Below are 288,358 nucleotides of genomic sequence, written 5' to 3'. Positions count from 1 at the left end.
TCTCAGAAGGATATTTGTGTCGCAAAAGTAAATTTGAGGAAAAAATGGCTGAAAACGTCCCAAATTTGGTGAAAAGCATAAATGTACAGATCAAGAAACTCTATCAACCTCAAAGGGTAAACTCAAAGAAACCCATGCCCAGACATATTATAATCAAACTACTGAAAATGAAACACAAATTAAAAATCTTAAAAGCTATTAGAGAAAAACAATGCATTACATACAGGAGAATAATGATTGGAATAACTTCAGATTTCTTATCAGAAACCATGGAGGGGGAACTTCTTCCCTGGTGGCGCAGTGCCTGCCAATGCAGGGGACATGGGTTCAATCCCTGGTCCGGGAAGATCCCACATGCCGCGGAGCAACTAGGCCTGTGCGCCACAACTACTAAGCCTGTGCTCTAGAGCCTGCAAGCCACAACTACTTAGCCCATGTGCCACAACTACTGAAGCCCGCGTGCCCAGAGCCTGTGCTCCACAACAAGAGAAGCCACCGCAATGAGAAGCCTGCACACTGCAACAAAGAGTAGCCCCCACTGGCTGCAACTAGAGAAAGCCTGCGTGCAGCAATGAAGAACCAACGCAGCAAAAAATAAATAAATTAAATAAATTAAAAAAAAAAAAGAAACCATGGAGGTCAGAAGTCACTGAAACAAAGACTTTACTGTGCTGAAAGAAAAGAACTATCAACCTAAATTTCTATATCCAGTGGAAATACCCTTCAGGAATAAAGGTGAAATTCATTGGTGAAAGAAAAATAAAATCTGTTGCCATCAGATTTTCTCTAAAAGAAATGCTAGAGGAAGTTCTTCAGGTGTAAGGAAGATAATACTAGATGGAAATTTGAAATTTCAGGAGTGGAGAAAGAATGACAGAAATGGTAAGTCTGGATAAATATGGTAGACTATTTTCTCCCCTTAACTTTGTTAAAGTATGTATGATAGTTAGGAAGAAAAAATTATAATACTGTTGTATGGGTACATATGTACATATTAAGCAAAAAAATACAAACTAATAAAGATCACTACATATTATTACCCCTGTTTACAGTGAGGAAACTGAGATTCAAGGACACATATGCAAAACTCATAAAAGTAGATATCTGAACTGAGCTCTATCTGATACCATAATCTTTGCTCTTAAAAATCAGCTGGAGGGCTTCCCTGGTGGTGCAGTGGTTGAGAGTCTGCCTGCCAATGCAGGGGACACGGGTTCAAGCCCTGGTCTGGGAAGATCCCACATGCCGCAGAGCAACTGGGCCCGTGAGCCACAACTACTGAGCCTGCGCGTCTGGAGCCTGTGCTCTGCAACAAGAGAGGCCACGACAGTGAGAGGCCCGCGCACCGTGATGAGGAGTGGCCCCCGCTTGCCGCAACTAGAGAAGGCCCTCGCACAGAAACGAAGACCCAACACAGCCAAAAATAAATAAATAAATAAATAAATTTATTAAAAAAAAAAATCAGCTGGAAATAAGCAGGGCTTAGCAGGCTTACCTGAGGGAGAACCTGGCTTGTGCATGACTAGTCATCTGTACAAACCACTATATCCAGGAGGGTGAGCTAACTGGAACTGTAGGTCCATCAGACACAAGGGTCCTATGTTGTGTTGGGGTGTAGAAGCAGGAGTCTTGGCAATGGGACTGATGCTCAGAGTAGGGGCTAGCAGCACCATGGTTATGGGAAGTTCACTGAGTTGGAACCAAACTCAAGACAGTAGTTAGAGGTGTGAAGAACAGAGTCAGACCTGTGGGCAGGAGCTAGTAAGAACAATGAAGAGGTCAATGGCCCAGCCATGCCCACTGGACTCCAGCCCAAGGCTTCTGCCCCAATAGGAGCACAAATAAGGACAACAATGCCCAGGATACAATTTAAGATCTGTCCCAGAGGGTAAATTGCACTTCATATTTTGATAAGCAATCTATACTAAGACATTTAAAATGCTCACACCCTTTATGCGATCATTTCCATCTTAGGAATCAATCTCCAAAACAAACTGATCTGCCTTTACCAAAACAGAAGGTTTTTATTACAAATTTATAATAGCAAAAAGTAACAACAAGGTCCTACTGTATAGCACAGGGAACTATATTCAATATCCTGTGATAAACCATTAACGGAAAAGAATACAAAAAAAATGTATATATATGTATAACTGAGTCACTTTGCTGTACAGCAGTAATTAACACAACATTGTAATTCAACTATACTTCAATAAAAAATAAATTTAAAAAAACAATAGTGAAAAGTTGGAAACAATGGAAATATCCAATAACAGAGGAATGAGTTAAACAAATTCTAGGACATTCATGATGGATGATTATGCAGCCATTCAAAAGGAATTTTTTGAAGAATGTTGGAAATGTTTATAATATAATGTTAAGTGAAAAATTCAGGATATCAAGTCATAAATAGAATATGCCCGAGGTTTCTGCAACTGACTGTGGTTTTGCCAAAATTTTACAGTCCTGACCACCTAGAACCAACTTCCAAGAGGAGAGATATCGGGACTTCCCTGGCAGTCCAGTGGTTAGGTCTCCACGCTCCCACTGCAGGGGCAAGGATTCAATCCTTGGTCTGGGAACTAAAATCCCACATGCCGTGTGGTGCAGCCAAAAAATAAAAATAAAAAATAAAAAAATAAACAAGAGGAAAGATATCTAAGATTCATTACAGTGTTTTAGGAACTAAAACAAACAAACAAAATCAATACACTTCCACCTGGATCTTTGCCCACGGAAGCCCAAACAAGCTTCCTTAAGAGAAACTGGTACTTTCAACACTGATGTTTATCCTGAATAAAAGGGTCCCAACCTGGGCACCTCACTCATGTGTTTCTTCTCAGGTTTAGCTGAAGTCAACTTGCCCCAAGAGGACTTACTGACTATCCAGGCAGCCTCACAGATGTGGAAAGACAATATTAGGGAGCCCCATACTGTCCGGCCTGGAGAGTGGATATTGTTGCCCAGAGCAGATGGGATAAACTTGGAGGTTTCGGCTTGACAGCCTAAGTGGGCCCTCTTTTTTAAGAAGTTTGCTTCCACACCCTCCACACATCAGTCAGCAAATATCATTAGTACTGCCATCCTCAGAGATCTATATATGTTAGGGTGCTGGGCAGCAAATCCTGCTCAGGAATTTTATAGCCATCCTTCTTCAGCTGTGGCCTTCAGGACAACCAAGAAAGTGCAACCAGCAGACATGTAGATGGAGGTGCATCTGCTGAAGTCCAGAGCTGCCTGGTGCCTGCTCCTAAGGTGCCAAAAGCAGGTAGCCTGTTCCAGTGGAACAGTTGGCTGTGGTCTTCTCAGGTAAGCTCACCCTTGTGCTGAGTTCTGCAATGGCATTACTCAAGTAGACACTTCAGACCATCCAAACCCTGATTGTGGACATGGTGACATACGTTGGACACACATTCAACACAACACTTTCTAAAAAAACAAGAATCGCAGCACTCGCCAGCACCTGAAAGTTCACTCACTCTACCTGCTCCAACCCCACACAACTTCCTAATACAAAATCATGACAGACTCCATCAGTTCTGTCTTCTTCCCATTGTCACAGCTCAACTTAGTCTAGAATGGCAGTTCTAATAGTATTTGCTGCCTAGAATGTTTTACTGATATAGATTTCTTCAAATTTTTTTAAAATTGGGGTATAAAATACTACCTACAGTAGTGTACAAGTATACTTATCTTCAGTGTGTACACTTCAGTGAATTTGTGCCCATCTATACACTCATGTGACTCCCACCCAGATCAATGTAGAACATTTATAGCACTCCAGAAGACTCTTCTATACTTTCTAGTCAACACAAATGTTGCCGGTCCTCTGACTCTCATCACTATAGTCTTCCTGTTTTGTATGCCAGATTTGGCTTCTTCTGCTCAATTTATTGGTGAGATTCAGCTATGTTGCTGCATGTACAGTAGTTCATTCTTTTTGTTACTGTATAGTATTCCATCTTGTGTATATACTACAATTTATTTGCCCATTCATCTTTTGATGAATATGTGGGCTGTTACCAGTTTGAAGCTACTATGAATGAGAATGCCATGAAGATTCTTGAATACGAATATACTGCTTGGTGAACATTTGTGCTTATTTCACTTGGAGCAAAATTACTGGGTTATAAGATATACATGTATTTAGCTTTAGTAGATCTTGCAAAACAGTTTTCCAAAGTAGTTGAATCAATGTAAACTCTTACTAGCAATATATGAGAGTTCCAGTTGCTCCATAGTTTCACCAATATTTGGTATTATGATGGGTGTATGGTGGTACACCATTGTGGTTTTAGTTTGTATTTTCCCTAATGCTGATTGGCCATTTGGATATCTTATGAGAGTGCTTATTTCAGTGTTTCATTCATTTTTAAACTGTGTTGTATTGCAGTTTTCTTATTGATTTTTTTGGAGTCCTTTATATATTCAGACTATGAATCTATGTTAGATTGTGATATTGTCAAATTGATTAAACTAGGAACTATGATTCTTAGAATCCTCTTCCCTGTATGGTTCCAAGTTAGAACTGTCCCAAAGAAGAAACTCCACAATATTTGGAAGATGGAGATGAATCAGCAGCCACTTATCAGTGATGAGACACAGGGATTAGGGACAGTGAAGGACATATGCAGGGGTCCATGAAGGTGCCTGTTTGTCCTCACTCTTCTTTGTTCCATGAACAACTCATCTTCCCAGATGCTGCCCTGCTGACCAACAATGGCCCCAGACCTATCACTGGATACTTAGCTGCAGATCCACAGATGTAGTAGCAACAATAGCTATTCACAGAACTCTCCCCTCCACAGTCCCATTCCCATGGCTGGACATGCTTGGCTTCTTGGATTTCCTGACAAGCTCCAACTTGTCCACTTGAGCAAGTGTTTCAGGAAGATCAATCAGTGACTATTTCTCTGATCTTCCAACAGAGTTAGACCTCTTCCTACAAAGGAATTCTTGTTTCAGCTACAAAGAAGATAAGTTTATCTCCACAGTACTATATTTTTTTTCCAAAACTGCATATATCTGTTAAAGAAAAAAATTTAAATTTAGAGAAGCAAAGGGAGAAAATAAAGAATCATTCTTAATCCCACCACTCAGAGTTGCCCATAGTCAATATTTTGGTATATTTTCTCCCAGTCGCTTTACTGTGTATTTTGCATGCATGTACATATACTGTGCATATTTTTTCCCTTTAAAAAATAAAACATGGGATCTACATATTTTGTAAACTCAAAGATACATTGAGTATTGATATTGCTAATTCTTTGTGCACATATATTCCCTTAGAATAAGTTTTTTGACTCAGAATTCCAGAACTAAAAGATAAGTATATTGTTAAGGCTTTTAATACTGACCTCCAAAAAAGACTATATCAATATACATGTCCACCAGTGTCTGCTTTCCTTAATCCTCACCAAAGACTTTTAAAATCTTTGCTAATTGGTTAGGGGACAAATGATAGCTCTTTTGTATTTTAAATTGCATTTTTTATTACTAGTGCTGTTAAACAGTTTTCATCTATACTTGTTAGCCATAGGACCAGCAAGTTTTGATAGGAAGAGTACAAGACAATATCCCAGCTCTAAAAAGGAGGACAGGTTTGAATGGAGGCCATGGCTACTTGACCTTGGGCATGTCATTTAAACTCTCTGAGTCTGTTAAAACACCTAAGTGTTGGGATTAAATGAGACCATGTATGTCTTTACAACATGGCCTCATGCCCAGCAGATGGTAAGCCACCAAGAAGTGGGAGGATTACCTCACAGTTATATAGTGGTTGGGTCAGGATTCAAACTGAGGACTGTCCTACTTCAAAGTATGGAGTATGGGAAGTGGGACGGGTCTGAGCATGCAAGTAGGGGCTGAGTTGTTGAAAGCTGTGAGGTAGGTAAGATGGAGATGGGGAACTAGAGTAACTGTGTCCTTTATAGGAGAAAGGAAACTCTAAAAGAGGCCACAGGCTATGGGCCAAGGTCAGAAGTTGGGCAGGAAAAGATCTGTTACCAAAGCCAGGATTATGGAGTAACACAGGCAGGCAGGACTGGCAAGAACAATTTAACACTCAGCAATTCTATTCTTAGGTATATATCCAAAAGAATTAAAAATATGCATCATCATAAAATCTTATACACGAAAGTTCATAACAGCGTTATTCTTAATAGCTCCCAAAATCGAAACAATCCTGTCCATCAACTGAGGAATGGATAAATAAAATGTGCTATAGCCATACGATGGAATATTGTTCATCAATAAAAAGGAATGAAGTACTGACACGTTATAATACATGGATGAGCCTTGAAAACATTATTCTAGGTGAAAGAAGTTGGACAAAAAATGCCATACATTATATGGTTCCAAATGTACAAAATAGCCAAATCTGTAAAGACAGATAGTAGATTTGCGGTTGCTTAGGGATGGAGGAGAATGGAAGACTTAGGAGTTATGGATAAAAGGTGTGGGATTGGGACTTTCCTGGTGGCACAGTGGTTGAGAATCCACCTGCCAATGCAGGGGACACGGGTTCGAGCCCTGGTCCAGGAAGATCCCACATGCCGCGGAGCAACTAAGCCCGTGGACCACAACTACTGAGCCTGCGCTCTAAAGCTTGTGAGCCACAACTACTGAAGCCCACGCACCTAGAGCCCGTGCTCCGCAACAAGAGAAGCCCCTGCAATGAGAAGCCCGCGCACCATGTGCAGCAACGAAGCCCCAGTGCAGCCAAAAATAAATTAATTAATTTTTTAAAAATCCACTATATTAAAAAAAAAAAGGTGTGGGATTTCTTTCTGGGATGATGGAAATATTCTCAAATTGACTGTGATTGGTTAAGACTCTAGTTGCAACTAACCAAAACCCAACTCCAGTTAGCTTAACCAAGTGTATGGGAATTTATTATAACTCTATAGAAACATCTCACATAACCCAGGGACATTTAGAAATAAGCCACAGTTTTGATCATTTATGGAAGTCTTATTCTGAATTTTCTCTTAAATTATTCTCAAAGAGGTTATTTTTTACCTTTTTAAAGAATTTTTATTGGAGTATAGCTGATTTACAATGTTGTGTTAGTTTCAGGTGTTATTTTTCATCTTTTGAGTTAGATTTGAACTTTGGAAATGACCAAAACTTCTCAGAGTCCAGTCTGAGCCAAGGTGAATGAATGGTGTAGGAGTTAACTTTCTGTTTAAAACAAGATAAAGGAATGACACTGGAGTTGATTTCTGGAGAGGCATGAAGAAGAGAATCCTCTCAGCCATGATGTCCTGGGAGTGAAGGTGTTGTCCTAACTTGGGTCTGGCCCATTTACAGTGGAACAGGAAAGACTAGAAAAGACAGGGCACACTTGATTGCCTAAAGGATTTCTTTTCTTTTTCTTTCTTTCAGTTATATATATTCAAAGCAATACAACATGATAGTCTCTACTTCTTTAAAAGGCAAAATGGATCATCTTGTAACACCAATCCTTCACACACTTTTCCAAAAAAATTGAACTGGGGGGAACCCTTCCAAACTTATCAGGCCAGAATTATCCTGATACCAAAGCCAGAGAAAGGCCCTGCAAGAAAAAAAATACAGACCAAAGACCCTACGAGAAAAGAACTACAGACCTTACGAGCATTGATGCAAAAATCCTCAACAAAGTACTACCAAACTGAATCCAGCAGCATAATAAAAGGATTATACTTCACAACCAAGTGGTATTTATTCTTGGAATACAAGGATGGTTCAACATGTGAAATGGACCAATGTAATATACCACATTAACAGAGTGAAGGGAAAAACCCATATAATCATCTTAATTGATGCAGAAAAAGCATTTGAGAAAATTCAACACAATGAGTACTCAATGATAAAAACACTCAATGAGCTATGACTAGAAGGAAATTACCTCAACATAATAAAAGCCATATATGAAAAATACAAAGCAGATGTCATACTCAATGGTGAAAAGCTGAAAACAAAATTATTGTTGTTGTTTTACACGACTAAGTTTTGGGTGATTTGTTATATAATAATATATAACCAAAACAGAGTGAATAAATTGAAGATTCACCCCAGGGCTTATTACAGCACATGACATGAGGTAGAAATCCAAGCTACTTGTTTCCCACAGTGACTCCAATGTCTCAATCCTTGTAAATTTCTTAAGACAGATGATGTTGTCTCATTTATATTTTGTTTCAGCATCAAATATAATGATTAATACATAAGAGGTATTAAAAATGCTTGTTGAATTGAATCTATATATTCACTTTGAAAATGTGCCACCTTCACTATATTGACCCTTCTCAAGCAAGATTTATCTCTTTCTATATTCATGCCTACCTTCATTTATCCCATTAGGGTTTTGTTGTTTTAATTTGAATAAATCTCTTTGATTCCAAGTCAATAAAAATTGTATCACTAATGTAAAAAGAAGATATTTATACTGTGTTTCTAGTATATGAAAATAGACCAGAGAAATATAATGAATTTTTATCTAATACTGTAAAATTTTCCTTCAATTTAAAATTTAAATACCTCTAGTAATTTAGGTTGACTTCCATAGTATTAAAAGATATCATTAAGAAAATTTAAAAAAAAACAAGCTATGGAATGGGAGAAAATATTTACACTTACCTGATAAATGACTTGTATCCAGAATATATAAAGAGCTCTTACATTTCAGTATAAAAAGACACTCAATTTGAAAAATGGGCAGAAGACTTGAATAAACATTTCAAAAAAGGCAACTAAATTCCTAATAGGCAAATGAAAATATGTTCAACACAATTAGTTATTAGGGAAATGCAAATTAAAACCACAATGAGATACCACTTCACACCCACTAGAATGGCTATAATCATGAAGACAGACAGTAACAAGTGTAAGTGAGGAAGTGGAAAAACTAGAACCCTCATACATTGCTGTCAGGAATGTAAAATGGTTACAGTCACTTTGGAAAACAGTTGAACAGTTTCTTAAACACATAAATTTGCCATACAACTCAGCCACTCCACTCCTATGAATCTACCCAAAAGAAATGAAAACAGGGAATTCCCTGGCGGTCCAATGGTTAGGACTTGGCGCTTTCACTGCCGTGGCCCTGGGTTCAATCCCTGGTCAGGGAACTAAGATCCCGCAAGCTGTGCAGCACGGCCAAAAAAGAAAAAAGAAATTACACAGAGACAGTGTTTAAAAAAAAAGAGAGAAAGAGAAATGAAAACATACATCCACACACAAAAAAACATGTACGCAAATGATCATAGCAGCATTCTTCATACTAGCCAATAGCTGGAAACCACCTAAATGTTCATCACCTGATGACAGAATAAGCAAAATAATATATATCCATACAATCAAATACTATTTGGTAAAAAAGGAATGTAATTCTAATACATGCTTCAACATGGATGAACCTCAAAAACATTACGCTAAGCCGGATACAAACACTATATATAATATAACCCCATTTAAATGAAATGTCCAGAAAATGCACATTTATAGAAACAGATGGAAAACCAGTGATAGCCTGAGGCTAGGGGTGGGAGGAGAGATTAACTGCAAATGAGCATGAGGTTATTTTTTGGTGTAATGAAAATATTCTAGAACTGGAGTGTGGTGATAGTTGTACAACTCTATAAATTTATTAAAAGTCATTGAATTACCCTTATAATGGTTGAATTCTACAGTTGTAAATTGTACTTCCACAAAGCTGTTTTTTTTTAAAAAAAACAAAAAGAAAACACAGATACTTAATTATATTAGGGTTTTAATCAAGAAAGGACGCTGAATTGTAATCAGTGCTAGCTAGCATGGCAGAAATCCCCATTTAGTCAGAGGATATGGCTTTTTAGAGAGAGAAGCAATTGTCCCCAGAGTAATCTATTCAGGAAATTCTGAGCCACCTTGTTAAAAAGGAATGTTCGACTATATATCTTATTGATGCCAACTGTGTCTTTGGAAGCAATTCTGGCTGTTAACTCCATTTATCCATTCAGCAAAAGTCATAGAATGCTTACTTATTTGCCAAGTATTATTTGTCAAGCTGGAGGGGGATAATAAAAAATGAAAAGGCATGGCTTGGCCTTTAACCTGCCAGCATTTCAAAACTTGCGGCTCCGTTAGGAGTTTGGCCCTTCTTCCTTTTCTAGCTACTATCCTCTCTCTGACTTCAGAGCCAAGATCCTTACTGTTTCCACTTTCTCATCTCCCTAATTCATTATTTTTTCTTTTTAGCAAAATTTCAAGCATAGAGAAAAGTATAGAGAAAAATATAATAAATATTCGTGTGCCTGGTTAGCTCTTGATCTTTCAGATTTTTAGTTTTTAATCTTAGGTTTTTAAACAAAATAAAATATTACAGATGCATTTGAAGCCCCTTGTGTTCACTTCTTTTTTCACAGAGGTAACTTGTATCCTGAAATTGGTATCCATCATTTCCACACATATCTATATACTATTATTTGATGTGTATATGTATTCATAAACAATGCAATTTATAAACTTTAAATAAATGATGTGATACTTTATATTTTCCTTACAATTTGTGTTCTTCATGCAACATGTTTTCTGAGGTTGATTCATATTTTAACTTCAATTTAGTGTTCCATTGTATGAATAAAGCACAATTTATTTACCTATTCTCCTACTGTTGGACATTTAGGTTGTTCCCATTTTTTTTTTCTCTATTGCAAACAGTGTTACAAAAACACTCTTATACATGTTTCCTTATGCAAATATCCAAGGTTTTATGGGCTCTACACCTAGAAGGGGAATTGCTAGACCTTGGGGTATGTACTCATTTTCAGCTTTGGTAGACATTTCCAAATTTCTCTTCAACAACTGTTCAATTTACATTCTCACTAGAGGTACCTAAGAATTCTCATTAGTCTACATCTTTGCCAACATATGGTTTTATCACATTCAATTTTGTCTATAAGAAAGATATAGAATGATATCTCACTGTGGTCTTAATTTGCTTGTTCTGATTACGAGGGAGGTGAACATGTTTTTATATGTTTGATGGTACTTTAAATTTCCTCCTCTGTAAGTTATCTGTTATTCTTTGACCATTTTCCTATTGGATTGTTTGCCTTTTTCTTTTTGATTAGGGGTGTGTGTGTGTGTGTGTGTGTTGTTTTTTGTTTTTGTTTTTTTGGCAGTGCCATGCAGCATGCAGGATCCTGGTTCCCCAACCAGGGATCGAACCCGTGTCCCCTGCATTGGGAGCACAGAGTCTAACCATTGGACCACCAGGGAAGTTCCCTTGTTGTGGCCCTTTAATCTTTGTCTATTACATGTGTTTATTTTTTTTCAGTCTATTTTTTCCCTTCCTTGTGATGATCTTTGTTAAGCAGAATTTTAAAATCTTAAATGTTAAGAAACATAAAAACTTGCTCTTTGTGATTTGTGCTTTTTTATATGTTGTTAAGAAATCCTTCCTTAAATTATTTTTAATTTTGTTAGGTGCTAATGGTTTTATGTTAATTAGAAAAAGGTCCTTACCAAGTAGAAATGAATACTGGATTATTTACAAGTAAAATTAAATTATATCTAGAATTTCCTTTAAATTGGTTCATCAAAAAATGGTGGAGAATTGCAGATGAAACAACATTGGCAAAATGTTGACAATTATTTAAGTTGTAATAGGTACATGGAGGTTCATTATTCTACCCTCACTTTACTTTATTCTTGGTTTGTAATCTTCCATAATGGTAAATGTAGAAAGAGAGAGGGAGTGAAAAATTCCCTGCTAATTCCAAGGCATAAGCGTATTCTAAATCATTCGCTTTTTAACCTGCGGCAAACTGTCTTCTGTCCTCACTATTCCATTGAAACTGTTCTGAAAAAGCCACCAATGACACCAATGACCACAATGAATGGAATCTTCTTAGTTTACATCTTGAGTTCTCTGTGGAATTTTAGAATGTTGCAATTCCTTTTTTTCTTTTAGCTTTTTATTTATGGGAAATTTTTAAAACTATATAAATGGAGACATGATAGTATGATGAACTCCCGAGAGTTCATTATTGTCTTTAACAATAATTAACTCATAGCCATGCTTGTGTCATCTGTTCTTCCAGCTACTTGCTCCTTTCCGACATTATTTTAAAGAAAATCCAAAATATTTTATTTGTAACTATTTAGTATGCATTACTAAATTTTGAGGACTTAAAAAATTTTTAAACAATGCTATGTTTTTTCAAGTAAAAAGCAAAATGGTTAGGAATATAAAAAATAATTCCTTAATTCTATCAAATATTCAATCAGTGTTCAGTTTGCAATCATCTCAAATGTGGTGTGTACGTGTATGCTTTACAATTTGCTTGAATCATGATCAAAAAAAGACCTCTACCTTGTGATTTGTTGATGTACTCAATTCTCTTTTACTCTAGGAGTTCTTCCTCTATCTCTCATTTCTCCATGAAATTTATTTATTTAAGAAAATGGCTGGGGAATTCCTTGGTGGTCCAGTGGTTAGGATTCCATGCTTCCACTACAAGGGGCACAGGTTCGATCTCTGGTCGGGGAACTAAGATCCTGCATGCTGCGTGGTGCGGCCAAAAAAAAAAAGGGCTCATTTGTCCACAATATGTATTTTGCTGACGATATTCCCATGGTGCCATTTAACATGTTTCTCTAACCTCTGATTTTTTTTTCCCCTGTAAATTAGTAATTGGATATAGAGGCCTGATCATGTTCAAGTTAAATTTTTTTGGCAGGACAACTTCATGGGTGGTATTGTGATCTTCCATCAGGAAGCACAAGATGTCTGGGTGTCTCCATTTGTGATGTTAGCAGCTTTTGAATATCAATAACTAGATCCATTAATTCATTAGGATTTCCAATTGGTGACATTCAAAGTCTATCATGCCTTTTTCATTCATTAGCTGGACTACTTCCATAAAGAAACCCTCTTCTATATTATTTGGCTACCCAAGTATAGTTCATAAAGGAAAAACAATAATAAATAATGTCTTTCCCTTTATTTAGCAGTTCTCAAAATAATAAATTGTGCACTTAAATCTTCCTGTAGTGACCAATCAGTTTTTAGTATTATCATGAACTGGGGTTGACAAACATATTGATGTGATGCACAAATTGCCCCACCTTTGGCCAGTGGGAGGCCTGTTAAGTTGACTTCTAAGCCCTTCTGATAAGAACTTAACGGTCTTTTTTATTTTTATTTTTAAATTTTATTGGAGCATAGTTGCTTTACAATGTTGTGTTAGTTTCTACTGTACAGCAAAGTGAATCAGCTATACATATACACATATCCCCTCTTTTTTGGATTTCCTTCCCATTTAGGTCACCACAGAACATTGCGTAGAGTTCCCTGTGCTATACAGTAGGTCTTAGCAGTCTTTGCTAACTCTTTTTCTATTTGGAAATAGTATTTTAAGATCACAATCTGGGTATCAGTGTGCTCACTTTTACTTCTTGTTCATTGTTTTCAGGCCTTTAAAATGAAAAGAACTAGAAAATACTTTTTTTTTTTGGCCGCACCCCGAGGCTTGCTGGATCCTAGTTCTGCCACAGGGATCAAACCCGCACCCTCAGCAGTGAAAGCATGGAGTCCTAACCACTGGACCACTAGGGAATTCCCCAGAAAATAGTTTTTTCTAAGATAAATTCATCATGAGTTTATGATGATATTTCCAATTCAGATTCAGCGTTTATATCTAACTTCTATCTTAATCTGTATTTTCTTTTTCCCATGCTAAACATCCTGGTTCTCAGTAACACTGGGAATGATACTAGACTATCACATAATTACTCGTTTTCTTCACCCCATAATACACATCTAACAGTCTCAGAATAACAATACCAACACTACTACCAACAATATGACCGCCATAAACAGTTTAAAACTCTTGAAGCAGTTCTTTTTGTCTTAAGGGCATAACCCACTGGGATAAGCAGTCAAATTACTATGTTTTAAACTCAATTGAAATAGGTCCTCTCTGTGTGTCTTCCCTACTATTTGATTTACAGTTAAGTTCATTTGTTTTATTTTTCTTTCTATTTTTAAGAGATTGTTTTTAAATCTTAATTTTGTTTTATAATTATGTAAGATATTTACATAGTTGCTAAGTCAAATCTACAAACATTACCTTTCACTCCTCTCCTCTCCACTCTATTGCCCCCTCCTTCTACAGATAACCTTTCAAAACATGTTATGGCTTACCCTTCCATATTTTAAAAATATAAGCAGTTCTTTTACATAAATAGTTTTCACTCTGAGATCCATTTTATTTGCTCTCTCCCGTATTTCTCTCTCAGTATTTTTTTGGTATTCAGGAAAACCACACCCACAACCCACCTTGGATCCCCTTGCAAAGAATGAGGATCTAACTGGGAGAAAAATCAGGTGAAATTCTTGGGACCAATCAGGACCTCCTGCCAGAAAGGATGGGTTTGGGGTCAGCTGTCAGCACCTTGTGTATGGCTGGTGGAAGTGGAAAGGTAGCTAGAGATACTCTTCTTACAAATGGTCCATCTACCCTTGACAGACAATTAACCGGAGGTTCTTCTAGACGGGTTTTGTGTTTTGTTTTGTTTTCCTCTGAAGATTTGCCTATTTGTAGAAACATAAGATCAGATTTCTGGAGAAATGCAAGAAATCACGTTTTTGGTTTCTTGGCGGGTGGGCGATAAGGGACACTGGGTGTTTCCCAAACCCAACCCACTACTGCCCAGGAACTACTTTGGCTCCTACCTGTTTAATGGTTCCACCTGCCAAGTGGCAGTCTTGGGCGACCCCTGCAGCCTCCATGTGTGTGCGGGTGGGCCATGGCCCGCTACACCCTGTGTTTTTGCTTCTTGCTGGGAGCTGGAATGGAAAGAAACTTAACTGTGTGGTCTCAGTTCTTGGAGGACCTCAAGGACTACACTATAAATAGACCAGATACTCTAGATTGCCTGCAGGATTATGACCCTGGTTTCTAGCCCTTCACCCCATGATACAAAATCACATCAACTTTCAGATTCCTACTGACTCCTCCAGGCATGTCTGCTCCTACCTTGTTCCAGTTCCTGCTCTACCCGGCCCTTGAAGACACCACCTCCTCTCTATACCCAGAAACCAACTCCACTGACCCTAAACAATGGATCTAAGTATTATGTGAGTTAGACACTAGATTCCTGGTGATGCCATTTCCAGCACCTGTGTGCTTGTGAGGGGCACAGGCTGGCAGACAGCCATGGGAACTGGACTACTGCCCCAAGCCCTTTGTTATCTCTAGGAACTGGCTAGCCCTGGAAGGAGCAGTCTCTCCAGGGTCAACAAGGCCCTAGATGTCAAAGCACCAGAAATGCAGCAAATAAAAAGGCATGATCAGTACACCCCACAGGCCAAGAACCAGATAGTTGGGATGCAAAGTAACAGATGGTAAAAAGAGAGAGCAATGGTGGATGCTCTATCAGGATTCCCCTTCTGCTCCCTTGCAAATGGGAGGCCCCTCGGGGTTCTATCCCAGGCAACTTTTCCCTTCTCACTGTACACTCTTTCCTGACACAAGCTTATGTGTGACCATAGCTCCCTTTGTCATAATAAGCAGATAACTCCCTTCTCTGAATCCTTAACTCCAGGTCCATGTACCCAGGTGGCCACAGGACTTATATTCCTGGATGTCTCCCTGGCATTTAAAACTCAGTGTGCTCAAACTGAATACCAATACCAATTTCTTCCCCAAACTGGCTCCTCCTCCCACATTCTATTTCAGTTTGTGTCACCCTCATCCTCTCACATGTTTTACCTGGAAACCTGGAGGGCATCCTTCATTCCTGCTCTCCCTCACCTCCCTTTTCCTATCAATCATTTAGCTCTATGATTCCATATTCTAAATATCCAGCGAATGGGTCTGTTTTACCATCTCCACTGCCAATCCCCTGTACAAACTGCCATCCCCTCTCACTTGGATACAAAGTAACAACCTCCTAATGGGTCTCACTGCCTTCAGCCTTCTTTGCAATACAGACATACTTTCATCTGGGTCATGGAATCTGGGCTTATTTCAACCCAGATCAATCTTTAGATTTAAAAATATTAAAAATTTTAGTAGTTTTAGAATCCTAAATTAGCTCTAAATACAGAAAAGGATATAGTTGGTTTTTTCGTTGTACACTTCCCTGTTCATTGACTTGTTTCAGTGAGCATATATTCTTATGGTAATTTGAACGGAAGCTCCAATAAGGTATATTAAATGGGGGGCACATTTGTATTTAAGCAGCATGAAAAGAAGACTGAGAAAGAATTGCCAGAGAAAAGGAGAATGTTATTATGGAAGCCAAGAGAGAGGCTCAAAGAAGAGGGGTGGTTAACAATGCCAGGAGGTGGCCAAGATGCTGGAGTGGGAAGACCCTCCTCCCATGGGCACAGCAAAATTACAACTATTTACACAGCAGCTATTGATGAGAAAAACCAGAACACTAGCAGAAAAGATCTACAGCTAAAGATATAAAGGAGGAACAACAATGAGATGGGTAGGAGGGGTGGAAAATTGCAAAAGGAAAACATGAAAATTGCAAAAGGAAAAATCTCATTGGTTAAGGCAAATATACAGTAAAGGAGGTAAATGAGCTAGGTATAAAGCTAGTAGGAAGGTTAAAAGACAAAAGTAGTAAAATCGGGGGGAGGGATAAATTAGGAATTTGGGAGTAATATATACACACTACTATATATAAAATAGATATAACAACAAGGACCTACTGTACAGAACAGGGAATTATACTCAATATTTTGTAATAAGCTGTATGAAAAAGAATCTGAAAAAGAATATATATATATATATATATATATATATATATATATATATGAATCACTTTGCTGGACACCTGAAACTAACAAAACATTGTAAATCAGCTATACTTCAATTTTTAAAAAAAGGTGAATAATAATCCAACAAGTAGATTGGAGGAATAGTATGAATAAAAGCATGTATCTTAAAAAAAAAAGTAGTACAATCATTTATATCTGCAATAAGTAGTTAAGGGGTACACAAAACAAAAAGATGTAAAATATGATGTCAAAAACAGTAAATGTGGGCAGGGAGTAATAATGCAGGGTTGTTAAAATTTGAACTTAAGAGATCAGCACCTTAAAAAAAAAAAAAAGGAGATCAGCATCTTAAAATAATCATCCATACATATATAGCTATATATAGTACAGGGAATATAATCAATAACTATGTAATATCTTTGTATGGTGACATATCATAACTAGACTTACCAAGGTGATCATTTTGAAATGTATAGAAATACCAAATCACTGTGTTGTGTAACAGGAACTAACATAGTGGTGTAGGTCCACTATACTTCAAAAACAAACAAACTCAGAAAAAGAGATCAGATTTGTGGTTACCACAGGTGGTGAGTAGGGGAGGGGGAATTCGATGAAGGCGGTCAAAAGGTACAAACTTCCAATTATAAGTTAAATAAGTACTAGGGATGTAACGTACAGCATGAAAAATATAATTAACGCTGCTGTATGTTATGTATGAAAACTGTTAACAGAGTAAATCCTAAGTGTTCTCATTATAAGGAAAAAAAAATTTCTTTTCTTTTTTCTGTGGTATGGCTGGGAGTTGGCTGATCTAGTCTGGACTCACTTGGGTTTGGTTCCTACTTCAGGTTGAGTCCAGGTCTGCTCTACATGTCTCTCATCCTCCTTGTACCAGCAGGTAGGACCTGGAGCATGTTGTCTGAAGCAAAAAGTACTGGAGTAACACCTCTCTGTGTATTTTTAAATTTTTGTTTCTATATGAGATGATGGATGTTCACTAAACTTATTGTGATAATCATTTCATGATGTATGTAAGTCAAATCATTATGCTGTATCCCTTAAACAGTGCTGTATGTAAATTATATCTCAGTAAAACTGGGAGAAAAATTTTTTTAAAGATTTTAGGTAAAAATAAATAAATAAAAATTGAAAAATTAAAAATAAACAATGCCATGGACTTCCCTGGTGGCACAGTGGTTAAGAATCTGCCTGCCAATGCAGGGGACACGGGTTCAAGCCCTGGTCCAGGAAGATCCCACATGCCGCGTTGCAACTAAGCCCATGTGCCACAACTACTGAGCCTGTGCTCTAGAGCCTGCGAGCCACAACTACTGAACCCATGTGCACCAACTACTGAAGCCTGCACGCCTAGAGCCCATGCTCCACAACAAGAGAAGCCACCGCAATGAGAAGCCTGCGCACTGCAACGGAGAGTAGCCCCTGCTCATCACAACTAGAGAAAGCCCGCATGTAGCAACAAAAACACAACGCAGCCAAAAATCAAATAAATAAAATAAAATTAAAGCCCAAACCCTTTCTTTAAAAAAGTAAAAAATAATAAAAATAAAAATAAACAATGCCAAATGTTGCAGAGAGCATTCAAGTTGGATGACAACTGGAAAGCACTGTAGAATTTGCCAGCTATGAAGTCTTTGGTGACCATGGCAAGTGTTCATTCAGGTGTAACGGTAGAAGCAGAAGAAACTGCAGTGGGCTGTCAAATGCATGGGGTGTGAAGAGGTGGAGATAATAACATTTGGCTATGAAGGGCAAGAAAAAGATTCGGTGATAGCTAGTGGAGAATGTCTTTGACAGAGAACATTTTTAAGGGTAGGCCAGGTGAATGGTTTAATAAAGTGTTGTAACCAGAAACAAAGGGGTGAGACTGTGGGGTCTTACCATCCCTTCAAAAGATTTTAAACCTTGTGGGACAGGGCCTTCCTCTACTTCATCAGCTACAGAGGTGACAAGATGACATGGATGACAAGAGTAGTGATGTCAAGAGGATGCAACAGCCAGGCTATCAGAGCCCAAGGTAGGGAGAAGTGCACGAGACTGGGAGGGCTGACATCAGCGCACCCAGCCTGGAGCCAAAGCAGAGGACAAGATCTCTTGCAGTGTGAAGGCTGGCGTCTCTAGCTTCAGAAAAGCTGGGGCTGAGGAATTTTTTAAAAACCCTCAATTATCAATACTAATGGATAATCCATCCTCTTTTGATTACGTGCCTTTTTTGCCTGTGATTCAGTAAGAAACACATTTTTACACTGTGATCTAATACAAATGTATATAAGAAACAAAAATTGCATATATTCTTGCCATGAATAATAAAGAAAGAGTATCAATATAACAAAGTTTATATTAATTATTATTAATATTTAAATATAATATGGAGAAGTGCCAAATAAATAATATAAAAACAAAAATTGGGAAAGACTGGGACTTGAAAAATGTAAATCTTGTTTCTAGGTTCATATAACATGCTTAGTACTTTCCCTGATGACAACCAACAAACTTGGGTATGGGTAGTTCAAATATTTAAACAAAATACTTTTAAAGGTCAGTCATTTAATTATTTATAATAACAAAAAACTAGAAATAACCCAGATATCCATTAAGAGGGAACTGGTGGAATTAATTAGAATATATACATACAATGGAACACCATGCAAATGTAAAAAGAGATGAGGACTACATTTACATACTGCTATGCAGTAACACCCAGGACATATTAATAAACAAAAAAGCAACCAAAAAAAGTGTGCATGGTATTCTAGAGGGAAGGAAAGGATAGAGGAAGCAGGGATAGAAGCTAAACCTTTCTGACTATATCTTGTTTGATAAATTTGACTATGAGATCATGTAAACATTTTACATAATTAGAAAATACGTAATTTAAAAAAGCAAATCCTAAAAACAAAAGCAAAATGAAATAAACCTAACTGTATATTGAGTTGGTGGTACAACCACACAAATATGAATTGTTTCAAATGAGTTTAAGACGTTGTAATCTGAGTGTATATTCTTAGTGGGATATACTCTTAGGACAGAAAAGAAGAAGGAAAAAAACCCCTTAAACTGTTTTCAGTAATCATAATGTTTGTGTTAGTGTCAGTACTGTTATTCTAAGACGTTTGTATGTGTGTTGTGGGATAAAGCAAAAGAGTGATTATGTTGGTTTTTCAGTGTGAGAAAAAGGAGAAATAGATTAAGGTAGACAAGGTTATAAAAAAATCCTGTAGTCCTGAATTTGAATTGGAAGTATCACTATAAACTCACGATGTATTTTATCATTAAAAAAAGTATCTCCGGGACTTCCCTGGTGGCACAGTGGTTAAGAATCTGCCTGTCCGGCTTCCCTGGTGGCGCAGTGGTTGAGAATCTGCCTGCTAATGCAGGGGACACGTGTTCGAGCCCTGGTCTGGGAAGATCCCACATGCCACGGAGCAACTAGGCCCGTGAGCCACAATTACTGAGCCTGCGCGTCTGGAGCCTGTGCTCCGCAACAAGAGAGGCGGCGATAGTGAGAGGCCCGCGCACCGCGATGAAGAGTGGCCCCCACTTGCCACAACTAGAGAAAGCCCTCGCACAGAAACGAAGACCCAACACAGCCATAAATAAATAAATAAATAAATAAATAAATAAATGAATAAATGAATAAATGAATGAATAAATAAATAAATAAATAAAATCTGCCTGTCAATGCAGGGGACACGGGTTCGAGCCCTGGTCTGGGAAGATCCCACATGCCGCGGAGCAACTAAGCCCGTGCGCCACAACTACTGAGCCTGCACTCTAGAGCCCGCGAGCCACAACTACTGAAGCCCGCCCATCTAGAACCCGTGCTCCACAACAAGAAAAGCCACTGCAGTGAAAAGCCCGCACACCGCAACCAAGAGTAGCCGCTGCTCGTCACAACTAGAGAAACCCCGCGAGCAGCAACGAAGACCCACCCAGCCAAAAAAAAAAAACAAACAAAAAAAACTAGTATCTCCTTGGGAATTCCCTGGCAGCGGTTAGGACTCCACGCTTTCACTGCCGAGGCCCAGGTTCAATCCCTGGTTGGGGAACGAAGATCCTGCAAACCTCGCAGCAAGACCAAAAAAAAAAAAAAAAGTGTCTCCTAGGTATATCCATTGGAAAGGCCTACCTAAAAAAAGGCCCAATCAAGCATCAGTGAACACCCTACCCAGACTGTGGTATCCAAAATCCATTTCACACTTAAAGAAACCAGAGCTCTTTGGAGAAATGATTGATTCCATATCTGGGGCAGGAAATATGTGAACTGAGCCTGAAACATGTCAGGAAATCAGAAAGCCATCAAAGGCACCACTGTCCCAAAATGGGACAGTTTCCCAATTGCCCAAATTGTCTATGAGAATAGTAAATGCAATTATTTGAAATACCCCAAATATGTTCACGAGTTCACAATAATCCTTAAAAAAACAAAACAAAACTCGTTGGTCACCTTTGGAAGATGCTAGGGAACCAATTCATTATTTTTAAATCTCGTAATTAAAAAGGGAAAAAAGAGAAAGCATTTATCCCTGCTTTTCCTACACAGATTGTACCTCAGTGTAAATAAACAGTCGATAAGTTTCTTTATAGATGTACTCCAGCTAATAAATAAAGAATGATATAATATTGCCATTTTGCAAACAATGATATAATGGATCTTGGTATTGATCACCAATGACTGCTAACATCACATGAAGAAAGAAAACCAGCTATTATATACCTCGTGATAGAAATACACAACTGCTATTTACATCTTGCTCCTCCCCTTAAAAAAACTGAACCTTAACCTGATCAAGCCTCCAGATCTACCAATTTACGGGAAATAAAGGGGACAGAGAAACATGGTAAACAACACTACAGGGGCACAATCAACAAAATCCAAAATCCAGACGGAGGAAAATTCTGCAGAATAACTGAATTGCTAGGGAAAAAAAAGAAAAGAAACAGGGGAGGGATATCTGTTAGGGTTCAATCAGGAAATCAAAACTACTTTGTGTGATATAAGGGATTTATTATAGGACTTAGACTTGACATAATTGGAAGGGCTGGTTAAGCACTCTGTGTTAAGTCAGTTGCCCCTTCATCTGGTGCTGGGCCTGACATCAGGGAGGCTGACGGTTAGGAAGAGCAAAAACAAGCTGGAACCTTTGTCTATGTCTCCAGGGAACCCGTGTTGGTCTCTCACCCACTCCAAGCCTCCAACTTTGATGATGTGGATGATCTACAGAAAAACTAGAGCAATTCTTAAGAGAGCTGCACATAATCCTGATCCATTGACCATTATGTCCATCAGTTAAACTTGAATTTGCCTCTATATTTTTCATTTCATCATTTTTTACTGTTAATCAATTTTAAAGCATTTTATACAAGTTCAGTTAAAATGTTACAATTGTCACAAACTTGAAATATGTTGCATTGATAATAATGCCTTTTTCTGAAAGACACACAAAATTGCCTAGTTCACTAAAATTCACTAAAAAGTATCAACAATTTTGCCAACAGCAAATAAAATTATACTAAACTTTGCTTCAACCATACCTGCAACTATATGTTAATCCTCCCATTATGATGATCGTCAAATTGGCCATTGTATACCATGGAACAAAAGAGCAAATGACCTGGTCCTAACCGGTTCATATATTCGTCACACCCTTCTCTCTATGCCCGCTCATTGCAACTGGGCAGAAGACTGGTGCAATATGCACAGTTTTTGCTAAGCGCCCATATGACGAACTCCAATGTTTTCTATTCCATTATATTCTAGTATATTCTATTTCATTTAAAAATAAAAAGCTGGTTGAGAGCCACTAACTTGATTTCATAACCTACTAATGGACTGTGGCCGGCAATTTGAAAAACACTGCCCTAGGCTGGGTTATATTTACATTATTAAAGTCCCCTCACCCTGCTTCTTAATGTTTAAATTCAGTTAACTCCTGAGTCTCTGTATCTTTGTCTTTAGTCTCCATGTCTGTGGTTTTTGATTGCCACTGCCTTACAGTGATTTTTCAGTTCAGGGATAGGATGGAAATTCTGAGTGTGGGTGATTTTGTAGATCATGACACGGTTTTCTTCTTCCTTCAAAGAGAAAAGTCAACATGACTAGGCAATAACTCAGTTCTGTTAGATTTCCTCTTATTCAGCATCTCAGGGACAGGTTTTTTTTTTTTTTTAAGAATCAATTTTATTTATTTATTTTTGGCTGTGTTGGGTCTTCGTTACTCCGTGCAGGCTTTCCCTAGTTGCGTCGAGTGGGGGCTACTCTTCACTGAGCTGCACGGGCTTCTCATTGCAGTAGCTTCTCTTGTTGAGGAGCATAGGCTCTAGGCATGTGAGCTTCAGTAGTTGTGGCATGCGGGCTCAGTAGTTGTTGAGCACAGGCTCTAGAGAGCAGGCTCAGTAGTTGTGATGCACAGGCTTAGTTACTCCGCAGCATGTGGGATCTTCCTGGACCAGGGATTGAACCCATGTCCCCTGCATTGGCAGGCGGATTCTTAACCACTGCGCCACCAGGGAAGTCCTCAGGGACAGGTCTTAAAGTCATTCTTATCATTTGGTCTCTAAAAGTTATTTCTCCTTTTCTGCTTGCAACTCATAAAACCCTACCTGTTTTTTTCTTTAAACACCTGACAAAGAGATATCTTGAAAAGGTGTGGATGGATATTGTTCTGATTATTCAATTGCTGCATGAAACTGCAATCATTTTACTATGCTTATGGATTCTGTGGGTCAGTTTCAGAGCGGGCCCAGCAGAGATGGCTTGTCTGCTTCACAATGTCTGGGGCCTCAGTGAGAGGAGACTCACATGGCTGGAAGATGGATCATCTGTGGGTTTCTGCACTCGTATGTCTGGTGCCTGGCTGGGATGACTTGGGGCTGGGCTCAATGGGATCTGTCAGCTGGAGTGATTACATGTGGCCTCTCCATATAGCGTGGGTTCCTCACAGCATGATGACTGGGCTCTGAGAGGGAGCACTCAGAGAGTGAGCATTCTAGGATAACCTCTGTCAGTGTCATGACCTGGCCTTAGAAGTTACACAGTGTCACTTCTGTCAGACTCTGTGACTGAAGAACTTACAAACCCTCCCCGGATTCAAGAGCATAAATGCTACCTCTTGGGGCAATATTTCAGAACCACCACAGGTGGCTGTCTCTGATGATTTTTGAATGGGATTTTTTTTTTTTTTTAAAGAGATTGGAGTTTATTTATTTATTTATTTTTGGCTGTGTTCGGTCTTCATTTCTGTGCGAGGGCTTTCTCTAGTTGTGGCAAGTGGGGGCCACTCTTCATCGCGGTGCACGAGCCTCTCACTATCGTGGCCTCTCTTGTTGCGGAGCACAGGCTCCAGATGCGCAGGCTCGGTAGTTGTGGCTCACGGGCCTAGCTGCTCCGCGGCATGTGGGATCCTCCCAGACCAGGGCTCGAACCCGTGTCCCCTGCATTAGCAGGCAGATTCCCAACCACTGCGCCACCAGGGAAGCCCTTGAATGGGATTTTATGTCTTCTTATTATTCATGCTCAGCTTTCTTTTATTCATTCAACAAACTACTGACTGAGCACCAACCTTACATCAAGCACTGTTTTAAGCACTGAAGATATGAGAAACAAGAGAGATATGATTCCTACCCTCATGGAGCTGATTAAAAGGGGAAAGAGTGAGTAAACAAATAATCACACAAAGAATGCCACAATATTTGTCTATTCAGCTACATTTTCTTACTTATTCCCTGATGACGATTTCCACATTGTTAGCCTTCTCTATTTCCTATAGACTCCATATTGTTTTTACTTAAACCTTTCTAATCTATGTTCTAGGTCTTTTAGTTTTTCTTGTATTGTTTTTTGTGTTGTTTCCTTTTTTGTTTATTTTTTTTGTGTGTAAACATCCTGAGATAGAGGTTTCTGGGTTGGTCTTCTTTTTTTAAAAAAAAAAAAATTAATTAATTAATTAATTTTTGGCTGCATTGGGTCTTTGTTGCAGCGTGTGGGCTTTCTCTAGTTGTGGCAAGTGGGGGCTACTCTTCGTTGCAGTGCATGGGCTTCTCATTGCAGCGGCTTCTCTTGTTGCAGAGCACGGGCCCTAGGCATGTGGGCTTCAGTAGTTGTGGCATGTGGGCTCAGTAGTTGTGGCTAGCAGGCTTAGTTGCTCCATGGCATGTGGGATCTTCCCAGACCAGGGATCGAAACTGTGTCCCCTGCATTGGCAGGCAGAATTTTTTAAAAATTAATTAATTAATTAATTTTTGGCTGCCTTGGGTCTTTGTTGCAGCACATGGGCTTTCTCTAGTTGTGGCGAGCAGGGGCTACTCTTGGTTGCAGTGCGTGAGCTTCTCATTGCGGTGGCTTGTCTTGTTTCAGAGCACAGGCTCTAGGCACGTGGGCTTCAGTAGTCGTGGCACACGGGGGCTCAGTAGTGGTGGCACGTGGGCTTAGTTGCTCTGCAGCACGTGGGATCTTCCCGGACCAGGTCTCAAACCCATGTCCCCTGCATTGGCAGGTGGATTCTTAACCACTGCGCCACCAGGGAAGTCCTGGTCTTCTTTCTTGACCACTTATTTGCTCAGTGACATTCCCATTTGCATTTTTATTACTTTTCTTGATGTCTTTGGCTCATTTGTTCACCCCCTCCCCCCCAAATATTATAGGCCTACTGGTTTCAGGCACTGTTCTGAGCACATGGACACAGAACTCAGACACAGCTTTGCCTCAGACAGGAAATGCACTTTACTGAAGGAGCATAGGCTCTGCTGTCAGGCACGTCACACCTAGAATTGTAGCTTTATCACTTACTAGTTGGAACCTTACTTGATAAATTATATAGCCCCTTGTCCTCTTTTTCCTCCTAAGGATGATAATACTACTCACATAACTAAGACAGTGCCTGGAACTTGGTAGAGCCTCAATACGTATTTACTGCCTTTAAATACAGGACTCAGTGGAAAACTAACAGTTAAATCAACACTTTCAATATAGTGTGAAAGGGTTAATACAAAGGGGGTATACATAAGATACTTTGTGAACAGAGAGGTGCCCCCTAGCCTAGGCTGGCATCTTGAAAAATTTCCCATAGAATAGTAATTCCCATCTTGGGGTGGGTAGGAGGAAGGAGTACAGAAGCTGCTGAGGGGAATTTCTGAATTGAAGAGCAAAGTCTGAAAAAATATATTCAATATTATAAGGCTATTTTATATTTAGAAAAGTGAAAAAACCTATTGTTTTCATAATTCAAACTACAAGAAGTAAATATAAAATCACCACAGATGGTAGAGATATTCAGAAGATAGATTATATATTCTGCATATCAGCAACTCTCAAAGGGGAATCATCAGAGTGTCAGGGAAGGCTGGTATGGGATGTTTATAGGATGTTTATATATATCACATAGGGGTTTTTTTTTTTTTTTTTTTTTTTGGCTGCACTGGGTCTTTGTTGCTGAGTGCAGGCTTTCTCTGGTTGCAGCGAGCAGGGGCTACTCTTTGTTGCAGTGCGTGGGCTTCTCATTGCAGTGGCTTCTCTTGTTGTGGAGCATGGGCTCTAAGCACACAGGCGTAGTTGCAGCACGCGGGCCCCTGAGCATGTGGGCCTCAGTAGTTGTGGCATGTGGGCTCAGTAGTTGTGGTGCACAGGCTCAGTAGTTATGGTGCACAGACTTAGTTGACCCACGACACATGGGATCTTACCAGACCAGGGATTGAACCCATGTGCCCTACATAGGTAGGTGGATTCTTAACCAATGGACCACCAGGGAAGTCCAGGGTTATGTTTTTTTAAAAGATTGAGAAACTTTACTATAAGAGCTAGTGACTGAGCCTTGAATAATGAGTAGGAATTAGCCAGGTGGAAAAGAGAATTCTGGGCTGTAGGAACAGCCCTCATAAATGGTCAGGGGTGTGACAGAGCTGGGCTAGTTTGAGGACTACAAGTGGTTTTACATGGCTGTGAGTGAGCGGTAGAAGTGAGCACGGAGAAGTTGGCAGGGCCAAATCTTAAAGCACTTGTATGCTCTACAAAAAAAAAATAACACTGGAGAGTTTCCTGGTGGTTCAGTGGTTAGGACTCCGTGCTCTTACTGCCGAGGGCATGCGTGGGAGACCTAGATCCCACAAGCTGCACAGTGAGTCCAGAAAAAAAAAAAAAAGAGTACTGCAGGCAACTGGGAATCACTGAAGGATTCTGAGGGAGGGAGTGACAAAAGCAGATTTGCTTTTCTAATAGCATCTATAAATTTCCTTCTATAGTCATGATCTTCTTTAATCTCTCAGAAAGTAGTATGTGCAGGCTTATTGACAGTGGCCTGAGTCTTAGCTAGTAACAGTGCTCCTACCATTGTAGATGCCCTCTGTCCCACGCTAACTTTCTCTTTCTCTTAGACATTTCAGTACTTACTGATTGCAGAACTGGATCCAGATAGTTGTGCTGTTTTGAAGCTGATCTTAGTGAATTGTTACCTTTGAAGTGTCACTATTTTACATTTTTGGTGAGTTTATCTAGGAAGTTTCCAGTGCTGAGTTTACTAGGAGGTAGCGAGAGGATGTGAACAAAATCTTAGGCTTAGAGGTCCAGTACTTGATTCTGTACCTTGCCCTGTATGACTTTAAGCCACAACCTCTCTGAGCTTCAGTTTCTTCACCTGAAACATGGAACTAATAATAATCCCCGTGTAAAATTGTTCTGTGGATTAGAGAAAATGTTCTCTAAGTGCCTGAATCGTAGTAGGTACTCAATAATAGTCAACTTTGTAAATGTCGTCGTGCCCTACCCGTGTGTCTTCAGCACTCATTGTTCCCATGCAACCAACAGCTTCTCACTGCAAGCACCTGTGACTCTCTACCTGAGGGCTTTCTCTTGCCAACTGTTGCTTGGGGCAGGCTGGAAATGCCAAGAAGTTCATGCCCCCAGAAGCAGGCCTTTCAACCAACGATCAATGGGAGTTGATATATTAAAACTTCTTTCTTGTTCCCTAGGACAAACTGAAGCCTATTTTATATATTCTCCTAGAGGTCCCCCATGGATTGTGACTCAGTTGTTCTCAGTGGTACCTTCTTATTAAAGCACCCTGTATTGGCTTCTTTCCCTTCTCAGTCTCACTTCTCTATGCCCCTCCCAGTGATCACCTCCCATATAAACTACTTGGCACTCAAATCCTTGTCTCATGATCTGCTACTGGGGAACCAAAGTGAAGGCAATGGTAGCTATTATTCATTCATTCATTAGTTATTGAGTGCAATGTGTCAGGCACTGTTTCTTATTACTGCTCTATCTTCCTATAAACTGCTACACCTAGGATTCCTGGCTTTTTGAATTTTTAACAATTATATTATTAAAAAATTAAAGGAAAAATTTAAGGGAAATTATTTCCCATAAACTCACCAGCAGAGCACAAAAGCTCTTTTTATTTCTTCCTATTTGCTTCCATTTTTAATACATGTGTGCACATTTATTATAGTCGCAATTGTAGGTACAATCTAGTATTCTGTGTTTTACTTTTCCATTTAGCTTCCTACCATATTCACTTTCTCTAGGCTTCAAAATTTACACTTTAATTGCTGCATTATATTCCACTACCCTATTGTAGGACATTGTGATGGTTAATTTTATGTGTCAACTTCACGGGGCCATAGAGTGCCCAGATATTTGCTCAAATATTATTTTGAGTGTTAATGTGCTTGGATGAGATTAACATTTCAACTGGTCAATGGACTAAAACAGACTGCCCTCTCTAATGTACGTGGGCCTCATCCAATCTATTGAAGGCCTGAATGGAACAAAAAGGCTGACCCTACCCTAAGTAAGAGAGTATTCCATCTGCCTGACTGCCTTCAAACTAGGACTTTGCCTTTTTCCTGCCTTCAGACTCAAACTGAAACTTCAGCTCTTCCTGGGTCTACAGCTTGCCAACTCGCTCTGCAGATTTTGGGACGTGTCAGCTTCCATAACTGCATGAGCCAATTCCTTATAATAAATCTCTTTACACACACACACACACACACACACACACACACACACACACATTCTCTCTCTCTGTCTCTCCCTCTCCCTCCCCTCGCCCTTTCTCTCTCAGTTCTATTTCTCTGGAGAATTCCAATAGAGGCATGGAGATTCTTTTTTATTTTTTCCAAATGTGGCTAGTACTACACATCAAGTCTTTATGCCATAATCTATTTTTTGTTTTTGATTTTATGAGCAATACATGAACATTGTACAAACTGAAAAGATTTTCCTTCCTGCATAATGAAACTCACTGTTACAGACTTCTTGTACATCCTTTCAAGAAGTACACTATGCCTATATGACACAAATGACAGCATACTCCCCACACTGTTCTGTGCTTTTTCCATTCAATAATACACCTTGGTCTTCTTTCATGCCAGCAAACGCTGCTTCAGTGCTTCTGACAGGCTTGTTCCCTCAGCTCCCCTTGCTGCAATTTTTTTGTGATAGCATCTCCCCAGCGTAGGAACTCTCTCCCTCTCAGTATCTGCCTTCTCTACTCATTCATTTAGTCACTCTTTTAGCCACTTGTCAAATGTTTACTAAGCATTTACTCTGTGCTGGCACTGAGCCAGGCCATGGATAGAATGGTGAGCAAAACAGGCCATGTCCCTGCCCTCATGGAGCTGAGTCTAGGGAAACAGAAGTAATGGACCAAAAATTTCAGAGAAGTTAGGTGAGTGAATTAATGAAGGATGTTTGGGGTGCAAGGGACCACTACACAGGAGGGAGAACCTGGCCCAGAAAGACTTTCTTCAGGTCTTGCTGAGACCTGAAGAATGAGAAGGAGTTAGCCTAGTGAAGGACTGTGGGAAAGGTATCCCTGGCAGATGACAAGAGAGGGAGATGGCAGGAGAGGGAGCAAGAAGAGAAGAGGAGAAAGCTAAATATAGAGAATGCTAGTGGGCTGGAGAAATAAGTCTAGCAAATTTGGCAGGTTCAGGCCATGGAGGTCTCATGGATTTTGTGCTGGGGCAAAGGGAAACCAAGGAAGGGTCTACTTTTTGTTAATTCCTGCAGTGTGATGTTTCTCTGTTCCTCCTTTTCTTTTAGATATTTGAATATTTTTAACCTATTGACTTTTTCACTATATTTTCTGCATTATTTATTAGTGCTTGTCCTGGGGATTACTGAAGGCATCCTTAAGTATTGAAGAAGACATAAATAAATGGAAAGATATTCCATTCTCATGAATTAGAGGAATTAATATTGTTAAAATGTTCACACTACCCAAAGTAATCTACAGATTTAATGCAATCCCTATCAAAATTCCTATGGCATTTTTTACAGAAATAGAAGAAATAATCCTAATATTTGTACGGAACCACAAAAGACTCTGAACAGCCAAAGCAATCTTGAGGAAGAAGATCAAAGCTGGAGGCATCACATTCCAGATTTCAAATTATATTACAAAGCTATAGTAATCAAAACAGTATGACGTTGGCATAAAAACAGATCCCACTGATCAATGGAACAGAATAGAGAGCACAGAAATACATGGTAAATTAATTTACAACAAAAGAAGTAAAAATACACATTGGAGACAGGGTAGTTCCTCAACAAATGGTGTTGGGAAAACTAGATAGTCACATGCCAAAGAATAAAACTGAACCCCTATCTTAAACCACACCCAAAAATCAACTCAAAATGGATTTAAAAGGTTCTGTACAGTGAAGGAAACCATTAACAAAATGAAAAGGCAACCTATGGAATGGGAGAAAATTTTTGAAAATCATATATCTGATAAAGGGTTAATATCCAAAATACATAAAGAATTCATACAGCTCAATAGCAAAAAGAAATCTGATTTTAAGATGGGCAGAGGAGCTCAATAGACATTTTTCCAAAGAAGATATACAAATGGCCAACAGGTACATGAAAAGGTGCTCAACATCACTAATCATCAGGGAAATGCAAATCAAAACCACATAAGAGGGCTTCCCTGGTGGCACAGTGGTTGAGAGTCTGCCTGCCAATGCAGGGGACACAGGTTCGAGCCCTGGTCTGGGAAGATCCCACATGCCACAGAGCAACTGGGCCCGTGAGCCACAACTACTGAGCCTGCGCGTCTGGAGCCTGTGCTCCGCAACAAGAGAGGCCGCGATAGTGTAAGGCCCGTGCACCGCGATGAAGAGTGGCCCCCACTTGCTGCAACTAGAGAAAGCCCTCGCACAGAAACAAAGACCCAACATAGACAAAAATAAATAAATAAAATAAAATTAAAAAAATAAAAGATAGCATCATGTAATGGCAATTCTAAAAAAAAAAAACACATAAGATATCATCTCATACCTATTTAGTATAGCTATTATCAAAAAGACAAGAAATAACAAGTGTTGGCAAGGATGTGAATAAAAGGGAACCCTTGTGCACTGTTGATAAGAATGTAAATTGGTGTAGCCACTATGTAAAACAGTATGCAGGATCCTCAAAATGTTAAAAATAGAACTACCATATGATCCAATGAACTACCATATGATCCAATTCTACTTCTGGGTATTTATCCAAAGGAAACTAAATCACTATCTTGAAAAGATACCTGCACCCCATTTTCCTTGCAGCATTATTTATAATAGCCAAGACATGGAAACAACCTAAATATCCATTGATGGATGAATGGATAAAGAAAAAGTGGTGTGCATGTATATACACATACACACACACACACTCACTCACACAAAGAGGAATATTATTCAGCCATAAAAAGAATGCAATCTTGCCATTTGCAACAACATGGATAGACCTTGAGGGCATTATGCTAAATGAAATAGGTCAGACATATTTTTGTCTTTTAAAGATAAAATTTCCCCTTTATCTTTTTTCAGCAGTTTGACTACAATGCTTCTAAGCATGGTTTTCTTTATATCTACACTATTTCATTTCACTGACTTTCTTTCATCTGTAAATGTATATCTTTCACCAAATATAGGAATATATTAATACATTAAAAGGATTATATGCAATGACTAATATAGGAATACACTACTACATTAAAAGGATCATACACCATGATCAAGTGGGATTTATCCCAGGGATGCAAGGATTTTTCAATATCTGCAAATCAATCAATGTGATACACCAGATAAACAAATTAAAGAATAAAAACCGGGGCTTCCCTGGTGGTGCAGTGGTTGAGAATCTGCCTGCCAATGCAGGGGGACACGGGTTCGAGCCCTGGTCTGGGAAGATCCCACATGCCGCAGAGCAACGAAGCCCGTGCGCCACAACTACTGAGCCTGTGTGTCTGGAGCCTGTGTTCCGCAGCAAGAGAGGCCGCGAGAGTGAGAGGCCCGCGCACCGCGATGAAGAGTGGCCCCCACTTGCCGCAATTAGAGAAAGCCCTTGCACAGAAACGAAGACCCAACACAGCCAAAAATAAATAAATAAACAAATAAAAGAATAAAAACTGTATGATCATCTCAATAGATGCAGAAAGAGCTTCTGATAAAATTCAACATTCACTTATGATAAAAACTCTCCAGAAAGCAGGCATAGAGGGAACATACTTCAACATAAAAAAAGGCCATATATGACAAACCCACAGCTAACATCAGACTCAATGGTGAAAATCTGAAAGCATTTCTTCTAAGATCAGGTACAAGACAAGGATGCCCGCTGTCGCCACTTTTATTCAACATAGTTTTGGAAGTCCTAGCCACAGCAATCAGTGAGGAAAAAAGAAATAAAACGAATCCAAATTAGAAGGGAAGAAGTAAAACTGTCACTGATTGCAGATGACACGATACTATACATAGAAAAATTTTAAAATGCCACCAGAAAACTACTAAAGCTCATCAATGAATGTGGTAAAGTTTCAGGATACAAAATTAATATACAGAAACCTGTTGCATTTCTATACACTAACAACGAAGTATCAGAAAGAGAAATTAAGGAAACAATCCCATTTACCAACACATCAAAAAGAATAAAATACCTAGGAGTAAACCTACCTAAGGAGGCAAAAGACCTGTACTCCAAAAACTATAAGACACTGGTGAAAGAAACTGAAGATGACACAAACAGATGTAAAGATATACCATGTTCTTGGATTGGAAGAATGAATATTGTTAAGATGACCATACTACCCAAGACAATCTACAAATTCAATGTAATCCCTATCAAATTACCAATGGCATTTTTCACAGAACTAAAACAAAAAATTTTTAAATTTGTCTGGAAACACAAAAGACCCTGAATAGCCAAAAAAATCTTGTACTTTTTTTTTTTTTTTTTGGCCACGCTGCATGGCTTGTGGGATCTTAGTTCCCTAACCAGGGATTGAATCTGGGCCCACGGCAGTGAAAGTGTCATGTCCTAACCACTGAACTACCAGGGAATTCCCAACAAAACAATCTTGAGAAAGAAGAACAGAGCTTGAGGAATCATGCTCCCTGATTTCAGACTATACTACAATGCTACAATAATCAAGAGTATGGCACTGGCACAAAAACAGACACATAGATCAATGGAACTGGATAAGGAGCCCAGAATTAAACTGATACATTTACACTCAATTAATCTATGACAAAGGAAGAAAGAATATACAATGGAGAAAAAACAGTCTCTTCAATAAGTGGTACTGGGAAAATCAGACAGCTACATGTAAAAGAATAAAATTAGAACATTCTCTAACACCATATACAAAAATAAACTCAAAATGGATTAAAGACCTAAATGTAAGGCTGGATACTATAAAACTCCTGGAGAAAAACATAGGTAGAACACTCTGACATAAATCAGAGCAATTTTTTTTGGATCCATCTCCTAAAGCAAGAGAAACAAAAACAAAAAGAAACAAATGGGACCTAATTAAACTTAAAAGCTTTTGCACAGCAAAGGAAACCATCAACAAAACAAAAAGTCAACCTATTGAATGGGAGAAAATATTTGCAAATGATATGACCAATAAGGGGTTAAAATCCAACACATATAAACAGCTCATACAACTCAAATCTAAAAAACCAAACAACCCAATTAACAAATGGGCAGAAGAACTGAATAGACATTTTTCCAAAGAGGAAATACAGATGGCCAACAGGCACATGAAAAGATGCTCAACATGGCTAATCATCAGAAAAATGCAAATCAAGACCACAATGAGGGAGGGGCAATATTGCAGTAGCAGATTAAGAGGTACAAACTATTATATATAAAATAAGCTAAAAAAAAAAAAAGATCACAATCAGGTATCACTTCACACCTGTCAGAATGGCTATCATCAAAAAGAACACAAGTAACAAATGTTGGCAAGGATGTGGAGAAAAGGGAACCCTCATACACTGTTGGTAGGAATGTGAGTTAGTGCAGCCACTGTGGAAAACAGTATGGTGGTCTCGCAAAAAACTAAAAATAGAACTACCATATGACCCAGCAATTCCACTTCTGGGTATATATCCGAAAAAAACCAAAAACACTAATTTGAAAAGATACATGCGCCCCAATGTTAATGGCAGCATTATTCCAAGTATATTATTGCCACTATATGGAAGCAACCTGGGCCCATCCACAGATGAATGGACATAGAAGACATGATATAGGACTTCCCTGGTGGTCCAGTGGTTAAGACTCCGTGCTTCCAATGCAGGGGGCATGGGTTCAATCCCTGGTTGGGGAAGTTCTGCATGCCACATGGCATGGCCAAAAAAATTAAAAAATTAAAAGATAAGAAGATGTTATATATATACACACACACACACACACACACACACAATGTAATACTACTCAGCCATTAAAAAAGAATGAAATTTTGCCATTTGCAGCAACATGGATGGATTTGGAGGGCATTATGCTACGTGAAATAAGTCAGACAGAGAAAGACAAACATTGTATGATATCACTTATACGTGGAATCCAAAAAATACAACAAAGTAGTGAATAAAACAAAAAAGAAACAGACTCAGGGGCTTCCCTGGTGGCGCAGTGGTTGGGGGTCTGCCTGCCAATGCGGGGGACGTGGGTTCGAGCCCTGGTCTGGGAGGAACCCACATGCCGCGGGGCGGCTGGGCCCATGAGCCACAACTACTGAGCCTGCGCGTCTGGAGCCTGTGCTCCGCAACAGGGGAGGCCGCGATAGTGGGAGGCCCGCGCACCGCGATGAGGGGTGGCCCCCACTTGCCGCAACTAGGGAAAGCCCTCGCGCAGAAACAAAGACCCAACGCAGCCATAAATAAATAAATAAACAAATACTTAAAAAAAAAAAAAAAACTCCAATGCAGCTCATCCATTTAAAAAAAAAAAAAAGAAACAGACTCATACATAGACAACCAATTAGTGGTTAACAGTGGGGAGAGGGAAGGGGGAGGAGCAACATAAGCATAGGGGAGAAAAAAAGGGTTATTATGGGAATATATAAAATCATGTGTGTGAAACTTTTGAAAATGGTAAAGCACTACAGAATTTAAAGAATCTTTCATTCAATAAAAAAATTACTTTCACTGGATATGGAAAAAATACGTTGTTTACTCATTCTCTCTTCCCTCTGATAACACACACATTGGAGTTTTTATATTGTCCCATAAGTCCTTGGAGCTCTTAATTATTTATTTTTCAGTATTTTTTTCTCTTTGTTCTTCAGATTGGATATTCAAGCTCACTGGGTCTTTCCTCTTATCCAAAATTTACTGTCAAATCCACCCAGTGAATTTTTTATTTCAGATATTGTATGTTTCAGTTCTAGAATTTCCATTTAGTTCTTTTTTATAGTCCTTATCTTTTTACTCATTGTGAGCATATTTTCTTTACTTCCTTGAACATGATTATAATAGTTTTGAATCCCTGTATGCTAATTTCAACATTTGCGTCTTCTCACCATTGGTCTCTGTTGATTGTCTTTTCCCTTGAGAATGGATCTTCAAACTGTATCCTGGACCTTGTAAATGCTATGTTGTAGAGATTCTGGATTTTGTTATATTTTGAGAGAGAGTGTGTGTGTTTTAACCAGCAACTAATTTGATTGAACTTGAACTGTAAACGCTATCTCTTGAATGGTTGCTCAAATGTCAATTCAATTCTTTTGTTCTTAGCTCAAGTCTGTCTGATGCATATGTATGTGGTTCAGGAGTCAACCTGAGATTTGGCCAGAGTTTATACACAGAATTAAGAGTACTCCCTTTGTGACTCTCTCCTTCCTGAGATTCCACTCTCCCCTCTACAGCACCTGGGGTTTCCTTCAACATTATCCTGTGGTGCTTTACACCAGAAAGACAGCAAACATTCTCTCTGTTTTAGTTACTCCATGCAGTGCTGACTGAGGCTTCTCTTAATCCAAAAAGCTTTGAAAATGAATAACTTACCCTGATGTCCCTTTTTTTCTTGAGTGTTGACTCCTCTCCAAAATCTCTGTGCTTTTGTATTTTGTCCAGTTTATAGTAATCTGTGGGAAGATTGAGTCTGTTAGGAGTTACTCAACCAAACACTTATGGACTATTCTTATTTTGAATCATATGCTTAGGATAATTATCAGGATTGTGACTTATGAAAAAAAAGTGTAAAATTTTCATGTTTCATATTTTTCATTTCTTATTAAATATTAATGAATATTTAGAGAGACTCCTTTAAATTTGTTTCTTTTTTCATTGCTTTGGCTGAAATAGTTGATCTAATATTTTATTTTCTTTGATTTTTCTCTCCTACAATTAATTTACTTTCTAGAAGTTTCATTTAGCATATGCTTGCTTTAAATAAAGATTCATATTTAAAAAAAGACATAGTGTTAACATTTATTTTAAATTGTGGAGGACAGAACATAGGAGAAGATATTTCTATCTGTCTGAATTCTCATCCTAAGTAAGCAGATGCCCTAGGTTGCTGGGCCATAGAAAAGAACATTCTATACTTATTAAAAACTAAATTATAGAAGAATATTTAGTGATTTGGAAAACAGTTCATGGTATACTGCAAAATACAGCTGATTAAAAGAAGTATGATCTCATTTCTGTTAAAAAAAAAAAATGTGGGATCAGTGGTTGGACTCCACAGGTACAGTCCACAGACTAAGTCATAGTTCTCTAAAGCTCACACAAGGTGCCCATGGTGACTTGGTCTCAGAGCCTTCCAGCTCCATCCTCAAAGGTTGTTGAGCCTAGAACCCTCTACCCTTTACATCCACACACTTGCTGTGGCCTCATGATGGGCAGAATGTGTTTCCATGTCGCAAAAGAAAAGAACTTCCTTCTAAATTCTGGAGACCAGAATTTCTTCTCTTTTCCTCCTTGTTCATCCCTACTTTGGCCTGGCCCACATCAATTGTTTTTCCCAACCCTAGACTTGAGAGATTTTGGGTTTGTGTTCCTTTTTTCCTCAGAATGCCATGCATTTCTATGTGAACTTCTCCCTCCTCATTTGAGACTAGCTCTCATACCAAGTGATGAGGCAGTTTGCATTAAATAAAAGGCCTTTTTATACCCTTTAACCAGGTGGTGAGAACCTGTAGACCCTACATTTGCATGACCAAATTTGAACTTATACTGACATATCAAGAGATTCAGTTTTGTTACTTAATACAAACATCTTTATGTTTCATATCAATCAGCCATAATAATTCTACATAAAATGTAACAATCCACAATCCAATAACCTAAAACCATAATCGTTTATTTTTCACTATGTATTTTCAGATTGGCTGAAATTTAAGCTTTAATCAGAAGGTCGGGTCTATGTTCGTCTACTATTTCTCATTCTCCTTGGACCAGCGCTTACTCAAAATATACTATTCACATGGCAAGAGGTAGTAGTATAAAGAGAAAAGGCCCAATTTTACCAGCCCATTTTAAGCCTTCCCTTTCATTATTTTCACCCTCAACCCACTGGCCAAAGCAAGTCATATGCCTAAGCCCAAAATCAAGGTGCTCAGAATACATTCTATCCATCATAAGGCCATAGCAAGGGGTGAATGTAAAATACTCCTACAGGACAGTGAATAATTGGGACCAATAATTCAATCTATCACACTTAGAGTACCATATTTGTGGGTTTTTTACACATGGTTTTCCAATTTAAGTAGGAGTCACTAGCTATTAGAGCAGACTTTATGAGCAAATAGCCTTGGGTTTGGATCTTTACTCCAGCACTTTGCTGGCTATGAGAACCTGAGAAAATTACCTCATCTCTCTGAATCATGGTTCCCCATAAATCATCCACAATTCCATCACCCAGATTTAAACCCTGTAAATATTTTGGTGTGTTAATTTTTTCTAAGCATATATTAATTTTCCCCACAAATTTGGAATAATATAATGTTTAAAAAAATTCTACTTCAAAATAGCGTTTTGTCAGATCATAAAAATTTTTTGAAAGAACAAATTTTTTCTACTCCCCTCCTCAATTCCTGTCAGAGTTCAGGTCCTGGTGGTGGTAGAGGAGGGGATGTCTCAGACTGTGCTCATGTCAGAACCACATGGAAACCTTGGTAAAAATATGGATTATAAAGTCCCCCAGGCTTGCAAAGACAGAAACCGTGGAGCTGGGCCTCTGGGGTAAGACCCTTCCCCATTCTGGGCTTATTTTCATAGGTGGATGGGGTTAAATTCCTAAAGGGACCCAAGCCATTCTGGCTTTCCATCTTGGAAGTCATGGACACTCAGAATGATTATCCAAATGTTTTAAACTGACTGCCAGTTCAGGAAAAAGCATACTTTTTTAAATGCTGCATAATTTTTATCATATGGATGTCACAATTTATTTTCCTTTTGCTGGGCATTCAGGTTGTTTTCAATCTGTCACTATCTCAAATAAATAATGTTGTAATAAACATGCATAAATCTTTGACCACATTTATGATTATTTCCAGTGGAAAGATTCCTAGAAATGTGATCCCTGAAGCAAAGGGTAGAAACATTTTGAAGGCTCCTGACAAGTACTATATTGCCAAATTTCTTGACAGAAAGGTTATACTAATTTATTCTCAATCTAGCATAATCTTTAGAAGGAGTTAATGCTTTTAGATGAAACTCCAAAGTGATTGTTTTCACTTAGAGTGAGAATGTGAAACTGTCACAGAATAGAACAAATGTGGAACACTTAAATATAAATTTCTTTTAAAAAGTGAAGTTGGGGGCTTCCCTGGTGGCGCAGTGGTTGAGAATCTGCCTGCTAATGCAGGGGACACGGGTTCGAGCCCTGGCCTGGGAAGATCCCACATGCCGCAGAGCGGCTGGGCCCGTGAGCCACAACTGCTGAGCCTGCGCGTCTGGAGCCTGTGCTCCGCAACGAGAGAGGCCGCGACGGTGAGAGGCCCGCGCATCGCGATGAAGAGTGGCCCCCGCTTGCCACAACTGGACAAAGCTCTCGCACAGAAACGAAGACCCAACACAGCCAAAATCAATCAATCAATCAATCAATCAAACATATGCATCTGATTCAAGATCCTCATTAAAAAAAAAAAAAAAACACCTGCTTCTTTAAAAAAAAAAAAAAAAGTGAAGTTGGAGGAAGCAATAAAATTTTTGGATATGAAAGATGATCTAATTTTCTTTAAATATGCTAAAAAATGATGTCCTATAGAATAGCGCTCACAGGAAGCAAACCGCAAGGCTAAGGAAACCTTGCAAATAATCTTCAGAGATTTCCAGGTAAAGAAAAATCTGAATGATAAATGGAAGAGAAAACAGGAAATAAACCAGAATTTCTGCCAATTCACTTCTAAGAGAGGAAAAGAAACAAAAAGACAAAATGAGTTCAAGCTAGAAAATAACATAAGAACAATATAGAGGGGTTTAAGAGACATATTGAAGGGAGAAATATTAGGGGGAAATGCCTGTGTTCTAATCAAAATACTGGAGACACACAGAGGTGATCCTACAAGACTTTGAAATCACCCCTTAAACTGACACTGATGTAGAGGGTGAAAACACTGAAGATGAAGCTAGCAGTGGTGCTCAGAGGGCAGCCTATAGACACCCCCCCACCCCCCCAATCAGCTAACCCAAATGTCATCTGGGCTCTGCTAGCCCTGTCATCTCTAGATCAGATGGGCTTAAGCTCCACTGTGCCCAGCCAAGGTCCATAGCTCTACCAAGCCTTCTGCTGATTTATGAGGGTATATTGTTTGGAGGGCCTTTCTGCCTCCCAGCTCTGGCTGGCTTTTCTAAGACCATCTCTGTTCCCCAATGTGGCCATATGGTTCCTTACTCCTCTTCCAACAAATCTCCACTCATGCAGACCATTAGTGTGTTCAAGTTCTCTAAGACATGTGGGTCTTGGGGAAGGGTCACATTGCCCATTAAGCCACAAAGCACTTAAAATTACATTTTAGGCTTCCTGGTTCATAAATGTCCTTTTGATCGTTCCTTACTGGAGGTTTCTCACTGGCTTTTACCCCATGCAGGGCCTTTACTCTGGCAATCTCTTAGCCACTCCCCTCCTCTTCTCACTCCTCCACCCTATAAAGAGCACCTTCTCCCCAACCCAGCCCCCAAGAAAAATTAATTTCCTGCTTCTGCAAGTGCAGCCTTTTGGTTCTTTTTGGTTGCCTGAGCCCTAGCCAGCCCTTATGCCCTAGGGGCTTATGATGGTATTTCCTGAAACAAAGACAGCTACTTTCCCAAGAATAATTCTGCTAATAGATCTGACCACTGAAAGACACCCTTACAAGGTGATTAGAACCAGCATTCTGCCTTCAGCAGGTAATTGAGAGTCAGAGATTAAGTGAATTGCCCCGAATTCATTAAAGTGAAGTAGTAAGGAGGACTAGACTCCAGGTTTTCTATTTCTAAAGCTGTGCCTTTTCCACATCAAATTTACGTTAACCCCGTGATGGTGGCCATTCTTTTGTTTCTGATACGAGTTAATAACTTACTTCAGAAAGCCTGCTTTGGTCTCTTATCAAAAGCAGCATCTTTGTCACCGTTCTTTGTGCCTTTTGTTTTGGGCAACAGTTTTTAGGAGTAACTGAGTTGGACAATTCAAAATTCTTTACTGCTGGATTAAGAAAGTCAGAGAACCGTTAGAGAGAATAGTATCATTAACCTGTAGATACAGTAACTACCCGCTCAACCTTACCTCCTTCCTTTCTCTCAGAAAAGACAGACCAGATGAAAAATCTTAAATAGAACTGGGTATAATGCTAGTTTTAAAATTGAATCATATTTCCCACTGACTTCCATTATTAATTTGATCATGTCTTATCACAGAAAAAAGTTTTGCCTGTAAGACAAATAACATTTAAGACAGCAATAAGATTTCATAAACTAGTCTTTTAAAAAATAATTCAAGGGACTTCTCTGGTGGCACAGTGGTTAAGGATCCGCCTGCCAATGCAGGGGATACGGGTTCAAGCCCTGGTCCGGGAAGATCCCACATGCCTCAGAGCAACTAAGCCCTTGTGCCACAACTACTGAGCCTGCGCTCTAGAGCCCGTGAGCCACAACTACTGAGCCCGTGTGCTGCAACTACTGAAGCCCGCGTGCCTAGAACCTGTGCTCGGCAACAAGAGAAGCCACCGCAATGAGAAGCCCACGTACCGCAACGAAGAGTAGCCCCCGCTCACCGCAACTAGAGAAAGCCTGTGTGCAGCAACGAAGACCCAACGCAGCCAAAAATAAATAAATAAATAAATTTAAAAAATAATAATTCAAACTAAGCCACAAAGTACAGTTACTTTACTGAACCAAAACCAAATTGGTACTTTATGAAGCTTCACAAACTCTCCCTCTCCAGACGGAAGCACAGTAAAAAAGATGCTCCCTGTCATCCTGCCTGTTCCATTCAGTCATCTGAGTCCAGCATGAGTCCAGGATAAATTCCCTTGGAGACTGCAGCAGGAGTTAGCTATTTATTTCATTGACCTGGTGGAGGCTGCTAATAGCTGTTATTTGTTCTTTTTAAAACAGCAACAAAGATAAAAAAATTTTTATAAGCAGCTGCATGTGTGTTATTTAAAACTGTCCATCTGAATAATGGCAAACTTCTGACAAAAACCACAAATTTTGTTTTGGCATGGTACTTATATAGCTGTTCTTTTTGACAGTAATCAGATAATCAGATCAGCTGCTTCTGAAGACCACTTCTGGTCTTGTGAAAAATGTCCTTCATGTAAAGGAGGGTGATTTTTTTAAAAAAAAAAGATGATCCAGGAGGGTATATATCCAATTTGTCTAAAACAGGGAAAAGATTACATAGGTAAATGAAAAAATTAGAGGTGCCTGGGATATAAAAATAGATATCTCCCATTAAAACCAGAATTGAATGTACCCATTATAATATCAGTGGTCACTGGTTTTTTAAGATTTAGAAAAGAAAATCTCAAAAACCAATTACCAGATGTGGTAATGATCCTAAAACAAATTACTGCGGCAAATGGCATCTTGTTCAATATGGTGGTGACTATAGGAATTTCATAAAAACATATAACTTCTCTGAGGATTATTCAGTTGCACAATACAGTAATATTTTCAGCCATGCCTCCTTCCTCTTCTCAGAAATGTTGTAAGAACCAGAGGTAATTTCTCTGGCTTTGAACAAAAGGACTCACCAGTTTTATTTTACCTTGTACTAGGCAGTTATTTATTGTGCCTTCTCTATCAACATTACCAGAAAATACCAACAAAGCTGGACTTCTAGAAATTCTGCTTAGGTTTATTTTAAAGTCATGTGATAAGTTTAATACTTTATTTGGGCAAAACTGCTAATTGACAACTCTGGTTTGGGGATAATAGGTCTATTTCTTCCTTTGACACTCTCCCCTATCTCCACTTCCCCCCTTGCTTTTTGTGTATTTGGTAGAGAAAAGGTTAAAACTAAATTTATATTGGTACAACCACTATGGAGAACAGTATGGAGGTTCCTTAAAAAACTAAAAATGAACTACCATATGATTCAGCAATCCAACTCCGGGGCATATATCCAGAGAAAACCATAATTCGAAAAGATTCATGCATCCCAATGTTCATTGCAGCACTATTTACAATAGCCAAGACATGGAAGCAACCGAAATGTCCACCAACAGAGGAATGGATAAAGAAGATGTGGTACATATATACAATGGGATACTACTCAGCCATAAAAAACACCAAAATAATGCCATTTGCAGCAACATGGATGGACCTAGAGATTATCATACTAAGTGAAGTAAGTCAGACAAAGACAAATATCATATGATATCACTCATATATAGAACCTAATTTTAAAATGATATAAATGAACTTATTTACAAAATAGAAACAGACTCACAGATTTCAAAAACAAACTTATGGTTACCAAAGGGGAAACGTGGTGGCGAGGGATAAATTAGGAGCTCGGGATTAACATACACACACTACTATATATAAAATAGATAACCAACAAGGACCTACTGTATAGCACAGGGAACTCTACTCAATATTCTGTAATAACCTATATGGGATAAGAATCTGAAAAAAATGAATATATGTGTAGGTATAACTGAATCACTTTGCTGTACATCTGAAACACAACATTGTAAATCAAATATACTCCAATAAAATAAAAAAAAGAATATGAACTTATGTTCTTTGATATAGAAAGATGTCTACAAAATATTAAGAAAAAGGACGTTAACAAAAGAAAAAGGATGTTATAAAATAACAGGCATGTATGTTGTACAAAATTGGCTTGTATAAAATTACGTGTGTGTGTTTCCGATACATTTATGACTTATGTATTGGGTTGGCCAAAAAGTGCCTTTGGCTTTTAAGTAAAAATAAAAGACATTTTTCATTTTCACCAAGAACTTTATTGAACGATGTATTCATCCTTTTGTTCCTTCTGCCATTTTTCAGGCAACTTCATAATTCAATCTTCCTGAAAAATCTTATCTTTTTGAGCAAAGAACTGTTCCAGGTGCCTTTTACAGTCTTCCAGGGAATTGAAATTTTTTCCATTAAGAGAAATTTGTAAAGACCTAAATAAATGGAAATCCGAAGGTGCAACATCTGGTGAATACGGCGGATGAATCAGAACTTCCCAGCCAAGCTGTAACAGTTTTTGCCTGGTCATCAAAGAAACATGCAGTCTTGCATTATCCTGATGGAAGATTATGTGTTTTCTGTTGACTAATTCCGGATGCTTTTTGTCAAGTGCTGCTTTCAGTTGGTCTAACTGGGGGCAGTACTTGTTGGAATTAATCATTTGGTTTTCTGGAAGGAGCTCATAATAGAGGACTCCCTTCCAATCCTACCACATACACAACAACACCTTCTTTGGATAAAGACCAGCCCTTGGTTGTGGTTGGTGGTCGTTAACTTCGCTTGCCCCACGATCTCTTCCATCCCACATTATTGTACAGTATCCACTTTTCATTGTCCATCACAATTTGTTTTAAACACAGAATGTTTTCGTTACATTTAAGTAGAGAATCGCATGCAGAAATACGGTCAAAAAGGTTTTTTTCACTTAATTTATGTGGAACCCAAACATCAAAGCAATGAACATAACCAAGCTAGTGCAAATGATTTTCAGCGCTTGATTTGGATATTTTGAGTATGTCAGCTATCTCTGCATGGTATAACGTTGATTGTTCTCAGTTAATGTCTTGATTTGATCGCTATCAACTTCAACTGGTCTATCTGACTGTGGAGCATCGTCCAGCGAGGAATCTCCAGCGTGAAACTTCGCAAACCACTTTTGACATGTTCAATCAGTCACAGCACCTTCTCCATATACTGCACAAATCTTTTTTTGTGTGTTTCAGTTGCATTTTTACCTTTCTTGAAATAATAAAGCATAATATGCCAAAAATGTTGTATTTTTCTTCCATCTTCAATATTAAAATGGCTACACAAAAATTCACCCATTTTGATAATTCTTTTTTTAAATGCACGCTGATAGGACAGTTGTCACACAGACTCTAACAAAATTGTTTCGAATGAAGTTAAAGACAACTAAGTGCTACTAGAGCCATCTCATGGAAAAAACAGAGTGAACCTTTTGGCCAACCCAATATATGTGTGTGTATGGATAAAGAGATGCCTAGAAGAATGTTAATCAAAATATTTTTCCTCTATCATAATGTTAAATAATAAAGTCATTCTCCTTTTGATAAAATAAAAAATAAATAAATCTATATTAATATTCCTAAGCACCTTCTTTGGAGCTGGCACAGATGTTTCAGAAGCACACAGGCAAATTTTAAGTGTCCAGTGAAGGGGGCCTAATAGAACTGAGCAACCACAACCAACTTCATTTCTCTAAATGACCTGCTGGTTTTGTCTAAGTCAAATTCTTGGCCTCTCTAGGTCTAATGGCCATCCCTTGCCTGGGATCTCAGATAGTCTCATTTCACTCTGCTAGGACCAGATCACACTAAGAATCAGATTTAGTTCTGGGCATCACACACTTGCATATGCAATGGTGAGTGATCAGAGTGGTAAAGGGTGGGGGCATGTTGAATGATTGGGGGAGAGGCTTCAGTGTTGATAACACTGAAGGGCAGGGGAGGAGACGGTTCTGTGTAGCTCCACAAAGCATTACCACGAGGAATAGCGTTGCCTTGCCTCCCTGAGCTTCAGATTCTTCATTCATAATATAAGTTGGTGCGCTTGAAGATCTTGAAGATTTCTTTTAGCTCTAGATTGTTTTGAGTCTCTAGTTAGTGGGGAAAGTGATTTCAGCTCAATTCAAGGAAAAGCTTTCTTCTAATCAACCAATCTTCTGATAACAGGCAGCTTCAGAACTCAATGGTGTTGAGCTCTCTGTTAATGTGGGTAGAGTCAGGGTGGTCATCCACCTTGAAGCCTGTGGCAGAATCTCCTGCATTTGCTGGCAAGATGGACCAGATTACTACTAAGGTCCTTTCCAACTCTGTCCAGAAACTTGTTTCAAGTAGCTGCCAGGAGAGCAACTCCCACTGGAGAGACTCTAAAGGGCTCAAAGTCAAGAAACTAGTGGGAAAAGGGAGAGCCTACAGTCTGCAGTAACATCCTAACCTGCTATCTACTGAGTGACAGGCCTCATGCCAGGTACTTGATATATAGCATCTTTAACTCTCACAGCAATTCCATGAGGTAGGTATTATTCTCGTAGGTATTATTCTTCTTTTGCAAAGTGGAATTGAGGCTCAGAGATGCTAAGTAACTTTATTAAGGTCACACAGCTAGTAAGTGAAAGTTAGGAAATTCAATTCTAGGTCTACTGACTTCAATATAGCACTTCCCACAATGCTTTCCTGTCTCAGAGGAGCAGGGTGCAATTCAAGGAGGCAAAGAGCATGGAGAAGGGGTATAACATCAAGGAAGCCAAATGCAGTATAAATTAGAAACCATGAACTAAAGACTTCCATTGCCTCTGGGCAGGAAGGGAGTGTTCACTTACAGGATGAGTTTGAGAGGCCACTGTACCAATAGTGGATATTCAACTGTAAAACAAGAGGCTCGTGGTGTTTCTGCTGACATGACTGTTTTGAACTGAATGTTTATGTCCCCCTCTAGAGAATCTTCCAGGATTTTTTTTTTTTTAAATTTTATTTATTTTTGGCTGCATTGGGTCTTTGTTGCTGTGTGTGGGCTTTCTCTAGTTGTGGTGAGCTGGGGCTACTCTTCATTGCGGTGCGTGGGCTTCTCATTGTGGTGGCTTCTCTTGTGGCGGATTACAGGCTCTAGGCGTACAGTACACAGGCTCAGTAGTTGTGGCACGCAGGCTCTAGGGTGCACAGGCTTCAGTAGCTGCGGCACATGGGCTCAGTAGTTATGGCTCGCAGGCTCTAGAGCGCAAGCTCAGTAGTTGTGGTGCATGGGCTTAGTTGCTCTGCAGCATGTGGGATCTTCCCAGACCAGGGATCGAACCCGGGTCCCCTGCATTGGCAGGCAGATTCTTAACCACTGCACCACCAGGGAAGTCCCCTTCCAGGCTTCCCTTACTGGGAATATTCTTGATCCCTCTTCAGGCATTTATCACTTTTCAACCTTTATTATAATTATTTGAATCACGTTCCCTTAGACCATAGATTCATTGACTAAAGTTGTTTTTTATTATTATTTTATTGTTTATTATATGCCTTTGCCCTCTGCCTTCTGCTTTGGTTCAGCTATTAGAGGGCACTGGGAAGAGTGGGAGAAGAGTAAGATGATAATTATTCCCTCCCTGTCATGCTCACAACCTGTTGTGCTGCAGTAAGCAGTAACTGTGTTCAACCCAAGTCCAAGGTTTCTATTGCGCTGTCCTCTCCTACAGTTCTCTCGGTTCCTTTAAATTGTCCCTTCCTCCCGTCACTCTTTAGGCCAAGCAGTGGTAATGGCTCCCTGTTGCTGCTAGTGGCAGGGTGCTGCACCAGGCCTTGTTTATGTCCTTTTACCCCACCCACACCTCTAAATAGCACTTTTACCAATATTCACAATCACTCTGATTGAGTGTGCCATCTGTTTCCTACCAGGACCCTGACTAATATATGTACTAAAAGCCTCCTTAAAAAAAAAAAAAAAATCCTCTCACTCTTGTAGCTCTTTCCCTTGGCATTTATCTATGTATTTTTAACTAATCTGCCTGTACCATTCCTTGCCTTACCAATTTTAGCCATTATCTTTTTTTTTTTAAGGGACTTTCTAATTAGTCTTTTTTTTTTTTTTAAGATGGGATTTTATTTATTTTTATTTATTTATTTATTTATTTATGGCTGTGTTGGGTCCCCGTTTCTGTGCGGGGGCTCTCTCCAGTTGCGGCAAGTGGGGGCCACTCTTCATCGCGGCGCACGGGCCTCTCACTACGCGGCCTCTCCTGTTGCGCAGCACAGGCTCCAGACGTGCAGGCTCAGCAACTGTGGCTCATGGGCCTAGTCGCTCCACGGCATGTGGGATCTTCCCAGACCAGGGCCCGAACCCGTGTCCCCCGCATTGGCAGGCAGATTCTCAACCACTGCGCCACCAGGGAAGCCCTAGCCGTTATCTATTGACTTCCCATTGAGGTCAATGACCTTTGGCTCTTCCCCATCTCCTCTCTCCAACATAGTTAGAACTCAGTGGGTTTTTTAATTAAATTAGATTGGTGAGTGGAAAGATAGCCTTTGTTCTTAGATAGGATGATTTAACATCATAAAGATGCCTGTTATCTCTAAGTTAATTTATAATGTAATGTGATCTGAATAAAATACCAACAACTTTTTATGGAGCTTGACAAGCTGATACCAAACTTCACTTGGAAAAACAAACAAGAATAGACAGGAAAACAGAAAAATTTAAAAAAAACTAAAAAAAGAAAGGAAGAAAAAAGCTACAAGGGGGACTAGGCATACCGGACATGAAACATACTATAAAGCCTTTATAATTAAACAGTGGGGTATGGACACATGAATAGATAGACCAGTAAAAAAGAAAGTCCAGAAATAGAACCAAATACATATGAAACTTTAGTGTGTGATAAAGGTGGCATATCAAAATACCTGGGCTGAAGGACTTTTAAATAAATACTACTGGAAAAACTAGTTAGCTCTTTAGGGGGAAAAAAGGTAAAATTAGACCCATACCTCATACCACACACAAGAATAAATTCCAAATGGATCAGGGATCTAAATTAAAAAATGAAACCACACAAGTCCTATTTAAAAAACAAAAAAATGAGTGAATTCCTCTTTAACCTGGGTGTAGAGAAAAGCTTTCTAACTATAACTCAAAATCAAATGGAATGAAAGAAAATATTGATAAACTCGATTGCATAAAACTTTGCATGGGAGAAGTAACATCATAAACAAAGTCAAAAGACAATTAAAACCTGGGAGAAAATATTTATAACATGTATCACAGATAAAGGGCTTATATCCTTAATATTTAAGTAACTCATAAAAATTAGACAAAAAATAGATCAAAATCCAATAGAAGAATGGACAAAAGACATGAGCACAAAATGTACCAAAAAAGGAAATAAAGATGATCCTTAAACATATGAAAAGAAGTTTCTTCTCATTCATAATAAGAGAAATACAAATTAAAACTACACTGATATATCATCTCTCACCAATCAGGTTGGAAAAAATTAAGAATATAATCACACACCTTGTTGGCAGGCTGTATACACTGCACTCTTATACACTGCTAGTGGGAATGCAAATTGGTATAATCTTTATGGAGGAGAATTTCACAAAATATATTTAAAACATACATGTGTATGCACGCATACTCCTTTAACCTAGCAATCCCGTTCCTAAGAATTTACCCTGAAGATAAACCTCCAACAGTACAAAAACACACACATAAAAGTTATTCACAGCATCATCGTTTACAAAATTAAAAAATATTGGAGGCCACTGACATGCATATATATGAGATATGATTAATATGGTGCTGTCAAAAGAAGAAAAAAAAGAATGAGAAAGATCTCTATGAACTGATATGATTTCCACGATATATTGTTAAGATATCAAAGTGTAAAAGAGTATCTGCAGTATGCTATTTTTTTTGTATGAAAAAGGGGGAATAAGAAAACATATATGTATATGTTCGTTTGTGCAAAAGGAAACAAAGGAAAGATAAACTAGAGACTAAAAAGATTGGTTACCCTCAGGGGATGTGTGGGGATGGGTTGTGGAAGGGGGAGGGATGGAAATCATTTGACTATACCTTGTGTTTGGAACCATGTTAATGTTTTATATATTCAACAACAACACAAAGAAAAATAAAATCAACAAAGATGGAGGGAAAAACAAAAATGTACAAAAACTAACCAAATTTCAAATGAATAAGAGAACCAACACTGAAGCGGGAAATAAAACTCAAGTGACTTTTTTTTTTTTCAAGTGACTTTTGAACAGTGTATTTGGACTGGATACTCTCAGGCTAAACAGAAAAGAACTCTAAACTAATAATAGTTAGAAGCCTAGTTAATAGCCTTCTTTTTCTCAGAAATGTGGGTTAGCAATTCTGTGTATTCTATGACTGATCAAATAAGTAAATACATTGTGGATAATGAGAGCCAGGTTTCTCACAGTTAAAGGAGAGTTACAAATAAGAAAAGTGGGAAGGAGAAGAAAATGAACCCTGCGGTGTTTCACTGGAATCAGAGGTATCAGTGTGAACTTGTGATTTTTAATACACATAGTAATAGATAGGTAAAGATAGACAGGTAAATATAGACTGGTATAGATCAGCTTGTGTGTGTATTTACATACATAATCTATTTCCTAGCTCTTTTGGCTGTCAGGGTCTAGAATCAACAATATTCGTGTAGCAATGAGCATATCTGGCATGTAGATCTTGGTTTCTAAATACTATTCTTTGCTAAAGGAGTACCAGGGCTCCTTGGTAAGTGGCTGATTATAGGACTGAGCAGAGAGAGTACAGACATGGAACAATGTCAGAAGTTTCCACGAGCCAGCTTGAAGAGGCTCTCACTGGTCAAATCTGGGACAGTCTGAGCATCAAAATACTTAATGACAGTAACAGTTTATAACACTTTGAATAAAACAGGAATCCATTAGTCTACACTGATATAATATATTCGGGGGGAGGGGAAAGGAAAGCTCTTCCTTACAGAAGAAAGCCAACTAATAAATATAAAAGGAATGATGAAATTAGAATCACCATTTGGCAACCATAATAATAATCATTCATCTAGTCAAGAAACAATGATATAAAATTTTAAGTAACAGAGTATTTATATAGTTTCAAGGTATTGTCCCAAGAGATATTAGTAACTTTGCAACAGAGAAACCTGGGCGCACATACACCACCTTCAGCAAATGAACAAAGTTAACATCACCAAAGTTAGTAATGGGACAAATCAGCATCCTGCGCATCTTGATACAATATACAATATCACTCCTGCTGTACTCCTGCAAGAAAACCTATAACTTGAACCTAATCAAGAGGAAACATCAGAAAAACTCAAATTGAGGGGCACCGCACAAAATAAGTAGCCTCTTTCTCTACTCTCAATGACCCTCATTGTCATTGACATGACAATGTCAATGTCATGAAAAACAAGGAACGACTGAGGAACTGTTCAGATTAAAGGAGAGTAAAGAGACAAAACAGCCAAATGCAGCAAATGATTTGGATTTTCTTTTGCTATAACAAACATCATTGACACAACTGGTGAAATCGGAATCAGGTTTGTAGATAACAGTATTGTTTATTTTTGATCATTACACTGGGGTTATAAACAGACTTTTTTTTTTTTTTAAAGTAGATATAAGCTGAAGTTATTTAGACACAAAGGGACATCCCGTCTGCAGTTTACTCTCAAATGGTTCAGAGAAACAGAGAAAAAGATATAAGAAATATGGTAGAACATCAGCATTTGAGGAATCTGCATAAATGCTATATAGAACTACTTTGTACTATTCTTGCAAACTTCCTATCAGTCCAACATTTTATATATATGTTATATACGTATCTATATATATTTGTATATATACAGATACATATAAGTATGTATATGTATAAACCAGAAAAACTTTGTTTTAAAAAATGTAGATCCCTGGGCCCCAGCTTTGAAATTTTCATTCAGGAGTTCGAGGGATGGGTCTTGGGAATCTGTATTTTAAAAGTTCTTCTGGTGATTACCATGCTTAATTTAGTTTGAGAATCATTCTGGGCCAGACAGAGTGACAAAAATTTTGTTACTGAAGAGGTAAAAAAAAAGATACCAAACATCCATTTACCTAGCTTTAAAAACAAAAACCAGTTACAATGAAAATTCCACGTGTGCCCCTCGATCTTCTAGTCCCTTTTCTATCCTCCAAGAGGTAACTATTATTCCAAGTTTGGAGCTTCCCCAGAGATCATCATTATGCCAAATTTGAAGTCTGTCATTCCCATGCCTATTTTTATACATTTATACTATATAAATATATCCATATCAGCAATAGAATTGGTTTTGCACGTTTTCAAACTTTAGGAATGGTATCATAAGTATTCAATACTTCCTTCTGCAATACAACTTTTATTCAGCATGATATGGTTTGGTTTTTAACTGAAACATGTAGCCTATTTCATTTATTTCATCCAGAAGAGAGGGAAAAACCAATGATTCCAGAGAAAACAAATAACATGCATACCCTTTGACCTGATGTGTAATATTCAATTTATGACTATACCGATTTATTTTTAAATCCATTTCCTTACTGGTGGACATTTGGGTTCCAGTTTTTCACTATCCCAGTGCTACTGTGAACCTTGTATGTTTCCTTGTGCACATGTAGCTCTTCAGAGGAGAAACTGCTAGGTCAGAGGATGTGCACGTTTGTTCATTTTCTCTGGAGTCATCAGTTTTTCCCTCTTCTGGATCCTGCATAGTCAGTCATCCATAGTAACAGGAGAGAAGGCAGAATCTATGGGCACAGGTGCAGGTATGTGGGCAGACATAGTGGGGATTTGTTGGAGTGCTCTTCTGATTGCTTCTATTTTCTCAGTGAAATAGAAAGCAAGGTTACCTGCTGAGACTGAGACCTAGAGTGGATGAAGAGCAACTGGAGAGTGTGAAGAAAGATGATATAAGAAAAGGCCATCTAAGAGAATGATTGCCAGGGAGTGCTAAGAGCCTGTATTTTCAGTTTTACTAGACATTGACATATTGTTCTTCAGAGCAATTGTATCAACGTATACTCTTGCCAGCAGTGGATGGTTGTTTCTGATACTCCTAACCTTCACCAATACCTTGCCTCACCATAATTTTACAACTTTTGTCTATTTGATATTTGTGAATAGTTTTAATTTCCCATTACTCATGAGTTGAGCTTACTGTCCATTTGAGCTTCTTCTGTGAATTAGCCCATTCATATTCTCTCCCATTTTCTTAATGGTTGTCTTTTTCTGATTGATTTGTAAGTTCTCTTTTGCAGTTTGGATAATACATCTGTGTTTAAATTATGACTGTACAAATATTTTCACTGTTGAGCCTATGACCATTGCTCCTTTCTAGTATGACCATGTGTTTTTCCTAGAGTTAATGATTTCTTTGTTTTTCCATTTGCCTATTTTCCATATACCTGTGATTAATTTTTTCCAAATGCTCCAACACGCCTGCCATTCTATCAGAAATAATTACTATGCACTCATACATGAGTTCCATTCTTTTGTTCCTTGAAGTCCTCACTTTCCAAGCCATATATTCTCTTGTTCCAGCCTGTGCTGATTGCCTTCTGAAAGGCTGCATTGCTGGCATTCTGAATCTTCTATTCAGTCTCTTGGGCTGGATTTATTTCCCTAATCCCATGTCTTCTTCTTTCATGGTGTTGCTGGCACTTGTCCTCCAGTAGCTTCCCCCCCAAATGGAGGCATGTCTGAATCCTTGCAAGTATCTTTAAATTGATGGTCTAACTAGGTTTAGAATTCTAGACTGGAAATCATTTCCATTTGGTTGTGAAGGCATTGCTCTACTGCCTCCTAGAGTCCTTTGTTTTAGAAATACATTTCCATTCTCTTTCCAAATCCTTTTTATGTGACCTCGTTTCTCCCAGCTGCTGGGTTTGTTTGGGTTCTAAGTTTTACAGTGTGTTTTTGCTCTGGATCTTTTGTGTTGAGCCTTCAGTAAACCCCTTCAATCTGGAGATCCATGTCTTTAATTCCGGAAGGTTCTTGTTTTTGTTGTTGTTTTTCTGGCATTATTTTCTCTGTTCTCTTTTTCTCAAACTTATTCTAAATCAATATTTGAATTTTAGGTGTGGAGCAGATGCTTTTTTGTGTCTCTGTGCCTTTGCATATGCGATTCCTTCTACCTAGGACGCATTTCCTCTCCCATTCCTTCTCCTATCCTAGAAAATCCCTACTTATCTTTCAAAGTACATTTCCAACTTCAGTTCTTCTATGGTGATCCCCTCTCTGATCTTAGGCTGAATAAGACATCCTCTCCTCCTGTATGCTCACAAAGTCTTTTCTGGCACCTCTAATGCCAAACTATAATCTGTTTATACATCTGCCTCCTCCATGATCATAAACTCCTTGAGCAGGATGATGTTTATCCACTTCTGGATCCTCAGTGCCTAACACTGTGTAATGCCATGAATGAATGAACAAATTCAACAAGAGGTGAAAAATGAACATTTCTTCCTGCTGTATGTCAAGCGCCATGCAAGGTAGGTACCATCTCATACATTTTCACTTAATCTTTAGAGCAAACCTCAGATAATAACTGTTTATGCAACAAATATTACCTGGGCTCCTAGTATGTGCCAGGTTTGATATTGGTGAAAGGATGAAAAACCCAAGACCTCAAAAAGACTTTTTTTCTCATACAGTTTTTTAAAATTGACATGTAATTCACATATCATAAAATCCATCTGTTCAAAATGTACACCCCAGGGGTATCACCACTAGACAAGATATTTTTTTATCTGTATAAAGGAAATGCTGTGTGTATCCTGGGGTCAAGTCAGAAGAGAAAACAGTTTACCAGGGGAAGAAATGCATTCCAGGGAAAGGGAGCAGTATGTGTAAGGGAGTACAGCTCTGAGATGGCCCAGTATTTGGAAAATATGAAAAGTGGAGGGGAACTGGAGTTTATAGTGAGGAAGTAGGTTGGGCTATTTTACAAATGAGGAATCTGAAGTTCTGAGAGGTGAATTAACTCAACTAAGGCCAAACAATTTCTCTTCTGCCAATTTGGGAACTGTATCTAAACAGTTACCCCACCACCAATCATTCCCAACAAGCAGGCAGGTGCTGACACCACCAAATACTGTATTATCAAATACTGAATTGCCTCCAAATCCCTCAGCCTTCCAGGAAATAGGCTTCATTTTCTCTCCCAACTCCTTGTATTACCTAGAACCATTGGCCACAATGACCACCATCATTAGTTGAACAAAAACATTTCCACTGTGGTTTTTTTAGACTCCAAAGGTTAAGGCCACCACAGTGATACTATCAGACAGTGCTCTATCCATGGACAAAATATTGGTCATGAAAGTCAAAATGAAGCCTTAATACTTCATGAGCTCTTTGTTAGGCTAACATGTGTTTGCCAATCATATTTCAAGCCCTCTGTATGACCATGAAAGAAGTCTACTTTTCTGGGCTTGTTTTCCTACCTGCAAAGTGACATTAAGAAATCTTGTCCCAGTCACCTTACCACCATCCTGCCCAAAAGAACCATTGGAAAACCATGAGGATCTGTACTGTTTTGAAATTCTTGAGGAAAAGGTCAATATATGCTTTTAAAAGTAATATGCCTAATATAAGAATTTTCCCAAATTTCTGACCTCAGTGCAACATTCATAAAATTTTTGCTTATTAACCTTAAATTCAGCCCGGATCAATCTCTATTTCATCTCTCTGGGAAGGGAGGAGTCAGGGGATCTCAGAAGAAAACACGTAGAAAATAAAGTTTTGTCAAGCAGTGGCAATGACTTCTGGATTTCTGTTTTGCATTCGGAGGCTGTTCCATTCTCTATCATGTGAAAAAGCAACTCTGCCTTCTAAGATAATGAACTGTGGGTGCTACAATATCAGAGGTGTGGTGGAAACACATCCCCCATCAGTTACCTATCAAGCTCTTCTCCAGCACTATGTTTACAAACCACCAGCAGGACAGAAGACACAAATTACAGCAAAGACCAGTTATTTTTCAGAAAAAAATATGAAAGTGACCTGGTGAAGCAGGGTAGAAGAGTTCACTAGAAGCCAACTCTGCCAAGAATCTTTAGATGCTTGCTACCCACTAGAGAATCCATGCTAAAGTGTTTGCAGGTTTGCAGTAGGACCAAGGAATTAACATGTCTGAAAATATTATACACAAAAGTTTTACTAACCTTTCAGAGACCAATTATCCCTGCCACTCTTGTTTCTCTTTTAGAATGTGCAGTTTTGAAATACTGGAAGTAAAATAAAGCAAATAGTATGAAGGTGATCATACCAATTATTTCTTTCCCCCCAAGGAAATATTTTAAAGCTCATGAGTTCCTGGGGGAAAGAAAAGAAACAAGCATTAAGTGTGTATCCACTGTCTCAACGCACTACTCAGTTATCCTTTGTGTAGCCTTCACAACAGCCAAGAGTTGGTCACTTTATCCTCTCTTTATGGATGAAGAAACTTAGGCTCAGAGACGCTGGAACACTACATGCCACAACGCTGAGGTCTGAATCCTAATCCGAAAGACCTTCCACCGGCCAGTGTTTCCTAGACAAGAATCACCTGGGAGTACTTACAGAAAATACAAAATCCAGGCTCACAGTCAGTCTTCAAAGGAAGGGGCCAGGGAACGTGTATTATTATTATTATTTTTTAGAAGCCGTGCTCCCTCCACCCACTTGGTCGACAGGAGAGCTTGAGAAAGAGAGTACTTCACGACCCAGCCAGGAGACCATCCCTACATTTGTGGCTTCTCCAGCAAGAGACCCTCAACGTCCTCAAAATACATAAATAAATAAATAAATAAATAACCAACCCACGTTCCTCCCGTCAAACTATCACCTCTCCTAAGGCCCCCAGAAGTGCAGATCTTGGAATCTTCTTCTGCCCCTTCACCTCTGAATCCTGCCCATTTTTTTCCTTCCTGTAGAACTTCATTTCCTGGCTGGGACCAGGCTCTAACCACCAGACTTCCAGCCGAGCCCCGGAACTCGCAACCGGTCTCCAGCCTGTCTGGCTCCTTCCCTAGCCCCTCGGCTCGGGCTGCTCTCATCCCAACCCTGCCTCTTCCGTCGGTCACGTTGTTTCCTCCGCTTGGAAGGACCTCTTTCCTCTCCGGGCCCTTCCCAATGCTTGGGGAACTCCTACACCGCCTGAGCGCCTCCACTTCCAGTCACCCTCGCCTCCCACCACCCCGGCGGTGGTACTGAACCCGGCCTCGAAGCCTAGCAGCAAGCGTTGGTCCTCCCGGCCGCAGTCCTTGCCCCCTCCTCGCTCGCCTCCCCACCCGCCACCTGGCTTCGCAGCGGTGGCTCGGGAAGCCCTAGGCACTTCCCAGAATAGAGAGCAGCTGCCAACGTCAGGCTGCCGCCGGCCGCGAGGTTCCGGGCGCACGGGGTGCGGGCGGAGGGGACGTTGCTCCGCTCTGGCCTTCCTTCTCCCCTCGCGGGCCGGGAAACTGAGGCCCAGGGCCGGAGCAACTTCCCCAGGGTGCAAGGTCCGTAAGGGCCCGGCCGGTCCTGGGCCCCAAGCGTCCCGACCCCCGTCCGCGCTCCCTCGACCACACGCGCCGCCCGGTTACCCGGGAGAGTGGGGCGGGGAGCGGGTCTCCGAGCGAGCGCTCCGCCCGGGAACGCGCAGGGAGCCGGACTCGGCCAACTCGCCGCGAAAAGTTGTGGTCTCCCAGCCTGCCCTCGCTTCTCACCTCCGAGACACACCTTCCCGCCGGCCCTGCAGCCGCGCCCTCACATCCGGTCCACCTTGCGCACACCCCTTTCCACGCTCTCCCACAGCCCCTCGCCCTCCTACGCCTGCGGCTCCCAGCCGCTCCCCCTCGCGCATTCCCACCCGCGCCCGGGGCGCGCCTTCCCCTCCCCGCCGCTCGCCCGGCCTCCGCGCCGCGCCTGGCCGGGGTTCTGGCTCCCGGGAGCCCCAGCCCCAGGCCGCGACCCGCTTCCGCCCGCCCGGCGCGGGGCAGAAGTCCCGGTAGCCGCGCGGAGCGCTCAGAGCGCGGGGGGCGCGAGGCGAGGGGCGCAGCGGCGCGGGGCGGGGAGGGGGCGCTCGCTCGCTCACTCTCGGCTGCGCACACGCCCGTACAAACTCTCACACAGACACACGCGGGGTGCGCTGCCGCCGCCCGCCGCTGCTCCTCCTCCCGCCACCGCCTTGAGAGGGAGAGAGGGAGGCAGAGAGAGCGCTTTGTCCGCGCGCCGCCGCCCGGCCCGGGACTCTGCCCCGAGGAGGCAGCCGCGCCGAGTCCCCGCCTCCGCCTCTGCCCCCGGGCGGGCCGGGCCGGCCGCGGTGGGGGGAGCCAGGCTGAGGGTGGGGGTGGGTGGCGGGCGGGCGGAGGGCGGGGAGGGGGGGCGGAGGAGGAGGAGGGGAGACGAGGGCAGCGGAGGAGGCGAGGAGCGCCGGGTACCGGGCCGGGGGAGCCGCGGGCTCTCGAGGAAGAGACGGATGATGAACAAGCTTTACATCGGGAACCTGAGCCCCGCCGTCACTGCCGACGACCTCCGGCAGCTCTTCGGGGACAGGAAGCTGCCCCTGGCGGGACAGGTCCTGCTCAAGTCCGGCTACGCCTTCGTGGACTACCCCGACCAGAACTGGGCCATCCGCGCCATCGAGACCCTCTCGGGTGAGCAGTCGGCGCTGTCCCCCTCCCCCCGCCTCGCCCAGCTCAGGCCGGGACGGCGCCCGGAGGGAGGCCGAGCCCTGCGGGCGGCGCCCGGCGGGGTCTTTAGCGCCCGCACGTTCACTTCCACGCACCAGACCTTCAACTCTCACCGCCGGCCCGCTCTTGGGACGGCCCGCTCCCCTCCCCCCACGGCTCCGGACTCACCCCTTGCCCTCCCAGCCGCAGCCCTGGGGCGACCCCCGAGCCTCCCCTAGGGTTCCCGAGGCTCTCTCGCTCTCCCGGGGCACCCCTTGTTCCTCCGGCTCCCCGAGTTGCTTTCCAGAGTTCCCCACCCCCATCCTTAGAGAGCCCGTCTCCCCTTCTTCCCTGACCTTCCCGTCACCCCTTTTGTCAGGGACCCCCCCCAAACCCGGCATGTCCTTCTCCCTTGACCGGACCTTACCCCTTCCCGTGCCTCGTGCCCAGGACCTCTCGCCCTCTGGCGTCCCCTGAGCCGCACTCTCCTTTCGAGCCCCCTCCCCAGGTCGCCCCGCGGTCCCCCACTTTTGGCACCCCCTCGGCGCCACCCTGACGATCCCCTCCGAGGTTTCGGGGCTCCCCCCACCCCGCCTTTGCACGACGGCACATCTCTCTCGGTCCTCTCCCGAACCTCAGTCCCTTCTCGCTTGTCTCTCAAGCGCTCCTATTTTTCTCTGAATTTTTTGTCCGATTTTATTGAGAAGAACTCGGGGCTGGGGGCTTTCCGCCGCCTGTCCCCCCGCCTCCCGCTCGGCCAGAAGCACCTTTTTACGAGGTGCCCTGTCTCAACTCGGTGGGGGCCCGGACTGAGAACCGAGAAAGAGGCGACCGGGGGGCCCGCGAGAGCGCTGGAGCCCAGACGGGAGACGGAGAGCGACACACACACAGACTCGCGCGCGCGCGCACTCACCAACTCTCCCTCCCGCACACGCACCGCTCGGAGCCGCGCTCGCCCCCAGGCCACGAGCCTGCGCCCCCCGAACCTCGGCCCGGCCGGAGCCCCTTCCCCACCGGCGCGCGGGGTGGGGGCGGGGCGGCGGCGAGGCCAAGGTGACCAGAAGCAGGCGGGGACCCGGCTCTCGCGGAAGCGGCCCCTGGGGGGCTTCGGCGTGTCTCACCAGGGCCACCGGGAGGAGAGGGCAGGGAGGGGAGCGCAGCGGAGCCTTCGGAGCCCGGATTAGCGCAATGGAGAGGTGGGGGCCCGGAGAGGAGCGGGGCCGCGCCAGCCCTGCAGCTTGAGTTTCAAATGAGCTCATCCTTTCAAATTGGCGCCGCTCTTTATTAAATTTGTTTTTCCGGTAATGCCACCCACAGCTATACCTGGGGTCGGGATCCGGGCTCGCACCCTTGCCACCTCGTCCCGGGGAACGAGGCGACATGGGGCGCCCACCTTTTTTCCCCACTGGGAACCAAGTTTGCCCAGCTCGAGCGGGGTAGGAGACCCCTTGAGGGCGCCCGAAGGCGGAGCCGGAGCGTGGAGTTCTGTGCGTGCCCCTCCTAGCCCCCCGCCGGTTTGATCGCAGGAAGGTTCTGAGTGCTTTAATTTCTGTTTTAAAGGTAAAGTGGAATTGCATGGGAAAATCATGGAAGTTGATTACTCAGTCTCCAAAAAGCTCAGGTAAATATATTTTGCTTAGTTTTTTTGTGTGATTGGTCTTACGTCTAAATAAAAAAAAATACACTCAGTTTTTTAAAATGTGCTTGTATAGTTTTTTAAAAGGCGTTTGTTTGTTTTTGTAGTGGAGTTAAAATAGTTTAGAAAGCTACATTTTTTACTTTCATTATATAAGGTGTTTACTGTACTTGGAAAATATCTGGTGCCTTATTGGGGGTGGGTGGCGAACACTAGCTGTGTTAAATTCGCTGGGACCGTTTAACTTGTTTATGAAAACTTGCCTCCCACCCACCACTCCCACCCCTGCCCCCCAGCACAATGGCAACAAATGCTTGTCAAGACTTCCTGTGAGATGTTAAGAGTAAATATTTACTGTGTCAGCTAAATTGCTTAACTAAACTTCGCGATTATTGCGATTAATTAGTTTTCTTTTTTAGATACCTTAGTGTTGAATAATAAAATAATTCAGCAAGGGGTCGATATTTTTGCATAGTGCTTTAAACAAGTAGGTTGTTTGGATTAGGTGGCAGTTAAAAGCCAGACTTTTTTAGTCACTGAGACTACTGAATATTGCTTCTGAGCGTTTTCTTGTTGTTGCTGCTTTTAAGATATGTTTGAGGCTAAACAAATATCACTGTGAAATCTATAATTATATTTAAGTGCACTGTTGTTAATGAAGGACTAAAAAGTTTTGTGGAGGTTGGATTTCTCCACAGTGATTTGCTTATATGAGAATGTCTGTGAGGAGAGAATGAGGGAGAACATCTTTGTTTAAAGTTTATTGTGGACTTTAAATTTGGGCCCTTTATTACTCATTCTAGATTTTTTTTCTATGTGTCGTAACTTAGTTTATATCCCATTCACATACATTTCTTCACCATTAGTCATTAAGTAGCTGAATTGGAGACTCTAAGTGAAGTCTTTGACTTACCACCTTTACAGTTTGTGATTCTCAGTAGTGTAACCATTTACTTGATTTTTGCCAGGATTGAATAGATTTTAAAACAAACTATCCCAATTGTTAAATACATAGATGTTTTGCTTAAAGGGTTTCTAAAAATGTGTGCACATTTCCAGATATGTTTTAACTAAGCAACAGATTATCTTTTGTTTGCCAGTGATTCCAGTGGCATATCAGAAAACTACTTAATAACTTAAAAAAAAAAAGAGGTAAAAGTTATGATTTGCAGTTTCATGTGTAGTATTAAGCTAGTTCTTCTCTCTAGGAAGAGATGTAATGTGCAGCTGATTAATTTTTCAATTAAGTATTTTAAGTTTGTATGCTTTTCTTAAAAAAATTTTTTTTTGCTTGAAAAATCGAAGTTGAAGCTTTTTGATACATTAACTATTTACTGTAAGTTAAAATTACTCATCTTATAACACTTGAATATTGGATGAATATATTGAACAGGGTTTGAAAGAACCACCCAAAATATTTGATGGGTTATGTTTCTATAAATATCTAATTCTGTTGGCTGTATAATTGTTTTGAGGTTTTTTTTTTGGTTATAATTAGTAAAAATCGGTAGAATTTTATCTTTGGTTAGTTGGTGTCTCATTTCATGTTGCAAAGTATATTATTTAATGTTGCAATGTAAGTGAAATACTAGTTTATCCAAAGTTATTAACATCTCTTGAAACTTCTCACAAATATATTACTTTTTAACTTTTTTCTTTCAAAATACAGAGGTTATTTGCTGTTAGCTGGAGGGTCATTTAGATGATTTTGCTGTGTTTTTATAAGAGTTCAGAATTAAAAGCTTGTCCCAAATTTTTAGTATTAATTAAATAAAGAGCAGTCTAGGACTTATACAGCTCTATTGGTACATGATTTCTTTGAACACTGTGGGTAATATGAAATACCTAGGAGGTAGATTGAAATGCGCTGTGTATGATTCACTACTCTGAAGATGTCTGACATGCCAAATGTATGCATAAGCTGCTGCTGTAGAGGGCTGCTTCATTTCTGATTGGATAGCTTTGATCTTTCTTCCTTTCCTTTATTAGTTTAAAAGGCAGAAATTAGTTACTGGTACTGCAGGCTAAGGGAGAGAGAGCTGATGCCTGGTGTTGTGTACTGAGCTCAGACTCCTGGGAGGAGGCAGCTGTGTGTTCTCATGTACAGGGCTCCACCACGGAGGGGACTCTCAAAAACAGGGTACTGTGACATTTGAAACCAAAGCTTTTATGTTATATGGTGACTATTTTGGTGTTCTTTTATTGCACTTGCATGAAAATTAACAAGTTAAAAGTACATTTGTTGGCCTTCAGTCAGTTCTATATGTGGTTTTTGTGTTAGTAGAAGTGAAAATGTGAAGAAAACAATTCATCCTCATTGCTTGCTTACTTAAAAAACCATTCCACAAGTGAGTGCTCATTTTCTTTATATTGTTCTGATTTCTTTCTGTTCTCAAGAATCAGTTTTAATATCTATATTCCAAATAGATTTTTTTTTAACCTAATGATACTTGGGAGGAGATGTTTTTTATCTTAAGTTATGAAAATATTGGCATGCCATTTGCTTACCAATTGGATCTTTTGTTAAATATCATTCTAGCATTATTTTATATGTGCTGTTTTTGTAGACAGACTAGATAGTATTATTTTCTCAGGGTCACTTAGAAGTAGAAAACTCTTTTTTCTTTTGCCACATGTGCTTCATTCTTATTAAATGCAAATTATTGTAATGTAAACCATGTACAAACCATCTATTTTTCTTACTTTCTAAGTTGGCTTCAGGCTCTGTTGAATAAAAATCTTTGATTCTTTTTTCTCTATTCGCATTTCTTGGTAGCATATATGAATCAAAGATTTCTTAAGGAAGAAAAAACAGACAAAGGGCTGTAAAAGTTGTGGAAACTTACTTGATAGAAATTTCATTTTTGATGTTGATGAGAGTTTAGTTTAAAAAAATTTATATACTATATGTATCTACACACATGCACACACACACACATTGCATAAATTGTTTTGAGCTAAGACATACGCTAACCTGAATATGCTTTGTAACTAAAGTTGAATGATTCTGTGAGAAACAAAACTTTGAAAAATGCAATTTCTGCCCACTTCTAGGAAGTAACTAAGTGGTGCTAGACATGCTTTCACTAAGATGGTGAGAATACTATGAGGTAGTGTAGGAAAAAGCTATGAATTTGTCTTTCATGAGTTAAAAATCAGTAATTGTGTTCTCTCCAATGCAAATGAATTTGGTCTCCTATAGGAATGTTAAAGAAAACAGTATCTCAATTGTGTTTTGCTTGTATGTACTACATTGTGTATAGTTGAATTAAATACCAAAAAGAAAAAAAAAAACCCAACCACCCAACCTCAAGCCCTCCCTGCAACAAAGGCTTTTGATGGATCAATTTTTAATTTTGTAGCAACAGAAAAGACTTTATTAGGTTAAAATCATATGGTACCCTATTTCAAGAATTTGTTGAATTAGAAATTAAGGCCTGGATTTAATTGTATAGATTCCATGTGTGGATATTTTATATATATATATATGTACACACACATACACACACATGTATATATTACTCTAAGGTTAGTTTTGATTTGTCTTTGAGTTGGACATTTAGTTTCCCATTTTAAAAAAAGGCTAGTAGTTTTTTTATGCAGTTCTAGGTAATGCCATAGAAAATTACACATTTTGATGACCTTTAAGAGATAAGTGTTGGAATTAAAATAGAAGCAATAAAGAAAAAAATTACTTGGTAATTCAGGTTTAAAATTCTAGTTTGTGTTTTTAAAAGACTGGCCATTTGATGTTTTTTACGTTATTTGGTTAAATATTAAAAGCCATTGAAATCTACAAATCAAAATAGATGTTATATGGGGCTTGATTTTCCAATTTGCCAAATTCATATCAATTTTAAATTATATTGTAGTGATTTATAGAAGTACTAGATGGCTAAACACATAAACGTTAATTCTAAAAGGTGATTTGGTGATATGTAATACATTTGTCAAATTGTGTTTTTTTAAATAATAATGTTTCTTTGTAATTATGGCTGGGTATAAGATGACCAGTAAGGGATGGTCTCAGAGTTTGTTTTTTATTATGTTAGCCTGAGATTATCATTTATATAGAGAAGATGAGAGAAGATTAATAATATTTGTAGAACACCTTTTATACATAATGATCTAAAGCACAATATATTTTCTTTAAGAAGAAAAATTTTAAAGGACGTTAGAAGATTTAGAACTAATACATATCAAAATCAACATTTCACTATTATTTTGAGTAAATGTTTTTTATTTTACAGAGGTTGTTCCAGTTTTTTAAATGGGGGGGAATGTAAATAACATTGAAATGTGCATAAAAGGGTAGTAATTTGGGCACATTTATTAAAAGTCAAAAAGTTATGAAAATCAGATTTCTATAAGAACTATTTATACATATTTGATACTTTCAACTTTCTAAATATTAGCTGTCTCCTGCTGAATCACTCTTCCAAGTCTGCTCATGAAATCCTCAAAAGTAGATGAGCAATTGGTCAGTTGTTAGAGGACATAATTTGAGCTTAAGTGTATCATCTCTGTGGTTCAGCAGGGTGTGTGCACATGGGTGTGTGTGTGTGTGCCCGCACGTGCGTGTGTGTTTTATGGGAGACAGTAGTTTCAGACAGATGGTATCAAGAGGGAAGAGGAGGATATCTTTAAATTAAACAACAAATGTTCTGGGTTTTAGTCCTGACAAGGCAAATGAAAATTGCTAGGTGTTTGAACCTTGTGGTAATTAAAGGGAGTCAAGTGCAATAATATGTGCCTTGAGTGATGCATAACTCTTGCAGGTGGTTAACCTTGTGGGAGCCAGGGCACAGACACCTGTAGTGGCTTCTTCAGTGAGCATGCTCCTGGAAGGACCATTCTGTGGGAAATTTACTCTCCTTCACTTTTGCTTGGATGTCTCCTCTCACTAAGAGAATTGGCAAGTGATTCTGTGTAGGCTTTGATTTTCTGTAGAAGATTTAAGATTTGAATATGCATTTTCATTTAGAAATTCTATACTGTGGAAGACAGTGTATTATTTTGCATAACAAAAGTACTCAGAGAATCAATTTCATTAGAAGAAGCATAGTATTGAGCTGGTTTCTTTGGAGGCTGTTAAAAAAGTTGAATAATAAATTTCAAAAATATATTTAAAAAAATTATATTTAAATGCCACCAAAATGTCTTCAGTGTTCTTATTGGTGTTGAAGAAGAAAGTGGTGGGGTTTGGCTAAACCAATTTTTTAAACCAGCTTTCTAAAAATTTTAGTCAAAAGCATAATTTCCAAAAGTTATGATTAACTTCTTAATTTGAAGAATGGGAGAGTTCTGTTTAACAAAACTTGCCCAAGTAATTTGTTAGTCAAGGTTTGTCCTTTTTACACTCAAATTAAAGTTCAAATTAGTTTGGGTGGTCATTCAAAACACTATCACTGAAGAAAACATAATAGCAAATAAACAACGAACACCTACCAGTAAAGATAACAGTCTTTCCTTTCATTTATCACCATTAAAATATTTTTTAAAATCTTTTACTTTATAATTTGACTTCATGCTTACAAACTTGTAATTTTCATTTGGTGGCATGGACTGTATGGGTTCTATTTTGGGCAGCAAAATTGCAGAGTGCTCAGAGCATTATTTTTAAGGTTTTTCTTTTCCTGTTTTGATCATGTACTTTAGTCTGGTCTTTCCATAAAATAGTGAAGAAAAATTATTTTCTTTTACAGAAAAATTCAGATTTTGTTACTTTGGCTTCCAAAGAGGAGGGAGAATATAATTACTGTTTCTTTAATTTGGTTTAGTGTTTGATGGCATGTTGAGGTGTTGAATAAGTAGACCAGAGAAAATGGATACTTTTGCATTAATAGCAGGCAATCGAGTCCAAAATGATGTCCATCATTTAATAGATATGTTTCTTCCCCAAGCCTCTGGTTCTCACTAAATAATAAGCTTACATTTTGGAGACATGTTTTGTTTATTCTTGGATTTCCTATTTATTTATCTGTTCTATACTTTATTTCTTAAAATGTGAAGATTTAGTTAGAATTTTCCCATTCTGTTTATTATCAAGAATATTTCATAAAATAGGTATTTCAGTAAGTCCAATAAATGAAAATTAAGAGTTCTGATGCATGTTTTTAGACTTTCTTCTATCTATCTATATCATAAGAAAATGTTGTACCTAATGACCAGGATAATCTGTATGGGATGATTGCAATGAGAATGATATTTTCAGTTTTTCTTATTATCATACAATTAATGTGTACCAACATGTGAGGATTTGCCTTATGGGGGAAGCTTGGACTTTTAATTTTTGTTTTAAATGTGATCAGAAAGGTAATTTCATGATTCCATGTGTTGACATGTAAATAATACTAGATAAATGTATGTTTATGTGCCTGCATCTCATATTCACATAGTACTGATAATATCTCAGCCTCTTCAACACATTATTTCATTTATTCTAAATAATAATTATGTGAAGAAGAAAGGACAGTTAATATTATTCCTTTTTTTAGATGAGAAAACTCAGTCTCAGAGAAATTTAATAATTTACCTAAGGTCACATTACTATTAAATAGTAAAGCTAGGGTTAGAACTTCTGATTCTCAGTCCAGCGTACTTCACCTACATTTACTTTGTTTAATTAAAGAAGTTATCTGAAAGTGTTGTAAGGTTCAAAGGTTGCCATTCAAGAGTGATGGAAAGATATAAATATAGATTTGTTTGTGAATCACCCTTTGTAATGATCTTATTCTTAATCAATCCAAATGATCTGTACTTTGTTATAGTTTTTAGGAAAAAAATTAGAAACAGAGGTCATTTTTAAATTACTGGCAGTATCACTATGCTTGCCCATAGACAGAAGTGGGGTATGCCTAACCAAGCAGGTTGGATCTTGATGTTGCTGTTACATTGCTTTTTTCAGTGGTTGCATTCCTTGTGTTATGACATAGGACATTGCCGAGAAAGATGTTTCAACAGCTTAGCCACACAGATTACACAGGTAGCCCTGGTCAAGACCATGTGCCACATGGTAAAGGAAAGTCAAGCTCAAGGAATCACTTGGGTGGGTTCGTCCCAGGTTTCAGCCAATCCATTGCTAGAGGGCAGGACTGTTTTGGTTTAAGTGTTTTCCTGGTAGCTGCCAAGTCTTTCCTGAGATTTGGTGTCTCTCTCTCTGATTCACTTTCTGTACAGAATATGGCCTTTGGCCTCTCCTGTGGGAGTGAAATGAATGTTAATAGGATAGCATCCCTAAAGTTCTCTGAGTTCCTCATTAATGATATAGTCACTCAAAAGCATATACTAAATAACTAAGCATGTGAAGAACAGTCCATTTCCCCTTAATTGTGAACTTTTCCTGCATTTATCCTCGTTTCCTTTAACTTTTGTGTAGTATCATATTTATGGTTGTGGTGGAAGGGAGGAAGGAATTATCAAGAAAAAGGTAAGTGAAAGAAGATTATTTCCAACTCCCTGGGCATTTCATTTCTTTAACTTAGTAGAGCCCAGAGTGGGGTATTGCATGTTCTGTGGAATTCTGACTCAGAAGATGGGGAAAAGGAAGAAAGGTAACTAATACTTGCTGAGTAGTTAATGTGCTAGGCATTGGACTAGGCCTTCTCCATATTTTTTTGTATACAGCTGAGAGAGATCTGAATTTCATCCGTTTCACAGATAGGGCTGTAAAGCTTTGGACTCCAAAGCAACTCCTTCTTCTACCCGACCAAACCTGCTTCAAAGAAGCAGTGGGCGTCTTACCCTTGCTTACCATCTAATTTGTATACAATAACAGCACCCTAGCAATAAAGTAGAAAGTTGTGATAATGTGTACATAGGTAATAGAGTAACTTTGTATGTTTTTCCTAACTCAGAATTAGAGCTAAAGTTTACATGTATACAACAGATATGCTGAGGAAAATAAAGGACTGAAGTTTAGTATATTTTTAATTTAGTGTAACTGAAAACTGAAAGTGTTAGTCATAATTTGAAGAAACTTTCTTGAAGTAGACCTATAGTAGAGGCATTAGTAATAACTTAAAGATAAAAGATTTAAAAAAAATCATTGTGGTTGAAAGTTAAGTGTAAAAAACATACGTATGCAGTGGGGTGGGGCGGGGGGTAGGGAGGGTCTGTATTTATGCCTTTGGCCCAGATACTTTTTTTAAATCCTGGAAAAAAGCACCTCAGACTTTTTTGTGTAGGACCTAGAGTGTTGCACAAAGTGTGGCATGCTTTCATTTTTACCTGTATATTTTTAAAAGTGTCTATGATTTGGAGACGGAAATACGGGATTCTTGCAAATTATCTTCTATAGAGTGGTTCATCTTACTAACATTAGAAAATTTTAAACCTTTTAATTAATTAGTTAATTAATTAATTAATTAATGGCCGCGTTGGGTCTTCGTTGCTGTGTGCGGGCTTCTCATTGTGGTGGCTTCTCTTGTTGTGGAGCACGGGCTCTAGACGCGTGGGCTTCAGTAGCTGTGGCTCGAAGGCTCTAGAGAACAGGCTCAGTAGTTGTGGCACACGGTCTTAGTTGCTCCGCGGCATGTGGGATCTTCCCGGACCAGGGCTCGAACCCATGTCCTCTGCACTGGCAGGAAGATTCTTAACCACTGCGCCACCAGGGAAGCCCTTAAACTTTTTTGACAATGAAAGATTCTGAAAGCACAGGGAGTAGAAAGGTTTGTATCTTCTTTTTGATACACTACTTAAGCATATTATGCATTCATGACTTTTTTTTTTTTTTTAGTAAATAGGACTTAAGATACAATTATACTACCAATGCAATGAGATATACAAGAATTTTCCTTCGTAGATATAGAGGTGGTGCTTTTTTGATAAGAATGTAATTTTATGAAAAAAATTTTATTATGAGATGAAAAAATAATGGCTTTTCTCAGTCAAGAATATTATCAGAAAAGATTTTTATTACCATATTTATATCTTCTCTTTTACTCTTTCTCTTTGAAAATAAAGCAAAAAAATATTTCATTGAATGGTGGTTCTGTGGACAGGTTAACCTCAAACCAACTCATGAAATAGAGGCTATTTCAAAAAAGCTCACGTGAGGACAGGCTATATAGTTTTTGTTATGTGGAGACATTTTACTTTAGTCCCTCTTGATCTTTGTGATTTTAACAATGCATATTTGAAAAATGGATGTTTTGTCTCTTCATTGTGTAGATAAGGTTTTGGAGTAAAAGTGTCTGTGCATCTTTACATGAGAGAGTCGGAGGTAGATGATCAAAGAGTTTAACACTGAAAAACTGGAGTTTAACCTCTTCAATTATTAAGAAGGAAGGGAAGGAGGAGGGAAGCAAGGAAGGAGGAAGAAAGGAGGAAAGGAAGGAAGGCGAGAAAGAGGGATGGAGGAAGGGAGAAAGGATACAGATAGCCGTAGAAGCATAGGTGACTGAACTTTGTCATGCAGCTGGTACGGTCTGTAATTCCAGAGCATGTGGGAAAGACTGGTACTCACTGGTGGTGGGTAGGAGAAAGTAAGTGATTCCATTGGTGGTAGCAGGACCAGGAGTCTCACACAAGTTGTTCTTTGACTTTTAAAAACCCTTAGAGTATGTGGTTGGCCTGCCCCACAAACGGTCTTATATTTCTTTCTTTGAGGCCCTGCACTGGCCAGTTCCTCTCTCTTATTCTCCTTCCCCTTTGTACTTCCGCAGGGATGGCTGGGCAGGACTGGAAGGTGCCTGGTGTGTGGGGCCTGCCTCCAGCCTGGTGCCCCCTCGCTGGCGGAGTCTGGGGAACTGGGGAGGTGTGTGTGTGCTTGCTCAGTGTGCTGGAATGTATGGGCTCTGTGGCTCACGCTTCCTCGGAATGTGCCACAGACACGCTTCTCCATGGTCTCCACGGTCCTGGGGGTCAACCCTCATAAGCTTTTGTGAGTAGTTGAAAACTTGGGATGGAATTTCCCAGTGCTGAAAGTTTAGGCTACTCTTTTTCCCCCCTGAAGTGGATTGGTGTTTATTCTTTGTAAAGGAAAAAAAAATCTACTAACAACAACAACCATTGAAGAACAGAAAAAAATTTGTGGGTGTGTAAATAACCTGGCCTTTCTCCTGGATCCAGCTGTACTCTTTTATTCCCCTTCTCTTCAGACTGATAGTGATGTCTTCAAATCATGGACACTGAATTTGTAAACTAAGCTCTTTAAAACTCCCCGAGTTGTGTCGTAGCTAAAGATGATGAAATCAAGGATCTTTAGAAACTAGGTTTTTGTGTTTTTTTTTTAAAATAAACTTTATTTATTTATTTTTGGCTGCGTTGGTTCTTCCTTGCTGCGCGCGGGCTTTCTCTAGTTGCAGTGAGGGGGGGGCTACTCTTCACTGCAGTGCGTCGGCCTCTCACTGCGGTGGCTTCTCTCGTTCTCTTCTCTTCTCTTGTTGCGGTGGCTTCTCTTGGGCTCTAGGTGCGGGCTTGAGTAGTTGTGGTGCACGGGCTTAGTTGCTCCGCGACATGTGGGATCTTCCCGGACCAGGGCTTGAACCCGTGTCCCCTGCATTAGCAGGCGGATTCTTAACCGCTGCGCCACCAGGGAAGCCCGAGAAACTAGGTTTTAAGCTCAGATTTTTTAAAATATAGGATTTAATCTCCTTTCTAAGGAATAAAAAACAAACTGCTGGTTGGTTAATATTCTTTAAATTTTTTAGTTGCTTAATATTTTTAAAAAATTTAGATTTTATTTATTTTTTTCTTCACAAAAGATTTGAAATGACAAAGGCACTGGTGGCTCCATTATTTGAAATAAAGACAGGGATTTAGGTTTCTGAAGTAGATAAGTTAAAAAGGAATTTTGTTGTAAAGGTTATAAAAGACTGAGAACAGGTGGCTGGTTCTAATGTAATTCTTTATACATCTTAAGAGGTTTGCCAGGGAAGAATTAGCTCTTTGGTTCATTGATTTTTGTATTAATGGTTTGCCATATGTGTCTATTTCGATAGTGATTTCAAAACAATAATTCTGATATTGAAAATGATTTGTGGCTTTAGTTCACCTGTAACAATCATGGTCAAGGTGTTAATACCTGCCTTAAAAATTTCCAGGCCAGAAGCACATGTTTTATTCCCCACAGCAGTGCTTTTAACAGAGTGTTCCACGGAGCCTTAGGATTCTGAGGAGATGCCAAATTTATGGGAAGAGGGAGTGGACATATGTACCTGTGGGATCCTGTCTTCTTACCAACCTTTCATTTGGAAGACAGCTGCATTCGTTGTTGTTTTATATATTGGAGTTCGGTCTAGAATTTGGATTAGAAGAGGGGTTTGCTGCTTTGAAAAAACAGTTTGGAAGTTTCCGTCCTATAGTATGTAATTCTGGGCCTTCAGTCCATTCCTTCCTTGATCAGGTATTCTAGCAGATGCAAAGCTCTTTCCTGAGGAAAGTTTAGACCCTGCCTCCCTTACTTCTGAATCCTGTGGAATGGCCTTCCATCTTCTGTCACTTTCGCTTTAGTAACAACTGTTTGCTTTGCCAACTGCATGCCAGACTACTAAATCTATGGATTTTTCTACAATCAACAGCACAGATTGTTTGCCCTTCAGGAACTTTCCAGGGAGCTCCTTGGGCAATAATTGTACTCTAGCTCTTGGCAGAGCCATTAGAGTCCACTGACTTTGTACAGTGATGGGTCTGGTGACATGGGACCCACCCATTCATCAAGAACAAGTTTTTGCTTTAGGAGGTGCAAGCAGGATGGCCTTCCTACCCCTTGTTCAAGCAGAGCAGCCCTACTTTCATCTGTTGTGTATGTTGGGGTTCCATGAACACAGAGGTGATCTTCAAAATATTTTCACCTGGGTGGAGTGGATGCCCAACAAATCAGAAGGGACATGAGCCATTATACTCTAACATGCACTGCTTCAGTATCAGTCCTGCATGTATGATTCTTGTTCAAAAACAGGATATTACTTCAAAAAATATGTATTATTTTTTTGATGATTTCTTAACTTATGGCCAAAGACTCTTGGGGGGAGTCCTTATAGTCCTGAGGGAGAGAAGGAGAGGGAGACTGGGACACTGCCCTTTGAGCTCTCCTCCATGCCCCTATGCTTCACCACTCTAACTTCCTGCAGATTGGTCTTCAAAGATTGATGATTTCATAATATGCACTCAAGTTTTATAGTAATACTGTTCTAGTAGACCACCATATATTTTAGATTCCTGCAGATGACATAAGTGGTGGCAAAGGGGGGGTGTTCTATGGAGTGTAGGAGGGGTAGCTATTAGCTCCAACCAGAAGTCAGAGTTCTTATTTTAAATATTTAAAATTTTCAACCATTGAAAAATTTTTGGAGACACTGTGAGAGTCAAAGAAGACAGCAGGTTAATCTGGCTCATGGGTTGCCAGTTTGCAGTCTCTGCCACATGAAAGTCAGCATCCTCTGCAAAATATTGTTGAAAACACTCTGTTACGTTTAGTATCTCTTACCTTTAAGGCTGTCTGTGAGTGAGAGGGGAAAGTCCTTCTCTTGATAAACTGGATAAACTAGTATGTCTCTTATCTAATGATGATAGCGGTTTGGAAGCTCAAAACTAAAATTAGGTCTCAGAGCAACCATCCTTCGTCTAGTTTTCTGGAATAATTATTTTCTCCATTAAAGAGTACCCTATTTTTATCTTTATGATAGAGATCTTATTTTGCTTCTGTTGTATTTAGCCATCTAAAATCCTTTGGTAAATATAGAATGTACATATGCTGAATATGTGACACTCTTATAAGTTTATATAGTATTTCAGAATACATGTTCATGAGAAAAAAATAAGCCTCTATTTTCATATAATTGGAGGAACATGTTTCCATATCAGTCTAAATTCTTCTCCAGTTAAACACTAGGCCAACTACAGATAATGTTTTAAACCATTTCCTAAGAAAATATGGTTCTCGTATGTCCAGCAAACATTTTTAAAAATAAGAACTTGAGTTCTGCCTATAAATCAACATCTGATATAAGGCAGGTAGTTTTGAAAGCATAGAGTGTACTTGGTAGAAAAATCTGGTGGTGAAAAAAATGTGCTTTTAAACATGTTTGAAAAATGTTTTGGTTACTGTTGCACTTTCTTGTGTTTAAGTTGAGGAAATTGAAGGCCATATGGATTCTGCTTCTGGGCCCTGGGTAAATACTCATTAAGGCCAAACTAAATGAGAACTGCCAATTGCCTAAGGGACCTTTTTAAAAAAAAAGAAAAAAGAAAAAAAACTTCTCTGACAGTTGGAATTAGCATTTTTTAAATGTATCTTTTTGTTCTGTAATTTACATACATAATGAAATAGCCCATTAGTGATCACCATAATGGTGAGGTAAAGCCCTTGTCTTGGAGAAGTTAAGTTAGGAAGTCATCTATGGTAAGGCATAATAGAGTGGACAACTTGGTGATAGGTAAGTAGATTGAATTGTGAGGTGAGAGTGATGCCATGGTAAAAAGAGAATCTTGGGGAGAGAGTAGCTTTTAAGAAGGAAATCACATTTTGGGTATGTTGAGTTTGATGTCATGTGAGATATCCAAGTGGAGCTCTTCTGAAAGTGGCTACTTGATATAAGACGGAAAGTTAAATTAGAAGTAATTATTAGAATTAAAGTATAGTTTTAATAGAATATTTTTTTTCTGAAAGGCAATTTTGTAGAAGCTCTTGATCTTAGAATTTTAGAATAGAATATACACCATGATTTACTGGAGCTTTGAACAGAACTCATCAAGGGGTGGAAAGAACATGGACTTTGGAATCAAAATCAACTGAATTTAAACCCCAACCATGTTGCTTACTAGTGTTTCATCTTAGAGCCTAAATTTCACCTGTCAAATTGTATTCTAATACTAAATAATTAATGTTACTATGTAGTTTATATAACAATGTATTAACATGCATGACACATAGAAAAAACTTATAAATATTGATTCTCCATTTATTCACCTTAAGCTTGTACTAGAAGTAAATGCCTCACTCAAAAAAAAAAAAAAGTTAGCAAGTCATTTATGGTAAGGCATAATAAAGTAGCATACAGGATCTGGGAATTCAGGATTTTATATGTCTCCCCTCATTTGTGATGGATCTAAATGGTCATAGGTTCCACAAAAATAGCTAACTCTATTTTGGGGGCTGGTTTTTTGAATTTTAAAAATTTGAAGTTCCATGAGATCTGGGTCTTATTTTTTATTTCCACTGTTGCATCTTGAATGCCTGGAAATAGCTGCTCATTAAATATTTTTGAATGAATTAATTAAAATTAAAATCATAATAAGATACCATTAATAATTTACTTTTATTTCTTTCCTTCTTTTTCTCTTTTTTTCCTTCTTTATTTTCAAACAGGGCAGGGGGGATAGCAGTTCAAAGATTTTGCTTTTTTGTGAGTGGTTTTTTCAAACTTTTGACTTAATCTTTTGGCTTAAGTAGAATGAAACCTTCACGGACATTTTAGGTATGAAGTCTCTTTAAAACATGAGGTGAGCTGCAAAAGAGCAATTGCACAGGGCTGCAAAACGAGTATTAGAAAGCAAAGATTTAGATTTGTTGGAACCAGAATAGGTTTTACAAATCAGTCTTCTAAAAAAAAATAAATAAAGATAGGTTAATCTTAGTACTATTAAATTCAGTATGATTACATGAAAATACAATTTTCCCTGTAGATATTTTTCTCTGTATAACCCAAATTGCATTAAACATCTGCTGAGAATCACAGAAGAAAAACCTGTTGGAAAAAAATGAAAGCAGCTGTCCTTCTATTGCAAGATAATAGGTGGATACAAGAATCGAACTTAAGGTGTGTTTTTATATAGTAAATCAAACATGATCAGTTTAAGCAGACAGCCTCGAAAGTTATTATGGAAAAAACTGACAAGTACAAAAATGACAGTATTTACCAGTGGTTAAGATAATTCATAAGCAAGGAAGAGAGTGATCTTAAGTTAAATGTTAATTGCAAAGCAAGATGCTGTCAAGTGCTGTGTATTAGTAATCTGTTGCTGCATACAAATTACCCCAAAATTTAGCAATTTAAAACAACCAACATTTATCATGGCACACATTTTCTGAGGGTCAGGAACATGTAGCAGTTTAGCTGGGTTGTTCTAGCTCAGCGTCTTTCATGAAATTGCAGTCAAGTTGCCACCCGGGTCTGAAGTCATCCAAAGACTCCCCTGGGCTGGAAGATCTGCTGCGAGGCTCACTCCTGGGGTTGTTGGCAGGCCTCCGTCTCTCTCTGCCTGTGGGCTGGAGGTCTCCGTTCCCCACAGTGTGGGCTTCTCCGTGGGTCTGTGCACAGCATGACAGCAGACTTCCCTGAGTGAGTAATCCAAGAAAGAGTGACACCACACAGCCTTTTATGGCCTAGTCACTGAGTTGCACATTGTCACTTCTGCCTTATTTTGTTTGTTAGATACAAGACTCTAGTTCTGTCCACACTCGAAGGGAAGGGACTACTCAAAAGGTGAATACCAAGAGGGTAGGGATCATTGGGGGCCGTCTAGGGTTGAATTAAGTCAATCAGGAAAAGTCAGCAAGTCAAAGAGAGATTTGGTTGATTTGTCACTTATACTGAAAAGAATAATCCCCTTGTATTAATATTTATGATTAGCTCCTTTTGGAGTGAAACTGGAATTTCTTATAAAACAACAGTAACAACAGTTACAGTTTACTGAATCCTTTTATAATTCTTATTTAATTTTCACAGCACCTTGTAAGGTGAGGAAGACAGATACTACTATCCTCATTTCATAGATTAGAGAACTGAGGCCCAGATTGTTCAAAGTACTTAGACAGGGTCATATATTCAGTATTTAACCTGAGTTGTTTATCTTTTCTTTTTCTTTTTTGCCTCTTTCTGTTCCTTCCCCTGAAGAATGATTTCAGTTACTTCCATTTTATAAAACACAATTTAATTTTCCCCTTTCAGCCTTATCTAAAAGAGCTGATTTTTTAAAAAAATGCCTAATTGAGAAGTTTAAAACACTGTTCTTGCAGTATCGATAAAGATGTCACTTTTCTGCCAGCAGCAAGAATCCTTTTTGCTATTTTTGTAACTGGGTGAGGTCTGATTTCTCCAAAATTGTGCCACACTGTGGTTAGCCGTGGTCTACGAGAGGAAAATATATTTACCCTTCTTTAAAATCATTGGTTTTCTAAGAAATATGCTATTTACTATACCAAATCTGAGTAAATCTTTCTCAGGCAAAAAGCAGTGGTCACTTTGATATCAGACAAGCCAGTTCTCTTCCCCACTAAAAATACAAACATCAGGCCCTCAGATCTTTGGTACCTACCTTTGTTATACATTTATTTCTTGAAGATATTTGCTAGTGTTTTTGCATTGTTGTTAAAGCGAGATATATCCCTGTCAGTGTTGAATGATTCATTCTGTGTGAGGATTGTGCAAAACTCATGTAGACCTATCAACTTTGCCTATAGAATGTCCTAAATTACTTTGACTTCAGTAAAATATACTATTTTAATAGTGATGTCTTTAAATTTTTATTGAATCCCAGTGCTTACTTTACTTCCATATGCTTACTTTACTTGCATATACTTCCCATTACACAGGCAATCTTTTCTCTTAAAGGTCCTGATAACATGATAGTTAATGTGAAATGAAACTTTATTTTAAGGATTTACTATATACAGGGAAAAATATTCAATATCTTATAATAACCTATAATGGAAAATAATCTGAAAAAATATATATATATATAACTGAATCACTTTGCTGTACACCTGAAACCAATACAATATTTTAAATCAACTATACTTGAATAAAAAAAATTTTTTTAATTCTATTTTTAAAAAGCAAAAAAATTTATATTTAAATAACAGTGTCAAATCTCAAAACACCCAAAACTTTTTTTTCCCCAAAACTTTTAATAAAATAAATTTGGAATAAAAAAAAGTAATGTTGGTTGTTTCCTTTTGAACTTGTATAGACTGAGGCTCATAGAATGTTGGAGTCCTTTAGGAGTGTCTGCTCTTTAGAAAAGATAGGTGCTTTCTGTATTGTTTAAAAAAACCAATAGTGGTAAATATAATATTAAATTTTCTACACAGGTTATATATTCTAGTCCATCGAAGTTTTATCTTTACCCTTTGCTTACCTTGCTCCCTTATTTATGCTCTGAGTGAATTGTTGACCTCTTCATAGTTAAGAATCTTGATGCATTTTTCTTCATAAAACAATCAAATGATTATAGTATTAAACTTTTTTTTTCTTTAGAGAGAACATCCCAACTACCCTCAGTGGAGAGACTGAGTTTAAGATTTATTTCAGATTTTTATCACTTTCAAGTGTTAGGAGGTTAAAGGTGAGCATGAACAAGGAATTCTGTGAGCTCAGAGGACCAACTGTGATATGCAACTACACTGTTTCTTATTATTGTTGGTTTTCCTAATATTTTGACTGCCTGTGGATATGCACCCAAAGAAATGTATTTTTTCTCATTCTTCCTCAGTGACTTTTCTTCTTGTTGTAATCCCAGCGTGGGGGAGAGGGAGCAGGGAAAATCAGAAGCCATCAGCAGGCTGAACACCCTCAGGTGACTTACTCAGGTCTCATAATCTCGGCTTTTCCTCCTTAACTTGCCCCACCAGTTGATTTGTTTTTCAAGTCAAGAAAAGCACCATCTGGGGAAGACGAGAACGTTTCCTGTTTGGTGATCTGACAGAGCCCCTTTCCCAGGCCACCTCGCAGAGCCACACAGGTGTCCCTGCCTACAGACGGCTCATCACAGGAGCTATCCACAGAGTCCAGTTAGGACGCCACTCCTCTGAGTGGCCCTGGGTGTGTGGAGAGGCTCTCGAGTATAGCTCTACGGCCTTTGGAAACACACGTTTCCTGGATTTTCAGAAATGCTCATGGACCAGTGCAGTTGGTGTTTGAACCTCAGACGTTCACGGTCGTGTCTAACAGCCTGGAGCCACTCAGTGCAGAATGAGTGTGGTTGGGTGTTTTTCATCAACAAATGCATCAGATCCTCTTGTCTGAAAACAAAAGCAGTATCAGTTTTTCTGAATTTGGTTGATGCTGTTCAATTCTTGACCTGAGGTTATGGTTAGAATTAAATACATTGAGGCCTCATTGATTCAGACTAGTTGAGGTAAGGGAAAGGTGAATGATAATTTGTAGAATGTCTGAATAGGCAGATTTTAAAAAATTATATTATTATTGAAATTATATTTCAATTAAAAATTGTAACCTGAGTAAACTAACAAAATGTTGCTAAAGAACAGTCCTGCTAGACTTTCTTATTGAATAGAGAAAATGATTTATATTCATGATATCAGTTATATATAAATACTTCTGAAATGTGTTTAAACAGCTTATTCTCTTGAGTAGTTTAAATTTACCTCTTATGATTTTGTTTATGGTGATTTCTTTGTTAAGTAAGCACTCCTTCCCTCTTTTTTAAAGAAAAGGTAAATTCCGGTTCTGTCCTATTACAATTAAAATTAATGGTAGTTCACTATTCAGTGAGCTGTAGTCTTGATTCATTTTACGTTTTCAATGCCCTTGAGATGCAGATAGTTAATATACGGTTACCATCCTATTCTGGAAGAATTTAGGATGATGCCGTCATAACTTTCACATAACAGAAAGTGGTTAAAAATCCATCCATTCAAAAGAAAGTGTTCAATTTAAATCATGGCAAGCCAGTATTACTTAACTGATAGAAAATGAAGGCAATTTTGATCAGAATAATCACAGCTTAATAAAATGGAAGTACCTCTTTTTTTCAGTACTTTTATTTGGGAAATATTCACCGACAAGAATTTAATAACCAATAGTACTTAACTGGGGGCTATTTTAACGTTTGATCATTTGCCATTTGACTCTGTACTACCCCTTAAAGGTAAAATGTAAATATATTTCAGTTAAAAAAATATATATATATATATGGTGGGTAACTTCTCAGCTTGAGCCTAGCAAACTGCATTTGTCAGAAATAGAATGATAACCTCCAATATCCGGCTGTTAAGTAGAAGAGGCTGCCTGGGAGCTGTGTTCTAGTGGGAGAGACAGAGCCTAGGTCTGCTAACCCCTACTACATTGGCACTCCAAAGGGTACTTTAAGCATTTAACTTCTACATTTATTTCAGTTCTTGTAACAACAAAACGGTGTTTGTGGGTGTTTTTATCTTGAGAAAAGCGTTTATTTCTGGAGATTTTCTCCATGGGGTCTTTAGTGACCTACACGTCATTGGTAGTGCTTGTGTAGTTGGTGGGTTAATAGGAGGGATTCTGTGCCTAGTTGGTGATGTTGCATTAGGGTTTTGAAATTAACTGCCTGTCAGCTCTCAATTACTTCAGCTGAATCAACTGCTGAACATCAAATAATGTCTGAATAATTTTAAAAATGTTTCTGAGACTCACTAGGAATTCAACAAGTTTTTTCATCTCGGAAGAGCTTCACTTGAACTAAATAAACTATGTGTTTAGCCAGAGTGCAGGGGATAGAGCATAGGATACAGAAGAAGCCAGCCGTCAGTCCCTGCATTAATGAGCTAGGCTCTGAGGAGTCTTCTTTTATTGTTTCCAAATCTACGGAAACAACCATGCTACTACCAGCTTAATGTGCTACCATATTTTTGGTTAGTCAGGAACACTTCTTAAATGCCTATGGTGTGTTAAGTCTGGAATGAGGGTGCTAATTAGAGGGCAAAAGACTGGTGGTCTGAACCTGACCTCCCCTCTGACCTGTATGCACCCCTGGGGGGGCATTAGGTTTACTTTCCAGATTACATTTTTTCATCACTTACTCCCAGGTATTCAGCAACGCCTATATGTGAGGTGCTGGGCTAATTGTAAAAAAGTACAAAAAGGGAACACTCTTGCACTGTTCATGGGAATGTAAATTGATACAGCCACTATGGAGAACAGTATGGAGGTTCCTTAAAAAACTGAAAATAGGGGCTTCCCTGGTGGCACAGTGGTTGGGAATCTGCCTGCCAATGCAGGGGACACGGGTTCAAGGCCTGGTCTGGGAAGATCCCACATGCCACGGAGCAACTAGGCCCGTGAGCCACAACTACTGAGCCTGCGCATCTGGAGCCTGTGCTCCGCAACAAGAGAGGCCGCGATGGTGAGAGGCCCGCGCACCGCAATGAAGAGTGGCCCCCGCTTGCCGCAACTAGAGAAAGCCCTCGCACAGAAACGAAGACCCAACACAGCCAAAAATAAATAAATTAATTAATTAAAAAAAAAAAAAACTGAAAATAGAACTACCATCCGACCCAGCAATCCCACTACTGGGCATATACCCTGAGAAAACCATAATTCAAAAAGAGTCATGTACCAAAATGTTCATTGCAGCTCTATTTACAATAGCCAGGACATGGAAGCAACCTAAGTGTCCATCATCGGATGAATGGATAAAGAAGGTGTGGCACATATATACAATGGAATATTACTCAGCCATAAAAAGAAACGAAATTGAGTTATTTGTAGTGAGGTGGATGGAGTTAGAGTCTGTCATACAGAGTGAGGTAAGTCAGAAAGAGAAAAACAAATACAGTATGCTAACACATATCTATGGAATCTAAGGAAAAAAAAAAAAGTCATGAAGAACCTAGTGGCAAGACGGGAATAAAGACACAGACCTGCTAGAGAATGGCCTTGAGGATATGGGGAGGGGGAGGGGTAAGCTGGGACAAAGTGAGAGAGTGGCATGGACATAGATACACTACCAAATGTAAAATAGATAGCTAGTGGGAAGCAGCCGCATAGCACAGGGAGATCAGCTCGGTGCTTTGTGACCACCTAGAGGCGTGGGATAGGGAGGGTGGGAGGGCGGGAGATGCAAGAGGGAAGAGAGATGGGAACATATGTATATGTATAACTGATTCACTTTGTTATAAAGCAGAAACTAACACACCATTGTAAAGCAATTATACTCCAATAGAGATGTTAAAAAAAAAAAAAGTACAAAGGTAGATAAACCACAGAACTTGCCTTCAGATTGGAAGTAAAAGTAGCCTGCAGTTCCTGATCACTCCTATAATGCCTGGGGACAAAGTCCAGATGCTTCCTCGTGGGGCAGGGAGTTCACTGCCCAGGTAATGTAAAATGTGTTGTGGGCAGTGGAAAACTGGCAGCTGTGTCGTCCCCTTGAAGATCCAGCTAAAAGGACCCTACCTGGGTAAAGCTCCCCCAAGTCCTTCTGTAACACTCCCTGTCAGGGTCTCACTATCACCTCAGCTGTTACTGTGTGACTGTGTAGCTGTGTGCACAGCAGTCCTGTTTGATAGTTTGTTCACTGCTCTAGGAAGGAAGGAATGATTTACTCATGGTGTGTGCCCAATCACCACATGGGAGGTGCTTACTCATGGTTGAATGGGATTGGGTCTGATTTTATCCTGGTTTAACTTCAGTAACTGAAATTCTCAGGGAACAGTGCATTCTGATAACCTCAGTTACCTGTTTTTGGTGGTGGTGGTGGTGGGGGGGTTTGGCCGTGCCACGTGGCATGTAGGATCTTAGTTCCCCGACCAGGGATCAAACCTGCGCCCCCTGCATTGTCAGTGCGGAGTCTTAACCACTGGACCGCCAGGGAAGTCCCAGTTACCTGTTTTATTTGATGGTTAAGCAGAAAATCTTTTTCTTTAGCTTGCACTGTTGAAAATCTTTCTAAAGTTTTAGACCATTTCTTACTAAGGAGTGGTCTGATATCTTTATAATAAAATTAATTTAGGATAACTTAATATTGTTCAACTAGAGAAAGCATAGGGCAGTGATTCTTAGTGTGGCCCTTGGACCATCGTGTGGGGACTTGTTAGAAATGCAGATTTTCCATCCCACCCCAGACCTAGTGAATCAGAAATTCCCAGGTGGGGCCCAACAATCTGTGTTTTAATAAGGCCGTTAGGTGATTCTGGTGCCCTTTCAAGTTTGAGAGCCACTGGTATAGGGCAACTGTTCTGAACCCTGGATACACATAACGTTTTAAAAAATACAGTACCCTGAGCCCACCCCCAGAAATTAATTCTTTCCTCCTTCCTCCCTTCCTTCCTTCCTTTCTTTCTTTCAACATCTTTATTGGAGTATAATTGCTTTACAATGGTGTGTTAGTTTCTGCTTATAACAAAGTGAATCAGCTATACATATGCATATATCCCCATATCTCTTCCCTCTTGGGTCTCCCTCCCACCTTCCCTATCCCACCCCTCTAGGTGGTCACAAAGCACCGAGCTGATCTCCCTGTGCTATGCGGCTGCTTCCCACTAGCTATCAATTTTACGTTTGGTAATGTATATATGTCCATGCCACTCTCTCACTTCATCTCAGCTTACCCTTCCCCCTCCCCATGTCCTCAAGTCCATTCTCTATGTCTGCGTCTTTATGCCTGTCCTGCCCCTAGGTTCTTCAGAACAATTTTTTTTTTTAAGATTCCATATATATGCGTTAGCATATGGTATTTGTTTTTCTCTTTCTGACTTACTTCACTCTGTATGACAGACTCTAGGTCCATCCACCTCACTACAAATAACTCAATTTCATTTCTTTTTATGGCTGAGTAATATTCCATTATATATATGTGCCGTATCTTCTTTATCCATTCATCTGTCGATGGACACTTCTAGGTTGCTTCCATGTCCTGGCTATTGTAAATAGAGCTGCAATGAACATTGTGGTACATGACTCTTTTTGAATTATGGTTTTCTCAGGGTATATGCCCAGTAGTGGGATCGTTGGGTTGTATGGTAGTTCTATTTTTAGTTTTTTAAGGCACCTGCATACTATTCTCCATAGTGGCTGTACCAATTTACATTCCCACCAACAGTACAAGGGCACCCCCAGAAATTCTGATTCAGTGGGTCTGGTGTGAGGGCTAGCATAGTTATTTTTTAAGTGCCCCCGTGTGATACTGATGTATGAATTGAGAACCATTGATGTAGGGCGTAGAACTGAAATTTGGAATTTACTCCGTATTAGCCTCTGCAGCTTGCTTAAAAAATAAAACCAAAGTAATGCTTCTTTCTCCTAAAAGTTGGACAAAGGAAAATTTACAGTTATATTTTGCTTAATCAGGGTTTTATTGAGTAGGCAGTCCCCGCTTTTCATGGCATGGCATTAATAAAAACTCTCTCTTAAAAGCAGGTGTTCTAAAGCCAGTGGTGTTTTCCCATAGGAACAATGTCATATCTGGGTGTTAACTTCCTGATCAAAGCCCTGGCATAAATAAATCATAGATGGGACCAATAACGTGTCATAAAATCAATGATACAATAATTATAAACCTCTGTGGTCATTTAAAATAATAAAATTATGCTCCAAGTCCAGTAAAATCAGCATAAATGTAGCACACAAGCTAGCATCACCCCCAGAGGTCTTGGTGCTATAGAAAAACGCATGTGGTCATAAACAGTTTCCTGGATCTGTTATGTAATAAATATTATCACTATTTGTATTCACACTTAGAGTTTGGAGAGGAAGGATTTAGATAACCTGCCTCTAAAAATGTCCAAGGAAGTCTTGATGGATGCCTTTTCCCTCAGCAGCCTTACCTGGAGTCAGCAGTGTGTGCTGCTGGTGGAGGTGGTGAGAATGTGGGTGTTTCTATCCCTGAAAAGCATTTTTTCATAAAAGGACTGGTCCAGGATTTCTCCTCTTGACCTTAGTTCCCTCAAAGTTCTGCCTATTAGCAGAAATACAGGGAAGAGAATAAGTGATGTGATCAGTACACTTCACATTTGACTTAAAAGCTGCAAATTAATTGTTAAATCATTAGGGCCTGCTTTTTAAGAGAGGCACTTCAGATGTTCTCTTTGGGTTGGCCGGTTGGCACAGGCTTGTGAGAATCTGGGCAAACGGTTGGTGGAAAAACGTACTAAATTTGGTGCCAGAAGACCCAGTCCAACCTGGCTGGCTCCTTACTGCCCGTGGCTCTCAACAGGATACTTCTCTGAGCTTCCATCTCCTTTCCTGCGGTGTGAGCATGAACACACCTAACTCACAGGATTGGAAGGACTGAATAGATTATTATAGATAATTGTACCCAGCATAAGAAGCTTTCCATGAAAGTTATTTTAAGTAGCTGAAATATTGATTGGTGAAACAGACATGAGGAGTCCTATCTGTATTTTGTCTTCTTGCCCCTGGAGTAGAAAGCCTGCTTCATGGTGAATACCCAAGCAGATAGTTCTGGGAAGCTGGGGGAGGTGATGAGGAAGTATGTTTCTCACCCTGCAAATCCTTCCTGGGGAAAGAGAGAAATGTTCGCAGTCTGGGTCATTAGGAAAGGCCCAAGAATGGATGGGGTTTGAAGTGTGTTGTTGGTGTCCTACCTGTAGCCAGGTGTGCATTTTGACTCAGAATGCATTGTCAGTTAGGGATCTCGGTAACAATAGGTTGCTCAGTAACTGAAGTGTTGTTTGGACCAAACTATTGTAGCAAACATTTCTTGGCAGGTATGCGCTGTTGATACTGAACTCCGTGTGCGTTGATAGTTTTATATCAACTACTATAAAATAACCACAGGTTCACAGTGACTCAAATTAAGCCACAGTGACGCAGGTTATACAGGTACTATATTCTAGGAATTCTAAGGCAATTATCAAATAAATGTACTACTAGAGAAAATTATTGCCTATTATATTAAATTAGTCACAATTTTTTTACTAGCTCAGGATTCTTCTTCTTACTGCCCCTGGAACTCTTGTCTCAAGAATACACTAAGTTCTTTAACTAGAAACAGTTCTTTAAGCTCTAATATGCTTAGGAATTCAAAGCGAACTGAAGGAAAATAGAAAATGATTAAGGAACATAGTAATCCTCTAAGTAAGTTTTTCCATGGATTCATAGAACCCACAGAATCCATAGACCTTAGGGATTATCTAGACCACTCTCTCCTCCCTGTGGAAATTCATGCTCAGAGAGGTCAAAAATGTTACATTGGACATTTATTCTCCTCACTATCATTACTGTGCTTTTTCTTCTACCTTACATAACCTCTAAAAGTTTTCTCATAAAATTTGTTTTTAAGTAAAGCTATGTTCAGGAACAAAACATTCAGTAATTTTTCATTTTCTTAAAGAAATCCACCAACCAAGATGATTTAAACTCTTCTTGGTCTCCTTTGAGACACATTTCAAAATAGCACTGATGTACGGTATGATCCAGCATTTCACTACTGGGTATATACCTCAAATAATTGAAATCAGGGACTCGAACAGATATTTGTACACTGATGCTCATAGCAGCATTATTCACAAATGTCAAAAGCTGGAAGCAACTCAGGTGTCCATTGACAGATGAGTAGATAAAATATGCATCTATATACACAGTGTATATCTATACAATGGAATATTATTCAGCCTTACAAAGGAAGGAAATTCTGACACACGTTGCAAAGTGGAGGAACCTGGAAGACATACAAAGTGAGGCACCTAGAGTAGTCAGATTCATAGAGACAGAAAGTAGAATGGTAGTTGCCAAAGGCTGAGGAATTATTGTTTAATAGGTATAGAGTTTCAGTTTGGGAAAATGAAAAGCTCTGGAGATGGATGGTGGTGATGGATGTACAACAGTGTGACTGTACTTAATATTACTGAACTGTATACTTAAAAATGGTTAAAATGGTAAATTTTATGTTATGTATATTTTATCACAATAAAAAAATGTGTTGGATAAAAAAGGAGGTGACTTCCAAATAAAGTCAAGCCTTTGAAAAGCTTTTTTTTTAAAAAAAAAACAAACAAAAAACACTGATAAGAAGGGAACTCTGGCTGTTCACTGATACCTGAATGAGATGAGTCTGGTGGAAGGAATGCTGACCTGGGCTCTGTCTAATTCTCTGTCTGTCGTTAACCAGCTCTGTGACCTACCCATCTGGCCGTTAGTTTTCTCATCAGTAAAGTGAGGCTGTAGGCTGGTCCATCTCCAGCCTTCCTGCCTGCTCTGGAATTCTGTGAGTGTTCAGGTCCTTAGCAAAGAAACACTTGTTTAGGAACAACTGCCTGTGAAGATAAGGAGCCTGGCACACCTGTGATATGAGGGCAGACCAGTTCTCTAGAACTTGTTCTGGCCAACGCTTGTCTCAGGCATGTTTGAAAATACAGTAAGCATTTTATCAGTCCATCTTGCCTCCCTGCTCTCTAGGCAGGACCAGAACTCCACAGAGTTGTCAGATTCCAGAGCTATATCTTGGGGTCCTGTACCTGCTTTGACACCAGCCCAGAGTTTGGGGCTGTTTCTCTCAGTGCTTTTGACTGAGCCCTTTTGGCATCAAAAATCTATTTCTTTATCACTGCCTCAAAGATGGGGGCTGTTCCTCCCAATTTGTCTTTATTTTCAGTAATCCGTGGGAAAGGTTCTCTCTAACCTGAGTGTTCATCAGCATATGAATGGATGAACAAAATGTGGTATATCCATACAATGAAATATTATTTAGCCTTAAGAAGGAAGGAGATTGTGAAACATGCTACAACATGGATGAACCTTAAAGACATTATATGAGTGAAATAAGCCAGTCACAAAAGGACAAATACTGTATGATTCCACTTATATGAGGCACCTAGAGTGGTCAGATTGATAGATATACAAAGTAGAATGGTAGTTGCTAGAGGCTGAGTTGTTTCTTTTAGGCTTTGGAGCATATAGTTTGGTACCAAGTTAATCCTTCCCCTTAGGTTTCCCAAAGACTGGAGCTTTGCTTTTACTAAGCACACAGAGATTGATTGACAGGCTGAAACTCACCTTTAACACACTCTGAGTGCCATGTGTGCACAGCTTGTGGGTGTGTTAGCTGAGAGGAGGTATAGACAGCCTAGCATAAAAAATAGAAGCCATTGACTGGGCTAGTTGCTTATGTGGATTATTGTCCATCTCTTCACAACGCTGTGGGGCAAGTGGTGGCAACTTCATTCCTCAGAAGAGGAGACTGGGCTTTGGGAAGATTGCCACTCTCCCAAGGCCACCAGCAAGAAACTTTAGATCTGAACTTACATCTATCTGACTGCAAAGCCTGTAGTCTTTCTGCTGTACCACGCTTCTTAATATAGGAGGGCATATAACCGTGCTATTCAATAATTTAGAACTGAAAGATTATCTCCAATTCAAGAAGGCAGTAGTAGAATCACTAGCTGGCCCTTTTTGTAATTTTCCTTGCTGTAATGCTGAGATCTGAACAATTTTGTTGACTGTTGAGCCGTGTTTGTGATAACCATAACAAAGAGTAGAACAATTCCTCAGTGCCTTTATGTGTTAGGACAGTAGAGTATTCTCGCTTGGGTAGAGGAGGAAGAGTGGTGGGCTGCTTATGAGAGGGTCTCAGGTGGTTCAGAAACTATTGTGAGAGTCTAATGGTAGCCTAGTTCTGCTGATTTATGGTTTTTCAGGAATGCTTACGGTGTGACCAGATACTCTTCTCATTTTGTTTGCACCTGTGTGTTTTTAAATAATTGTGGCTCTTAATCTATTTTTAACTTCTACTCTAACTTATTATGGGATATGACTTGGAGTTAAGCTTCCCCTTCCCATTCCACTTACTAGTCATTCATTTAGACTTTACAAGTCAATATAAGAAGTAGAAAGAATACCACTTGATATTACTAGTTGAGGGTGTGTCGCCTTTGTGTGTCCCTCCCTTCTGCCCTGGCCCCATATTTTTTCCTAAGGCTGATATGGTAAATGACACATAATTGGTGTTCCATGGGTGAATGGATGGACAGATGAAAGAGCTTGCAGTTTTTAGAGAATCATTGTTTATAACTTTGATAACATCTATGCTAAATGAATACAATGCAATCTTTTTTTACTTTTGGTATTGGGGAGAAAAGCAGATACTCAATTGCAAAATTAGCTAGATATTCTGTATATCTGCTGTTTTGAGGGGTGTCATAGTTTGATGGTATCTGAAAGCAATAAAGTGAGGATTGCTTTTTATCAGGATTTGTTATAATTTGATGAGTGATTTGTCTATGTGATCATGTGTTCAAACAGAGGGCAATAACAGTCATGACTTTAGTAGGTGGAATTCAGTATGAGAAAGTACACCTGGGTGTGGTGAGGTTCAAAATTAAAGGTGCAGCCACTCCCATCTCCAGACACGTGAATGAGCCATATCATATATCAATATATGTATATAGGAATATCACACCCTCCCCTATCTTTCCTTCTCATATTTTCCCATTCTAGAAGAACCCCCATTGTCAAACCTGCCCTTTATTCTTTCTCTTTCCCGGCACCTCTGCCTGAGCAATGCTCTAGTGGGAGGAGAGAAGAGGAATTAGGAATGTGGAGGCTTGTTCCTGGAACTATAACATCCCTGTTAAAACGTATTTTTCTGTAGAAACAATGTTAGGGAATAGGTTGTATGATACTGTAAGCTTTTAGTGGCTTACATTGTAATGGCTAGTTAGGATACTTAAGTGCATTTAAAAATATCATTAGTTTCCCATGGTAGTCTCTCCCGTCCCACCTTGACAGTCCTACTAAAGGTGAACCTACTGATAGACTGATAGGGTCCTATGAAAGTTGGGCCTCTAGGTAATGTCAGCTCACTCTGATGTGCACTGGCTCAGTCACCTTTATCTGTGTGTCAGCAGCTGCTAGTCCAGTGCCTGGCACATAGGACATGCCCCCCAGGACTTGATGAATTAGGTTGAATTTAAGAGAGAAACTTTTACACTCTCTATTTTCATCCTTGTCAGTTTCTCAAGCACTTACTTTTTTTTTTTTTAATTTATTTTAATTTGTTTATTTTTGGCTGCGTTGGGTCTTCATTGCTGCACACGGGCTTTCTCTAGTTGAAGTGAGCTGGGGCTACTCTCTGTTGCGGTGCGCGGGCTTCCCGTTGCGGTGGCTTCTCTTGTTGCAGAGCACGGGCTGTAGGCACGCAGGCTCAGTAGTTGTGGCTCGCAGGCTCTAGAGCGCAGGCTCAGTAGTTGTGGCGCACGGGCTTAGTTGCTCCGTGGCATGTGGGATCTTCCCGGACCAGGGTTCGAACCCGTGTCCCCTGTATTGGCAGGCGGATTCTTAACCACTGTGCCACCAGGGAAGCCCTCAAGAACTTTCTTAGTTGAGCTCTTTATTAATGCTGGAATTTGGATTTATTTATTGATCTCTTTATTTACTTACTCACCAAACGTTTGTTGATCGCCTGCTATGTGCCAGGTGCTACCAGGCACTTAAAGCAGCGCAGTGGACCAGTGCAATTCCATGGCCTGCTCTCTTGGAGCTTATAATCTGACCATTGTCAGGAGGGCATTCACTGGGTCTGGGGTGGAACGGTTTTCTGTTAACTGCTGCTATTTTAGAAATACATAAACTGAGTTTGAAATACCCTATGTGTCTGGCGGTAAAATCTCTTTTCTTACCTTGAATATCAGTGATGAAAAAGTGACTTTTACAGTTATTCAAAAGTGTCCTTAAAAATAAACTAATGAAAAACAAGATGTGGGCAGTTTGCTTTTACACAGTCTTTGATTAGAGAGTAATTCGTATTTACCTTCTTTTAAAATAAAGTCTTAAAATAGTAGTCTGGGGTATTAAAAAAACCTTTCCCAAATATTCTGCTAATAAATTATTGATTTCTGAGTTTTCTGTTCAGGCACACTTTTCCTTGTGCCTGGGACTAATTTAGTTGCATATTGTTTCTATTCATAGCTCCCCAGTCTTAGGTAAATCTGAGAGTATTTACTGGTGAATAGTTTCATCTAGTTTCATATGGGAAAAAAATACAATTAAAATCATGAGAAGGAAAGGTAAGAAAATGACAATACAACAAAATCAGCAAAATAAAGGGTGATGGGGCTGGTGGCTGGGTTGGAAGAAAATGAAAAATTTTCTTGATATTCTTTGTGGTGCAAGATTTCTTTCCATAGATTATATAATTTACATGAGCTATTTGAAGGGATTACGTTCTTAACAGTTCCCTTAAAGCTCTTTATTATGTATAGCCAGAAGCCTTTCTTCACACTTGTTTGTGGATGCTCTATAAAATGTAAAGGGGCTTTCAAGATAAAAATAATTCTATTTGAGGATTTTGGGGTTATTCATTTCTGTCTTAAAAACAAAAATGCTTAAACAGTACATTATGTCAGATCTGCCTGTTTAAGAGATTTGAGCACACCTGGTAGCAAAGAGGTTTAACCTAGTTTCTAAGATGAAAACTCGAGGTGGAGGAAGGATGAGGAACAGTCCAGGGTGAGTTGCAGAGCTGGTTACCTTTAGCCTACTTTCTCTGGGATGCGCACTTTATCCTTCCAGGTCAGGCAGACTCCTCGGCCCATGCATTAAGATTCCTGGTTGCAGGTAACAGAAACTCAGTTCATCCAGCTTAAGCAAAAGGGGGCTGCTGTTTTGCCTACTTAACCACACTGCAAGATAAGCTGGATGAAGTGGGTTTTAAGGACGTTGAGAACCAGGGACTTGAACACAGCTGAGTATCTCTGGCTCCTCCATGCTTTCTCTCCACTTTTTGTCTCTTTTAGTGCTGGCTTCATTTTTCTCTTACTGCAGGTGGGCTGCCTCTACCTGGAAGGTAGTACCATGGATCTGGGAGGAAACAGGATCCCTTTCCCCCAGGGAAGAATTCTGATTGGCCTGGCCTAGGTCACATGCCCAGGACAGTTCATACAGCCAAGGGGATGAGGTAGGCTTGTGTCACTTGTCCAGGGAGGTCACACAGACATTGCCTTGAGAGAATTGTTATAAACAGACAGCCACAGCAATTTTTTGCTTTTTTAGTCCATATGGGATCCTGTTCCAACAACTGGTTAAGATTCTTTCCCTAATTCATGGAACATGTTTTAAAGTTTTTCTTCTGTTGTTTTTGTCCAGTTCTGGACTTTATGCCCAACTGAACTTTAGGTTCCTCTTTCATTTTATTCTGCGTTTTCACAAGAACACAGGCTTGCACCCTGTGCTGTAGTGTGTTCTTGAGACTTATGGTTGACTGACTGAATACCACTGGAATATGTATATTGAGGCATAGAATCATAAAACTTGAGCAATGAAAGAGATCCTTGATCCCATCTGCCTTCAGTTGTTTCACATATATCATGGGGTCTCCTAAACACAAAGGACTCAGAGGTAAAGAAGGGTGAGCATTTCTTTGAATTTCTAAATATGGGCCCTGTTCTAGGAACTGAGGATGGTGGGGTGAAACAGAGAGAAGGAAAGTCCCCTCATGGACCTTACATTTACAATCTAAGGGAAAATCTTGACAGGCTAACTAAGATGCCACATTTCTTTGAGTTTTGGATAAAATCATACCAGTTTAGAACTTATCTTTTTTTTTTTTTTTAAATTTTTTTTTTTAAATTTTATTTATTTATTTATGGCTTTGTCAGATCTTCGTTTCTGTGCGAGGGCTTTCTCTAGTTGTGGCAAGCGGGGGCCACTCTTCATCGCGGTACGCGGGCCTCTCACTATCGCAGCCTCTCTTGTTGCGGAGCACAGGCTCCAGACGCGCAGGCTCAGTAATTGTGGCTCACGGGCCCATTTGCTCCGCGGCATGTGGGATCTTCCCGGATCAGGGCTCGAACCCGTGTCCCCTGCATTAGCAGGCAGATTCTCAACCACTGCGCCACCAGGGAAGCCCTAGAACTTATCTTTTAAGAATGGACTGACGCATGAATGGATCTGAAGCTCTGATCGTCAGATATGTGTTTTGGGATAACTGTTTAAGAAGCAAAACAAATTATTAGTAAATGATGTTTGTTCAGCAGATAAAATCTTTTGAAATACAGCATTTGTTGGAGAAAATAAATAAAAGGAGTACTTGATGGTGCGAATGACTAAGAGCTCAGTCTTTTAAACTGACAGACTAGGCTTCAGACCTCAGCACTCCACTTGCCAGCTTAGTAACTTGGGCAAGTGGTCAGAGCTCTTTTAGCCTCACATTCTTTAGCTATAAAATGAAGATATCTACTTTATATGGCTTTGGGGTGAGTATTAAATGAAAGTTAAACAGTTAACTTTTATAAAAATCACAATTTTTTTATCATAAAGTATACACAATATAAAATTTACTTTTGTAACCATTTTTAAGCATACAGTTCAGTGGTATTAAATACATTCATATTATCGTGTGACCATCACCACCATCCATCTTCAGAACTCTTTTCATCTTGCAGAACTGAAACTGTATACCCATTAAACAATAACTCTCCATTTTCCTCTCCTTCTAGCCCCTGACAACCACCATACTACAGTTACTTTTTTATAAATGGTAGGATCTCAAAAAATGTTAGCTGTTATCCCTCTAGATCAGGAGTCAGCAAACTTCAGCCACAGGCCAAATTTGGCCAGTAGCCTGTTTTGGTAGGGTCCTTGAACTAAGAAAGGTTTTTATATTTCTAAAGGGTTGTAAAAACAAAACAAAAACAAAATAAAGAAAAATATACCACAGAGACAGTATGTAGCCCACAAAAGCTAAAATACATATTTACTATCTGGTCCTTTACAGAACAAGTTTTCTGACCCCTGTTTTAGATACCATATGCATTTTTTAAAAATTAATTAATTAATTAATTTTTGGCTGCGTTGGGTCTTCGTTGCTGCGTGCGTGCTTTCTCTAGTTGCGGTGAGTGGGGGCTACTCTTCGTTACGGTGTGCGGACTGCTCATTGCGGTGGCTTCTTGTCGTGGAGCACGGGCTCTAGGCACACAAGCTTCAGTAGTTGTGTCACGCGGGCTCAGCAGTTGTGGCTCGCGGGCTTAGTTGCTCCTCGGCATGTGGGATCTTCCCGGACCAGGGCTCGAACCCGTGTCCCCTGCATTGGCAGGCAGATTCTCAATCACTGCACCACCAGGGAAGTCCCCCATGTGCATTTTTTAAAATCATGGGGTCCTTTAAGAGTTTGATTTAAAAATGTGTGTGTGGGGCTTCCCTGGTGGCGCAGTGGTTGAGAATCTGCCTGCCAGTGCAGAGGACGTGGGTTCGAGCCCTGGTCTGGGAAGATCCCACATGCCGCGGAGCAACTAGGCCCGTGAGCCACAACTACTGAGCCTGCGCGTCTGGAGCCTGTGCTCCGCAACAAGAGAGGCCGCAATAGCGAGAAGCCCGTGCACCGCGATGAAGAGTGGCCCCCGCTTGCCACAACTAGAGAAAGCCCTTGCACAGAAATGAAGACCCAGTACAGCCAAAAATAAATAAATAAGTTAATTAATTAAAAAAAATAAAAATATGTGTGTGTGTGTACACGTACCCTTCCACATATATATCTTATGGGGGTATATGAACATCTATCCTAGATCATGAATTGTGAATGGGGCCATGTTGCCCTTAACGTGGTGAAATTGGTTCTTGGGGGGTGAAAAATCTTAGATACTATATAATTTGCAGCCTTCCAAAGGGCCACAACGTATAAACAGATACATAGTGTTATCTCTGGCATTAACATTTCTTGCAGGAGGGGAGGCGGGGAAGAGCGATTAGAGCAAATGTCTATATAATTAGGCTAATTAGGGGAACAATAATGAAAAAGGTTTGAGAAACACTGCCCAAGACTAAATTCTGGAAGGCAGGGTATGTGTCTTATTAGCCTCTGAATATTCCAGCATTTAGCACAGGATCTAGAACATTTTCTTCAATCCGTTAAATTTGTTACAGCATAGTTGAATGAATGAAACCTCTGATCTAGTTCAGTGACCCATTCAATTCAGAAATTGCTTTCCCAGCAAACTCTACAGCACTGGAAATTAAAAAAAAAAAAAATTATTTTTAACCTTTAAGAAGTTTGTCAAATGATTAATCTCTGTGATAGTAGACAGATGCTTCTTATTAGACTAGAATTCTTCTTCTTATTTTTTCTTACGTTTGTTATTGACACAATAAAGTGAGTGTAGGTGTTGAAGTGTAAAGACCGCTCACCCTACATCTCCATGCAAGGCTCCTCACAGTCAGGTCGGCTCTAAATTGGAAAGAAAGCACAGGTGTATCATTATTTTACCTGAAAAATAAAGTTGGATTTAGAATATATAAATTTTGAAAGCAGCCACTGAAGTGTCAAAGACTTGGGTCATCCTGATCTCACCTCACAGGGAAGGACTGTGTCTTGTGTATCCCTGTATTCCCAGTGCCTAGCATGTGATGGGGTGGTTAGTGAATGTGTTTCTTTGCTGGCTGTACTGGTGCTATTTCTGCACATGCTTCATTGTACCCCAGAGTTCCTTCTATTAGCAATTTTCTTTGCCCCAACTTTTTCTCACTCACAGACTCATTCCTGTAGATACAGTTCCCCCTGTCTCACTTTGGTCCCAAGTACCAGTTGGTCTTTCTACCACTGTTGCAGGGTTTGATGATGATAAATAACAAGGGGCTATTCAGACAGCATTCAGTGTGCAGGGACAGTCTTCATGGCCTAACCAGTGCTGATGGAGTCGTGCCCAGCCCCATGGTTGACTTAGAGCATGGTGTGGTGGAGGATAATGAAAGAGGCAATGCCAAGGATTCATGCCTCCTGCTGGGATGGGAGCTGGAAGTGGTGTCTGGGGAGAGGGACCTTCCATTCCAGCCTAGGCTCTGAGGGAACAGTGTAGAGATCCAGCAGGCCAGTGTTCCTTAAATATCTCTACCACCATTTTCCAGGGGAATCAGGAGATAGCCACCAAAGTCACCTCAGTGAACACAAAACTTGTCTCCTCTTGTACTTTTTTTAACATTTCTGTTTCTGGCAATCTGACCCCAGTATATACATGTTTGCTTTAGTATAAACATATCAAAAATATTTTAAAACTTTACATGGAATTGACATTCCACAAGAATGAACTACGTTCATCCTGTACCCTGAGCCCACCACTGTGATTTGCTGGGAAGATTTACATCATAGATAGAGAAGCATAGTTGAGCTATTGGCTGGGAACAGACAGGCATTAGCCGCTTTGGCCAATCAGATCTTGGAAACTGAGATATTTTCACATAAAGTGATGTAAACTAAGAACCAGGTGCAGAAGCAGTGGCCTGTGGTTAGAGTGACAAAGTGACAGCCCTGGTTTATGTCCCTGAGTTTGTAATCAACTGATGGCTTGGACGCTCTGATTATCCTTTGTCCTGCCCTCAAGGATGAGAACTCCATTTGCTGACTGTGGCAGTCTCAGTGGCCCTGGGGCTTCCCACCACTGTAAGCCCTTCACCTCTGCAGGGCTCCCTGCAGTCCTGGAGAGGCCCACCACGTTCTCCCTGCTGAGTGCTGGGGTGGAATTATTCCTTTCGTGGCCTTTTCAGGGCAGAAGCATCAGTCTATTTTCAGTAAGAATCCAAATGCTCAGAACCTATATATGTGAAGGACATACTTTTATTGCTCTTCATGGAGCAAGAGGGTCGACTCTTGGTTTATAAGTATCTCAGGTGTCTCAAATCTGAATCAAATGTATGATAACCTTTAACTTGGTCATTATAGTTTCATCATGACATTTTAGTGGAATTAAACTTGAACTAAAAATTATGTAATTAATTACAGCTTCTAATTGAGTCCAGTCTGCAACTTGATAACACAAGGCCCACAGCTGACAGGTGGTTAATCCCTACTGCATAACTTCTTCATATGTGTTCCTTAAGATAGGATTTAAAACAATAATCACAACAACAAGACTTTTGGTAAAAATCTCAGGTGGGTGCTATTTGGTGACCAAGCTAGAAAGCCAGTGACCTCCACCTCCCAGCGCTTAGCCTGGGGTCCTGGTCGACCTTCCTGGAGGCCCCCCTCTACTGAATTCCTGCAACCCATGAGTCTTGTACTTTGACTTATTCTAGTCACTGTGTGGACACAGTTAGTCATGTAGCTATTTTCAGACAAGACCAGTGTAGCTGTGCCCATTGATTTACATTCTGAGCTTCTGGTGATGGAATAAAATTACTAGGAATAACCATTTTTTGATGACCACCTTGTAAGTGCTGTGGTGGAGTAGAAAGCCCTTTTCAAGGGTTTTTCCTCAAAATTAGTGTGTGGTAACTATAGAAATGAATGTGACCTTTAAAAACATGGCACATTAGAGAAAGACATGATCAAAAGATTAGTTCCAAGCAGAGATGTGATAGTCAGTAAAAACTATTTCAAGACTTATGCAGACGTATAGTGCCACTGGCGTAGTTGAGTGTCAAGGTAGTAGAGAGAAGGGGTAGTCAAACAGACCAGCGTAGGAAATTAGTTGTGATCCCAAGCAGGTTTTAAATGTCTTCAACTGGGTTTTACTCATCCAGAAGAAAGGGGGGAGCGCTAATAATTCTCTACATAATTAAAAAGTTCCTGACACACAGACGGTGTATGTATGTATTTATTTATTTATGGCTGCATTGGGTCTTCGTTGCTGTGCGCAGGCTTTCTCTAGTTGCGGCGAGCGGGGGCTACTCTTCGTTGTGGTGCGCGGGCTTCTCATTGCGGTGGCTTCTCTTGTTGCAGAGCACAGGCTCTAGGCATGCGGGCTTCAGTAGTTGTGGCACACGTGGCGCACACGCTTAGTTGCTCCGCTGCATGTGGGATCTTCCTGGACCAGGGCTCCAACCTGTGTCCCCTGCATTTGGCAGGGGAATTCTTAACCACTGTGCCACCAGGGAAGCCCTAGAGGGTGTTTTTAAAAGTCCTCTCTGCTGGGGCAATCTCTTCCACTCTTCCCTCCCCAAAAGAAGAAGGAAGGACATGTCTTACTCTACTGAGTCAGGGTTTAAATTTAGCAAGTTCCCAGAATCAGTACATACATGTTTTAAATGGTTATGGGAAATATGCCTACTATTTGAAATGAGCTGTACGTGATTCATATTTTTTAACAATTTGTAAATTCTGCCTGATACTTAAAAAAAAAATAGATTTTTTTTTTTTTTTTTTTAGGCATCTAATTCATTTCTTAGTCATACTGTGAGCCCCCAGGACCTAATCCCACGAATGCGGCTCAGGTTAGAGCTCTCCAAAGAGCCTTTAATGCTTCAAACCCACTAACCTCATTTTGCACATTTCCCCAAAATAAGCACACACATGTGTGCGCAAGCACACATATACAATTTATGACCCAACTTTTGGGAACAATATTAAGACAAACAAAAAAAAATTCTTAGAAAGCTGTGAGATACTTAAAATAGTTTGATTTTTAAATGGTTTAGGAGCTTTTCCCATAAGACTTGGTGCTCACTGCTATAAATAGAGGCAGGCATGTGTGTCCAGAGTAGCTCCTCTCTAGCCACAGTGCTTAAGAGGATCAAGAAGTCAGTTGTATTATCTTGATATCTAAGGTCCAGTGTGAGCTTTTAACCTTGTTAACTTCAAACTTAAAAAAAAAAATTTAACTTCACAAAGCCTATTAGTCAGATTGAGACTATTTCCCATGAAAAGCTTCCAGGTATGTGGTCACTTTCCTTTATTAAGGATAGACAACTAGATTCTCACTTGCACCCCTGCTCCTTAACACTATTGATATTGTCTCTAGGATTTTTCTAATGCACTATGGTAATTGTTAGAGCTGGGAGATGGGTACATAGTATCTGTCTACTTTTATACTATTGTTTTCCCCATATAAATTAGAACATGGTTTTTTAAACTCAGAGTACTAGAATCCATCCTTTTTCTACTTTTTGATGAGGATAAGATGGTAGTACTTTTTTCAGTCTTATCTCCTTGGGCATGTCAAGGCAAGGTATTGGAAAAGAAACTCTAAATAATTAGATATAAGATACCCAAAGTGTACATATTATTTGAATTCTAGTATTTCCCATGAGAGTTTCCAATCTGAAGCTATGTAAAAAACTGCCTAGAAGTGTAAGTAAGTATCATATTTAAGTATGGTGGCATGATAAATGTGGTATAATTGAAAGGACAGAGGACTTGGAATCGTAGAGTGGGAGCCAAGTTCTGGCTTTGCCACCTACTAGCTAGAAGGTCCTTGGGCACATAGCCCAACCTTTCTGAGCCTATTTCTTCAGCTATAAAATCAGGACAATACGTGCTCTGCCTACTTTTTAGGGATTTTTTAAAGCTATTATTATCCATAGGCTTGTAAGTTATTCATTTAGGTAGTGTGTATTCTCATCTGTTGAACTAGGAACCTGGAATATGCAGCAATAGAAACAATCACATATATAACTTGTTCTCAAATAGATCATGGACAAATGAAGGAAATACAAAAATACGCAGAAAAATGAACATACCACTTTTTTTTGTTTTTGTTTGTTTTTTAAATTTTTTAATTTAATTTATTTTTATATGCAGCAGGTTCTTATTAGTCATCAATTTTATACACATCAGTGTATACAGAACATACCACTTTTGAAGATATTTTTAAATAGTGCAAAATATGCCCAGTACCAGCTGTATGCATGTATTGAGGAAAACAGAGAAAATGGTCCATGCAAACAAAACTCATTTCTAAAAATCTGCAGTTTTTCAAAGGTCTTTAGACTTTCTAATCCTTCTTTCTGTACCCTTACCCTGACCATATTTTCTCTATGTAAACTCGTTTGGTGTAAGAAATCACGTAGCCATTTATAAAATATTTGTTCCACAAGTGATATATGAATGCATTCTCCTTTTAGTAAATAAGCAAATAGGTAAAACATTATAATCACCCTTTAACTCACCACCCCTAATCCCAGACCTCTTCATCTCTTTGCAAATGTAGGCACCGTTTCCTTTTGGTATTTGTCCTTCCATACCTTTTCTCTTCCTTTACACATGCATATATGTATCCAGAGAAAATACATAATGAAACATTTGTTCTTCTTTTGTTTTAAACAAATGTTGTTATACTAAGTGGAACATTCTGGAACTTGCTTTTTTCACTCAGCAACATGTCTGGGAGAATTTTCCATGATCTGGTTCATACATTTTAACCTCTGCTGACTGTTCTGTACTGGCTTGTTTCACCATTCACCTATTGATGGGCAGTTGGTTGTTTCCAATTCCCAAAAAGATGCTGTGATAGACATCTTTGTAATATCCTATTTAAGTACAGGGGTGAATATTTCTCTAGCATAGGTACTGAGAAGTGGAATTACTAGGTCATAAATTATATACCTTTAAATTTGAGTAGTTAATGGCCAATTGCCCTCCCAAGTGAAATGGACACTATTTTTCACACTTCAGTTTCTTGCCCAGTTCCTCTGAAGTCACTTAGTTAAGAAAAACTTTGCAGAGGACAGTTATGGTGGTTTAGAGTAGACAAGTGCTTCTTAAACCATAATGTAGAGACTAACTGGGGATTTTGTTAAAATGCAAATTATGACTCAGTAAATTTGAAATGGGGCCTGAGATTTTGCATTTCTAACAAACTCCCAGATGATACTGACGCTGCTTATTAGGGACCACACTTTGTGGAGCAAGGATCTAGAGAACAGATCTCGCTCTAGCTTGTTTCCGCATATTGCCTGGAAGTTGTTGTTTGTAATGGGTGTGTGTGTCCATGCATTAATGCATGGACATGAGTGTGTTTCTGGAGGAAGCTGTATTTTGCTATAAGAATGTGAATTCTAGTCCCAGATGGCTTTACTTTTATAAATTTATTTATTTATTTAATTTTGGGGGGCCGCGTTGGGTCTTCGTTGCTGCGCGCGGGCTTTTTTTTTTAGTCGTGGCGACGGGGGCTACTCTTCTTTTTTTATATATTTATTTATTTATTTTTGGCTGTGTTGGGTCCTTGTTGCTGCACGCGGACTTTCTCTAGTCGCGGCGAGTGGGGGCTACTCTTGTGCTCAGGCTTCTCATTGCGGTGGCTTCTCTTGTTGCGGAGCACGGGCTCTAGGTGTGCGGGCTCAGTAGTTGTGGCTTGCGAGGTCTAGAGCACAGGCTCAGCAGTTGTGGTGCACGGGCTTAGTTGCTCCGCAGCATGTGGAATCTTCCTGGACCAGGGCTCGAACCCATGTCCCCTGCATTGGCAGGCAGATTCTTAACCACTGCGCCACCAGGGAAGCCCGGGGGCTACACTTTGTTGTGGTGCGCGGGCTTCTCATTGCGGCAGCTTCTCTTGTTGTGGAGCACGGGCTCTAGGCACGCGGGCTTCAGTAGTTGTGGTGCCCAGGCTCAGTAGTTGTGGCACGTGGGCTTAGTTGCTCTGTGGCATGTGGGATCTTCCCAGACCAGGGCTCGAACCCGTGTCCCCTGCATTGGCAGGCGGATTCTCAACCACTGCGCCACCAGGAAAGCCCTGGCCTCACTTTTAAAGTTAAATCCTGTGGCAAAATGTTGATGGTTGTAGAAACTGAATGGTGGTGCATACAGATTTGTTGTACTATTCTTTCTACTTTTGTGAAGAGGATTTTGTAGAAATGCTCACAATACAGATTCTGAAATAGAACAAAAGAAAGATTCTTTGAAATTTGAGTTGCTTCTAAAGATTTTCAGCTTGGTACATGCTGCTACGCCTTTCCTAGATTTCCTCTGGTGGATCATTTGGAAGTATTTATTTTAATCAGTGGTGTATTTTGACTCATGTGAGTTTTAATTTTAATATATCAAAGTATTTTTAGAAGTTTAAAAATAACTCTGAAAAGAGTTTTGTTCCATATCTGCCTACCTTAGCAGCTGCAGTCAAACCCCCCTTGGCCTTTCCCATTTAGAGAGAATCCCACAAATTATGATAGAGATCATGCTCATTGCATGATAGTGTGTCTGATAGCATTGGAGGCACTTTAGAGTAGCACCGGGGTCAGAATGCCCATGTTGATTCATTGGTGGTTACTCGGAACACTGTTGAGCAGGATTTTGAGGTCTTTTCAGGATTCAGCAGAAAAAAGATCTGTGATTAACTAGCGATGTCTTTCAAGGTGTGCTGGATTGGAGAATGATAGCACAAATACTACGTATTGGTTGACCCTGGCTCAGTGAAAGCACCTATTTTATAGTTGAGAAAATGAATTTAAATGATCTGCCTTGGGTTTGCAATTAGCAGAAGAGCTAATACTATAATAACTAGGTATCCTGATTCCTAGTCTATTTCCCTTTCTATCACTCCACCCTGATAATGGGAATCTAACTATGCAGAAGAGTATTTGCATGTTGAAACAGCTTGGTAGAGTAAGAGCCATTTGCCTTTTAACTGGACAATCTTGGGCAAATCAGGTAACCCTGAGGAAGGGTATAGTTTCTTTTTATGGAGGTAACTATTTCTTTTCTTACTTTGGCCACTAGGAAGCTCAGAGCCAGACTTGCAACTTTACTGTAAAAACTCTGTAGTCCCTTTTGGCCTGCATAATTGTATTCTAATCCCATTTTCTCCCCCAACCTCCCTCTGTATGATCTTCTAATCTAATACCATATTTTCTTCATATTTCTTCTAATACCATATTTGTTTCATTTTTATTTCACTGTTTTATTGTATGTCTTTACCATAAGCTGCCTCAAATATTTGTGAAACAGATGGTATATAAATAAAGAACATTGGAATGTTTGAAAAAGTTGTTATTGACATGACTAATGAGGATGAAAATAGTGCGGCAGTTCTGAGAAAATGTTGCTGATGTGTTGTGGCACTTGATTGGATGCTTTTTGAAGGTCTGGATTGCACCTTTTGAGTCTGTATCTGCTCTTTCTTTCTCCCTGGTCCTCTCATCTCCCTGACCCATCCATCTTGGTCACCTCCACCTCTCTCTCTTTCTGTGTGGCTTTGGCGGCACCCTGAGCAGTGATGGCTCATCTCTACGTCCAGCCTCCTCACCCAGTTTCATAGACGCACACCTGTGTTTCTGACTTCCTTCTTACCACATGACACCACCTGAAGGTCCCACAGGTACCTTAACTCAACATCTTCAAAACTAAGCTCAGCATAGTCTCCCCAAAACCCTCTCTGCCTCGATCCCAGTTGCACTACCATCCCGTTACTCCAATCAATAACCTTGTGCTGGCTCATTTTGTACTCTTTTCATTCTCAAGTCCTCTACATCTAATCAGTAACTAAGACCAGTCACTTTAACTGCTAAATATTTGGGGAGTTTATTCTCTCTGCTCCATCCTTTCTGTAAGATGCTTTGAGGTTTTTAATCTATCCTTGCTCACCTTGGGGGTTTTATTACTGTAGTAATTGCCACTCCAGTCTCCTTCCCCTTTTGTTTCACCCATTCTAGCCGATCCTTTGTCCTAAAGTTAAGGATCTACATTTATCTTGAATCTAAGGTTCAAGTTATTTAAGCCTTTCGTACACTTGCCTTTGCTAAGCTTATTAGTCTTATGTTTTGCCATTGCCCAGAATGACCTTCCCTCTCCTCTTCCTTTGGTGCCCTCCAGTCTGCTTTTTAAGGCTTGGCTCCTTCTCCCTTTCTTGGACCTCTCCAGGCTTCTTGCTTCTGTGCAGATCCTGTACAGATCTCTGTTACAACCACTCTGTGATATATTGTTGCATTTGATTGGATGCTGTTTGAAGGGCTGGATTGCACCTTTTGAGTCTGTATCTCCAGTGTTTAGCACCATATACATGGCACACATGGTAAGTTCTCATTAAAATGTTTGCTAAATGAAAGCATTGCAATTCTTGGAATTCTTTTAGAAAACAAAGCTAGTGATAGTAATCACATCAACAGCTGTTGCTGCCATCATTTACGTGAGCTCTTACGTGCCAGGTACTGTTCTAAATGCTTTACATGTTTATCTTATGTAACATCTGCATAATCCTATGCAGTCAGTACTGTTATTATCCTTATTTTACAAATGAAGAAACTGAGGCACAGAGCTTAAGTAACTTGCTAGAGTTTACTGATAAGTGGTGGAGCCAAGACTTAAACCCAGGCTCTCCCTTCATCATCACATATACTGCCTGTGAGACCTACTTGTTTATCTGTGGGAAGGCAGAGCTTTGCCCAGTAGTTATTTCTTGAAGTCACTTTTACGTTCTTAGTCTGTAATTTTACGTAAGTGAGGGAAAACAAGAGGACATTTGAAATCTGGTGAATGTCAGTGCTATCAGTAAGCTCCGTATCACAGGCTCCCTGCTTCCCTCCCTTCTGCTCTGAACCCTCCACACTCTCCCAACTGTGAGAACTAGAATAAAGATGCTGCCACAGTTCTTTACTCTTCTAGAAAACACACATTCTGGAGCTCCTCCAGAAAACTGTGTTTAGCACTGTATTAAGGAGTGGTAGAGAGTGGCAGGCAGCTCTCACCCCAGCTCATCAAAAGAGATTTGTTTCTCCCCTTAATCAGCAAAGTCAGGACTTCCTGGAGGGGAGGGCCAGAGTGAGAAGAGTTCTGAGCTGGTGATTGAGAGCTGAAAAAGTGTTTGCCTTTGTCAGATCACTTACACGAGTGTGTTCAACACATTAAAAGTGTGACACAAGGGCTTTTAGGGCACTTGTTTTTAGAGTACTCAGACCGCAAGAAAGTAAGATTTAAGCTAACGAGTTCCATAATATGAAAGAAAAAAAAGTTTAAGTATTTAAGCCTAAGGAGTTACATTGAAGAATTAAAACAAGAAAGAGAAGTTGGCATGAGAAGATGAGGTGATAAAACGAATTGTAAGAAACCATAGGGATAAGGCCAGTTGCTCATTTATCTACTTGTGATGATATTTCTTTCTACCTTGTAAATAAGCTTCTTCTTGGTTTTTCCTAACTTGGTTTTTATGTTGGGAATTTAAATTTATGTAATGTCTTTTTTTGTTGTTGTTTTTTTAAACTAAGTGATTTTAGACATAAACACTGACTCTTACTGCCATATATTTGGGGAAATGTTCTACTTTAAAAAAAAATCATCTATTTCTTGATTATGTCTCCATTTAAATGTATAATCTGGACTTGAATTTTATATAGGAATACTTGATATTTATTTAGCATTTCTGCTTTAAAATCACTTAGAAGTCTAATAGATCATTTTATCTTAGCCAGAAACTCAAGCTCTATAGTCTAGGTGTTACAGTAGTGATTGTTCTCCCTTAAGAATATAGAGAATAGGACTGATCTATTTTACTAAAGATTTGGCCAGCTGTCTTTTTGCAGTTTTTATGCTACGCTGGTCTTTGCTTTTTAATTTCTGTAAAGGGATTTGGAGGTGTATGACATTGTTTGGCCTCCTGGGTAGCAATCACATGTTTTGCCTCTCTTGGGAACGTGATTGGTCCATAATGGAGTCATCAGGCCTCCCTGAGCACCTCTTTATTCCCTTGCTGACATCATTTAAATCCTAGAGCTGGTGAACCAGGAACGAGGTCTTCTGCCCATTCATTAATAGATGGCCTGGCCAGTGACATTATTGAGAGCAGACATTTGGAAGGATAAAAGAGAAGGGAAGAAAGAGAAATAAAGGGATTATCCCATTATGACGATAGTAATGCAGTGCACTCTGTACGACACATATAGTACTGAAGTGCTAATGTATAAAGGGAAGATGAGACTTCAGTGACAGAAGCAGGGGGAATAGATATTTGGGAAAAGGATGAATTTGGAAACCTTTCAGATACTGTGTGGAAGTGTGGTAAAGACCGAACTCTGCAGGAGTGAGTCTTCTCTCTTAAGCAAATAGAGTGTGTACACTGAATAAAACTTAGAATGGGGAAAACTAAGAAAGGCTCACAATATGCATTATTCAGCAAACATTTTGAGTATCTACTATGGGCTAAGCTTTATTTTAGGCACTTAGGATATAATAAACACAAAACACAAAAATCTCTGCCCTCGTAAAACAAACAATTCAATGTAGGGAAGCAGAAAATAAATACATGAAATGTGTGATTTAGAACCATTTGGTTCCAAGCAATCGAAGCAGAATCAAGCTAGCTTAATAAGCAAAAGGAATTGCTCTGAGGACGTTTCTGATTGGCTCTGTTTGGGACGGAAGTCTACTCCTAATCAGTCAGATATGGTCACAGAGACAGGGTTCCAGGGTATAAACATGGCTTCCAAGAGCCCACCCCTGGGATGAAGAAGCAGTTCCTGAGGATGTGGGGTGCAGTATGAGCTGCTGAGAGTCTCAAAAACTATTATAGGCTATTATGTGTCTATTATAGGTTCCCTACCTTTTCAGTTCCATTGTTTTCTTTAATTACCAAGAAGGAGTTTTACAATGCAAATATAAGCTCATAAGATTTGAAATGTACCATCTTAAAAACTCCAAATATAAGACTACTTCAAACTGTAAGTAAGTAGAAGGAAAAATGAGAGCACGGGAAGAAGAGAAAAAGATTGACTAACTGATTGAGATTATTGAGACGAAACTTTAGCCAGAACCTTGGTTATCCAGAAGGTTTTTGGAAAGTGGAAAGTTTGCCTCAAGGGAATGTTTTAGCAATTTTGGGTAGCAGTCTTTCTAAAATGGATTTCTCGCTTTCCTGCTTCTTGCACAGAGTATAAGGAATGTATTTTAATTGTAATATAGTGGTTAACTAAGGCTCTTTTCCAGTTGTGGAGGCCTGTTTGTCCCTATTCTAAATGGTCTCAGACTTCTTTGCTTTTTAATTTCTGTGACTGTGTCTTGGACTTTGAAAACGTTTCTACAATGTCATCTGTTACCAGTCTCTCTCTCCTGCTTGGTGACTACCTATAGGAGCTCCCCTCCTCTCACAATTTGTATTCGCTGCTAATTAAGCCATCTCCCACTTGGATGTGACAGGTACTGTGGGAAACAGTAGACCTCAGGGTGAGTCTTGAGTCTGCTAACTTGCCAGCTTATACAAACAAGCCACTCAGCTCAGAATCTTCTCTTCTTAATCTCTAACCTTGGAATAAATGGGACTTTCTCTACAGGGATATAACTAAAGGAGCAAATGAAATATTTGTGAAAATACTTTGCAATACATAAAATACTCTGTAAATGTAAACCACTACTACTGCTCACACCAGCATGATGGTCTCTGTTCCCTGGTTTTGCCTGTCTTACCACATCCCGCTTTCCCTGAGAGAACTAGAGAGTTTCCTGTAAATCACCAGATATGTCCCTGGGGTTGGCTGGCCCTACTTGACCGGTCCTGACTCCTAACTCTGTGGTTGTACTCCTGAAGAACAAAGATACAGGCTTCATTTTCTGATATCAATTATATATCCACCACCACATCCCCTCCTTTGAGACATAGATTCTCTTGGCATTTGAGCCTCAGCAGGAAACAGTCTCCCTGTTGTACTTACTGAAGGACGTGGAGAAAGGGGTCATTTTCCTTCTGGGGGTAGCTGGACCTTAGGCAGTTTGTGTAGGCCTCTAGTCCACAGGGGCTGAATTTGGAAAGAAAAATGTAGTGGCCGCCACTATAGGTGTTGGCACTTTGTTAGAGATAAAATATGAAAAGATGGTTCATTCATCCTTTGTTTGTGGATTTTGCCTAATAGGCAGTAAGCATGGCAGAGACATAGCGCTCTTGGTTCGTGTGGTTTTGTGACTGAGACAAAATCATTCCTGATTTTTTGAGGCCATGGTTTCTCTATCTGTAAAATGGACTTGAGAGCAAATCAAGGAATGGCCTTAAAACTGAATATACCCTTATTTGGTCATGGCATTCACCAATTAGGAGTTACTGGTTCTTAGAAATGTTTGCTGTCTCCTCATGACTTCATTTTTGTGGATTTGACCTTTTAAAGATGCTTATTGATCTGTCAAAAGCCTCGAAGTGAAAGTGTGATGCTCCACCACTAGGGGGCATTGCTGCCTTAGTCACATGATCTAAACCTACAAATTGCTGAATTTGAGGCTCCCTTCAACCCTCCACTTAAAATTTCTAGTACTGTATTTCTTTATATATGCTAAATATATGCAATAATACAAAATACAGTTAATAACTATAAGTAATATTAAATAATCTTTTAAAAAGTATTTAAATTAACTTAAAAAATAAATATTTAACATACAGTTCTTCATCATCATTTTCTTGATCTTTACCAAATTAACCTGAATCCTGGAGTAAAAAAGTCTGTCCCAGGGCTTCCCTGGTGGCGCAGTGGTTGAGAATCTGCCTGCCAATGCAGGGGACACGGGTTCGAGCCCTGGTCTGGGAAGATCCCACATGCCACGGAGCAACTGGGCCCGTGAGCCACAATTACTGAGCCTGCACGTCCGGAGCCTGTGCTCCGCAACAAGAGAGGCCACGATAGTGAGAGGCCCGCGCACCGCAATGAAGAGTGGCCCCCGCTTGCCGCAACTAGAGAAAGCCCTCACACAGAAACGAAGACCCAACACAGCCATAAATAAAATAAATAAATTAAATTAAAAAAAAAAAAAACACATCATTTAAAAAAAAAAAAAAAAAAGTCTGTCCCAGCTGCATAGCACAGGGAGATCAGCTCGGTGCTTTGTGACTACCTAAAGGGGTGGGATAGGGAGGGTGGGAGGGAGACGCAAGAGGGAGGGGATATGGGGATATATGTATGTGTATAGCTGATTCACTTTCTTATAAAGCAGAAACTAACACACCATTGTAAAGCAATTATACTCCAATAAAGATGTTAAAAAAAAGAAAAAATCTGTCCCAAAGGTTTGTAGTTTGTCATCAACCTTAAGGTTAGCTCAGCATCATAGCACCTCTTAACAACATACCAGTGTCACCCAGGTTTCTTCTCCCTGCTTCATTTATGGAGATTATGTGCATCTGGCCTAGGATGTTTTAATTAACAATAGAGATATTCTTGGGAAAGTTTTAAACTTTCAACTTCTTCCTTTTTTTGCAGAAGGTTGAGAGCTAAATAAATGTTTATATAGTGTCATAATGCCACTAAGAATATAAGAGCACTTTTGTCTCTTTTTTCCTCAGTTATAAGGAGCAAGTCCTTTTTCTGTCACCTGAGTAGAAAGATGAAGCAGCCCCTCTTTGTGTTTTCCTCAAATCAGAGCATATTGTTTTTCATAAAGTATCAGAGACATACATAAGAACTGAGGAGCTGACATTCGTCCAAATTTCAGATTATTTTTTTAGGATAAATTCCTAGAAGTGGAATTACTGAGTCAAAGAGTATAAATATTGGGACCTTTGCTAGTTATTGTAAAATTGCTCTCAAAAAACGTTGTACAATATATACCACCCCCCAGCAGTATATGAAAGTATTTTTTTACTGTAACACACTCCAGAATTGGATTTCTCATTTCAACAGTCTTATTTTTTTTTAATATTTTAGAACTATAAAATATTTTTTTTTCTAGATAGAGGATATCAATTGACCAGTATTTCCCAACACTTATTACTATCCAGGTGAGGTATTATATTTAAAAATGATTCAGTGGTCCAATAAATTTTCAAATGTTGCATACTTGTCCCTTTCTTGGAGATTTATGAAGCATACATGTGTATTAAGGCTCTGATAAGTCCTGCAGTAGAGAAATCTGCTTAACTTGGTGTTTTCCAATTTTATTTATTTAATTACAGAATCCTTTTCTAAGAGTTACATTTGGTAATATCTCATGGAAACAGGATTGTACTTTGGAAGATGGCGATGATGATGAAGATGGAAGTTGTTCCAGGAGTTTTTAGGACTCACTATAGTATTATAAGGATTTCTTCTGACTTAAGTTGTTTTGGTTCATGATTCTAGTTCTGGAAAATAGAACCCACAGGAGCTTGATTAAGCTTAAAAGAATGTAGTGAGGTGTGTAAATAGACACAGAACTGTTGGGCAAGTTGAAGAAACAGACTCCAGGTTGAGCTTCCAGGAACTCCACTGAACTGGTCTGCCAAGGGGGCTGCTGCGTCTGCCACCATCGGTATGCTTCTGTCAGAGCTGCCTCTGCCAAGATGGGAAACCTCTGAGTCCACGTTCATGCGTCTCTACCCTAGCAGGAAGTGGTGCTAGGAAGTGTAGTGTTTGGGATCCTATTTTAGGAAGGAAGGATTTTACACTAGGGTGAACTCTCAAATATGGAGAGAATGTTTAAAAGACTTTGGTTAGCCACAGTTGGCTGACATCCAAGAGAACACAGTTGTATAATGTGAGCACCTGTGGACATGGGTCAGAAAATTGGAGTCTAGTCCTGGCCTAGCCACTTAGCAGCAACATGACCTTGGGTAAATTCACTTTCAAACTGTGTTCCCATCTCTAGAGAGGCGATAATAATTCCTGCTTATCCAACTCAAAGGCTTGGAGTAAAGATAAAAGTTATGAGTGTGAATGTACCTGGAAAAACTATAAAGTATGAAATAAGTGAAAGGTATTTTCACACCCCAGATATGTCTCTAGACCAGTGGTTGGCAAACTTTTTATGGAAAGGGCAAGATAGTAAATATTTTTGGCTTGTAGGCCAGAAGTTTCTTTCATACCTGCCTAACTGCAAAAGCAGCCACAGACAGTATGCAAGTGAATGAACATGGCTGTGTTCCAATAAAACGTTATTTATGGACTGAAATTTGAATTTCGTATAATTTTCACGTCATAGAGTAGTATTCTCCTTTTGATTTTTTTCCACCATTTAAAAAATGAAAAACATTCTTAGCTTACAGGCTGTACAAAAACAGGTGGCAGGCTGGATTTGGCCTATGGACCATAATTTGCTAACTCCTGTTCTAGGACATTATACTTAAAATAAATATATATATATATGTGTGTGTATATATATATATGTGTATGTATATATATACACACACACATATATATATATTTTTTTTCTTTTTTTTTTTGGCCACGCCATAACGGCATGCAGGGTCTTAGTTCCCCGACCAGGGATCAACCCTGTGCCCCCTGCAGTGGAAGTGCGGAGTCCTAACTACTGGACTGCCAGGGAATTCCCTTAAAATATTTTAAAGTGCACAGTTGTGGGGGTTTTTTCCTTAATGTAGGAGCAAATAAATATGGGCGTTCTCTGATGATATTGTCTAAATAGAGAGTGTGCTGTCTATTGCTTTTCAGGTTGGACTTGATAGGTGAGAACGTTGTGAAGGGTGAGTTTTCTACTCAGCCATTAGGTTCTTAGAACCTCTGCATTTCTCCCCTCTTGTCCTGTGCCTTTGGTTTGGGGATAGGCAAGGGGGGCAATCAGGTACTTCTTTTATGGGAAAAGCTAAAGTTTGCATTGGGTGGCATTGCCTTTCCATGCCACAATCCATGCTCCTCAAACCCATCCCGTTCCCTCCTACGGAGTGTTCTGTATTTAGGTTTATAGATTTGCTGCCTTGTGGATGGGAAGTTACCTCCCAAAATCTTACTGTCACTGTAGGCTCCTTATTGTCATTGTAAGCTCATTATTTGTATTGGAAAACCAGAAACAGAGTGTTTCCCTTGTTCTCAAGTCCCATAGAATTTCCTTCTGTCAACAAAAGTCTGAGATCACTTTTAAGTAAATCAACTGAGGTGACAGTGTATACTGTACAGCAGTTACAGCAGTGTGCTTCTCTGAACCAGCTTGGTTTAGAAGTCCTTGGTCATCCAAGTACTTCTCCATGCTTCCTTTCATTTAAATTTACCCTTCTCAACTTTTTTCCTTCTAGATGCGGGCAGAGAGTAGTGGGTTATGTAGATATGTTGATATCTAGAAATGGAGAGCAGTGAGATGGGGGTGGCAGTGAGGTGGGGGGGGAGATGTGGGGGTAGGAAAGGAAGAGGGTGGTTGGAGGTGGTGTGTTTACCTTCCTGGGTGCACCTGCCACTTGGTGAATCGGACGAGGCTGTGGTCACCTTTGGAGGACAGTGCATGTCATGAGTATACATGTGTTCATATGAGCTTCACTTTCTTAGCTGCTGCCATATAGACTAACTCTGGGGTTTACTGATTCAAAGAAACTATATTTAATTTTGCTTTCCCTGTATCCCTTTTATTTGGGCTTTACTAAATATAGCTGGATGGGAGGGAGGGAGGGAGAGAGGGAGGGAGGGAGAAAACTGTGTGTAGAGCAGAAGTTAAAACACCCAGAGCTTTGGCAGCTTTGGGACAGAAAAATAAAACTTTAAACCTGCTTTCTATTTTGAGGCCATCACAAGATGTTTTGTGCTTACGTTCATTCCTAAGTCATAAACGGGTAGGAAGGACTGGGAATTAAATAAGTTATTGCTTGAAAAATATTAATTTGAAATTGAGTTAAAATTAGCAAAGGGAAGAAAGGGGAGGAATAAAACGTTGGACTCTGCCTCTTTGGAAGCAAAATAATAAGCACCTCGTTGGGGTAGAAGAGGCATACAAATTTCCTTCCAGTTTTTGGCTTCTCCTCCTGCACAGAGCCCCGTTGTCTCCGAGTATGGGGCAAAGCTGAGAGCTGTGAGAACTGACTTGGCAAGTAAAGCCTGTCAGTGAATTTTGACACAGGTCAACCTCTTCTTGAGGCTGTGATCTCAGAGTTGACATGAATTCTGACTAATAGGTAGTAGCTGTCATACCATGAGCTGTTTTATCATAATATGATTATCACATACTAGATGTGGTAATTGCCTATTTTTAGGCATTTCCCTATTGGGAATCGTGCACGATGAGGATGGTCTCTAGGAAAGCTTTCTCCATTCTCCCTGAGATAAGACCTCCCTTCCCTGGAAACCTGCTGGTGCTTTGCAGAACATTCTCTCCACCCACAGTGAGGTCTTTTCGGCTTGACTGAACACTGTTACGGCTGCTCACTCCTAGCCTTTCGCCTTGGGCTTCCCTCTCAGGTGCCACTTGCCCCATAGGACATGTTTGTGGGTCTGCCCTAAATAGCCAGACTGTCCTCTGACTTGTGTGGGTACAGAAATATAAGCAGGAGCAGCTGTGAATGTGTGCAAGGAAACCTCAGCTGGTCACTTGCATTCCCAGAAAGTGCACTTTGTACTTAGCCCACCTTGTAACCCAGCCTTCCTAAAGCATAGCCCTGATGATGTCACATTCATGCTCAAAAATCTTCCAGAGCTATATACATAGTGAAGAGATTGAAAGGAAATGTGCCAGAATATTCACAATGGTTTTCTCCTGGTGACGAGCTTCTTCCTGGTGCTTTTTATTTACTTTGGGGTTTTTAGTCTTTGCCAGTTATTTTTACAATAAAGGTATAATACTATTTTTTTGAGAAGATGTTGTTTTTATAATGATAAAAAGTACCATTTAAACACCTCCCAGTTGCTGATTATAAATCCCCTTACCCTGACATTCAAGGCTTTTGCAATATTGCTCCAATCTCTCCCACCTTACCTCCTCCTTTTTCTGCCCTACACTCCAAGTTATAGCAAACAGAGCCGCTCATGTTACCAAGTGCTTCTGGCACTTTGCTTTCTTATGCCCCTCTCTGCCTATCGATTTTCCATTCTTCACACTGATTTCACCTTCTTTAGAGAGTATTTTTCATCACGTGCTCTCGTAAAAGACTTGGGAAAACAGAAAAACACAAGCAACAAAATCCTTAATGCCACTTCCTAGATATAACTTGTGTTAACATTTTGATATATGTCTTTCAGAAATATTTTTGAGTTCTGCAGCTGAGAGTGATCTAGCACATATTGAATGTGCCAACCCTAACCCTTAACCCTAACCCTAACCCCTATTCAATTACTATCAAAAACATGCTTACTCTCAGATAAGGTGTTTCCCACACTCGTGTTTCTTTTTCACATGTTAAACCTAAATTCTCCACCCACCCACCCCCCCCCCCCGCAAACACAGTAAAACAAAAGAGACACCAACAAGCAAATTTGTCTTCATGCAGGCTATTCTAAAACCACAAATCAAGGTGGAATCCCTACTGCAGTTTATCACATGGAAGAGGAAGTCCCAGTCCCTTGCTCTAGCTGTCAGGTAGCTGTGCACCCTAGAATAACACACTTTCCACTGTGTGCCCCCTTGGATTTAATACAGGAAATGTTACTTTGACAAGTTGTACTTTCATGTTCTGAAACATGCTTGCATGTTGTCCTACACCGGTGTTTAAACCAAAGTGTTTTTGTTGCAATGGAAATATTTCAATTAATGTTTATGGTTGGAACATATAAACAAAACTTGGGTCGAAATCAGTTGATTAATCATTGCATTCCTGGGTGCAGGAAGAGTTTTGTTGAACTCTATCAAGAGAAGGATTAATGTCTTCTGCCTGTGAGGTCCCTCCAGGCAACTTTTCCTTGGGAAAGCCTGGATTTTAATGTTACTTGGTATGGAAAAATATTCTGAGCAAAACAATCAATACCACCAAGTAAAATGTGCTGAATAGCCAGCACTTGGAATGGGGATGAGTACATCACATTTCTAGCAGTAAAGCTTCAGTTCTTGGTCTCTTAAGTTCACACACACACACACGCGTGCACACACACACACGCATGCACACACACACACACACACACACACCCTCTTAGTAAATGCTGTAATCCCAGGATCCCAGAGTGTGATACCTGCCATGTCTCTTTTCTTCTTTCTGTTTATTTCCCCTGACCATTAACTCTGTTAGGTTTACTTCTGTAAACCACTGAATCACCAACTTTTTCTTTACAGAATCTGCCCCCACACTTACACCTCTTTTTTGTATGTACAGGAATAAACTTTCCTCACTCATGTCACCTTTTATGCATTTGTATCCTTTATTAGGAGTCCTAGGACAGTATTTTTTTAAATACCAGCCTAAGCATCCATCATCAAAAGAAAATAATCATAGCCAAATGGGAAAGATTTTCCAAGGCTTTTAAGATATGATAGAATATTACCAGAATGTCTGAAAGGAAATGTTACACATTTAAATCTTTCCTTGTTCCAAAGAACTATTTGAATAAAGTACAAAAATTCTTGAAATATAAGCAAAAACAAATGAACAAAAGGAAAATTCAGGTCAGAGGGAAAGTTTGGTCAGAGAAATGTATATGATAATATGCTACACAGTTATAAAAGTTGGGCCACAAATTCAACTCTGGGCTTCCTGACAGCTGAAGCAAAAAGAAGCAGCTGATCCTCCGCTCCCAAATTAGGGAAAAGAGGGAGAAACCCCTGCTAAGGAATCTTGTTCCCATGAGTGTCAGGTACCCCTAGTACCTTCTGGGACAGTTGCTGCCTTGGTTGGGGGGCAAGCGGAGCCCCAAGCAATTTTAAAACAGCATAGTGTAGAGTAAGAATGTCCAGAAAAGGCAAAATCCATAGACACAGAAAGCAGATGGGTGGTTTCCAGGGACTGGAGAAGGGGAGATGGGGAGCGACTGCTAATGGGCATGAGGCTTCTTTTCAGAGTGGTGGAAATGTTCTAAAGTTAGATAGTGGTAACGCTTGCATAACCCTGCGAATATATTAAAAACCATTGAACTGTATATTTTTTTGTTTTGTTTTTTTATAAATTTATTTATTTATTTATATTTATTTTTGGCTGTGTTGGGTCTTCGTTTCCGTGTGAGGGCTTTCTCCAGTTGCGGCGAGCGGGGGCCACTCTTCATCGCGGTGCGCGGGTCTCTCACTGTCGCGGCCCCTCCCGTTGCGGAGCACAGGCTCCAGACGCGCAGGCTCAGTAGTTGTGGTTCACGGGCTTAGTCGCTACGTGGCACGTGGGATCTTCCCAGACCAGGGCTCGAACCCGTGTCCCCTGCATTGGCAGGCAGATTCTTAACCACTGCGCCACCAGGGAAGCCCTGAACTGTATACTTTAAATGGGTGAATGTTATGGTATGTGAATTATATCTCAACAGAGCTATTATTCTTAAATTTTTAAAATTGCAATTATAAAAGATGGTTAAATAGCATACTGAAAAAAATCAGCTCATGAGTCTAAGATTCATGTCTTCCACGAGATGTGCACATCTCAGGGGCAGTGTCACAGCTGAGGAACTGCTTTAAGGGGGATTGGGTCATATTGGGTAGAAATTGTACTATGCAATTTCTAAGTTTCTTTCCATTGTGAACATTCAATGTTTGACCACCTGTAAAAAGATGATGAGGTTATGAGATAATTGGGATGTATTCGAACATATTTGATAGTATAAAAGAATTACTTTTCATTGTTAATGTATGATAACGGCATTGTGGTGATTTTTTTAAGAGTCTTTATCTTTAGAGATACATACTGAAGTATTTCTAAATAAAATGCTATGATTTCTGGGTAGCCTTGAAAATAATCCAGTAGATAGGGTTTAGATGAAACAGGATTGGCCATATGTTGATAACTGTTAAAGCTGGGTTCATTACACTATCTCTTTACTTTTGTGTAAGTTTGAAAATTTTCATGATAAAATGTTAAAACATTTTTTACCATTCTCTGTTAACTACAAAAAAAAAATCTAGCAACATAGCTAGGGTACTTGCTCATGAGAAATTATGCTATTTGCAGCACTTGTCTCATTTGCTGATTTATGGGTGACTTCTGAGAGATTGGAAGCCTGGGTACTGGCTCGAAGTCACACGTGTAAGTAAGCATGAAATTCTAGTAAGGTCATCCACAGCTTTTTCAGCCTTCCCTGTGCTTCTCAGATACTGCATCATGGGGTTGTGAAAGGAATAGCTGCCACTCTTCAGAAAGGCAGAGAAGAACTCTTATCTCTTCTCTCTTAAGGGTTTTTGCCCTTTACATTTCTTTGTCTCCTAATTTGGGATTTGAGTGCTAAAGTACTTAAATGTAACATCTTCTCAGGTGGGGAGCTAAATTTTTTTAGCAAGATGCTAAAGAATAGCATTTATCCTTGACTTCCTTGTGAACTTGAAACCCATGGGATGAAACCATGTACACACATACCCCTAAGACTGAAAATGGGTGTGGAAAGGGGTAACGTTGACAGTGACATATGTTTGTGAATAAACACCAGCTTCTCTTTTAGTACTTTTTTTCAGGTACTATTTGTTCTCAAGGGAGATTGAAACTGGGCATTTGTATTTCCTTCTCTGATTCTCAAGATTGGAATTCTTGTTTATAGAAACATTTATTACATTGTATCTCAGGTGTTACATTACACTAGAGGTACAGGTTCATTGTAACTGAAACTCATTGTGTTCAGCACACATTTGTGTGTCTACTGTATATGGTAGGTATGTCCTCTTTGCAGTGGCCTGCCGGGAAGCTGAATTCTTACGCTAGTTTTGGATTCCTGGCATTATCTTCCCTAAAGAACCAACTTTGGTTTTTGGAACAACAATGACTTTCTAGGAGTTTACAAGCCATTTAGCTCAAGGTAAAATAGGTGAAAGAACTTTAAAGTGCAGTAGATGTTCTACCACTGACCTATATCCCCCAAAACAGTTTGAATCATTGAAAGCACCTAGTGACTACCATGTGACAGTAGTTGGAGATGTGTTTCACTTCCTAAGTACTTTGGCATAATGTTGCTTGTAATATCCATGAAATTTCAATGTTACTTAAGACTTTAAAGACAGACACAGAGTTCCGAGGCCTAAGATAGCTTTATATATATATTCATCTTATTTCTGTCTTTAAGTAAGGGTCTCTCTTGAGCTTGTCTTGTTTAATATGCAGCAGTGCTAATTAAGCACAAAGCCCAGCACTTTGAATACAACTACTGCTCTGTTCTTCTCCTTTGACCATAGCAACAACTTTCCACCTATGGACCTATCTGTGCCAAGTACTTTGCATGCATTATCTCATTTAATCCTCAAAGCAACCCTGTGAGGTAGGTGGCTCTACCCCTGTTTTACAGAGAAGGAAATCAAAGCTGAGCAAGGTCTGATGTCTTTCCACACGACTAGCTGTAAAGCTAGGAATCAAAACCAGGTTTTCTTAGTTCCAAAGCCCATGCTTTTTCCTGTAAAGTGTGTTGCCTCTTCTTGTTGTTTGGTAAATATTGGCTGAATTGATGCATATTTTGGATGCGTGACAGATCTTTTGCATATCTCCTAAATTTATATGAGATGAAATGGTTATGAGTTTGTAAGGATTATCAAAGGCATTATATGAATGGGAATCTTTGACTAAACCTGTGTTTTGTTATCTAGGCATACAAAGGCAGAGGCCACCTGTACCGACTCCCGTTCCATTCAGAAGTGTGCTTTTTGTTGTTGCATCAGGGTTTTACAGAGTGCACTCAGTGCCTAAGGCAAACTGCTCACGTTCTCTATGGGAAAGAAAATTATTGTTCTTGGTCAAGTGACCAGTTAGCCCTGTTGGTTTTGGAGCATAGTTGTTAATGAAGGTTAACCTCTCCAGATATGAGCCTGTTAGCTTGGATGCATAAACGGCTGCTGTCACAGGCAGGTCAGGGTGTGTGTGTGGAGATAGATTGGATCTATAAGTACTAATCAAAAATCAATCAGCAAAGATTTACTGAGCATTTGTGACATGCCTGACACTATGCTAGGAGTGCTGAAGGATTAAAAAAATAACGACGTGTGAGATACAGCCTCTCAAAGGTTTACATCTAATTGATGCAGGTATGAGACTCACAGAGGGACAGAAAGAAGTTGAATTTGAGCTGGACGCTCAAGTATGAATAAAATTCAAGGAAAAGGAGAAGAGTGGAAAAGCGGGAAGGACATTCCAAATGCAGGAAAAAGGTGTCAAGTATAGTTTGGAAATACAAGAGTGCATATGTAAATGTGCCCCTGGAATAGAATAGACCAGTTCTGCTAGGCCAGAGATATGGCTGGAATCATAGAGTACCTTGAGTGCTGACAAAGACATTCAGATTCTATTCTGTAGCTACCTGAGTGTCTGATCGGCAGAGAGGTATATGATCAAAACAGGTGCCTGTGGGTGAGGTGGACTGACAGGTGGGGAGGCCAGTTAAGAGGCTACGGATTTGTTTAGGTGTTTGGGTAATAAATCCTGAACTAGGGTATTGACTGAGGAAGCTGAAAGAAAGAGGCAGATGGAAGACATTGAGAAGAGAGAAGAAACAGAACTTGCTGAGTTAGTGACTGGATGTGCAAGTCTAGTGAAGGTAAGGAAGAGGAGTCCTCAAAGATGGCCCAGTGATCCTGAACTGGGGATCTTAGGAGAAGAGCAGTGCTGTTTTATTAAATGTAATATGGAAGTCAGAAGAGGGAGGTAGGTTTGAGGAGATAAAGTTTTAAATTTGAGGCACTGGTACATCAACAGGAAATGTCTGCTTAGCAATGGGAGAGGATGGCTGTGGCCTGCTGTCTCTTCTGATTGGGCAGTTGCCTTATCTGCATATGATACCATGGCAGACCCTCAGGTCCCCCCAGGCGTGACTTGTTATGGGAAGTGATAAGTAATTTAATATTTATAAGGGATATATGAGTTGATTCTTTCTAGATAATATGTGTGTGTGTGTGTGTGTGTGTGTGTGTGTGTGTTTATAAGATCTTTTCTCCATCTTTCCTAGTAACGTTGGTCCTCCCCAAATGGGAAGGACGACATATTCTTTGAAGGAATCAGTGAGAAATGAGAAGCAGGAGGCACAGACTTGGTGGGGCTGATAGTGGGGCAGCAGAGTGCACCACTGCAGGTACTTGACGGTCTTCGGGAGTGACATCAGTACTGGATGTCCACGAAGGCCACGACTGTAGGTGCTTCCTGAGGTGACTGGTGCGTGAGCCCTACCCTCACAATCATCAGTTTTACAGGATCCCTTTGAGAGGCACAGTGTAAACAGAGTTGAACTTTCCCTCACACAGGATCTTTGATTCTTTAACAGCGGTAACTAATTAGAATATACTGTGTAAGACTTAGATTTACCTCCCACAACCACTCTCAGCCCCCTGCATTCTCCCTGTAGTCAATACAGAATTGAAGCATAGTAAATAGCTTATATGTCTTGATTTTCCCTCTTTTTATTAAAAAAAAAAAAAAAAGTTTAACTGCTCAGACCCTGGGGAATATATGTGAAGTATATTCTGATTTAATTTAATTTCATTGACAAAATTAAATTTCTCATTAAAACAAAAATGGGGGAAAATGTTTCAGCTACATTGGAGTACAAAAGGGTAGGAATTTGTGGACCACCTGCTGTCCAGTATTAGAATGTGTAGAAAATTAATAGAAGTATTTTTTTAAAAAATTTATTTATTTATTTATATTTATTTTTGGCTGTGTTGGGTCTTCGTTTCTGTGCGGGGGCTTCCTCCAGTTGCGGAGAGCGGGGCCACTCTTCATCGCGGTGCGCGGGCCTCTCACCGTCGCGGCCTCTCTTGTTGTGGAGCACAGGCTCCAGACGCGCAGGCTCAGTAGTTGTGGCTCACGGGCTTAGTCGCTCCGCGGCATGTGGGATCTTCCCAGACCAGGGCTCGAACCCGTGTCCCCTGCATTGGCAGGCAGATTCTTAACCACTGCGCCACCAGGGAAGCCCAATAGAAGTATTTTTAATTAATTTAAATGTTTTTCTTTGATTAAGTCAGTCTGCAAGTTTATTAGCTAATAATTCCTTCAGCTTTATCAGTCCAACAGTTCTGTCCTTGCACATGGCCCAGTGGTGGGGAGCAGCAGTTGTAAATATGCATGTTCACTCTGCTGGGTCCTCAGCATACATAGCATGTGTGAGAGGAAAGGCTCCAAGGGGTTAAGTAAGTTATTGCCCAGCCGTGTCATGAATCCCTTTGCAGCTGTTAACATTAATGTTATAGAAGAATATTTAAAAACTTGTACAAAACAGAAACAGATTCACAGACATAGAAAACGAACTTATGTTTACCGAAGGGGAGAGGATGGGGGTGAAGAGGGATAAATTAGGAGTTTGGGATTAACAAACTCCTGTATATAAAATAGATAAGCAACAGGGTCCTACTGTATAGCACAGGGAACTATACTCAATATCTTGTAATAATCTATAATGGAAAAGAATCTGAAAGAGAAAAAAATATACATTTCTGCTGTGCACCAGAAACTAACACAACATTGTAAATCAACTATACTTCAATAAAAAATGAAAAATGTATAATTTAAGAACTTGTACAATATACTGAGAAAGATTGCAGAACAATAACATAGTATGATACCATTTTCATATATACATATAGAACTGAAATAACATGCATCAGATTATTAACTGGTTATCTTGTGATAGGATCACTAGTGGTCTTAATTTTCTAATTTCTATATTTATTACTTTTATAATAAAAATGTTGAAAAAATGAAACAAATTTTTAAAAAGATCATGTGCACCGAATTACATAAATTTTAAAGGACATGCATGCATTCAGGTGCTATGGTGGTTTGCTTATCTTTGGTTGGCTGAATTAATGATGGCCCACACCTTTCCTCCCTTTATTCAAAAAGACTGTTTTTTGAAGAGTGGTGAAAGAATTTAGGGCGCCTGGAGGACTTCAGGTGAAAGTACTCCAGGTCGACTTCTTACACCGGCATTTATGGAGGGTGTGGATTGGAGCAGAGATACCAGTTTGGCAGGAGGACCAAGGGATCCAAGAGGACTGTGAATGATATTTTCTTGGGAGAGAGCTCTTTCTCCTGTCTTGGATATCTTGTTGAAAAGTCTGGGTAGGTGGGAGTTGTCAGTAGAGGAAGAGTTCCTGGATTACAAGTGATCTGGGTAGAGAATTCTAGATATCCTCAGTAAAAACTGGGCATCATAACATTGACACTGAGTTTTCTCTGTGTTAGACTTTGGGCTAAGAGATTTAGATACCTTTTTATTTCATCGAATTCTTCCATCCACACTAAGAGTTGTAGATATTGTTGTTATGATTCCCATTTTATAGGTGAGGAGCAGTGGCTCAAAGATTAAGTAACTTGCCCAAGGGCTCACACTTTAATAAGTGAAAGAGCCAAGATTTGAACCCAGGTGCATCTTATTCTGGAATTTGTACTTCTAGGGGATGGGATGCATGTCACCCCAGGTGAGATGGTTCCTAGGCTTCGGGAGTTGCTCTCCTTTGCTTTGGAAGGTCTCAAAGTCCAGAGAGGTTTGTAATACATAGATTAAAGATCAACAGATAATAAATTCCCAGTGTCAAAGGCAAAGTGTGGGCCTATGTGAGCATTTCCTGAAGGATCCTTTCACAATGCAGCTCTCCAGCACTCTTGAGGGGATGTTCTCCACAGAAAGGTAAGCATCCTCTCACCTTTGTACACCCCATGTAATATATAAGCCAGGACATGCTTCTCAAAGTATATCCCCCTTAGCACCAACTGGGAACTTTGTTGGGAATGCAAATTCTCAGGCTCACCCCAGATCTATTGTATCAGAAACTCTGGAGGTGGCTCCTGTGTTAACAAGTCCTCCTGGGGATTCTGATGCAGGAATTGAGCTGAGAAGAGTTTAGAGTCACCACCACTTTTGAAGAGTTTAGAGTCACCTATTAAATCAGCAAGGGGGATAAAAGCCAAGATGCCATTGTGGTTTTGGTGTACTTTTAATTTTTGTTAAAGATGTGTGCTTGCCTGATTTATCTCAGGAACAGGCTCTTTTCTCTCTGAGCCAAGCTAATTCATGTTCTTGGCTTGATGTCAGGGACCTTTTTAACACAGTGCAATTTTGCTAATTGTAATAGTGCTTTTGCCTTTCAATGAGAGATCATATCCTGGCTAATTCCACGTCCAATTTATTTTTCACTCTGGTTAGTGAAACATCTTGAAGTTTTTTCTCAAAGTTACCCAGAGGAAGAAGTGATAGTCCTAACAGATAAATCTGCATTCAGAGTGTTACTAGTTTTCAGAGCTTTTCAATATGCACCCGGGAGGAAGCGGCCCAGGAATTACCCATAGAGATTCTAGGATAGACTGTCACAGAGTCTGTGTGAGGAATAGAGGCCAGTCTCGATTCAGAAAAGCTATTAGACCGTTCATTAATTGTTTATACTTCTTATATCAACCCTAATTGCTTGTTTGAACTTTGGACTGCAGCATACATTATTGTCATTAGTGTCTAATCAGTAATTATGTGTATTAATTTCTCTGTGTTGAATCTTCAAGTGTTGACCCCAATTTCTTGGTTTTTTTCCCTCCTGACATTTATTTTTAAGGCCAAGAGTCTAATAAATAAACAAATAGGTAATTATCCTTTACAACACAGCCTTGACATGTATGTGTTTAGGTTAAATACCATTCTCAGTATAGTCAAGCAGGAAAAGGGGGAAGTTCTTGAATTTCTATACATATTTTAAAATAATTTTCATGGCTGAAGAGAGGTAAGAGGACCTTACGGAACTTCTGAGGTTGTCAGTGACATTGGAGTTCTTTGTGTCAAGAACGTGGGGGATAGGTTTCACCAGATGGGACTTAGGCTGAATTTTGAAGTGTGTGAGGACAACCAGCCCTTTTGGAACTGGGCTGTCACAGTGCAGGTGATGTGGGGAGGTTGGGGCAGGGTGACGGTTATATACTCTAAATCAAGAGTTGGGGAATTCAGCCTCTAATGATTGTTACATATTATGCCTTACCGGTTCCTACTGTCTGTTGGGAATTTTTAGAAATAAAACAAATTCTATAACCTGGAAGAGAGCTTCTATATAACCCATTATTGGAGTGGAGAGAAAACTGATATTTGACAAGTTTGACTTCCCACAATAGTAACAGCAACAGGCTTTGTGGTAGACTTTGCTGTTTGCCAGTTGCTGCTCTGGTGTTAAAGCACAGTAGTTCTAGTTGACTGACACACTAAGACAGGCAGGTAGTACATCATATATCTAACGGTCTGTCCATTACGCCAACCCACTATTCCTTCCTCTGCCATTTTTGCTGCTGCTGAGAGCAGTCTGAGTAGGACTCCCTAAAACAGTGACAGGAAGGGAACTTTTATGATTACATTTGGGACACTCCCAACCTGTTAAAGAAACTAAAGTCATCCATAGACTTTTTTTTTTTAATCTGAAAGAACAGAGCACCTTGACCATAAATACCAAAGATCTCCAAGCCCAAGGATGATGACTGTACCAAAACATAAATGTTAGCATCTTAAAATCTAAATTTCTTCAAAGCAGAAAAAGGGTACCTATTTATAAATTATAAGTTAGAAGCTACAAGTAAGCAGATAATTAATTTTGGAAGCATGAGAATCTTAGAAAGTTAAAACATAGTAATTCCATTGATACATAGCTGGGTAATTATCCTTAACTCCTAGCGATTTGGAAATTATTAATGTTGGCATTTTCTATGATACTCTGACTTATTTCCGTGTTTTACCTGGTTTTTGCTTTTGTTTATTTTTGATTTTGCTTTTTGCCCAATCATACTTCGAAAAGAAGGCAGGCCAGGAATGAAAAAGAGCCCACACTCAAATTTAGCATGGCCACATTTGGATACCTAGATCTTTACAGACCTAACTTTTCAACTTAAAAGCATCAAAGAGATCCTTTTCTGGTCCTGCTTCCAAACAGCAGAGTATTTTCTCCTCTTCCATAAAATATTTCAGGTAATTTCTACAGGAGTCCCTAGCTTGAATGTATCATTTAAATGAAAATCTAAATAAAAGTTAATAATAAATAGGTATCTTGCTTGCATAATATGTTATATGCTTCTTGCTGGCTTTATCCTCACTTCTACTCCACTCCCATGTACAGTCTTCCTCATAGAGGCCCACAAAGCTTATAAATCAAATTATGTCTCATACCCATGTTCATGAGAGCTGGCTTTTTTTGATCCAGAAGGGAGAGAGATTCAGTTTGAGCTAGGGTTCCAGTGCTAAAAAGACTAATCCTTCTGAATTATGACATGCTAGCTGGACTCCCCAGTACTGCTTAGGACAGTAATGAATCATCAATCTCTGCTGCTCCTGGGAGGACATGGAGTTGCTCATGGGAGAAGCAGCTCCACGACAGAGCAGCGCCTGCCACTGGGAGCACCTGCCTTTGAGATCACTGATGTTTGGAGCCAGCAGGTAAAAGTCCGCGGTTGCTGTGAGCAGTCAGGTGCACTTCGGCTTCGGCAGCTCTGGAAGGTGGCTTCCTATCCCTTTGAAGGCCCCCACTGACTCTGGATGTCCCCAAGCAAAATTTGTCGTGCCACATAGACTATATTTTAAGTTATATGAAAAATGGGCTTTTTTTTTTTTTAAGAATCAGGGATTAGATTAGAATTGACTGGGGATGGGAGGTGGATTTCGTAGTAAACTGTAGCTAAACATTTTTGCATTTTCAAGTAGGTTTTGGAACTACTGTCTCTGGAGTCCCTAGATGATAGGATAGATTTGTCTTAAGTCTAGAGTGGTTCAGTTGTGGTTCTTCCTGAAGGAAGGTCATCTTACTAAAAGTAGGTTCTTGGCTACTTCAGTTAGCAAGGATTGTAAAGGAATGGACGTGGCCTTGCCAAAAAGAAAACTTTCAGACCACCCACCAAACCAGAGGTAGGCTAGGACTTTTTTTCTATGTACAGCCTCCCACAGCTCATTTTTATTGCCACCCAGTGGCATTTGCAGTATTAAATGGTGCCAGTGATATTTCAACCTGTTGGGAAACAGCTAAACTGTGTACTGCGACCAGAGCTATTTGTTTGGTCAGCTCCTCCAGGCTCTCATTTTTGTGACCAGTGTTTTGTTTATGAGTGTCTTCTCCTCTATGGTTTCCGGCTTCAGTGACCCAGGGGTGGGAGCTGCGGAGGCTCGGGGGAGAGGGCAGACAGAGGATGGTTGGACTCACTTCATTTCCTGAATCATGTTCAGCATTCTTCTGGGTCTTGGTTCCATCTTGGCCAGGCAGCACTTCCCACTAGTTTGTCAGACCAACTTTCCCAGCCGCCTCTGGGGGCAGGAAGGAAAACCACACCTTGCTCTGTGTCACCAGTTAACAGACAGAGTTTTGTTCAGTAAATATTTATAGAACCTCCCTACTAACCTCGAACCCTGCAACCTTGTACCTTTGAAAAGTTTATTCTCCCTGCCTGGTCTCCCAAGGAACTGTTTGGGCTTAGGCAGTACACCTCAGGGGGACAGCGATGGGGCCCTTCATCTCAGACCAGACACCACAGAAACACATCCCTCCTGAGCTCAACCCTGAACTCAGTGGACTGTGCCCCATTTTAGGGGGCAAGAGTTCATGGGAAAGGGTCAGGGATGCGTTGTCTTTCACTATTATCCCCTTTAATTTGTCAGGTTAAACCTTTGCGATCGGGCTTCCCTGGTGGCGCAGTGGTTGAGAATCTGCCTGCCAATGCAGGGGACACGGGTTCGAGCCCTGGTCTGGGAAGATCGCACATGCCGCAGAGCAACTAGGCCCGTGAGCCACAACTACTGAGCCTGCGCGTCTGGAGCTTGTGCTCCGCAACAAGAGAGGCCACGATAGTGAGAGGCCCGTGCACCACGATGAAGAGTGGCCCCCACTTGCCGCAACTGGAGAAAGCCCTCGCACAGAAATGAAGACCCAACACAGCCAAAAATAAATAAATAATTTAAAAAAAAAAAAAAACCTTTGCAATCAGAGGAAGTGTAGAGCAGCATATGGAGAGGAACAAGCCTCCGACCCAGTGAGTATCTCCTGGCTCTGCACACAGCAGTGGTAAGGTTGTCAACCTCCATGAGCTGTTCCTTTTCCCTGCAAGAGAGATAAGTGCCCTCTGGTAATTTTGGAAATAAGTTAGTTACACCCTGAATATCCAACAATAGGGAATTGGTTAAATACGCTAGGGTTTATCTTTGCTAAGAAATACTATGTTGAATTTTTAATACTGTATAAAAATATGGTATGTTGAAGAAAAAGAGACATCACGGAAAGCAGGATTCCAATTTTATAACAACAAAGAAGGGAAAGCATCAAGTTGTTAATAGTTTCCTTTGATGGGATTATGGGAGATTTACAGCCTTCTTTTCTAATTCCTACACTGAACATTTATTACCTTTTGTTTGTTGTTGCAGACTCTATCTGCCATACCCAAAAGTACATAAAACACATATATGAAGTTTAAAGAATGAGTCTAAAGTGAATACCCATGTCACCACTACCCAGGTCAGGAACATTAAAAGCAACATTACTTTTATCATTGGAATACTGACAATAAAAATGTTATTAAAATCTGCTTTTCCTGAGCCCCTCACATGGCTATGGTAGGAATAAAATAAGACTGTATATGAAAGTGCTTGTGCTTATTAAATCTTTTTTTAATCATTTTTTTAACATCTTTATTGTAGTATAATTGCCTTACAATGTTGTATTAGTTTCTGCTGTATCACGAAGTGAATCAGCTATATGTATACATATATCCCCATATCCCCTCCCTCTTGCGTCTCCCTCCCACTCTTGATCAAAAAAAAAACAGAAAAAGTGTCATTAAAAGTACTAAAATATAAAGCTTTTTCCTTTCTTCCATGTTCTCTATCTTGACTTGTCATGATGTATTTTATTTGCTATTTAACGTCATTCTAAGTGAAGGAATATTAAAGATTTTCATTATTATTATGAATTTTACTGTTGACTTTTATATCTTGCAACGCCAGTTTAAAATGTAAATATGTGGATTTAACTCATATGTGAAATCACCAGAATTACACAATTTGTATTTTGTAGCTCATACATTGTTCTAACTAGAACAGTGGAAATACTGCACCAAGCTAACTCAGCCATTTTTATTTCACTTAATGTGTGCACATTCTACCAGTACTCTACCTGTGGCTTACTGATAGTAAGGATTAATGGAAAAGGGACTATGGATTACCCTATCTTTTCCTTTCCTTTTACCATCATCCTTTCAGTGTAAGTGCTTGGCTTGCATGAGAAAGTAATGTGTGTAAGAAGGGATACTGTAGTCTTTCACTGGTCATTCATGTTTCTTAGAATGCCTTTGCCTTCTCTCTATGTTCCAAGCAAGTTCTGGTTCCAGTGGAAAAAGTGACGTCTTGGGGCTTTACCTCCACTTACTGTGATGTGAAGACATCACATGCTTGCCTTGTACTTGCTCTGAGTCTTGCTGAACTCGCACATGTGGTGGGCCCACCAGAAATCTCTGCTTAAAGGGCATCACAAATGCTCTATGCAAAGAGGGGGACAAAGAGTGGCAACACGCACATTACATATGTCTCCTGCTCACACACGCTCCGTCATTCCTTTGGACTTTACTTACAAAACACAAATTCAGAGACAAAATATTAAGAATTTCTGCGTGGTGACAGGAGAGCATTAAACCAAGTGTTGGGGGCCCTTCTGAGCATAGGACCTGTGTGACTGCACAGGTCACATGCCCATAAAGCCAGACCTAAGTATTGTTATTTTTGTAATCCTTATGATTGGATCTTGACAACCTTCCCATGGCTTTCTATTCTGGGTTATGAGTCCTCCTTATCTGGAATCTCATGGGGCCCAGAATTCTGTCCAGCATGAATTCCAGGTTTTCTTGACAATGACAAATAGCAGTTATTCATGGTACAAAGTACTGCTTGCTATTGATACCAATTCATTCTTTCATTATGTGTTTATCAGTCAGACACATTAGCCCATGGATCCTGAATAGGAAAGAAATGAAGTTGAGTCTAAAAGTCCAGGATCTTGGAACCGAGTCATTTTGCTGTACAGCAGAGATGGGCACAACATTGTAAATCAACTCTACTTCAATTAAAAAAAAAAGCGAAAAAAAAAAAGTCCAGGATCTTGGGATTTAAGAAGTTTAATAAACAAAATTTATAATCAATACCTTCACAATTGTACTTCTGTTGGCATATGTTACTGTTGGGTTTATACACTCATTCATGGGCTGATAAGATGTTTGCAAACCAATAGTTTTCTTTATTTTTTTTGAATTTTTGAATTTTATTATTTTTTTATACAGCAGGTTCTTATTAGTTATCTGTTTTATACATATTAGTGTATACATGTCAATCCCAATCTCCCAATTCATCACACCACCACTACATCCCCCTCCCCACCACTTCCCCCCTTGGTGTCCATACGTTTGTTCTCTACATCCGTGTCTCTATTTCTGCCTTGCAAACCGGTTCATCTGTACCATTTTTCTAGATTCCACATATATGCGTTAATATACTATATTTGTTTTTCTCTTTCTGACTTACTTCACTTTGTGCGACAGTCTCTAGATCCATCCACGTCTCTACAAATGACCCAATTTCATTGCTTTTTACGGCTGAGTAATATTCCATTGTATATATGTACCACATATTCTTTTTTTTTATTGTTGTTGTTTTATTATTATTTTTTTTAATCAGTCATCAATTTTATACACATCAGTGTATACATGTCAATCCCAATCGCCCAATTCAGCACACCACCATCCCCACCCCACCGTGGTTTTCCCCCCTTGGTGTCCATACATTTGTTCTCTACATCTGTGTCTCAACTTCTGCCCTGCAAACCGGTTCATCTGTACCATTTTTCTAGGTTCCACATACATGTGTTAATATAAGATATTTGTTTTTCTCTTTCTGACTTACTTCACTCTGTATGACAGTCTCTAGATCCATCCACGTCTCAACAAATGACTCAATTTCGTTCCTTTTTATGGCTGAGTAATATTCCATTGTATATATGTACCACAACTTCTTTATCCATTTGTCTGTAGATGGGCATTTAGGTTGCTTCCGTGACCTGGCTATTGTAAATAGTGCTGCCATGAACATTGGGGTGCATGTGTCTTTTTGAATTACGGTTTTCTCTGGGTATATGCCCAGTAGTGGGATTGCTGGGTCATATGGTAATTCTATTTTTAGTTTTTTAAGGAACCTCCATATTGTTCTCCATAGTGGCTGTATCAATTTACATTCCCACCAACAGTGCAAGAAGGTTCCCTTTTCTCCACACCCTCTCCAGCATTTGTTGTTTGTAGATTTTCTGATGATGCCCATTCTAACAGGTGTGAGGTGATACCTCATGGTAGTTTTGATATGCATTTCTCTAATAATTAGTGATGTTGAGCAGCTTTTCATGTGCTTCTTGGCCATCTGTATGTCTTCTTTGGAGAGATGTCTATTTAGGTCTTCTGCCCGTTTTTGGACTGGGTTGTTTGTTTCTTTAATATTGAGCTGAATGAGCTGTTTGTATATTTTGGAGATTAATCCTTTGTCCATTGATTCGTTTGCAAATATTTTCTCATTGTGAGGGTTGTCTTTTCGTCTTGTTTATGGTTTCCTTTGCTGTGCAAAAGCTTTTAAGTTTCATTACGTCCCATTTGTTTATTTTTCTTTTTATTTCCATTACTCTAGGAGGTGGATCAAAAAAGATTTTGCTGTGATTTATGTCAAAGAGTGTTCTTGCTATGTTTTGCTCTAAGAGTTTTATAGTGTCTGGTCTTACATTTAGGTCTTTAATCCATTTTGAGTTTATTTTTGTGTTTGGTGTTAGGGAGTGTTCTAATTTCATTCTTTTCCATGTAGCTGTCCAGTTTTCCGAGCACCACTTATTGAAGAGACTGTCTTTTCTCCATTGTATATCCTTGCCTCCTTTGTCATAGATTCGTTGACCATAGGTGCGTGGGTTTATCTCTGGGCTTTCTATCCTGTTCCATTGATCTATATCTCTGTTTTTGTGCCAATACCATATTGTCTTGATTACTGTAGCTTTGTAGTATAGTCTGAAGTCAGGGAGTCTGATTCCTCCAGCTCCGTTCTTTTCCCTCAAGACTGCTTTGGCTATTCGGGGTCTTTTGTGTCTCCATACAAATTTTATGCTTTTTTGTTCTATTTCTGTAAAAAATGCCACTGGTAATTTGATAGGGATTGCATTGAATCTGTAGATTGCATTGGGTAATATAGTCATTTTCACAATATTGATTCTTCCAATCCAAGAACATGGTATATCTCTCCATCTGTTTGTATCATCTTTAATTTCTTTCATCAGTGTCTTATAGTTTTCTTCATACAGGTCTTTTGTCTCCCTAGGTAGGTTTATTCCTAGGTATTTTATTCTTTTTATTGCAATGGTAAATGGGAGTGTTTCCATAATTTCTCTTTCAGATTGTTCATCATTAGTGTATAGGAATGCAAGAGATTTCTGTGCATTAATTTTGTATCCTGCCACTTTACCAAATTCATTGATTAGCTCTAGTAGTTTTCTTGTGGCATTTTTAGGATTCTTTATGTATAGTATCATGTCATCTGCAAACAGTGACAGTTTTACTTCTTCTTTTCCAATTTGTATTCCTTTTATTTCTTCTCTGATTGCCATGGCGAGGACTTCCAAAACTATGTTGAATAATAGTGGTGAGAGTGGACATCCTTGTCTCGTTCCTGATCTTAGAGGAAATGCTTTCAGTTTTTCACCGTTGAGAATGATGTTTGCTGTGGGTTTGTCATATATTGCCTTAATTATGTTGAGGTAGGTTCCCTCTATGCCCACTTTCTGGAAAGTTTTTATCATAAATGGGTGTTGAATTTTGTCAAAAGCTTTTTCTGCATCTATTGAGATGATCATATGGTTTTTATTCTTCAATTTGTTAACATGGTGTATCACATTGATTGATTTGTGTGTATTGAAGAATCCTTGTATCCCTGGGATAAATCCCACTTGATCGTGGTGTATGATCCTTTTAATGTGTTGTTGGATTCTGTTTGCTAGTATTTTGTTCGGGATTTTTGCATCTATATTCATGAGTGATATTGCTCTGTAATTTTCTTGTTTTGTAGTATCTTTGTCCGGTTTTGGTATCAGGGTGATGGTGGCCTCATAGAATAAGTTTGGGAGTGTTCCTTCCTCTGCAATTTTTTGGAAGAGTTTGAGAAGGATGGGTGTTAGCTCTTCTCTAAATGTTTGATAGAATTCACCTGTGAAGCCATCTGGTCCTGGACTTTTGTTTGTTGGAAGATTTTTAATCACAGTTTCAATTTCATTACTTGTGATTGGTCTGTTCATATTTTCTGTTTCTTCCTGGTTCAGTCTTGGAAGGTTATACCTTTCTAAGAATTTGTCCATTTCTTCCAGGTTGTCCATTTTATTGGCATAGAGTTGCTTGTAGTAGTCTCTTAGGATGCTCTGTATTTCTGCGGTGTCTGTTGTAACTTCTCCTTTTTCATTTCTAATTTTATTGATTTGAGTCCTCTCCCTCTTTTTCTTGATGAGTCTGGCTAATGGCTTATCAATTTTGTCTATCTTCTCAAAGAACCAGCTTTTAGTTTTATTGATCTTTGCTATTGTTTTCTTTGTTTCTATTTCATTTATTTCCGCTCTGATCTTTATGATTTCTTTCCTTCTACTAACTTGGGATTTTGTTTGTTCTTCTTTCTCTAGTTCCTTTAGGTGTAAGGTTAGATTGTTTATTTGAGATTTTTCTTGTTTCTTGAGGTAGGATTGTATTGCTATAAACTTCCCTCTTAGAACTGCTTTTGCTGCCTCCCATAGATTTTGAGTCATCATGTTTTCATTGTCATTTGTCTCTAGGTATTTTTTGATTTCCTCTTTGATTTCTTCAGTGATCTCTTGGTTATTTAGTAACGGTTAGCCTCCATATGTTTGTGTTTTAGCCTCCATATGTTTAGCCTCCATATGTTTGTGTTTTTTACGTTTTTTTCCCTGTAATCCATTTGTAATCTCATAGCATTGTGGTCAGAAAAGATGCTTGATATGATTTCAGTTTTCTCAGATTTACTGAGGCTTGATTTGTGACCCAAGATGTGATCTATCCTGGAGAATGTTCCATGCGCACTTGAGAAGAAAGTGTAATCTGCTGTTTTTGGATGGAATGTCCTATAAATAACAATTAAATCTGTCTGGTCTGTTGTGTCATTTAAAGCTTCTGTTTCCTTATTTATTTTCATTTTGGATGATCTGTCCTTTGGTGTAAGTGAGGTGTTAAAGTCCCCCACTATTATTGTGTTACTGTCGATTTCCTCTTTTATAGCTGTTAGCAGTTGCCTTATGTATTGAGGTGCTCCTATGTTGGGTGAATATATATTTATAATTGTTATATCTTCTTCTTGGATTGATCCCTTGATCATTATGTAGTGTCCTTCCTTGTCTCTTGTAACAGTCTTTATTTTAAAGTCTATTTTATCTGATATGAGTATAGCTACTCTAGCTTTCTTTTGATTTCCATTTGCATGGAATATCTTTTTCCATCCCCTCACTTTCAGTCTGTATGTGTCCCTAGGTCTGAAGTGGGTCTCTCGTAGACAGCATATATATGGGTCTTGTTTTTGTATCCATTCAGGGAGCCTGTGTCTTTTGGTTGGAGCATTTAATCCATTCACGTTTAAGGTAATTATCGATATGTATGTTCCTATGACCATTTTCTTAATTGTTTTGGGTTTGTTTTTGTAGGTCCTTTTCTTCTCTTGTGTTTCCCACTTAGAGAAGTTCCTTTAGCATTTGTTGTAGAACTGGTTTGGTGGTGCTGATTTCTCTTAGCTTTTGCTTATCTGTAAAGCTTTTGATTTCTCCATCAAATCTAAATGAGATCCTTGCTGGGTAGAGTAATCTTGGTTGTAGGTTCTTCCCTTTCATAACTTTAAGTATATCATGCCACTGCCTTCTGGCTTGTAAAGTTTCTGCTGAGAAATCAGCTGTTAACCTTATGGGAGTTCCCTTGTATGTTATTTGTCGTTTTTCCCTTGCTGCTTTCAATAAATTTTCTTTGTCTTTAATTTTTGCTAATTTAATTACTATGTGTCTCGGCATGTTTCTCCTTGGGTTTATCCTGTATGGGACTCTCTGCACTTCCTGGACTTGGGTGGCTATTTCCTTTCCCATGTTAGGGCAGTTTTCGACTATAATCTCTTCAAATATTTTCTCAGGTCCTTTCTCTCTCTCTTCTTCTGGGACCCCTATAATGCGAATGTTGTTGCGTTTAATGTTGTCCCAGAGGTCTCTTAGGCTGTCTTCATTTCTTTTCATTCTTTTTTCTTTATTCTGTTCCGCAGGAGTGAATTTCACCATTCTGTCTTCCAGGTCACTTATCCGTTCCTCTGCCTCAGTTATTCTGCTATTGATCCCTTCTAGTGTAGTTTTCATTTCAGTTATTGTATTGTTCATCTCTGTTTGTTTGTTCTTTAATTCTTCTAGGTCTTTGTTAAACATTTCTTGCATCTTCTCGATCTTTGCCTCCATTCTTATTCCGAGGTCCTGGATCATCTTCACTATTATTATTCTGAATTCTTTTTCTGGAAGGTTGCCTATCTCCACTTCATTTAGTTGTTTTTCTGGGGTTTTGTCTTGTTCCTTCATCTGGTATATAGCCCTCTGCCTTTGCATCTTGTCTATCTTTCTGTGAATGTGGTTTTTGTTCCACAGGCTGCAGGATTGTAGTTCTTCTTGCTTCTGCTGTCTGCCCTCTGGTGTTTGAGGCTATCTAAGAGGCTTGATGGGAGGCTCTGGTGGTGGGTAGAGCTGACTGTTGCTGTGGTGGTCAGAGCTCAGTAAAACTTTAATCCACTTGACTGTTGATGGGTGGGGCTGGGTTCCCTCCCTGTTGGTTGTTTTGCCTGAGGCAACCCAACTCTGGAGCCTGCCTGGGATCTTTGGTGGGCCTAATGACAGACTCTGGGAGGGCTCACGCCAAGGAGTACTTCCCAGAATTTCTGCTGCCAGTGTCCTTGTCCCCACGGTGAAACAGAGCCACCCCCCGCCTCTGCAGGAGACCTTCCAACACTAGCAGGTAGGTCTGGTTCAGTCTCCCCCAGGGTCACTGCTCCTTCCCCTGGGTCCCGATGTGCACACTATTTTGTGTGCGCCCTCCAAGAGTGGGGTCTCTGTTTCCCCCAGTCCTGTTGACGTCCTGCAATCAATTCCCACTAGGCTTCAAAATCTGATTCTCTATGAACTCCTCCTCCCGTTGCCGGACCCCCAGGTTGGGAAGCCTGACGTGGGGCTCAGAACCTTCATTCCAGTGGGTGGACTTCTGTGGTATAAGTGTTCGCCAGTCTGTGAGTCACCCACCCACCAGTTATGGGATTTGATTTTACTCTGATTGCGCTCCTCTTACCATCTCATTGTGGCTTCTCCTTTGTCTTTGGATGTGGGGTATCTTTTTCGGTGAGTTCCAGTGTCTTCCTGTCGATGATTGTCCAGCAGCTAGTTGTGATTCTGGTGTTCCCCACATATTCTTTATCCATTCGTCTGTTGATGGACACTTAGGTTGCTTCCATGACCTGGCTGTTGTAAATAGTGCTGCAGTGAACACTGGGGTGCATGTGTCTTTCTGAATTATGGTTTCCTCTGGGTATATGCCCAGTAGTGGGATTGCTGGGTCATATGGTAATTCTATTTTTAGTTTTTTAAGGAACCTGCATACTGTTCTCCATACTGGCTGTATCAATTTACATTCCCACCAACAGTGCAAGAAGGTTCCCTTTTCTCCACACCCTCTCCAGCATCTGTTGTTTGTAGATTTTCTGATGATGCCCTTTCTAACCGGTGTGAGGTGATACCTCATTGTAGTTTTGATTTGCATTTCTCTAATAATTAGTGATGTTGAGCAGCTTTTCATGTGCTTCTTGGCCATCTGTATGTCTTCTTTGGAAAGATGTCTATTTAGGTCTTCTGCCCGTTTTTGGACTGGGTTGTTTGTTTTTTTTAATACTGAGCTGCATGAGCTGTTTGTATATTTTGGAGATTAATCCTTTGTCCGTTGATTCGTTTGCAAATATTTTCTCATTGTGAGGGTTGTCTTTTCGTCTTGTTTTTAGTTTCCTTGCTTTGTAAAAGCTTTTAAGTTTCATTACGTCCCATTTGTTTATTTTTGTTTTTATTTCCATTACTCTAGGAAGTGGATCAAAAAAGATCTTGCTGTGATTTATGTCAAGAGAGTGTTCTTCCTATGTTTTCCTCTAAGAGTTTTATAGTGTCTGGTCTTACATTTAGGTCTTTAATCCATTTTGAGTTTATTTTTGTGTGTGGTGTTAGGGAGTGTTCTAATTTCATTCTTTTACATGTAGCTGTCCAGTTTTCTCAGCACCACTTATTGAAGAGACTGTCTTTTCTCCATTGTATATCCTTGCCTCCTTTGTCATAGATTAGTTGACCATAGGTGCGTGGGTTTATCTCTGGGCTTTCTGTCCTGTTCCATTGATCTATGTTTCTGTTTTTGTGCCAGTACCATATTGTCTTGATTACTGTATCTTTGTAGTATAGTCTGAAGTCAGGGAGGATGGTTCCTCCAGCTCCGTTTTTTTCCCCTCAAGACTGCTTTGGCTATTCGGGGTCTTTTGTGTCTCCATACAAATTTTAAGATTTTTTGTTCTAGTTCTGTAAAAAATGTCGCTGCTAATTTGATAGGGATTGCATTGAACGTGTAGATTGCTTTGGGTAGTATAGTCATTTTCACAATATTGTTTCTTCCAATCCAAGAACATGGTGTATCTCTTCATCTGTTTACGTCATCTTTGATTTCTTTCATCAGTGTCTTATAGTTTTCTGAGTACAGGTCTTTTACCTCCTTAGGTAGGTTTATTCCTAGGTATTTTATTCTTTTTGTTGCAGTGGTGAGTGGGATTGTTACCTTAATTTCTCTTTCTGACCATTCATTGTTAGTGTGTAGGAAGGCAAGAGATTTCTGTGCATTAATTTTGTATCCTGCCACTTTACCAAATTCATTGATTAGCTCTAGTAGTTTTATGGTGGCATCTTTAGGAGTCTCTATGTATAGTATCATGTCATCTGCAAAGAGTGACAGTTTTACTTCTTCATTTCCTGTTTGTATTCCTTTTGTTTCTTTTTCTTCTCTGATGGCCATGGCGAGGACTTCTGAAACTATGTTGAATAATAGTGGCTAGAGTGAACATCCTTTTCTTGTTCCTGATCTCAGAGGAAATGCTTTCGGCTTTTCACCATTGAGAATAATGGTTGCTGTGGGTTTGTTGTATATGGCCTTTATTGTGTTGAGGTAGGTTCCCTCTATTCCCACTTTCTGGAGAGTTTTTATCATAAATGGGTGTTGAATTTTGTCAAAAGCTTTTTCTGCATCTATTGAGATAATCATATGGTTTTTATTCTTCAGTTTGTTATTATGGTGTATCACATTGATTGATTTGCATATATTGAAGAATTCTTGCATCCCTGGGATAAATCCCACTTGATCACGGTGTATGATCCTTTTAATGTGTTGTTGGATTCTGTTTGCTAGTATTTTGTTGAGGATTTTTGCATCAATATTCATCAGTGATATTGGTCTGTAATTTTCTTTTTTTGTAGTATCTCTGTCTAGTTTTGGTATCAGGGTGATGGTGGCCTCGTGGAATGAGTTTGGGAGTGTTCCTTCCTCTGTAATTTTTTGGAAGAGTTTGAGAAGGATAGGTGTTAGCTCTTCTCTAAATGTTTGATAGAATTCACCTGTGAAACCCTCCAGTCCTGGACATTTGTTTGTTGGAAGATTTTTAATCACAGTTTCAATTTCAATTTCATTTTTAATCACAGTTTCAACTTTGATTGGTCTGTTCATATTTTCTGTTTTTTCCTGGTTCAGTTTTGGAAGGTTATACCTCTCTAAGAATTTGTCGATTTCTTCCAGGTTGTCCAGTTTATTGGCATAGAGTTGCTTGTAGTAGTCTCTTAGGATGCTTTGTATTTCTGTGGTGTCCGTTGTAACATCTCCTTTTTCATTTCTAATTTTATTGATTTGAGTCCTCTCCTTCTTTTTCTTGATGAGTCTGGCTAAAGGTTTATTAATTTTATGTATCTTCTCAGAGAACCAGCTTTTAGTTTTATTGATCTTTGCTATTTTTTTGTTTGTTTCTATTTCATTTATTTCTGCTCTGATTTTATGATTTCTTTCCTTCTACTAACTTTGGGTTTTGTTTGTTCTTCTTTCTCTAGTTCCTTTGGATATAAGGTTAGATTGTTTATTTGAGATTTTTCTTTTTTCTTGAGGTAGGCTTGTATTGTTATACACTCTCTCAGAACTGCTTTTGCTGCATCCCATAGGTTTTGGATCGTCGTGTTTTTGTTGTCATTTTTATTTAGTTATTTTTTGATTTCCTCTTTGATTTCTTCTCTGATCTCTTGTTTATTTAGTAACGTATTGTTTAGCCTCCATGTGTTTGTGTTTCTTATGTTTTTTTCCCCGTAATTTATTTCTAATCTCATAGCGTTGTGGTCAGAAAAGATGCTTGATATGATTTTAATTTTCTTAAATTTACTGAGGCTTGATTTGTGATCCAGCATGTGATCTATCCTGGAGAATGTTCCGTGCACACTTGAGAAGAAAGTGTAATCTGCTGTTTTTGGATGGAATGTCCTATAAATGTCAATTAAATCTATCTAGTCTATTGTGTCATTTAAAGCTTGTGTTTCCTTATTAATTTTCTGTCTGGATGATCTATCCATTGGTGTAAGTGAGGTGTTAAGTCCCCCACTTTTATTGTGTTACTGTTGATTTCCTGTTTTATAGCTGTTAGCAGTTGCCTTATGTATTGCGGTGTTCCTATGTTGGGGGCATATATATTTATAATTGTTATATATTCTTCTTGGATTGATCTCTTCATCATTATGTAGTGTCCCTCCTTGTGTCTTGTAACATTCTCTAAAGTCTATTTTATCTGATACGAGCATTGCTACTCCAGGTTTCTTTTGATTTCCATTAGCATGGAATATCTTTTCCCATCCCCTCATTTTCAGTCTGTATGTGTTCCTAGGTCTGAAGTGGGTCTCTTGTAGACAGCATATATATATATATATATATATATATATATATATATATATACACACACACACACACATATATATATACATATATATATATATATATATATATATATATATATATATATATGGGGTTTTTTTTTATCCATTCAGAAAGCCTGTGTCTTTTGATTGGAGCATTTAATCCATTCACATTTAAGGTAGTTATCAGTATGTATGTGACCATTTTCTTAATTGTTTTGGGTTTGTTTTTGTAGGTCCTTTTCTTGTCTTGTATTTCCCACTTAGAGAAGTTCCTTTAGCATTTGTTGTAGAGCTGGTTTGGTGGTGCTAAATTCTCTTAGCTTTTGCTTGTCTGTAAAGCTTTTGATTTCTCCGTCGAATCTGAATGAGATCCTTGCTCGGTAGAGTAACTTTATTTGTAGGTTCTTCCCTTTCATCACTTTAGATATATCATAGCACTCCCTTCTGGCTTGTAGAGTTTCTGCTGAGAAATCAGCTGTTACCCTTATGGGAGTTGCCTCCTATGTTATTTGTCATTTTTCCCTTGTTGCTTTCAATAATTTTTATTTGTCTTTAATTTTGTCAGTTTGATTACTGTGTGTCTTTGCGTGTTTCTCCTTGGGTTTATACTGCTTGGGACTCTCTGCACTTCCTGGACTTGGGTGGCTATTTCCTTTCCCATGTTGGGGAAGTTTTCGACTATAATCTCTTCAAATATTTTCTTGGGTCTTTTCTCTCTCTCTTCTCCGTCTGGGACCCCTAAAATGCGAATGTTGGTGCGTTTAACGTTGTCCCAGAGGTCTCTTAGTCTGTCTTCATTTCTTTTCATTCTTTTTTCTTTATTCTGTTCCTCGGCAGTGAATTCTACCATTCTGTCTTCCAGGTCACTTATCTGTTCTTCTGCCTCAGTTATTCTGCTATTGATTCCTTCTAGTGTATTTTTCATTTTTGTTATTGTATTGTTTGTCTCTGTTTGTTTGTTAATACTTCTAGGTTTTTGTTAAATATTTCTTGCATCTTCTCGATCTTTGCCTCCATTCTCTTTGCGAGGTCCTGGATCATCTTCACTATCATTATTCTGAATTCTTTTTCTGGAAGGTTGCCTATCTCCACTTCATTTAGTTGTTTTTCTGGGGTTTTATCTCATTCCTTCATCTGGTACATAGTCCTCTGCCTTTTCATTTTGTCTGTCTTTCTGTGAATGTGGTTTTCGTTCCACAGGCTGCAGAATTGTAGTTCTTCTTGCTTCTGCTTTGTGCCCTCTGGTGGATGAGGCTCACCAATAGTTTTCTGAACTTATCTCCAAGAGACTGTTGTAGTATTTTGCCCATGTGCCTATGATAGAACAATTCCTCAGAAAATATCCCAGAATTCTTTCCATTTGTAACTAATCTTGCTCGACCCTTGAGTAAGTGGAGGCCACAAAACTTGGTAGTTAAGAGCCTAAACTCTGATTGGGCAGACCTGAGTTTGTATCCTCGCTCTACCTCTTACTGGGCATAAGACTAGGCAAGTCATCTATGGCTCTGAGCTTGGTTTCCTCACCTGTAAAGAGACAATGATAAGAATAGCACAATCAAAGGATTGCGCTTGATGATATACAGAAAATGGGTTAGTTTCATGTTTGACACAGACTAAGCATTCAATTTTAGCTCTTATGCTTATTAGTATAAAACTGAAAAAAGAGTCTTCAAATGATGATGCTTGTAATTAAAACTAAATAAATTGGATAATAAATATATTATCAGATTAATATAATAAATAGCCTAGTCTAGTTCTATTGGTAACCCAACAGATAGAAATTAAATACAAAGAAGAAAACGGTGCTGGTCTGTACCAGACTGTGAGCGTTTTGAGATGGGAAACGTGTCTTTCATTTCTGTATCCTTAGCTCAGCACATAGTAGGTGCTTGTTGATTAAACTGTGAACTTATAAATAGGTACTATTTTATTTTTCACCTTAAGTGACATTTATCCTTCTAAATTTACAAACAAACCAAGCGATCTGTTTTTCAAGTCAGTAGAAATTGTGTGGGCTTAATGTGGGATTTTTGTGTGTGAGGATCCCATTTGCTTTTCGACAATTGGAAAAAAAAAAAGGTAGGAAAAAGCCAAACAGACAAATTTGAGTGATATATTTACTTTTTTTTTAAAATTTATTTTATTTATTTTTATTTTTGGCTACATCGGGTCTTTGTTACTGCGCACGGGCTTTCTCAAGTCGTGGCAAGCGGGAGCCACTCCTCATTGCAGTGTGCGGGCTTCACCTGTTGCAGAGCACAGGCTCCAGGTTCGTGGGCTCAGTAGTTGTGGCTCACGGGGTCTAGAGTGCAGGCTCAGTAGTTGTGGCACACGGGCCCAGCCACTCCGTGGCATGTGGGATCTTCCCAGACCAGGGCTCAAACCTGTGTCCCCTGCATTAGCAGACGGGTTCTTAACCACTGTGCCACCAGGGAAACCCCAGTATCTTTACTTTTAATAAAGATTGGCCAACTGGTAATTTTCCTTACCTGAACACAGGCTTGACTTGTGAATCCTGGACTCAGTAGCAGATGGCCTGGAGCCTCAGCTGCGATTTGGGCTGCGTCATGGGGCTGGACAGAAACCGAAGCTCCGTGTGGTGGCTTACCTGGACTCAGGGGTCAGAGCCTTTCCCCTATAGCTCCCTGGCTGGAGAAGCTGTGCCCATCACAGGCGCAGCATCAGAGATAAGCCTCTGCTCCTGGCCAAGCTCAGGTGCATTCCAGCAGGTGGTGGAGAAAGCCAGGCTGTCATTTAGATTCAGGGGAAGATCTGTTTGCCTTTGATAACAAAGCATTTAGGAAGATATTTGAGCCATAGGCACAATTTGAAAGGCTTAAATTTAAAAGAAAATAATAAAGTAATTCATAAGCCGTTTTCTAATAATTGATAAGGGACCAGAGGCCCCTTTGTATGTGATTTTCTGCCAATTCTATTTAAATCATCTGTAATGCAAGCACTGGAGGATTAGTGACCTAGAGAGGTGTTTTGGGCTTTAAAAATTCTGGGATAAGTTAGAGGCTTTTAACTAGTACAGTTTCAGTTGCCCCCCCCCCCTTAAGTGTGCTGCTGAAATCCATATTCTGCAAAAGTCTGTTTTTCAGAACAGTTAAATCCCAGACGTGGGTATTTATATCTGCTACTAATGACATGTGAAAACACGTAAAAGGGCAGCTTTTATGTGTGTTTTTATTATTTGAAAATTATCTGATGCTGTTAATTAATTCTTACGCTTTTTTATACTCTTTTTAAGTTGGATTTTATGTAGATCCAGTTGATTTATTTTTGTAGGAATGGGAAGTTATTTATCTCATTTGTATACCTTCCCATCTTACTTGAGAAACTATTTAAGGACCTTTAAAGATTAAATATCTTCTTAAAGCTTAAATTTAATTTTTCAAATTGCAGTATAGCTGACATATAACATTATATTAGTTTCAGGTACACAACATAATGATTCGATATTTGTATATATTGTGAAATGATCACCACAATAAGTCTAGTTAACATCCAGCACCATATGTAATTACAAGATTTCTTTATCTTGTGATGAGAACTTATAAGATTTACTTTCTTGGCAACTTTCAAATATGTAATACAATATCATGAATTATAGTCAGCATACTATATATTACATCCTCATGACTTACTTATTTTATAAGTGGAAGTTCATACCTTTTGATCCACTTTACCCATTTTGCTCATCCCCCCACCTTTGGCAACCACCAGTCTGTTCTCTGTATCTATGATCTTGGTTTTTTACTTATATGTTTGTCACATACATGGTTTTTCACTTATATGTTCACCACATATAAGTGAAGTCATATGGTATTTGTCTTTTTTACTTAGCATGATGCCCTCAAGATCCATCCATATTGTCGCAAACGGCAAGATTTCATTCTTTTTTTTATGGCTGAGCAATATTCCATTGAGTGTGTGTGTGTGTGTGCAAACACACACACACAGACACACACACACACCATATTGTCTTTATCCATTCATCTGTTGGTGCACCCTTAGGTTGTTTCCATTTCTTGACTATGCTGCAGTGAACATGGGCGTGCAGATAGCTTTTCAAATTAGTGTTTTTGTTTTCTTTGGATAAATACCCAGAAATGGAATTGCCAGATCATAGGTACTTCTATTTTTAAGTTTTTGAGGAACCTTCATGCAGTTTTCTAGAGTGGCTGCCCCAGTTTACATTCCCACCAACAGTGCACGAGGGTTCCCTTTTCCAACACTTATTCTTGTCTTTTTGATAATAGCCATTCAGACAGTTATGAGGTGATATCTCATTGTGGTTTTGGTTTGTACTTCCCTAATGATAATGATGTTGAATATCTTTTTATGTACCTGTTTGTCATCTGTATGTCTTCTTTGGAAAAATGTCTGTTCGGATCCTCTGCCATTTTTTAATAGAATTGTTTGGGTTTTTTGTTATTGTTTTTATTGAGTTGCGTGAGTTCTTTATATATTTTGCACATTAACCCCTCTTCACATATATGATTTGCACATATTTTCTCCCATTCATTTGGTTTCCTTTTCCTTTTGTTGATGGATTCCTTTGCTGTGCAGAAGCTTTTTAGTTTGATATAGTCCCACTTGTAAATTTTTGCTTTTGGTGTGAGATCTAAAAATCATCAACAAGACTGATGTCAAGGAACGTACTGCCTATGTTTTCTTGTAGGAATTTTATGGTTTCAGGTCTTACGTTCAAGCCTTTAATCTATTTTGAGTTAATTTTTGTGTATGGTGTAAGATATGTCCAGTTTCATCCTTTTGCATTTGATTGTCCAGTTTCCCCAGCACGATTTATTGAAGAGATTGTCCTTTCCCTATTGTATATTCTTGGCTCCTTTGTTGTAAATTAATTGACCATATATGTGTGGGTTTATTTCTGGGCTCTCGATTCTGTTCCATTGATCTATGTGTCTGTTTTTATGCTAACCCCATACTGGTTTTTTTTTGTTTTTTTTTTAAATGTTGAGTTTCTTTAGGAGTTTTTGTTTAAATTCCTCTACTTTTTTTAAAAAAATTATTTATTATTTATGGGTGTGTTGGGTCTTCGTTTCTGTGCGAGGGCTTTCTCTAGTTGCGGCAAGCGGGGGCCACTCTTCATCGCGATGCGCGGGCCTCTCATTATCGCGGCCTCTCTTGTTGCGGAGCACAGGCTCCAGACGCGCAGGCTCAGTAATTGTGGTGCACGGGCTTAGTTGCTCCGCGGCATGTGGGATCTTCCCAGACCAGGGCTCGAACCCGTGTCCCCCGCATTGGCAGGCAGATTCTCAACCACTGCGCCACCAGGGAAGCCCCCCCCCCCATACTGTTTTGATTACTATAGCTTTGTAATATAATTTGAAATCAGGAATGTGATGCCTCCAGCTTTGTTCTTCTTTCTCAAGATACCTTTGGCTATTCAGGGTCTTTTGTGGTTCCATACAAATTTCAGGGTTGTTTGTTCTATTTCTGTGAAAAGTGTCTTTGGAATTTTGATAGAGATTGCATTGAATCTGTATATTGCTCTGGGTAGTATGGACATTTTAACAATATTAAGTCTTCCAATCCAAGAACATGGAATATCTTTCCATTTATTTGTGTCATCTTCAGTTTCTTTCATTAACATCTTATAGTTGACAATCTAATCTTTAAAGTTTGTATTCAACAAAATGGCTTCCTACCCATTTTTGTAAAAACAAAGTCTTCTGTAAAGGAAGCAGGAGTAATCATGCACCTTCTGTTGTTGGATGAAGTAGCAGGAAGATTGCTGATTGCTTTTTCCGTGGACAGAAGTACAACTGCAAATGTTAGAGATGAAAAAAAATAAAACTACCCATGAGGCTTAAATCTGGATCGCTAAAACTCTATACAATAAAATATTTTCTGGGAGAAGATGATACTGGTTGCAAAGACACAACAGAATCCTCTGCCTGGGTGACTCTCCTTCATTCTCCCTTCTCTGGTCCAGACCCCCTCATCCTTCAAAACCCAACTGAGATGTCACCACTCCTTGAAGCCTCCCTGACTCCTCTCTGCTGCTCCTGGCTTCCTCTTCTGTGTTGCTTTTGTACTTTACACATACTTCACAAGGAAGGCGCACTTCTCACAGTGTCTGTAATTGTTGGTGTTTATCTTTTTCACTGGATTATGAGCCTTTAAGGGCAGGGTCCACGTCTATTTCACCTTTATCTAACCCCCAGTATATTGCCTGGAAAGTAATAAGCACTCAAAGATTCTCCTGAACACTTAACAACCATAAGGGGACACCAAAATAGGTGCAAGTGGAGATATTTTGTGTTGGTAGAAATGAATTTTAGATATTCTCATGTTTTTCTTTATGATTTATAAAAGCAGTCCATTAGATGGGGAAAAAAGGTAACACCAATGTTGGCAATGGGGTGCTGATGAGAGTATAAATTGACACACCTTTTCTGGCACACTGTTTGGAAATGTGAGGCTTAAATATGGGCACACGCTTTGACCTAGTAATTCTGTTTCTTATAATGTATTCTAAAGAAATAATGAAGAATTCATCCCGTTATGACATTGAGCATAATCAAAATTACAGCAATTCTATGGCAAACGTACTTAAAAAAAAAAGGGTACAGCAGCAACAGCTTTCTGATTTTATGTGATCCAAACCAAATTCCTAAGAATTTGGGATGATAATGATAACTTCTTAAAGTCCTTGTCCTTGTTTTGTGTTCTCCCATATCATCCAGGCCGTTGTCTTGCATATAGTAGATGTTCAGTAAATACTGAGTGAATAAATGAGTTCCTTAAATTGAAACAAAAAGCACCAAATACATTGAATAATGTAACCTTACTCTTTGCCACCACCAGATTTAACAACTCTTATTTGACACACTTGTCTCCAAGCTTATTTTTCTTTGTTTGTGGTTTTTAAATTATGCAAGTAATATGTGCACAGATCGTTCGTGCACAGTACTTTAAAATCTGCAAAGCGATTTTAATATTTTGTGTTCTCTTGATCTAATCAGAAGAGGTCTCACTCTCTTTTATTTGATGGAAGGGACAACTGAGCCTGGGAGGAGAGCCAGGATTAGAACTACCACTACTTACTCCTGCTCCAGTATTCTTTGTATTATAGGAGGTTTTGGAGAACTCTTAGGAAACAAGGAGTACCTAGAATGTTTATTTAGGGAGAGTGTGCATCAGTTCCAGAAAGATGTTGACAGATGAGAAAGAATTTAAAGAGGAGCCAACACTGCGGAAGGAAGGACATAGGAGAGATGAAAGGAGCTAAATATGTATAGCTTGGCCAAAGGATGATTAAAGGGGATATGATAACAGTCCCTAAGAATGTGAAGGATGTAAACATCATGGAAAGAGAAAATGTATTTAGAACTGATCAAAGCAGTATATAAAAAGAAATAAAAATTAATGCTAAACATCACAAAAAGCTGTTTTCATGGAGAGACTTGTTAGCTTCTAAATTAGAATCCCAAGAGAAGTATCCACAGCCCTATATAGGAGGCATTTATCACTGAGCTATCCTGCCTACGTTTGGGGAGGGCTTTTCCAGTTCTAATTTTGATGGCTGAGATCATGGCCCTTCCTCATATGGATTTGTCTCCCAGTTCTGATTGCACAGTTTTGCATATCGGGGTCAAAAGAAAGAGTTACAATCTCGTAGAAGCCAAACTCAGGCACGTCCCCAACGTCATGCAGTCCAACCTTGCAGAGACTGTCCCTGCAGCCTAAATTAAAACCCTAAGAGTTTAGCTGATTAACTCCGCTCCCAGAAGGTGACAGATTCCTCCTTTCATGGTGCCCCCTGCTGGAAATTTCAGGTTGTGAGCAAGATACAGAGGTGCCTGCTTACTGTAAAAATTTAACAGCCACATTGGGTAAGCAAATGAGAACATTCCTGAGGGAGCCTAGGAGGCAATGTAGTCTTTTGTCCTTCAGATGCAGTAAGACAGTGCCATTACACGGATGGAGAATGATCTTGCGTGTATTGTGTGTGTGTGAAGTTGTGTTCCCAGAAGGGGCGCCAGAGCCCATGGGATGTCAAATAAAATCTCAGGTCAAAGCTGTAAAAGGTATTCACCTTTCATTGGGATGTAGCCATGGAATTATCTCTGCCCACAGGAGTCAGGCAAGAGAGGTGTCCAAACTAAACAGGAACTTAGAGGTCAGTCTTAAAAGGAGTGTGATGTTTGGAATGGGAGGGGATCAGAGGTCTGTGGGGGCCCTTGAAAGGAGCTGGAAAGAGTGGGCTACCCCACCTCCAAGCCCACATGATCTCTAGCGAAGCTGGGCCCAATGCCTTCTTAGGCCTAGAAGTGCCAAAGTGACTTCAACCAGGTGTAGGAGCGGCCAGCCTTACTGCTCTGGTGAATTTGATCTGGCAAACTGAACAGGACTGGAAAAGGTGGTCTGGGGTCCCTGAGTGTCCTGTGACACTACCACGAAGAAAAACCTTCTGAGAGGGAGGAAAGATTCCAATAGACCACCCTTGCTGGAGTAGCCCAGCGTCCTACCATGTCAGCTGAGCTAGGACTTGCGTTAACAAAGTGGAGGTATGTAGTCTGTAAACTTATCTCCCCCCCTCCCCGCCCCCGCTTTTGCAGTCTTTTCCTTTTGTGTCACTCTTCCCAACCCCATTTATTCACTCAGTTAACTAACTTGTTGAGCCCCTCCTGTGGCCAGTTAGAAGCCCATGATGGTAAGGGGTGAATTATCATTTTGGTAGTAGGAACGAAGAGGAAATGGTGGATTTTTAGAGATATTTAGGAGCTATGTATGTGGGATTAGGGGGGTGCTGGTTAGTAGCAGAGCTGTGACTGCAACCTGGGTCTTCAGGTTTCTAGGGCAGGAATCTTTCCCCTCTGCTGTGTAAAGATTTTCATCTCCTCCCAAAGGAACTCTGTAATTTACCTTTTCTTTCCTGTCCATGGACTTGGCATTGAATTAACCATAGATACACAATGTCATAAAAGCAGAGGTAGGAGAACTATATACTCCTTAGCAACTTATATTTATGCTCTAAATTCTTTTAGATATAATTCGCTGTGCATATAGATTATTAAGGGATTTAAATGTATTTTCAAGTGTACATATTGTCATAAAATGCAATGTGACATAAAGCACATAAAATTAATGTTTTCTTTTAATAACTACTGTAATTAATAATTTTATCTGTCCTTTTGAAACAGGGACTGCCTTCTGTAGCTTGAGAGCTTACTACGTTATGTGTTCTTCTGTGTGGTGACTGCACCTTCATTATTACACCATGAAGTGGGTGCTGCTCTCCACAGAACAGAGAGGAGACTGACACACACCGGGTTTGAATAATTGGCCAAGGTCACAGGGTTAGTGGCAGGACTTGGATTTGAACTCACACAGTCTGGCTGCCAAGCCCAAATCCTTGACCACTGTGCTACACTGTTTCTTATGAGAGAGGGCCTTTGGAATTATTTAACCTGAATCTCATAAGATATGGCCAAAGACATTTGAGATTATAGTTAATTTCCCTGTTGTAAGCAACACTTAAAATTATTATAGTCCGTGTTAATGCTGGCTGGAATACTGTGGACAAGTGTCAGTGCACTTCTCACCTCATTGGAAACCCATAAAAGTAATTGCCAGGTGTTAACATACACTTTTTAAAAAAGAGCTTTAATACTGCAGAGGTGAGCAAGGCCTCCTGATCTGCCCAGTGTATGATTCTTTGCTCAGAAAAAGTAGAATGGATTGATAGAGGCACTGTATGATTGAGGTACGGGTTTTGATTATGCTCTTATAGGGAAATAAGGGAAATGTATATAGGATTTGGGACTCAGAGGATATTAATTTGAGTTTGGGCTCTGACATTTTTATCCCTCTGCCCTTGACGAAGTCACTTTGCCTCTGAGTGTGTTTCCTCATCTTTAAAATGGGGTTGGTACTTTTCACCTTTCCCACCCCGACAGAGATAGTGTTAGAATTATATGAGATAATGTGGGTGAAAACGGTTTAACCTACATCAGTCTGTGCAGTTGCTCGTTACCCCTGAGGGTCAGGAGGGGGGAAGAGATACCGGAGCAGAGGTGGGCAGCTGCCTGGAGGAACTTGAGGGTTTCCTTTGATTAATGTATTAATAAGGAATTGTGCACCCTCTTGTGGTGAAGTGAGGGGGTTAAGGGAGTTTTCTGAAAAGTACTTGAATATTGTTATTGTGGGGTTTTTAAAATTGTCACCAGAAATTCTTTCCCAGTAGTGAATGTACACAGTCTTTCTCAACAAATCCTTAAATTGCAATGTGAATAAATTGCTTAGTCTTTACTGTTTTCCTTGCAGTGAAAGATGATACATTTTTATCTACGATCTAAATATATATGTTATGTTTTCCTCCATTTCTTTCTTGTTCCATTCATAGAGAGCCTTGCTAGGTTTTCTATTTTCCTAGATTACTATATTTATTTTGTTTTCCTTTGTGCTGTTTGCATTTACTTTTTGCCCTCTGATTTAATATCTGTTAAATTTTTAATACACAGTTAGGGCTTTCTCTGTTGCCTGTGCTAAGGGGCCTCTGGCACACAGCACAGAGTAAATGCTCAATAAATGGTGTTGAATGGATGCTGACAGTCTTCTTAACCATGCCTCAGTTTCTTTCCTCCTTTTACCCATGGGCACCCCCTTTTCCTTGATATCAGTTTTCCTGAAACACATAGAAATAAATTGAGGAAGTATGGCATTTCAGTCCTTTAACATTATTTTTCTGTTTCCTCTCAAGTGAAATGAGGGGGTGAGAACAGGTGATTTCCAAGGTTCTGACTCTGTAGGGATAAGGAAATAAGGAGATCATCTAATTTGGCAGAGCTTAAGAAGGCTGTGAAATGTCTTGTCTCTGTCAGCTATATTATATCCTCAGTTCCTAGGTGAATAGAGGGAGAAGCAGCAGAACTAGGTAGAGCAAAAGGAAAGGCAGAAGGAAGGGAAGAGGCAGGGTGAACAACAGGATAAGAGAACATTGTGTGTTGACAGGGGGAGGTGAGGGGGGTTAACAGGACAGTAGCAGCATTCCAGAAAGAAGCTGTAACATCCTGAGCTATGTGAAAATTTTTCATAACTTATACACATTGTGTTGTGTGTAATGCTCACAGGGGATTATCTGATTCAACATCCTTTATTCCCACACATTGCTTACATTAAATTTTGGGGGAAAATCTTTTTCTCTAATTGAGTTATGAAGTCCCTGATCATATAGCAGTTCAGGCTACAGCAATGATTTTCTAACTGGCTTTATGTGTTCTTCATTTTACTAAAAATTTCTTCAAACCTGGCTGCTTAAAAACATTTTGTTCGTTTTAGAGAGCTTGTGTCACTTGTATCACAGAGGGAGGTCAGTGTCTGCAAAGAAAGGGCCCTTCGGTATGGGGAGGATGCAGGGGAGCTTGCCTTGGATTTCGTCTTAGTTTACAGTTCACACTGATGTAACTAACAGGAGATGTGATAGTGAGTCAGAATGTCAGTTGAATAACATACTGAGAAGCACTCAAAAAACCTGCACTGTTCCTCTTGGCTAGCCAGCAGCAGCCTTCCCCTGGGGAAGTCAGGTTGCCTTTGGAAGATTGCTTGGTGCATGGTGGGGAGTTCGTTGGTTTCATTAATTGAACAGACATTTTTTGAGTTTCACTCTGTGTGCCAAGTACTGAGCAAAGTGCTGGAATTAAGTCAAAAGTCTAGCTTTCAAGGCCTCAGACTCCCAACCTAGAGTCACATAAGCAAATATCTGAACGACGAGCCTGGTGCTTTAGAAGAGGGCATATAGGGTACTTGGAGGCAGAGAGCAGAGGGCAGTACCTACTGCAGTATGGCTCCTTCAAGGGGAGTAGGCGTTCCCAGGGCAGGAGAGAGAGCAAGTATTCGCTAGGAATTGAGAATGATCTTTAATGCTCATTAAGCCATAAAGCCTGATGAGAAATTGGATCCTTGAAACTTGCTTGCTGAAAAGTCCATGAAATTCATGGTGGCTAGTCATGACGCCCTCTCACCTGGAAAGTGATGCAGCTGCACGGTCTATTCTTTTGGCTTCTCTTCTTCTAGATCTTGTGCTGTACAACAGTGATTTTCAAACTTTTGGTCTCTGGACCCCCTTATGCTCTTACAAATTATTGAGGACTCTGAAGAGCTTTTGATATTTACCATATCTGAAGTTAAAACTAAGAAAGTTTGAAAGTATTTATTAGTTCACTTTAAAATAAAAATAATAAAATAATCGCATGTTAACATAAATAACATTTAAAATAACCATACAGTTGACCCTCGATAACGCAGGTCTTAGGGGCACTGAGTCCCTGCACAGTTGAAAATCCGCATATAACTTATAGTCAGCCCTCCATATATGCCTTTCGGTTCCTCCATAACTGCAGTTCTGCATTTGCAGATTCAACCAACTGCGGATCGTTTAGTACTGTAGTATTCACCACTGAAAAAAATTCACATATAAGTGGACCCACGCAGTTCAAACCCGTGTTGTTCAAGGGTCAACTGTAAAGCCAAAAAATTTAGTGAGAGTAGTGGTGTTTTTTACCTTTATGTTTTTGCACATCTCTTTAATACCTTGTTTAAGAGAAGGCATTTAGGGCTTCCCTGGTGGCGCAGTGGTTGAGAATCTGCCTGCTAATGCAGGGGACACGGGTTCGAGCCCTGGTCTGGGAAGATCCCACATGCCACGGAGCGGCTGGGCCCGTGTGCCACAACTGCTGAGCCTGAGCGTCTGGAGCCTGTGCCCCGCAACGGGAGGGGCCGCGATAGTGAAAGGCCCGCGCACCGTGATGAAGAGCGGTCCCCGTACCGCGATGAAGAGTGGCCCCCACTTGCCGCAACTGGAGAAAGCCCTCGCACGAACTGAAGACCTAACACAGCCAAAAATAAAAAATAAATAAAAATGAAGTAGCTATAAGTACCCTAACCCTAATGCATACCCTAACCCTAACCCCTACCCTAACCCTAACACGTACCCAAAAAAAAAAAAAAAAAAAAAAGAGAAGGCATTTAGATTTGCATATCTGCTTCTGCATTCAGTATGATGTAATATATTATTTTGTTGAAGTATATGAAGAAAATCTGGGCTCACCCAGATACATAGTTGGAAAAAAGAGGAATATTTCAATAGGCCTTTCAGATAATTATGGATATTCTTTTTTGATACTGCACCAAAACTTGACACATAGTCGTTTCTTAAAGGTTAGTTGCCGTATGGTACCTGAAACCATATGGATGAAATTTAATATTCTGTTACATGAGAATCTCTTACTAATGCAGGGTTTTGTAACATTATACATTAGTTATTTGGAAAATATTGGTTCACTGGATTATTCAGATTTTCCAAATGTTGACATGTTGTATTATACAGTATCAAAAAATCACAATCATTACTACCATGTCCAGTCTTATCTCTAAAAATCTTTAAATATTGGGAAGCTGAAAACTAATAATGGTAAATACAAGTTTCCCCAAATTCTTATTTTTGCTTGAGAGGTCACATTTCATCATTAGCCAACAAATACTGTCAGTTGTTTTCCTTGAAGTGACAGGCTCACCTCATTCATTTTCAAGAATATGTCAGATACCCAGTTCTGAATAGCCATAGCTGTCAGTGGTTCTTTCAAGTAAAAATGGTGTTCTATGAAGAAGGCCACTGTTTCAGCTCAAAACTCAAACAACGACACAAATGCCTCGCCTTGAGACAACATCTTACTTCAGTATGCAGAAGTGCTTTATGTGTACTTTCCATTTTGTCATACAGAATATTTTAAAAGATCAGTACTCCAGGGTCAAGATTATTAAAAGCTAATAATTTTTACTGCTTATCAAGGACCCCTTTACTGAGAGTACATAGCAATGAGAATACAATGATTATTAGTACAGTTTGGTGCCATTACCTTGATTCTTGTTAAGGTTCTAGCAGTTTTACCCACCATTGCTTTTGCGCCATCTGTGCAAATATTAACACAGTGAAAAGGCAAATGACTTCTTGGTATTATTAGGAAAATAGTTTTAGCCTTGTGGAACCCCTGAAAGAGTGTTGGGGATCCTAAGGATCTGCAGATCACACTTTGAGAACTATGTGGGTTAGTGGTGAAGAGCATGACGCAGGGTGTAGATTGCCTTTGTTCGAATCCTCCTCCTGTTGCTGATGAGCTGTGTGACTTTGGGAGGATATTGAGCCTCTGTGTGACTGTTTCCTCTCTGTAAAATGGGTGTAATAATAGTACCTGCCTGATTAAATGAGTTAATCTGCCTAATAGTTAACCCATTGATGGGTATTAGTGAAATTAATACCTAGTTGATTGGTTGATTGATTATCTGAAGAAATAAAGGCAAGGTTTGCCCAGAAGCTGTCTCCTCTGTCTGTATTCTAGGATGCCTGAGACAGCCACCATTATCATTCCTTCTTTATACCCTTACGGTGGTAAAGTACGTATTAACTGAATGAAAACCTGTATGGTAAAAGGGGTAATGTATTAGCTAACAATTTAGCAGAGATTGGCTCCTCTTGCCAACTGAGTCAAGGCTGTGGTGGAATGGAGAAGGATAGTTAGTGCTTGATGAAGTGACAGTGGTGGGGGAGGTCCAAGAGCAGTGAGGGGTCCCTCAGACAGCTGGAATGTAGCCAGAGAGTGCTGAGCAAGGGCTCTTTGGGGAGGGGAGGAATGACACAAACTCTCTTACACTGGAATTGGTCCTGGTCTCTTCTTTCTTTTGTGAGTTGCAAGCGTAGTTCAGGCATATGTTAATGTAAGTGCCCCTCCCTACACATTCTCCAGTTCTGAGGTGCAGCCATCTCTGGGGCAGTACAATAAATCTCATTAGTTCAGACCTGACTAATGTTGAACTTGTAACTGTTGCGAGGTAGACAGTGCAATGCACAGAAAAGAGCATGAGCTCTGTAAGGAGGCATGTCAGGGCCCAAATCCTGGCTCTGTCATAGCCCAGCTCTATGGCCTTGGGCAAAGGATTGAACATTTCTAAGCCTCTGTTTCGTCTCTGTAAAATGGAGCTGCCAGTACCTCTTGTGGAGGCATGAATATTAAATGAGATAGCTGATGGTAGGCACTCAATAAATATCTGTTACTTTCCCCATGCTGGCTTCAGTTATCTTAAACTCCATCACTGTTAATTTATAATAAGGGCCTAACTGCTATTCAAACCATGTTATCATTGCTTTTTTACTTTTATTAAGAAACTTTTGAGTTTTTAGAAAAAGTTAGAAGTGGTATTGGAAGAGCTGTGATGCTACTTCTTCTCCAGGGAGTTCAGGTAACAATTCACAAAACCGTAACCCCTCCTCTGCTGTTTCTGTGGACCTCTGAGGTGCTCTGATCCAGAGCCCCTCTGCTCCGTAGTACTGCCCGTTTGTTCAACAACTCAGCCTGGGAGTCACCCAGTTGCTCTGTCTTTGAGGCCAAGAGTCTCAGTCCAACCCAGCCACTTTCATTGCTGCGTCTGCCCAAGTGAAGAGGCAGAAGGAAGACGTGTGAGGAACAGCTGGCACACGGCCACCGCTCCAAGGTCCTTCCCCAAACGCCTGTTTCCTCCTGGTTTCTACCCAGACTGACTCTCCCTCAGGGCCCTGATCGCCCTCAGTGTTCTTAGAACCCCCATTGTCCTTGGAATTTCTTTTATTGTTTCCAGAATCTGGGTGGCTGCACCTCCCCCCCACCCCCGTATCCCCCTCTGGAGTTTTAGAGAACCTTATGGTTGTTAATGAATCTATTTTCACAGCCTCCCCAGAGACAAGCCTCTTCTGTGTTACAGATCAAAGAACCTATTACTGACACAAAAGGAATCCAGCCAACTGGCCTTCCCTGCACCAAAGGCAGGTCCTGTTCTAATCTTGCCTCGGCTTTTGACTTGCTGTGTGGCCTTTGTTTCCTCATCCAACGATAATATCTACCTCGCAGGAATGTTGTGGAGTTCAACAAATGCTAAGAACGGTTCCTCTGAAAGGCTGAAAGATAGGTGTCAGATCTACTGCAACGCCAGGGAACTCAAAGCGTGTTACGATAATTTACTCTGTGCTTTATCTTTGTGAGGTTGGTAAGTGGAGATGCTCCTGTACCCACTTTATACCCTTAAAATGTGCATTTCACCATCTCATTTTAACAGTTCCCATCCACTTCCCTTCCAGGCTCGTAGGAAATTGTCTCTCTGGTGTGCTAAGAGTCATTTCACTCTTCACGCTTGTGTGCGTCTAATTCCACTTTTGGTTGGGGCAGAGATTCCCTCCTCTGACCCTGGGTCCCTTCCTAATGTCCTTTTTGGTTCCAGCTTTTTTTTCCTCAATATTTTGTCCCTTTGACCTCTCTGCATTTGGCATTAATCATGATCACACCTTTCCAAAACTTAATTGTGATGTTCTACTCCCAGGACCCTGCCTCTGTGACTGACCAGACCTGGTCCCACTCATCTCTTACACCCCTAAATAGAGGCTGAGGTTAAGACCTTTTCTCAGCATAATCTCAGAAGTAATCTCATCCATTGTCAAGGTTTTAACCAAAACCAGTGTTCAACTTCTGGTTCTAAATTTCTAACTTCATGCTTGATACTTCCTCTTAGATTATCCTAACATCATGCAGATTCAGTATATTTTAAATGGAATTTATTTTCTCTCCTCTTTCCCTACTGCCCACCAGGAAAAAATTAGTCCCCTTTCTGGATGAACCTAATTATGTTAGGGGTTCCACCATTAGTTCAAACCTTGGAGTCATTTGAACTCTCTTTTCTTGAATCCCCACATTTAATCTGTTCCCAGTAAACACTCCCCCTGCCCCAGTATTCAGGTTTGCATCATATAGAGCCTGCTATATGGTATCAGTGGTTTCTTACAAGAGCTCCCTGCCACCAGTCTCAACCCACTACGGTCAGGTTAATCTTCTTGAAACCTTCGTCTTGCCTTTTCACCACTCTCAAATTTTTCCATGGCCCTCTATTGCCTTCCAACAGTCGTAGTGAGTATCTGTTGCTGCTGTGTAACAAGCCCAAACTAAGTGGCATTAAAAAACCACCACTGTTTTAGGTTCATAGATTCTCTGGGTCAGAAGTTTGGAAAGGGCACAATGGGTTGGCTTTGCCTCTGCTGTGTGATGTCTGGGGCCTCTGCTGGGAAGATTCAAAGGCTGGAGTGACTTGACATCAGAGGGCTCACTTGCTCACATCTTCAGTGATTTGATGCTGGCTGTCGGCTGGGACCTCAACTGGAGCTGTCAGCTGGAACAGTGGTCTCTCCATGTGGTTGCTTGTGCGTCCTCCCAGTATGGCGGCAGGTTCCAAGAGCAGGCGTTCCTAAGAGGGGCAGGCTGTGACCTAGCTTCGGGAACCACACAGTATCACTTTCGCTGTGGCCACGAGTCTGTCTGGATGCAAGGGAAGGGAACGTAGAACCCCATCTCTTGTGGGAGGAATATCAAAGTCACATCATAAGAAGAGCATGTGGGTGATTTTGTTGCTGTCGTCTTTGGAAAATAAAATCCATCACAAAGTCTAGCCTGATGTGGGAGTTCCTTTAAAATATGGCCTAGCTTTTTTTTTTTTTTTAATTGAAGTATACTTGATATACAATATTGTGTTAATTTCAGGTGTACAGCAAAGTGATTCAGTTAATTTTTTCAGATTATATTCCGTTATAGGTTATTACAAGATATTGAATATAATTCCCTATACTATACAGTAAATCCCTGTTGCTTACCTTTTTTATGTGTAGTAACCAGCTGACCTTTTAAATAGAATATGAGAGCACCTACCATTCACAGAACACTTCCTATGTGGCAGGCACTGTGTCGAAAGACTTCCTATGCATTCTCATCTAATCTAACAATTCTGAGAGTTTAGATGAGGGAACTGAATCAGGAAGCTTAACACAGCTTTGTCAGGGGTCACCCGGTTAGTAAATAGCTAAGTGGGGTTTGACTGCAGAACCTTTGACTCCAATCTTAACCTCCAGGCTGTCCTGTCTCCACTTCTGTCAGGGCGCGCAGGTGCAGGGAGAGAGAGAAAAGAGGATAGCAGTTATAAAAACTTACCAGGAATCAGGTTTAGTTTAGGCTCTGACCTCCCCACTTGGCCAGTTGCAGTCCCGGAGAGCTCACAACTCAAGGAAGCAAGACTCTCGTTGGCTGATGGCTCAGGCCAGCTTGGTGCTCAGACCACACGTGGTCCCAGTGGACAGGAAGGGCTAAGGGGTGATCTCGTGACTGTCTCTATGTCTCCCTCCGCAGGCCTGGGCTGGGCTCTCTGGGAGGCTCTCTTCCTCTTCTGTTCTCTCCTGTGGGTTCCTATCTGGTCCTAGTGCCCACTTAGGACTCCTCGGCTCCAGCACGTGTTTGCTTTGACCTCATGCTCACTGCAGCCCCATTTAGAGTTACAGATATTTGTCTATGCGTAGTTTGGCTTCTCTCTGGATTTGGCTCAACTGGATTCCCTGGGGTTGCCTAGCCTGACCCTGCTTACCTGGGCTGCCTCCCACCCTCACTCATGCTGTTTTCTCTGCAGGATGAATGTCCTTCGTCCCCCTTCTCTACCTGATGGTGCTGACTCTCTTTTCAAAACTCAGCTCAGGTTCCTACCCACCTTCCTCAAGGCTTGTTATGGTCCCTCCTCTGAGCTCCCACAGTTTCTTGTACATTCTTCTAGAATGGTTTTTGTCCCATTCTGTACTTGTCTGCTGTTTAGTTCCATGTGACCCTCACTGGTCTGGGAGCTCCAGCAGGGAAGAAACTGTGCGTCATTCATCTTGGAGCCCTCGGTGCCTGTTAAGAGCTGGGCATATCAAAGACCCTCAGATCCTCCTGAGGAGGCTGGTGTGGTGCCTGGAACACCAGTGTTTTTTATGTCTGTTAATGGTTTGACGAGGGTGGATGCTGCCAACAGAGACATGGGGGTGGGAAGAAGATTCAGGGATCTGGAGACTCAGAAGATATGGCTTCTCATCCAAAAAACTTTGGACAAATCACTTCTCTGGAATGCAGTGTCGTTTATTTATGAGATGAAAGGATTTCCTTAAGGACCTTCCCAGTCCTAATACCCTGTGAAGATAATTTTAAATGATAAGCTTTTGACTGTAGACTGCCATGGAGCTAAGCAGTGAGTTCTATCTATTGAAAATATGACCCAATGTTATCATTTCCAAAGGATAGAAGTTTGGTTATTTGTGCAGTTTTGACTGTGCCCTGGTGGTGGGCTGTGGCTGACTAGATTTGATGGAATCATAAACATGGCCACAGTCCATGAAGCCTTTCTCCTTCCCACATAAACCTCAGTGGTTCCTAATTCTCAGTCTCCACTGGATTTTATTGTCTTCTCTCCAGTTTAACCAACAAGAAACATTTCAACAATTTTCAACTCTTAATTAGCAAAAGCAAGACAGAATGACATATCCCTTTGGGGACAAGACAAAACTATTTTTATGGCTAACAGTTTTCCCTTGTAATGAAGTCTGGTCTTGAAAACACCCTAACATAGTAGGTTCTTGTAACTCGATTATAATTACATAATTATGTATAATAATGTGTATATGTTTTATGTATATGTATTATGTATACATGTGTATATGTGTTTATATATCTGTGGGTGTATTTACATAATTATACAGCATCAGGCCTGAGTTCTCTACCCGCCAGACCCGATGTAAAGAGGCCATTCCTGTAGTTTTCCAGTGAGCTGTGAGCACAGCTGAGGGTCATTTCCTGGAGTCTCTCTGCAGCCTCCACCAGACTGATTATTCTTAGTTTGATTATCTTAGCCTGGATCATACAAGCCTCTCCCTTTACTTCCCTGTCTCCACCCTCCCGCCATATCACCTATATCCAAGCTCACTATACCTCCTCCAGAAATCACAAAATGACACAAATTTGAAAACTTAAACCTGCCGGCGTTGCCCCTCAGTAGAGGTTCACTTCACAGCTGGCTGGTGAAGGAGGTGTGAAGAAAGTGGTGAAGAAAGGCAGTGCTGTCTTAAGGTGTGATTCAGTTCTTGTTGCAATCACTTTAGTTTTTAAAACTAATCCACGAAGTTCTTATCTTGTATCTTGCTCCTGTAGTGTATCCTAACAGTGTCTTCTTGTGCCTCAATTTCATCCCCTACAAAAAGGGGGTAAACAAACACTGCCACCCGGAGGTTTCCAAGGGCTGCCAAGGAGGCAGCGTGAACGGTTGGTGAATAGAAGGCATTATCTGCCACCCAGAAGAAAAGCACCTCCCAGACAGACCACAGGGCTGTCCTGCCTTGCCAAAGGAGGCTTCTCTGTAAGCAGGAGGAGTAACATGGACAAATTTCCCCAGGCTCTGTTGGTCCTGATGACAGAGGGAACTTGCTAGGTGGGTGTTCATGTCTTTTCAGATGAAGGTGAGGAGGTGGGGGACAGAAAGGAGGAAGACAGGTGCACGAGAGACTTGCTTGAGGTTTCAGTTGATAAACAGTGTTTTATTAGTCTGGAGGAAACCAGCACGAAAGTACAGTTTTTAGAGAAGGAATTGATTTCCAGTAAAATTTGCTAGGGTGAGCATGTAGCAAAATTTAAAGTTTTAACGATAAAAATAAAAATCAGGGGAATTCCCTGACGGTTCAGTGGTTAAAACTCCACACTTTCACTGCTGAGGGCGCTGGTTCAATCCCTGGTCGGGGAACTAAGATCCCGCAAGCCGCGTGGTGCGGCCAAAAAGATATATATATATATATATATATATAATTTGTGTGTGTGTGTGTGTGTGTGTGTGTGTATAAAATTCAGAGAGAGGAAAAAACCTCAGGTGGAAGGAGAAAAGAGTATGAACGTTCCCTTTCATATGTGACATTAACTGGCTAAAATTCACACATTAATTTTTGGTAATTTCAAGATGCCTAGGGCATCTCGTTCTATTGACAGTACACAGGAAGTGGCAATTGGTAGTACTTTGTGACATCTACTTGTTCACGTGCACATGTGTGCATGGTCGTGTACACACACACACACACACACACACACACAGCTTCGAGGCTTTCCTGGTGATCTTTCTTCTCTCTTCTTTGCCCAGAGTACCCTTGGAGTAATTTGCCAGCCCTGTACCAGCTGCACTTTGATGTGGCTTGACCGTTTGTGGACTACCTCTTCACCTCTTCACTCTACAGTTACACCCTGTTTGGTTTCAGAATTTGTTTCTGTTCGTACAAAGCATAATCCCAGCCCTGCAATGTAGCCCAAGGTGAGCAATTCTAAAGCTCTGAGCCTCAGTTTCCTTATCTGCAGAATGAAGTTGTTCTGAAATCTGAAACTGAGGTTCTTCCAAAACCTTTTGAGGATGTCAGCTGTAAGGTCTCATTCCCTCCATAACTGGGTGGGAGGAGTAGCTTCAGCAGCATGACATCTGAGTGACCTGTCAGCGTCCTCTCACATCATCCAGGTAAGAGCTGCTGGGAGCAACATGCTTAGATTCCCAGTGGTTTGCTGGAGGAGTCAGCTGTGTGCACCTCTTTGCAACTTTTGTTTGGTGACATCATGTTAGTGGCTTTAAATTAGCTATGGTGAGAGTATTTACATTATGGAAATTAACAAAAGCTACACATTGCCTCTCCCTCACCACTTAGTTTAAGTATATACCAGTGGCCCTGGGATCGAGTACAACTTAACTGCTCTCATTTGAGTTTCTCTCTATCAAAGCTCACCTCTTTGTACTCTAGCCTTCACCCCCCAGTCAGCACTCTTGGTTGCTTCAAGGTCATCGCTGCCTTCTTTCTGCTTAACCTGTAGAAGCGTCCATGCAGATGAGGCGAAGCACATGAAAGGAGAACTGTCATAGGTAGTGTTGAGCCTGTGGCTGCCGCAAATTTTCACACCACTAGTGATAGCCACTTTTTAAAAAAAATTAATTAATGTATTTATTTTTGGCTGCGTTGGGTCTTTGTTGCTGCACACAGGCTTTCTCTAGTTGTGGTGAGCGGGGACTACTCTTCGCTGTGGTGCGCGGGCTTCTCATTGTGGTGGCTTCTCTTGTTGCAGAGCACGGGCTCTAGGCACACGGGCTTCAGTAGTGGTGGCACATGGGCTCAGTAGTTGTGGCTCATGGGCTCTAGAGCTCAGGCTCAGTAGTTGTGGCGCACGGGCTTAGTTGCTCCGTGGCATGTGGGATCTTCCTGGACCAGGGCTCGAACCCGTGTCCCCTGCATTGGCAGGCGGATTCTTAACCACTACACCACCAGGGAAGTCCCTAGCCACTTTTTTAATACCTCTATTCTAGTAAACCCAATCTACTTTGTCTTTTATACTATTGCTAGTCAAAGATAGGTAGTATCTTATAGTTTTGTAGAGCTTTGTCACACCCCACTATCTCTGCCTCATGAATAAGTGGAATTATGAATGACTGCCCTGCTCAAATGCCGGCAGTGATCTCCCTTAGCCTACTATATTAGCAGAAACTCCTCACCCTATTAAATAAGACCTCTACAGTTGTCCCGACTTAGTAGCCATCTGTCTCCCCAGTAGACGTACCCTGTTTTCCCTTGTCTTGTCCAAACACAGTCCGTTATTTCCTCTCCCCACCCAAGCTCATCTCTGACCATCACAATCCTATCATGGTCCACGTTGATACCACCTGCAAGGCATGACTGGGGCCCCTGGTTTCCCAGGGACATGGCTCCTTTAAGTTGCGAAAGCCAGCAACTTTCAAAGGACTGGGAAGCCCAGAATAGCACCCTGTAGGGGTGGTTCTTGACTTCAAAAGATGCAAGACCGTTATCTCTGGTGTTACCCTGCCCCTTGTTCATCTCTGCTTCTCCAGTTTTGATCGTGGCTTTGCTCTTCCCTTCTTCCTGCTTCAGTTTTCCACTCAGATTTCTTCCTACCCATCTGCCAGTTCCAGGAGGGAGTTTCTGACTTAATTTCTGGCACAGTTATTGCTCTGGCCCTTGAACTATGCTCACACCCTCTCTTGGCCCTGATCTTCTCAATTTCAATGTCTGGCCTCCCGAGTCCAGGGCCTTTTTTTTTTTTTTTTTTTTTTGTAAAGAGCAAGATAGTAAATATATTAGGTTTCTTGGCCCATATGGTCTCTGTCACACCTTCTCAACTCTGCCATTCTAGTGGAAAAGTAGCTATAGACAATATATAACCAAACAGGAGGGTCAATAAAACGTTACTTACAAAAACAGGCTTTGGACTGGATGTAGCCCACCAGCCATAGTTTGCTGACCCCTGCCCTAGTCAAACACCTGTTAATATCTACTGCTGACACTTGTTCATAAAACTGTGCCAGCCTGAATACGTGATGTTCATTAGCGTAGCTCATGCAAGAGATCCTGTCTGGGACGTGCCCAGCTGGGAATCCTGCAGCCTCAGAGTTAAGGGTTCCAGAGAACATACTTGTCCTGTTTGCTCGACCCACAAAGGAGCACTGATTCAAAATGGGCAGAAGCACTTGTGTTCTGAGGGCCAGTATGACATAGAGCAGCATTTCCCAAATTTCAGCCATCTGTGTACTGCTTTCATGTTTTCTGCCGTTATCTCTACACCTGCCCTGTTAACTACTTGATGTTGTCTTTTAAAGTGGTTCCCCTTTAAAAAACACCCTAAGTTTACTTTTAAAAGAAACTTTATATTATCTATATAATTGAAAAACCAGTACCATTTGCAATAAATAGAAAGTAACCATAAAAATGAAATATATTGACAACAATGTGTTGTTATTAAATTCTAGCTACCGTTGCTTGTTAAGGTTCTGAGCCTAACATTTTTTATTTTTTTAGAGGGAGGAGTATTAGTATTGGAGAGGTGTTAAAGACTTCCAGCCTCAGACTGAGAGTTTTTCCTTGATATAAAAAGAAATATTAGAAAATAAATGCAATGTGATGCATTGTTTTTATTGCTGTATTTGCTCACCTCCTGCAGACATTACATGGAACTCTGTGTCTCATGTGACACCTGGAAACCCCTAGAATGACAGGATTAGTGACTTGGGCATCAAACAGACCTGTGTTCACATTCCTGGCTTCACCTTAGATTCCCCAGCTGCAAAGTAGGAACAGTACTTATCCCAGCTTCATTCATAGAGCAAGTAGGAGTCAGGTATTGGCTTTCTGGGCCCTGCTGGGCACCAGTGTGGGGCTTTTTTTAGGCACTGGAATTGGTGTTGGTAAAGCACCCAACACAGTGCCTGTCCCTCTCATGGGCACTATTGTCCCTGGAACCCCTGTGAATTCAGAATCTCTCTTACAGTTCTTATAATAGTATCTATGAGATTTCTGTAATTGGTCCTATTGCATCACAGCTGAGAGACCTTGGGCAAGTTACTTAAATTCCGTTCTGGTCCACTGACCAGTGTGAGAATTAGGTGAGATGACGTGTGTAAAAATGCTTTGTAATGGTGAAGTCTGCACCAGTTTTGTCATAGGCAGTACCTTGGGTGGTGGGTTTTGTTGACCTGTCTTCCTCGCCTTTTGGACTGAGTTCCCTGGAGGGCAGAGACCGTGGTGGTGGGCCTCTGTCTACATCTCCCCCCTTTGCATTTGCAGCTTGTGCAAAACTGTCCATGAAGGGAATGGAAAATGTCATTCCTGTTCATGCTCATTTCCTTCTCTCCTCTCCCTCCCAAGAATGGAATTTTTGGCTTTATAAGCTAAGGAATCTCAGTGGTACCTACTTCCCATCCGGAAAATACTAGTATGGTAGGGTAGGCTGTCCCCACCAGCACAGGCCTGGGATGAAAATGTGTCTACTTGTCCTCTGTTGACTCCAGGTGCTGCTTGGATTCCTGTGTGTCACCTCCTGCAGTGGCATTCTGCACCATTTGCCCTTTAGCTGGTTAGTTCTCTGCCGTTTCAGAGCTCACTCTCCACCTCCTGTGATCCTGCTGATTCATAGTCTTTCCCTTAGAACTTTTGTGTGTTATAGATGTTTTTACAAGTTCTTAGCCATGGGGTTCTTTTCTTCTAGCCTTTACAAACCATTTTTCTTGGCTCACAGATTAAAGTCTGTCTATCCATCTGTGTCATTGAGTGAAGATTTCTAAGACTTCTCTGAGTCCTATTCTCACAGTAAACCACTCACAGCACAGAAATTCTTCCTTTAAAGGTTTTTTTGCCTGGACAGCTTAGTTCTTGTACACAATTTCTATGGGAGGAAGAGGCATCTTTACTGTCCTTGAGGGAAGAGAGCAGGCAGGGCTGGAGAACTCTCGACACTAAGGAGGATTGTAGAAAGAGACCATCTGGCCCCAGAGAAATGAAATAACCTGCCACAAATAGCCCAGTCACATATCTGGGTGGTGGCCCCACGCCCAGCAGTCCTGATGCCTAGTCTGACTTTCTGCCCACGACCTCCCAGTAGACTGGGGTCTCAAGCACTCAGGGAATGAGCTCCCTCTTAGAGCTCCATGGCCATCAAAGGGCTGCAAGGATCTCGGTCAGAGACAGAGGGGCCCTTTTACATTCAGATGACCTGGGCTGACCAAAGTGAATTGAAATGAGAGGCCCGATTACATGAGCTTAAAGGGCAACCACGCCTGCTGTCTGTTCACTTGTGTATAATCATCCCTTGAAAAGAAAACTGCTGGATGGTGGGATGAACAAATCACAGTGGTGGGGCAGAGTCTGGCTGGGCTGCAGAAATGTAAACAGTGGTTTGTAATAAATGCTGTGAAGAAGACACTAGCTAAGGGCCACAGGGGCACTAACCTTGCCCACCTGGGCAGCTGCCCCTGAGTTAAGGTGAAATATTGATCCTGGCACCTGATCTTAACCAGACATGACCTAGAAAGGAAGAATGTCACCTTGTCCGCATTCTGATGATCAGCCAACACTGATGGGGTTGGCTTCCTCATGCACCACCATGACCCTGAGTAAATACCCTCTCCTTAACCAGATCAGGGAGCTTGAGCAGCCAAGGGCGATATTCTCCCTGCACTTCTCCTCTCTACCACCACCCCAAAAGGAACGTGGGAGGTGAACCCCTTATGAGGATGGGTTGGTAACGTAGGTATGGTGGCCAACCCAGCAGTCCTGGCATTCAAACTAAGGCAGCCTACTCCCTAGAGAGCTGCACTCTTTGCTGTTAGAAGAGGCAGAGGAGAGGCCTCTGAGTTTTGTTTCCTGTTAAATATAGAAAGAGGAAAAGGAAGAAGAAGAGGGAGATTCTTACTCAACACAGCATATTTGTAAGATTGCACTACAGACCAAAGGCAAATCAGTTAAATCAATGTTTCTTGGATAGATGTTATAGAAAATATTAATAAAAGAATTCAAAAAATATATTGGGCAGAGGAATCATTATTAGAATAAGTAAATACTCTTCTAAGGGCATAACTTTGATGGAGGCATTATTCATGTGGATTAAAAAAATAAAAGTTCTAGTGCATTCATTTAAAAAAATCAGTGGTGGTATTTAATCATACCTTCCACTAACCTAAAGCACGCTTAATTTTTTTTTTTTAATACGTTTATTTATTTTGGGCTGCATTGGGTCTTTGTTGCTGCGCGCGGGCTTTCTCTCGTTGCGGCGAACGGGGGTTACTCTTTGTTGCGGTGCGCGGGCTTCTCTTGTTGCGGAGCACGGGCTCTAGGCATGCGAGTTTCAGTAGTTGTGGCTCGCGAGCTCTAGAGCGCAGGCTCAGTAGTTGTGGCACACGGGCTTAGTTGCTCCATGGCATGTGGGATCTTCCCAGACGAGGGCTCGAACCCTTGTCGCCTGCCAAGGACCAGGGCTCGAACCCGTGTCGCCTGCATTGGCAGGTGGATTCTTAACCACTGCGCCACCAGGGAATTCCCTTAATATTTTTAATGGATCTGTTTGTTACACTCTCAAGAGGTGTGGTAAGTACCTGCTGGGAACAGAAGAGTATTATAATGGTAGTTGGCAAGATGCTTTTATTTTCATCTAGAGGCACTTAATTTGTTGGTGAAGTGTACCTGGCAGCCCCATGTCAAAGGGAAGTGAGGAATTATCAGTAGACTGCCCCAGTAGTGAGATGCACACAGCTACAGGAAAGGATAGAGTTATACTTGCACCCAAATTCTCAGGGCCACAAGGCTGTCTTCTCTGAGGAAGGGAGTCAGTTAAGAAGAAAACAGCTTCTGAAAAGAAAGTTAATGCTGATGGCTGTGTTTACGTTGTCTCCCAGTTTGAGTCTTGGTGAAAGGTTTATCACCTTCATGGTCCCTGGAAGCGTGCTCTGCTCCTCTCAAACTAAGTGCCCTTGCTGCCCTGCCTTTGTACACCTCATTCCCTTGATTTGAAAGGCCCTCTGGACCCCTCTGCACTCTCTACCTCACCTTTGCTCTCCTGGCTCACTCTGCCTCATACTGCTCAGACTCAGCTGAGGCATCACCTTCCCTGGGGGCCTTGCCAGCTTCTCCTCCTGTCTGCTCAGCCACTCGGCACCCTCCAGGCACCCTCCAGCGTGGTGCAGGCCTGTCTCATAGCAACACTGCATACAGGGTGCACTGGCTATCTTCCTGCCAGACTGTGAGCTCCTCATGGTGGGGAACAGGCTTTTCACCTGTCTCTCTGGTGTCCAACAATACTCAGTGAGGGTTTGTTGAATAAATGAAGTGAATGAAGTTAATCAGATCAGGAATCACCTGCCAGAATACCAAAGAAGAGCAGGGAAGAATTCTGTGGAGTTTCCCAGAGTGGGTGAGGTGGGTAGGTTCTTTAGCATATGAAAAACAATCAGCTTCATTCATAGTTAAAATACAAAAAAAAGATAGTATTTTTCACCTATGAATGGGCAGAAATCAAAAATTGGATAGCTGCGTTTTCATGTGTGGAGAAACAGTGTTGCATTTGTATGTTGACATTACAAATGCACAGCCCTCTGACTCAGTGATTCCCCTTCTAGGAGCTTGTCTTCCAAGATACACTCACATGTGTAAAATTAGGTAGATAGACAAGTTATTTGCTACAACATTTTTGGTTTTTTGGAAATAGCAAAAGGTTAGAAACGTTATGTCCATCAATAGGAGACCAGTTAAATAAATTATGGTATATTCATAAAGTTGAATGTTATGCAGCTGTCAAAAAGAATAATACAGCTCTGTGTATGGATATGACACAATCTCCAAGTGAAAAAAGCATATACAGAGCACTAACATTTGTTTTTGAGGGGGGGAAAAAGAATACACAGTTGACTCTTGAACAGGATGGGTTTGAACTGCATGGGACCACCTGTATATGGATTTTTTTCAATAAATATATTGGAAATTTTTTGGAGATGTAGGACAATTTGAAAAGAAAACCTCACAGATGAACCGTGTAGCCTAGAAATACCAAAAAGATTAAGAAAAAGGTATGTCATGAATGCATAAAATATATGTAGGTATACATATAACATACAAAATATGTGTTTATGTTATTAGTAAGGCTTCTGGTCAACGGTAGTCTATAGTAGTTAAGTTCGGGAGGGAATCAAAAGTTATAAGCAGATTTTCAGCTGCACAGGGGGCGTGGGTAAGTACCCTTAACCCCACACTGTTCAAGGGTCAACTATATACATATATGCTTTTGTACAGAATACTCTGGAATGATTTTTAAAAACTGGTATCAGGACTGGAGTCCTGAAGGATAGATATAGAGGACAAATTTTTCTACTATGTTTTTTCTGCTTTGGTACCTTTTGAACTTTGTGCAAAGAATATGTAGTACTTATTTCTAAAAAGTTTGTTTCAAAGAAACCAGTTGAGTGATAGATACGTGTCCAATTTTGCTGAGATCTGCAGAATCACTATATAAAATTCACTAGGAAGAGCTCCATGTAATATAAACACTTTTCATCCTGATGTCTCACCACAGTCCCACCCCGCCTGTCCCCCTTGCCTTTGAAGTCTCTCTTACTCACCTGTTGCCTAGACCACTGGAGTTGGAAAGGGCCTTGGACAGTTATCTAGTGGTGTATGCATTTAATCAAGCTAACACTGCTGCTTTTCCATAAATGTATCATGTCTTTTTTATATATATATAAATTTATTTATTTTATTTATTTTTGGCTGCATTGGGTCTTCGTTGCTGCACGCGGCTTTCTCTAGTTGCGGTGATCGGGGGCTACTCTTCGTTGCAGTGCGCGGGCTTCTCATTGCGGTGGCTTCTCTTGTTGCGGAGCATGGGCTCTAGGCGCACGGGCTTCAGTAGTTGTGGCTCACGGGCTCTAGAGCGCAGGCTCAGTAGTTGTGGCGCACGGGCTTTGTTACTCTGCGACATGTGGGATCTTCCCAGACCAGGGCTTGAACCGTATCCCCTGCATTGGCAGGCGGATTCTTAACCACTGCGCCACCAGGGAAGCTCTGTATCACGTCTTAAGTTTCTCTCACCTGCTGCTAAAGCATGTTACTTTAAAAATATGAATGTAGGCTTTACAGAGTTGTATAGATCAAAGTTGCAATAACAAGTAGAGTATCAGTACAATACTAATTAACCAGCATCTGAATTATGGGCCAGAGCTCTGTTTCTATGTAGTGGAAACCTAAGCTTTGATACAGTGGTTTATGACATCAGTGGAATTCCTTGGAGGCAGTTATAGTCTCCTTATTCACAGTCCCATGCCAAGACCTATATACACCTGTAGGAAATGGGCAAGCTCCTACTTAGCTGTGCCGTATACTCCATTCATAGTAAATTTCAGGAAATAACATTATACCTTCAAAATCCAGACACCAGAGATTGTACAAGAGTAACCCTGGCACTAGTGAAAATGTAAACATAAGACTTTCTGGGACTTCCTGGTGGTGCAGTGGTTAAGAATCCGCCTGCCAATGCAGGGGACACGGGTTCAATCCCTGGTCCAGGAAGATCCCACATGCCACGGAGCAACTAAGCCCGTGTGCTGCAACTACTGAAGCCCGCGTGCCTAGAGCCCGTGCTTCGCAACAAAAGAAGCCACCACAATGAGAAGCCCGTGCACCGCAATGAAGAGTAGCGCCATGCACAGCAACAAAGACCCAAGGCAGCCACAAATAAATAAAAATAATTAAATTAAAAAAAAAAAAAAGACTTTCTGTAATAAGGTAGAAAAGGGAAGAAATGGGATAAATTGTGGCTGTAGGGATGGGTTGTGATACAGGTAGAGTCACAAATCCACTTTTTTTGGATTGTAAGCCATTCAGTTATAAAATAGTATGGACTCTGTCGGCTAACTTATCTAGTGGGTTGTTAAAAACTGTGACCCAAACAAAATGCAAGATTTGTTGGGATGATTTTTTTTTTTTTAAATTCAGTCTCTGTAGCCTGAGGTCCATGGAGACACCTCTGTTTTCTGCTCCTTACCTTTTCTTTGTGACAGTTTTGTTTTGCTGCCAAAATGGAGTGAATGTTGGGTTTGGAAAGAAGCTTGTCTAACTGGCTGTCATCTTATCTCAAGTGCCTCATGTTTGAGGCATTAAGCAGGGAGGTTAAGTGACTGGCCCAGTATCTATCCGACAGCTTTGCCTGAAGTGGAGCCAGCATTCAAACCGTGGTCTCTGGCTCCCTGCTCAGCACATCTCCCACTCTGCTTCTTCTGGTGCTGAAATAATGGTGGCCTTTGGTAACGATAAAATGTTTTATTAGGGGTGGGAGAATTATTAGGTTAGAAAATCCAGGGACTATATTTAAATTTATATGTTTTCTTAAATCATTGTTCTCTTCTAAGAAATCAAGGCCTTATGGACATTAGTAGATGAAAGTGTTTGCATTTCCACAGGTATCTATGCTCGACTATTACAAATTTTGTATTTCCCACCAAGGAACAAAAGTTCTCTCACTTGAGCACAATAATCAAGGTGCTCTTAAATGCAGGAGGAGAATAATCCATCAGTTTGCCAATTGTACATTTTAGCTTGTGAATTATCCTGAAATGGGTCCTTTTAAGCCTGAATCCACAGGTGATTCTTTATCTCTTCAGTAGCTTCTTTTCTAGTTCAATGCTGCCTCCATGCAGTGCCTTCTAATTGATTATCTGATTGTGACTCGTCAGGGGAAGTCAGATCCATTCACATTTCATAGGAAAACCAGGCACCAGCTCTCCTGGGCATATCAGGACCAACACTGGGAAAAGGAGTTTGAGGGTGCTTCTGTCAGAATAACCCTAATGCCTACCTGTGTAGGGTGCACTACAGTTTATGGAGCGCTTTCTCATAATCCCCTGGGGTTTGGTGAGGGACAAGTGAGAGGAGAGTGCAGGAGCTTATCACAATGCTAAGGAGACTGGGACTCTGAACAGCTAAGGGGAGGCCACCGGCCGAACTCTCTTCCCCTCCTTCATTCATGCTGCTGAGGACCTGGCTCCCAACAAAGAAAGGAAAGAGGGTCCTGGTAGTAGAGGGCAACCGTGCACTGCTTCCAGGGAAGGGAGAAGAGAGGAAAAGGAATTTGAAGCTGTGGTAGCAGGACCTCCCTTGGCCACCTGCTGAGCCAGGTAGGTTGTTCACCTTTATTCATGTCAGGTGTTGACCCCTATATAGGGTACTTCCCAGTGTTGGGTCCTGCTGGGGCCCACCCAGCTAATGGTGCTGGTTTGAGAGGAGGTGATGAAAAGTCAGGAACCAACTGAGACAGATGCTCTGTTTACTGTCTTTGTAAGACAGGGAACTCAAAAGAGAGTGTGAATCAGCAGCTGGGAGGAATTCTCCTTTTAAGTGCCAGAGATCTTAACCCTATCATGTACATTCATTCATTCCTCAGATTTCTTGAGTGACTGCTGTGTCCACATCACCAGGTTAGAGCTGTTGAGCTGCAGGGGTAGGGATAGGATGTGCATAGTTCGAGAAGGATACAACTCAAGAATCTTGCATTTCTATCAGCACCACTGGAAAAATTTCTCTGGGCAAAAGTCTAGTCTCTCAAAATTGGTTATAAATCAAATTTGTGTATTTGCAGTTATCTCCCTACTAATTTGTCTTATTTCAGAATTGATGTAAAAATATCTTAAGATGAATCCTCATTAGGATGATGAATCCTTTTAAATATAAGAATAATTTATATGCCATCTTTCCCCAGTTTGTCTGTTTTAAAAGTTGGCTATTTGGTAATAAAATAAAATAAATTTAAAAAGGGGAATTCCATTGCCGTCCAGTGGTTAGGACTCTGCACTTTCACTGCTGAGGGCCTAGGTTCAATCCCTGGTCTGGGAACTAAGATCCCACAAGCTGCGTGGCATGGCTCAAAAAAAAAAAAAGGTGGCAATTCTAGGTTTTAAAAAGTCTCATTGTATTCAAATCATGTAACATTAGCTCTAAGAGCTAATGATCTTCCTTTTTACATCAGCACTTTATGAGATATCGAAGACATTCACTGATTTGTTTTTCTTTGCATGCTGTGAATTTATTTTTTTTATTGGTGTTGTGTGAGAAGTTTTTTTCTGACTCCTCTTCCAATTTTGAGAAATAACTTTTCCTCTGGTCCTCTTATTTTCTCCAGAGCTCCCCTTTGTGTAGCAGAGGAAATCTCAGGGGGTTAAGTGCTAAGGGGCAGAGCCGGGTGGGAAGGAAAGCTTCCCCTTTGTGTCAGTGCAGGTGTTCCACTGCTCTTATACACAGAAATGCCTCCCTCAGCTTTAACTTCCCCACGGTGGTTGGAAACAAGGACTTGTGTGATGCTCTTTTCGACCTGCAATTACAGTTTAAGGATACTGTGCAGAAACAGGTGTTAAAGGACATTGGGTTCATGTCTAGCTAAAACCTAAAAATATGACTAAGAAAATGCAGGAATAGCCTTTTTCCTTGAGGATATAATTGAGTCAAGGGACCAGCTCTAAAGTACATTCTTTATTGAAATGTACATGTTGCATTAAACATGTAAAGTACGTTTTATTGAAATTAATTAGAGAGTTCTAGGGTTGCTGAGGTCAGTGTTGTCTTTTCTGTTCGTTTACTCCCTAGAATATAAGCAGCATGAGGACATTTTTGTTTTGTCCACTACTATACCCTGGAACCTAAAACAAGTGCGTGGCTAGTGACAGGTGCTTAGTGAACATCTGTTAAATGAATTTGGAAAAGCTTTTGGTTTAATCTTAGAAATCATCTTATTTCCCCAAATGAGATAAAATGTCCAGTATTTAACCTCCAGTCAGAACATTTGGGTACGGGTAGTTGGGATTGTTCAGAGTACCTAACCTTCAGTGTGGGTGAGATGTTCCTTTTGTGTGAGATGGTGAATGCTATTTGATTTACACGGCATGGGGAAGGAGTTCCTTTACAAGGGAGGACCCTCTCCTCCCTTTCTCTGCTTACTTGGGATTTAGAGCTATATTAGAGATGAACTTAATTTTTCTTAATCATCCTGACTACAATGAATAAGATCAAAGACTTTTATAACTGCTGGGAGTAGTTCCTTCTTTTCAGAAGTAAAATGGCTGTTGGTTTATCACTCATTCCCAGACATTGAGGACTCACAGCTTCTGGCTTGAATTTTTGTTAATTGTGAAACTGTTTCTTCAGTATGTCAAGGCATGCCATTGTACTTGTTGTCGACTTCAGGGAAGAAACATCACCTCCACATGAGTCATTACATCCAACCACAGGAAGGGTTTGCAGTGGCTACTGTGTCGGGAAACGTCTTCCCCTGCGTTTTCCAGTCAACAGCCTGTTGCCTTGAGCTGATAAGCATAGACTGGAGTGAAAGAAATTGGCTTGGTTGAAGACCAGTCAGTGTCTTCACTAATCACGTGTTCTTCTTATAGTTGGAACACAGAATATGGGGTGGAGTGTGCCAGGAAAAAGAAGCCAGCTGTCAGCAACACATGCTCCTGGTGAATTTGCTGATTGCTGAGCACCTGCTCTGTTCCAGATGCTACTTGAGCTGAGGAGGGAAAAAATGAAAAAGGCACAAGTGAAAAAAAAAAGGAAAAGGACAGAGTTGAGTGCTGTTTGGAGAACTCAAGAAAACACTTATTTGAAAATGAATTGGAGAGATGCTGAGAGGATGGCACAGTTGTTGGTGACTAGGCATGTGGCTTCATTTTCCTTTATAAAGATGGTTTTGTATTTACCCTGCACCACACAAGTAAAACACTTATATACTCAAATTGTAACTTGTGTTGCATCAAGTTTATATATGTTTTTATCAGAGCTCAAAATATGATGTGTAAATATTTGTTTTTACCCTGGTTAGTCTTAATTACAGATAATGAATTGAGGGCCTTATAAGGGTAACTAATCACTTCATTAGAAACACAGTTTGCGGCTTCCCTGGTGGCGCAGTGGTTAAGGATCCGCCTGCCAATGCAGGGGACACGGGTTTGAGCCCTGGTCTGGGAAGATCCCACATGCTGCGGAGCAACTAGGCCCGAGTGCCACAACTACTGAAGCCCGTGCGCCTAGAGCCCATGCTCTGCAACAAGAGAAGCCACTGCAATGAGAAGCCCGCGCACCACGATGAAGAGTAGCTCCCACTCGCTGCAACTAGAGAAAGCCTGCGCGCAGCAACGAAGACCCACTGCAGCAAAAAATAAATAAATTAATTTTAAAAAAAAGAAGAGAAACACAGTTTGGTTTTGTTAACTGGCATCTTCATCACAGCACAATAAAATGCTTTCAGTTCTTACATGGTTCAGATCTCGAAAAGCTGGAAGCTGGCTTTGAGATCTTTCACTCACAAAGACTCAGCCTTACCTCTCAAGATCTCACCCTCCTGAATCCAAATGCCTGTTTGTACTCAGGCACACTTGAATGTCCTTTCCTTCTGAGAACTTTGTCTCCTGTCTGGGATTCACCCCACCCTTCTCCATTCAGCAATCCATATTTCGGGGAGGGTTCTCAAACTCTATCCTGCCCCATGAGATTCAGCACAGTGCTGACTGGGGCCAGTGATGATGAGTAAAGGCTTATTAGGCTTGAAGGCAGGCACAGCTCCCAGTCCTGGGCCAGGAGAGCTGTCAACCAGGAGTCAGCTGACCCTGTGAAGGAGTTCACTAATTAATACCTTTATCGCCCTCTCTGAAGGGCATTTATATTAAATAAATCTTCTGAGGAGCAACGGGTGAACCACTATAGTGAAATTTCCAAAATAACCCTTCCTGGGAGAGATGTTTTTGGTCAGAGTCTACAATGAGGTTGACAGTGAGAGGGAAAGCCTGGAAATCTATTCCTAAGACTCATTGTCCTAGCATTTGCCTGAGGTGGTACATCTTGTCCAAAATTCATTGAACTGAAGTATATACATGAAATGTAAATTTTGTCATTGGTGACTTGACAATTCGAGTGACATTTTAAGAGCAAAGATTTAAACTTGTAGGCCGCGGTCAAAAATATTGCTCCCAGCTGTGAGATTGGACAGGGGATTCATCAATACCTCAGTTTACTTATCTGAAAGTGAGGATAACAATCCCTACTTCATAGGGGAGTGGTAAGGCTTAAATGGGATGCTTAGCACCCATTAATGTAAGTAATAGTGGTGGTTTGGGGAAAGCTTCCTGCTAAAAACAATGTGACGAACGTGTTGGGTGTCTCTCTGAAACATTAATAAACTCATCAAATAAAATAACTTGAAGGATGAGAAAGAAATAGTGTTCAGTGAAGCCCATGGAGAAATTCTGGTAAAGCTAGAGCTAAAACTGTATTTCATTCTCTACTGTCACAAAATGAGTTAATGAGTAGTATGGTAGATGGGAAAGATGGTGTTATCTGTAGGAAACTGTACACAAACCTTGGTAAGACTGGTCACGGTTTTCCTATGTCAGGTTTTTTTTTTTTGCTTTATTTTAAAATACTGAAGATGTATTCGACAAAGAAAAATATTTTCCCTGAATAATTATTTAGATTTTTTAGTGTTCCTTCAGTTCAAATATTTCTATTTACCACTACTTCAGTAAAAGGAGCCCCCTTCACTAAAAACTGAATACAAATCAAAAAAGAGAAATTTTAGATATTGACTTCCTTTTTACAGAGCTAAAATATTGAATATCTGAGGAATGTGATTATCTACTTCACTAGAACAGTGTATGGTGGTTTCAACCTACAGTCAAGCATACTGATTCCTTTTAACAGGAGATGATTTTAACCTTTCTAAAGGGTTTGTAGAATCTTGCAGTTGGATTGAAACTCAATGGTCATTTAATGCAAATTGTACTCATTGTACCTGACCCACTAGGGAGACTCCTTCACCGTCTTGCCCAGGTGGAGCAGCCTGACCTGTCTTCTCATGAGCATCTCATCATTATCTAATTACTTTTCTCCTTCTACCTCTTTCAAGAACAATTAAGAATTCCTGATGTTTTCCTCAAGAGGGAAGTCTGGAATTGTGTTGGCAACCTCTTAAAAAGTCAAGGCCTCTTTGAGAGGGGCTCGGAGGTAAATGAGTAAGTTACAAAGTCTCAGACTATTGCTTTATCATATTCACTGATTTCTTTTCTGTGATATTCAAGCAGTAGACTTTCAAGAGGTCCTGTCTCTGAATTCTCATGAAGCATAAGTGTGTTCAGGCCACTTGGGGGTTTATGGTTTTGTGGACCTGAGTTTATAGAGCAAGGGAATTTACTGGGTTCGTAACTGCAGTTCTCCTGGCTCAAACCCTTTGCAACAGGGCACCACAATAATATCTGATTTAATCCTTAGATGATTTGGCCCATAACACTGCTAATATTCACAAGGACTTTACTCTGATCACATGTTTTTTCTCCCTAAAAAAACCCCAAAACCTCTTTTTCACTTTTTAACAGTTTTTATGTGGAAAGCATTTGGTTTTCTAATAACTGTTATAATACATTTATTTTAGATTCCATAGCGGCACGTGCAGTTGTTCTTAATAATTTTGTAACAAAGTGACAACAGTTAGTTTCATTGATTTTTTTTTTTTTAAGTCATGCCCTGTGCCCTCTGTGTGTATGTGTGTGAGAGAAAGGAGAGAAAAATGAGAGGTGGGTGGGGGAGGGGATTACTGTAAAGGGCAGCTGAGTGCTGGATAGAAGATTGGCCGAGGCTATCACTGGTGATTCATTTGCTTCCCTGATTCATTGCTAGCCCTAGGTCCTAGTTCAATTTAGCACAGGATGTCCCTTGTACAGAATGTCCAGAAGTTTTAAGGGGAACTTTTAGAACTGATGAGGAATGGGAAGGAGAGAAAGTGCCTCAAACACTTACTAATGAGGACATGAGATGCAGGGGAATCTGATTATAGCACTAGAGGAGGGGGTGTGGCCAAGAGTTCTGGTGGTTTCAGCCTTGGCTCTGCCACTGCCCTTGGAGTCGGTTAGCACACCTGCCTCTAGATAATGCACATTCCATGGTGCTTTGATTTCCTTGCAAGATTAAAACCACAGTGTCATCTGATGGAGCTCAAAATTGCTATGGAAACCGATGGGACCTAGTTGGGTAGGATCTCTCATTGAACCCCAAAGGACTCTCTTATACGATCCTTTTGCTTCCTCTGTTGCTTCTCTTGCCCACAGTTTTCCCAGAGATCTTCTGATTCTTAGCTTGCCTAATTTTCAAATGGAATCTGAGATCCTATGAGCTGGGTGTCCACAATATATGTTAAGTCTTCCCTACTCAGACCCCCAGCATGGTCAGTGCCTGGGCTAGAGTTCCCAAGGTGGTTGATCAGACTTGTGGTTAATTGACCGTATGCCTAAAAACTATGGCATTATCCACCTCACAAGCAAACAGGCGTTTCACACACACACACACACACACACACACACACACAGACACAGAGATGTGGGGTGGTTCTTCAAAATCACAGAGATTCCTTGACAATTAAATATGATTTTACTTCCCCAGCTGATTGCCCAGATATTTTAAGCAACAGATGCTACCATACAAAATAACTTCTGCCAGGTCCTTGAAATTCCTAACAGTGGACATCTAGTTTTATCTGAAATTCACTCAGAGCTTTCCACTTTCTCTGGGCATCTACAGTACAAAGATAATAACATATTCATGAAAAGTACCCTGAGGCACTTACATGTTGAAGAGCCTTAGATGAGCTGTGGTTAAGTTTTTTTTGTTTGTAGTTAAGATTTGATAGTCTACATGTGTATACTGTTGTCACCAATTAACCAGAATATAGAATCCATCAAAGTGGCCAGTTCCTCAGCCAAGCAGAATAGCTGTTGGGCTATATTATTATTTTCCTGGATGGGTAGAGACTGAGCTACTTGCTCTTTTCCATTGAACACACTTACTTGAATATGAAAGTGGGAAATTCTGAGTTCCTGAATCCCAGAGCCTTGGGGAGAGAGCCTGTGTGTCTATATTAATAGCTTGACTGCAGGTCTTATTCTGTTTTCAGTTAAAATTTTTTTTAAAAAAATCAAAATCATGTTCCTTACTGCCTTTGTTTACTCTTGTTTTTAAGGTGGACTGAGCATGTTGAAGGCTCAGACCTGGCACGCATATAAACTACAGGTGTGACAAATTATTTTGGATGGAAGGGTAAGAGCCCAAAGTTTAGAGCAGTTGCTGGGGCAAGAGGGTTTAAAGATAAAGAGATGGGGAATGGGACAGTAACAGGGTCATGAATGGGAATTTGGATGTGGTGACAGGGAGTCATTCAAAGAAGGCAGAAGCAACCAGTCATATTTGTGTTTTAGAAAGTCACTAAGTGTGGGATGAATGGGAGAGGAGGGAAAAGTAAGACAGACGGCAGGCTAGCTAGAAGCTGGCTGTAATGGTTTTGGGTGGTGAGGATGAGAAATGTCAATTATGTATTTTTAGAGAAGCTTGATTTCCTTTCTAAACTAAAGGAACTGTGAGGTTATTCTTTTTTTTGTTTAAGGAACAGAGAACTATTTTCTTAAAACCAATCACTTTCCTAAGTTATTGTGTAAATTGGGCTTGTTTGCAAGCAGGGCACACTTTTATGGATTTCAAAGGGAGAAAGATCCACGTTTGTTGTTCGAGACTGAGCTGAACACTGGGTTTCTTCTCTAAAGGAAAGAAGGGAGAGAAGTCTTCCCTCTCCCCTTTACTACCTGGCAAAGGAGAAAAGGACAGCCTGTGCCCTCCCAGGTAGGGTCCAGAAGGTCCGCATCATAAACAGACAACAGCCAGCAATAGCAGTGCTTTTCCCAGACCCCAGAGTTCCATGTTCTCCTTTTCTGCTATGCGCTTGGCCTCTTGCTGGACAGGAGACTAGTAAACAAGAAGCCTGTCCTTGAGGAAATTTCCAATCCAGTGAGGAGAGGACCAGCGCCAGCAGATAAGTAATTATAGCAAAGAGGGAGCTGTTATAAAAACTTAAGAGTGCCTAGAAACAACTCTTTTTTGGAGAAGCCCTGGAATTGTCTGCAGGTGTGAGCTGGGTTTTGAAGAGCACACAGACATCCCTCCCAGGGAAAAAGGGGTTGGGCATCCTGGGTGCCCTAACAAGCAGGCACAATGTCCAGATGATGCCATGGAAGTTAGCAGATCCCAAAGATCCTGGTCACTCCTGATCCTGAAAGACAGTCTCTCAGGATGTTCTCCCAGGTGACCTGACTGAACTCCAATTGAATGGGTTCTGCTGAAGTGATCTCCATTTCCCCTTTTCGTTTCTGGGTTCTTTTTCTTCCTTTCCATCCTGGTCTAAAATTAGAGATGCGACACACTACCTTTTTAGAGAACCCTGCTTAACAAACGTTCCAGTTACTCAACTGATTGCCTGATGTGCAGTCCTCACACCAGATATTACAAGGAAGCATCATTGTTTTAGACCCGTTCAGTTAGGATTTGGGATCATCTGGACTGGGCAGAGTTTGATTATTTACACACTGTGAACAAAGGGGTTTGCCAGATAAATTAATACTTTGTTAAATAAGATTTCAAGAAGGATACCTAACTGGTTGATAATTATGGAGAAAATAAGAGGGTTTTTCTCTTTTTTTTTAAACTAACTTTTTTTTTTTTAATTTATTTTTATTTACTTATTTTTGGTTGTGTTGGGTCTTCGTTTCTGTGCGAGGGCTTTCTCTCTAGTTGTGGCAAGCGGGGGCCACTCTTCATCGCGGTGCGCGGGCCTCTCACTATCGCGGCCTCTCTTGTTGCGGAGCACAGGCTCCAGACGCGCAGACTCAGTAGCTGTGGCTCACGGGCCTAGTTGCTCCGCAGCATGTGGGATCTTCCCAGACCAGGGCACGAACCCGTGTCCCCTGCATTAGCAGGCAGATTCTCAACCATTGCGCCACTAGGGAAGCCCCTCTTTTTTTTTTTTTTTTAAACCATCTTAATATGGTTTTTTTTTTTTAAAGGCACAGGCTTTTTTTTTTTTTTAAAGATTTATTTATTGATTGATTGATTACTATGTTGGGTCTTCGTTTCTGTGCGAGGGCTTTCTCTAGTTGCGGCAAGCGGGGGCTACTCTTCATCGCGGTGCGCGGGCCTCTCACTATCGTGGCCTCTCTTGGTGCGGAGCAGAGGCTCCAGACGCTCAGGCTCAGTAGTCGTGGCTCACGGGCCTAGTTGCTCCGCGGCATGTGGGATTTCCTAGACCAGGGCTCGAACCCATGTCCCCTGCATTAACAGGCAGATTCTCAACCACTGCGCCACCAGGAAAGCCCTCTCTTTTTTTTTAAAAGCAGGTTCCAGGATACTTTAAAGAAATGAATCTTTTTGATTCATGAAAGCAGCCCTAGTAGGAGTTTTAAGTGTTAATTTTTTAAAGTAAGTAAGACATGAACATGTCATTTTTTTAAAAAGCAAGCAAGACAGAAGCAGCTAAAATAAAAAGTACATGTCCCGTTTTACCAACCAAATGTTTGTAGCTACCTTTGTGCATTTACATATATACACACTTAATGACATATAGTTTTGTTTTGTGCTCTTAAAAAACAGATCAAACCTAATCTGTAATTAGCGCTCATCTTATAATATTATGCCTTGAAGAGTGTCCTATGACCGTGGATACATGTCTACTTCATTCTTTTTAACAGCTGTATAATGTTCAGTATTATGGCTCTACTATGATTTACTTATTCATCTCCCTGCTGGTGGATATTTAGATTATTTGCATTCTTTGTCATAACAATGCAACAGTATCTTTCTTTATTCAAATCTTAGTGCCTATGCAGAAGTTTCTTCCCATAGGATTTCTATCAATAAATTCTTGCTTAGCAGTTGTAGTCAATGTTTATTTATACTTGGAGATAACAAAAATATTTTTCTTTAGAAATATTCAATTTTCTTGTAAATTATGATGCCTTTTCTATAAATAGTTAGGCTTGTGACATCCTTTGTGGAGCATTCCATGTAGCCACTGTATGGGATGGTGTCAGCAGTTTTATTATGAACTCTTGCCAAAGGCAGTGTCAGGAATGAGCCTTCATAGCACAGAAGCAGAAATTAGTTCCTGGTTCTTTTTTCTCCTTCGTATCCTGACACAAGATTAGAGGTTCTACAGAATGGCTTGTATAGTCATTTAAGCAGCTCTGGTAAAGCATGAATGCATTCTCATTTTTAAAAAATAAAACAAAACAGAAGTAGTATATGGGATCTAGAACAGAGGGATGGTCCCCCTTAATTTAAAAAAAAAGATCAGAGGAAACAGGAGCCCCTCAGTTCCTTTATTATTTGTTTGTTGTTTCCCCTGTCTGTGTACTTCTCTCTCTGTCTCTCTCCTTTTTCCTCTCTGCATGAATTGTAACATTTCTTTCTGTGGCTATTGCCCAGATTAAAGCCATGGAGAAATGTGTGGCTGCGTATAGCAACTATTTGGTACCTCTTAAACGAGAAGGAAAGGAAAACTAATGGGGCTACACTTTGGCCACCACGTCTCTTCTCTTGCAACCCCCAAAGGCGATATTTATGGGATTTCAGTGCCAAGCCCTTCCATTGAAATGACCTCTTGTAATATTTAAATGCTGATTTGTGTTTTCTTTCTGGGATCTAACATGTTCTCCAAAGATAGAAAAATTCTTATCTTCCTATTTCTATTCTTTTTTCTATCTAATTTTAACGCTTAAGTAAAAACAAATGATCTAAATCACTCAAAGTTATCAGATGTCTTGGAAAAAGAGAAAAATCTTCTGAATAAAAATGCAGGAGAAGGCCCAAATATCCATCAATAGGGGATGGATATTTGGTACATCCAAGTAGTGTAAAATAGAATGAGGATGTTCTCTATCTACCAATGTAGAAAGATCTTCAGGACATTACTGTTAGGTGAAAAAAACAAGATTCAGTGAGTGTGTAGAATATGCAAATATTTCTATAAGAAAAGGTGAAAATAGGATTGTATATTTGTATTTACTAGTATTTGCATAAAGGAACTGAAGGTTACACAAGCAACGAGTAAGACTTTTCATGGAATACCTCTTTAAAGTGTCCTGATTTTTGAATTAGGACTGTATTACCTATTAGAAATAAAAATAGTTTTTTAAAAGGAAGTTCTGTATTGTTAGGTAAGATCCTCTTTAAGCCTGCTGTATATGTATTCCACCTCTCATGTTTGAGCCTAGGTACCTTTTGGGGTAGGGTCACTTGCAGGACTATGTATTTTGAGGAGGAAGGGAATAATTCTATAATTAGAACATGTGTGGCAATTTAAATTCTGACTATTTTGGTAGGAAATTGAAAAGGCAGATTTGCATCTAAGCTGTTTCTTTAGCTTGTTCAGACTTCTTGGGTTTTTTCTTTATTTTTTTCCTCAAAGTAGTTGAAAGTTTTATTTATTTATTTTTTTAAAACAGCTGTGTTTTATTTTATTTATTTATTTATTATTATTATTTGGCTGCATTGGGTCTTCATTGCTACGGCGGGCTTTCTCTAGTTGCGGCGAGCGGGGGCTACTCTTCATTGTGGTGCGCAGGCTTCTCACTGCAGTGGCTTCTCTTGTTGCGGAGCACAGGCTGTAGGCCGAGCACGAGCTTCAGTAGTAGCAGCACACAGGCTCAGTAGTTGCAGCACGTGGGCTCGGTAGTCGTGGCGCACAAGCTCAGTAGTTGTGGTGCATGGACTTAGTTGCTCCGCAGCATGTGGGATCTTCCCGGACCAGGGATTGAACCCGTGTCCTCTACATTGGCAGGCGGATTCTTAACCACTGTGCCACCAGGGAAGTCCCTAATTGAAAGTTTTAAAACAAGCTGCTCTTTTTTTTCTTTTAATTTTTTAATTGAAGTATAATTGATTTACAATATTACGTTAGTTTCAGGTGTACAGCATAGTCATTCAGTTCTTTTGTGTGTGTGTGTGTGTGTGTGTGTTTTTTGCAGATTGTATTCCATTATAGCTTATTACAAGATGTTGGGTGTAATTCTCTGTGCTATACAGTAGGGCATTATATAATGATAAAGGAATCAATACAGGAAGAAGATACAGCACTCATTAACATATAGGCTCCCAATATAGAAGCACCTAAATATATAAAGCAAATACTAACAGACATAAAGGGAGAAATTGGCGAATGGCTTAAAACAAGATGTTCTTGATTCACAATCAAAATCCCTTGCTGATATCTTGGTGAGCATAGTGAGAAAGTAAACTCAAACTGTGGTCTTAAGCCTGTTTGTTGTGTCTGTGCTTTTATCTTTTACAGGAGCAGGAAAATTCAGATTCGAAACATCCCTCCTCACCTGCAGTGGGAGGTAGGCCAATGTCATTTCTATATTTATTATCTTCCTGCTCTCTTTCCTCATTTTATTTTTTAATGGGTTAATAAGGGATTTTATCCCTTTTGTATAGTTCCCTTTCACATTTAGGAATTAGAGGTCCTCAGACTTTCCCTTCTTCAGTGCCCCTAATGTGCATGATCTGCCCTGAGTTTGGGGTCAGATTTGTCCCTTTCGTCGTGCAGGATGTGCACTTTGATCCCTTATGTTCTGTCTTCTCAGAAACCAAGCACTAACAGACAAACTGTGAAACAAAATACATACCTTGCTTGTGATTTTTATTCTATGATTTTATAAAAGATTTTTACCTTTCTAAATTACGATTTGGGGAAAAATAAAATAAATGGAAAACCCATAAGAATAGAAGGTTCTTTGTTAGTTTGAGCAAGTTTTTTGTTTATTTTGAATTAGTTGCTATGAATAACAGTTAAGACATATTTTCGGAGTTGTAAAACTTCTTACAAGATTGTTACCTTGAAATAAAATAAGATAGAATATGAGGAGTGGCTTTACTGCATTATTGAAAAACATACTGCCCCATGTTCCCCAACCCAAACAAAATCAAAATAGCCTTAAAGGAAGCAGACTGTTTTGTCTAATGTTTTTATTCCTTTAAGAAAAAAATTTTCATTGTGGAAAATTTTGAACATATACATATCTCATTACTTTGTAAAATAAGGAGATCCCTAAAGGAAAACTGAAGGAAGAAGGTTAAATCTTCCAGGAAGGAGAAGTAATCTTTGTACATTATTCTGCTTCTGATTTCAAAAGCAGCAAGTGGGTTCCAACCATCATGATGAATGTGATTGTTAACAATTACTAAGACTCCAAAGCTCTGCTGTGTTTCCTCAGTGAACAGATTACTCGAGAGCCAATAAGCAAATGAAAGTCCTGTACATTTATTCAGTTCTAGCTGCTTTTATGGAAGACCTGAAATTCTGACAGCAAAGCTTCTTTTTCAGGTGTTGGATGGACTTTTGGCTCAGTATGGGACAGTGGAGAATGTCGAACAAGGTAATAAGTGATGAAATTAGCCTATTGAATTTTGAGAGGGATATTACCTGTTATTTCTTATAGGTCGGGTCAAATCCAAGGACAAATAATAAGTTCAAATTCCTTTGAAGCAAGCTTCCTAGAGTGTATGTTTGTATATCTGTATGTGAGAGATGTCTATATCCATCTGTCTATATCGATTTTTTCAAAGAATGGTTTTCAGGCTATTTTTCTTATACTCCGTAATGTACTCAAGCACTGGACAAATGCTGTCAGGGTGGGGGAAGCTTAATTCACTTGGAAATAACTGGATTTACACTATTACAGCTTTCCTCTTCCTGGTTAAGAACAACATATCCCTAATATCTTGGACTGAGTGTTTCTCAAGGTGTAGGACTCCTACCCCAGAATCGCCTGGAGTGCTTGGGAAAATGCAGATTCCTAGGGCTCACCATAGACAGACCTACAAATTGAGACTCTTTGGGGGAAGAAGTCATGAATCTGTATGTTCAACAAGCACCCCCAAGTGATTTTTGTGTGTACTCATTTGAGAGCCTCTGTCTTAGGAACAATGCTGTAAATCCCCAGAAAACACATTTTCTTTTTCCTGCTGCCCTTATTTTTGTCTTCTAAAACATGAAGTGCTATGATTTTTAAAGAAAAAAAAAAAGGGTTCCTGAGCTGATATCTTATGTAGCTATTTAAGAGTCCCTGAAAAGTAGATTCCAAGCTCCTGATAGGACAGGCAGTAACATGTGATAAAGATTATTTTTGCATTGACCTAGAAAGCAGACTATGAATTCAGTCACTTACTGACTGTGAGCCCTTGTAAAAGTCACTTAACCTTACTGGCTCAGTTTCCACATGTGTATAATGGGGAGAATAAATTTACCCTTCCTATATCACTGAATAGTTGGGGCACCCAGAGAGAACCTGAATAAATATTTACAGACCATGGAGTCATACATAATCGTTAAAGTTCACTTAGGAAAAATCACAGAGAATCCATTTTCTCATATGCAGTCTGTTCTGTCTGCCAGTATAATTAATATAATAGTTTTAAAGCAGTAGTTATTCAGATGCTCTCCACTCCTGAATATTAAAAATACTATTAGTCAATTTCATACTGCTGACTGCCCATACCCAAAGGTGAAGGGAAAGAGCTCAGAAGGAAGACATGATTTACAAGGATTCTGTTTTCTCAGTTCTTGTTATTTCCCTCAAATGGAAAAGAAGACATTCTAATAAGGAATGGGTTTAGTAGGCAGGATGACCTTCCAGACATGAACCTGTAAAAGTTACTAAGACCATGTTATAAACTTAGGACAATGCCATGCAAGGAAGAAATACTCCAGGTCCCTGGGGGCAGTTCACAGCTCCAGTGGCACCTGTGCCCTGAGAGCACCCAGTTTCTAGCTGCCTCACAACTACGGGATAGAAGTGCTGGGCTGTTGTTTTGTTCTGTTTCATAGGTGATTCCTGATTCAGCAGGAAAACTTTTTCAGTAGGATTTTAAGGAGAGCTTTCATGTCCAATGAAATAAAGTATTTGAATGGAGCTCAGTTTTTCCCAGAATCACAGGTCTGACTTCCTGAAGACAGACGTCTTTCAAGAACAAAGAATATGACTAAGGAGTAGAACAAAATTTGAGAACCTGAGACTTCTAGTGGATAGCTTTATTCAGGAGGTTCAAAGCCAGCCTTTCTCCCGTTTTGGGAGTCTTCAACCTCATCTGTAGCACTACAAAGTGCAGATATGAGGCCTCGTAGCATTCAGTGTGTCAGCACTGAAAGAGGATGGTTGTGGGCTGCACATTCCCTATTTTGCACTATGAGGACCTGTCTGTGTATTAGCAAAACGAACACTCCCAGGCCAAGGCAAGGGCTGGGCTCAGCACTGGTGACACGTAAATCGCAGTGGCAGTTCCTCCCTGAGGATTATGCCTCCCTTCCCCGTAAGGGCTGCAGCTACTTTGAAGTTATTGAATAACAGTGATCTTTAACCTTTTTGAGAATCGTATGGAAATTATAAGCCAGAAAAATCCACGTACCCACAAATTTGAATATTTGCAGGGAAGTGGGGAGGGTGAGTAAAGAATTCCTGAAGCTCTAACATGGATTCAAGATTAAGAATCCCAGGACTTCCCTGGTGGTCCAGTGAATAAGACTCCAGGCTCCCAATGCAGGGGGCCCGAGTTCAATCCGTGGTCAGGGAACTAGATCCCCCATGCCTCAACGGAGAGCCTGCATGCAACAACGAAGATCCCGCATGCCGCAACTAAGACCCAGCACAGCCAAATAAATAAATAAATAAAAATTTTTTTTTTAAAAAAAGATTAAGGGGGGCTTCCCTGGTGGCGCAGTGGTTGAGAATCTGCCTGCCAATGCAGGGGACATGGGTTCGAGCCCTGGTCTGGGAGGATCCCACATGCCGTGGAGCGGCTGGGCCTGTGAGCCACAATTACTGAGCCTGCGCGTCTGGAGCCTGTGCTCCGCAACGAGAGAGGCCGCGATAGAGAGAGGCCCGCGCACCATGATGAAGAGTGGCCCCCACTTGCCACAATTAGAGAAAGCCCTCGCACAGAAACGAAGACCCAACACAGCCATAAATAAATAAATAAATAAATAAATTAAAAAAAAAAAAAAAAAAAAAAAAAAAAAAAAGATTAAGGATCCCTGCACTATAGGGTTTTATTATTATTTTGAAAAACACCTCTATTGTGGTTCTCTTGAATTATCCTCACCTTAATATTGTTAATTCCAAGTCTCCCAATAGCTTAAATGTTTTAGTGGGGGAGGATTTGATTTAGTTATGTTTACTGGTTTTGGGGAAACCAGTATTTTTGGTTTAAGTTTACTGACTTAGATTGAGAAAGTTTTGTCTTGCTTTTTGAATTCATTTTTAATGTCTGACTTTGGAAGAAGAGGCAAGCAATTATGAATCAAGATAAACCAACGCACAATAGTGATCCCTTGTTAACCACTCTTAGAGTTTATGTGTTCTCTTTAGTCAAGTGGGTTGGAATTGTCAACTTTCTATATTCATTGTACACAGTTACTAGATTTAACTCACACAGACAGTCAAGGAGGTCTATCAAAGGGGAACAAAAATAGTAATAGTTCAACCTTATCCATGAATGAAGAATTAAAATTAAAATACTTTTATTATTTTATACATATATCCAGTTATTTTAAAATAAATGCAAATTATAACAATTAAAACTCATAGTGGTACAATAAATTGATACAAACTTTTAGGAGAATAATCTGAAAACAATCATTAAAAAGCATTATGTTCTTTTACCCAATTATTTTCCTTCTAAATTACCCTAAAAAAAATAATTCAGAAGAACACAAATCAAGTGATATTTGCAACAATGGTGATTTTTATCAACACTATTCAGAATAGCAAATACTGAGAATAACCCATTTGTCAACAATTAAGGAATGGTTAGGCAAAAATCATGGCACATTTACTTGCTGCAATTTTATATAGGCATTAAAAATGAAAAATCCAAAGAAAATGTGCATATACTATACACATGCAAAAGTGTTGATAAAATAAGTGAAAGTGTAGTTTTGAGTTGTATATACAATTGATTACAAATGTGTATATACAGTTGATTACAAATTACTATGAATGCGCATGAATAAAGATAGATTCAAGTAACTCTAAGAGATAGGGCAGTGAGGTTTTTTGTGCATTTTTCTCTAAATAAGTTTATTTACATTAGCCAGAGGGTGGCAGCTTTTTTTTTTTTCTATGACAATGTAGTTTTTGCTTCTTTCCTAGTCAACACAGACACAGAAACTGCCGTTGTCAACGTCACATATGCAACAAGAGAAGAAGCAAAAACGTAAGTGGATTTGGGCTTATTTCCCTTCAAATTTGGGCGTGGGGGGGAGTGGAGCTTGTCCTTGAATTCCATTGAGTCCTGTGTTTTATAAACCTTTTCTTGAAAGATGCAGATCTTTGACACATCAGTGGCGCCCCAGGGCATTTATACCAGAGTGTCTGTTTGTTGATTGTACAGAGATTTTTATCTTGAAAAATGTTGAGCCTTGGCATCAAAACCGAGGTGGGAGCTGTATCTTGATATAGTCAGGAATAGAGGGCACCACGTCTGTGACATTGTGTCCACTAGAGTCTGCTTTGACAACCACTAGGAGCCACTTTCACCTGGAGCTTCCTCCATGCACCATGAGGAAGAAGCCCAAGCCTGTTTCTGTCCAAACTCATTGAATGGATGCTGAAACCTCATTTTCCCTCTATGAATATTAAAAGAGGGATCCGCCTTAGTGACATCAGCCCAAGGGAGCATTGTCATCTAGGAGTGGTTCATCAAAGAGCACCTGGCTCAGGTTCTTTTTCCTACTCACATTCACCTCCTAATCCCACTCATGGCTACATTGCTTCAGTGATGGTTAATTGTGAGCTTGTCTATTAACACACACGGGACTGAATTTTTTTAAAAAACAAAACCAACAAAAACAAGTTCCTTTTTTTTTTTTTTTTTTTTAACAAGTTCCTTTTTGTAGAGGGTCCATGAAGTGCCTGTCAGGTCATCGTAACTAGAATTATGGTCACATGTGGCATAACATCTGTATTGGTTATATGTCCCAGGATTATACTTTTATTTCTTTTTCAAGGTTTCCACACCCATGAATACATGGTTAACCCATTCTCATACCACTAGTTTTCAAAATGTTAATGTTGCATTGAAAGAGGCAGTAGTCATTTGCTATTGACTTTTGCACACGTATGTAAGCAGGATACATATACCAACAACTCAGCCTTTACAGTACTTGTCCATCTGCTACTTAGGTAGGCCCTCTGTACATGATATTACTTTGTTGCTTTTATTGAATTCAAAAAGTGCTGCTTTGTAATAAATTTGTAAACCCTAAACGGTAACCTTGTAGAAGAGGGTTAATTTTTTCACATGCTGCCAAAAACATGTGAAAAAATGGTTGCACTTCATGTATAGTTTTTAAGATGCAATAGTGGGATTTATCAAATTGATAAGTCTTTTAAAATCATAGTACTTTGTACTTCTGAGGATTCAAGGAAACAAATGCTCTCTTAACTGCTGTGGGATAGTACATGTTGAAACCTTTCCAGAAGGACACTGAGCAATAATGGCTTAAGATGTTAGAATTCTGCCTACTCTCTGACCCAGCAATTCCATTAGGAATTTGTCCTGTTTGCAAAGTTGTAGTTGCAAAGATGCCCGTGACAACACTGTATGCAGTAGTAAAAGATTAGAAACATATATATATATATATAAAAAACAATAGAGAATCAGTTGCAAAAATGATGGCAAATCAATAGAATGTTAAACAGCCAGTAAAAACTAAATTGCAGGATATTTAATCACTTGGAAAACTGTTTAGAGTATTAACTATTTTTAAAGGTTATAAAGTAGTATGTATGGTATTAATCCATTTGTATACATAATATTATATTTATATTTAAGAAAGATATAGGATGGGCTAGGATGTTTTTCTTATTTGTGCTTATCTATTTCTGAATTTTCAGTAATAACTGTATTACAATTAGAATTTTTAAAAAGAGACAATTTTATGCCAATATTTACAGAGAGTTTTTGATGATGGGGATACAGCCTTGAGTGGTGAAAAAAAGCGGACTGGCACATTGTATATCAAGTCTGACCAGGCCTACACATTGTAATTACTTGTTTAATTTGTTAACCACAAGCTCTGAGGGAGCAGAGATGGCATGTGTCTTGCTCACTGCTGCATCCTTAGTGCCGAGGACGGCACTCACGTAGGCAACTAGTAAAGGAGAGTGAATGAACCGGTCCATTGACCCTGGGGGGTCTTCTCCGACGCTGTCCTCTAACAAAGCTCACTTGTCCCTGCTGCATTTCAGAGCCATCGAGAAGCTAAGCGGGCATCAGTTTGAGAACTACTCCTTCAAGATTTCCTACATCCCGGATGAAGAGGTGAGCTCCCCTTCGCCCCCTCAGCGAGCCCAGCGTGGGGACCACTCTTCCCGGGAGCAAGGCCATGCCCCTGGGGGCTCTTCTCAGGCCAGACAGATTGATTTCCCGCTGCGGATCCTGGTCCCCACCCAGTTTGTTGGTGCCATCATCGGAAAGGAGGGCTTGACCATAAAGAACATCACTAAGCAGACCCAGTCCCGGTACGTGCCTCCGGGGCTTCCTTTGCTTCCTTCTGAGGGGTCCCCTGAGTGCTGGTGGGTCCCGGCCATTCCCAGGTTGCTATTGCTTGCATCAGCAGCGGGGGGCTGTGCTGTATGGGACTATGGCTTCTTTAAACGGAACTACTAACAGACTAACACAAAGCCCAGGGGCTTTAATGAGCTTTCATGCCAATGACCTAAAGGTCATATACCCTGAAACACTAATAGTTCATAAACAAGGTACTAATGACCTCACAGTCAAGAATTGTTCTCATAAGCTATCTGATACCTGTGAATACATCTACATGTTTTTAAAACAACAGAGGTATGGGGCTGAACTTTACGGGACCCTAGAACCCACGTATCTTAGCTCTTGCCTCCTCTCCTGCGTCAGAGCCCTGGGTGGTAGTCATTCTTTGAGACCAGCTAGGGAGTCTCACAAATAGCTACATAAAGGAAATGGGTGAGTCACTGTTACATTGAGCAATAAATAAAGTACATTAGTCTTATGTTTAGTTTTCTGTCTGTTTAAGGAGACTGAATTGGTAGTAGGAGTTGTAGTGGATAAAGTGACTTGTGAGGTTGTTGAGTTTTGTGTGTTCATAAGACCACAGCATGATGTAATGAACAAAGCACAGGTCTTGAAAACAAAGACCCTTGTTCAAGTTTTACCACTTAATAGCTATATGATCTTAGAAAAAATGTTAAGGTCTCTGAGCACCAATTGCTTCCTCTGTAAGCCAGGAATATTGTGAGAATTAGGACAGTCAGGCAGATTGAATGAAATAATTACTGTGAAAGCACTTAAATTACAAAGCACCAAATTACTGACAAATATTTGTTATTTACATGCCTAGTGCATTTTATTCAAGATATTGAGTGTCTTGTAAACTGAAAGAGAAAACACTGTTTTCTGCAAAGTGACTGAGTTACTTCCAAATGATGGACACTTATATGAGTCCCAGAGTTTAAAATCATAGGAGTAAAATGATGAGACAGTACAGGGGGCAAGTACTATGTGATGTTTCCTTTATTTTAAAATCAGTCCCCTTTTTTCCCCTCGAAGTTTTCTTCACTGAGAAAGTGATTTTTATTTGTATGTCTTTTTGTTCCAAAGATTATTTAAAGTGGCTTTAAAAATGCAGCAAGGTTAGGGACTTCCCTGGCGGTCCAGTGGTTAAGACTCCACGCTTCCATTGCAGGGGGCGCTGGGATCAATCCTTGGTAGGGGAACTAAGATCCCGCATGCCACACAGTGTGTCCAAAAAATAAAATAAAGTAACTTAAAAAAAATCATTTAAAAAAATGCAGCAAGTTTAAATACAAGTGAGTTAGTTCTCAAAGTGTGTGCCCATTTTTTTAGAAATAGGCCAGAGACTTGGATTTGGGCTTTCTGACAGCCAAAGTAAAAAAGGATACAATCAATTATGTGATTTTGAAAGTTAAAAAGAAATAGAGCCACAACTACCCAAAGAAGTCTGATAAAGTCATCAAGCTTTTGAGCCATTAGTTTTTAAGAGCCTGGAAGAAGGCAGGCTGCCGGCGGCAAGGAAACCAAAAACTTAGGCAGAGAAAGGACATGCCTCTGTTTTCTGTCCATACTCAGATACATAAAGCTTGCTTGAATTTGGTGTTTAGAGTTGGATTAACATACGGCTTTTAAAAGCTGCAATCAGTTCAGAGACCGGCACTGTGCCAACGTGCAGTACTATCCCGCTCACTTTACTCTTCGCTTCTAAGATCATTGGAAAGACTACACAAAATACTTCATTTACCAAACTGGCTTCATTACCACGTCGCCTTGGTGCCTTTGCCCAGTGGCACTCCTGTAAGAAATATTCCCTTCTCAGTGGAGCTGCCGAGAATTTGGGTTTGGCACAAGACCCCCCTGCACTGCTTGCCGCCTTCTTGGAGAATGGCATTGGTTGCAAACGTGCTCATGACACTTCCTGGTCTGTCTGTGTCCTTGCTGTACATTGGCCGGTGCGACGCATTCTTGGGACTAGGATCCAGTCCTAGATGACTCTGTGCTATGGCTCCTGATTCTTTTCCTGCAGGGTAGACATCCATAGAAAGGAGAACTCCGGGGCTGCCGAGAAGCCTGTCACCATCCATGCCACCCCAGAGGGAACCTCTGAAGCTTGCCGCATGATTCTCGAAATCATGCAGAAAGAGGCTGATGAGACCAAACTGTAAGTCTGCATGCAATGCACAGACCACTCAGCAGAAAAAAAGATTCGGTTCTCATTCATTTAACCGAGGAAAGTTTTAAAAAGCTGTAAATCTATTTCTCAGTAAAGAGAACAGGGGAAAGATTATTTTTCAAAAATTTGTTCCTAAAGAGAATACGGTGGGAAATAGATCTTTTATGTTTATAACATGGCTGTTTCTCTACTTGTATGTTTTCTCTTGGTAATCCTAATGCTTCCATCACTCACTGGTAATAATTACTGGTAGGAACATATAGACCCGTGCTGTCCAGGGCCATGCAGTGATGGAAATATTCTGTATCTGCACTGTTCAATACGATAGCCACTAGCCACGTGTTCCTGTTGAGTGCTTGAAATGTGACTAGTGCAATGGAGGAACTGAATATTTTATTTTAATCCATTCAGACTTAAATAATCGCATGTATGGCTAATGGCTATCATATTGGACTGGGCAGATATAGAAAGTACATTGTCGTCAAAACCATCATTTACTATGCTGGAAAAGGGTTTTGTCACCATGCTCCTAAGCCACTTGCACTCTTAAAATTGGCTTATGTTTCCTTAAATAGTAGAAACTGGTATCTGAGTGGCTACTTCATTCATCTTTGTTTTTCTCTCTCCCCCTGTCCATTTCTTTTACAAAATATTTCTTAGGATTCCTGAGTGTTGTACCAGTTTGAATGACAAATACAGTTCTTAGTAACTTGTATAATTTAGTAATACAAATTTATTAATTTGTATTATAAACAAATTAATGGTAACAGAATAGGCAATATAATAAAAAAGGCTCTATGTTTGTTTGGCAAAATCCGCTTACAGGCATGTGTGGCAGTTTTATAAAGAAGCAGTGAGGGATGAATTGAATATAAAACTAATTTAGCAAACAATATCAATAATAGTGTTCCAAAACCAAGAAAGATGAAAGTAGTTCCTAAAAGAAAAACATTGCAAATCTATTCTTAGATTTCATAAGGGACGCTAACCTTTCACTTAACTAATTATTTACTATTTGGGGCTTTTGAAACCCCCCAAATGCTGTGGCTTAATTTGAAGAAGCCCCTCCCTCATCTAAGTTATTGAGAATTTTATAAATGTTACCCTCCTTGGTCCTTTGACCTAGGTGTAAGCATCTTACAATATTCTACAGAACCGAAAAGACTGATGTATAAATTGGATTCTTAAAGTATTCGTGTGGAGCCAAGATAGAATTTGACTGTCTTTGAAATAACTTTTTTTTTGAGTGCGGCACCTTGCTGAGCACTGTGCAGGGTTGAGGCTACAGCCCTGAACAAGATCCAGTTCCTTTTTTTATCCAGTGGGAGAGACATCTGCTAAACAAATAATTACACCAGTAAGTAATTAAGCACAGCTATGAGAGGTGCTACAGTGGAAAACAACTGCAGGTAACTGGAGGCCCTAATCAAGGTTTTAGGGGGGCAAGAAGAGATTAGAGGATTTCAGAGAAGGCCTCCCTGTGTAAGTGACATTTAAGCTGAGCCCTGAGGAAGATGAATAGGAGGTGGAGGATGGAGGAGAAGAGGGATTCTAAACTTTCTTTCTATTCATTTACCAAATATTTATTGAGTACATACTATCTGTCAGGCACTGTTCTATGTGCCAGTGGACAAAGCTGACAAAAAACCCTGCCCTCTGTAAGTCACATTCTACTGGAGCTTCTTCAAACATCCATGTATTTTGAGGCAGTAGTAATGCATCTGTTCGATGCTTTTGGTCTCAAGTAACAGAAAACATAACAAGTGGCTTAAGCAATAAGAAACGATTATGATGTCACATAATTAGAAGTCCTTATTATGTGAGAGTGACTGAAAGCTTAGTTGAATCATAGACTAAAAGGCCCATGACTTTTCTTTCTGCTTTACCTTCTTCAGGGTGTCTGATACTCCCCTGATGATGACAAGATGACTGAAGTGATTTCAGACATTGGATCGCCACAAAAAACTATTTAAAAGTTGAAAGAGAAGGCATCCTCTCCTTGTTCCCCTCCCCCCTTTTTTTGAACTTTTTTTATTGTAAAAAAAACAAAAAACACCTATCATAAAATTTATCATCTTAACTATTTTTAAGGGTACAGTTCAGTAGTGTTAAGTGTATTCACATTATTGTGAAACAGATCTCCAGAACTTTTTCATCTTACAAAACTGAAACTCTGTGCCTGTTAAACAACAACTCCCCTTTTCCCTCTCCCTCCAGCCTCTGGTAGCTACCATTCTACTTTCTGGTTCTGCGAATTTGACTGTTTTAGAGAACTCAGATAAGTGAAATCATATAGTATTTGTCTTTTTGTGACTGGCTTATTTCACTTAACATGATGACCTCAAAATGTATCCATGTTGTAGGATTTCCTTCTTTTTTAAGGCTGAATAATATTCCATCATGTGTGTATACCACATTTTGTTTATTCATTTATCCGTTGATGGATACTTGGGTTGCTTCTACCTCTTAGCTATATGAATAGTGCTGTTTTGAATATGGGTGTGCAAATATCTCTTTGAGACCCTGCTTTCAATTCTTTTGGATATATACCAAGAAGTGAGATTGCTGGATCATACAGTAGTTCTATTTCCAATTTCTTGAGGAACCTGTTTTCCATAGCAGTTGCACCATTTTACAATCCCACCAGCCTTTCACAAGAGTTCAAATTTCTCCACATCCTTATCAGATATATGGTTTGCAGATACTTACTTCCATTTCATAGGTTGTCTTTTCATTTTGTTGAGTGTGTCCTTTGATGCACAAAAGTTTTTAGGTTTGGTGTAGTCCCATTTGTTAATTTTGCTTTTGTCAACTGTGCTTTGGTGTCATATCCAAGAAACAGTAGCCAAGTTCACTGTCGTGAAGCTTTGCTCCTTTGTTTTCTTCTAGGAAAATTGTACTTTCAGGTTTTACATTTAGGTCTTTAATCTCTTTTGAGTTAATTTTTGTATATGAAATAAAGGTCCAGCTGCATTCTTTTGCAAGTTTTCCTAAGACCATTTTCGAAGACACTGTCCTTTTCCCATGATGTAGCCTTGGCACCTTTGTCGAAGATCATTTGACCATATATGCAAGGATTTATTTCTGGGATCTCTATGCTTTCCTGTTGGTTTATTTTTCTATCTTGACACCAGTACCACACTGTATTGATTACCATAGCTATGCAATATGTTTTGAAATCAGGAAATGTGAGTTCTTTTTCAAACTTGTTTTGATTATTCAGGGTCCCTTGAGATTCCACATGAATTTTTTTTAAAATAAATTTATTTATTTTGTTTATTTATTTTTGGCTGCATTGGGTCTTCATTGCTGCACGTGGGCTTTCTCTAGTTGCAGTGAGCGGGGGCTACTCTTCGTCGTGGTGCGCGGGCTTCTCATTGCAGTGGCTTCTCTTGTTGCAGAGCACAGGCCCTAGGCACGCGGGCTTCAGTAGTTGTGGCACGTGGGCTCCAGAGCGCAGGCTCAGTAGTTGTGGTACACGGGCTTAGTCGCTCCACCGCATGTGGGATCTTCCCGGACCAGGGCTCGAACCTGTGTCCCCTACATTGGCAGGCGATTCTTAACCACTGCGCCACCAGGGAAGCCCCTCCATATGAATTTTACAATGAATTTTTCTGTTTCTGCAAAAGTTGCCATTGGGATTTTGATAGGGATTACATCAAATCTGTAGATTGTTTTGGGTGGTGTGGACATCTAAACAACTTTAGGTCTTCCAGTCCATGCATCCAGGATGTCTTTCCATTGATTTCTGTCTTTACTTTCTTTCAGCATTGTTTTATAGTTTTCAGTGTGTAAGTCTTTTACTTCTTTAATTAGGCTTATTCCTCAATACTTTATATTCTTTATGATGCTATTATAAATGGAATTATTTTCTTAATTTCCTTTTCATATTGTTCATTGTTAGTGTATAGAAACACAACTGTTCTTTGTGTGTTGATTTTATATCCTACAGTGTTGCTGAATTAGTTTGTTAGTTCTAACAGTATTTTTGTGGAATCTTTGTTTTCTACATATAAGATCATATCATCTGTGAACAGAGATAATTTTACCTCTTCCTCTCCAACTTAGATGTCTTTTATTTTTTTTCCTTAGCTAATTGCTCTGGATAGGACTTCTAATAGTATGTTAAATAGAAATACTGAGGGCATCTTTGTTCTGTTCCTGATCTTAGAGGAAAACCTTTCAGTTTTTCACCATTAAATATGATGTTCACTGTGGGCTTTTCACAAGTGGCCTTTACTATGTTGAGGTAGTTTCCTTCTGTTCCTAAATCGTTGGGTGTTATTAATCATGAAAAGTTGTTAAATTTTATCAAATGCTTTTTCTGTATCAATTGAGATGATCATGTGAGTTTTGTCCTTCATTCAGTTAATGTGGTGTATTATATTGATTAATTTTCATATGTTGAACCATCTTTTCATTTCAACTTAAAGGACTCCCTTTAGCATTTCTTGTAGAGCTGATCTGATAGTAATGAACTCCTTCAGCTTTTGTTTATCTGGAAAAGTCTTAATTTCCCCATCATTTTCAAAGACAGTTTGCTAGATACAGTATTCTTGGTTGATAGTTTTTTCTTTCAGTGCTTTGAATATGTCATCACATTCACTTCTGGACTGCAAAATTTCTGCTGAGAAATCCATCCATAATCTTATGGAGACTTCCTCATATGTTACTAATCACTTTTCTCTTGCTGCTTTCAAGATTTTCTCTTTGACTTTAGACGCTTGGGTTATAATGTATCTCAATGGCATTCTCTTTCGGTTGATCCCAGTTGGATGTTCTTGGAGCTTCTTGAATCTGTATGTCCATTTCTTTTCTCAGATTTAGAAAGTTTTCTGCCTTTTTTCTTTGAATAAGCTCTCTGCACCATCTCTCTCTTCTCCTTCTGGGATTCCAATGACATGTATTTTGATCCACTTGATAATGTTCCATAAGTCCCTTAGCCTTTCTCCACTTTTTTTTTTTTTTTTTTTTTGGCTGCGTTGGGTCTTCCTTGCAGCGTGCAGGCTTTCTGTAGTTGTGGTGAGTGGGGGCTATTCTTTGTTGCGGTGCACAGGCTTCTCTTGTTGTGGAGCATGGGCTCTAGGCACATGGGCTTCAGTAGTTGTGGCTTGCGGGCTCTAGAGCGCAGGCTCAGTAGTTGTGGTGCACAGGCTTAGTTGCTCCGCGCCATGTGGGATCTTCCTGGACCAGGGATCGAACCTGTGTCCCCTGCATTGGCAGGCAGATTCTTAACCACTGTGCCACCAGGGAAGTCCCTTTCTCCACTTTTTAAAAATTCTTTCTTTTTTCTCCTCTCATTTGATGATTTCACATGACTGATCTTCAAGTTTGCTGATTCTGTCTTCTGCCTGATCATGTGTGCTGTTGAACCTTTTTAATGCATATTTCAGTTCAGTTATTGTATTTTTCAGTTCTGTTATTTCTGTTAGGTTGTTTTTTAATAGTTTCTTTTTCTTTGTTGATATTCTCACTTCGTTCATGCATCATCTACCTGATTTCATTTAGTTGTCTGTGTTCTCTTTTAGGTTATTGAGTATCTTTATGATCATTCTTTTAAAGTCTTTGTCATAGATCTGCATTTCTTTAGGGTCAGTTTCTGGAGTTTTATTTTGATCCTTTGATTAGGCCATGTTTCCATTTCTTTATATGCCTTATAACTTTTTGCTGCGATTTGGGCATTTGAAAAAAAACACCTCTCACAGTCTTTGCATACTGGCTTTGTTCAGGAGAAGACCATCACTAATCAGTCTGGCTGGAGGTTCTAGGACCTCTCAAACCATTTCTGATCTCTTTCACCCTCTGGCTTCTGACTGTGGAACTGCGGCTCTAACAGTTCACCTCTGTTTTGAGCAGCTTCCAGACTCTTGGCACCAGGCTTGTCAACTCTTAAGTCAGGCGAGACAGAAACCAATCACTCGGGCAGCCCCCAGGCAAGCCAGAACGTGGGAATCATGGTCCAGTCTTTTGTTTCTGTCCCAGGGGAGGATCCCTGGTATGGAGGATTTCCTCCTAGTTTCCCCTTGCTATACTGTGTAGGGGAAGGAGCATGAAAGGCATGCCAAATGCCACAAAATTTCCTACTCCTTTTACTTGAATCCCTTTTTGGTTTTATAAAAGCCTGGGTGCTATAGCTTCTCACCTGATCTCTAGAGTTCTCAGAGAGATAGTCTAGCCTATCTTTTGTTGTCAACTTGGTGTCTCTGTGGGAGTAGGAGGGCCTGTAGCTTCCTAGTCTACCATCTGACTGATGTCATTATCCATTGTGCCTTTTTTAAGAGCAAGGAAAACCTTCCTTAAATCACCCAACAGACTTATTCTCATACCTAGTTGGCCAGATCTCTCTCATGGACCCATTTCCAACCAGTCACAACAAGGGAGTATAATTACAATGGTTTGGCTTGTGTTAATCAGAATTCACACACCAGAGTTAGTGAAGGACCCAGCATCTCGTAAAGCCCATGGCCACTTGGTACCTGAACAAAAATGGCTTCTATTTGTAAGAAAAAAGGAAGTAATAGCTCTTGGGAGGCAACCTTAAATGTTGTGTTCACCTTAAATGTTAAAATGTTGCTTATGTCTTTTAGAGCTGAAGAGATTCCCCTGAAGATCTTGGCCCACAATGGCTTGGTTGGAAGACTGATTGGAAAAGAAGGCAGAAATTTGAAGAAAATTGAGCACGAGACAGGGACCAAGATAACAATCTCATCGTAAGCCACTTGTTCAGATTAATTGTGCCCAGTAATGGAGAATTTGAGCATTTTGATATATCCAGCTCATTCATCTGCTTTTCCTTAAAGTGGGAATGTAATCATGAGTGATATGATTATGTTCAACACCATCAAAACAAATACATAAATAGTTACCAGTCAAACATTTTCTCCTATGGATTTGATCTAAATCACTACAGAGATTTGAGATAAGATGGCAGATGTTCTGTGCCACAGCGTGTGGTGTCTTCTCCCTGTCTCCTCCACCAAGACTTGTTTGTGATCCTTCTGGGATTTTATTTTTCCTTTTGAAAAAAGGAAATTTTTCTCTTTTTCCTGGTGGCCAGCTTGCAGGATTTGAGCATATACAACCCTGAAAGAACCATCACTGTGAAGGGCACAGTTGAGGCCTGTGCCAATGCTGAAATAGAGATTATGAAGAAGCTGCGTGAGGCCTTTGAAAATGATATGCTGGCTGTTAATGTAAGTGCCTACTGCTTTCTTCTCCACTGGTTTTCACATGTATTTTCAGGCAGGACCCAAGCCTCTCTAAGAATAATTGCCATTCAGAAAGTGAAGAAGCACTTTAGAATAGGTATGCAGAGTTATTCATGTCTTCTTGGGACAAGGACATTAGAATAATCAGGAAACGAACTAGTAAATTATGATAAGTGCACTGGACAAAATAGTGTGAAGTCAATAAAATCACAACTTGGAAGATTTTAAAATGAGGAATTGCTTATGATGTATTGTTAATTAAGAAAAGAATATACAAAAGTATATATAACTAGGGTTATAATTATGTAAAATAATATGGGTCAAAATGCCTGGAAGGCTATATATAAAAATCAAAATAGCTGGTATGTTAGAAAAGTGGGATTTTTTTCCCTCCTTTCCAATTTTAAAAATACATACTTTAAAAATAACTTCTAAAAAAAAAAAAATAACTTCTGATTTTCATCTCTCACTGATCTATTCTTTTATTTTTTTTTAATTAATTTATTTATTTTTAAATTTTATTTATTTTTGGCTGCATTGGGTCTTCGTTGCTGCGCGCGGGCTTTCTCTAGTTGTGGCGAGCGGGGGCTACTCTTTGTTGTGGTGCGCGGGCTTCTCATTGTGGTGGCTTCTCTTGTTGTGGAGCACGGGCTCTAGGCACGCAGGCTTCAGTAGTTGCGGCATGCAGGCCTTAGGGCGCGCGGGCTCAGTAGTTGTGGCTCACAGGCTCTAGAGCGCAGGCTCATTAGTTGTGGCACATGGGCCTAGTTGCTCCGTGGCATGTGGGATCTTCCCAGACCAGGGATCGAACCCGTGTCCCCTGCATTGGCAGGCAGATTCTTAACCACTGCGCCACCAAGGCAGTCCCTGATGTATTGCCCAGTAAATGTTGTCATCCACCTCAGCTCTAATACTTCTAGCAGACTGATTTGGATTTGTTCTTCCTGTTACTACTACTAGTTCCAACTTTTTAATGGGGAGACACCATTCTAAAGTTGATTCAGAAATCTTAAAAATATTTGTCCATCAATCAAAGCACAAACTCAGCTCAGAGGAGTAAATTTTTTCATTTTTTATGATAATGATTTTTTTAACATATACAAAACAGGAAAGGATATTATGATAAGCTCTCATATGCCCATAATCCAGCTTCAACAGTTATCAACTCATGGCCTGTTTTGTTTCATCTGAACCTTTATCCATATCCCCACCCCCCTTGGATGACTTTGAAGAAAATCCCAGACTTTGTATATAACATTTCACAGAAGAATAAATGTTGACGAAGTACGAGGTAGGTTAATAGGTTAAACGCAGCCCCAGTTTCCTCACCTGCAGCACTTTCCACAGGACCTTCTTACTCAGGTCAGTATTCTCTCTCCCACCTCACCCCAAATCCCACCTTAGTAGCCCACATCACATCATAATTACGAGGCACAACGAGGAGAAGACTTCAGTGAAAACTTCTCCCCCATTTGTGTGTATTTGTCTTTGAAAGTATCATCCACTGATCTCATTTTCTTCTTTTGGGATCTTGATATCTTATGATAAACAGCTCTTTCCGTGAACACCTGGAAATGCTACAAAGGGTCTGGGTGCTCCAGACATCTTCCCCTGAGCGTATATATCACTTAGGTTCATTCATGTCTGTGCTAAAGTCATGCATTGATAGGTGAATAACAAAACTACTAGATCTTATACGTGAATGGGATCAAGGTTAAGGATCCTAGCTCTCCTATTCCAGACATTCTAAAAGAAGGCAACTTACTGGGTGACCCTAGAGCCACAGATAAGAAAAGAGAAAATGTTAGAGATTTGCTTAGCGTTTTGGGGGCAGTGGTGGGACAGGCTGGATACGGTCCAGGGTGGGCGCTGCATCATCCCTCTGCCTCTGAAGGGGCAGCCTGCGTGAGCATCCCCGTGTTTAAATGTGAAATTAGCAAGTGAGATGATCATGAAGCTGGCAACTAAATGGTGAAGAAGCCAAGGTTGTGAACCATTCTGAATATGGATAATGGAGTTTACATAAGTGGTATCTTAGTGAAGGGTCTGATCTTTTCCTGGATAGAGTTAGGAAAAACTATTAATCTAATATGTTTTAAACATATTCATTCAGCAAATATTTATTGAGTACTTACTATGTACCAGGCACTGAGCTCACAGCACTAAATAGGACAGTCTCTGTCTATAAGGAAATTGTGGTCTAAAAAGGGGAGGGGCAGCTACACAGGCCACTCAGATACCATGTGATGCATGCTGTTGTAAGGAAACGTGGGCATGTTAGGAGAGCACAGAAAGGGCAGTTGAGCTGAGGCCTTTGGGGTGAAAGAAGGCTTCCTCGAAGAGGGGACACCTAAGCTCAGGTGAAACCCACATGACGAGTAGGATGTAGCCAGGTGAGGAGGGAGAGAAGCACATTTCTTGCAAGGTAGACAGTGTGTGCGGGGATCCAGAGGAGAGAGAGAGGAGCAGGACTGGGCAGAGTGGAGGTAAGGGGTTAGCAGGAGAGATGCTGGTGAGGTGGCCTGGGTCCCCAGGAAGAGCCTTGCTTGCTGTGTTAAGACGTGTAGACACTCTCAAGGCAGCAGAGAAGCTTTGAAGGAATGCCACAGTCAGGTTGAGGTTTGGAGAGCTCGACCCTGCAGCAGGGTGAGGAAGAGGTCCGCGGGGCCTGGGCGGAGCTGATGAGGAGGCACCGGTGCCATCCAGACAAGAGATGGAGGTTGACCCAGGCAAGCTGGACCTCTCAGGTCTCCTCCCCTCAACTTTTTCTCCATTTTTATTCCCAGCAACAAGCCAATCTGATCCCGGGGTTGAACCTCAGCGCACTTGGCATCTTTTCAACAGGACTGTCCATGCTGCCTCCGCCAGCAGGGCCCCGAGGAGCTCCCCCCGCTCCCCCCTACCACCCTTTCGCTGTAAGTAGCTCAGCTTTCAGGGGTCTGCTCGTGCTCCTCCAGGCAGCAGCATTTCTCTGCCATGTTGAATCGGAGCCAAAGCCTTCATTTGGAGGCTGTGCTCATAAGGGATTGTAGAATGAATTCAACAGTTCTTAGGACTTCTTCCTAATGGACAGATTAAATGTTACTAAACCATCTTCTAAGTATGTGCTGCTCTTAAACATATAGTATATGTCATATCCGGGAAAGAAAGAGACTATTAGTAAATTCATTAGCTAGAAGCCTATTCATTGTAAAAAAGGATTTGTTAGCTCAAATAAGAACCTTCATGAGTGTTGTTCACCTACTAAAATATTAGGGTACCTGGATGACTCATGTATAAAATTCCCACCTGTGTCTATGACTCAAATTCATTATATTCTATTAATAGGCAGTTTTTAAAAGAAAATAACACACAGTGTTTAGATTTCTAAACGCTTAGCACAATGCCTGGCATTTAGTAGATTCTCAGTAAGTATTTATTGTTTGAATCATAATTAATAGTGGCAGAAGAAATGTGAACTTTATGTGTTTTCTGCTGGTTCCCATTCTCAAGCATCATTCGGGATCAACAAATTACCAAATTAGGACTCAGGATACTTGACAGCTTTTTTTTTTGTTTTCATTCCTAATTCTTCTCCAGACATACTACTTATTTAAGCAAACTAATTTTCTCCCAATGTTTATACTGTTTAAATGGGAAGAATCAGGTTGGAGAACATTAGCTTAACCACTTCTTTCTTTTGAGAGGTGGTCTCTGGTGTAGTAGGCATTGCAATGTCCGAATTCCTAGTAACTCTTTGGGTCTCTGTAGAGAGGTAGGATGAACTCACTGTGCTGTTTTGTCAACAAAATACAGACATGAACTTGCACCCACGTCCTTAGTCACAAAAACTACACATTCTGTCATCTTGTTTATATACAGCTCTTCTGAGTCATTTTAAAATCTCCATACCATTTCTTTAGAGTTATATACATTTTCCCTTAAACTAAAGGATAAGGCCCAATATTGAGCCGTGTGTGTGTGTGTGTGTGTTTGTGTGTGTGTGTGTTAGAGGGAGCTGGGAATATGGCAGGAGGGAAATGGCAGCTGTTATAGTCATGTAGCTGCTCTAAGGAGGGAGAACAGCTATGAGAGGTGCATGACCCCGTATCTTGGCTGAGATTTGAGAATGACCGAGCCCAGTACAATGAACTGGCATTTAGACACATCTCATTTCTTGGGAGGAATACTGCTCCACAGAAGATAACTTCAAAAGCCTCTCAACCTAAGTAACGTAAATGGTGGGAGAAAAAAGGTATAATACAATAGACCACTTCTAAAATTGATAATCTAAAAGAGAGGTCAGCAAACGACAGCCTGAGGCAGCCCACCACTTATTTTTGTAAATAAATACATCTGTGAATGTTTATTTACGTACTGTCTGTTTGCTTTCCTGCTGTGATGGCAGAGTTGAGTAGATGCAGTAGAGACCCTGAGGTATGCAAAGCCTAAAATATTTATTTGGCTCTTTACAGAAAATTTTGCAGACCCCTGAACTAAACAAAAAGAGAACTTTTCATATGATAGCAGAATATTTTCTAAACTTGAAAATAGGTTTTGCCATTTTGAAAGCTTCCTTCACATCTGAGAGTTTTTACTAAAATAGTAGAATAATGATTTTACTAAAATAGTAGAGTAATGATTTTACTAAAATAGTTTCTGTTCTTTATAAAATAGATTTTAAATAAAATTTCTTCTTTAAGCTAAAAGCCATGTAGTTCTGATCTTGAACCCATAGGTCAAGATTAGATTCTAATCGAAAGCACACAGTTGCCCCAAATCTGCAACAATACAGCTCCTGCAGACCTCTCTCTCTGACAGCTGCAGAACGCAGGGCAGGCATGGAGGTGGCCATCGCCACCCACCTGTGCAGAATCTAGAGCCTGTACTCTGCAGGATTGAGGGCTTCCCTAGTGGGCCCAGGCCTCCGGAGAAGGACAGGGTAGGATGGGGTGGTGGGGATACTTCAAATACTTATAAAATATTATTGCTTTCTTGTCACAAAGGCATTCAGATTTCAAGGAACTAGGTTATTTCCTGGTTGCTTTTGTGCATCACAAAACTCTAGTGCTTTTGCTCTTAGCATCCAAAGGTCAGGAAGTCTCTGCACCTCTTTGCAGCAGGCTCACACATGCACAAATTGGTCTCTCAACTCTGGAAGCTTTTAATGTATGTGTGTATGTATGAAAATTACCATTATCGTTTTCTGGTTATAAAAGTAATATGTGCAAAGTATTTAAGAAGCAAATAATACAAGTGCAAGTTTTTTCTTAATCTAGAAATAATCAGTGTTTCTATGTATATGTGTGTGGGTATATATGCAATTTATATATACATGTATAATGTATTAAATATATAGGTGATATATGTATGTGTGTGTGTGTGTGTTCCAAATTTTCACTCTACAATGGAAATCCTTGTATATATATCTTGGTTCTTTTATCCAGCTATTTTCTCAATAAATTCCTGGAAATAGAATTGCGGAGCCAAAGAATGTATAAATTTTATATATAACTATAAAAAACATAAATATTGATACATGATAAATTTTGATACATAAAGAATGTACTACTTTTCCTTCCTATCTGGTATGTGACAGGTGTTTTTTTTCTCCTATACTCACTACCAATGTAATTATTCCTTGCAATCTGATACTTTAAAGGGTGCTATTATGAGATTTAACACTTTGGGGCTTATTGGCCATTTTTTTCCCTCTCTAATGAATTGTCTTTTGGTATCCCTTGCCCATCAGTCTATTAAGAGGCAGTATAGATTCTGGAGTCAGGCTGCCTGTGTTTGAATCTCTGCACTATATCACTTGTTATTTTTAACAAACTTGGGCAAGTGACTTAACCTCTTTGTGTCTCCATGTCCCTCTCTATAAGATGGGGGTAATAATAGTACACATATCATGGGGTTGTTAAATAAGTAAAAACCTGCACACAGTAATTGCTATGTAAATCTTAGCTGCTATTGTCATTTACCGCCATCTTTTTCTTAATGATTTGTAACAGCTGGATTACATGTTAAAGCTGTTAACCATTTGTCATGTTGTAAATATCTTCCACCAGCTTGTCATTTCTCTTTGCTTTATTTGTGGTGTCTTGTGCCATAGTAAATTCTTTTTTTTGGCTTATTTAATTTATTTTTTTTACCTTTTTTTTTCTTTTTTCTTTTTTAAATTAATTTTTTTTAGAGTATAGTTGCTTTACAATGTTATGTGAGTTTCTGCCATGCAGCAAAGTAAATCAGTTATACATATACATATATCCACTCTTTTTTAGATTTCCTTCCCATTTAGGTCACCACAGAGCATTGAGTAGAGTTCCCTGTGCTATACACTAGGTTCTCATTAGTTATCTATTTTATGCATAGTAGTGTTTATATGTCAGTCCCAATCTCCCTATTCCTCCCACTTCCCCTTCCCCCCTTGGTAACCGTAAGTTTGTTCCCTACATCTGTGACTCTATTTCTGCTTCGCAAATAAGTTCACCTGTACCATTTTTTATATTCCACATATAAGCGATAATTTGATTTTCTCTTTCTTACTTCCCTCTGTATGACAATCTCTAGGTCCATCCACATCTCTGCAAATTGTGCCATAGTAATTTAAAATAGAGATTTTTTGAACAATCGAACTGTGCTGTGTGAAGTAAATAGTAAACGTTTCCCTTCAGCCTGCCTTCTCTTACCCACATTTCACCCAGCAACCACTCCCCAGAAGTATAGCACTATTATGTTTTAAAATATGTTTTATGAGCATATATAATCCTATAATCATATTATTCCAAAACATAAATGGAATCATGCCACACACAATGAATTACTGTGTTTTTATTTGTTTGTTTCCATTTTTTACTTACTGTGGGCATCTTTCCATATTTAGAACTAATTCTCTTTGATGGCTATATAGTATCCCACTGTATGAAATTTACTATAATTTTTCTACTGAGCATACTATTTTTCTACATTTGGGTTATCTCTAGGCTTTCTCTGCTACAAATAGTGTCAAAATGAATATCCTTATACATAAGTGTGTGAGTATATCTAGAAGTAAATTCTAAGACTGCAATTATTGCATCAAAGGGGAATGTATTTTAAATTTTCACATTTCCCTTCAGCAGAATTTATGCAGAAATTTTAAGAATTAAGATAGTTAAATCAGTGATGTTTTCCTTTATGGACTTAGGGCCTTTGTTGTTGTGCTAAGAAAAAGCCTTCTGCCATCTAAGACTATAAAATATTCTCCCAAGTTTTCTTACAGTAATTTTTAGTTGTTGCTTTTGGGGGATCATAGTTTATAATTCACAGGGAATTTATCTTAACTTGTACTTTGAGATAGGGATCTAACGTTATTTTTTTTCCAAATAGATAGCCAGTTTTCCGAAAGTCACTTATTGAGAAATGCACCATTTCATCACTCAATTTGAAATGGCAGCTTTGTTGTTCACTTAATTCCCGCTGAGTCATATTGCTGGGCTCTATTCTGTTCCATTCATCTTTTTGTCTACACTATAGTTTTATAGCGTCTTTGACAGTTTCAACAATCTTTTTTTTCCTTAAAGGTTGAATTGGAAAGATGGTCAACTTATACTATACTTGGGAAAATTAATATGAAGGAATTTTCTGTTCCTTGAAGATTTGATACAATCCATCCATAAAAATTCTGGGCCTAGTACCTTTGGTTTGGAGAAAGATCGATCATTTATAACCTTTTCAATTTCTTATAAGTTTTTGACTTGGTTTTGTTGATTTATATTTTCCTATGAAAGTATTCATCTCTCTTTTCATACTTAGTGACACAAAGCTGTGCAAAGCAAACTTGCCTTTTAAAGCAGCGAACTTGTGAATATCTCTCTCTTTTAATTCCTAATATCGTATATTTCCATTCTCTTCTTTTTCTTAATCAAATTTACTAGGGATTTTTCTTTTAATTTTTAAGTAGTTAAGGGTTTCTTTTTTGTTATCATATAATTGTTTCCTGTACATTTTGTACTCAAAGACTGTTATTGGAACATCTCTGATTTTTGTGGTCTTGCTCATGCATGATCAAATTTTGGAAATCATGGGCACTTGGAAAGATGTACCTTCTCTGATGGACTCAAAGTTGTGTTTATGGCTGTAAAATCAAGCTTTTAATTGGTGGCTTGTATCCTCTATATAACTATTTTTATCTCTATGACTTACTACATTTTGATAGCAGTTTACTGTTCTCCCACTATGATTATGATTTTTCAAATTCTTTATTTCTAACAGTTTTTTGTTTAATGTATTTTTATTATATTACTCTATAAATAACCTGGAATTTTACTACAAATTATTAAATTTTCTTTCATAGTCAATACACAATCTCATATTTCACAGTTATTTAGAATGAACTAAACTTTTCTTACTGGTTTCTTTGCTCACTACAGATGGTTTCTTGTATTCCATATCCTCTTATTTTTTGAGTTATTTGTTTTCGTTTCTTTGTTTTTCTGGAGTAGTTCCTCAAACAACTTTTTTTACAGGAATAATTATGTAAGTAGTATAATTTCTAAGCTTTTCTATACCTGAAAATGCCTCCCCCCCACCCACCACTTCACATGTGAATGAAAGTTCAACTAGGTATCTAAAAATTCTAGGGTCTTAGTTCCTTTAGAACTCTGAAAACATTGTTGCTACCAGTCTGATTCTCTTTCTTTAGTAGGTAACTTTTTTTTTTCCTTTTGTCTGTAAGTTTTTTGCCTTTTGTAGTATTTTACTGACACCCTTGGAAATCAGAAATCTGACTCTGAGCCCTTTAATCTGAACATTCAAGTTTTTCATTGGTTCAGGAAAACTTTCTGCGTCTAATTAATTTTAACATTGCTTCTCTTCCCTCCACTCCATTTCCTCCTGGAGTTTCCACTTTATGGAGAGAGAGTAGATCTTCCCACTCTACTCATCATGTCTGAGTCCTTCCTTTTGTTTTGCGTGAGTTAATCTTCTTGTGCACTGATTGGCTTTTCAAGAGTGTCCATGCTGCTGTTTGTATGACTTCTATTGAGTTTTTACTCCACAAGTCATGTTTTTAATTTCTAAGATCGATTTAGTTCTCTGATTGGCTTCCCTCATAGCAGTCTACTCACATATTAAAGCACTGCCCTCTTGAATCTCAACTGAGAAATCAAAGCAGACTTTTTAAAAAAGCTCTCCCTCTTTCCTGAATTAATTCACTGAGGTCATTTTCTTGCCTTGCTCAGCTTTGCTCCCCTCTTTCATGCTGCTGATTCTCTGTATATGTCCAATGAGTTTTAATTGTCCATTCATGTACTTAAACTCAGCAGAGGGCATATTAGAATCCTTAGGGGAGCCTTATCATAACTGCACCATGGGCCCCATCTGAACTAATAAATTTGGAATGTTCCAGGGGAGGGCAGTGTTGGGTTAAGATCTTGGGACGCAGAGTCAGACACAGAGATCTCTGCTCAAATCTTGGCTCCACCTCTTGCTAGCTTACCAATTTCTGGTCCCCCTCAGCTTCTGAGGTGGTCCTCTGAGAGCTCACAGGGGTGATAGGCAGGGGCTGGAAGGAGGCACTGGACAAGCTGGGATAGATTGGTGCACCTTCTGAATCTTGAATAGCTCTGCCCATGACTCTGACCAAGTCCACTCCCTTCCTCCCATGTACATATCCCTGGTTCCCAGGGAGAGCACCTGCCATCTTTATAACATCACTCTGTCATCACACTAAAGCTATTTATATTTTTGAACATAATTTGTATGCCTGACCCTTGCCCTCTTTACTACCCCTTCAACACCCCTCTCTCTTCCTGCTCCCTGATTTCTTCATGATTCAGAATATCACCTAAATGATATATCAAATGGTCATACACAACAGCTAGGAACTGAGGACCCTGCAGTTCTTCCAGGAAAAGCAGGCCCAACTTAAAATTTAATTCCATTCTAAACGTTCATGAGTATGTTTGATATATACGCCTCTACTACCCCCAGGTAGTCAAGCACAGAGGAAAAGCAGACACTAGTTGCCCTCAAACAGAATCTGAAATGAACCAGTGGATAATAGTGACCCCCTGCACCCTTGCTGCCTCTCTTTTTGGGGGAGCACACCTGGCAGGGGCACCTTCACCATTATCTTCTCCCCCCCCATACCCCAAATCATAATTCTTTTGAAACACTCAAAAGTAAAGTAGCTTCTCCCTCATAAAATAGCTGGGGACCCTCAAACTGAGACAGTAAAAGCCCAATTGCCATTTTAGGGTTGTGGTTCCGTACCGCCCACCCCACTCTGGGGCCCGTTTGTCCGATGGGTACACCCTGCTTTCCCATTAAAGAGAACATTTATGTAAGTCATCAGCACGTTACTTTTTGATCATTATGACTAAGCTCCTCTTCCAGTTGAGGTTGTGGACTCCATGTAAGCATGGGGGTAGGGAGAATGGAAAGTGTGCTCTGATAAGTGATAAATAAGTACTCATTTAACACTCAGTAGTTCAAGCCATACATTGCCTGATGATGGATTCTCCATTCCTGTGACCTCATTGAATGCCACGTAACATCCTTCAGGGGCATCCATTGTACTTTGGGTCAAATCCACATCCAAATCGAGGCCCGCAGGGCCCTCCCTGCGTGATCTCACACTACCTGCCTCCCCATCCCATCAGGCTGTTCTCTCAGTTGCTTTCACCATACTGGCCTCTTTTCTGTTTTCCAAACAGACCAACCCCTTTCCTAGCTCTGCACCTCTCGGAACCCTGCTTAGAATGTCTCTTCCCTAGTGCCTTGCATGGGGCTCCGTCTCCTCCGTGGGTCCCAACTCAGAGGTCACCTCCTCCAAGAGGCTTCCCAGACCCCTCCAGCTGAAGTTGCCATCCCACTCCTCATCTCGGCAGCTACCCTTCCTCATATCCTCCTGTTCGTTTCTTTCACATGCTTGTCTGCCTCTCCAGTAGAACCTAAGTTCTGTGGTGGCAGTGACCTTTTCTGTCTCAATAGCTGTGTCCCCAGCACCTAGAACAGTGCTTTGCTCAAATATCTTTTGGATGAATGAGTAAACAATTGAATGAACTCCCACAACAGTATTGTAAGCTCTGGATATTATTTTAATCCATTTGTGGATGAGGTTCAGAAAAGCTGAATAAATTATTCCAAGTTGTATAGAACTAGTGATTCAGACTCAAGTCTTCTGGGTCTTCTGACTCCAAAAACCAACTTATATACACAAAGGCTAATGACAGAGCCTCAGCTAGAAACACGTTTCTGATTGCCGAGTTTGGGGTTCTTTCTCCGCAGCGGTTTTCCAGCTGTAACTCATGAATAAAAAGAGGACTGGGGAATTATTTCTTTTTATCCTTTTATAGTTCATCCCCTCTCCTCACCCAAGTGGTAGATCTGAATTTGATACAGTGTTTATATTGGGAGTATTTGAACCCAGAATGGAGCTACACTTGTGGTTTGTCTATTTTGAGGCCAAATCACAATTCAAAAGAATTATTTCTGCTGAGAGCTGAAGGAAAAGCTCTCCAGGTGAGAGGAGGGCAGAAGCATCCTCTCCCCAAGGTAGAGCTTTGTCTGAGCAGAAAAGCTGCAGGAATTCTCCCTGACCCGCCGTGGCCCAGGAAAGGGGCCTGCACTGAGAAGGGTCTGGAGCTGATGCTCTTCAAGAAAGAGGCAGGCCCAAGTGAGCCAAACGTCTTCACTCAGCTTCCTTTCAAAAGTGGACGTCGGCCAGAAGAACACTGATCTCATAGCCCCCTCTTGTGGCCCTGAGGTGTCACTGCAGCCTCTTTCCAAGTCGTGGGAGCAGAGGCTTGCATTACAGGATCGTTCCCTTCCTTTGGCAAAGCTCTGTCCCCTGCAGGTGCTGTGGACACTCAGAGCACCCTTGGAGGAAGTTCCCCACCGTGTTCACATCTCTTTTCCCCTGAAGTCCACTATCCAAACTCAAAAAGAGGAATCGTTTCATTTTTGTCCCTAATGAGTCTGAAGGCAAAGTTGTGCTCTGGAACTCAGAATCCAACTGGTTATTCAGTAGACAGAGGATACCAGGAGATTGCTCAAGGACCCTCAAATGAAAGCTAGGTCCCCTAACTCCAAGCCTCCAGCTGGTCAGTGTCTGACCACTGCTAGACGGCCCCTCAGGGATTGGTTCCATGGTGCCCAGAGCTGTCCACCTCCCTTCCTGTAATAGGCATGTCAGCATTTACTTGGCCTTATGTGTAAAGCACAGTGAACTAGACATTGCTGATTCTGCTTAATGTCCTGCCCGTAAAATATATAAATGCAGATGTATTCCTGTCTTGCAGGACTGTTGTGAGGATTAAGAGAGTTTATGGGGAATTCCCTGGTGGTCCAGTGGTTAGGACTCCACGCTTTCACTATAGGGGGCATGGGTTCGATCCCTGGTTGGGGAACTAAGGATCCCACACGCTGCGTGGCACAGCCAAAAATAAAATATTTTTTTTAAAAAAGAGTTTATGGATAAAGTATCTACCACAATGCTTAGGACACAGTAGGTGTTCAATAAAAAGCAGCTACTTTAAAAATTAACGCTACTTTCCTAATAGCTCTGTTTTCTTCTACCACATCTGCCTTCCTGTCCCCTGCTTCCCCCTCCCCCTCCACAATATGTATTTGTTCATTCATTTTCTCTCCTCAGTTTCGTTTTCAATTTCTCTATTCTCAGTCTCTCCATTCCTTCTGAGATTCTCTGGGCACTCACTGATCTGACTTCCCAGGAACACTTTGCTTGTTTAGAATAACTCTTGGATTTGTCCTGGCTCTCTCTGTTCCTTTAACCTGTGGTTCATAATTCCTCAGAAAATAGAAACCACTGGTGCTTCCTCTCTGCCTGAGGGCAGGTTAAAAAGTGCGTCTGCATGTTCCCTCCTCTGGTGGGTTCCTGGGAAGCCTGGACCATGACTCAGCTTGGAAATGATGAATATCCAGCCCAGCCAGTGCTCCGTGAGGGAAGGGAGCAGAGATCTGAGCTACAGAGGCACAGGTGTGCCTTTAGGACAGCGCGGCCCGGTAGTGGTGCCAGGAGCCTTTGTTGTGTGTGGGAATCTTGCCTCCCTGAGTTTGGTGAGCGGCCCTGTGGGCCCTGCTGACTGACCGTTTCTCTCCTGCTGCAGACCCACTCCGGATACTTCTCCAGCTTGTACCCCCCTCACCAGTTCGGCCCGTTCCCGCATCATCACTCAGTAAGTGCCCACAGTTCAGCCCCATCTGCCACTTGTCCCTCTCCTGTGGCCGGTGCCACTCAGTCCTTAGCAGACTGACCAGTGCATGCTCACGGTGTGCGTGCTGGGTCCCCTGGTTCCAGGCTGTCCTGGGAGTGACACATTGCAGGGCATCAGCACACCAGACCACCCGGCACTCAAGTGCACTAAGAGGCCCTTCAGCATCCTGCTGGTGCTCACAGATCCCACAGGTGGCTGGAAACTGGTGCAGAGGAGCAATCAGCAGGTCAAATTAGTAGGTGGTGTTGGGCTAAAGAACAGAGTCTCCAAAGTTCTTTAACAAAGTCTAGCAAGTGGGCCGTGTCATTCCCACAGACCCCTACAGACAAGAACAGCAAGGGCTCCTGGCGGGCTTGCCTGTGTCTCTCTGGGCCGTCCCCTCGCAGCCTGTTCAGGGCAGGTTTAATTACAGTCTCGTTTTGAACCCAGTTCCCCTCCAGTGAAAATGCCGCTCCTGCCCGCTAGGTGGGAGGGCAGCTCTCCGTTCCTGCTAACAAAGTGCCTCAGGCCAGGTGTGCTTAATAGCTACTGATTCCTTGGATGAAGACACAGGAGAAATACACATCACATTTGAACTTGACAGAGGGCCCGTGGACAGACAGCTTGCTGTGTCTATTCAAATTCAGAGCTGCTCAGGAGGAGTTTGCACTCTAGTGGTTGTGTAGTTAGTGTGGACCCTGTTCAAGGTCATCCCTCCAGCTTCCCCACTGCAGCGCCCCAGGCCCCAGAAGAATCCCATGCGGCATCCGGCCATTGCTCCGTGACCGTTGAGTGCCTGAAGGAGCAGCCCCAGTAGGAATGATGTCGTCTGTCTTGTCCTGTCCTGTCCTTCCAGTATCCAGAGCAGGAGATTGTGAATCTCTTCATCCCAACCCAGGCGGTGGGTGCCATCATCGGGAAGAAAGGGGCGCACATTAAACAGCTGGCCAGATTCGCCGGGGCCTCCATCAAGGTAAAGCCGCTCTTGACAGCTGCCCCTGTACCACCCTCTTCCACCCCCATCTCCACCCCGTGTCCCTTGTTCCTTCTGTCCGTCCTGGGCAATTCTTACACCATCCATAAAGTCCTACAGGACCTGGAAAGCCTGCCTTCAGGACTATTTCCCATGTACACTCATCTTTACCTCTCTCACTCCTTTTTTGTTCAACTAACAAATGAATTAGGAAAAAATACTAGTAATGCATAAGCCAACCTGGTCCTCTTTGGGCTACCATTGTCCTCAAGAGAAAACAAAGGCTGAGGATTCTTCCCAAGTGAAGGGGGTGAGCCTAAGGAGAGCGATAATTTATACTCAGCAGTTGTCAGTGCTTTGATGCTTTAGTTCGTCTCCATTTCAGAAACCTTTGAACTTTGACAAATAGTTTGAATGGAAAACTCTTTGAAAGGCAGTGATGAAACCGCAGATAAACAAAAGCCAGTGATATAACCTGAGCCGCGGCCTCGGGGTTGAGGAGAGTCTGGGGTTGAGGAGAGAGGTCAGGAAGGAGGGCCCCTGATTCATGCACTGGCCGAGTGCAGACACAGCTGCAGTTACATTCCCACCGCCTGTCTCCTGGAGCATAATGGGAAGAGTCGGCAGAGAAGCTGAAAGGGGAGGATTATTCGACCCTGGTCCTGCTCCAAGCCCAGCTATCAGCGCTGACTCACGGGCAGAATGCTGAGCACGTCCCAAGCCTCGTGAAACGCTGTCGGAAACAAGAGTTTCCGTTGTTACGTAAAATAATTTGCTGCCATGGGACAACCCGGAATTCCGAACAAGAAGTCTCATGACTTGGAGAGAAAGAATGCTTACACTTTCTCCCTAAGAAGAGCTGGAATTTCTCCCACAGCAAGTGTGCTGGAGAAAAAACAAAAACAAAACATTCTGAGTAGTGCAGAACAAGGATTGCAGTGAGACCATGAAAGAATTTTACGTAGGTAAATCATTTCCCCTCTCGGTGCTCGTTTATCTCACCTGCAAAGCGCGCAGGTTGGAGAGCCCGAGGTGGGGGCAGACGGCGGTGGAGCACCTGGGGCCTTTGCACCCGGCAGGCTTGTTGCAGGTGAGACCCCAGCCCAGGTACTGACGGGCTGTGCTGGGCCCGCCCTCTGTGTGGGACAGGTAAGGTATGGACAACCACTGGGCTGGCTGCACCCTGAGGGCCATTCTCGGTGTCCGGTCCTGTGGTCTGAGGTGCGATGCAACGCAAGGGACAGAATGAGACAATTTCAACTAGAAGGGACTTGAGGGATCGTCTCATCAAATCCTCTCTTTTTCCCCTGAGAAAAGGGAGACTGAGAGAGGGAACGGGAGATGGCCAAGGCACACAGGTGGCAGGACTGGCTCTTAGATAGCAGTTCTGCCGACTTGTAGGCTACAGGGCACTTCCCAGGACTAATCGCAGCAATAACTCTCCACTTACCATTGCCCATAAGGAACTAGGGCCCAGTGTTTCATTGACATGTCAATGGCCACAAAGCTAAAGAATGTGAGAGCCCAGGTTGGACCAGGCTATCCTATTTTTGGTCCAATGTTTTTTCAACCTGAGCAACCCGAGTGCTATACCAGAGTCATTCCAGCAAGACTTTGGGAACGTAGAGAAGGATCCACCCCTTGGGCTTCCCCCACAGCATCCCCGTAGTCCCTCTATGTCCCAGCAGAGTTGAGTGGTGGCGTGACTTCTGTGGTGGGCAAAGACAGCAGGGGACAGAATGGGCTCTGGCTCTCTCCAGAGCAGTAAAGAAGAGAGGAAGCCAGGGAAGCCAAACATTTGCAAGAGACATTTCCTACTTTTTAAAATCAATCTGGTTTTTGCTAGATTTCCTTTATCTTGACAGGTCTCTGACAGCATCTGTCTCTAAAGATGATGATCTCACTAATTCCAGAGAACCACACCCCAATCCTGCTCTGCCAGTCTTCAGGGGCCACAACTAGAGGCACATTTGATGCTGCTGGGGCAGGGGGAGAGCTTTACACTAACACGTGGGAGCAGAGTGCTGGAAGGGGGTGGGCTGAGTTGGGATTGGGCAGTGCACGCAAGAGATGCTTCAGTTACAGGCGAGAGCTAAGCCCCCGTCGCCTGCCTTTCCTGCACATCATCTGGCTGACAGGCTTCAGAATGCCACACAAAATTCCTGATCCTTGTTTCAGCCCTGCTCACCCGTGATCTTGGTGGTCACCTCATCTTTCTGCATCCCATTTGCTTCAGTCATAAAGTGGAGTCCTCGTTCCAGGTCCTCTCAGGGAGTTTGCCTGGGGAGTGCCATTCCAGAACTGCAGGAGCACACGTGCGGCTCTCAGAGTTCTGGGCTGGGCTGTGAATACCAGGTAGTGGAGAGATGGGGGTCTTTCTTTCAGGATCAGAGCAAGGCAACTGTGAGAGCTGATTGGGTCAACGTGAATTATGAATTAGCCTTTCAGTCCTTCTTGATTTGGGTGGATAAGAGCTGGGAACCACCGTGTCCGTGCTCCTGTCACTCTCATTTACTCTTGGAAATAAGGAGCAGATTTAATGCCACCTATGGATGTAGAAGTAGAGATGAGGGTTCCCGCCAGTGATCTTAAGGGCCAGTCTGTATGCGGCCTGCTGGAGGGTCTCAGTCCCCTGGACACATCTGTTTTTTGGCTGAGGCTGCTGCCCTGCAGTTGAAGGCTGGCAGGTGGTCTGCCCGCAGCAAAGGGAAGACCCCCAAGAAGCTCAGTGGTCGGTGACCTGTGTCTCAACGTTCATCCTCGTGCCACTAAGTAGTCAGGGCCAGATCTTCTTTGAAGGTCTCATAGAAGAGTCTCTCCTTTCAGAGTGGGCAAGGTCAGCAGAGGCCTTGGGTCTGTCTTCACAGTAAAGCTGGAGCAGCGACACAGGACCCTGAGGCCTGCAGGTGCAGCCTGGCTTAGGACATGTACTGAGAGAAAACTAAAACCCTGTGGAGGTGGAGGTCTTCTTGCAGGAGCCAAGGCTGAGACACAGTGGTTCAGAGGTGATAACTTCAGACATGCCCCGTCAGTAGTGACTCATGTTCACGCTGAACAGCCCAGTCTCGGGAATGGGGTCTCTGGGTGGTGTGTAGGACTTTATGAGGTGCATTTGTGTACTAACCTCACTCCTGGCTTATCCCTAAGTGCCTGGTGTACTTTTAGCTCATTTAAAAGTAACTTTATGGGAATTCCCTGGTGGTCCAGTGGTTAGGACTCCACGCTTCCATTGCAGGGGGCACAAGTTCCCTGATTAGGGAACTAAGATCCCACAAGCCACGTGGTGTGGCCCCCCACCCCCCAAAAATAAATAAATAAATAAATTTAACTTTAATTATGCTACATTGTATTTATTTTTAAAGCTACCTTAAAGGTTTTTGAAACAAGGCAAGGTATGCGGGGAAAAAATACGTAAAGAGGATCTAACAAAAAAATGTTCGGTTGTTCCACCTTGAGTTCTGTTATAAAAGACGTCAGAGTCACAGAGTGAGAGCCAGGAGGTTTTGAGCTTGCCAGGTTCAACTGCCACGTTTCATCTGTGGGGGGAGGAGGGGTTTGTAGAGCGCGCAATGGAACCGAGGTGTCCTCGTTCTCGCTCTGGTGCCATCAGTTGATTCGTGTGCTGCAGAGGAGCTGGTCCTCGTCACACCTGTCGCTAACAGCCCTCTCTGCAGGCTGACTCCAACTTAACTCCTCTGTGGACCAGCCCTTCCTCGCCTCTGGGCCCTGGGTGGGCTAGCGGAGCTCCTTGGTGAAAGGAGGCTGGTCACACTGCTGGTGGGGGCCGGGACAGGCAGTAAGTACTAATAACTTGTTTCCAACTATTCCTGGGTGGCCGGAGACCCAAATGTGACACTGGGCACTACGGCCATAATCTCCTAAGACCCAGGGTGGAAGCAGCAGGGTCAGACAAAGCACCAGGTACAAAGGCGTGAGTCTTCTAATCTCTTGCTAGTGGGTGTGCCATCCTCTTAGACAGGACGGAGGAGCTCGGGGAACAGAGCCAAGCAGTAGCATCTCCCTCTTGCTTTGTGAACTGCAGATTGCCCCAGCAGAAAGCCCAGATGTCAGTGAAAGGATGGTCATCATCACCGGCCCACCTGAAGCCCAGTTCAAGGTCAGTGCCAAGAACCCCTTCAGCCCTGCAGCCCTGGATACAGGGCCGCCTGTTAGGGAAGGCTGAGGGCCTTTAGCAGGCGCACCTGCCCCAGAGCCAGGTTCAGGCTCTTCTTTGGAGGCCCCACCTCCATTTCCCTTCCTTCTATAGTCCCCACCCACCCTGTCTTCCCCACCTCCAGGCTGCTCCCTCTGTGTGGAGCCCTCCTTCCCTTCTTTCCCGTGGAAAAGGACTCTCTGTCAATGCCCCGTTCAGAAGGCATCTCTGATCCCCTTGGTCGTGGTTTTGAAGATGGGGGGCATAAACATGGGTGTGAGGGGAAATAGCACAGTTTGTTGGAAGTGTTTGGGGTGGGGGTGGGGGTGTGCATTGTTTTAATTTTTTATATTGGAGTATAGTTCACTTACAATGTTGTGTCAGTTTTAGGTGTACAGCAAAGTGATTCAGTTATACATATACATATATCCATTCTTTTTCAGACCCTTTTCCCATATAGGTTAGTACACAATATTGAGTACAGTTCCTTGTGCTATACAGTAGGTCCTTGTTGACTATTTTATCTATAGTAATGTGTATATGTTAATCCCAAATTCCTAATTTATCCCTCCTCCCCCATTTCCCCTTTGGTAACCGTAAGTTTGTTTTCGAAGTCTGTGTCTGTTTCTGTTTTGTAAATAAGTTCATTTGTATCATTGTTTTAGAGTCCACATATAAGTGATATCATATGATATTCGTCTTTCTCTGTCTGATTGACTTCAGTTAGTATGATAATCTCTAGGTCCATCCATGTTGCTGCAGTGGTATTATTTCATTCTTTTATATGGATGAGTAATATTCTATTGTGTGTGTGTGTGTGTGTGTGTGTGTGTATATATATATATATATCTTTTGGTTGGAGCATTTAATCCATTTACATTTAAGGTAATTATCAATATGTATGTTCTTATTGCCATTTTGTTAATTGTTTTGTATTTGTTTTTGTAGGTCTTTTTTCTTCCCTTCCTCTTTTTTTTCTTCTCTTGTGATTTGATGACTATCTTTAGTGTTGTGTTTGGATTGCTCTTTCTTTTTTGTGTGTATGTTCCTGTTGTAGATTTTTAGTTTGTGGTTACCACAAGGTTTTGATATAGCAATCTATATGTGTGTGTGTGTGTGTGTGTGTGTGTGTGTATGATTGTTTAAAGTTGCTGGTCTCTTCATTTCAAATGCATTTCCAATATCCTGCATTTGTACTCTCCTCATGATTGCTGGTTTTGATATCATATTTGTGTGTGGATGATTTCCTACCTTTACTGTATGTTTTTTGCCTTTACCAGTGAGCTTTCCCATTCGTAATTTTCCTGTTTCTAGTTGTGGGCTTTTCTTTTCCACCTAGAGAAGTTTCTTTAGCATTTGTTGTAAAGCTGGTTTGGTGGTGCTGAATTCTCTTAGGTTGTGCTTGTCTGTAAAGCTTTTGATTTCTCCATTGAATCTGAATAAGAGCCTTGGTGGGTAGAGTATTCTTGGTTGTAGTTTTTCCCCCTTTTATCACTTTAAATATATGGTGCCACTCCCTTCTGGCTTGCAGAGTTTCTGCTGAAAAATCAGCTGATAACCTTATGGGGATTCCCTTGTATGTTATTTGTTGCTTTTCTCTTGTTGCTTTTAATATTTTCCCTTTGTCTTTAATTTTTGTCAGTTTGATTAATATGTGTCTCAGCATGTTCCTCCTTGGGTTTATCCTGTATGGGATTCTCTGTGCTTCCTGGACTTGAGTGAGTGTTTCGTTTCCCATGTTAGGGAAGTTTTTGGCTATTATCTTTTCAAATATTTTCTAGGGCCATTTCTCTCTTCTCCTTCTGGAAACCCTGTAATGCAAATCTTGGTGCATTTAATGTTGCCCCAGAGGTCTCTTAAATTGTCCTCATTTCTTTTCATTCTTTTTTTTTTATTCTGTTCTGTGGCAGTGATTTCCACCAGTCTGTCTCCCAGCTCACTTATTTATTCTTCTGCCTCATCTCTTCTGCCTTTGATTCCTTCTAGTTTATTTTTCATTTCAGTTATTGTATTGTTCATCTGTTTGTTCTTTAAATCTTCTAGCTCTTTGTTAAATACTTCTTGTATCTTCTTGGTCTGTGCCTCCATTCTTTTTCCAAGATCTTGGATTATCTTTACTATCATTATTCTGAATTCTTTTTTCAGGGAGATTGCCTATCTCTATTTCACTTAGTTGTTCTTCTGGGGTTTTATCTTGTTCCTTCGTCTGGAATATATTTCTCTGCTGTCTCATTTTGTCTGACTTTCTGTGTTTGTGGCCTCCGTTCTGCAGGCTGCCAGATTGTAGTTCTTGCTTCTGGTGTCTGCCTCAACCCCTGGCTGAGGTTGGTCCAGGGGCTTGTGCAGGCTTCCTGGTGGGACGGACTTGTGCCTGCCCATGGGAGGGTGGAGCTGGGTCTTGTCCCTCTAGTGGGCAGGGCCGTGTCAAGGGGTGTGTCTAGAGGTGGCTGTGGGCTCAGGATGACTTTAGGCAGCTGTCAGTGGGTGGGGCTGTATTCCCACCTTGTTGGTTGTTTGGTCCGAGGTGTCCAAGCGCTGGAGCCTGCAGGCTGTTGGGTGGGGCCAGGTCTCAGTACCAATATGGCGACCTCAGGGAGGAGGGATACTCACGCTGAGAAGTATTCCCTGGGGCCTCCGCTACCAGTGTCCTTGCCACTGCAGTGGGCCACAGCCAACCCCTGCCTCCCCAGGAGACCCTCCAAGACCCACAGGTAGGTCTGGCCCAGGCTCCTGTGGAGTCACTGCTTTGCCCTGGGTTGCAGTTCACATGAAACCTTGTGTGCGCCCTCCAAGAATGGCGTCTCTGTTTCCTCTAGTCTTGCGGAGCTCTTGCACTCAAGCCCCACTGGCCTTCAAAGCCACATGCTCTGGAGGCTCCTCCTCCAGATGCCAGACCACCAGGCTGAGGACCCTAGCATGGGGTTCAGAACTCTTCACTCCTATGGGAGAACCTCTACGATATAATTAGTTTCCAGTTTGTGGGTCACCCATCTGGTGGGTGTGGGATTTGATTATATCGTGAAAGCACCCCTCCCGCCATCTTGTTGTGGCTTCTTCTTTGTCTTTGGATGTAGAATATCTTTTTTGATAGGTTCCAGGGGTTTTTTTTATCAATGGTTGTTCAGCAGTTAGTTGTGATTTTGGTGTTTTCGTGAGAGGTGATGAGCTCAAGTCCTTCTATTCCACCATCTTGTCTCCCTTCCCCTGCATTGTTTTGTTATTGCCTTTTCACCCCTAGGAAAATTATAACTTGAGTTTTCTGAAAGTCAGAAACATTTATTTGTAAAAGTATAATTTGTATTAAAAATATTTGAAATGTGTCTGAAAAAAAATTAACACATGTAAATGTTCAAGAACAATAATCCTTCAACTCATGAATGGATAAACAAAATGTGGTATATCCACATAATAGGATATTATTCAGCCATGGAAAGAGTGAAATTCTGATGCATGCTATATCATGGATGAACCTAGAAAACATTACACCAACTGAAAGAAGGCAGACACAGTAGACCACATATTATATATTCTATTTATGTGAAACATCCAGAAAAGGCAAATCCAGAGACAGAAGGGTAGTTTAGTGGTTGCCAGGGACATGGGGAAGGGAGGAATTGGGGCTATCTGCTAATAGGTATGGGTTTTTATTTGGGGGAATGGGATGGAAATGTTCTGGATAGCAGTGGTGGTTGCACAACCTAGTGAATATACTAAAAACCACTGGAGTGTACACTTTAAAATGCTGAATTTTAGGTTATGTAAGTTATCTCAGTTTTTTTTAAGGTTCTTTTAGGGACTTCCCTGGCGGTCCAGTTGTTAAGACTCTGCACTTCCACTGCAGGGGGCACGGGTTTGATCCCTGGTTGGGGAACTAAGATCCCACATGCCATGTGGTGCAGCCAAAAAATAAATATTTTTTTTTAAAAAAAAGGTTCTTTTAAAAAGAACAAAAAGCTTTTGGCTACACTGGCTCTGGAGTTAGACATCAAAGAGTAAATCCCATCACCACCACCCTTGCCTCCATCCTTTAATAACCAGAGGCCTGAACATATCATGGTGGGAGGAAGTTAAGAATTCCCTGAACAAATTCATTCAACCATTTATCGGTGCTCAGGAATACGGAAGTAAGACATGTAGTTCCACCCTGACCCTATACACAGAAAGCTTCCTGTGCGATCCATGTGCAAACCTGAAGACACGGGAGTGTCTGTGCATGTCTGCAAGGTGCACTCCTTGGGCGTGGCAGGCATGCACCCACCGGGTCTGAGCGAGCTGAGCAGACCCCGGGGAGCATGGGGCTGGGGCTGTCCCATTGCCTGGACTCACTGGTTCCTGTAGCAGTGCTGCTAAAGCAGGTTGACGTGTCTTGCTCTGTCAGGCTCAGGGGCGGATCTTTGGGAAACTGAAAGAAGAAAACTTCTTTAACCCCAAAGAGGAGGTGAAGCTGGAAGCCCACATCCGAGTGCCCTCCTCTACAGCCGGCCGTGTGATCGGCAAGGGTGGCAAAACCGTAAGTGTGCTCTGAGCTGGCTTCGTCTCCTGGCCTGACTTCCCTCAGACCCCCACTGACTCTTCAAGGACAAAAATGTAATTAGCATCATCCAGAGCTGAGGGCCCCAAATCCACCGTGCTGAGCCAGACACCGAAGCAGCAGGGTCCTGGGCCCGGGAACACTGCATCTAGGCTATGTGCTGGGAGATGACGGCAGGGAGCCTGCCTCCTGCCCCTGTAAACCCACACACACAGCAGCAGGAGAATGATAAGGAGCAGAGTCCCGCCCAGAGTATACAAACATACCTTGCAGATAGGCTGGGTTCCGGTTCCCGACCACTGCAGTGAAGCAAGTCACAGGAATTTTTTTGGTTTCTCCCTTCACCAGGTGAATGAACTGCAGAACTTAACCAGTGCAGAAGTCATTGTGCCTCGTGACCAAACGCCCGATGAAAATGAGGAAGTGATTGTCCGAATTATCGGGCATTTCTTTGCCAGCCAGGTACCTGTGCTGTGAGGGTCCAGTCTCTCCTGCTAATCTCTTTGCAAGTCTCTAAGTTCTTGGTGACCTGTCCAGTGGCCCCAGGCCGTGCACACACCCCCGACCCTGACCCCCATGCACAGATGGAACAGGGCAGGGGCGGCTGTTCTTGGCTCACCACTGCTCTCCCAGGCCTGCTAGAGGAGCCTGAGGAAGGGTATAGAGCTTTGGAGTCAAGCCAGCACAGTTCAAGCCTCTGAAATGCTGAACTGCGGGCTCTCCTGTTCCCTCGTCCTCCTGCTCAGGCCTCAGGCAAGGGCCACCCTTGGGCTCTGAGGACCAGCCTAGGTGCCACAATTCCACTATTATGGGTTAAACGCTCATGTCAGGAGACCCTTGTTTCTCTTTCCTCTCCTCTACCTCACTGTGACAACCCCCATTAGGACTCAGGGCTCCACACAGCTGCTTCTCCTCCAGTCAGAGGGCTGGTGACTCAGGATCACGTGACCTGGTTCTTTTTGATGCTTTGTTGTTGTTGTTGGGGGAGGGGGTTGGGTTTGGGGATAGAGCAGTCCAGCCCCTGTCCCAGAGGAGCAGAGGCGGTCTAAGCCAACACTGCAGGTTTGTCTGAGCGTCAGCCTGCATGCTCAGTGCCGTGCCTTTACCAGGACCTGCCACGCTGCTGCGCCCTGCACCCCACCAGCACCCTTTGAGACTCGTAGAGTCAGAGCCCGACCACACCACCCCCTGGGGCTCTCCCATCCCAGCTCTTCCAGTGTCCCCGGCGTGGGTCTCAGAGGCTGGGCTCCTGTAGGAGTTCAGTCTGCAGGTTTCTCCCTGCAGTGGGAGCAGCAGGGTGGGTGAGGGGACAGGTTTGGGTTCATGTGTTTTCTCCACTTGTTCAGGGTAGAGTGTCTGGGCCAGTTTCTCACTTTATCCCCATCCCATTGACTCCATCTTCCCTTGCCATACACCACTGTCTTTGCAGTAACTCTAGGAAGGCGGGGAGGAGGCGAAGCGTTGGACGTTGGAGCATGTGTTAGCTGGGAGGGAGGATGCCGTCTGACCTCTGCAGGTTCCCTAGTCACTAATGCCCTGGTTCTGCTTCCTGGGGTCCCACCCTCTTACCCTCCACCCAGCAGCCTCAGCGGGGTGGGGGTGGGGAACTCTGCCACTTTACTTCCAGGCAGAAAAGGCCTGGAGTCAGGGCCTCAGTAGGTAGATGACACTTTTCTGAGTTTACCGCCTCCTTCCCCCAAGTCCCAGCCCCGCTTCCCCACACCCCACTGCTTGTCCTCAGAACTGGGTTCCTTTTCTCCCCTGTCCCCCTCCTCTCCCTTGCTGCAGACTGCACAGCGCAAGATCAGGGAAATTGTACAACAGGTGAAGCAGCAGGAGCAGAAATATCCTCAGGGAGTTGCCTCACAGCGCAGCAAGTGAGGCTCCCACAGGCACCAGCAAACAACGGATGAATGTAGCCCTTCCAACACCTGACAGAATGAGACCAAACACAGCCAGCCAGATCGGGAGCAAACCAAAGACCATCCTGAGGAATGAGAAGTCTGCGGAGGCGCCAGGGGCTCTGCAGAGGCCCTGAGAATCCGGGGGGCCAGGGAGGAGGCGGGAGGGCAGCCATGCCGGGGCCCGGCCTCCCAGCTCCCCCAGGGCCTCTGCAGGCTTCCCAGCCATCCACTTCACCATCCACTCGGGTCTCTCCTAACCCCACCACGCTATCCCTTCTAGTTGAACTAACATAGGTGAACGCGTTAAAATCAAAGCAAAATTCACACCCTTTTCTTTTTGCGGAAAATTGTCTCTGTACATGTATGTACATATTAGAAGGGAAAGATGTTAAGATATGTGGCCTGTGGGTTACACAGGGTGCCTGCGGCGTTAATATATTTTAGAAATAATATATCAAATAACTCAACTAACTCCAATTTTTAATCAGTTATTTTTTCTTTTTAAAGAGAAAGCAGGCTTTTCTAGACTTTAAAGAATAAAGTCGTGCTTTGGGAGGTCTAACGGTTTAGTAAGGAGCTTCAAGGCCACCCACACAAAATTCACCCGGAGGGAAATCTCGTCGAAAGGACACTCACAGCAGTTCTGGATCACCTGTGTATGTCAACAGAAGGGATACCGTCTCTCTGAAGAGGAAACTCTGTCTCTCTTCATCCCTGTCTAGCTCACACACCCATTTCTCTTTGCTTCACAGGTTTTAAACTGGTTTTTGCATACTGCTATATAATTCTCTGTCTCTCTCTGTTTATCTCTCCCCTACCCCCTCTCCCTCCCCATCCTCTCCATCCCCATTCTTGTTAATTCCCTCATCCCTCTGTCTCAATTCCCATATCTACGCACCCCCCAGGCAAAGCAGTGCTCTGAGTATCACATCACACAAAGGAACAAAAGCGAAACACACAAACCAGCCTCAGCTTACACTTGGTTACTCAAAAGAACAAGAGTCAATGGTACTTGTCCTAGCATTTTGGAAGAGGAAAAACAGTAACCCATCATCAAACCAAACAAACAAAGAAAAATTCCACAAAGAAAGAATGTATTTTGTCTTTTTACATTTTGGTGTATAAGCCATCAATATTCAGCAAAATGATTTCTTTCTTTAAAAAAAAAATATGGAGGAAAATAGCAATTTACACGAGGTCGTTGGCCCAGGGCGTTAAATTTACAGATTTTTTTAACGAGAAAAACACACAAAAAAAAGCTACCTCAGGTGTTTTTTACCTCAGCACCTTGCTCTTGTGTTTCCCTTAGAGATTTTGTAAAACTGATAGTTGGAGCATTTTTTTATTTTTTTAATAAAAATGAGTTGGAAAAAAATAAGATATCAACTGCCAGCCTGGAGAAGGTAACAGTCCAAGTGTGCAACAACTGTTCTGAATTGTCTTCCGCTAGCCAAGAACCTATATGGCCTTCTTTTGGACAAACCTTGAAAATGTTTATTTAAAAAAAAAAGTGACAAAGAAAAACAGAGAGAGAGAATATTGGAGATGTCCTGAATTTCAATAGGGTACGCGCCATTAGGGCTTTTTGCGCTAAAGGATGAACATGTACTGGTTTATGTGAACAAGCCATTTTACCACCAGACTGCAATGCCAGTTTCCTCTACTGCAAACAGTGTTCTGTGACAAAAACAAAAACAAACAAACAAAAAGAAATATATCCAGCTAACAAGATCCTGGTGTCTTGGTCTCTTATTTTACTTAGTAAGTATCGCCCATCCCAAAGTGTCAGCTGAATTCCACCTCTGAGGGGACTTCAGGGAAATGGGTGGCATATACCGTCAGGACTGGGAAGCTACACTGAGGAGGCTGGCTTCTCCAGGCAGGTCTTTGGGAGAAGCTAAACTAGGTCAGTGGTGCTCAGACTGTGCTCCTCAGACCAGCAGCACCAGTATCACCTGGGAACGTGTTAGAAATGCAGGTTCTCAGGGTCCACCTTGGGACAGAAATTCTAAGGGTGGAGGGTGGGCTCGAGCAGTCTCCGTCAGTGAGCCCTCGGGGTGATTCCGATGTATGCTGAGGTTTGAGAACCACAGAACTAGAGGGCTGGATACTGACTGCACAGTAACTAGGTAAGGTCATCCCCTATCTTAAGAAACTTTAAGCCTGGCCAGGGAAAGAGCTTATTTTTATGTGGGGGGAAGGAAGAGGCTAATATGCCTGACAATTTAAGGGAAGAGGTACTTCCTTCACCCCTCCCCAGAAGCCAAACTTTAAGTATGTCAGGAGATGTGGTGAGTAGGCCTGGACATGCCTTCTATCCTGGTTAGTTGCCCTCCAACTTTGCCTCAAGACAATCTCGTTTTCTCCAACATGGAGCTATGGAAAGGAAGAGGTTGTTTGCAAATTGGAAGAGGATTCCAGCGTAGAGGGAGAACTTAAAAACATGAGAAAAAGGATGGATAGAATAGAAATTTGGAGAAAAGAGGAAATGACTTCTAAGGGAAGCAGGGGAAAATTGGTAACCTGGCATCAGCTATGATGTGAATGACTCGGTGACTGAGTAGACAGAGATGGGATAAGGACTTACGCAGTATGAAAGCATTTGGCCTAGTCTTATTCCTGCATCCCTGGGGAAGGACATGGGCAACAGAGGCATCCCCATGTGAACGATGATGAGAGAAGCCCACAACTGTAGAAATTCAGAGACCAGCCTAAATTGTACATGCATCCAAATCTTTCACTGTCTTAAAGCCTAATGGAGATATCTTTGACCTGCTACTGCTAATGTCTAATACCACTGCTAGCAACCCCCCTGATGTTTACTGTCAATTGTTGCCGCCTTTTATTTCCTCTCTACATTCCCCTTAAGGTGCTGGTGAATTAAAATTTGAGACTTACCCCATATGCATGTTAATCTTCTATTCTAGCTCACATCAGCCACGTAAGTCACTGTCTCTCTAGAAGCCATGAGTGCTCTTAATAGCTCTTGCTCTCACAGAAACAGCCAACATGAGGGGAAACCTCATGGAGCAACTATATTCTAACTTGACCTCGATCCTCCTGTGTTCTCTTGTAAAAGCAGGGATCCAAGGTACTTGGTTTGTTCCCATTTTAAGATCTAACCTAATATCAGATGTGGCTGACAATGTAAACAGTGAAGAATATTCCCATTTGCCTCCAGTAACCTCTAGTGATCAGGGCAAACTCTGAATGAAAAACCAAACTCAAACAGAGCAGTTTATCTGTAATTGCAACAATTCCTAACACGAAAGATTCCCCTGACCTCTGTGACTCCTGAATGTCCCTGATTCGCGATAGCTACAAAACTGCTTCCAGTCACCCTTACTGAACCTGGCAAAACCTTTTCTCAACTCTAAATTCACAGAACAGCAGTATTGGGAAAGGATTTTCGAGGTCATTTGGTCCACTTTCCTAATATGGAATAATGTCCTCTATACTCTCTCCAAAGTCTGGCCACCCCCCGGCCAGGGGAAACGCGGCTCCTAAGGCAGACAGTTCTGTCGTCGCACAGTCCAGCCTCGTAGGTCTTCCTTCCAGTGATCTGAAATCTGCTCACCCCACAACCACCACACACTGAATCTGCTACATGTTACTTAGGACAACTCCCCTAATGTTTGAAGACAGTTGTCTAGTTCTCCCTTTACTCAGTTCCTCCAGTCATCATCCCTCATCGCTGGGACTTGCTTTCCCTCGGCTCTGAAAAATCATTGTGAAGGAATACAGCCCCACCTCCTGCATCCTGCACCTTCGAAAGCCCCAGTAACTGGCGGTCAGCATGGGAGGCCTTGCTCAGCAAACAGAGCAAGGGGCTGTGAAGGGAACTTAACCAGGGTGTAGCTCAGCTTTGCCCTAGGGCAGGCCTGAAGGCAGGGATGGGTGCCTCTTTCCCTGTACCAGATCTCTACCAGTCTCACTTTCTCATCAGGAGAATAAGAAAGCCCAGGCCCAGACGTTTTCTCCCTGGTTGCCTGTACACTAGCTAAATAACCTTGTGCACATCACAGCCTCTTGGAGGCCTGTCTCCTCATCTGTAAAATAAAAGTTTGAACACAACAAAGTCTTTGATTCTAACTGATGTATAAGAAGGGACTTTCAAGTCAAAAATGGCTTCTGGTTAGCAGCCTTCAATGTTCCTTCTTACAATTTCTCATTAAACATCAAGAAAGAGGACTTCCTGGTGGCACAGTGGTTAAGAACCCGCCTGCCAATGCAGGGGACACAGGTTCGAGCCCTGGTCCAGGACGATCCCACATGCCGCAGAGTGAGTAAGCCCATGCGCCACAACTACTGAGCCTGTGCTCTAGAGCCCGTGAGCCACAACTGCTGAGCCTGTGAACCACAACTACTGAATCCCACGCACCTAGAGCCCATGCTCCACAACAAGAGAAGCCACGGCAATGAGAAGCCTGCGCACCACAACGAAGAGTAGCCCCCGGCTCACTGCAACTAGAGAAAGCCCACACAGCAATGAAGACCCAACACAGCCAAAAACAAATTTATATATTAAAAAAAAAAGAAAAATCATAGGGCTGGGCCAAGGAGTAGGAAGACCGTGAGCTCACCTCCTCTTATGGGCACAGCAAAATTACAACCATTTACAGAGCAACTATCAATGAGAAAACCCAGAAGACTAGCAGAAAAGATCTACAACTAAAGATACAAGAAACCACAACAAGATAGGAAGGGTGGAGTTGCAATATTGTCAAAACCCACACCTCGGGGTGGGTAACCCACAAATGGGAAGATAATTACAATTGCAGAGGTTTTCCCCAAGGAGCAAGTGGTCTGAGCCCCACATCAGGCTCCCCAACACAGGGGTGCACTACGAAGATGAGCCCCCAGAACATTTGGCTTTGAAGGCTAGTGGGGCTTACTTCTGGGAGATCCAGAGAGACGCTACTCTTAAAGGGTGCACACAAAATCTCACATGCTCCGGGACCCCATGCAGAAGCAGTAATTTGAAAGGAGCCTGGGTCAGACCTACCTGCTGAACTTGGAAAGTCTCCTGGAGAGACAGGGAGCAAGTAGAGCTCACCCTGGGGACAAAGACACTGACAGCAGCCATTTTTGAGAGTTCCTTCTACCATGGGGACACTGGTGCTGGCAAGTGCCATTTTGGAATCCTCCCTCTAGCTTGTTAGCCTCAGGACCCAGCCCTACCCCCTCCCACCAGCCTGTAGGCCAAGTAACTAGCCATGTGGGGACACAGTCCCACCCATGAGCAGCCAGGCTGCCTTAAGACCTCCATAGCCCACAGCCATCCCTGAACACAGCTCTGTCCACCAGAGGACCCAGGACCTGGACCCAGACACTTAGTACACAGGCATTGGACTCAGGACTTCCAAGACCCTGCAGCCAGAGACCCTGGGAGCCAGCTCTGCCCACCAGTGGGCCAACACCCCAGGACCTCCTGGGCACTGACCCCACCCACCAGTGGGTAGACAGCAGGAACAGAACCACCATGCCCCACAGCCTGCCTTGTCAGGACTCAGACAGTACACCAGTAGGACAGCAACACCCTCAGGAGCCCCAAGCTCCAGCCCTTTCCATCAGCAGGCCAACATCTCCTTTGGGACACCTTGGGCACCTCAGCCAGAGGCCTTTGGATCCAGCCCCACCCACCAGTGAGCTGGCAATAGCTCTGGGAGCCCCTGGGCTCTGGCCCCATGCATCAGCAGGCCAATACCACCTCTGAGATACCATGCACTATTCAACCAGCCACCGCGGGATCCAGACCCACACACCCGTGGGCCAGCACCAGCTCTGAGACACCCTGGAACCTACAGTGAGCCATTTCAGGAACTGGCCCCACCCACCAGCAGGCCAACACTATATCCAGGAATGCTGGCTCTGCAACCACCCACTCCAGAACCCAGTTCTGCCCAAGAGTGAGCCACCACTAGCCCCAGAGCCCTCCAGGCTTCTGCAGCCAGCCACATGACCTGGCCCTGCCAAACAGTGGCTGGCAGCCTCCACACAAGGCAGACCCTGGCAACCAACCAGACCAGGGGTCAGCCAGTCCTACCAGACAGCCCACAATAACCAGCTCTCTATAATAAAAGGACCCACACAGCCCACATAGGTTAGGAGCACATCTAGAGCATATAGTACTGGTGACCAGAGGAGAGTACACTTCTGGGATGCATAGGATGTCTTCTACAAAAGGCCACTTCTCCAAGGTCAGGAAATGTAACCAACCTACCAGACACATAGAAATAAAAACAACAAATTCAGAAAAGTTAGGTGACAGAGGAACATGTTATAAAAGAACAGGATAAAACCCCAAGAAGAACTAAATGAAGTGGAGGTAGGCAATCTATCAGATAAAGAGTTAAGTTTTTACAATAATAAAGATGATCAAAGAACTCAGGAGAAGAATAGATGAACAGAGTGAGAAGTTAGAAATTGCTGGGAATTCCCTGGCGGTCCAGTAGTTAGGCCCTGGTTCAATCCCTGGTCAGGGAACTAAGATCCTGCAAGCTAAGTGGCATGGCCGAAAAAAAAAAATTAGAAGTTTTAAACAAAGACTTAGAAGATATAAAGAACCACCAATCAGAGATGGAGACTACAATAACTGAAATGACTGAAATGAAAAATACACTAGAAGGAATCAACAGTAGATTACACGATACAGAGAAATGGATCAGTAAGCTGGAAGGCAGAGTAGTGGAAATCACTGATGCTGAACAGAAAATAGAGAAAAGAATAAAAGGAAATTAAGTCAGCTTACAAGACCTCTGAGACAATATCAAAACGTTATAGGTGGGACCTCCCTGGTGGCACAGTGGTTAAGATTCCACCTGCCAATGCAAGGGACACGGGTTCGAGCCCTGGTCCAGGAAGATCCCACATGCCACGGAGCAACTAAGCCCATGTGCTACAACTACTGAGCCTGCGCTCTAGGGCCCATCAGCCACAACTACTGAGCCCACGTGCGACAACTACCGAGCCCATGTGCGACAACTACCGAAGCCCACACACCTAGAGCCCGTGCTCCGCAACAAGAGAAGCCACTGCAATGAGAAGAAGCCCGTGCACTGCAACGAAGAGTAGCCCCTGCTTGCTGCAACTAGAGAAAGCCCACGCGCAACAACAAAGACCCAACACAGCCAAAATTTTTTTAATAAATAAATTTAATAAATTTAATTAAAAAAAAAAAAGTTATAGGTGCCCCAAAAGGAGAAGAGAGAAAGGGGCAGAAAACATATTTGACGACGTAATAGCTGAAAACTCCCCAAACCTGGGAAAGGAAACAGACATCCATGTCCAGGAAGTACAGAGAGTCCCAAATAGGATCAACCCAAAGAGGACTACACCAAGACACACTGTAATTAAAATGCCAAAAATTAAAGATAAAGAGAGAATATTAAAAGCAGCAAGTGAAAAGCAATGCGTTACATGCAAGGGAACTCCCATATGGCTGACTTTTCAGCAGAAACTCTGCAGGCCAGAAGGGAGTGTCATGATATATTTAAAGTAATGAAGGAGAAAAACCTACAACCAAAAATACCCAGCAAGGCTTTCATTCAGATTTGATGGAGAGATCAAAAGTTTTACAGACAAGCAAAAGCTAAAAGAGTTCAGCACCACCAGATCAACTTTACAAGAAATGTGAAAGGGACTCTCTACATGAAAAAGAAAAGACCACAACTAGAAACATGAAAATTATGAAAGGAAGAAAAGCACACTGGTAAAGACAAATATACAGTAATGGTAGTAAACCAACCATGTAAAAAGCTAGTAGGAAGGTTAAAAGACAAAAGTAATAAAATCATCTGTATCCACAATAAGAAAGTAAGGGATACACAAACAAAAAAATGTAAAATATGATGCCAAAAACAGTAATCACTAGGTGAGGGGAGTAAACATGCAGGGTTGTTAAAATGCATTTGAAGTTAAGAGATCAGCAACTTAAAATAATCACACATATATAGACGGTTATATATAAATCTCATGGTAACTACAAATGAAAAATCTGTAATAGGTACACAAACACAAAAGAGAAAGGAATCCAAATATAATACTAAAGATAGGGGTTTCTCTGGCAAGGTTAAGGCTCCATGCTTCCACTGCAGGGGACGCAGGTTCGATCCCTGGTCGGGGAACTAAGATCCCACATGCCATACGGTGTGGCAAAAACAAACCAAAAAACCTCCCAAAAAACTAAAGATAGTCATCACATCACAAGGAAAGAGAACAAAAGAAGAAGAAAGGAACAAAAATGAACTACAAAAACAACCCCAAAACAATTAACAAAATGGCAATAAGTATATACCTATCAATAATAACCTTAAATGTAAATGGACTAAATGCTCCAACCAAAAGACACAGTGTGGCTGAAGAGATACAAAAATAAGACCCATATATACGCTGCCTATAAGAGACTCACTTCAGATCTAGAGGCACATACAGACTGAAAGTAAGGGGATAAAAAAAAAGGTATTCCATGCAAATGGAAATCAAAAGAAAGCCAGGGTAGCAATACTTATACCAGACAAAACAGACTTTAAAACAAAGACTGTAACAATAGACAAAGAATGACACTACATAATGATCAAGGGATCAATCTAAGAAGATATAACAATTGTAAATATATGCACCCAACACAGGGGGAGTTAAATATGTAAAGCAAATATTAACAGGTACAAAGGGAGAAACTGACAGTAACATAACAGTAGGAGACTTTAACACCCCATTTACATCAATGGACAGATCATCCAAACAGAAAATCTGGTCTTAAATGACATGTTAGACCAAATGGACTTAATAGATATATATAGAACATTCTATCCAAAAGCAGCAGAATACACATTCTTTTCAAGTGCAGCATGGAACATTCCCCAGGACAGATCACATGCTAGGCCACAAAACAAGCCTCAGTAATCATATCAGGCATCTTTTCCAATACAACATTAAGAAACTAGAAATTAAATACAAGGAAAAAACTGCAAAAAAAACACAACACATGGAGACTAAACAATACACTACTAAACAACCAACAGATCACTGAAGAAATCTAAGAAATCAAAAAATACCTGAAGACAAATTAAAACGAAAACACAACGCTCCAAAATCGATAGGACACAGCAAGAGCAGTTCTAAGAAAGAAGTTTATAGTGATACAAACCTACCTCAGGAAACAAGAAAACTCTCAAATAAACAACCTAACCTTATACCTAAAGGAACCAGAAAAAGAACAAAGAAAACACAAAGTTAACAGAAGGAAAGAAATCATAAAGATCAGAGCAGAAATAAATGAAAGAGACCAGGGCTTCCCTGGTGGCGCAGTGGTTGAGAATCTGCCTGCCAATGCAGGGGACACGGGTTCGAGCCCTGGTCTGGGAAGATCCCACGTGCCGCGGAGCAACTGGGCCCGTGAGCCAGAACTACTGAGCCTGCACGTCTGGAGCCTGTGCTCCGCAACAAGAGAGGCCCTGATAGTGAGAGGCCCGTGCACCGCAATGAAGAGTGGCCCCCGCTCGCCGCAACTAGAGAAAGCCCTCGCACAGAAACAAAGACCCAACACAGCTAAAAATAAATAAATACATAAATTTATTTAAAAAAAAAAAAGAAAGAGACCAAAAAAAAAACACCAACAACAAAACAAACAAACAAGAACAATTTTTAAAAATCAATGAAACTAAGAGCTGGTTCTCTGAAAAGGTAAAATTGACAAGCCTTAGCCAGACACATCAAGAAAAAAGAGGGCCCAAATCAATAAAGTCAGAAATGAAAAAGAAGTTACAACTAACACCACAGAAATACAAAGTACTGCAAACAACTATATGCCAATAAAACAGAAAACCTAGAAGAAATGGATAAATTCCTAGAAATGTACACTCTCCCAAGACTGAACCAGGAAGAAGTAGAAAATATGAACAAACCAATTACCGGTACTGAAGTTGAATCAGTAATTTTAAAATCCCCAACAAACAAAACTGCAGGACCAGAGGGCTTCACAGGTGAATTCTACCAAACACTTAGAGAAGCATTAACACCTATCCTTCTGAAACTATTCCAAAAAACTGCACAGGAAAGAACGCTTCCAAATTCATTCTACAAGCCCAGCATCACCATGATACCAAAACCAGACAAAGATATCACAAAAAAGAGAAAATTACAGGCAGATATCACTGATGAACATAGATGCAATAATCCTCAACAAAATATTAGCAAACTAATCCAAAAATTCATTAAAAGGATCATATAACATGATTAAGTGGGATTTATCCCAGGGATGCAGGAATAGTTCAATATCTGCAAATCAATCAAAATGTGATACACTATATTAACAAACTGAAGAATAAAAGTCATATGATCATCTCAATAGATGCAGGAAAAGCTTCTGACAAAATTCAACACCCATTTACGATAAGAAAAACTCTCCAGTAAGTGGGTATAGAGAGAACATACCTCAACATAATAAAGGCCATATATGACAAACCTACAGCTAACATCATACTCAACAGTGAAAAGCTGAAAGCATTTCCTCTAAGATCAAGAACAAGACAGGGATGTCTACTCTCATCACTTTTATTCAATATAATATTGGAAGTTTTAGCCACAGCAATCAGACAAGAAAAAGAAATAAAGGAATCCAAACTGGAAAGGAAGAAATAAAACTGTCACTGTTTGCAAGATGACATGCCACTATACATGGAAAATCCTAAAGATGCCACTAAAAAACTACTAGAGCTCATCAACGAATTCAGTAAAGTTGCAGGATACAAAATTAATATACAGAAATCTGATGCATTTGTATACACTAACAATGAACTATCAGAAACAAATTAAGAAAACAATTCCATTTACAATCACATTTTATTCCTAGAATAAAATACCTAGGAATAAAACTAACTAAGGAGGTAAAAGACCTGTACTCAGAGAACTTAAGACACTGATTAAAGAAATCAAAGATGACACAAACAGATGGAGAGATATACCATGTTCTTGGATTGGAAGAATCAATATTGTCAAAATGACTATACTACCCAAGGCAATCTTCAGAATCAATGCAGTCCCTATCAAAATACCCACAGCACTGTTCACAGAACAAGAACAAATAATTTTAAATTTATATGGAAACCCAAAAAACCCCAAATAGACAAAACAATCTTGAGAAAGAAGAACAGAGCTGGAGGTAACTTGCTCCCTGACTTCAGACTATACACAAAGCTACGGTAATCAAAGCAGTATGGTACTGGCACAAAACCAGACACAGACCAGTGGAACAGAAAAGAGAGCCCAGAAATAAACCCACACACCTATGGTCAATTAATCTACAACAAAGGAGGCAAGAATATACAATGGAGAAAAGACAATCTCTTCAATAAGTGGTGCTGGGAAAACTGGACAGCTAAATGTAAAAGAACGAAATTAGAACATTTTCTCACACCATATATAAAAATAAACTCAAAATTGATTAAAGACCTAAATGTAAGACTGGAAACCATAAAACTCCCAAAAGAAAACATAGGCAGAACACTCTTTGACATAAATCTGAGCAGTGTTATTTTGGATCTGCCTCCTAAGGCAAAGGAAACAAAAGCAAAAATAAACAAATAGGACCTAATTAAACTTAAAAGCTTTTGCACAGCACAGGAAACCATCAACAAAACAAAAAAGACAACCTACATAATGGGAGAAAATATTTGCTAATGATATGACTGATAAGGGGCTAATATCCAAAATATCCAAAATACATAAACAGCTCAAACAACTCACATCAAAAAAACAGATAAGCTGGGCTTCCCTGGTGGCGCAGTGGTTGAGAGTCTGCCTGCCAATGCAGGGGACACGGGTTCGAGCCCTGGTCTGGGAAGATCCCACATGCCGCGGAGCAACTGGGCCCATGAGCCACAACTACTGAGCCTGCGCGTCTGGAGCCTGTGCTCCGCAACAAGAGAGGCCACGACAGTGAGAGGCCCGTGCACCGCGATGAAGAGTGGCCCCCGCTTGCCGCAACTAGAGAAAGACCTCACACAGAAACGAAGACCCAATGCAGCCAAGAATAAATAAATAAATAAAATTTAAAAAAAAAAAAAAAAAAACAGATAAGCTGATTTAAAACTGGGCAGAAGACCTGAATAGACACGACATACAGATGGCCAATGGGCACATGAAAAGCTCAACATCAGATAAATGTGAATCAGAACCATAATGAGATATCACCTCACACCTGTCAGAACGGCTATCATCAAAAAGAACACAAATAACAAATGTTGGTGAGGATGTGGAGAAAAGGGAACCCTCATACTCTGTTGCCAGGAATGTAAATTAGTGCAACCACTGTGGAAAACAGTATGGAGGTTCCTAAAAGAACTAAAAATAGAACTGCCATATGACCCAGGAACTCCACTCTGGAATAAATCAGAACACTAATTCAAAAAGATACATACACCCCAATGTTCATGGCATTATTTACAATAGCCAAGACATGGAAGCAACCTAAGTCCATCAGCAGATAAAGCGATAAAGAAGATGTGACACACACACACACACACACACACACACACAGAGGAATATTACTCAGCCATTTAAAAACAAGAATGAAATTTTGCCGTTTGCAACAACATGAATGGACCTGGAGGTATTATGCTTAGTGAAAGAAGTCAGAGAAAGACAAATACTCCATGTTATCACTCATATGTGGAATCTAAAAAATAAAACAAATGAATGTAACAGATACAGACTGAGATATAGAGAACAAACCAGTGGGGAGAGGGAAGGGGAGAGGGACAAGATAGGGGTAGGGGATTAAGACTTACAAATTACTATGTATAAAATAAATAAGCTACAAGGATATATTGTACAGCACAGGGAACATAGCCAATATTTTATATAATAATTTTAAATGGAGTATAATCTATAAAAATTTTAAATCACTATGTTATACAGTTGAAACTAATATAATATTGTAAATCAACTATTTCAATAAAATAAAGAAATTTTTAAAAGTCGTATTTTTTCCTAGTTGCAGTGCATTTCAGGGTAACCAAATCAGTTGATAAGAAGTTTTTCTTTTATAGAAGAATTCAAGGTAATTAACATAGAGAAATGATAGAATTCGAAAATCACCATTTTGTACCTCTTAATAATGGATCATCAATTAAATTTAAAACCAAGAGGAGAAAGATGAATAGGAACTCTGACAGCCTGAATTACAGATCAATCGTAGCACCAGTAAGTGGAACAAGTAGACATTATGCATCATGTGACACAATACAGTATGACCACTAATGAAGTATCCTTGCCTAATAAATTCAACCTGAATCTGATCAAGCCTCTAGATCAAGCTTACCAGTTTACATGAAATACAAGGGATAGAGGAAGTAGTTAAAAACCACCAAGGAGTTATAAGCCAAATTTAGAAGTGGGATTTTCCGCAGGAACACCCAGTTTCTCTAATAAATAATAGTACAAGGAAGGAGACTACTGTTGAATAAAAGAGACTCAAGAGATATAATAACCAACGGCAACGTGTACATTTTACTGGATCCCATATTACTGTTCTGAGACTGCTGTAACTACCACAGATTTGATGGACTTAAACAGCAGAAATTTATTCTCTCACAGTTTTGGAGCCAGAAGCCTGAAATCAAGGTGTCATCACGGCCAGGTTCCCTCTGAAGGCTCTTCCAGCTCTGGTGGCTCCAGGCTTCCTTGGCTTGTGGTAGCATCACTCCAGTCTTGCTTCTGTAGTAGTCTCATTGCCTCTTCCTTTTTTTAATTTTTAACTCCAAACACAAGTTTATAAATTAGAAAGCAACAGAGCCTGTCCAGCCAATCATTAACACTTGGGTGTCTTTTTCCAGATTTTGTTTATACCTAAAAATGGGTATAAAAATAAACACTGCCTAGGCCCATTTCAACGCCTCTGCCTTATCCATCTCAAAACTGTCTGCTTCTTTCTTATATGGCATGTGATTGCACTTACGGCACACCCAGACAATCCAGGATAAATTCCTTTTCTCCAGATCTTAATCACATCTTTTGCCAAAGAAAGTAATACAGGTTCCAAGGATAAGGATGTGGACATATGTTTTTTGGGGCCACCATTCAACCCACTATATATCCTGATTAGAAGAATGTAATAAAACGTTTTAATTATCAGGGAAACTTGAATATGAACTATTTATTAGATGGTACTGGCAAATTCTTACCAATTTTGTTACATGTAAAAATGACAAAGGCTTTTTTTTTAAGTTATTATATGTTAGGGAGACATTCTTAAGTGTTTAGGTAGAAAGACATGTCTGGGTTTTGCTTTAATATACTCCAGACTCTCCCCCTCCCATGAAAAAAAGGTGAATCAACATTAGCCACATTTTAGTAACTGCTGAAAGGTGGTGATGATTGTTTATGTCTTAAAATTTCCATAATAAAAAGTTTTTTGTAAAGTAGTTGAATAAAGATAAAATTGTCCACTAAAATGAGACATTAAATCCTTCAGAATGAACTTATCCAGAAGACCTACACATGAAAAATATTATAAAACTTAAATCAATGGAGGTACAGGTCATCAGCCTGTGCCAGAAGAAAAGTCAAAATACTAATGGGTGATTTTTACCTCTGATTTAAAAAAAAATAGATGTAACTTTAATTTAGAAATTTTAATTCTAAGAACTTCTCCTAAGAGAATAACTGAAAACACTGCAAGACAGTATGTCTAACAATACTGATTAAATAAATTATGTTATAACCATATGCTGGAACACTACACGACAATTAAGATGTCAATATTTATTGACATGAAAATATGTTCAACATAAATTAAGTGGAAAGGGGGTTATATAGGCCACATAGTGATTCCATATTTGTTAATAACAAAAAAAATATATATATACTTGCACAAGCGTGCACAACACACACACTTATTAATACACACGTGACAGAGTATATACCAAAGGCCAGGATATATACCAGAATGTTAATGTTAAGAGTTATTAACTCTGGGTGGTGAGTTTACAGAACTCTTATTCTTTAACTTTTTTTAAAAAAATTATTTATTTATTTATTTTTGGCTGTGTTGGGTCTTCATCTCTGTGCGAGGGCTTTCTCTAGTTGCAGCAAGTGGGGGCCACTCTTCATCGCGGTGCGCGGGCCTCTCACTGTCGCGGCCTCTCTTGTTGCAGAGCACAGGCTCCAGACGCGCAGGCTCGGTAATTGTGGCTCACGGGCTTACTTGCTCCGCGGCATGTGGGATCTTCCCAGACCAGGGCTCGAACCCGTGTCCCCTGCATTGGCAGGCAAATTCTCAACCACTGCGCCACCAGGGAAGCCCTTATTCTTTAACTTTTATCAGTATTTTATTTTTCTACTATGAACACCTATTACTGATACAATTAAAGAAAAATATAAGTGGCACCACAGACTATGATCACCACATGCCCTTAAGGAGGCAGTGTGTGTGCTTGGCGGGGGGGGCCTGAGATGGGGAGAGGGGATACTTCCCCAATGTATATTTGAAGCATATGCTTCCAAGAACTCTATGTTGCTTCTCCTGGCGCATGCCAAACTGTATTTCACAAAACAGTTCCACAGGTGTCAACACAGAGGGCTCAACGTCCAAGTTTTTAGACACACTAGGTTAAGACATTAATTTATTACGTTTGCCATGCATCCCCAGGAGGAAAAGACATGGTACACACATCCACTGGGCCACAGAACCCTTTGTTTTACATCCTACATAGAAGTAATAAGACTTCTACTGAACATATTTCACGAAGTTCCAATGTAAAAACCTGAAGAACAAGGATTGTTTAACCACGTATTTCCATTGAGGGTCTGAAAACTTCTGGCCCGTTTTCCTAGATTTAGATTGATTCATCTCAAAACAACCCCACGTTTGTTGTATTTTTGTGGTCGCGAGCATTATAGTTTTGAACATAATTTGCATTTTGCTGTCAGTTCATTTAGAGCAGTGTTTTTCAAGCTGGATTTCTATCCATTCGTGGGTTGAGAAATCAATGTGGTGGTCACACTGATTTTTAAAAATTTTTTAAAATAAATTTGCGGCGCAGCCAAAAAATACATTTATTACTATGAGTTGCAATCAAAAATATTTGAAAGCCACTGAATTAAAGAGATGAATTTATTTATTTATTTATTTATTTATTTATTTATTTTTTAGTTTATTTATTTATTTATTTATCTATCTATGGCTGTGTTGGGTCTTCGTTTCTGTGTGAGGGCTTTCTCTAGTTGCGGCAAGTGGGGGCCACTCTTCATCGCGGTGCGCGGGCCTCTCACTATCGCAGCCTCTCTTGTTGCGGAGCACAGGCTCCAGACATGCAGGCTCAGTAATTGTGGCTCACGGGCCCAGTTGCTCCGCGGCATGCGGGATCTTCCCAGACCAGGGCTCGAACCCGTGTCCCCTGCATTGGCAGGCAGATTCTCAACCACTGCGCCACCAGGGAAGCCCCAAGAGATGAATTTATTGATAAATAGATAAAATCAACACCTATTTCAAACACCCAAACCCTTCCTTGTATATATTAGATAAATTTAAAAAAAAAAAAAATCACCAAAGCAATACAGACACCTAGATCCCCAACTTACAAACAATTACCAAAAATTTGTTTGAATATTGGGTACCTAGAGCTTTTCTTAAAGAAACTATCATAAAGAGATTAGGTTCCCAATTAGTTCACGAAAGCCTATTTTTTAAAAAATTTTTTATTTATTTTTTTGGCTGTGCCGCTTGGCTTGTGGAATCTTAGTTCCCCAGCCAGCGATTGAACCCGCGCCCTCGGCAGTGAAAGCGCAGAGTCCTAACCACTGGACCACCAGGGAATTCCCTCACAAAAGCCAATTTAAACTGTGTAGCTTAACTATAGTACTAAGGTTGTTACAAACTTAAATTTCTCCACCATATTTATTTATTCATATCTGAAGTTCAATATATCTTCAGGGACACATTCTCCCTGCACCCACACCTTGGTCCCAGCACCAAGCAACTCCTCTCAGTGCAGGCAAACATCCACCATTCAACATGGCATTCCCCAAGCTGCGCTTAGGAGGAAAAGATCAGAAGTTCTAATAGCCTTAGGTAACTGAGGTAGAATAAGGGGCTCTCCAGATATCTTCCATAGGCCCCAAGTCTGTTTCCCTCCCACCCTCCTCCTGGCTCAAAGGTCAAAAATGAGAAAGACATTTGCTCACCAACAGTTGTGGGGTTTTTTTTTCTTCTTCATCATCAATCTTTAGGAGAGACTGCCTACTAAAAAAAGAACAATGGTTCACTCCAACTTTTTTTCAGACCCCCAAACTACTGCAATAAAATATAGAGAGAGATATAGATATCTTTCTCACTGGCTTTAATGTTAATAATTTGCTACTGATAATTAGCAAATTATCAGTAGCTGGCTGCTTTTCTCATAAACTGTTTAGGTATTAAAATTCTATTACCAACAAGTATCTGTACAGAGAAATGTCAGTGCCTAGAGAAGCATGGCTGTGTTATCTCCTATTAAATTCAGAAACTCAGGGTTAAGTAGAATGGCATTCTCCAACTTGACTCTCTGTTCTCATCAATTCATTATGTCCTAGAAGATTATTAAGAGCTATCCTGAAGAATCACATTAGTGGAAAGCTCAGTGAATGCTGCTCTAAGAAGCCCCTCCAAATACTTGTAATACAAATACATTAACCCCTACCATCACTCATTTGGGCTGCCATTCCTAAAAGGATTTACCCCACATGGAACAAATCTTAACCAAGGTTCTAAATTCTCAGGTGAAACCTACTAGTGCCAAGTGGGAACCAGGCGTTCAGTGCATTGCAGACCCAGTAAATCTCTGGCCTTTCTTGGCCGTGCCCGCTGCCTGATCCCAATACATACTGGCACAGCTCCAGAAGCCTCAAGAAAAGAACGGAGGCTGCAGGCAGGGTTCTCTGTACAGCCTAAGCTTGAGGGAGACTCAGCCCAACTGGCTCACTATTTAATCATCACCTAAGCACACGTCCTCTGGTTTGACCATCAAGTAGGCACAGCGGTTTCAATCCTCACCACAGGCCCCAGGTCCTATACCAAGACTTTTACACATCTCAGGGAAAACTGCCTGCAAGAGTATGCCTCTGTAGGGCTTCCCTGGTGGCACAGTGGTTAAGAATCCGCCTGCCAATGCAGGGGACACGAGTTCGAGCCCTGGTCCAGGAAGATCCCACATGCTGTGGAGCAACTAAGCCCGTGCGCCACAACTACTGAGCCTGCGCTCTAGAGCCTGCGAGCCACAACTACCGAGCCCATGTGCCACAGTTACTGAAGCCTGCGTGCCTAGAGCCCACACACTGCAACGAAGAACAGCCCCTGCTCGCCGCAACAAAGCCCACACACAGCAACGAAGACCCAATGCAGCCAAAATTAAATAAATAAATTAAAAAAAAAAAAAAAAAAAAGAGTATGCCTCTGCGACCAGAAGCCAGGGCCTCCAGGTGGCAGACATGTTGATTCATAGCTAACAGATGCCCAGTTTTTCTGGTTTGACCTCTTACTTTTGTGAACAAGGAGAAGTGTGGGAGGTTTAAGTAGGGAAAGGGTTAGAAATCAGCATATACTTTTCAGGTTCTGCCAGACAACCTTTTATTACATCAGAAAAGCAACACTAGGCACTAGATCTTGCAAAATATGTTCTGACCAACTCTAAACTTTCTGAAATTAAATATGCGTAACCACTGTAAGGTTTTTAATGAACAAAACAGTTAAATACAAATTTCATAGGCAAAATAGACTACTGTATAACTGGCAACCTCAGAGCCAAGTACTAAATTTTCTTGCACAGATTTCAGTGGCGGTGGAATGGGGAAATGTAAATACTAATGAGTACAAAACTTAATTTTGGCTTTATATATAGAAAAAAAACTTTGAGGAAAATAGCTTTAAACTGAATAGTATCTTTTGAAATAAACAGCTCAGGCCAGCCCTTACATATCTGAGGCTTATACTCAACCAGATCTGGGATGAAAATGAAGATTTAGGGTTTACAGTGACTTCAAATCCAGTTTCAAGAGTAGCCAAGTCACCTCATTTCCAGAAAGGGAAGTCTCTTTAGGATGACCACGACACTCTTCTGAAGACACTTGGATAGCCAGAGTTCCTTGGCCACAGTTCCACTTTTCCACGACACCATGCCAATGCTGTAGTGTGGAACTTCCTCTGAAAGGCAACCAGAGCCCTACACCACAGTGCTTCTCCTGGCATTTTCAAGCCTCAAAAGAAAGAAGACCTCCTGCTTCAAGTCAGCAGTTACTGCTCCAGCTAGAGAAGTTAATTAACCCTTCCTTCCCCCACTGCTTTCCCTCCTGATCTTCAGCAGGGAGTGGCAGCTTAACATTCCTTTCAGAAATAAATAGTTCAAATGAGAAATTTAGAGTTAACTTTAAAAGAGCAGCAGAAAACAGCCACTGCCCATTATGTTTGCAAATGAGTGAGTGAATGAATACACGTGAACAAACACACAGAAAAAACAAATCATAGAATAAATTCTGCATTTTCCACATTCATAGGGAAAAAAAAAAATCTTAAAAAAAGTATTAATTAGCGTTTGTTCTTGTGTGGGTTGACAGTCCAGGGCTCTGAGCAGGCATGGCCTTATAAACAGGGTTGCAAGCAGCCCTCCACACACCAAGTCAGGACTAGGGTGCAGAGAGGGGCCTTCATGCACTTCTAACAGCTCAGTACCTGTGAGAGAACAGAGGTGATGCAAGGACTTTTTAACCCACAATGCATGAGGTATATGGAAACGTCCATCCGTGAAAGAACCACCAGCAGCGGGAGGGACTGCGGCAGGGCGTTCTCACAGCAACTGCTGATGAAGGATTTCCCACACCATCTTCTTCCGGAACAGAGGCATCTGGTGCTGCAGAGAATCCACAAGTAACACATACATCACACATGAAAGTGCCCAGCGTCAACAACCTTTAGTTGTAGCATGTAAATAAAGTAGGATGTCAATGTCCTTTGTGTAAGCCTTGACTTTTCCGCATCATGGTACAGACTTACAAAGCCATAAAAAAAGGAGGTTATTTGTATTATTATATGTATCATAAGCATTTTTACGTGTTAAGGAAAATCAAAGCAGGATGCAGAATTATACAATAGAGTCCAACAACAACTTCATAACAAAAACGTGTACCAAAAAGGGAAATAGCTAAGTGGTGGCACAAAAAGTAACTTTTCTACTCATCTGTATTTCAAAACATTCTAAAATGAACATATTCTGCTTTCTTATGAGAAAAACATGAAGTCTATTTAAAAAAAGAAAAAAACAAACCTGCAAATTACTCTGCTATACCAAATGTTGTCCACGGCCAATTCTGTTCAAATAGCAACTTCCCCCCTTCAAATCTCATGTCATTAGGTTCAGAGAATAAATAACTCCTTCTTTAGAAGCATCAAAGAATTAGATGCTTTTCTTTTTTTTTTTCTTTTTTTTTTTTTAGATGCTTTTCTTAATATATTATTCTGCTTTAACTGATAATCACTACATGGTCCAATTTTCAAAGCAACAACATGCAAGACAAATCCAAAACCACCTGTAACTCTTTTTGATGAAATCAGATACCCTTGAGGTACTCCTGGAGTTTCCTTATAAATAGTTGGATATACCATTTTACTATAAACTAGTGTGAAGAGGCCTAAAAAGTCTTAACACATGGATTCATAAATTATTTTAAATAGCTCAAAACATGTAGTAAAAAATTACTTATTTATTCTTAGTAAAACTGCTGAAGCTAACCAATTGTATTAATTCAGCACGGGAGCCCTAGTTAGTTCATGTTGTTCAAAAGCTTAGAATGGGGTTATTATTAGTCCTACTATTCAATATGTACAATTTGGTAGCTATCAAAATGAGGTCTGTTAAAGCAAACTATTTTTTAAAGGAGGTTGTCCTTGGTTGTAAAAAGACTGAGAATCCACTATTACAAACATAAATACTCAAGAGTTCCCAACATATTTGAATTTCCACTCAAATGCAGAGCTATGGAGAACCAAAAATAATCAGAACAGAAAGGAAAATCAGGATTCATAGTTACATCTCAGACCTGCAGCTTAAGTTCTCACAAGGCCTGATTTCCCCATGCTGTTACATATTCTGCTCTGCCTCCTTCTTTGGCTAAAAGTATTAGAAATACTCAAGAACCAGTGAACACTGGAGTTCGGAGATATGCAAATTGCCCCACTGGTCACCAAAGACTAGGATAAACGTGAGAGCAGATACAGTGACAAACCCTGATACTAGCAAGAGTAGGGCTATGGCCAAGGTTTACAGCAATAATAGTAGCACAGCTACCATTATTAAGAGCTTAATGTGTGCCAGGCACTGGTAACATGCTCTGAGTTTATCTTGTTTAGTAACAAGTAAATGGATGAGGTGGGGTCTCCACTCACCTGAGTAAATGTGATAGGTTTGTCCCTAGAGATATAATCTGCATATTTACAAGTAAACATTCCACAATCACTCCCATTCAACTGTTGAGGAATCTCCTAAAATTACAAAAAAAAAAGAAAGGAAGGGGTGAAATTTCATCAAATACAAACTCCTTTGACTTTTTCTAAATATTACTGTGGATAAACAATATTATAAAGGTAAATGTTAAATCTGGTATTACACAAATACACACACACACAAACACAATTAGTCTTTATGTGGCATAAAAACCCAACCCATGACATGGGAGTATGTGAGCCTCATGGAAAATGTTTTTTAGAAGGAAAGAGAAAAGCAAAGTGAGAGTTCCATCTCTCAGCTCTCATATAAACCAAATTGAAAGAAGGTTTATTACCAGGAACAGGAATTCTAGTCAGAATTGTTTCAGAGGCATTCATAAATTTTGAAAAGGGCTAAGTGTGGTTCAATCAGAAATATGCTTACAGTACAACTAACCTATTTCCATACTGCAGAGTCTGACTTGTCTTCCCTAGCCGGAAAACTAAGACTACTGCCTTGGACCCCCACAGCTGCAAGCAGGAGAAAGAAAAAAGCCTCTTTATAGGGTTTAACCAGTTAGGAAATCTTGCCATGATGTTTAGTTCTGTCCTGAAAAAAAAAAACCACTACTGCTTGCAAGCAGCACTTAAAGGCACCATAAACCAAAGGCAGTGGATTCAAAGCCCAGGTGAAGTAAACTCACACATTCCCCAAGCCCGTGTCGCACTAATCTTGGCCAGCCCTTTACACACTTTGGCTGTCAGTTATAAGGGCAATAAGAGTATAAGAGAGTCTAATTCCACTGCTGGAAAACACACTAGATGATAACTCAATTTTTATTCAAAAAAATACACATGATTATTGTAAAAAGGAAAAGATTGAAAATGCACACCACCCATACATATGGTAGGTACCTCAAACTTCTCTCCTGAGCCCAGCATCTCTCACAGAGTGGAGAGAACTATGGACTCCACCACACAAATGAAGAGAATTTGTCTTCTTTATTACATTTCCCATTCCCGAACACAGTTACTCATCCTAACAAACTCTTCTTTTATCTGTGCTTTCCTCAGGAAATTTCAACACTTACTCTTCTAATTATTCAACTTAGAAATGAAAATGCTTTTGGATAAAGATAGTCAGCCATTATATAGAGGTTAGGGCTAAAATTGAACTCATGTAGCTTACTTTAAAAAGGAGCCATGAGGGGACTTCCCTAGCGGTCCAGTGGCAAAGACTCCACGCTCCCAATGCAGGGGGCATGGGTTCAAACCCTGGTCCGGGAACTAGATCCCACATGCTGCAACTAAGAGTTCACATGCTACAACGAAAGATCCCACTTGCCGCAACTAAAGATCCAGCACGCGGCAATAAAGATCCCACATGCCGCAACTAAGACCCGACACTGCCCAATAAATAAATATTTTTTTAAAAAAGAAAAGGAGCCATTAGGACTAAAAGACGTATGCATTTTTAAATTAATTAATTTTTGGCTGCGTTGGGTCTTTGTTTCTGCAAGCAGGCTTTCTCTAGCTGCAACGAGCGGGGCTACTCTTCGTTGCAGTGCGCAGCCTTCTCATTGTGGTGGCTTCTCTTGTTGTGGAGCACAGGCTCCAGGCACCCGGGCTTCGGTAATTGTGGCGCACGAGCTCAGTAGTTGTGGCTCACAGGTTCTAGAGCACAGGCTCAGTAGTTGTGGTGCACGGGCTTAGTTGCTCCGCGGCATGTGGGATCTTCCCAGACCAGGGCTCGAACCTGTGTTCCCTGCACTGGCAGGAGGATTCTTAACCACTGCGCCACTAAGGAAGTCCCAGATGTATGCATTTTTAAACCCTGAATGAGATTCAAATCTGGCACGATCCAAAGCACATTCACAAATAGCACACCTGACTGTTGAGGACTCACAGCATCGAACCCTTAAGATATAAATATACAAATTTCTCAGATAAGTTTTGAACAGGAGCTTTAAAATTTCCATTAATGCCAACCAAGAAAAGTAGCTGGCTTGAATTTACTGTGTTGTGTTTTTTTCTCAATTTTTTGAGACGTGCAGATATTTAACATTTATAGTTTAAGAAACAAGATAAAGGCTTAAAAGCAAACAACTTGGTTAAATGAACTTCTGAAGACTTAGAAGTGATCATTCTAAAGATGTACACCTCAGGAGAATGCATGCCTAAGGATGAGTGAGTAAGGGGAGGAAGGAAGCCAAGTCTAAATAATATGCTACTGACAGGAAACGCAACAAAGTATTTGAAATACAGATGATCACCACTTACATGTGGCTTCATGCTGTAGTGGGTCCACTCTAAAACATTCAGGTCAATATTTCTTTTGGTCTTACTTTCATCCTGTAAATACTGACTGAAAAAACAGCAAAGAAGGAATATATTGATGAATCCCTGTGGAGACTTAGCATTATGACTACAAAGACATTGTGATGTTTAATAGACCTGCCATTCTCAAATCCATCTCTGTTAGATTTTTAAAAATATGATTGTTTTTGGCTTTTTACATTTTATTTTGTGTTGTTTCTGATTACAAAAATTATATATGGTTACATTTTAAAAATTAAAACATAAAATGTAAAATGCAAAAGACCCCATAATAACCACTCTAGAAATATTTACTATTAACAGTTTGCTGTTTGCTATTCTAGTTCTCTACTCCACCCCATTTTAAAACACACATTTTATTCTATTTTAAAAAAGTACTTCATTCTATAACTTGCTTTTTCTCACTTAAAAATAGATATAAAACAAGACATCTGGCCTGGAGTCTTAAAAAGAAAAAGGCACTGCCATGGAAAACAAAAAAAAATGTAGGAGACTATTCTAAACTAAAGGAGACTAAAGAGACATTACTTACATGCATGAACCCTGACTGACTTCCTAGATTAGGAAAAAAAGCTATAAAAGATACCTGATGATATCAGAACATGAATCATATATTACACATTAGTGGTTGCCAATTTTCTTAAGTGTGATAATGGCATTGTGGTTATGTAAGAGAATTTCCTCATTCCTAAGTGATATATACTTAAGTATTGAGAGTGATTTAATTTTATCCAAATCTCCAGAGGGTTATCAAATTTAACACAGGCATCTCAGTTCTCACCCTAACCTGCATAAAAGGTAAACCAGTGCTATGCTAGGGCATGCGCTCTCAACGGGAGCAGCAATGTCACCACCAGAGAGGTGAAAACCGGTTCTTAGAAGGCAAAAATCTTAGATATTTCAATGGTTTGTAGCCCTCTAAAGCTCAACCCAACAAACAAAAAAAGTCTCTTCCCTAATACTATTTTCTCTTGTCATGGAGAAATTAAATTAAAAAAAAATTTGGAGTGGGGAGGTGATAATGAAAAAAATTGAGAAAAGTTGGACTAGGGGCATCAGGAAAGGGAGGGGGCCTCAGATACCCAAAGAAGCTGAACTCTTCATATATTAAAAAAGAGAGAGAGAGAGGGAAAAAAAAGTATGAATGTTATAAAAGTATGGTTTTTTGGTATCCTATTATAAGCAACAGACAAAATTTTGCTATATGATTCCAATGAAAACATTCATAAGTATGTGATTATATGTATGTGTATGTGCACACGTATGTATGTATGCACATTTTACATACATCTTAAGCAGAAAAGACTAGAAGGAAACAACTGCTTTATAAACATTTTGGTGTATCTTATGATTTTTAAAAATTTCTTCTCAAAAAAAAAAAATTTCTTCTCTATATTTTTTATTCAAGATAAACACCCATAAATAAAAAGGATCTTTTACACTAAAACAACATCAAAGAAGAACTGAATTATTGTTAACTTTTCTTCACATCATTCAACAAGAGTTCCCTACTAAAGTATCCTTATTAAAATTATCCAAGTATCCTTACTAAAATTAAAAACTGGAACCTGCATTTGCTTCCAGTGAGCATAAGGGTTTCAAAATAGACTTGTTTCACTGATTTGCTTCCTCTCTGTGAAATTCTTGTCATCACTTTACATAGCTAATAGATGGCTATGCTTTAAAGGCAGGTTTCTAGCAATTACTATTAAAACAGTTGCCTACAAACCATGTTTTAACTTAAAAATTACCTCCAGGTTCTATGAGATAAACCGAACCATCATGGAAAGCACAGAGACATCAGTGAGTGGGTTTAAGAATTGAGAGAACTAATGTATCAATCCCAGAGAAATCTAATTCAAATCACGGGATTCTGATCAAATATATTTTACATTATGACATATGACAGACTTCTTTTCAATGATGCTATTAAATAAGATTTCTCAGTTAAGATCAGATTTTGGGGTTATTTTTAGACAAAAAGATGGATTCAGGTCAAGTTGTGAACAACTAGGACCTAGGAAGATAGCTCTCACTACACATTAGACTACCATCCACCAGAGGATGGAAAGAAGAAAGACCACTTAACAAAGGGCACACTGAGGCAACACTGAAGTTTTTAAGCCTTTACTTACAGAAGAATCTCACAGATCCTGTGGCCCTTTTGTCCCATAGAATCCAGATATTTAAGACACTTTTTTCTTAGGTCTATCACCTATAATGGAAAAATGCAACATCCAGAAACAACCATCACAAAAATGAGAATTTTATTTCTAAAAAGATAAGCATTTAAAAAAATATCAATATATGTACCAACATGAATGGATTTCTAAGACACATTTTTCATAAAACATCACAGATGATATGAGCTCCATGTCTATAAAATTATATTTTTCTATTCCTAGAGAAAGGCATAGAAACTTATTCCTTAAAACATTAGTGGTCCTCTCAGAGTGATGAGATTTTTTTTTTTTGCCTTTTTCTTTATACCTTTACTTTACTACAATAAACCTGTTATCATCTTATAAACAAAAGTAATGAAATAACCCACGTGTATTAAAATTCTTTCCTACTAAAAATCAAAGCTCCTCCACTACACAGACTGTCTTGTAGCTTTCTAAGTTGTTCAACTCAAGAACTAAGAAGGGACTCTGCAGAGTATGCCTTTAACATATACTACGGGACTCTCACTAGACAGAAGAGTCACCTTCATTTCCAGCACACTTCATTTTATTGTGCTTTGCAGACACTGCATTTTTCACAAATTGAAGGTCTGTGGCAACCCTGCATTAAGCAAGTCTATCAGCGTCATTTTTCTAACAGTGTTTGCTCACTTCATGTCTGTGTGTCATAGCTTGGTAATTCTTCACATTTCAAACTTTTTCATTATTACTATACTTGTTATGGTGCTCTGTGATCAGTGACCGTTGATGCTACTATTGCGAAAAGATTACAGCTCACTGAAGGCTCAGATGATGGTTAGCATAAAAAGTAGTTAGCAATAAAGTATTTTTAAATTAAGGTACATAGATTGTTTTTTAGATATAGTGTTACTGCAGACTTAATAGACTACAGTGTAGTGTAAACATAACTTTTATATGCACTGGGAAACCAAGAAATTGATGTCACTCTCTTTATTGTGATATTTGCTTTACAGCGGTGGTCTGTAACTGAACCTGCAATATCTCTGAGGTATGCCTGCATTTAACAGAACAGTCATTATCCAAACTCCAACAATTAAACCTCTCGACTTACCACCAGGCTCCAATGTACCTTACGATGAATAGGCACCAGAATAAGTTCCTGTTCAAAGAGATTGACCCCTTTGGTCCATCTTTTCACTGCCTGGTAACCCCCAGACTTTAATTTCGGATAGAAGAAAGTACTGAATGCATAAAGTGCTGGATACCCTTGTTTTTTATTTCTTTCCATCAGGAGATTCATGTAAAAATTAATGACCTGTAATACGAAGAGAGTAAATGTTGGAATATGGCAAGTATATTATCAATACTAGATTTCTACCTAACTGAATTAGGATGAATTAGAAAATAAGCTGAGGGAAGGGAAGGTACTAAGGAAGGGGATAAAAGGGCTGTCTATGACAGAAGATGGAAAACAAAAAATGATCAGTGCAGGGACTTCCCTGGTGGCACAGTGGTTAAGAATCCCCCTGCCAATGCAGGGGACACGGTTCGATCCCTGGTCCGGGAAGATCCCATATACCGCGGAGCAAATTAGCCTGTGTGCCACAACTACTGAGCCTGCATGCCACAACTACTGAAGCCCACGCACCTAGAGCCCGTGCTCCGCAACAAGAGAAGCCACCGCAGTGAGAAGCCTGCGCACCGCGACAAAGAGTGGCCCCCGCTCACCGCAACTAGAGAAAGCCCGCTCGCAGCAACGAAGACCCAAAGCAGCCAAAAATAAAATAAATAAAATAAAATAAATTTATTTAAAAAAAATGATCAGTGCAAAATGGGAGGGATTAAGAAGGAATGAGACTGTACTTTTGAGGCATATGAGTAGGAGAGACAAGAAAGAACTCAAGGAGAAAGTCTGCAACAATGAAAATGTATATGTAATTATATCACACACAAAATATGCAAAAATATTAACTGGAAGTGAATTTTACTATATATAAATTACACCTCAATTAAAAAAAATTAAATGGAAGGAAATACACCAAAACATTAGTATTTTGTTTATTTTTGAGTTGTGCCACTTTCGAACGATGTTTTTCCTTCACTTCTCCTGTATTTTCTAAATTTTCTATAATAAACGTATTACATTTATAAGTGAAACAGAAACATTCTAATTTTACAAGAATGTGTTTATATGTCACTAGTTATAGCGGGGAGGAAGGAAGGCAAAAGGAGAAAATGCAGGGGCTGAGCAGCTGGGTAAAGAACCAACTGGGAAATTGGCAAGAACCAAGAGCTAGCTTTAGCTAAATACATAAGGATACAAGATGACAATTAGGCAAATTTTACAGTTATCACTCAAATGAAATAAAGAAAAAAATCACATAGTGTACATACAGTGATCAATATATTCCTTTATTATTGAAATAATAAAATGGCTCCTATAAGAATTCATCGAAAATAAAGTATCACTTGCTTGCTTCCTTCCATTTATCACTTGCACCCAGGATTTATAAAAATCTCACTGAAGACTAGTAAATGCAGTGGTGGATGAAATAAAGCACAAATGGAGAAGAGGGAAACATTGCTCGTTAAAGGCAGCAAACAATCAGAATTAATCATCTTTTTAAGGTTTAAGATGTTTTTGTTTTAGATAAACTAAAGTTGCTTTACCAGCCCCTTTTAATTGTGTAGAAACCACTATGGTTACAGACAGAAAATGGTTAAGCATAATGAGAGTCAAAGGGGGAAAAAAAGACAACTTACTTCATCATTGAGCCAGTGATAGTTCTTCAAGGTCTGGATATCTCCTCGAGTGATTCTTAATTTGAAAGCACTACTTAGGATCTCATCCTGTGGGCCATGGCCTAGAGCATTACTGATTTCCTTTTCCATGTCCTGAATTACAAAGTCCAGAGGTTGCGACTTTAATATGGAACCACTATCAGATACTGAAAGTCTGAGATGGAAAAAAGCTTTTCATCTCTGTAATACCTGACCCTTAAGAAAAATATACCATCAAAGACCTACTAAATTGAAGTAGGAAAAGATTTCAATTTAGGAGCACAAAGCAATCTTACTACTAATGGTTATAAAAAATGCTAGTTCAATTATTAGCTTCTGAAAACAATAATTTGGTAATAATATTTAAAGTATACTCTCAATTATCCCACTACTATGTGGGATACATGAGCCAAACAAACATGTACCAGATGCTTGAAGCACACAATTAATCCCTGCTTGTGGGGAAAGTATTATCACCATTTTATAGAAGAAGTAAAGCTCAGAGAATTTTGGTTACATGCTCAAAGTTATATAATGATTAAAAGGCAGAGCCAAGATTTGAACCCAGGAGTGTCTAACTCCTTAGCCTTTGCTCCTTTCACAATACTATAAAAGCATTTTCATACTTTCCTTATCTACCTCCTGAACTTTTATTTTAAAACATCAAAGTAATAAAATTAGGACATCAAAGAGATCATTCTATCCACTTTTGACATGAAGAGAGTAAGCAGAAACTAGAAAACTAGGCAGCAGTCTAGCAACTGAGTCCTTATTGAATAGATGGCATCATTCTAAAGAATTACAAAGAGAAATGCATATTTAAGCTATAAGCCTGAATCTATAAACCAATAGAATTTATTTCATCCAAATATTTTCAATACTGCTCCCCCCCACTATACACAATTTTGCTATTTTATGGATCGCTCTCTCTCCACCTGTATGCCCAACATATAGTAAGTGCTCAATAAATATTCACTGAATAGTACTGACTACCACAACAATGGAGAAGGAGTCAAGATGTGGGCTCACCTTTAAAATGAGAATTTTTAACTACCTTCATTTCCTTGTTTTCTATAAGTCTTTACTTATAGAAATGTTTCAAATACAATAATCATTGAAAGGGACATTTTAGTGAACCATAATCGCTTAACAAAAACCTCAATGAAGAGGAGTTCCCTGGCAGTCCAGTGGTTGGGACTTGGCGCTTTCACTGCCGGGGCCTGGGTTCGATCCCTGGTTGGGGAACTGGGATCCCACAGGCCGTGCATCTCGGCCAAAAATAAACAAATAAAATAAAATGTTTAAAAAAAAAAAAAACGAACAACTGCAATGAACTCCTTCCTAATGTCAAACCCATACAGTGTAACTCAAAATATTTTAAGTTTAGAAAAAGAATCTACAAAGAACCCATTATATTCCAAGATATGTGACAATTCTGTCTACTCACATTTGCTGAAATTAATCTAATCCCTTAGGCCACTTTCACAGATCACTAATGATCAGTGTAGCCAGTGACTGAACAGCCCTTGGGCCTGATTTCCTTCATATATACATTCCCCAGCCTGGAGAAACTCTTCAAAACAAAACATTCACTCAAGTCTTAAATAACTGAGGTTATTTAAAAACATGCCCCTTATTCTGATCAACACAAGAAAACAATACCTCTGTAAGTTCAAGAAGATCATCTGTCTTTTTAACCCTCTCTTTGCTTGAGCAAGTTTTTTCTTTTGTCTCAAGTATTGACATCTTCCTCCTGAGTAAGCCATTGCTTCCACTGCCCAGGCGGAGTCGGGCTGACACTTCTTCAGATAAGTCAGGTTCCAGCTGGAGTCCCCTCCTCTGATCAAAAAAGTTCCCATATTCTACTGACATGTTTGATACTTGCACATATAAACATATGTAACACATGAAATATAAAACAGCACCATTATCTTGAAAGAAAAGAGAATTAGTAAATCCCCAAATGAGTAAAGTAGATTAAGCATATCTGCCTGTCCCTGGAAGAGGGAACAAAAATTGTTCAAGACCTAAGGCTCACAACAGGACACCTCAATTATAAACCATGAAACAGAACATTCGTTTTCCCTGGAGGTAGCAAGAAAAGTATTTTCAGTTCTCTTATTTCAATTAAAAATAATACAGTTAAAAGACATTTTGAAAAGCTTTAAAAAAGCAAAAAATATGACCCATAATCCCACCACTCAAAATAAACCACTTCTATCCTTATACCAAGTAAACTTGTTCTACTTCATCCTTTTAAAAAAGTAATTATATATTATAGAAAAATGCACAAAACATTAATGTGCCACTTAAGTTTTGTAATATTAACACCTATGTAACCACCATTCAGGTCAATAAACAGAATTTTGCCAGCATCCCAGAAACTCTGATAAGAATCTTTCCTTACCATGACCCTACGGAACTGTTAATACTGAACTTAAGTCATCTGCTAGGCAAACTTATCTAAAATTAGGAAATTTATTTAGAAATAGAGCATTGGACTAGAACGACACTCTCAACACACGTAGCCAGTGCTCTTTACTCTAGCTAACTGCCAGGTATACTGGTCCTAGGAAACCAGTAGCTGCTGGCCCTTCCACATGGTCCCAGATTGCAATGCCTTCAGGTTCAGCCAGGATAGAAGCAGGATGTAGTCTTTAGCCAGGTAACAAATACATTAGAGAAGGGAACAATCTAAGACTTAGGACTTAAGATCATGACTTAAGACTATGACTTAGCCTTAAGATTAGTTCTTATGAAGATATCAAATGGGAAAAGAGAATCTTGATCAGACTGATACTTAACACAAAGCAGTTCCCTAAACTTTGGTTATTTCTATTACCTAAAATATGAAATAATCTAAAACTTCAAGTTTGCATTTAATTTAGGAATATAATTCTTTTGGATATGGAGTGCTTAGTAAAACACTTTGCCACTATTATTTAAAATGTTGGTATTGCTACGGAGATCACTGGGACACTTCTTATTCTGATACTTATATAGAAAATGTAAAATCCAATTATGCAGAAGATTGGTAATATTTTCAAGTAAATATGAAATCTTGAATCTGAAAAGAAAGTCCTGAACAACTATTTTCCCTAAAGATGTATGGTTTTAAAAAATTCTTCAAAAGAAGCCAGGCAACAGAGATAAGGGTTGGGATGGAGGCAAGTTAGTCTCTCTTACAAAGGTGGCTACAGCACAGAGATAAAAATCTGGCAACTCAGAAGAAAGCCAAAGGTGTGTATCCTCAATGCCTGCTGCTTCTTCAAAGAAAACAACGGAATTAGAAATCAAAGTAACATGTATCATCTTTCTTATTTTTCATGGGCACCAAAATTTTAACATAAGTCAGGTGAAAGAATAAAAGACATAAAATTTAACTGGGGTTTCTACTTACACCTTCATTTTCTAGTCTGATTCCAACTGTCTTCTCTGTATCAGAAAGTTTCCCCTTTGAACACCTGAGGAAAAAAAGTGAGAGATTACAGACTGGATGATTGTAATCTGATACATATTAAACTAGTTTCAGAAAGATTTAATAATTGTAAACAAATATTGCCTTGAGTTTATATAGTCCTCTAAACCAAAGGTTAGCAAAATTTTTCTAAAAAGGATTAGACAGTAAATATCTTAGCTTTGCAGGTCTTATGGTTTTTGTCACATCTTCTCAACTTTCATTGTAGTTTAAAAGTGGCCGTAAGTAGTATGTAAATGAATGAGCATGACTGTGTCCAACAAAACTTTACTTACAAAAACAGGCAGGTGGACCAGATTTGGTCCATGGGCCATAGTTTACCAAACTCTACTATAAATGAACCAGCATCCAAAATCCTAAGGCACACAGAACTGCCTTCACTGTTCATATACTAGAGATGCTGATCACCAGAGATGCCCACCACACCCACGCTCTTGTCTAAGCAGTACCTATGCCTCCCGACCTCTAATGCCTACGGGAGAAGGGTACCCTCCCAAGCTAGGGTGGACATCTGACACAAGAGCTACCTATGTACCCACATATGCTGACCAGCTACCAGAGCTGAGGAGAGTTCACAATTCCTCAGACATGGTTACTCATAAATATAGTTTATAAAGTAAGAAAATAATATGTCAAAGAAAACTTAGAATAAACTGAACCATGTACCTCTTTTCACTTCTCACTGAACATAGAGGTCCCCTTGTTTCAACAACTCTATCTGTGAGGATGATAAAAAAAAAGAAAAAAAAAAGTGTTTCCTTTATTAATCAATCATATAGCTGGAATTTCAATTTACGGTTTCCAAAGTATCAAGATATTAATTTACATTGAAATGCTAAAATGGGTTCCAAAGACATTAGCCTCCATACAAATTAAGTTGCTTAAAAACGCATAAATCTCTTTCTGCTTTAAATATAATCTTTAGTGTAAACTGACTAATATCTGCTCATCTGGTAAGCTATCATTTAGTGTCATTTAGTGAACAGCAACTGGAGAAATACAAGAAAATTAACATACGGAATACAAAGAAATTAATTTTAGGCTCACAAAATATACACTATGATATAGAAGCTAGGAATAATAATCAAGAGGTATTTTATAAATTGGCTTTATTTTGAAATAGCTTTTTTACTTAACTACTGGTACTGGTAGGCCCCCATCAATGCCCTGGGGTCTGATAATGTTTTAAAGTTTGGTACACCATCTTTTACTAGTATGTCATTTTTCAATTTTATATGCACTTGAACTAAGTTCAATATATTAAGACTATTAAGATACAGCTAAATCTGGGAACTCACATTGTTTTGGAACAAACTGAGTTGTTTTGACTCCATGACTTTGCTCTTGCCCCCAGCCTTTGGTCTTTAATGTGTCCATCTGACTTCTTTGAGAACTTAGAAACACAAAAAGTAAAGAAGATCAGATACAAAAGGAAAATCTATTATAAGTATTCATTATCTCTTTCTGGTAAGCTTCTCCAAACAGGAGTTATTGATAACCCAGAAATGTCAAATTACAAGAGAAAGGACGCAACACAGCATCATCTGGGACTAGGATAAAAGGAGTCTGATCCTGATTCTAATATTACAGCCAAGTTACCTAACCTCCAGTTTCTCCATTATAAAAGTGGATGTTCTCAATCCCCAGCACCACCTTGACTGAAAAATCTCAGCATGGTAACACCCAACTTAAAAGATGAAAAATTTTAAACGATATACTGAAATGGATCCCAAAACAACACATTAAAAGAACATAAGAAGAAAAACAACAAAAAAACCATAATAAGCAAAATAGTTTGAGGATTTTGCTGACATGACAAAACCAACAGTTCATGAAGCATACTGTTGCTCCCAACAGTGGCTAGTCAAAATGGAAAAAAATATGAACATTCTGATCGACTAAACTGAATTTCTTTTTAAATAAATTTCTTTATTTTTTGGCTGTGTTTGGTTTTCATTGCTGGGCGTGGGCTTTCTCTAGTGCAGTGAGCAGGGGCTACTCTTCGATGTGGTGCGTGGGTTTTCCATTGTGGTGGCTTCTCTTGTTGCTGAGCACGGGCTCTAGGTGCGCGGGCTTCAGTAGTTGTGGCACATGGGCTCAGCAGTTGTGGCTCACGGGCTCTAGAGTGCAGGCTCAGCAGTTGTGGCGCACGGGCTTAGTTGCTCCACAGCATGTGGGACATTCCCGGATCAGGGCTTGAATCCATGTTCCCTGCATTGGCAGGCGGATTCTTAACCACTATGCCACCAGGGAAGTTCCTGAATTTCTTTTTTTTTTTTTTTTTTAAAGGATTTTCTTATTTATTTATTTATTTATTTATTTATTTATTTTTGGCTGTGTTGGGTCTTCGGTTCGTGCGAGGGCTTTCTCCAGTTGCGGCAAGCGGGGGCCACGCCTCATCGCGGTGCGGGGACCGCTCTTCATCGCGGTGCGCGGGCCTTTCCCTATCGCGGCCCCTCCCGTCGCGGGGCACAGGCTCCAGACGCGCAGGCTCAGCAATTGTGGCTCACGGGCCCAGCCGCTCCGCGGCATGTGGGATCCTCCCAGACCAGGGCTCGAACCCGCGTCCCCCGCATCAGCAGGCAGACTCTCAACCACTGCGCCACCAGGGAAGCCCCTGAATTTCTTTTTAAAGTTCACAACCAAAGTTAAAATTCCCAAAGTTAAAATTCTTGTTATTTCTGCATTCAACAAGCTAGACAGTCTTGTGACTTCTTCACCTTCAACTTACTGTTACATAATTTCTGGGACTCCCCTCTGTGTATTCTCACACCGCTTGTCAGAATTATCAAGTAGATCTCAAAACTGAGCTCGCATATTTTTTGTCCCCTTGTTTACAGGGAAATAAAAGGCCAGACATCAGTTCTTTCTGCCATTCTCATCTATTTGGTCAACTCAGCACAGTTAATTAACAAACTGTCTGTAAGGAAAACTTCTTATGACCTGGGATGATTTTAATCTTGTCTCTAGAGTGGAAGATTTCCGACTGTGCTAAGATGCATCCACTAGGATGCCTCAGAGACTATGTGTACATGGCGGGGGGGCAGGGGGGGTGCGGGTGGGAGGAGATGAAGGGAGGGAAGAGCTGGGGAGAAGAGGGGGAAAAAGAGAGGAAGACAGAGGTCATGAGAAACGTGTGTTGGGGAGGTTGAAAAAACTCTCTGCTCCCTGGGAACCTGACTTCAACCAGTGATTCCACTTTTCTGTATCAGAGTTTTATGTAAGAGTTCACTTGAACAAAGGACTCTTAAAGCTAACAGAAAATTCTATTTTGTAAAACCACTGTTCAATATAATCCATCAGTACAGACAAATTACAGGGCTCGCTCTCTCAATATTAATCTCTTTTTTCAACAAAGCCCTTCCCACCAATCCCTTCTCCAAAAAAAAGGGAAAAAGATGTCTGGCAAAGCATTTATCTTGTTAACGCATCTTTACCTATGATGAGTTGAAGTTACAGGAGGAACAGAGTTTCCATGACCACCTTCTTTAAGTCGCTCCAATAACCTTCGGTATTTCTCTCTTTCCTCTTTTTGAACACCCTAAATAAAAGAAAGCATTTAGATAACTACCAGCACATCAAACCTATAATTAAATCATAAACAAAGACTAAGAGGTCAAACGCAGCTCATAGATGTGTTTCATTCGCCAGCACAGTGTTTTTGTAATTTTAGTGTTCTTTTAATTCCTTTAATTTTAATTACCAACTTTATAAATTAAAAAGAAAAATCCAATAACATCTGGTCTCTTTTGAAACACTGTATCAACAATCCAGAGCTATGTAAGACTATTTATTCCCTTGGTCACCTATTCACTCCAGCCCATTTCACTCATTTACATTATCTGCTAGACCTTGATAGCATCTGAGTTTTTGACAGTGAAACTGGGTTAACCACAAAAAACTCAGCAGAAATAATCCACTTGCATATTCAGAACATTCAGCTTCCAAAACAGAACTGGTCTCACCAAAGTCACTAATGACCCTCTATGGCCAAATCCAATGGACACATTTTCAGCTCTTCTGTCACCTGACCTCTCTCCAGCATCTCACCCTGCTAACCTCACCTTGCCTTGCTGGACAATACACTCTCCTGATTTCTTTTTTTTTTAAATATTTATTTATTTTCTTTATTTTTTTGGGTCTGCGTCGGGTCTTAGTTGTGGCACGCAGGATCTTCGATGAGGCACGTGGGATCTTTTGTTGTGGCGCACAGGCTTCTCTCTAGCTGTGGCGTGCAGGCTCCAGGGCGCGTGGGCTCTGTAGCTTGCAGCACACAGGCGCTCCCATTGAGGTGCACAAGCTCAGTAGTTGTGGTGCGTGGGCTTAGTTGCCCTGCAGGATGTGGGTTCTTAGTTCCCAACCAGGGATCAAACCTGCATCCCCTGCATTGGAAGGCGGATTCTTTGCTACTGGACCACCAGGGAAGCCCCTAATTTCTTATCTTCTCAGTCTCCACTGAATATTATTTCTTCTGACTGCCTGTAAATGTCGATGGTTCTGCCCATTATCTCTTCTCACACTACATACTCTCCCTGAATAATCTCTTCAGCTCCCTTGATTTATCTAACACCAATATGCAGAAGATTCAGAAATGTGTCCCTAACCCTGCCTTCTTCTCAAAACTCCCATATATCCAAAAGTCTACAGGACAGGTCTTCTTGCGTGTTTCACAGGCACTTTAAACAATGTCCATAACTGAAGTCATCACCTTCCCCTAAACACGTAGGGTATCCTGGTCAGTGGCACATATTTATCCAAGATTGAAATCTGGGACTCAGGCTCTTCCATCTAACCTTATATCACACTTAACCAGTAAGTATGTCCTTGCTAATACTACCTTCTAATATTTCTAGAATATGGCCTGTGTATACCCCATACATATCTGCTCAGTCCCATCCCTTATTTCTCATCTAGGAGGTACTGAAGCCTACTTTGACACCTCTCCTTAAAATCCCCTCCAGGGCTGCAGTCCATTCCTTTCTCTGCCTACTTGCTTGCTGATTACAACAATTAATGTATAAGCTCCTAGAAAACAGGGACCATATTTTATTCAATTCTGAATTGCTAAAAACTGGCACAGCACCTGGGACCCAAATAAACATTTCTTTGATGAACTAAGCTAAGTGGCTCAGAAAACCATCTAGCAAATTGCAATAGGTGATGGTCTGGGGGAAATGCCAGAGACAGGAATAGTTCTAAATTCTCCTGGAATAAGTGAAGACTTCAAGAGGGAAGGGAAGATTGTTGATGAAGACATCATGCTAGGTGCCCTAAAAATGGAAGGAAAAAGCAGACATGTACACCATTTACTTCCCTTACTTAGTCACAGTTATTATAGCTTATACAAGAAACAAGTTAGAATAATTCAGGCACCCAAAAAGAAAGAATCTATAATCGTACCTTTTCCTAATATGATTCCTTTTTCTTTCTTTTACCTGAAAATTGACTACATATATACAGAAGAATACATATAAGCATTGGAGTCAAATAGGGGCCAGATATAGAAGGGAGACTGGGAAATTTACAGTCCCTGTACACCCATTTATACCTTTTGAATTTTGTACCACAGAACATATACTATTTATCTGCCCCCCCACCCAAATTCCTAAAATTGCTTTTAAAAGAGATCAGGCTAAAAGGGCTTACCTCCTCCACAGTACAATGGGGACGCCTCAGACCCTTGCCACCCTCTTCAGAAATCATCTCTGTTACAACTTGTTCCTGAGGCTTCCACGTTAAGGAACTCTCCAGATTGCCTTTGCTATGGCGACGGCCACCTGGTCTTCTATTACAGGCTTCTGAACTCAAAGTAAAACTGAGAGGAAAAAAAAAAGAAAAAGTTATTCCCAAACGGCTTAAATTGCTGGAATTTAAGCTCCAGACAATCCTGTGATTAAGCTGTCTCAGGTTAAGCTTGCTCCTGGCAAATCAGACAACCACCATTCACAAAAATTAGATCTCTAGAGCAGAGGGCACCCCAGAATTCTGCTATAGAATGTCTAGTCCCAGTCACCAGGGCTTCCACATGAAAGCCTTTGCCTTTTTCCTCATGCCCAATTTTCCAACTCCAACTCTGGCTTAGCTCGCTATTACACAACATACCCTCCTCTGGTACTACACTTTTCCTTTAGTCATTTGGCACCACTGAAATTAATTATTGGTGTGACTGATTAATTATTGGTGTCACTGTGGGACTGCATCCCACACTAAACTTTAAAGTCCATGAAGACAGAGATTTCATCCTTCCACCACCGTATCCTGGTACATGATCTAAGCCAAAAGACACTCAATCAGTATCTGCTGAATACTAAATTAATGAATACTAAATTAATAAATGCTAAAGAATGGGAAGCCATGAAGCCCTCACCTAGTCATTGTTGCTGGTTGATAGAGCCTGCCTCTCTTGCCATTACCGATAATGGAACAAACTGACATCTTACCTCTCTTGATGTGAGGTTTAAGAAAGGACACATCACATATGCAGTATTTTTACCAAAAAATTTGCATAATCTAAAATAAATCATGAGTAAACATCAGACAAAATTAAGGGATTCTACAAAAGCAATGCTTTGTACTCTTTAAAAATATTCATGCTATTACAGACAAAGAGAGGCTGAGGCGTTGTTCCAGATTAAAGGAGATCAAAGAGACATGAAAATTAAATGTAATACATGATCCTGCCCTGAACTGTGGGCCAGAAAAAAATAATCTCTATAATAGAGAAATTTAAATAAGATTATATAATAGTACTATATCAATGTTAAATTTTCTGATTTTGGTAATCTGTGATTATGTAAGTGAATGTCCTCATTCTGAGAAATAAACACACTCAAGTACTTATGATTAAAGGGGCATGAGTCTAAGACTTACTGTCAAATGATTCAGAAAAAAATATTATGTACATATAACAGAGAATGATAAAGCAAACTGGAAAAATGGTAATAACTGGTGAATCTAGGTCAAATGTATTCACCTACAGAGTTTCAAAATACTGTACATGAAGCAGAAACTGACATAACTGGATGAGAGAAATAGTCAAGTCCACAATTACAGTAGGAAACATCAACACTCGATACTCATCAATCAATAAAAAAGTAGACAGAAAATCAGTAAGACCTGTAAAACATTATCAGCAAACAATAACTGACATTTACAGAACACTCCACCCAACAATAGCAGAAGACACATTCTTTTCAGTGAACATGGAACATCCAGACTGAATATATTCTAGGACATAAACAAATGTTAACAAATTTAAAAGGAATGAAATCATACTAAGTATATTCTCTGACCATAATGAAATTAAACTAGAAATCAGTAACAGAAAGATATCTGGAAAGCCCCAAGTATCTGGAAATTAAACAATATAATTCTACCCTTCTAAATAATCACAGGTTAAAGAGGAGGAGTATGAATGAAGAGTAAAATGAAGAGTATAAGCCTGATGCTTTGTAGAATTAACCTTAGTTTCAGCTTAACCAGTTTTCTCATAATTATATTCAGATTATTGATCTTTTCAGGAATACTGCATTAGGTGATGATGTCCTGCTCAGTGCAAGGTATCTGGAGGCCAGGATGTGAGTTTGCCCACTGTGGGTGATTTAAACTTTGATCCTTTGGTTAAGGTGGCATCAGGCAGGTTTCTTCACTCTGAAGTTACTATTTTTCCCTTTATAATTAGTAAGTAATTTGTGGGGAAAAATTCTGAGTTTATATAAATATTCCATACTTCATAAAACTTTTACTTACTAGTTTTAGCTCAACTGACAATTCCTGTATATATCAGTTATTACTGTGATAGTTAAAAGATGGTGATTTTCTAATTCCATCATTCCTTCTACACTTACTAGTTGGCATTCTACTATAAAGACCTTTTCCTCCCACACTATGTATTTATTAACATGTGTATTCTTGTCTTTATTCATTTGATGCTTAAATTGTCCCCAGCTGGCCAGTGAAAGCCCCTTCAAGTTTCCTCCTGTGTCATGTTGATAATGTCCCCAGGTTTTTAGGGCTCCTTTAATTGCTGGCACAGGATGTTCCACAATCATTTTTTACTTTATCTCTCCTAATCCTACAATCAGCCATTTATCCACCTCCAGGGAACCTTACTTTTTATAGTTAGTGTCTCATTTTCAAACATGAGTGGATAGCCAAGGATTACCAGGTATTTGAATAAGAACTCGTAAGAAAGATAAAACCAAAATAAACCAAAGGGGGAGAAGTAACTCAAAGGAAGCAGACAAAGCAAGGAGGAGAAGAAATTTTAAAATAATTAACAGCTTTAGAGAGATAAGAAAAGATATTGCACCTCTATAATAAGAATTCGATGGTTGGAGAAAGAAAAAACCATGGGGAATAGGGAGTGGGAGGATGCTTACAACTTAAAAACTATGAAGCCAAAAAAAAAAAAAAGTATACATATATGTTATCTCGGTGGTAGAAGATTTTTTTAAAAAAAGGGTAAGGACAAAAACAAAAGAGAATTATATATGAAAATTAAATTAGATCAATCCATAAGGTCTGATATCCAAGCAACAGAAGTTCTAGAAAGTGAGAACACAGAGAGAAGAAAATTACTAATAAAATAATAACAATTCATTGTATACATGATTTCTGCACTGTTCTGAATGCATATTATACTTCAAAAAAAAGTTTAGAAGTGAGTGACAATTCTTTTTTAAAAGGTTTTAAAGGGCATTCCCTGGCAGTCCAGTGCTTTCACTGTCGAGGGCCTGGGTTCAACCCCTGGTTGGGGAACTAAGATCCAACAAGCAACATGGTGAGGCCAAAAAATAAAAATTAAAAATAATTTTAAAAATTAAAGATTTTCAAAATCACATTATATAGGCATATGATATGGTAGAAAAAGTAACACACACTTGAGTACGTCTCTCACCAGCGGTATGATATTTGGCAAGTTACTAACCTCAGAGTACTTACTTAACAAGATTACATAATAGAAGTGAGAATGCCTAGCAAGAGTGACCACCTAAAAATTACTAAGTTTCCATTTACAGAAAGGCAGAATTTAACACTTACCCAAAGGAAGGCAGGACTCTGCGTGGCTGATCTCGAGTTACTGTCACTCTGATCTTTGGATAGTCACTTATTCCATTAGGAGATTTATTACCTATTTTTAAAAACCATTTGTAATTGTAAAAGAAAAACAAAAAACACACACAAAAATACCTGTGAACAGTCTGCTTTAGAAAAGAAAATCTGGACTTCCCTGGTGGCACAGTGGTTAAGAATCCGCCTGCCAATGCAGGGGACACAGGTTGGGGCCCTGGTCCGGGAAGATCCCACATGCTGTGGAGCAGCTAAGCCCGTGTGCCACAACTACAGAGCCTACGCTCTAGAGCCCGTGAGCCACAACTATTGAAGCCCACGCACCTAGAGCCCATGCTCTGCAACAAGAGCAGCCACCGAAATGAGAAGCCCGCACAGCACAACAAAGAATAGCCCCCACTCGCCGCAACTAGAGAAAGCCTGCTTGCAGCAACAAAGACCCAACACAGCCAAAAATAAATTAATTTAAAAAAAAAAGAAAAGAAAATCTGTGAGCAGTCTATACTGTAGAACTAAATATCTTATTTTTTCAAATTCTATTACTTTCTAGCACACATTTTGTAAAAGTTAAAGGAAAAGCAGTAGTGCTTAGTCTGTCTTTGCTCTCAGGTAGGTAGTAACAATTCATAGGAAAGCTTTACTAGTTTTGCTTGCTGGGGCCAACAAAAGGCATGAAGAACTCAATGATTATAAACTCTGTAATCTAATCAAATTGAGTAAATTTTTCAAATTGTTTCTTCTTCTCAAGAAAACAGAAGTATTTTTAAATGAAAATCTGCTTTGTTACTACATTTCCCTGGAAGCTTCTAATACCTGTGAGACGGTTACTATACCTCAAAAAAGGGTAACAAAATTTTCATCAGCCACGTTATCTGCTGGAGCTACTACAGGGGTTTGGAGTCCCTGAGGACTCCAAAATGCAAAGAGGTCTAAAGCTCAGTTTTTTCTTAAGTCAGTAGCAGCAAAACGTGAACTGACCTGCACTCATTTGTTTGTAAAACCTGACTTGAATCAATGTTCAATCCTGTTGGGGTTTTTTAAATAATATTCAATAAACAACTGAAAAATGTGGAATTCCCAAACATATCTCCAAGCATTTCCGATTTGAGATTGTGGATTTCTTTATATAAGAAATCTGCCCTAGGAATACCCATGCTTCTCTGACTAGGCTACACAAACCCACAGAAATATAGTGCTGGTACTTCAGGCACAAGATAAATCTACCATCCTCTCTATATGTCAATTTTCTGAACCCACAACTTCTCTAAAAGCTCTTTTTCCCCCTTCCTCTCAAACTTTACAAGCCTATCTGTGTGGCAGAGATCACAATCATTTTCAGGACTCTGGCTTCTTCCTATTTTTCCCCACCAGAGCATTTTATATAGTATATATAATAATTACAATTCAATTTCGGGATCTAAGGATGATATGGAGGTTCCTAATCCACAAAACCATGAGAACTGGGAACCTAAGGTTGCTCCCCCATCAGATGATGTCCCTCAAAGGCAGGGTTTTATTATTTTGTTATTTTATTATGTTGTTATTTGTTTTGCTATTTTGTTATTAAAGGTTTTATTATTCTATTATTTTGTTTTGTTATTTTGCTACTAAAGGTTTTATTATTTTGTTATTCCTGATAACTTAGCACAGTGTCTGACAGAGTAAGCTCTCAGGTAACACTTTTTTTTTTTCTTTTTAATAAATAAGCCCTGATCTAAGTCACATTAAAGACGCTGATAAAGCAAATAGGAAACATAACAGTAAATTCAAAGACAATACTAAAGGAAAGCTATTTGCTTTTTAGAATGGTAGGGAGAATATATCTGTGTTCTCATCTGAAGCCAAATCAGTGTTTTCCTTTCACATTCCCAAAACTCAGAGAACAGAGGCAGAAGGAGGTAGGGGAAGCAGAAATGTTTTTGACCACCTCACCCAGTTTCAGCATGTTGTTCCAGGATCCGGAATCTGTCAGTTCAGAAGATGAAGAGTTCGAAAATACCTTAAAATCAAAAAGAATCATCTCTGTATTAACTCTTAGAATTTAAATAAGTCTTAATATGAAAAAAAAAAGAATCACTCTATTGGTGATGATTTAGTTACCTCACAGAAGAAACTTCATCAGTAAGACCAAGACTCACAAAATGATGTAAAAAGTAACAATTCCAGATTCTTCACACATATTTAAACAAGAAAACCAGATGTAGAGTTGACTCTTGAACAAGGGTCTGAACTCCGTGGATCCAATTAAATGTGGATTTTTTTCAATAGTAAATACTAGTGTATTACATGATTACTGATTGGGAATCCACGGATGCAGAACCTCAGATACGGCAGAACCAAGGATCTGGAAGGCCAACTATGTGAGTTTTTGACTGTGTGGAGAGTTGGGGCCCATAACCCAAGCATTGTTCAGAGGTCAACTGTATTAGTAATTAGGCTCCTTATAAATATTTTTTAAATGTACAATTCCTTAATCTTTCATTTTTTGGTCTCTGTATCAAGGCTAATTAAGACATGAACATTTCGGAAAGAAGTCATTCTACATATTAATTCCTAAAAAGAGAATATTTCTAAAATTTAACTTTAATGATTAAGTACAAAGACCAGTAGCCCCAGTGAAGCCTATCCCCACTGACCTCTCCTGAAGGGACCACATTCCGTGTTCCATTACAAGCAGAAGTCACCATGGGCTTTGTGGTCAGCTGGAATGGGAATCCAAATAAGCTGGCAGCATTGTAAAGACTGTTTTTCACTTGGTGAATAAAGCAACCTAGAAAGTGTAATATAGATTACATATACATATATAGAGTACTTAAACTTTTAGCAAGAAAAAAAAAAGATATCTTAGAAAAGGCCTCTCTCAATTTTTATTAGAAGTCCTATCTTCAACCATTGAGAGAAAAAGGTACCTGTAAAAATAATTTTTCTCGTATCTGAATAACTGCAATTCCAGCATTAGCATTTTGGGGTTTTTTTAGTAAAATATCTAGGAGGTTACAAAAGCATGAAACCATCACTTTAGCAAATCACATACTGACTCACAAAAAAAAGTCCTGAAATGACAGCTTTTAAGCAATGAGTTCCCCAGAATATATACTGTAAAATAAATCTTTTCCAGAGACATAAGGGCATAACTTAGACAACCTGGAGCATATAATTACTAGGTATGGCAGAATTCTAGGAAGCATTACCATTTACTCACTGGTTTGTCCTTACTTCTCAGGCAGGTTAACAATATAGTTGTCCTAAACAACTACTTACTACCTTGGCTATATCCAGGATGGAAATTAGTGAAGTATAAGATATGTGGCTCCTAAATGTCTAGGATGAAACAAAGCTATGCCTCTACTGGAGAAGATGTGTTGGAAGATCTCAGACTCACCCCTCCCTGCCACCAAAAATAAAGATTACAAAATAAGTAAGTAAATAAATAAGGGTGAGGGGTAGATTTCAATGCTTTCCCCACTTCCTCCTTTTATCACACTACCCCCTTCTCACTTCCTACACTGCTGATTTGTTTTCTACAATTTCCTTTCTATTTCCTAATTAAGGTTTTCTAAAGCACTACTTTGAGATAAAGGGGTCATCATCTTTTTTTTTTTTTTTTAAAGATCGTTTTGTGATCTCAGATTAACATCTTTATTCTTAAATTTACTTATTTATTTATTTTATTTTTGGCTGTGTTGGGTCTTCATTTCTGGGCGAGGGCTTTCTCTAGTTGTGGCAAGCGGGGGCCACTCTTCATCGCGGTGCGCGGGCCTCTCACTGTCGCGGCCTCTCTTGTTGTGGAGCACAGGCTCCAGACGCGCAGGCTCAGTAGTTGTGGCTCACGGGCCTAGTTGCTCCGCGGCATGTGGGATCTTCCTAGACCAGGGCTCGAACCCATGTCCCCTGCATTGGCAGGCAGACTCTCAACCACTGCGCCACTAGGGAAGCCCAAGGGGTCATCATCTTAACGATATTCTGCTTTAGAGAAAAATACCGTGAAAGTGAAATGGTGGCTTTTAAACATCAAGCACTCCAGAACATATAAGATATAAAATACTTTCCAGGAAGATAGGGGAATAACTTAAACAACAAGAAAGATGTGCTAGATGGGTAAAGCAGAATCCAATTTGAAGTAATCTGTCACTATAGAATAGTTAGAAGTACCAAAATTTGCAAATGCCTTATTTCTCATTTTAGGAACTGGAGAGAATTCCAGGTTATCCCTCTAATAACGTTGAGGGATATCACTTACATTCTACTGTGCTGTAAGTGGGAGAAAAAGAACTTTAGGGATTGGTGCTTATCATCCAGACTCCAAACGGCAGAAGTACTCGTAATAACATAAATGTGTAATAACATAAGTGTGCACAAAAAGTACTGTGATATTTATTTTCCCATAAGTTTTGTCAAAATCTGAGTATGCCCCAAAATTATGTCAAAAGATCTCATTGATTAAAAAAAAAAAAAAGCAGGGCTTCCCTGGTGGCGCAGTGGTTGGGAATCTGCCTGCTAGTGCAGGGGACACGGGTTCGAACCCTCGTCTGGGAAGATCCCACATGCCGCGGAGCAACTAGGCCCGTGAGCCACAACTACTGAGCCTGCGCGTCTGGAGCCTGTGCTCCGCAACAAGAGAGGCCGCGATAGTGAGAGGCCCGCGCACCGCGATGAAGAGTGGCCCCCGCTTGCCACAACTAGAGAAAGCCCTTGCACAGAAACGAAGACCCAACACAGACATAAATAAATAAATAAATTAAAAAAAAAAAAAAAGCAGGCAGGAAGGCCCACCTCATCTGTAAAATGAAGATAAGACCATCTTATTTTGCTGAGACTAGACTAAGTAGATCGCTTCAGATCCCTTTCATCTGTAAGATCATGAGTCTGCAATTCTAAGCTGCTGCTTCTTTTCACTCTTCCTTTTTTTCTCTCCAAAGCAGCCAACAGACTCATACGGTCCAATATAGTAGCCAGTATCAACAGGTAGTTACCCAAGTTTAAATTTAATTAAAAATTAAAATTCAGTTCCTCAGTTGCATAGCCCCACTTCAGGTACTCAATAGCCATCATCTCAGAGAGTTCTACTGGCCAGCACTGCTAGAGACCTTTACAAACTCTACCAGGAAGTATTATTTCTGCTACCCACTGCTTCCCCCTTGGCTTAGGCTCCCTTCTACAGTTTCTAGTCAGAAAATCTTAATATATATTTCGTGGAAATCATGGACGGTGAGAACCTTAACATACCAGAATTATTTCAGGAACCTTCTCTAATACCACCATCAAAGATTTTTGTTTTTTGTTTTTAACCACATACAGCTGTTTGTTTATATTTTTCTATAAAATTGACTCACTTTTTTTTGCTAAACAAATGTATTTGTGAAAGGTAACTTTATATTACTACTGTTGATGTAAAGCAACCTCATTTGCCTTATGAGGAAATGAAAACAACAATATTAAGTTCTAGCTGGGCCTGTTTAAAAAGGGAAGATTAGCATGTATTAGACAAGTTTTAAATACATGCTAGCATTAAATCAACATGTTTTCTGCTTAAAATAATCATAAATTAAAAATAACTGAAAAGGATACAACATTTTTAGTTTATAACATAATTCAGATGATACTTAATGCTATGAATGTTGTATCTCCTAAAATCATTTCTTGAATTGGTATCTATCCTGTGCTTTGGGAAATACTGTCCTAATGAATTTAGTATAAATTCCTGGCATTCAAAGTCCCTCTGTATTTTGAACTCTTTGCTCAACTTTTTCCCTAAGTTCTATTTGCTATTTCCTGAATTACATAATTTCCCATACTGTTCCCTCTGCCTAGAATGCTTTTCCTTCCTATTGCTCTCTGTTGATACCCTATCTATGCTTCAAGACTCATTTCACATATTAGATCCTTCATCAAATATTTACTGAGACTCTTAACCAGCAGAAAATTGGACAGTATTTTGTTACTACCTTTCTTATATCACTTATCATATCCTCATAGACATTAGTATTATTTATGTACTTGTCTTAAAACCCCCCACTATATAATCATACACCCCCTACAATTTTAAGGTCCTTAAAAAGAGACCCTGTCATACTTATTTTTGTACTTCCTGTGGAACCTAACACATTGCTTAACAGTAAGACAGGCTCCATAAGCACTCATTGGATTTAAATGGAATCTTAACACAGACATGTCCACTCTTTACCTCATCCGGAGGTAGATTCAAATTCACGTGCATTTTTGAGAAAGAGGAAAGTATTACTATAGTATTCCACTGTGCCTTTTCTCTTTACTCTAATCTAGTTTTATTCTCTTCTACCAAGCAATGTCTAGCCCTTCAGATATAGGGAAGTAAACAATTTGAGGCAACAGATTACACTGGTTCACTCAGCTATCTGAACTAGATGACTCAGTTTGAAGTAGTTTTTACAGTGTTTTCTCCCCAAATTTAAAAAGCACCTTTTCTGTATAGGAAGATTTGGAATTTTGAAATGCACTTTCAACATACAGGCTTATTTATCTGGAAAGATACTTACGTCTCTGCTAACACTGGTTACCTCTAGAGAAGATAACTGAGTAGAAGAGGGACAGGAAAGAGACTTACTTTTCACTGTATGTACTTTTTATCTTTTGAATTTTGTCCATACATAAACTTTTCTTATATAAAAAACTAACTTTTAAAATTAATATTTAATACCTAATCTCGGTCTTTTGGCTGGTATTTCATCAGTGTCCACTGTAGAAAGCAGAGTGCTGAAAAAAAAGAAAAGAGATATATATGCATATACTCATATACACACATACACACTCCTATAAGTAAGCTTACTATTCATGCAATACACCCCCTTCCATTCACTTTGTCATAAAATGAGATCCAACTAACGTTTATGCTATAGTAGGCCTTTAGCATTTGAGGACATAACACTATGGTTTCAACTATATGAGATCCAAAACTCCCTATTACATAATAATCTGTAGTCTGGCTAAAGTACAAACGTGAAACTGGTCAGAAATCATTTAACTAGTAAATGAATATAGGTAAAAGCTTAGGACTATGCTATTCCTTTTCTCTCCAGAAATGATTTAAGAACAAATAATTTCCTTTTGAAAGATGACACCCTCCCCAAAGAAAGTCACTTTCTACTTCAGATAGAAGTAGACAATACAAGAAGCCTCAAAAGATAGTTCTCAGCCAGAAAAAGGTGTTATATTTAACTGCATTTTTATCATGGAAACTATGTTACAGTGATAACAAAGAATTTGGAAATTCAGGAAACTTTTTGGACCTATACCTCAAGAATGTTAAAGGTTCATGGTATAATCATCCTTCTAAAGATGATTATGAATGATCATATTTACGAAAAAAATGAACAGAATAAATCCCAGGAGAATACCATTCAGTTCATAACTTTAAACATCCCAACAAGACTTACTATCTTCATCTGGACTGAAAAATGGCTTACATTTAAAAGAGTTGTTTTAGATAAAGGATGTGGTAAAGAACAGGAGTTTGACCTACAAGCCACTATTTCCCTGACCAGCAGAGATTCGCAGTAAAAATAAAGGACAGGGGAGAGGAAATTAACATTTCCTTATTCAATAAATATGTACCAAGTGCCTGTCAGGCACCAGCCTCTGCACAAGGCCCTTGGGGCAGAATATACAAACACTACCCTTATATACCCTAAGCATCATTTTAGGTACTTTACAACTTGTTGTCAAATGATCCTTATATCAACCCTACAGAAAGGTAGAAAGAATACGTTAAAACCTTGCCCTCTCTGGAACACATGATGGAATTTAGCTCACAGCCAATTCATCAATGATCTGAATTCTTAGACTCATACATTAAGTAATCATCTTGTTTTCTCAAGCTCCAAGAAACCATCCTCCAATGATCTTGAGGCTTAATTTAAAAAATGAAATTAACACTTGATCATTAAAAGTTGGGAGGTTATGTATAGAATTGGTATGGTACTTTATTCTCTAGATTAATTCTTAGGGAAGGGGATAGACACTATGAAATAGGACAAACCAACAGGTAAATGCTGAGAACAACTTTTAGTTTCCCAAAAATTTTAACTGAATTTTAGAGTACAGACTAGTGATCTTTTTAAAAGAATGAAGTACCTACTTTTTTTTTTCTCATACGCTAATTCTAAAGCACAGAATCACTCTCCCTCCCCAGCAAAACACACACACACACACACACACACACACACACACACACACAGTTTGACAGCTGTTTCAGAACAAGACAGCTGCTGTCTCTCGGTGCTAAGAGAACAGTAAGTGTAATCGAAAGGGCTTTGGGCAAGCTGTGAGTCTCACTTCCCTTAACTGCACTTATTGCGCACAGATAACACTTGGGAGTGTGCTTTGTAAACAGGAGCCACACAAAGACAGTACTCCTTCAATTTTCAGTTTTCAACCTAAGAGCAGCAAAATATGATACAGCCCCATTTGTTGACAGCAACCAGCTTGAACTCTGACAAGATCCTAACCGTCACCGACCACTAGCTCCTTCCATCATCAGGATTCGCATCTGCACAGCGCGGAGGAGCGACTACGTCACCAGGGCATCCGCGACACGCACCTCTAACCGCCTCCGCCCCAGCTACCTGTTTCTGCCGAGCGGGGCCTGCCTGGCTGGATCAGCGCTATGCCGGCCGAGCCCGGGGTGGGGGAGGGGAACAGCCAGGCCGGCGCCCGGCCCCCGGCCCCCTCTCCTCTCACCTGTTCGAGCGCCGCCTCTTCAGGAAGGCCCGGGCAGGGGGCACCGGCCGATCACAGAAACGGAAAATGGTGCCGAGAATCCTAACCAGCCATTTGTACATACCAGGCCCAAGCAGCAGCGGCGGCCGACACACCCCGAGACGCAAACCCCAGAGCTGTCGCCGCCGCTGCCGCCTTCGCTGCCTCGACCACCAACGCCAAAGCTCAGTCGCCGACTTGTGACGCGGTCCTAGGGCCCACAGATACAACGTCACCTGAGCTACAGGACGCCCCCGCTTGCCACCGCTTCTGACGTCACCTCCTCCCGCCCGACCGGAAAGCATCTTCGCCCTCAACCTGCGCAGGCGCAACCTAGGTCCCCACCTCCCGAGCCTAGCAACCAGAATGCCTGCGGGATGGTCCCAGCCCAATCGCTAACGAGATCGCAAGGGCTGTGGGCGGGGTTTTCTCTTCGGCGGAGCCAGTCCTGAGGCTGCCCGCGGGACAAGGCCCACGGGCCGCACGTGAGGTTTCTCCACCCGGGAGGGAGCGCTCCCAGCCCTGAAACACAGTAGGTGATCAGTAAATGTTTGAGTGCACCAAATAAAGGTTAGGTTAATTAACAAACGTTTACGCTGCTAGGCGCCCCTTACTTTTCACATACTTTATGTCTGGTATTTTACACGCAGTCACCTTCATTTCTCCCAGCAACCGCAGGCGATGCGGAGCCTTGTGCCCATTTTTAATAAGGAAATCCAGGCATAGAGAGATTAAGTAATTGCCTAAAGTCAAAAAGCTAGCTAGTGGCACAGCTGGAATTTGAACCGCAGTCTGTGTACCAGCGCCACAGTCCCTCGCCCTTGAAGTCCGTCTACTGGCAGAAACATGATTACAAATTACAATACAAGATAATTGGCTGTAAGTAAACTATACTTCAATTAAATTTTTAAAAAGATAATTGGCTGCTCTGATAAAGGTGGGTAGAAAGTGCAGTAGGAGCCAGAGAAAGGAAAACCGTCGGCTAGGGAAGTTAAGGGCACAAGTCAAGGAAGGCTTCACAGAAACTTAAGGATGAAAAGCTACCTGTGGCCTACTAGTACCTACTAGTCCCCCCCTGAGCTGGCAGGGAGTGCTGCTAATTACTCTCCCTCTCTTATCTAGAGGTCCTACTTCAGGTTAATTATCAACAACAGAAAAGGACCCACCCTCTTACTAAAGGAAAATCCAGTCCCCTGGCCCAACACTCTTGGGAATCCTCAAATGTTTTCATGCCCCACGAATCCATCCCTGAATGCACTTGATCCTTAGTCTGTGATTCAGTTAAGGTCAGACTTCCAGATTTGCTTGAACTTCAACACAGGCACTCCCCAGTAAGCCTCATCATTTGCTCGATAGACATTCTTCCTAGATTCTTTCTGCAGCAAGCCACCCACTAGAGCCCCAGAAGCAACAGCAACCCACCTGTGGCTACCACCACACTGGCCTGGGGGGATGAGGGCAGGTCCTAGAGGGTAGAAGCAAATCCTAAGTGTGAACATGGGATCCTCCCTCAATTCCCTAAAATATAGCTAACACCTGTCTGTTACAGATAGTTTGGGAATAATAGGAGAATTATTAATATAAAGCTGAGAAGATTCAGAAGTGGCTATTACAAGTACAGCATCTATAGCCCATTGCCTCCCAAAAGGATTCTGGGCCCCTCAAGGTCATCTCTCCACTCTTCTCAACAACTTCTACGTGTCACCAACAGAAGATAATTTCCCTTCCACATTTGCGTCTACCCATTTCAGGCTGGTCTCGCAAGTTAACTTAAAAGGAGATTACCATTGGCATTATTATGCAGGGCAGTTCAGCTGTGTCCCAACTGTCCATTCCACTATAGAAGTCTTTGCTTTTGCCAAACCAAGAAGACCACTCAAGTATTGGAAAGGAATTCTCCAAAACAAAAGAGTGGTCTTCATTAAAACATAAATCAGAAAACTGCAAGCTGCTTTAGTTAGAAGAGCAGCTTCTCCCAGGTTCTGGCCACCAAGATTTAAGAGACATTGGCATCAAGTCTCAGAGCAGACTACTACGACACCACAACACAATATTTTTTTCTTTTCCGGCCTCATTAAGAGCACCCTCACATACCCAATACTGAAACATAGGTCACCCGCCATGAAAAGTGGGAGGGCTTTGGGATTACAAACCTCAGTCCAAATCTCTGGACCTCATCAGCAAACAATAACTCTGCCAGCCCCTCTGCACACATACATCACCTTTGTGTCCTCCTAGTTCTCTAGTCACCCTCTGAAATGGAGAAGGAAAGGGGATTCAGCCTTACAGTCGCTTCTGCCTGGGTCTCGTCTGCCAGTTGGTGCCTTCGATGTCCTGTCGTCCACAGTAGAGGCGTGGACCACTGCCCATCCACTGACCAAGGAGTGGGATTATCCTTAACCCCAAATCCACTACTGCCGGAGCCATTCCCAGACTCAGGAACTCTTCACTGGAGGCCCAGAGGAGAATCCCAAAATCACATGGAGTAACAAGGATACTGAGATTTCTGCCCTTGGTTTGGATAACTTGCACCCATGTACCGCCAGAGGAGCACAACCTCATTGCTTCAGTTTTCACAGGATATCCTAACCGGTTACCCTAATTTTCCAAAAAGAGCTCCTCCTCCTCCTCCTGCGGAGATCCTCTCCTTCAAGCCTTTCCATGGCCCCTCCCCCATCTTCCTCAAAACCTACCTCCCCTCCACAGAACAATGAAGACCCAGCCCTCCAAGCCATTCTTTAGTCTTGCAAATTTTCCCTTGGCCAGCATTCTCGAAGTGTTAAAAGATTTCCTCCCAACTTCGTTTTTGCTGACCCCTGTCAGAAGAGAGATCTGGGCCCTTTGACTGAAGCGGGGTATAAACCCATAGGTGAGGTGTTGTTGGTTTGGGCCTAACGTGCCTAAAATCTAACATAATTCACCACCATGAAAATTAATTTCCTTCTGGGGACCAACTCCTCTGGTACTCAAGAAAAGCGAGCCCTTCTAATAATGTGACTTTGATCTTATTCAGTCTGTCCAACAACTTTGGCCATATTATGCCAAAAGCAAGTACAGCTTTCCGTGTCCTAGATTTTATTACAAAATTTGCTCACATCAACTACAAATGGCTTGGCCTGCCTCAAGTGGAGAAATAATAGCATCAGGCCCTACCTAAGCCTATTTCCTCATCTGCAAAACAGAGTTCACCAAACCCGTCTCTCAGATCTGTGGGCACATCAAATGTGTTGATGTATATGAAAGGGCTACTTCAATGCCCAGCATAGCTAAGTGCTTAATGTTTCTCTTCCCTCTCTTTCCTTCTCATATCTAATAAGTCATTTAACTTGCCAGTTCTGCATCCTATGTTTTCTACAGATCTGCCCATTCCCCTCTCCAAATGTTACCAAGACTGTTAGCCTTGAGCTCTAATCCTCCCCCTTCAGCTGCAGGGAGGTGTTATCCTAGTCTTACAGGAAACCACCAGAAGAGAAAAACAAGAGCCCACCAAACCAGTTAAAACCAACTATGTCCAAGGTGGTAGAAAACCTGACCTTCAGTAGACCCTCATTATATGCTCACTGTAATACATTTGCATGGTAAATAACACACCTGATAGTTGACAATTGCCACGAAAAGAGCCAGAAGAGCCCATAGAAGGACTGAAAATGGGTGTTGTAAAACGGGTGTTGTCCCAGTTCCTAGCATACCACACCTCTGTTCTCAGATAAGTCATAAATATTCCTCACTCTCTTTTTTTTTTTTTGCTGCGCTGCTTGGCATGTGGGATCTTAGTTCCCTGAACAGGGATTGAACCCATGCCCCCCTGCAGTGGAAGCCTGGAATCTTAAGCACTGGACCTCCAGAGAAGTCCTCCTCCCTCACTTTACTCAGTTCCCTCCTTTTACCTCGACCCTCCTGTATATGTAGTGTCTCAAGCAGGTTGAGAAGTTGATTTTCTTTCTTTTTTTTTTTAAATAAACATTTTATTTTAGAGTAATTTTAGATTTACAGAAAAGTTACAGAGAATACAGACTTCCCTTATACTCTTCACCCATTTGCTCCTAATACATAACTGTGGTACATTTATAAAAGTAAGACAGTAACACTGGCACATTACTATTTTTTTTTTAATTTTATTTTATTTATTCTTTTATAGAGCAGGTTCTCATTAGTCATCCATTTTATACACATCAGTGTATACATGTCAATCCCAATCTCCCAATTCATCACACCACCAACCCCACCCCCTGCTGCTTTTCCCCCTTGGTGTCCATACATTTCTTCTCTACATCTGTGTCTCAATTTCTGCCCTGCAAACCGGTTCATCTGTACCATTTTTCTAGGTTCCACATATATGTGTTAATATACAATATTTGTTTTTCTATTTCTGACATACTTCACTCTGCATGACAGTCTCTAGATCCATCCACGTCTCTACAAATGACCCAATTTTATTCCTTTTTATGGCTGAGTAATATTCCATTGTATATATGTACCACTTCTTCTTTATCCATTTGTCTGTCGATGGGCATGGAGGTTACTTCCATGACCTGGCTATTGTAAATAGTGCTGCAATGAACACTGGGGTGCATGTGTCTTTTTGAATTATGGTTTTCTCTGGGTATATGCCCAGTAGTGGGATTGCTGGGTCATATGGTAATTCTATTTTTAGTTTTTTAAGGAACCTCCATACTGTTCTTCATAGTGGCTGTATCAATTTACATTCCCACCAACAGTACAAGAGGGTTCCCTTTTCTCCACACCCTTTCCAGCATTCTTGTTTGTAGATTTTCTGATGATGCCCATTCTAACTGGTGTGAGGTGATACCTCATTGTAGTTTTTTTTTTTTTTTTAAATTTATTTATTTATTTATTTTTGGCTGCATTGGGTCTTCGTTGCTGAGCGCGGGCTTTCTCTAGTTGTGGAGATGGGGCTTCTCATTGCAGTGGCTCCTCTTGTTGCGGAGCTTGGGCTCTAGGCGCATGGGCTTCAGTAGTTGTGGCATGCAGGCTCAGTAGCTGTGGCACACGGGCTTAGTTGCTCTGTGGCATGTGGGATCTTCCCAGACCAGGGCTCGAACCGGTGTCCCCTGCATTGGCAGGCGGATTCTTAACCACTGCGCCACCAGGGAAGCCCCTCATTGTAGTTTTGATTTGCTTTTCTCTAATAATTAGTGACGTTGGGCAGCTTTCATGTGCTTCTTGGCCATCTGTATGTCTTTTTGGAGAAATGTCTATTTAGGTCTTCTGCCCATTTTTGGATTGGGTTGTTTGTTTTTTTTAATATTGAGCTGCATGAGCTGTTATATATTTTGGAGATTAATCCCTTGTCCGTTGATTCGTTTGCAAATATTTTCTCCCATTCAGAGGGTTGTCTTTTGATCTTGTTTCTGGTTTCCTTTGCTGTGCAAAAGCTTTTAAGTTTCATTAGGTTCCATTTCTTTATTTTTGTTTTTATTTCCATTACTCTAGCAGGAAGATCAAAAAAGATCTTACTGTGATTTATGTCAAAGAGTGTTCTTCCTACGTTTTCCTCTAAGAGTTTTATAGTGTCCGGTCTTACATTTAGGTCTCTAATCCATTTTGAGTTTATTTTTGTGTATGGTGTTAGGGAGTGTTCTAATTTCATTCTTTTACATGTAGCTGTCCAGTTTTCCCAGCACCACTTATTGAAGAGACTGTCTTTTCTCCATTGTATATCCTTGCCTACTTTGTCATAGATTAGTTGACCATAGATGAGTGGGCTTATCTCTGGGCTTTCTACCTTGTTCCATTGATATATATTTCTGTTTTTGTGCCATTACCATATTGTCTTGATTACTGTAGCTTTGTAGTATAGTCTGAAGTCAGGGAGTCTGATTCCTCCAGCTCCGTTTTTTTCCCTCAAGACTGTTTTGGCTATTCGGGATCTTTTGTGTCTCCATACAAATTTTAAGATTTTTTGTTCTAGTTCCATAAAAAATGCCATTGGTAATTTGATAGGGATTGCATTGAATCTGTAGATTGCTTTGGATAGTATAGTCATTTTCACAATATTGATTCTTCCAATCCAAGAACATGGTATATCTCTCCATTTGTTGGTATCATCTTTAATTTCTTTCATCAGTGTCTTATAGTTTTCTGCATACAGGTCTTTTGTCTCCCTAGGTAGGTTTATTCCTAGGTATTTTATTTGTTTCGTTGCAATGGTAAATGGGAGTGTTTCCTTAATTTCTCTTTCAGATTGTTCATCTTTAGTGTATAGGAATGCAAGAGATTTCTGTGCATTAATTTTGTATCCTGCAACTTTACCAAGTTCATTGATTAGCTCTAGTAGTTTTCTGGTAGCATCTTTAGGATTCTCTATGTATAGTACCATGTCATCTGCAAACAGTGACAGTTTCACTTCTTCTTTTCCAATTTGTATTCCTTTTATTTCTTTTTCTTCTCTGATTGCCATGGTGAGGACTTCCAAAACTATGTTGAATAATAGGAATGAGAGTGAATATCCTTGACTTGTTCCTGACCTTAGAGGAAATGCTTTCAGTTTTTCACCATTGAGAATGATGGTTGCTGTGGGTTTGTTGTATATGGCCTTTATTATGTTGAGGTAGGTTCTCTCTATGCCCACTTTCTGGAGAGTTTTTATCATATATGGGTGTTGAATTTTGCCAAAAGCTTTTTCTGCATCTATTGAGATGATCATATATGGTTTTTATTCTTCAATTTGTTAATATGGTGTATCACATTCATTGACTTGCATATATTGAAGAATCCTTGCATCCCTGGGATAAATCCCACTTGATCATGGTGTATGATCCCTTTTTATGTGTTGTTGGATTCTGCTTGCTAGTATTGTGTTGAGGATTTTTGCATCTATATTCATCAGTGATACTGGTCTGTAATTTTCTTTTTTTGTAGTATCTTTGTCTGGTTTTGGTATCAGGGTGATGGTGGCCTCATAGAATGAGTTTGGGAGTGTTCCTTCCTCTGCAATTTTTTGGAAGAGTTTGAGAAGGATGGGTGTTAGCTCTTCTCTAAATGTCTGATAGAATTCACCTGTGAAGCCATCTGGTTCTGGACTTTTGTTTGTTGGAAGATTTTTAATCACAATTTCAATTTCATTACTTGTGATTTGTCTGTGCATATTTTCCATTTCTTCCTGGTTCAGTCTTGGAAGGTTATACCTTTCTAAGAATTTGTCCATTTCTTCCAGGTTGTCCATTTTATTGTCATAGAGTTGCTTGTAGTAGTCTCTTAGGATGCTTTGTATTTCTGCAGTGTCCATTGTAACTTCTCCTTTTTTCATTTCTAATTTTATTGATTTGAGTCCTCTCCCTCTTTTTCTTGATGAGTCTGGCTAAAGGTTTATCAATTTTGTTTATCTTCTCAAAGAACCAGCTTTCAGTTTTATTGATCTTTGCTATTGTTTTCATTGTTTCTATTTCACTTATTTCTGCTCTGATCTTTATGATTTCCTTCCTTCTACTAATTTTGGGGTTTTTTGGTTCTTCTTTCTCTAGTTCCTTTAGGTGTAAGGTTAGATTGTTTATTTGAGATTTTTCTTGTTTCTTGAGGTAGGCTTGTATAGGTATAAACTTCCCTCTGAGAACTGCTTTTGCTGCATCCCATAGGTTTTGGATCATCATGTTTTCATTCTCATTTGTCTCTAGGTATTTTTTGATTTCCTCTTTGATTTCCTCAGTAATCTCTTGGTTATTTAGTAACGTATTGTTTAGCCACGATGTGTTTGTGTTTTTTACGTTTTTTTCCCTGTAATTGATTTCTAATGTCATAGCGTTGTGGTCAGAAAAGATGCTTGATAGGATTTCAATTTTCGTAAATTTACTGAGGCTTGATTTGTGACCCAAGATGTAATCTATCCTGGAGAATGGTCCGTGTGCACTTGAGAAGAAAGTGTAATCTGCTGTTTTCAGATGGAATGTCCTATAAATATCAATTAAATCTATGTGGTCTATTGTGTCATTTAAAGCTTGTGTTCCCTTATTAATTTTCTGTTTGGATGAACTGTCCATTGGTGTAAGTGAGGTGTTAAATTCCCCCACTATTATTGTGTTACTGTTGATTCCCTCTTTTATAGCTGTTAGCAGTTGCCTTATGTATTGAGGTGCTCCTATGTTGGGTGCATATATATTTATAATTGTTATATCTTCTTCTTGGATTGATCCCTTGATCATTGTGTAATGTCCTTCCTTGTCTCTTGTAACATTCTTTATTTTAAAGTCTATTTTATCTGATATGAGTATTGCTATTCCATCTTTCTTTTGATTTCCATTTGCATGGAATACCTTTTTCCATCCTCTCACTTTCAGTCTGTATGTGTCCGTAGGTCTGAGGTGGGTCTCTTGTAGACAGCATATATATGGGTCTTGTTTTGGTATCCATTCGGAGAGCCTGTGTCTTTTGGTTGGAGTATTTAATCCATTCACGTTTAAGGTAATTATTGATATGTATGTTCCTATTACAATTTTTTAATTGTTTTGGGGTTTTTTGTAGGTCCTTTTCTTCTCTTGTGTTTCCCACTTAGAGAAGTTCCTTTAGCATTTGCTGTAGAGCTGGTTTGGTGGTGCTGAATTCTCTTAGCTTTTGCTTGTCTGTAAAGCTTTTGACTTCTCCATCGAATCTGAATGAGATACATGCTGGGTAGGGTAATCTTGGTTGTAGGGTCTTCCCTTTCATCACTTTAAGTATATCATGCCACTCCCTTCTAGCTTGTAGAGTTTCTGCTGAGAAATCAGCTCTTAACCTTATGGGAGTTCCCTTGTATGTTATTTGTCATTTTTCCCTTGCTGCTTTCAATAATTTTTCTTTGTATTTAATTTTTGCCAATTTGATTACTATGTGTCTCGGCATGTTTCTCCTTGGGTTTATCCTGTATGGGACTCTCTGTGCTTCCTGGACTTGGGTGGCTATTTCCTTTCCCATGTTAGGAAAATTTTCAACTATAATCTCTTCAAATATTTCTCAGGTCCTTTCTGTCTCTCTTCTCCTTCTGGGACCCCTATTATGCGAATGTTGTTGCGTTTAATGTTGTCCCAGAGGTCTCTTAGGCTGTCTTCATTTCTTTTCATTCTTTTTTCTTTATTCTATTCCGCAGCAGTGAATTCCACCATTCTGTCTTCCAGGTCACTTATCCGTCTTTCTGCCAGAGTTATTCTGCAGTTGATTCCTTCTAGTGTATTTTTCATTTCAGTTATTGTATTGTTCATCTCTGTTTGTTTGTTCTTTAATTCTTCTAGATCTTTGTTAAACATTTCTTGCATCTTCTCGATCTTTGCCTCCATTCTTTTTCCGAGGTCCTGGATCATCTTCACTATCATTATTCTGAATTCTTTTTCTGGAAGGTTGCCTACCTCCACTTCATTTAGTTGTTTTTCTGGGGTTTTATCTTGTTCCTTCATCTGGTACATAGCCCTCTGCCTTTTCATCTTGTCTATCTCTCTGTGAATGTGGTTTTTGTTCCACAGGCTGCAGGATTGTAGTTCTTCTTGCTTCTGCTGTCTGCTCTCTGGTGGATGAGGCTATCTAAGAGACTTGTGAAAGTTTCCTGATGGGAGGGACTGGTGGTGGGTACAGCTGGGTGTTGCTCTGGTGGGCAGAGCTCAGTAAAACTTTAATCCGATTGTCTGCTGATGGGTGGACCTGGGTGGGTCCCCTCCCTGTTGGTTGTTTGGCCTGAGGTGACCCAACACTGGAGCCTACCCAGGCTTTTTGGTGGGGCTAATGGAGGACTCTGGGAGGGCTCACACCAAGGAGTACTTCCCAGAACTTTTGCTGCCAGTGTCCTTGTCCTCACGGTGAGACACAGCCACACCCCGCCTCTTCAGGAGGCCCTCCAACACTAGCAGGTCGGTCTGGTTCAGTCTCCCCTGCTGTCACTGCTCCTTCCCCTGGGTCCCGATGCGCACACTAGTTTGTGTGTGCCCTCCAAGAGTGGAGTCTCTGTTTCCCCCAGTCCTGTCGTAGTCCTGCAATCAAATCCTGCTAGCCTTCAAAGTCTGATTCTCTAGGAATTCCTCCTCCCATTGCGAGACCCCCAAGTTCGGAAGCCTGACATGGGCTCAGAACCTTCAATCCAGTGGGTGGACTTCTGTGGTATGTGTTCTTCAGTTTGTGAGTCACCCACCCAGGAATTATGGGATTTGATTTTATTGTGATTGCGCCACTCCTACCGTCTCATTCTGGCTTCTCCTTTGTCTTTGGCTGTGGGGTATCTTTTTTGGTTAGTTCCAGTGTCTTCCTGTCAGTGGTTGTTCAGCAGTTAGTTGTGAATCCGGTGGTTTTGCAAGGAGAAGTTGATTTTCAAACTAAGTTCCTGCTTCTCCATTCTCTGGCCATTGATTAAAGCCTGTGCTATTTCAGTCTTAGCATCCATTTTGTTATTGGCTGTGTAAATCCGAATGGAAAAAGAACCCCCCCTGCTAAGGCAGGGGGCTTTGGCTGGGCTAGGGCCCAAGTGGGGGTGAGGTAGAAGATAGATGGGTCCCTGGGTCGAACAGCTGTGTTTGTCAAGTGGAGTAAAATTAAAGCTTTGTTCTCACCCAGACACTCCATGGACAAAGGTAGTGGCAGAAGCTGAGCTCTGCTGAAGTGAAGAGATAAGATGACCACTGCTGAGGTCAAAGAAAATTTCCCTGTCTGCACATGCGCAGGAAGGCTCCTTGGGGGTCAGAAAGGGAGGGGGTGCCACCCCACAATAAGTGTGGACATGCACCCACAGACCTCTGTGGTGGGATCCATCTTAGCAAAAAATTGCACACGCGTAACTTGGTTCAAGATGGCAGAGTAGAAGGATGTGCGCTCACTCCCTCTTACGAGAGCACCAGAATCACAACTAACTGCTGAACAATCATCAAGAGGAAGACACTGGAACTCACCAAAAAAGATACCCCACATCCAAAGACAAAGGAGAAGCTGCAATGAGACGGAAGGAGGGGTGCAATCACAATAAAATCAAATCCCATAACCACTGGGTGGTGACTCACAAACTGGAGAACAATTATACCACAGAAGTCCACCCACTGGAGTGAAGGTTGTGAGCCCCACGTTAGGCTTCCCAACCTGGGGATCTGGCAATGGGAGGAGGAATTCCCAGTGAATCAGACTTTGAAGGCTAGCAGGATTTGATTGCATGACTTTGACAAGACTGGGGGAAACTGGAGTCTCCACTCTTGGAGGGCACACACAAAGTAATGTGCACATCAGGACCCAGAAGGAAGTAGGAGTGACCCCATAGGAGACTGAACTAGACATACCTGCTACTGTTAGAGGGTCTCCTGCAGAGGCGGGGGGTGGCTGTGCCTCACCACAGGGACAAGGACACTGGCAGCAGAAGTTCTGGGAAGTACTCATTGGCGTGAGCCCTCCTGGAGTCTGCCATATAGCCCCACCAAAGAGCCTGTAGCCTCCAGTGCTGAGTTGCCTCAGCCCATACAACCAACAGGGAGGGAACTCAGCCCCACCCATCAGCAGACAAGGGGATTAAAGTTTTACTGAACTCTGCCCACCAGAGCAACACCCAGCTCTACCCACCACCCGTCCCTCCCATCAGGAAGCTTGCACAAGCCTCTTAGATAGCCCCATCCACCAGAGACCAGTCAGCAGAAGCAGGAAGAATGACAATCCTGCAGCCTGTGGAAGGAAAACCACATTCACAGAAAGACAGACAAAATGAAAAGGCAGAGGGCTATGTACCAGATGAAGGAACAGATAAAACCACAGAAAAACAATTAAATGAAGTGCAGATAGGCAACCTTCCAGAAAAAGAATTCAGAATAGTGATAGTGAAGGTGATACAGGACCTTGGAAAAAGAATGGAGGCAAAGATCAAGAAGATGCAAGAGATGTTTAACAAAGTCCTAGAAGAATTAAATAACAAACACCTAGAAGAATTAAAGAACAAACAAACAGAGATGAACAATACAATAACTGAAATGAAAAATACACTAGAAGGAATCAATAGCAGAATAACTGAGGCAGAAGAACAGATAAGTGACCTGGAAGACAGACGGTGGAATTCACTGCTGCGGAACAGAATAAAGAAAAAAGAATGAAAAGAAATGAAGACAGGGCTTCCCTGGTGGCACAGTGGTTAAGAATCCGACTGCCAATGCAGGGGACACAGGTTTGAGCCCTGGTCTGGGAAGATCCGACATGCCGTGGAGCCACTAAGCCCGTGCACCACAACTACTGAGCCTGCACTCTAGAGCCTGCAAACCACAACTACTGAAGCCCGTGCACCTAGTGCCCGTGCTCCACAACAAGAGAAGCCACCACAATGAGAATCCCACACACCACAACAAAGAGTAGCCCCCGCTCACTCCAACTAGAGAAACCTCGCATGCAGCAACGAAGACCCAATGCAGCCAAAAATAAATAAATAAAAAATAAATTAAAGTACAGAATCTTTAAAAAAGAAAAAAAAAAAATGAAGACAGCCTAAGAGACCTCTGGGACAACATTAAAGGCAGCAACATTCGCATTTTGGGGTCCCAGAAGGAGAAGAGAGAGAGAGAAAGGACCAGAGAAAATATTTGAAGAGATTATAGTTGAAAACTTCCCTAACATGGGAAAGGAAATAGCCACCCAAGTCCAGGAAGCGCAGACAGTCCCAGGCAGGATAAACTAAAGGAGAAACACACCGAGACACATAGTAATCAAATTGACAAAAATTAAAGACAAAGAAAATTATTAAAAGCAGCAAGGGAAAAATGACAAATAACATACAAGGGAACTCCCATAAGGTTAACAGCTGATTTTTCAGCAGAAACTCTACAGCCAGAAGGGAGTGGCACGATATATTTAAAGTGATGAAAGTGAAGAACCTACAACCAAGATTACCCTACCCAGCAAGTATCTCATTCAGATTCAATGGAGAAATCAAAAGCTTTACAGACAAGCAAAAGCTAAGAAAATTCAGCTCTACAACAAATGCTAAAGGAACTTCTCTAAGTGGGAAACACAAGAGAAGAAAAGGACCTACAAAAACAAACCCAAAACAATTAAGAAAATGGTAATAGGAACATACATATCGATAATTACCTTAAATGTGAATGGATTAAATGCTCCAACCAAAAGATACAGGCTTGCTAAATGGATACAAAAACAAGACCCATATATATGCTGTGTACAAGAGACCCACTTCAGACTTAGGGACACATACAGACTGAAAGTGAGGGGATGGCAAAAGATATTCCATGCAAATGGAAATCAAATGAAAGCTGGAGTAGCAATGCTCATATCAGATAAAATAGACTTTAAAATAAAGAATGTTACAAGAGACAGGAAGGACACCACATAATGATCAAGGGATCAATCCAAGAAGAAGAAATAACAATTATAAATATATATGCACCCAACATAGGAGCACCTCAAAACATAAGGCAACTGATAACAGCTATAAAAGAGGAAATCAACAGTAACACAATAATAGTGGGGGGCTTTAACACCTCACTTACACCAATGGACAGATCATCCAGACAGAAAATTAATAAGGAAACACAAGCTTTAAATGACACAATAGACCACATAGATTTAATTGATATTTATAGGACATTCCATCTGAAAACAGCAGATTACACTTTCTTCTCAAGTGCACACGGACCATTCTCCAGGATAGATTACATCTTGGGTCACAAAACAAACCTCAGTAAATTTAAGAAAATTGAAATCCTATCAAGCATCTTTTCCGACCACAACGCTGTTAGATTAGAAGTAAATTACAGGGAAAAAAAACGTAAAAAACACAAACATGTGGAGGCTGAACAATATGTTACTAAATAACCAAGAGATCAGTGAAGAAATCAAAGAGGAAATGAAAAAATACCTAGAGACAAATAACAACTAAAACATGATGATCCAAAACCTATGGGATGTAGCAAAAGCAGTTCTCAGAGGGAAGTTTATACCTATACAAGCCTACCTCAAGAAACAAGAAAAATCTCAAATAAACAATCTAACCTTACACCTAAAGGAACTAGAGAAAGGAGAACAAACAAAAACCAAAATTAGTAGAAGGAAGGAAATCATAAAGATCAGAGCAGAAATAAGTGAAATAGAAACAATGAAAACAATAGCAAAGATCAATAAAACTGAAAGCTGGTTCTTTGAGAAGATAAACAAAATTGATAAACCTTTAGCCAGACTCATCAAGAAAAAGAGGGAGAGGACTCAAATCAATAAAATTAGAAATGAAAAAAGGAGAAGTTACAATGGACACCGCAGAAATACAAAGCATCCTAAGAGACTACTACAAGCAACTCTATGACAATAAAATGGACAACCTGGAAGAAATGGACAAATTCTTAGAAAGGTATAACCTTCCAAGACTGAACCAGGAAGAAATGGAAAATATGCACAGACAAATCACAAGTAATGAAATTGAAATTGTGATTAAAAATCTTCCAACAAACAAAAGTCCAGAACCAGATGGCTTCACAGGTGAATTCTATCAGACATTTAGAGAAGAGCTAACACCCATCCTTCTCAAACTCTTCCAAAAAATTGCAGAGGAAGGAACACTCCCAAACTCATTCTATGAGGCCACCATCACCCTGATACCAAAACCAGACAAAGATACTACAAAAAAAAGAAAATTACAGACCAATATCACTGATGAATATAGATGCAAAAATCCTCAACACAATACTAGCAAGCAGAATCCAACAACACATAAAAAGGGATCATACACCATGATCAAGTGGGATTTATCCCAGGGATGCAAGGATTCTTCAGTATACGCAAATCAATCAATGTGATACACCATATTAACAAATTGAAGAATAAAAACTATATAGGATCATCTCAATAGATGCAGAAAAAGCTTTTGGCAAAATTCAACACCCATATATGATAAAAACTCTCCAGAAAGTGGGCATAGAGAGAACCTACCTCAACATAATAAAGGCCATATACAACAAACCCACAGCAATCATCATTCTCAATGGTGAAACACTGAAAGCATTTCCTCTAAGGTCAGGAATAAGACAAGGATGTTCACTCTCACCACTATTACTCAACATAGTTTTGGAAGTCCTAGCCATGGCAATCAGTTAAGAAAAAGAAATAAAAGGAATACAAATTGGAAAAGAAGAAGTGAAACTGTCACTGTTTGCAGATGACATGGTACTATACATAGAGAATCCTAAAGATGCCACCAGAAAACTACTAGAGCTAATTAATGAATTTGGTAAAGTTGAAGGATACAAAATTAACGCACAGTAATCTCTTGCATTCCTATACACTAATGATGAAAAATCTGAAAGAGAAATTGAGGAAACAATTCCATTTACCCTTGCAACAAAAAGAATAAAATACCTAGGAATAAACCTTCCTAAGGTGGTAAAAGAACTGTACTCAGAAAACTGGAAGACACTGATGAAAGAAATCAAAGACGACACAGATGGAGAGATATACCATGTTCTTGGATTGGAAGAATCAGTATTGTGAAAATGAATACACTACCCAAAGCAACCTACAGATTCAATGCAATCCTTATCAAATTACCAGTGGCATTTTCTGCAGAACTAGAACACAAAGTCTTAAAATTTGTATGGAGACACAAAAGACCCTGAATAGCCAAAGCAATATATTTTTTGTTTTTTTTAATTTTTAAAAATTTTTGGCTGCGTTGGGTCTTCATTGCTGTGCGCGGGCTTTCTCTGGTTGTGGCGAGTGAGGGCTACTCTTTGTTGTGGTGCGCGGGCTTCTCATTGTAGTGGCTTCTCTTGTTGCAGAGCACAGGCTCTAGGCACATGGGCCTCAGTAGTTGTGGCATGTAGGCTGAGTAGTTGTGTCACGTGAGCTCTAGAGCACAGGCTCAGTAGCTGTGTCACACGGGCTTAGTTGCTCCATGGCATGTGTGATCTTCCTGGGTCAGGGTGCGAACCCATGTCCCCTGCATTGGTAGGCAGATTCTTAACCACTGCGCCACCAGGGAAGCCCTGCCAGAGCAATCTTGAGGGAAAAAAACGGAGCTGGAGGAATCAGACTCCCTGACTTCAGACTACTACAAAGCTACAGTAACCAAGACAATATTGTACTGGCACAAAAACAGAAATATAGATCAGTGGAACAGGATAGAAAGCCCAGAGATAAACCCACACACCTATGGTCAACTGATCTATGACAAAGGAGGCAAGGATATACAATGGAGAAAAGACAGTCTCTTCAATAAGTGGTGCTGGGAAAATTGGACACCTACATGTAAAAAAATGAAATTAGAACACTCCCTAACACCATACACAAAAATAAACTCCAAATGGATGAAGGACCTAAATGTAAGACCGGACACTATAAAACTCTTAGAGGGGACACAGCCGTGAGTCAGAATCTGTTTGCAAGCACAGAGAAGTTTCTCCATGTTACATGGGTACAACAATGGACACCCAGAAGGACGTTCAACGCCCAAAGCAGCAGCCAATGATATATATCTGTGGAGAATGTCACACAGAAAATGAAATAAAATCAAGGAATCCAATCTGATGCACAGAATGTGGATACAGAATAATGCACAAGAAAAGGACTAAAAGATTGGTGGTTTTTGATGCTTGATGAAACACGAAATTCAGAGGAATATCTTCATTTGTGTTTTGATTTGCTGTTAATGTTGTATAGCTTTTGATTAGTGTACTTTATGAATACAACTATACACACATGATTTCATTTTAAAAGCCATATTGTATTTAGGTATCTACTCATACTTTATATAAGGATATTATTTTTTGTTCAGTTACATGGTTTGTAATTTAATTTTATCATATATGTAATCTGACACACAATGAAGGTTAAAAGTGCTTCCCCAAACTACACTTTAATCAAAACCTAGAATCATCTGGGACCCTTGTTAAAAATGAAGTTTGCTAGGGCTCTCTAAAGATCTGATTAAGTAAGTTCCTAGGAAACCACTGTTTTACATCACCAATTGTTTGTAAACTCTCCAGCATCATTTTGTATAGAGTATACCAATGCACTTACTGTCAGTGTACATATCTCATTTTAAGTTATAATTTTCATTTGTTAACTTGGCATAGGCGTTTCTGTATTTGTATATAATGCTTGACTATTTTT

General features: G+C 40.4%; 2 protein-coding genes and 1 pseudogene across 7 annotated transcripts; 2 read left to right on the top strand and 1 right to left on the bottom strand.

Annotated features, from left to right (window-relative positions):
• Window positions 1–57,587: 57,587 nt before the first annotated feature.
• Window positions 57,588–223,044, top strand: IGF2BP2 (insulin like growth factor 2 mRNA binding protein 2). 6 transcript variants are annotated; one of them, XM_007195266.2, is made up of 17 exons: window positions 57,724–57,852; window positions 59,428–59,488; window positions 172,675–172,780; window positions 179,929–179,977; window positions 180,964–181,015; window positions 184,787–184,850; window positions 186,887–187,159; window positions 189,217–189,351; window positions 195,951–196,073; window positions 196,421–196,556; window positions 199,358–199,486; window positions 209,666–209,734; window positions 210,609–210,725; window positions 214,768–214,842; window positions 219,257–219,388; window positions 219,758–219,871; window positions 221,198–223,044. In XM_007195266.2, exons 2-17 carry the CDS (start codon window positions 59,443–59,445, stop codon window positions 221,288–221,290), a joined length of 1,713 nt encoding a protein of 570 aa, XP_007195328.2. In that variant the 5' UTR covers window positions 57,724–57,852; window positions 59,428–59,442; the 3' UTR covers window positions 221,291–223,044. The 6 variants fall into 6 exon arrangements, with proteins under 6 accessions (XP_007195327.2, XP_007195329.2, XP_007195328.2 ...); XM_057545801.1 differs by lacking the exon at window positions 57,724–57,852 and adding an exon at window positions 58,800–58,920; XM_007195265.2 differs by lacking the exon at window positions 172,675–172,780 and having other exon boundaries at window positions 57,588–57,852.
• Window positions 223,045–239,900: 16,856 nt separating this feature from the next.
• On the bottom strand, window positions 239,901–271,571 carry SENP2 (SUMO specific peptidase 2). Its single transcript, XM_007195269.2, has 17 exons — window positions 271,292–271,571; window positions 269,253–269,308; window positions 265,213–265,346; window positions 264,509–264,575; window positions 262,547–262,637; window positions 259,151–259,319; window positions 256,942–257,045; window positions 254,803–254,897; window positions 254,171–254,222; window positions 253,427–253,490; window positions 251,689–251,865; window positions 250,009–250,140; window positions 248,357–248,560; window positions 247,237–247,316; window positions 245,045–245,129; window positions 242,726–242,821; window positions 239,901–241,193 (listed from the first exon to the last, which is right to left on the bottom strand). Exons 1-17 carry the CDS (start codon window positions 271,390–271,392, stop codon window positions 241,131–241,133), a joined length of 1,770 nt encoding a protein of 589 aa, XP_007195331.1. The 5' UTR covers window positions 271,393–271,571; the 3' UTR covers window positions 239,901–241,130.
• Window positions 271,572–287,642: 16,071 nt separating this feature from the next.
• Window positions 287,643–287,842, top strand: LOC114235656 (DNA-directed RNA polymerases I, II, and III subunit RPABC4-like; annotated as a pseudogene).
• Window positions 287,843–288,358: the final 516 nt, after the last annotated feature.

This window comes from Balaenoptera acutorostrata, chromosome 4 (genome assembly GCF_949987535.1).
Source record: "Balaenoptera acutorostrata chromosome 4, mBalAcu1.1, whole genome shotgun sequence".
Lineage (NCBI taxonomy): Eukaryota > Metazoa > Chordata > Mammalia > Artiodactyla > Balaenopteridae > Balaenoptera > Balaenoptera acutorostrata.
This window is presented reverse-complemented; position numbering and strand designations above follow the sequence as displayed.

Coding starts and splice junctions, on each gene's coding strand:
- IGF2BP2 (XM_007195265.2), top strand. CDS start 57,675: ATGATGAACAAGCTTTACATCGGGAACCTGAGCCCCGCCGTCACTGCC. Junction 57,853..59,427: donor CGCCATCGAGACCCTCTCGG/GTGAGCAGTCGG, acceptor TCTGTTTTAAAG/GTAAAGTGGAATTGCATGGG. Junction 59,489..179,928: donor TCAGTCTCCAAAAAGCTCAG/GTAAATATATTT, acceptor TATCTTTTACAG/GAGCAGGAAAATTCAGATTC.
- SENP2 (XM_007195269.2), bottom strand. CDS start 271,392: ATGTACAAATGGCTGGTTAGGATTCTCGGCACCATTTTCCGTTTCTGT. Junction 254,223..254,802: donor TCAGTTTGTTCCAAAACAAT/GTGAGTTCCCAG, acceptor TCATCCTCACAG/ATAGAGTTGTTGAAACAAGG. Junction 251,866..253,426: donor TCAGACTAGAAAATGAAGGT/GTAAGTAGAAAC, acceptor TTTTTTGATCAG/AGGAGGGGACTCCAGCTGGA.